Source organism: Lepidothrix coronata, unplaced genomic scaffold (assembly GCF_001604755.1).
Source record: "Lepidothrix coronata isolate B3197 unplaced genomic scaffold, Lepidothrix_coronata-1.0 Scaffold51, whole genome shotgun sequence".
Taxonomy (NCBI): domain Eukaryota; kingdom Metazoa; phylum Chordata; class Aves; order Passeriformes; family Pipridae; genus Lepidothrix; species Lepidothrix coronata.
The window spans coordinates 3,962,622-4,250,979 of NW_016690231.1; the positions used below are offsets into that span (position 1 = coordinate 3,962,622).

Here is a 288,358-nt window from a genome sequence, read left to right on the forward strand (position 1 = left end):
TTCTGGAATATCCCATTTATAACCAGCTAAAAAAGCCTAATATTAAGGTGGTGGAAGCTGCACAAGGAGCAGAACAGGGACCACATAATTTTTCTCTCAGTGTCTGCTGTTCCAGTCATCTGATCTGGGGGTGAACCTGTAGTGTTTCATGTCTGTGTCATTATTTTCCAAAGCACATACAGGCACGGGAGAGAGCTGGGTTCTTCCTGCTAAGTGGAATTCTGTGAGATTTATGAAGATTTACCTTTTAGAAGTGTTCCTTCCTCTGAAGGACTGGTGCTGTTCTCAGGACCTCCAAGAGGAGCATTGCTTCTGGTGTTAGATGGCATCAGCTTTGTGTCTGGGTACTTACCCCTTTTCTGCTAAGTGAACTTAATTAATTGCACTATTTTTTGTCCAAGCTCTTAAGTTTTTCAAAAGCATTCATAAATTTCCCATCTGACGAGGGATAGTTAAAACTGAGTTTAATGAAGAAGGGAGAGGAATCTGCAGATTACCAAAGAAATTAGGGGTCTGACAGCAACTGTGACAGGCTCTACAGGCAAGCTTTAGGAAAACTATTATTTAAGGAAAAACATAATCAATAATTACTAGGTTCTCTTAATATTTAGGCAAAAGTCTGCTGTCCTGTTACAAGCATACAGTAAATGTCAGCATGTTTCTGTAGGGCCATGGTGGCTCTATCACTTTGGAGATGAGGCTGAACATGCAATCAGTTGTATAATTTAATTTTTATTTGGAATGACTTGGCTGAGCTCCAGGCACAAGTAATTATGACCATTTATGAAGATTAATGTGACACTTCTCATCAAAGGGACAAGGCCTTGTAGTGACTGATTCTTCCTCCCCATCTCATCTTTCAGTGTTTCCACTCCAGTCACAGAAATAAGACTAATCAATTAATGTTGTGACTGAGCACTGCACCTCATTAATGAAATACCTGGAAGTGTTGGAATTCACTTCCATTCACTTCTCAGATTGTTCCAGTGCAAGAGAAAGATCCATCAGGAGTCACCTGAGTAGAGGTTTCTAAGCCTCTGACTTTCCAAGTGTCTTAAATTCAAAGCACAACACAGAAAAATATTAGTTTAACATGAGACCAGGTATCTGATTAAAGTTTGTTTACTCATAAAGAATTGTGAAAAGAATAAGCTTGTACCTTACAGTGCCCATACAAGCTCTAAGCACATGTGACCCTCTGTTCCATTTGAGATTATGAGGTGGGTACATTACTCTTATAATTGTGGATCTTTCAAAAATACACCAAGACCTGTTTTCTCCTGCCTTTGTGTCTGTACTGAATATCCCCTCTCAAAAAAGGGGAGTATTTTTCATTTATTCTGCTTATGTAAACCTCCAGCATGAGTTTAATCACAGCAGTTGAGGTATCTGTCACTATTTCCCTCAAAAGTCTGTAGTCAGCTCCGAGTTGGTTTTGTTTTATTTGTGTGTTCTTGGTGTAAAGTTGCTCAGGGCTGACACGAGACAAGGTTTCAGCTTAACAATAAACCTGTGTTAAAAGCTGCAGAGAGTTCTTAATTTTCAAAAAGCAATTTCAAACACAAAGCGATGTTACTGTAGTGATTTTGTTTATATGCAGGGCAAGTTATGCCACTGCAGCAGAGCCCTCTGGGGAAGCAGATTATGAGGCTTTCCATTTGAACAGTCAGTGGTTTGAGATGCAAATTCATTTCTGGGGAAGCAGAGAATTTGTAAGCCAACACTTCAGCGCTGCTGGTGGAATAATGCACATACCTGAGAGCATGGTACCGGCTGGCCCCAGTGCAAGGATGTACCTGCAGGGAAAGAAAAGAGATGAGAACCAAGGTCAGAGGCCATTAAACAGTAAATATGTAAATAGACACTTTGCTCCTGGTAGCACCAGGTTCAGGACAGCAGTGACCAGGAGTCTCAGTCAGGACTGCCCAGTGCCAGGTGATCTAAGCTGGCTCTCGGCTGTTTTCTCGTGCTATGTACACAGGATGCTTTACTAGTCCTTTCCATCTTGGAATTAACTTTTCCACTGCAGTGTTCACAGTACAGATTTTGTTCAGTAAGGCAGTGGAAAGAACAGTCATCAAAGCCCAGTTATACAGGATCCATTTCTGGTGGTTCTCAAATGAGCCCTGCTTTGTGAGCAGTAATCTCTGACCTACAGACTGCCGGGCTTCAAAGATCATAAAGACAATGTTACACTTCCACAAGCACAGAATTGGGAATTAATTACAATCCATCCTACTAACTACAGCCAATGGCTGTAGCAATGCTTGGAAAGGAGGTAACGTAGCCCTGAGGAAGGATCAGAACAGAAGGAACTGGGAAGTTTAAGCAGCTACTACACACCCTTAAGGGTGAAAACTTACTTCTCTTTCCATTCTTTGATTAATTCCTGACTCCTTTATATGTATTTTTCATTATCTTTCTTAAACATGCTTCCTTTATCAGAACAATTTCCTCCAGTGTGAAAAATATGCAGGGAACATTAAGGGATGTCCTTTAGTGGAAGGAATGTCTGTGCCCAGCTGAGCTGTGAGTGCAGTTTGTGTGGACAGTCTGGAGCCAGGCAGCTACAGCTGGAGGAACTACAGGCTGGTACAGATGATCCTGGTCCCTGCTGCTTCAGAGCCAGGGACAGCTCGTGTCACCAGCATCCACAGATCCAGCCTACCCAAACTGCAGCACCCTGGGACTGCAGTGCAGACTCCAGCACTGGATCCCTCCTTGGACACAGAGCTGCTGCACAGGATTGCACTGCTAAGGCTTCTTATCCCCCGTGCTGGGAAGTGTTAGTCAGTAAAGAGATTTAGTGATACGAGTCCATAAATCACTTCTGACAGGGAAGAGAACACTTCCATGAGCAAGGTAAACATTGCTAATGCTTTTGAAGATGGAACTTCAAACAGATAAGGCACTTTCTGAAAGCTGAGAGATACATGTGACTGTCTTGATTTGAGTGAGAGCCCAGAATTGTGGAGTCTCCTCTGGAGACACTCAGAACCCACCTGGCCACGATTCTCTGCAGCCTGTTCTGGGTGAACCTGCTCTAGAGGTCCCTTCCATCCCCAGCCACTCTGTGAGCCCTGCACATGACAGTCTCTTCTGACCTATCCCATCACCTTTTCTACAGAAGTTTTCTCTTGGCTCTGAACTCAGGAGACCCAAAGGTCCTGAATTGTTCTGTCTGCTGTAGCTATGGAAACTGGTTAATACCCTGATTCAACACAAAAGAACTACAGCACATTTAAGTTATAATAACCTGTATCAACAAAAAAACCACTACAGCATATTTAAGTTATAATAACTTTTAACTTGGCCACCATGACAAATGGCTTTACTGTCAGCAAGATGCTATAAACTGCTATTTTGCAAACTGAACATCTGTGAAGAGCAGTGTTCTGCTCAGTTAGGATGAAGGGGCTCGAGGGAGGAGGTGCTGAGGGCTGGTGTATTGCTCCAAGTTCTGGGCAGATTGTTAAGCAGACACTGAGATAATTAAAATGTGGGAAAGGGTTCCCATTAGTTGATTTCACATTTTAGAACTTTGTCAAAGTGACCCAGCACAACTTCCTAACTTCTCTGGCAAATAAATATCATTATATTTAAATTCTTGTTCTTTCCTTTGCAAGATGTCCCAAGCATTTGATAAGCTTTATGCCCTGAATCCCTCTGGGGAGAAGGGTCATGGTCAGATAGCAAATGGGAAGCAGTGAGTCCAAGGGTGGTGTAAAGGAGATGTACAGATACACAACTTCATGTCATGCTACAACAGATCTGTTGCCTCTCCTTCCAGCTTTGCCCACACTTTTGGGGAGGTGCTTTTTGTCTGTCCCATTAGAATACTGTCTGAAAACTGCAGAGCACTGGCTTGGCCACCTCATTTGGAAGTAAAGCCATGCTAATAAAGCATTTCTAATAGTGAAGTTATTATTTTTCTCTTTGATTCTTGATTCCAGTGTAGCACATTGTCAGTGAAGTGCTCCTTCATGACTCGGGGTGATTTCACAATAACAATTATACCCCAGCACTGAGCTCTTGGCTGGATAAATCTGAGTGCCCTCGTTGCCTTCAACAAATTCCAGTATTGCTCTCACCCTAAACATCACGAAATTTTCTGCTTGTTTCTTAAGACATTACTGACTGTCAACCTTCGTATCATCTAAATACCTGTCAGCTCATCACAAATTAAGAGAAATGTGGGGTTTGGTAGATGTCCCAAAGTCTCCCAGCTTTTTAATGCAGAATTCAGCATTATATTAGGCATCACAGATGGAAGGAATTCAAATAACTGTTGCTTCCCAAAAATCAGTGGTGATTTCTGTTGTTTCTGCTGCCTCTGCCCCCCCGCTGGCAGCAGTGCAGTGTCGTGGCAGGGATTTATGACCAGAGGTGACAGTCTGGGCTTGAGACTGGACTTCCTGGGGTAAGAGGGGGAATGTGCCCTTCACCTTCTCTTCCAAGTGATGAAGGAATGGACAGGCACTCCTCTGTGGAGGCTCTGCTTGCAGTTTAAGTGGAACAAGACCTGAGGGATGGGGCCGTGCCATTTGTGCTCGCTGTGCAATAACGCTTTTAAGTCGTTCGGCCTCTTGTGCAAATACGCCTCGAGACATCTGTCTTGAAGCATAAAAGGAGATGTTTCAAAAGGTTGACTTTCTGAAGGGTTGAAACCCTGCAGACCAGCCTGGATGGAATAAGCTGGTCGTGCGTTTCATCTTTTCTGAATAGAGCAGAAAATTCTGGATGCTGCAACCCACGGTTTAAGAGCTGGTAAATTTTATCTGGATTCTTCTATAAATGAATTCATAGCAACCCAAATGTTTCTGTTTAAAAGCCTGAAGGACTAAAGGGAGCCAGATGATTAGTCTCAAATGGCAGGCATTTCCCCTCAAAGGCAGAACTCAAACATGAACCAGGTGTTCCTCTGCTTGTAAATACAGCACAAAGATTGTAAGAGGTAAATTACTTAAAATGGCAGGGAAAAAAAAAAAGTTCAATAAAAGCAGCAGAAGCAATTCTCTGCTGCAACCCAAGCTTTTACGATGTCATATGGAATTAAAAGGTGAGTAGCTTTAAAATGAATAAATTATTACTGCATCTCTTAAGTTCTTCACTATTTGTTGATATATAAAAATTCAATACAGATAGTTCCACAGGGCTGCACTGCAGAACATGCACTAATCACTGGCCATGCTTGGGCTTAGCTTAACATTGGTGCTAACAGATAATACAGACAACATTTGGGATTTTTTGTACAATTCCACTGAGGTACAACCCTGCAATGGTCATGTTACATGATTAGTTATACCTGCCTTCTCTCACCCCTGCAGATCACACACCTCTTGTTACAGTAATTATTGATGTACACTCTGGGCCACACAGATTATAAGGGCTTTTATTCAAATACTAAACCTTGGATTTGTGAGTTCCGTGGGAACCATGGGCCATCAGACTACACCTCTGCTCCGTCTCATCCTTCAAAGGTGAATTATGAAAAATATTGTTCAGAAGGTGGTTTGGTTATGACTTCACACTGCTCAAATCTAAGATCACTGCTTGAAGAATCACTCTAGGTCAGACTGGAGGAAAGAAGTGGAGAGAGTAGTTGTAGAGTAAAGGACTAAATAGGAACTTGTGTTGGGGATTGTTTACAATGGAAATATCTAAGAGGACTAGTCTGTCAACAGCTGTTCTTTGCTAACTCCTCATATTGATACTTTTTCTGTAGGAACTACCAGTTTTACCAGTTTTAAACTGGATTAATTGAAATGAGAGAAGCAGCCATAGGAGAAGGAGAGCTTGGAAACATGTCTGAGTTAGCTCTGACAAGCCAGTGATCACCAGCTGAGCCCTGATAGTTGCACTTTTAATCTCCCAGTTGTGAAGCAACATCATTATCCCCAGCCTTTCATTATCCCCAGCCTTTCCCCTGTGCTGCACATCTCCTGTTCCCTGTGTTGGGAGCAGGCTGGGAGCCCTCCTCTCATTACTGATGAGAGCTCAGTGCCCATATAATAACTTGTTTAGGTGCTGCAATCCAAGATTGTCTCTGACCCTAATCTGTCAACAGATCAACTCAGCACAAACGATTACACCAAGAATAAGCAAAATTGTGAATTTTAAAGCATTTTTGCAGTACAGAGAAGTGAAACAGTAAAAGCCTAGAGATGTACCTAAGTCCTGTTTCAACAGATTTCAATTCTGCTAGTTTAACCTTTACAGTTTTCCTCTTTGCTGTCCTGCAGTAGCCCACACTTCAAGTTGTGTGGTGGTCTAATATCAGGTACAGCTTCCAACTCAGGCCTGGAACTGGCTGGGTAGAGCCTGTCAGGGATGATACTGCAGGTTTTCAAAAGTTTAAGAATTTCAAAAGTTATATTGTGCACGTCCACCATCCTCATAATTTCTAAATTCCAACTCATCAAATTGATGATCTTTAACGTTGTGAAATTGTTCTGTGTGATACAGAACTGTCCAAATTCAACTCCTTACAAAAACATGAATTGCTACAATAATTTAAAGTAGCTGTGTGCTTTGCAAAGCACTCTCATATTGCTGGAACACTTCACATATTTTTATAAGGATGTCAAACTGGAATATGGTCAAATAGCCTTTTGATGTAAAAGCAGTAGACATCAAAACAAACTCAACAGACTGAGAAAAACACTTGGAGCATCTTGAAAAATAATAATTTCAGTTCATGTCCAGCTTGCAGAAGCAAAACTCTGTATGTTGATGCAGTTAAAGCAAGAGATTTGTCCCCTATGGATGTAAGAGCAGGTGTTGAGGCCCTGATCCTGTAAACAAGTGTTCGCTTATTTTTTTATATTAGGAATACTTGTGCCCCCAAATCCCAGCATGTTTAGGGGCTTCCCAGAAGCTGCCACTTAAATGAGTTCTGTCACCAAGCCATGGACAGTTGATGATGGTGGGAGCTCATCTCACAGCCAGACTTCTCTGACCATCCCAGCGAACCCAACTGAGCAGGGATAACATTCTCCAGCACCAAACAGGGGAGTCCAGGAACTCCTCCTGCTGCAGGGAAAGAAAATAAGACATAATCTGCAGATTCTACATCGTCCTAATTCCCACAGATTTCCATGCTCAAGGCAGCAGCTGGCTCCCAGGGGAGGGTTATCTACTCTTGACTATCCCCAAAGCCTGTGGTCTGGGCTGTGGGTGCCCATACCCGTGGTGTGCCCGCCTGTGTGGGCACCAGAGTCCTAAGGAACTTTCCATGGTTTTTCAGTAGTTAACACATGCTGCATCCAGCAGCCAGATTCTCGTGTTTCTTGGAAAAGGTGGCTAATTTGGGGTGCAAATTAATTTTGTTTAGTTTTGCACATACGAGTGAGACTTGACAGGAGCTGCCTCTGATTAAATTTGTGCCACTGCATCACTCAGTCCCACAGATTGTGTAGTAGGAAAATATGCCACGATAACATCCTCCTTCAATTTCCTCTTTAATTTTTGGTACAATAGATGTATTTTCTCCTGCCTTCTGAAGAAGGGACAGAATGCATCCCTGAAGTTAATAACATGATATGGGGTCATTTTTATTGAAAGAAAGTTAAACATCTGCTGTGTCTATTGCAGTATATTAAACAATATTTTATTATTCTCACTTCCCTGACGTGATTCGTGTCCCTGGCAGGCACAGAACCCTATTGTTTGCTTTTCATATACATGTAGCAATTTAAAATGTGCCTGTGAAATAAAATCAAAGATAAAGACCAACTGCAGATACAGAGCAGTCAAGGACAGTGGTATTAATGGCCCATACCTGTCTTGTGCATTCCCACCCAGCCTTCCCTACTCCCACCCTGTGAAAGGGCACCTGGACACTGTGCCTTGCAGAGGAAGAGGAGTCCTTACAGTGCAGGGGATGCTGTGGAGAGCTGCTTTCCCTTAAGCTTTGTTGAAATCACAGCAATTTTGGTAACTCTTCACATCCACTGAGGGGAGGCACACGGAGAAAAGGAAGGCAGCTGAATATTTTGAGTCATTTTTCATCCAGTTCTGACGGAGGCTGGGAGCTCAGGGACAGGCATGAAAGAAAACCACTTCACTTCACATTAACATTTCCTTACGCCCACTCCAGAGCCCTTTATGTGCCAGCAAAACCACAAAACTGGAGCATCCGTGGGAAGGGAGCACAGGAGTGATGGGAATGGAGCTGGAGCTGGGCTCCAGTGCAGTTTACAGGGAGGAGGAACATACTGGCCAAGCCATTTGCCCAGCTCTACATATTTAATAGAGATGCTTGCCCTCAGTTGCCGGGATTTAGGATAAATTTATTTACAAGTGAGCACAGTAAAGTGACTGTCTACTGAGAGACTGACAGTTACAACTGAGCCATCAGTGTTGGTGTGAGCTGAAGTTAAAACAGACAGGGGGTTCAAATGGTATTAGAAAACACCCATTTATTCCACTGCTGCTTTTTCTTACATAAAATCAACTGACTTTTGTTCATGAACTGAGATAATGCAACACCTATTCAGGCCAACACCTTGTCATTGGGCAAATCTGCCTCTGAATTGATTCTCATGTCAGCAGGGACATCGTCTCAAGCTCAGCCCCTCAGCATCCCAGTAAAGGGGTCTGAGGTCCTGCTGGGGGCCCTACAGCAGCTGGTACCCCCTGGGCCTTCACCAGGGTGTGAGAGGGGTTTAACTGACTGCCACGGACTCCTGCCTGCTGCATTTGAGCCTGTCCTGTGACCCAGCAGGCTGCTGCTCCAGAGCTCCAGCCAGCTGGTTTGGGTTTTTTTTTTTTTTTTATTTTGTTCGTTTGTGGCTGGACTTTCTTTGAACCTCAAGCCTGCATGCTCTGAATCCCTCTCATTTCAACACCTGGGGGAGCAGCACCCCATTTTAGGGGGCCAGGAAGGACCAACTGCCATGAGAAGTGAAGTGCAGCTTCTTCAGGGGCCTCCTGAACTGCTCCCCAGCAGTTCAGTCCTTCTTTCCTTGCCTTCTTTCAGTGATCAGGAGGGGATCCAGCTATCCCTTAAGGGTCATAGTTAAATTACAGACTTGCACTGATTACACTGTCCTATCTCTTCCATTTGCCATCCCATTCCCAGGGCCAAAACTCTGCATTCTGCACGGCTGCACCACTCAGTGAGCAAAGGCAGCTTCTGCTCCCAGGAGGGGTCTTTCCACACTTCATGAAATTCAAGGAAAAACTGAGCAAGAGTCACTGCCATCAGTCCAGTGTCTGTATATTAGAAAGCATTTGAAGGAAATAAATTCTCCCTCCCCCCAGTTGTTTTCACCTAAACCCTTCACTAACATCAGAGCGAAATTTTCCAGCTGGGAAATCAAACCTCATTTTCCCCCAGGGCAGCTCAGGTGATAACTGCTTAGCCACTAGCAAATTTTATTATACTAAGGAGTATTCTCCTTTTGTTTTCCATCAAACTGATTTTCCAGCTCTGCTCTGTATCACTCGATGCATTTGCTTCTCTATTTCTTGCTTGTCAGCCACGCTACGCCGGGATTCGTGCAAAGGTGGGAGAACTGTGAAGCAAAGTAGAGTGCTGCTGGCACCTGAAGGGACACAGGCAAGGCAAAAACACATGGAACCAAGACATGAAAATGCATGTCTTGAAATATTAAAAATCATCTGGGCTTTGGATGTCCTTACAGAGTTTATGGTCTTCGACAGGCAATGATGCATTGAATTGGAAAGCTATTTTACTGAATGATATTGGAAAAGTTGTTTGCAAAATAAATAAGGGTTGGGGACTATTGGGCTTCACCAGTGGCATAAGTACAGTTCAGGCAACACATTAACTCCCAGCATCCTGGGATTTTTATCTGAATCAACACATATAAGTAAAGAGAGAGGTGAACGTTCTTCAACCAGTTAAAACAAAGCCAAGACTTCACCCACGCCTGCTCCACCTACATCGTTCACAGCCACAACACTGCGCTCACAGACATCACATCACAAGTAAAACAAAGAAAAGCTTCCTGATCAGGGGTGCTTGTGTCAATCTGAGGGTCACAGGATCCCATTTAGCTCCCTCCCAGAATCCTGGAACGGGCACATTCCCATCTCTGTAAATTATCCCCCAGGGAACAGGGACAGACCTTCTGAAGTGGAGGTCTAAGCTGCTCTCTTTCGGGAAGGAATTAATTTAAACATTCCAAAGGATCAGCCTGTGCTCCTGCTAACATGCACTCAGATCTTCTCTGCATTGCATCCCACCCATCACTGCTTTCCCTGTGCAGGGAAAGGCTGGAGGAGGGACAGGGCACTCATAGGGATTTTTCCTGCTCTGCCAGCTTTTTGGTTTTTGTCCCCGAGGAGCTGCAAGCCTCCCAGAGCTGGGAATTTTCAAGACATTTCATTTTCACAGTGATTGCCTTAACAAAGGTAAAAGCCTCACTGGGAGCATCCCAGAGGACACACAGTGGGCTTGCTCTGCCCACTCTGTGTAAGCAGCACTCAGGCTGGGCTCTTCTTGGTACTGCCCAAATATTGACGGTGCTCAAGTGCCACTAAAATAACACTCAGTGCTTGTGCAATCACTTCAGGCTGGGGAAGCTCTCTGAGAGAATAAATATTTTGCTGGAGTGCTGCTTTGAAAGCAAACAAACAAAAAACCCCCAACAAATCCCAACACTTTGAGTGTTATTGTCCAACAGCCAGTTTTAGAGCAGGACTTGAAGACGTGAAATATGAGCTGGTCTAGAGATAATCCTCAGTAGGATGAGGCAAATGGAAGCAAGTGAGGAATCCCACAGCATCCCTTATTATAGTTTGGTGCCTCAGGGGGGATGAGCAGCCTGCCCTGGGGCAGGAGACACCCGAGGAGAGCTAAAGGTGAGTAGTTGACTCCCTGTAAGGAGCAGCAGGATGGGGCCAGGTCAGCATTGCTCCCCATTTGGGCAGAGTGTCACAGAGTGTGCTCAGGCACAGTCCTGGAGACCCTGGATTAGAGGGAGAATGAGGGGAGAGAAGAGGGAGCACCAAAGCCAGATGCCCTCTCCAGAGGTTCCAGTCCTCTGCCCACCCCCTGTCCAGCAAATCACAACCAGTCTTCCAGCAGGGAGAACTGCAGAGGCCAGAGCAAACCCACGAGGATGCAGGTTCCCAGAAACAGTGACTCCTGATGCAGTGAGCAGGAATAGTGCCACCCAGACCATCCAAGGAACTGTTTTCCTGGTAGTGAAGCAAATCTGATGCACAACATCCCAGGCTGATGCATCTTTCAGAATACTTTTGTTAAGTAAAAGATAAGTTTTGAAGAAACTTTAAAGCAAAGCATGAAATTCTGCTGCTTCTGAGGCTCTCTAAGACTTGAGGCCTTCCCTCTGATGGAACAACCAGTAGGAGAGGTGGAATGACATGGACAGTGAAGAAAGGGAAGATAAACAATAAGGAAGAGAGGAGTGAATGAGGGAAATAACTCTTCCATTGTTAGAATGGTGCTAGTGGCAGCTCTATAGCAACTTATCATTTCTATTTAAAGCCTGGTTTGGGGGCTATAATCTCTCAACTGTTTTCTGTGCCATCTGGCTGAAATTTAGCATAAAATTTGTTATCTCAGAGGTAAATGAATTCTTTTCCCTTTATCAAAATTGCAGTATTTGGGAAAAAAAAAAAAACCAAGATGTAGAGACTCACATTCAGGAGTGGTTTTTATCAGCTAAGAGTAATCTTTGCTTTAAAAGCAGCTTGTTGAGATAATCTGGTTATGGGAACAACCTCCAGTTCTTCCACAGTATTTTTAACATTGCCTGTATATGCTCCAAAGTCCCACATGTGAAGCCTCAAGGCTGAAAGAACCTCCTAGGGCAGAGCTGTAGCCACAGGGACATGCTCCCATTTTCCCTGAGCCACTTTCCAGGGCTCACAAGCAGGAGCTCCACGGCCACTGTGGAAAAACAGCACAACCAGGGCTTGGGGAGGGTCTGAAAAGACACCACGGGCACCTCTGTGCAGATCCAGCAATTCCAAACTCCTGAGACCATGCACAGCCTGGCACTGCACGTGCTGCCCCTTCCCACCCCCCGGCTCTGGCTTTGCCCCAACTTTCCTGCACGTCCCTGGTCACTCCCCTGCACTCACTGCACTGACTTTGGCCAGGCCCTTGGAGGTGCCCGAGAGGGAGCTTTGCTCCACTGCTGCCACGTGCTGCTGAGCTTGCCAGGGATGGACAGCACACTGTGACACCGCTCCCGGCTCCCTTTCCAGGCCACCACACTTGGGAGGCCGCGCGCGGCCCGGGGGGAGCACAGGCTGGGCACCAGTAGCCCAGGGACACAACTCTCAGGAGTCAGTGGCTTCTCACATGCTCTTTGCCCATCTGTTAACCTGAATAAGGGCTTCTTCCAGTCCTGGCCAGCGAGCAGGGACAGCAGTGACAGCAGTGACCACCTCCCCGTTTGACCCACCAAGTGCACCAGCTCCCATCCCACGAGCGGGGGATGCTGCAGCTCTGCTTCCACATTTCACAGCTAAACATTCCTTTTCTTGCTAAACCCCAGACAGCTACTTTCTAATTCATTTTACATTAACCTCATTATTTCAGTGTTCTGTGCTGCTTCGCTCCACTATCATCTGCAGCCATCCTTTGAGTTAAAGGTGTAGAGCTTTATCTGCTCCAAGAAGTCTCTGTTTTCCAATCTGGACTTCAATTATGCAGCAAATAACACAGCTCAGTGGAGGAAGGTTGCTGGAATAATTTGTATCTTTTTATACAAACTGATAATAAAAATTTAGCTCCTTGATGTATTTTTCTCCCTTAAATTGTAGTTATGTTTCCTTGAATAGATAAACGCAAGATAAATTCAATTACAGCATAATTTCTCCCAGGGTGAATAACCTTTAAATCAGCTCTGATCTCAAAACACATTATGAGATAACACACTGTCCATTACATTGTTGAAATTGGGGCTACGGCAGTGCCTAGAGTTGTCAGCATGAATATCAAATTATTTATGTTCCTCTTTGCATCCCTGAATACCAAATTAGCTCGGGAACGCTGACAGCAAGAAGCCCTATTTAAGCGCTGATTTTTAGCAGAGGCAAGAGGTGCTTTCTCGACAGCTCCTCAAATCGCGGTGCTCCATTAATCACGGGGATGTGCAGCCGCACCGCGAGCTCCCGCTCCGCTGCCACCGCGCCCAGAGATTGCCCCGCTCCTGGGGAGCGGTTCCACGAGCTCAGCTCCGTTGAGCCTTCACTCGCCTGGCTGCATCGCTGCTGCCGGAACAGCAGGGGAGCCACCGCAGCCTTCTGAGCGGGTACTTCGGGCTGGAGCTGTTAATCAGCACATGCCTCTCCCATCACAAGACTGAGGAGTTCTCTCTACCCCCTCCTCCGCTTTACAAGCCGGAATGTTTAACACAGCCGGTGTCTGCTGCTGGAAAACATTACCCACTCCAAAAGCCACAGGCCTTCACGTAATCCCTGCCCAAGGTTCGTGGTGTCACAGGCTGGGGCTCGAGCTGAGCCTTGGTGACTCTGTGAGCCACCAAAACACCCCGTGCTCTGGGCCATGGAAATCCCTTCCTGCAAATAAAGTTAGCCCTGCCTTAAACGTGACAAAGATAGTCCAGCTTGCTGAGAGCAAATAATCCAATGCAGACTTGGGAGAGGGAGGGAATTTTTTTTGCTCTTTTTGAGCAGAAGAAAGTCAGGAAGCACTTGGAAAACGAATGGAGAAGGATCTTGCTCAAGCTACAAACCTCCCAAACCCCGTTCTGCAAAGCAACCACTGCTCAGGTAGTTTGAGACCTCTTCTGAAAAAAACACCACACAACAAGTACCACTCAAAACCAATCTAAAGCCAGTGAACAAGAGTCTGGGGGATCAAAATCTATATCGAAACAATAGCTGTGCTTATGAATGCTCATTGTTTGGACAAGAAAGTTTAATAATTCATTTCACATCGGAAAAGGTAAATCAAACTGAACCTACAGTGGTCTTACTTTTGTGGGATGCATGAGAGAGGATGAGGTAGTTTTTGATTGACCCCAGAAAAAAAAAAACCCTTGTCCAACCACTAATTGTTCAGTTTGGTCAGTGAGTGAAAACTAAAACTGAATCACTAACAAAAGCTACCCACAAGCTGTAGGACACACAGGAGCTCTAGCAATCAGCAGTTTAACTCTCTAGCAGACGTTTTCTGCACTGATTCTTAAGGCCATCAGCATGTCAAGCAGAAAACCCAGTCAGCTGCAGACAGCTGTAATTACCAAGACTCTTTACAAGAAGCTTTGATGGCAACAAGCCTCCTGTGCAGGAACAAGTTTACCCCTGAAACAGTTTGAGAGTCAAAGTCTCCAAGTGGAGTGCCTGCATGGCTTGTTCCTGCCCAATGAAAGGATGGGGGCAGAGCACGAGGTGCTGTTAGAGCTTCTCAAGGCAAATAAGCACGAAAGAGAAGCCTCAAGCGAGGAGCACGGAGCAGCAGCTCCTCCAGACCTCATGGGAGCCTGAGGTAGTGAGCTGAGCACCCAGGTCTGTGCTTCCCAGTGTGGGCAGCATTCCCTGGACAGCGAGCAGGCAGCCAGACCCTTCAGCTCTCTGGAGATCAGAAACCAAAAGATGCTCTGAGCTTGTCAGCAGCGACTTCAGTGAGGACTCTTGGACAGGGAGAGGAAAAACATACTGGCTGGGAAAAGCAAGGGGTGATGGATACAGGAGCAGCTGAAAGGGAATGGGGAAGGGCAGGACTCAACAGGGAGAAGATGGTGGTTTGTTTAATGCCCAGACAACAGGTGAAATGATTGACAGAAGTGCCTGGAAGATCCCATTCCTTGTTTTGTTGTAATTTGAATTTTGTTTATGACAAAAATGACCTCCTAGGAATTCAGTACAGCTCAGGGTGAGGCAGTCTATTTATGTAAATGAGATTATATCTTACATTCAGTGGTCCTGGATACTCACTAGGTATTTTTTTTAAAGACACAACCTAGACTTGAATTAAAATGCAAACACGCCACTGTGCCAAGAAAACTGTGGAACTGCCACGTCCAGGGAGGCTGGGCTGTCCATTACTCTGAGAGCACTGAGCAGCAGCTCCTCTCTCCTCATCCTCCTGAGGACACCAGACAGGGACCAGACAAGGCTTTGGGTCACTCAGTACCAGGATTCTGGCAGCCCCTGGGGATGTGCCTTCCACCTCCTACAAGGCAGATCCACCTCCAAAAGCTCCCATTGGTCACAAACCAGCAAAGGGCCCACGTTTATCGTGGGGATTTCGGCAGCCCCGTCTGACAAGCCCGTGCTGAGCAACCCCACAAATCACGTCATGTTTATCCGCCTTTGTTTTCTTCCAGCCAAGGCAAGTCACTGGTAAAAACAACAGCTGTTAGTCACAGTCTCCCATCCCAGGGAGTCACAGTAACTTATGGAACCAGCCTGCTGGGTGTGATTTACCAGAGAGGGAAAACCATTTAAATTTACTTGACATAACCAACAATAATAACTCTGTCTGTCTGTATTCTATTAATATCTGTGCATTGCTGGTGCTGCCAGATGAAGGAGGCAGGAGATGATGCTTTGAAGCTGGGAGAGGAGGCTGGCCCTGTGGGGCTGAGTGAGTATCTGTGTCAAAGAAACACACACCTACAACAGGAGGTGTCATTTTTATGGTGCAGTGAAGCCTCTGTGACAGAATTATCGTGGCAGTAATCTTCCTGAAGAGACTCTCAGGTGGGGAGGAGGAGGGAGAGGTCTTCTGATTAGATGGAGTTGTTCAGCAGCTGAAGCTGGCAGTATTTCTCAGAGAAAATACGTTCAGTAGGTACAGCCTGCCCATTCTGTAAAGTTGTTTTGCTCTAGGTCAGCTGTAGGAACCCAAACATGACTTCACAGCAAGAGGCAGCATTGCTCAAGGCATGCTGAGAGGGCACAGGGATGAGACAAACACCTGTATCCTGGAGCAGCTCTGGACTGTCTGATGCTGAGGAAAGTAATTTTGTACCTGACCCTGAGCTTCCCTTCATTTTAAAAAGGGCAAACCGTCATCTTGTTGTGCTATTTAATGACCTTCTTCAGTGTTTTAAAGCACCTGAGCTTCTGTCAAGCACAAATTGAAACTCAGACGACACTGACCATGACACAAGGCTGTGACCTCAGAGATAAAGAAGTCCTGAGTAAAGGCAAAGCCTGGTCTCAGATATCACATCTGCTGTCCCTTTGCTGTGACAGAGCTCTCACAACCCTCAAGAGGGAGCTGGGCATGAGCAAGGCTGGGGAACAGCAGTGGGCTGCATCAGCCACATCAAACCTCTCCTGACCTTGGAGGGATTGAACCCAAAGCAGCTCCGGATGGCTCTGCCCTATCTGCACAAGTGATCCCACATGGCTGGGCCCTGGCTGTGTCCCGAGGGCAGCAGGCACAGATCCAGACTGATACTCTGCATTTAACACTCTCCCAGCCGCCCAGGAGCAGCTCACACCAGGCAGAGTGGGAGTGAGGAAAGGAGGATGTGTCCTGCCTGACTCATTAGAAAGCTTTGGTGTCCTTGGTTGGCTGAACAGCACAGAGACATTCCTTGGTATAACATAGGAGATCAAACTGAAGCAGGGCCAGATCTGTGCCCCTGCCTGCCCTGCCTAGGATCTGTTTCCCCTGGGAAGGTCAGTCCTGTGATCAAGACTTCACAGGGAGGTCCAGATCCTCCTTGAAGCCACAGGAAAGGGACTTCTGCTGACATCTGCCAACTCGTTAAAGACCTTTACATCCTGCAGAGGAGGGAAAACATGATCAAAACCCCTTTCTACTCCTCTGTGCCTTGTTTTATTATTAGAAGCAGCAGGGAGCTGCCTGCCTCCCCTCAAGCTTTCTCAATTTTGCAACCACCTCTCTGGGAAAAGCCTTCCTCCCGTGCACAGCCCTAACCAGCCACCAACCCCCTTTCCAAGGAGGTGGCCCCTGGGTACAGCATTCCTGCTACACCAGAGCAGCACGAGCCAGAGCTGCCCAAGGACTCTACAAGTGCCTCCACCACCTGAACCTTCAGAGATCCCTAAAGACTAAACAATAATAATAATAAAAATAATAATATAGAGCAATAAAACCAGAATCTACCCTGAAGCGTTCACCTGCTGTGTGGAATCTAACCGCTCGCTACACATTAAAAGATTTTCAAAACCTCCCATTTTACAATAAACAGAACTTTCCTAAGCATCTTTTGTTTTATTCAAGGTTTTGGTTTGGGGCAGGCATTTTTTATTCACAAAGATCCCAATTCTGGCTTGGCTTGCATTTAAAAAGGCACTTACTGAGGGAGCTTCATCAAGGAGAATTAAACCTTTAGACAAACTGTCGCTTGACTTCTATTACCTAATGTACCACAGTGATTTAAGGAAGAGAGTGTGGAACTTCCAGTACAAGGATTAATCTACTTTATGACAGCAGATTGCTCTAGGATTCTTTTTGGAAAGCACTTGCACAACAATTAAGCTAATACCTACGTGATCAACAACACACCTTCTATTTTATCCATAAAGTTTTCTCCTTTAAGTGCCAATATTTTCCATTTTTACTTTCCAACTGTTTATAACACAAAATGAAATAAACCCCAGTGTAATATTTATGTATATATACACACACAGAGTTTTGGTAACAAACTGCAGAACAAAGCTTTCAGCAGCAGATTTACCTCGGGGATTGAGGGACTAAGTAATCAACTGTTCTCTTTCTGTCTTGTTTACTAAATGCAACAAAATCCTTCTCCAAAAGCCACCCTCCCTCCACACCCAGAGCCTGCTGATACTGTTTTGTCAAGTTTTCTGCTTCTATGAGCGAGGAAAGAGGGAACCCCACTATGCTGTTGCATATTCAGACTTTCCTTTGACAGCCTGAGCACGGGGATGATAGAAGTTGGGGTTTTATGGTACATTATGATAAAAAACATTCCCCAATTAAATAAGTGATAGCATGCATCCAAAAAGGTCATACACAAAACCTAGAGGAGACTCTGTAGGTTCACCAAAACACCACATCAATGGCACAAGGCAGTTTTGTAGTTGCAATCCACAGGTCGCAAAGCAAAGTTTCTCATATTTCCAAGTAAAATCTGGAGGTGATGGCTGATTTAGGGATTCTAATTTCTGCTTGCAAGACTGATTGAAAACATATTCTAAAAATACTTTGTACCCAGCAATAAGGACCGAGTAAGATTTCTGAATCATCATGGGACTTCCACCCAAATAGCATTCAGGGTCTGAATTTTTCGGCCAATATCTATATCCAAAAACTAAATCCCAGAAGTTTTTAATGGAAGAACGAGAATAAAAATGTAAAATTACTCAGAGTAGAGTTGGGAAAAAGGAGAAAAGATACCCTGCCAGCTTGGGCAGAGATCAGATGATGGACATATGTAAAGTCATGAAGAGGAAACACAATCAGGACTATCAGAAATGGCAATCAAACTGCAGAAGCCTGACCACAATTCAGTCTTCCTGAAAAGGTCATGGTATTTCTTCCACTGGTTTTTTTTTTCCTTTTCCTAATTACCCCTTTTTTTTTTTTTTTTTTTTTTTTTTTTTTTTTTTTTTTTTTTTTTTTTTTTTTTTTTGGATCTTCCCTTTCCTTTCTCTTTCCAGCATCTCATTTCCAAGGTTTGTTTTCTCTGGACCATAAGCTAGGGTACCCAAAGAAAAAGGTCACCTTGGAGATTAGATAGATTAGATAGATAGATAGATAGAGATACATAATCCATACTTGGATTATTTGTAGAAAAATTACAGCACACAGGTCAGAATACAAATTCACATATGCTCTTAAAAAAAAAAAAAAAAAGTAAACCCATTCATTAGACCAAATGGATGTTTAAGAGTGGCTGTGAACCTGCAGGGAAGTCATGGTTCATCAGTGGCACAGTGAAAGCTCCAGCTGGAACAGAGCAGAGCTCTCTGCCTTCACTATCTTCTGTTCTTCTACCCAGCAGAAAACTGGTAGAAGTTCAATCTTCTGCAGCCTAAAGCTGACAAATCCTTGATAGCCCAGGGAGGTGTTTTACCATTGCTTCAGTCTGTAAGCTGTGCTTCAGTCTGCTCAAAATTGAGCAGAACTAATCAGGGAAGGAACTGTTTCTACCTTACCCCCCCCCCAGCTCAGGAGCATCCAGATCTAAGTGCCATCAGCGTGAGTCTCACGGAGCCTGAGGACAGCTTCTGCTCCTCAAAGACCACAGAAGAGCTCCCTACATCCAAACCTCCACAGGTTTTTCCCTCCCTGTCCTCTCCTTAAAAATAGCTTTTCTAATGACAAGACACACTGGTGACGTTTTCTTGCTGCAAAGAGCTGCAGCTCCACCTTAGGTATGACACATCCCCCCGACAATTACACTTTTCATCTTCATTTTAAAAATTGTTATTAATGCAGAAAAAAAAACACTCTATTTCTGCTCCCACACACTCAGTTATTCCAGAAGGTCCCAGAGCCAGCATGCCCATTATTTTTGAGGTGCAGCTGTAACAACTGACAGCTCTGTGTCTGCACTTGCAGGCAGAGGAATTCCCCTGCAGTGGAACTGTGCTATCCAAGGGCAGATCCCTCTCCCCAGGAGATGGAGTGATGCTACGTTTGTGCAACAAAACCTGGAGTCTCTCAACAGAGCTTCCAAACCCACAAGGTAAATCTTTCAGCAGCAACTTCTTGCTTACAGAAAAAAAATTAAAAAATTAAAATAATATACGTGTTTTCCTAGATCACGGACCCCTTCCAGGCATGAAGGGGTTACAAACCCTTGGGCGGCAGTGACTGCGCTGAACTCTGTCAGCTCTCGGTCTGCAAGAGCATAAACTATTCCCCGGCGGATGAGGAGTAAGCGGAGAGGACCCGGGACGTGTCTCATGCCATACTTGGAGTGCCATCTCCTGGCAAACAGCGCTGCCTGCTCCGTGTGTGCACCGAGCCAACGCCACCCTGGCACCGGGGAAGGAGCTGATCGTCTCCTGCAATCCTGGATTCCTGCCTAGGTGAGCACTCCCTTAACTACATCAGGTTAGCGCTTGTGTCCCTGAGAAATTCCTTCTTGGCTCTTCAGGAATACACCAGTTGATCTTCCCCACTATCAGCCTGGTTTTAATTAACCTTGAAATCTTAGGACTTTTTCTTGTAATAGATGCATTAGAATTTTTCTTCATAAACATGACGAAACCTCTGGACAAAAGCCCAGGACAGACAGTGCCCAGTCCTAAAGGGCACCACATGGTGCCAAAGGAGCCCAGCTCTCCTGGCTTGAGGATTTTCTGCCAGGTAATTCCCAGTGTTTCTGCCAGAGCTCAAAGAGGCTCCAGGATCACGATTTTCTGGAGCTGAATTTTACTGACTCAGAACTGGGTACTTGGCATCCTCGAATCCAGGAACACCAAGTTCCCATTTAAACCAAAGGATTTAGGCACTTGCAAGTGAAAGATTTCCCATCTGAAATAGCCCTTGCTCTTCTGTTGTGTTCAGCAGCATTCCCAATTCACCCAAACTTTGAGTACCAGCCCAAGGCTGCAGAAAGGCCTTGCATTACCTGTGAGCAAATTCCTGCTTTTCAGTGACTGTTTGGAAATTCCTGATTACTTTGTTGCCTTATTTTGGCCTTCCTACTAAAGGGCCATAAATTTGTTTCTGAGTCTGGGATTCACTATGCCAGCTTAATGCCATGAAATTCCCTCGTCCATACAGACCCTAAATGGCCAAATCTGCAGAGAGAATTTGAAGTTAATCTATTCTAAGGAATAAGATAACCTTCTCTAATGCCTTCAAAACACAAGTTATGACACTAACTATACTAGTTCCCTAATTTAAAGCGAGAAACAAATGTTGTTAGAAAGATGCTCGATGAGAGAAGAGACAAATGGACTAATTAGGTTAATACTTTTCCTTAAAGTGACTTCTCAGCATATGGAGATTTTTCTGTCCATTACCTCAGCTAGAAGGCTGACATCAAGCTTCCTGGCTGGCCTCCCCCTCTCTGCACTCATGCTGCCATCAGAGTATTTCTGAAAGAACATACGCTTAGTGCTAACTGAGCAGGTTTTGTGAATTAAAAAGGTCATTTATTAGTGCCTTTGCTGGGCCATGGATGGATCACGCTGGCGATGCAGGATCCTGCTTCCCACAGACACCTGCCTGGAAGCAGGGGAGGTGGGAAACAGCCACATCTCTCCTCAAACTTCTCCAAGGATTACCTCAGGACTCTGCAGCTCAGGATGGTCTCTGGCTCTCCTCCTTCCCCCACATGGGCAGCCTTTCTGCCCTGAATGGCTCTGGCATTCACATATTGGTAGCAGTACCCTAGAAGGGAATATCAGGCTGCAAAATTCCCTCTTTCTCAGCCCCCAGGAGGCCTAAAGAGAAACTGGATTACTTGTTACTCCATCACTGCCTCCAGAGCAAACCTGCTGGGAGGTTCAGGGGGACTGGAGGTAACAGAGCAAGACTGGGAAAAAAAGAACAAGTCCCACAGAGGCCATACATTTGCTGCAGGTGCTGATAATTTCATGCAAGACATACACACAAAACAATTTTCTGCACTTATCTGCACCGAGGTGCTTCCCTGGGAAGGGTTTAATTTAACCTCCTATTGGCACCTACTTCCCACTCCACTTGTGTCCTCCACCAGCTGAACTGTCCTGGCCCCAGCACTGGGTTGTGTCATCAGCTGAAAGGACTGGGCTTCTCCACGTGGCTTTTCCATGACATCAACTCAGAGCAATTCCTCTTTGCATCAACACTATCATCGAATCTGATTACCTGCTGATTCAAATTAACCATTCACCAAATTAAACCCCCTGATTTATGGATTCAGTTTCAACAGCAGCCTTTGATAGCTGCATTATTTCTTCTGGTAGGTCAGTGAAGTTGTACTGGATTAGTTTAGTAAATGCCTGTTCTGTTTTATATTTATCTGCTCATATTTTTAATAAAACCTGGAAGTACAAAGGACTTGTTATTTTATCAAAGCACAATCTGGTTCATCAGTCCAAAACTAAGGGTCATTTAAACTCCTTAGAGCCACCTGCACCTCACACAGCAACAAAACCCTCCCTCTCACACCTAATTGTAGCTACCAGGGTCCCATGGGCACTACCTGGGGAAGGGCAGGTCTACAAATAACACTCTGGTAGTCATGAGAACCACATTCCCTGCATGGGGGAGACATCTGGATTTATAATGGTTGTTTCTTCCCAGTTGGAAACTAATTCCTTTTGCTCTGCATTTTGGGGGAAAGCTTCAATTTTAATCTGCTTGCTGGGTTTCCATAGAGCCCTCAATTGTCACTTATCAGACCTGCTTGTTTCCCTCTTCCACCAACATGATCTTGCATTTTATTTTTGAAATAGCAGGCTTTAAAATAAGACACAGCACCCCACAAAGCAGAGAGGATATTCATGGAGTGCTTTTAAAAAGCATGTAAAGCTCATGCCAGGCTGATGGATGTGGTATGACGAACCTAGAGGCGTGATGGAAGAAGTAAATGGCAGATCCCAAAATGCAGGGGTGGAGTGGAAGAATGGGAAACGGTGCCTTGATTTGCCAAAGTGTTTCTGTTAAAGAGTATTAATCTTTTCAGACAATCCATGGAAAGGCCCTGTAGCAATATCATATTAAATTAATAGAGTCCCATCATTATGGTAACCTCAGCTCAGTTTTGTAAGATGTATAGTGTCATCATACCAAAGAAGAGTCCCTGCATAATTCTGCTCCCACAGCAATTGCTGCTAAATGACACTGACATGACAATCCTCAGCATTTTGGGTGCCTGTCTGTCTCAAAGGGGGCTTTCCTCCGGCACTGCAGGTGCCCAAGAGCAGCATCACAAGTTGTACAATTCCATTTGAGCACCAAAGACTTCCCCACCATCAGAAAATATACATTTATGACCTGCCCCTAGAATAAATCACTATCACAAGCAGCCAGATTATCAATTAAATGGACAGCCCCTCCCAACAGCACTGTCCATCACAGAGCTCCCCAGGTGTTGGCACAGGGGGTCAGAGGCTCTGCTACCTCCAAACAAGAGCCAGGGAACACAGCCATCCTAAGCCTCAGGGGGGCTGTGTAGATCTGGCTCCCAAACCACAAAAATTATCATTCCAAACCAGGAAAGATCACAACAGCCAGGGAAATTATACATAGATTACAGAAAGGAAACTAAGAAAACAATCCCAGCCTTCACACAACTGAAGTCTTTCTCTGTTCCCTCATTCTGCACTTCTGCAACATAAACTGTCCTTGCCTCTTTCCACCTCCCCTCTTCTCCACAGTCCACAGAAGATCTGAGTAATGTGAACTTGTACCAGTGGCTTTTCATTAGTAAAGCTGAAAGTTAAATCAGCAGTCTCAGGAAGCTGGATGGCAGCTTAAAATACCCAACAGTGAGAGAAACAAGCAGTGAATGAGCAAGTTTGACACAGCAGAACTGGCACTTCTCAGCCAGGTGCCCCTTCCACTAGTGAGAGACAGTGGAAAAACTACCAAAAACCTTCTGCAAGGTTTCCCTCTTACCCTGCATTTGGAGCCAGATAGAAGTGCCCAGACAATCGTGGTGCTGCAATGTGTTTATGAAGGATTCCAACCTAAACTGTGCCTTCCAGGAACACAGTTGCTACTCACGATTCAGGGGATTAAATCTGTCCCTCGCAGCTCAGGCTCAGAAGGGCTTGGGAAGCTGCTCCAGCAACCAGAGGTACCTCAGTGGCTCCTGCACCCACCACTCTAAATGGCCATACTGCTGGAAACTAGCTTCCCAAAAATCTTCAGATACAGGCTCGAGGGGGAAGTAAAGTGGGGAAAAAAGTTCCCAACTATCTCTAGATGTGCCACTGCACCTCCAGTAATCTGCATGGTTGGCTGCAACGTGCCTGAGAGTGCACAGAGCAGCCCCTGCAGCAGCCCAGGGGATGTACAGATGATTACTAATTGCAGACACCTTGTACTACAGCATGTCTTTGCAACCTGCCATGGCCCAGCTGAACATCAGACTGACTGTCTCCAAGATATTCATGGCTGGCTTTGACTGTTGCTTCACACAAAGAGTTTTAATGCCTCCCCAACATAAGCATAAAAAGAATGGGTCTGAGTTTGTCCAAAATGAGCAATCAAGAGGGAGAGTTATTTGGCAATTTGCATCATTATATCTGTCTGCTGCTGCATCTTTGCTGACAGCTTGTTTTTAAGCACTGGAATCCAGCTTAGGAGTCTTTCAAAACAAAGCAACCCTCTTGCTGCCATGGCTACTTGTCTGGGGAGCTTGGCAAGGAAAGAAGAAATATATGTGTAAGCACTGGGAGTCACTGTCCTATTTCCAGCCCAGCAAGCCGGGTGTAGCACCACGAATTAACTGCCTCCCTGCTTTCCAAAAGCGAGAGCCTTTTTCAGGTCACCTCTCAAATTTAATCAATGTCAAAGCATTTCTAGAAGCTGAGGGCACATCAGCATGCTCACTGGCTGAAGGAATATGGACTTCCCAGCAGTTAAGCCATATCAGGATCCAGTATCTGATGCAGGATGTTGATTTTGCACTGTCAGGTGTTCCCATGCACATGGACCAGCAAACTGCATCTTATTCCCTCAGCAGGGGCTTCCTCTCACATTATCAACACACAGTTTCTCCCGCTGATTCCCAGTCTTAGGACACTTAAACAAACAACAAGATTTTCCCCTTCCCTTGAAAAGGAATCCAGTAATAATAAAAAACCCACAACAAAAGCAGAACTCACTTTTTCACCGTGGTCCGTTCTGCACCAGCAGCCAGAGGCCTCACAGCAACAGGAAAACTTCACTTCTCTCACCTTCACCTGCTCTCTCCTCCTGCAACCACCACTCTCCTCTCCCACAGCTGCTCCCCATCACACACAGCAAGGCTTTCACCAATCCTGGGCCACCTTCTGCCACAACCCAAATGCCCTCCCTTCCCCAGCTGGCTGCTCCAGGTGATTTCAATAATTACCCCCCCTCCAGCAAACAGGTCCAGCTCTGCTCCCAGCCTGGAGAAGGGGAAAATGTTCACCCAACACTGTCTCCTTTGGAGGAAACAGGGCCACTTCAGCCTGCTCACATTTTTATCCTTTACAACTGGGAGTCACCGAGCTTCTCAGATGAAAGGCTCTCCTCTAAGTGCAAATTATTATTAATGAATTTCCATCTTGGCTCCTTGACAGAAAAACATACCTTGGAGCATGTTATCTTTGCAGCCATGCACCCCTGGCACCCGCAGATTCCCTCTCCTGGCAAGTGAGGCACAGTGACAGGAAGGATGCTCAGGCAGCTCTCTGTGCCCCATCCCAGTGCCTCTGCAACAGCAAAGCTTCAGAAATGTAAATCCTGGCATTTGACCCAATGAGAATTTCTCAAATACACGATATTTCACACCCCGGTGGTTTCCTCCCTGCTGAGATGATCATTTATGGTGGCTCGCTGAGAACTGGGCTTTGACAGAATTTTTTGGTCAGCGGAAGACAAATTGAAAAATTTCAGTCTCTGCCTCTGAAGCACCATGTCCTGCAGCTTCAGAAAAATTAAATGCGAAGGCAGGGCTGAGTTTTTCCCTTTTTTTTTACCTCCCTCTGTTGTCTCTTCAAATACAGCCTGTCCTCCTCTGCAAAGACCGTGCAGTTTTGACACCATGCTCCTGTCCAGCCACCAGCACTGGGTTCCTGAGGGTCCCATCCCTTGTATGTGCTGTGTACCAGGGCTGAGCGACACACGAACAAGCCTCCCTAAAAATGCACTTGGAACAATCACATTCTGTGCTAGCACAGCGTGTTATTTTTGCTTGAATACTGTATTTCTTGCTCCTCTGCTGTGGTATTTTGCAGCTCTGTGCTGTAAATGCCTTTTTCACCTCAGAGCCACCTGTGCTCCCCCAGGAAGATATACGGATCCCTGAGGTGTGGCTGATGCATCGCTGTGCTCAGCTTGTAAAGTAGCTGGGGGTCCTCTGGGACTGAGGGTGCTTTGTACATGTCAGTTGTGATTCACTGAAACCTGCTTCCATCTGAACCCGCCGTATCAATCAGAGAAGCCACGTAATTAATTATGACTGGGCTGCACGGACGTTGCTCACGTCGGGAGCCCGAGCGCTGGAGCTGCTCGTGCTGATGGTGGGCACGAGGATGAACAAGATGAATAGTGACACTGCCCTGAACTGTGCCTGGCTGCTGTCTTCTCCTGCCATCCATCATCATCACCACACGTTGGCTGGGAAGGGGAAGCACTTCACAAAGGAAGGGTCAGGGCGGCGAAAAAACTTTCATACGTCTCTATTCTCTCCTCAGAAAGCAGCTTAAACCGTGTTTCTGTCGGGCAGGGGATGCAGTATTTGAACACAGAAATGACAGCAGGAGCCCCCTCCCCTCAGAAAAGAGAGGTTAATTTGTCAAGCCATGTAAAGCATTTTAATTACAATTCGTATAACATGTATAAATAAATATTACATTCTTTCAGTCTACAATGCATACTAGGCATATCTTGTTAAAATGTCCATCTATGTTACTGGGTGGCAGGATTGATTTTGTCCAAGTAAAAAAAAAAAACCAAAAAACAAACTACTGAGTTTAGTAATTAAAAAAAACCCCAAAACAACGAAATACATGGTAAAGACAGGACAATGCAAGTGCTTCTGGCTAACAGTCAGGACATAATACTGCTTTGCAAAGGCTGGGTATACCATCTTCCTTTTAGTTAGGAGAGGTTTTGGATGACAGTGGTTTCCTCATTGTATAGATTTTGATCTGTGTCCTCCATTAATGGGAACTGGCACTGAGTCAACACAGTTCTGCCAGTTTACACCACGAATTAAAACTCTATTTTGTATTTGCTTCCGATTTATTACTGGGTCGGTATTTGTTTTTTCAAAACATCAGCTTTACAATCTAGTCTAAAACTTTCAGTCTTAGCTGGTCCAATGGCAAAAAAAAAAAAAAATCTATAAAATAGCTCCAGGTATTTCTTGGTCTTGCTTCAGCAATATTCCCCTCCCTCCCCCCCAACAGTCTGTCCAGAGGCCAGCTCTCCCAGTACAAGGAAATAAAAGTTTGGGGGCAATCAGTGTCTTTCTGTCCACTCTTCTTCTGGCTTTCAGAGCTTGATGAGAGCTGGTGGCATTAGAATAAACAGAAAATTACAGCACAAAATTATGAATTCATGAACTTGGCAAAAAAACCCAAAACAAACCAAACTAAAATCCAGGCTGTACATATTTGGCCTGTGATGGTCTCAGTTCCAGGTACATTTAAAATGCACCAGTGGGGAGCTCCCATCCTTGGTACTTCTAAAAGCTAAAATAAAACAGCACCTTCTTCCCTTGGTGAAAAGTAGGAACTTTGGTTGTGGAAATTTAAAACGAGCAACTAAAGAAACAATCCAAACCTGAAAGGAAAATGAATACTTCTTCCAAACAGAACATCTTTCTAGCTAAGGGTGAAATGGAGGCTTAGGCTTTCAGAAGAGACACCACACGGAAATTATTAGTCAATACTTATCCCTTGAATTCTTTAAATGACAGGAGACTATTTATAGCTAACTTGGATGTTCTTGGCCCATTGCGAACTTAAAGAATTTTAAATTTTCCTGTTTTCAAGATATTTAAAAGAAAAATACAAGAGGGAAATATATTCTGTTTCAATTTACAAGACAAACGGAAAGGTAAAAATAAAAATACCAGGTAATTTCTTCCTCCTTCATGTGTAATGCCAAAGACACATCTTCACTTCAAATGAAGGAATAAAAAGAAATGGCTCGAGTAACAATCTAAAAAGTCTCCTTGTGGGTCATATGCCCATAATTGTGATGTTTTACTGGAAATAGAAAAAGTTATTGTTTGTCTCTTGCTTATTGTTTTCATGCTCTTATATTCTCTCATTTCTTTTTGCAGATATTTTTTTGGTACTTTGAAACAATACTATCATTATTATTTGTATGACCCATAAAATGAATTTTCACAACCTCATCTTGTCCAGTTCATCATATTGGTCACACCATTTCCTTGTTCCTTTCTGCTATTTAGATCCCACTTCCTAAATCCATGAGTAGCAGAATAACCACTGGAAAAAAAAACCAAAACAAAGTGAAAAAAAAAAAACCCAAACAAAAACAAACCATGGACAGTTTGGCAAATTTCTTTCCCTGATTATAAAAACTGCCTCATCATTTCTCCTGGTGATCCCTTCCCCTCCCCCTCTCCTGTCCCAATATATACTGTAGAACTGAAGGCATCAAGGTGTGGTTAAACCCCCCCCAAAAAAAAAAACCAGCGAGGAGCTACACTTTGTCTTTGAACTTCTCCATGTAGTTTCGTATCTCTTTGGAGTCCCCCAGGTCCATATCCTGGCACACCCACTTAATGTCATCGTCATTGCTACTCAGGATTGAGTTGACAGTGGGACAGCCGTCGTCGGGCGGGATGGTTGTGAACGTGGTGAATTTTACCCGCTTCCGTTTGGATGTTGGCGAATGTAAACCTTCCGATTTCTGTTCCTTCCCCGGCTTGCCCCCCGAGTCTGCACACCTGTGGACCTGGCCCTGGATGTTCTTCTGAGCACTGCCATTGAGGAGCTGGTTGCTCTCCTCGCTGCCCGAGCCCCGGTCAATAATGGTCGTGTGCTCGTCCTGCTGAGGCGACGCATCTGCCGTGTTCTCCAGCAGTTCTGCCTCGTTCCCCAGCCACACCCAGTCATGGGAATGGGTCATGGTGGTCTGTCCTTCCACCAGGACCTGCTTGTGGCGGTACTTCAGTGCAAATGTTGCACAGTTTATTAGGAAGACTAGAATTGCCAGGCAGAAGACCCCCAGCAGCGCGTACATCCCGATCTCCAGATCACTAAGGCCCCTGGGTGTCTGCACCAGGTCGCTGTCCTCTACACCTGCACTGCCCTTGGGGAGGTCCACTTGAGCAGGGAAGTTGGTGAAGTCTATGGGAATGTTCTGCAGCTGGCTGTCATCCGAGAGTTTGCCGCCGTCCAGCCTGTTGTTTTTGAGGACCTTGTTCTTCAGGATGGATTTTGCCGTGGTGCTGGCTTTCCTGACCGAGCCCTCCTCCCTCTCCGCCGAGGAGCCGCCGTAGTACCGCCCGTCCTGGCCGTAGCGCTCCTGCTCCGACGCTTTGTGCCGCCGGTCGCTCGCGTGGTTCTCGATCTCGTCGGCGTCGTAATCCCCGCCCGCATCAGAGTCCGCGTCGTTCTGGCCAAACTTCACCTTGATGTTGCCACTCCCCACAGCCAGAACGCTCTTCCTCTTGGACTTCTGGCAGGCTTCGGAGATCATCATGTCCACCTTGATTAACGTGCCCTGGCCTTCACCTTCCGCTGCCACAACCGGCCACCTGAAGGCAGCGCTGTGGTGGGTGGAGACGACGCCTTCATCCAGTGACACGGCAGAGAGGGAGAAGTCCTTGGGGTCGTAAATGTCCAGGGGAGTAACAGAGCTGTCACTGAACTGGATCCAGGTGCTCACTACAGCTTCCTGAAAAGAGAAGGGTATGGTTAAAGGCAGGCTCTTAAATAAAACAGCTCAACCCACTGCGGCTCATCAATCTCTCAGCTCGGAATGGCAGCTGGAGGAAATGGAAAACGGTGGCTCTGCACTGCGTTTAAAGCAAACCAACCTTCAGCTGATGGGGCAGAAAATTGGCCACATTTTTTCACTAAAGGTTCCACTGTTATCCTTCCTGCAAATGTTTTGCAAAAGAACATATAAAATAATTGATATGAGATGTCCGTGATACCAAAGTGCCCATTAACAAGCTACAGTTTTACATGATTTATAAAGAAAGTAATTCTCGTCATACAAAAGCTGGAAGAGGCAAACCAGAAAAATGACTGGAGGCACTTGACAGAACACTCATTTTCTTCATGTTCCCCATGCACAGGTGTAATGGGGAGCTGTCAAGTTAAGCAGGGCACAAATATCTTGGCAGGAATAAGGAGCTACCAGAGTATCTTGGAAATAGTCGGAGCAGAAGATTCACCTGAAAGAAAAAGACTCAGAAAACAATTGTCATTTTGCTGGTTTTAAGTAAAACATGCTTTATCCTTGAGATAATTAAAAAGTCCACTGCATTTTTGTGCCAAGAAGAGGAGGATGGGAATTCTGGCATGATCTATACAATAAAAATACAAATGGCCTGGATTTAATTGGACTGTCTTTGTTCTCTGCAGGTAGCACTGTTAGAAGTCATCATTAGAAGCAAACACAAAGCCAGAGGTCAGCTCTTTGCCATTTGAAATCCCATCCAGATGATACAGATATTTACTTCTCCACGTCTCAGTAGCTTTCTTTGCAGGAAATGTCTTTAATTTTTTATTTGTTCCATGTCTTGCCTGTTCAGGCAGCAGACAGGCAGGCAGATTGCCCGAGTGCAACTTCTCACAAAAGTGAAGTTCTTTTCTTCCCACACTTAAACCACAAACGGCCCTAATAACTTTACACTTGGGTACGTCAGAACAACTGGGCTGAAAATCACCACTGGGGAAAAATATTGCCACCCTCTTAATGTCCAGTCATAATAGAAATTTACAACTTAATATGGATTTCAATTGGCTACAATTTGTTACACCATGGTTACAAACAAAGGGAATTGCTACCCTTCCAGTTAAATTTAAAGCTTTTCAGTGAAAACAGCAAGGGGCATCTAGCTGTGCAGAAGGTTGGACCATACTGAATATTTGATTTCCAAAGCACTATCAGCAAGTTCTCGAGGGGCTGAAAGAAGAAAAATAAGTTGTGGCACAACAGGAAAGAAGGCAAAGTTCTTGGTGATTCAAATGTACTTCAAACAGCTGAAACGGAGCCAGGGTAACCCAGGAACTGGGGAAGCTGAACTGTGTAAGGAAACGAAACCAGCTGATCTTTCATTAGACAAAAAACCCTGAAATGGCTGAACAGACAGAAACACAAAGCTACAGGCCACAGCTCGAATTCATATCACAGAAATCTACAGCAGAGCAAACCCGGTCGTAGGAAAGTAAAGGATTTTTTTTTTTTAATGGGTATGTGTAAAGAGGAAAAGATTCATCTCCTCTGGCAATTCAACACCCTGTTGCCTTCCTTCTCCCTAAAACAAGAGGTCAGCCTCGTGTACCACTGGGGAGGTGTGGAAGATACACTTAATTTTTCATCAACCTAAAGAAGGAAAAAACACCAGCATCATTTCAAGCACATTATCACAACAGGCCTGGCACTGCCTGCCAGTGCTGCTCTGTTTTGGAGAGCAGAATGAGAAAATAAGTGCAACATTTGTCCAGCTAAGGCTGGAAATTATGAGACCTGTGCCTCCTCCCAGCTCTGCTGGGGACATCCATAGCTCCACATCTCTGCAAAAGGATTTGCATCACCAAATCCTTGGTGTATTCCCTGGCAGCCAAACCCAGCACACCTGGCACTGCAGGGCCCCAGCTGTGCAAGCAGGTTTCCTTGGTGGTACAACAGCACCTTTGAGGGATCTGGAGGTCCTGTCCAGACACTGGAGAGGAACACACATGACAAGCCATATATTCTTCTTTCCTGTCTTCTTCATCCCTGTTTGTTTTTCTTATCTTGATGCCTTTCAGCTTTATCAACCCTCAGGTACCTTCCATGTGCAGAAGTAGCCAGCATGGAAAAAATCAGCCCAAATGGCCAGAATCTGACAAAGTTGCAAGCAACTTCAAAACAACTTCTATTCTTTATGCTATTTCTCTACTATTCTGCATTCCCAGTTTTATGAAGCGGAGACAGAGAAAAATGAAGTGGCAGTCACTGAAATCTGCAGGCACACATGTGATTTACTGCAGATAACAGAGGTGTGCAATGGCTTAGCCATTATTTTCAACCAGCACTGACGCTTTTTATTTCCAAGAGAGCCTTTCTTTAAAAGAAGAACCATTTTTTTCACAACACAACGTTGTCATGCTCATACTATGGACAGCATTAATTAAAAGGGAAAGAAAACCAATGAAAGAAAGATGGAGAGAATTTAAAATCCTGCTAAAATATACTGTATCAGCCCAAATATTCTACTTGGCAAGAGATCACCTCCTCTCATTCACATTGGTAAAGAAAAGGCAAAGGCAGGGGAAGGAAGTGAATTTCCCAAATGATTATAAATTCTGAAAAGCAAAAAAGAAAAAAAAAAAAAGAAAGAAAAAAATAAATGATTTAGTACCACATCCTTCAAGGAGCCATTTCTGCAAATCCTGTGTACAGCATCAATAAATCCCCTCCCAGTCTCTGACAAGGTCCTCCAGTTACCATCAGCAGATGAAGACGGATTGGAGCCTTCTTACCTGCAAAGTTGCTGCCCCTACTCTGATGCCCTCAACACTGAGGTGACAAATGCTTGTGTTCTTTAATTATGAAGCATAAATAAAGAGTTTGAGGGATTATCCTGCTCTCTGGTCTTTCTTTCCTCCACTTTTCCAGTCTCTTCTCTTCACATATTCACGCACACACACCCACACACACGTGCTCAGCTGCACTCCCAGAACAAATGAACCACAAAGACACAGCAGTGCCCATGTTTCCTGGAGAACAGGATGTCTGTATGGTGACTGTGATGATGTGAAGTGAGTCAGATAACGTACATTAGATCATGTTAGTGACAGCAAAATCCAGTCCAAGGGAGATGAAGAAACTGCTTCCCACAACCACTGTTCATAATCATCAGGCTTTCATTAAACACATAAAACCCTTCCTTTATCAAGACACATTTTGAACTAATATTGAACCTGATTTTGTCTACAATTTTCCTTGTGTCTTTGCTGTTCTCTTCCCCCATTCCAGGTGTAACTTTAGCAAGGTGGCCAGCTCTTGATCTGGTGGCAGTTCCACCACCCTTTCTGGCCTTGAATCACATGGTGGCTCATCAGTCCAAAGATGCCACTTGATAAATCTTCTTGTATAAACTCGCATTTTGCTTTTTGTTCATAGTTTTATCTCCCTTGTTATCCACTTGTAATGTTTAGGTGGGTAAAACAAAGGGGAAAATTACAAGGAGAGAAAAGTAACATGGCACTAATGGAAACCAACATTCCCAGAGGAACTTTGTATTTCCTGACCTGAAATGCTCCAAAGCCTGCCATGAGTCACCACAAACACTGTTTTTTGCTGGCTATATCTGTTCCACCTAGATAAAACAGGGAGGTTCACACACCAAAAGGCAACCTGAATGCAGGGAGCAGAGCTGGTTTGGAAGCTCAGCAGAAAGCCCATCAACCAGAGATCTAATGAGTTCCTCCATGCTGGGACTTGCATGAGTTGCCTCTGGAAATCTGGGAGCCACAGTGATGATTATTTTTCCCTCTAAAGCATCACAGAGCATTTGAAAGTCTGCTTATCTCAGGACGTTCCACTGAGCCCATCTGTAGCATCACTGTCAGTGATTGCAGTGTCCTTCAACACCCCCACACCAGGGCTGTCTCATGCTTCAAGCAAAAAATAGGGGAATAAAGTTTGTAGGACTGGTTCCATTTTAGAGAATCCTGCTGCTTAGAAACACAGATGTGAAGATTGATCAGTATATTTGATTTGATTCCACGCTCAGAATAAAGAGGCCTTTTAATGGTCTTTATTCACTACAGCACGAATAAAAGTATTTGTGGATAAGCCCTCAATTGCTGGGGTCAGCTGCAATGGTCCTGGAGAGAGGCAGGACACCAAAGGAAAGAAATGGATGGCTCTGCAGAAAACAAATACATCCCTCCCTCAAATAAAGGCAAGGGGATACTGTTCTCAGCAGCTCGTACCAGACCAGCTCTGATTGTTCTGTCTGGGGACTGGAATGCTGAAATGGATTTCCCTCGCAGTTTTATCACATGAAATATCAAAGTATTACATGTGCATTTATTTTTAAGCCTGTGGCTTGTGTAGTAAAAATTGGGCTTGATGGTTATGATGTGGAAATGAAAGGCAGCCAAGACTCAGATCTTAATTCAAACCATGCATTCCCCCACTGTGTATTTCTTTCTCTCCTTTTTGTCCAATCTGCTAATGTGACATTCCTTTCCAGTGGGAATTTGCTTGTATTTGCAAGAGAATTCAGATTCTTATCTAACAATACATCCTTTCTCCCTTTCCCATACTGCTTAATTCCTTTGTCTTTCTTGTGAGCCACTACACTGCTCTGTCAGTTTAAAGAAGACATAAATACAATTTAAGTGTAACTTATACTGCCAGGATGGGGTAATGAATCCACACCATAAAAATACTCCTAATGTCTGTTACTTAACTGTGAGGTGTCAGTGAATTCTCAGAACTGGTTTGCATGAAGGACATAAGCTAAAAGAGACAATCCAAAAAGCAGGGACATGGGAGTAACTCCAGCTTGTCACCCTGACCCAGGTGGTGCTCAGCTCGTGTCCCATCAGAGTGAGGACAGACATCCATATCCTCAGGGTTGGATCATGTCACTGATGTCAACAGGCACCACACCTGAAACAGGCCTCTAGAAAGCACTAACATTGTTCTTTTTCCCTAAGAAAATGTCTGCAGTTTGTCAGTAGCACTGGGAGATACATTAATACACACAGCTGATTATTAAAGGGGTTTTTTTATTTCTTCACTGGCCCATTTCAGTTCATCAGACCCCATCCAACACCCTACAGCGACAAAAAAATGGATGTAACTGTGGTTTTCCCTGCAGAGCCAGCTGAGATTTGAGAGTTCTTGAAGCTCACTTAAATCAGAAAACACTTAAACACTGTAGGTTTTCTTTTATTTACATTTTGGAGAAGCCTTTATGGTGACAGTGCTGATTTTAACAACCATCAGCAAGCCAAATGGAACAGCTTTCCTACCTGAGCAGATGGCCACTAAAAATAGATTACTCACAGCTACAGTTTCCAAATATTTAGAAGATATTTCATCTTTGATATTTAAAAGTTGGTCAGCCTGTGTCTATTTCTAGGCACCTAAATCAGTGATCCACTTCTCAGTGGTGATGAGCTCCCCACTGATTTAAAAAAAAGAATGGGCTCAGAATCTTTCAAGGTCACCTTGTCACAGCAGGTAATTAGTTGCCCAGCTATAGATAAAGATATCTAATTTAAGGCATCCAAGATAAAAAAAAAATGAGCTTATCTTCTTTAGATTTCTGAGTATTTGGAGAAACTGCCAACTTTTCAGGACTCGTGTTTTGGCTGCTTTGTGCTACTTATGCAGAACATGTTGTGGTCATTATAATCAAGGAACTAATCTAGTCATTATAGTCACTGAAAGAAAGCCACGGCAAAAACTCTGAATTCACTCCTAGGATATTGAAAGAGCCATAACAGCACAATGTGTGTGATATTTTATGCCTGGCACTGCACTCCACAGATGCACTGCTGACTGTGCTGGGGACAATACTGAGCCTGCCACAGCTCCAATTCCCCAAGGGCATCTGCTAGGCTGTGCTGGAGCTTGGCTGTTGGGGGTTCTAAAGTGGAGCTAAAGGAAAACACTTGACTAAGAACACATTGACTGTTTTTTCCATATGACGATGCTGAGACACACACAATCATTCCTGAGAAAAATAAAACCTTCAGCTGTCTCAACTGTTATTTTTTTCAGTTGCATCAGTAAGGTTTGCATGAGTTATCTGGGCCTTTTTATAAACTTGTTTGAGAGGAAAAGACACACAACCAATGAAGTCCTCACAACATTCAAGTATATGCTTAGTTCTGGGCTGTCTCGTTGGAAAAAACCCTTTCAAAAGGGCTTGATTTTCACAAAACACTCAGCATTTGCCTTCAGAATTCCAGCTCCGAAAGGATCTCAGCTGATACACTCCAAATCATGAGTCACTTCTTGCAAAATTTAGCCACAAGCATTCCTACATTTGCATTAATTTTTCTAAGGGAAAGTTACTTAAATGTTATATCCTTCATTCAAACTGCAAACGAAAGGAAAAGATGTCTGTGACTCCTATGCTATTTCCTTTAATGCAGTGTGAAATCTATTCCTGTCTTATTTTTTGGGTGATGCAGATGCAAAGTCTTTTTAACAGCCCTTCCTTGGGCAAGCCCTGTCTATAGGCTGAGTAAGGTTTAGGCTTGAGAACAAATGAGTGGCTTACAATAGGTAGAAAGTGAATTGTGCAGTGTGTGGAATCACTTCAGGCCTCAAAGGCACAAAGTGCCCCAGAAACCAGGGACTGTGCTCAGGACCCTCAGTGACCCAGCACAACCAGGGTCAGGACTTCAGCTGGAACTGACCCTCACAAATTCCCAAAGTGAGGAGTGATGCTCCCAGCAAAACCTTTCATAGGGAAAGAGGCAGGACACTTCTCTCTCTCTGGGTGAGGAGGAGGTGGTGGGAAGGCAGGCAGAGGCAATGGGGGTGGGCAGGCTCCAGATTGGAGGGGCTGGGAGGAGAGGCAGAGCCTGAAGTGGGAATCCACAAGAACATCCTGCTCTGGGTGTGCAGGAAACTGTGACAGAAGGCACCAAGCACAGAAGGAGCGGGAAAACCTGACTAATTTGGGACCACTACTAACAACCAGATTTCCTTGAGCATTCCAGATCCTGGTGCAGAGAAGGCTTTCCACTGCCTTCTAATAGAGTGTAGGTTTTGGGGATTTTTGCAGATGGAGTCTGGAGAAGAAACAAGAGATTTTTGACTTCTATAACTGAGAAAAAGGTGCTTGACTGGCTCTGGCCTCCTGTTTTAGAGTTGGTATCTTCACCACAGTGTGAACAGCAGGCCCAGGACGAGGTCAGCAGGACAGCAGCACTGCCCAGCAGCCCTGTCCAGCTCTGAGGATTGCTCAGAACCAGAGCCTGGCATGCCCAGTCACTTCTGTATCAGAAATGTGCCACTCTGAGGATCCTGAAATGGCCTTACAGAGGAACATCAGCTTAAACAAAATACTTCACTAAAATCGTTTCATAACACAGATGCCGAGAAAAATAATTTCAAAGCAAACCATGTTTACACATTTTCACTCTTCTGAATTCCTTCATAACTTGCCAATTGAAGTGATACATAATGACATGTCACATCATCCTGCCAGGCCATGAACAACAGGATGTGCACTACTGAAATGCCCCAGCTCAATATGCCATAACCTGATGTTCATAAATACCTTTACACACTCAGGACAGATCATCTATGTATCTGAGAAGCTGATAAAACATCTGGGCAGCATTTCCAGATTCACAAGCTCTTTTATCTGCAATCAAAGCCATGATTCTTCCAATGCTGCTGCAGGACTAATGGTGCTGTGTCCTACAGAACAGGATTGGGTTAGGAAGGCTTCAGTTTTTGTTTTTACAGTCTTTGTCTGAAGACAATGTGTCAGATGTGGTTTTCTAAGCCCTGAAAAAGGGTATAAATGGGTTAACTACATCAGATTCTTATGTTTACAGGATGCAGTAAATGGAACAGATGGGCAACGTGTCCTTCTAGTTTGGACATTTTCCTGTCACTAAGTTATAAAACAAACTAAATTATTTTTATGTTGCAGAAAATTAGGTAGCAATTATCATGAAAATGGGCCATAAAACTTGACTTGAGATCTCTCCCTATCTATGTGAGATGAAAAGAAGTTTCTGCCAGAGGAGTAGGTGTGGACAGACTTAATTGCATGGTCCTCAGTCCCAACCTTCAAATCAACTGCCTGAAACAGAGCTTGTTCCACTGCTACTGACCCTTGGATTTAATCTGTGTCAGAGTGACTGTTTGACTTGATTTGGTGGTGCTCTCCAATATTCTTTTCCACAGGGGTTGTGACCTGAAACATGCTGTTTGAAAGACCCCCTCTACAGAGATGGGAATTTGCTGGCTAAATTAAGTAGGATCAGCACATGAACTGGATGATGAACCCCCCCAAAATCCATATCAAAAATAAGTAAGGAGCCCAGCAGTCTGTCATGACTCCAAGAGGGAAAAGAAATTTATCTGGCCATCTTCTGCCTCTATTTTACAGCTCTTCAAAATATTAAATTGCCACACACAGAACTCTGTGCTCTCAGGCAAGGAAAACAAGGGCATGTTCACACAGCAAACCAGGATCACTGTCCAGAGACTGCCTGTGCAGCAAAAATAACTGAGGTCCATTATTTAAAGAAAGGGTTTTAAAAATATAAGTATTCAGTGTAGTTAGAACTTTTACTGTAGACAAAGTCCGTATTCCAGAATATCCAAATTCCAGAATATCTCCAGAGGAAAGCAATTAACATGGACACGGACCACACCTACATTTTAAAGTCTAACTTCTAAACTTGTTATGAACTATATATATTACATTTACATTGGTAAAACACTCCCCCATGCCAAAAGGCAACAGTAGTAAATACAGAGTGTGCACTACCTGCTTAGGAGTGTGAAGCAACTCTTGGGCAACAGTTGTAGCCATGATAGCCCGACTGCTGGCAGCACTCGGCTGGAGGAACAGTGAGAGCCCAGACACCAGCTGCACCCCAAGGTCTGTTATGGTCACTTTGTCATCCAGCACAGTCACTGTCTTCTCTGCCAGGATGGAGTCAGACAGAGGAGACAAAACCTTTGGAGAAACACAAAAGAACCAACTTAGGAAAAGGCCGATCAGTTAAAACAACCTCTCTTAAGGTTATTTCAGGGTCATCATCCCTTCTTGTCTCCAGAGCTTCATGCACAGGAAAGAACAGCAGAGCACACTGAAAAGGCAGTCTGATTTCATTAGCAGGGTTGGAAAAGCATCAGTGGAGAGGTTCTGGCTGAGAACATGGCATCCAATACTGACAGTCATCCCGTCCCACATGTCTTATTTGCATCATTTCACCAGGAGAGCTGATTTAAAACTTCCTTGCCCTGTTATTCTGTGTGCCCATATGGATGAGCTCATCAGACTTCCTGACTACTTCAAAGGGAGGTTAGAAACACCTACAATTTGTCTTTTACTTCTTGGCTTAGAAATTCTTGTTTGTCTATTTTTCTGTTTCTGATGGAACGTTAAGGTAGTAGGATATCCTTCCCTTTAAAGAAGGGCCATGCTGCTGTCTTCAGGGAACTAAGGACAGCCAGTTCATGCACATACTGACTTCTCCACCTTCCTCATCTCATATCTACAGCCTAGATTGGCTGTGTTCATTCTTAATGCATTGGCTTTGGTAAGGATTCAGCAGGGGCAGAACTGGGTGTTGGCACTTGTGCCTTTCAGGGTTATTAACCAGGCTGCACTTTTCCCCCCCTGAATTAATGTTTAAATAAATAAAATTAAACTTGGTACAATCTAAAGATCCCTGTCTCAAAAAGTCAAAACTGTGCCCATCAGCTGACTGGTGATAACCTGCACCCACATGGGGAAAGAGCTCTCTGACTTCTCACTGAGCCTGGAAATGATGCCTCTCCTAAACATCTCTGAAGGCTCTATGGCTCCCAGCTCCATGCCTTGGACCACCTCTAGCTTGGATCATTGTTGTTGGGTCAGTGCTGTGTGTGACACCCTAGGAGGTCATGGGAATGTAATGGGAGATGACCCTGTTCCACGAGAGCAGAGCACTGTATCAGACACACCACACGGAGGTTCCCTGTGGGAATGGCAGAACGTGGCAGTCACAGAATCATCAAGAACCACATCCGGAGCACGGTACCTGCATCGTCGTCATTCCTACTTCCCTTCCAATCAAGATCCTGCCCTCCTGCAGCTTGGCAATGTGAGGATCCTCCAGCTTCATAAAATCCACCACCAGGTCTGTGATGTCAAACTGCCAGTCTGAGCCCAGCAGGTAGCTCAGCTGGCCCCAGGGGCTGGAATCCTCAGCCACGAACTGGGTGAGGACCCGCACCATGGCGTGCTGGTACTGCAGGGTGCACCCCCTTCCCTTCCGCTCGTCTTCATCCTCATCATCACTGTCCCTGGTGGGCCTTGGGTTGCAAGAAAAGAAAGCATAAAGAAATTATTTCAAGAACATAAGTGAAAACTAATATTAGAGTGCTGATGGAGAGAGTACCCACTTAAATAACAGCCCTCCCTTCTGGTTTTTTGGACCACTGATGATTCTCAGCCACCTCCCATGATGAAGGACCGTACAAATGGATTATGCCACTTTTTGCTCTAAGCTGGCACGTCCAAACAACAACTCTGTAAGTGGACCAAGTGCCCAAGACAAGACACATGCACAGAATCAAAAATCCCACAGATTTTAAAAGCCTTATTGTACCTGCAGATGTCCAGAGCAAAGCTGGGGATTCCAGGACTGCTGCTCCTCAGGGAAAGATGCTGCATTTTGGGTGCAGGTGCTGCATTCATTTTACAAACCGGCCAAGAAATTTAGCAAACTCAAACCCACCTTTTGTTGGAAACAACTGGGACTCTCCAGCCTTTGATCTGGCTCAGTTCTGTGTCCGAAATGTCGATCTGAAGGGGCAGGCGTGGAACCCAGACCGTGATCTGCAGAGGAGCGCTCAGATACTGGTAGGTGAAGTTCACAAGTGCATTCACCTTGCCTTTCATTTCTTTGCCATTGACAAAAACATAGTCACATCTGTCAGAAACCTAAGGGAGGGGGAAGAGAGAGAGAGGAAGAAGAAAAGGTAATCACTGCAACAAAACAAGCTCAAAGTGCAACCCCGGCAGCTCAAAACCAAAAACAAACAGAAAAGGCTCCCTTCTCTTTATGCATGTTAATGATGGCCTTTTACAATGGGAGCAGCTGAACACAAAAATCCTTCATTGGCTCAGGAGGCATAATTATGCTGGAGATGCCTAAAGACTGGGTACTATTTCTGAAGCCGGCGGTTGATTTTCCGTTTGTGAGCAGCGAGCCCATCGCAGTGCTGGGGAATTTTTAATGAGTGAGGCTCCTTCACAGCTTTGTCAAGAGGAACCCAACAAACCCAAACAGGTCTCCACAGAGGCAAGATGTGAATCACAGCTCTACCCTGATGATGACCTTCATTGTGGGGGTGACGTTGCTTTCAGTCCCCAGGACAAAGCTGGCTCTGCAGTAGATTTCAGCCACTGAAGGGTAACAGAAATCTACTCGTTTCCTCTGCAATAAACATTATCTGTTTATAAATGTTTACATTTTTATTAAAGCTGTAACGTATTTCTAAACACTACAGTAGATTTATCATTATATGTAAATGCTGTCCTGAAATATAAGCAAGCATTATCATAGTCATGTAAGAGTTATACCAGTAATCACTTCTTTAATCAATGTTGTAATTTACAGACCATTGAGTTTTCTCATTTATTACGTTACTGAGTACTAGTGATAAAATCACTCCTGAATATATAAATCATTAAGAGGGATGCAGATAGTATGAAGTGACTCCATGTGATAAAGTCATTGTCATTTCTATTCCTAAAGGTGTCATAAATGTCTGGGGAAATCCTGTGGCACATTAATCATACATTAAGTGGCGAGCAATGGGAGCTGTTACATTACTAAATGAGCTGGTATGTCTGCAGAAATTAACAGCAAACCCAGCAGATCTCGACTCCTCCTCTTGCTCCCGTCCTGTCAGAATTCTATTTCATCACCCATAATGAGCATTGTTAATGGTGGCAATGCATTTCCCCACCTGAACATATATTTAGATTATCATCTGCTCCTTTTTATCCCCGCTCCCATTCCCAATACCATTTTATTCAAATGAAGATTATCAGCTGGAAATGCCTGTGTCCCCAGGCTAATCAGACAGATGCATGTCCCCCGGGACCACAGACACAGGAGCTAAACTGTTCCCAGTTCAACATACACATCCCATTTGTATCCTCTTTTGGGTTTAGGCACTGCTCATATTCTGGTAAAATATTTGATGGTGAGATTGCAAAAACCAACTTCAGAGAACATAATACAAGCATTTCTATGATGCATTCCCTAAGAGGGTTATTCTGGCAGAATTACTGTCTCTCTTACTGAAGCTGCCTGTGTCTCTCCACCAGAGATGAAGACCCTACAAAGTCTCTTAGACCAGATACCTAATCTCTAGATGGCTGAAGTTAAAAGGAATCACATGTAAATAATATACCACACATGAATGTCGCCTATGGCAGAACATCCTCAACGAAGTTCAAGGTACAAGGGAGCCCTGGCTGATACAGACTCGAATTTCTGTCTTCCTCTGTGACCTCAGGAAACTCAATTCCATTCTTTCTGTCCAATCCCCTCCCCAGTGTAAACACCACAACCCAGGGAGCCATGGTCAGCCAGAGTCAGAGAACTGTAACTGCACTTGGAGCACAGAACAACCTCTAGAGCCCAATGGGAAGTGGTGAGTGTGCCTGGGGGAGAAGACACTCTGTCTGAAACATTCGACAAAGCAGCTTCAGATAAAGCTCTTGGTTCTCCAGCCTTATCTTCCTTTGAGCAGAAGATTTTGGGAGGACTGTCAGTAAGATTTAATTGAACTCTGCTTGGAGCAGTAGCCACTGCTGTCCTGGAACTGGTTCCATCTCATTCTTTTCTGTGGAGTTCAATCCAAAGAGAAAACAAGTGAACTTTCTGTGTCGTACAACTTGCCTATCTGTGCAAATTGTAAACCACGTGCACGTGCTGATAAAAGATTTTTAACAACATACTTGGCTTCAGACTGATCAGATCTGGTCTGGATGTATGATTTTATATTGTCTAAAACTCAGTGTTGTCAGTAACTGAACAAATCTAACTGTCAGGGAAAAACTACAGTAACAATAGTAGCAAAACTGCAATTCCTAAATGGTTCTGGGCTGAGATCCAATCTCCATCTGTATTTGTAAAGCTGCTCTGCGCCTTCATGGGTATGCAACAAACAAATGGCTAAACAAATACATATACAGCATCCTAAGGAGGTGGCTGCTGCAGCCACCACACAGCCTTTACAATTGCTACAGGTTAATATTTATTACTGGACATGCACCAGCAATAGTGGGCAGGTCTTTAGGAGCTGCTTTGGGAAAAACATTAGTCTTTTCACCAAGAACAAGCATTGCTAATGTCCTTACACATGCTCTTCCTTCTGTCCCTGTACTTCTGATAAAGCAGCACACGAGGGAAGGAGGAGCAAAGCTTATAGTGTAGTGTGTTACTGTACTACTGTACACTTTTAAACTGTTTTCAGGAATCCATTCTGGAAGCAACATCGACTGCTTCTGACAGAGAGAGGCAACACTTTCCAACTAGTGCTACAGAGGGGGTGAAAGGGAGAAAAAATCTCAGCATCTAATTCACAAGGGGTGTGTGCTCTCCATGGACTAAGGATACTCACTCTCATGAAACATTCAAGTGAAACTATTCCACAGCTTCTGTAAGCAACACACCCAGCTACGCTTTGCAGAAAAAAATGAGAGCAAGTGGGTTTGCTTCCCTTGCCCTTGTCTCACACAGCATCTCTTAAAAAATAAACACACAGGATTTCTCAGCCTTGGAGAACAAATCCAGATGTACTGATTCTGCTACAATTTACCACATCAGCAAGCCCCAGGTAAGGTCTGGTTTGCTAAGCAGATGCCCCTCACAAAAAAAAGGGGTAAGGGGTGTGTGGTGCCACAACAGACCCCCTTCAGCTCAGATTAACTCAGATGGAAATAACATCACAACCAAGTTGGTTCTGGAGTTGTTCAATGTAGACTTATGGGGTTAAACAAGATAGAAACACAGTATTGGTATGAACAACCTAAAACAACGAAGCATGGAATCATGGAGGAAGGATAGAACGGAGACTTCAAAAAAATGGATCACATTAGAACTCAAAATCTTCTTAATTAAAAATGTACATTTGTTTAAAATGTTGACAGACAAAAGTATCTTTCTGCTTTCCTCCAGGCTTTTACCAGTGCTACTGGAAGGTCAAGGACCAGCTCTCATGTCTGGGTCCTGCCCACTCTAGTCCAAGAGAGTTTCTAATAGAAGCTGGTGACTCAGGGAACAGTGATCTTTGTCTCATCTGCTGTAGCATTTATACTTTTACTATGAAAACATCGTCCCTCTGAAAGTGCTTTTTATCTTTGGCATCAGAAGAAGTGAGCGATGATGAAGGGAAAGCCTGCTTAGCCACCACCTTTAAGTGATTGGGTTTTTTTCTTTTCTGTGTAGCAGATCAGCAAGAAGTTTTGCATTTTAAAGAGCCCTCTGATGCTATTTCAGCAGTTTCTTTCATTATTAAGCTGCATTCAGCTACTTTTGCCCTTTTTTCTATTTTTCTAACTTCTTTCTCCAGATTAAAATAAAGGAGCAGACAGCAAAAAACAGGGCTAAGCACAATTCCCCAGAGGTTTCTTCTTTGTCTTTCTTTTTTTCTGGCATCATATTTTTGTGCCCCCTTGTAACAAAGGCCATTGCCTTTCCAGATGACTTGGATAGATTCTCTCTGCAACAAATCACATTTTATTGAGCTGACAGAGAAAACTACTGCCTGGAAATCAAGAGAGAGTCACTCCTGAATCCCTACCTACGGCACTTGGTGACTTTATGATCCGGGGAGTGGATGTACCTCTGCACCTGGTAATCAACAGGTTGGCTGAAGTGAATACTAAGGATATTCTGTTACCAGCCAAATGCAGAACCTCTGGATTTTCCTTTACTTATTTCAGATTAAGGTCTTGATCCCACCACGACCTCTGTATTGCAGAACTGCAAGAAGGGAGCAAGAGCTGCTTGAGGTCACCACAAAGGATGTGACAATGCACTGCAGCCATAAAGGGGCTATTGGCACTTCTACAGAATATTGGGTTTGCTGGGTTAAATTCCACTACAGATTCCTGAGAAATCTTCCTTCAATTACTGGTGGAGGCAGATAGTTTTAAAAAAGACAAATGTCATGTCAAATATAAGCCAAGGCTGTCTTTCAAAAGATGGTGAACTCGAAACACTGTCTGTTCTGGTTCGTATCTGTTGCACACAGGAGTGGAAAGAACAACAACTGTAAGACCTAAAAATAAATGAGTGGTGCTGCCTCTGAGAGTCTGGTCTGTTCTAAGCTTGTTTATTCTCCCAGTGGTTTTGACCCCTGCAGATATCAGCCCAGTCTCTGAAGGACAGTTCAGAAGGACAAAACGGGAAGTTTTTAATGCAGCAACCCTGTCAAGTTTATGGACACTGAAAAATGGCGAGGCATCAGTCCATTTTCTAGGTAGAAGTCTGTGTGATTTTAATACTGAACAGAATGAGGAGATATGATAATGGTACCTGTCGTGCTTGTATTCATCAGGTTCAGAATCTTGCATTTTGGTGTGTAAACCCATTTACCCATTTCTGTTATACTAATGTAAATGTTGCTAAAATATTCAAAGGTTACATAAATGTTTAAATATTTATGAATTCTGTGAGCAAAGAGATTTTTCCAGTGTCTCTTAAGGAAATCTCAATTTCAGTGTATTTCAGCACAGCACCACCACTCTGACATACCAGAAAGGTAATTGAAGCTCATGGAGGTCAAGCTTTGTGAAGAGTCACTCATTCCATTAGGGAATACAGAGGACCAGGATGATTTATCCACCATACATACATACATACATACATATTATTACATAATATATAGGAAATATCAGACAGTGATAATCATTCCACAGGTTTTTTGAACAATTCTTTAGAATTTTATATTATTCATGTCCTTGCTATAGAATTCATTCCAAGATTTCCTTTTAACAACATCCTCTGTAGAAAGGGAATTATCCTCTATTAAATTGTACAGGTTTTGAAAGAGAGACTCCGTGTAGCTCTCCAGCCTTGATTCCAATTAAACACTACAGTCTTACACACAAAGGAAATCCTATGCTACATGAACATTAGGCAACTGCTTCATAAGAAGGATTTCAATGCCTGGCTGCATAATCCTGGATAATCAGTAACCTACTGGAAAATTGAAGCTGTCTCAAGGCCCATACTATTCATTTTTTCATAATAAACTGTTTAAGTCTGATAAGAGTTAAAGCTTCAGACCTGAGCTCTTCCATGATATTTACAGCTTTGTGACACTGTTAGAGCAGCCTTTAAAATGGAAACCTCCATTACAGGAGTTGCTAATTGTTGGTGTGACTTGACTTTGCCAGAGCCACCCCCCACTCCCGCTGATGCAGCTGAAACTGTGCTCAGTGACTTGGAAAGCGAAGCCAAAAGCTCCCTCCCAGGGCAAGCACAAAGGTAAATACAGCCCTGCAGACTTAACTCTGATAACACTGTCATCTTAATAAATTAAAGGCTTGATTTTTTTTCACATTACGTGCAAGAATAACCCTGAGAGTTGTTTTTACCTGCAACCCAACGAAAGAATGGATCTGTTCCTTGCAATAGTTGAGGAATAATGATTCCCATTCTGGATACAGGGAGCAGGGCAGGTATACCTTTATTAACTGATTTAAGCCTCATGCTGCCTCTCTTAGCATTAACTGTGCCCAGTTTTCAGTGGATAACAAGGCTTGTGTGTTGGTGTTTCTTTGTGCTTGTAAACAGCTGCCACATCCCAAATGTGGGTTCAAACCCTGTGATCAGTCCTCAGGCAACATTCCCAGCAATCCACACTAATAACACAGGGATTGAGCCCTGAGTGCTGAAGAAGAGAACTCTGTAAAATCAGGGCCATAGTTTGAAAGCAATTTGGGCCCTCTCTGCTGAGAAGGGTCTGCATTTTCGGTATCAGCAGCCAGATAAGCAAAACTAAGCAGAAACCCCCCAAAGCTAGAGAGCATTTCTTAGGGAAAAGGCTGTACATTATCTAATCTCATTACAAAGATTTCACTGGCAGCTTTGCAGAGCAGAAGCAGTACATTGAACTCACTGAATATCATTCACTAAGACAGAACTGAGAGAGTAAAAGGGGCACAAAATGCCAGCTGAGACTGGAGGGCATCTATTTGCTCCCAAATGACCAGCTTTTGAAGCTGAACTGTAGCTGCACTGAGCCACAGGAGCTCTCTGCAGCTCCCATTATCACAGAAACCAAAATCTGTCTTGTTTTGTGCACTCTCGAGTCCAGAAATTTCTGAAAATGGGGCCGAACACAGAGTTTGGCTCCTGCTCACTGGGGATATTCCAGCCCAAACACACAGCACGGCCCCAAATATCTTGCTTGGCAAAGCAGGATCCCAGGGTGAAACGACTGTTTAATTCCATCTACACAGTCTGGGCAGCAGTTGCACATTTGAGAACATCACGGTGCTTGTCATTTCCTAACTTGCTATGTATCTACAATATACAAATTCACAATGTGTAAATCACAACCAGTGGCAGAAAAGGAAAGTAGAAGCAAACCAGAGTTTCTTCTGACTGCATCACTCAGAAGGGTCTGGAGCAAACTGCTTATCTTCCCATCACATCTACAGCTGTCACAAGACTAATGTTATTTCTCCCATTTACTTTCCTGGTTTTGCTCTTGCAGCTTTGAAGTTGATTTTGAAGCACTTTCTGTGGAACCCGAGGCACTATTATTGCTACTCTGCTTGGATTTTTCATTTGGGATGTATTGGTTTTCCACACTGACATCCCTAATGCAGCTGGTGAGCTGGGTGAAGGCAGGAGATAACAGGGAGAGAAGTCTGCAAGGATATGGTTTAAAAGTTCCTTCAGCTGCCCTTGTAATTTTTGCCTACTATGAGATGGCAAGGTATTTACAACTTTTATTGCTGAATTTAAGTATCTCAGACCATGGCAATTTTGAGTTTCAGTTTCCACAGGGGCTGGCTGCTGGGGGAGTGGTGGTGTACATTAATGATACAACACTGTGCAAGCTCCACATAGTGCTGCCCTATATGCTCTATTTGCATCTGACAGGTGTGTGGTGAAGCTTCATTTTTATAACGCTCCCCTGAAGTTTTTCTGCTCTACTGATGTGTATTGATCCCAGTAAATCACAGGACTATGAAAAGTATGCAGGAGGGCAAGGAGGTGGACTTTCTATTTGCTATTCTGCTCAGAATATAGCAACAGATTTGCCAGAAGAAAAACCTACAGAGTTGCGGGGTTTCAGAGCAGCAAAACAATGGCATTTCCACGCTGTGACTTTCTTCCCTGTTTCAAAAGCTTTTCAGTTTCACACAAACGATTATGTGTTCACAGAGGATCAGAAGAGGAAACTGAGGAGCCATCAGTGAAACTGCTGGGCTTGGACTCACAGAGATGCAGCTGCTGCTTGGGAGGGTTTTCAGGCTGTGTCAGGGTGTGGTGAGTGGGATCTGTGTTTGCGGTTCATCGGTTACCGAACACAAAACTTCTGGAAGCTGACTTGTGGTGGCCCCTGGGGGGTATCTGCACCGTGCAGGGATGTGGCAGAGATGCCATGCTTGCTCTGAGCCTGCTGGTGTGTCCCTACAGCCCCGTGACAGACCCTTGCTCAGGACCACAAGCAGTGCAGCTGTGTCATCCCTCAGTGCTGTGTCACACAGGCTGAGCTTTCAGATCCTGGTTCTGGAGATAACCAAGGGAAGACTGGCAAGCCTGAGAATGAACACACAGGTGCCTTATGAGGAACAGTCCAACTTCTACATTCCTTCCAGAAGGTTATACAACTGCTTTATTTTTTGAAGTGAGAGTGCTGCTACAGCTGTGGCTGTGTGGGCTGAAGTACCTGAAGGAGACATCAGCCCTGCCCACTGCAGTGGAGGAGGACTGGCAGCTGCTGCTGTTTAGATTGACCCCTCCATACTCACTGAATCTTGCAGGACTGCCATAAAACCACAGAAGAGAGCATTAAGTTGAAGTAACTGCACACAGTATGGCCTGTCTGTTATTAGAACACACTGGATGCCTGGAAACCCCATCTAGTGTGACTTTTCATTTCTCCCTTTGTTTTCAGGGTTGAGTTAGGAATGAGACCTGTTTTAATGAGAAGTTTATCCACCTACTCGTTACTCAGCATGCTCAGCTCTACAGCAGTTGCACCTAGCCAGCAAACTCCAAACAGGGTTTTATTTGACCTAAGTAAAATATAAGCAACAAATCAATTGCATTATATTCACTGTAGGAGCTTTTTAATGGAAGTTAGTGTTCTTCCTCGATCAAAATAGCTGATAGGAACCAAAAGCTCCTTCTGGCCAGCTGCTTGTCTTTATTTCCTCCTATAACCTGCCCTGAAAACATAATGTGAAGCCCTAAATCCTCTGAGTCTTGAAGTCTTTGCAATAAAGCCCCATATGAAGAACAGACGTGTCTGTTGAGGTGCAGAGCAGCAGTGCAGGTTTGAAAAGGCTCACCCTGCCCTGTGCAGCAGGGGCTGAAAGGTGTGAGGGAAATGCAACGTGCCTGTGAGGTGCCAGGGTTTCTACTGGAACAAAACCTCCTGAAACTTCCCCTTGAAATCACCCTCTGCCTCACACTTCATCACAACCCACCACAGCATTATCTGCTTCCAGATGCTGCCGGTAAGAAAGCGCAGGGAACAAACCCTGGATCCCATGGGAAGCTTTGTTTTGAGCAGACTCAGCTTTCCTTTGACAGCCACTTACGAGATTCCTCATTTTAATATTTTGGCAATATCTGTTATAATGTTTCACTGAACCAAGCACAATTATCTCCGAGCTATGCTTGGGACCAGAAGCTCTGAGCCCCTACGAGATCAGTTCTGTAACGCTCGGGATGTAACACTTTAATTTCAATAAGAAAAGCACCAAATCTTGATTTAGCCCTGTGGAGAGCAACACACCAGATATTTAGGCCCTCCTTTGCTGGAAAGCAAGGAAGAGCAGTGAAATTCCTTTGTAGTTAAATAAACAACTGAAGAGGTTGAAGCGTAGTTATTTGTGTAAGACTGCCTATATTAAAACAATAGCAAAGCATCATCTAAATAATAAAGTGCTGATGACTTTTCCTTAGTAAACAGGTTATTGTGATACAGTTCCAGATACACAATTTGAAAAATAAATTACTGCAATTAGTCACAACTATTTATTTATCTCTTACAAATATGTCCATCTGTCAGCTTCCTTACTGGCCAACTGAGACATTCCTGCATCATGCACTACACAGCATCCAGGCTGACCTTTAATCTGAGTGGATTCACAAGTGGACAGCAGACATTTCAACATGAGTCCGTGTCTACTTAGTGATAATTAATTTCATTTCATAAACTCTGCACTACAAATGCCAAAATATCTAAAAGCATTTATGAATCCTAAATGACTATTTCATACATGTCTGTTCCCTGATGTCAGCAATATTCATAGTAAAGTTATTCATGTGTGTAAATTATGACTGGATTGGGATTTCAAACAAGATCTGTAACCTTGACAGGTGTCTATTATTGCCCCCAGTATTGCTGTGAAAGTGTTGATACCAGCAGCAGTTCCAGGTTTTTCCAGCTATTAAGCCAGAGTTCAACCATAACACCCTCCAGTCAGATTTTCAGCCCCCAACAGTTCACTGGTGCTTTGATCTGGGATTTTGTTTCAAGTAACAGCACTAAGAGAGGAACAGCTGTGACACTCTGTCCTGGATTTTAGCTCCCAACAGAAATTCCTAACATTTTTGCAGTGGCCTTTACCTGCTGTTAATGTCATCCTCTAGTCATGATTCCCAATGGAACCAAGAGCTCACTGTTCATTAACTACTGAGGGAAATCTTGAAGGTAAATCCATGTTTTTGTTTCCAGTGACATCCTCAGCAGGATGCATACGTGGACTAATATAACCTGAATCCATGTTTTGGTCTGAATACACCTCAAACCTAATAATGCCATTTAAAAATAAACAGAACTAATAAATAAGGTCTTCAGAGTACAGTTCAAGGCTACTACACTGAGACAGGTATCCAACTCTTAATTTACCAATTATAAATACCAGCACTACAATAACAACACAATATGATGTACAACATCTCCTCATGGAGCAACAGGGTAAAAACTTGTTCAAGAATGATGAAATACAAACCCAAAATGTTCACATCAGCTTCTGGAACACATGGAGCACTGAGGATTTTTGAATCCAAGCTGTTTTAATGGCAAACCCCAAATTTAAGTTCAGAAACATTATCAAGGCTGTTCAAACTGGAGACTGTGGTGCTCTCCACAGCATGAAACCACCTCTGCTCTTTGCAGCCAGGTGACCTGGGAACACGGAGCAGTGTTTGATCCCGAGCAAACGGCACAACAGCACCAGCAAAACCAGCCACATTCCACTAGAATGTCCAGAAGATGAAAAGAAGCCTGTGCATGCAACTGCAATTACTATTAATGGATCCAGATATATGGATTCTATTGGTAAATTCCAGCTCGGTGAAGTAAAATTTGGCTGTTGCTTCATTTTTAGTGCCGTAATAAATTTTGTGTCCACTTTTAAAAGGCTGGACCACTGTGCGAAGGCCTGGAGCATTCAAAGGCATTTAAAGTTCACGAAATCAGCAGTAAATTTGGAAGTAAGGACTTGAAACTATGAGACAATAAAAAAAAGTAAAAGGAGTAGTAGTCAGCACATTCAGACAGGACACAAACTGCACTGAGCTGCCTCCAGACCATGATTATCACTGGGGAAACTATTACCTGTTTGTAGATAGAACTTAGGTTTAGATTTCTACTGGGTTCTGTTCCTGAGAACAATGTAATTGCAGTCCAGCTGAAGACACTTTAAAAATTAATATAAATAAGCTTTTATCTGATGGCCAATTGCTGGGCACAAACATTACCTTTAAGCTCCCTACAAGAACCATGCAAATATTAAAGGCCAAGTGTTAATAGGCACTGATCATCTTCAGCTTCTGGTTTAACTCTCTTAGGTTTGCCTGAATCCAAAGTTACCAGAAATTCCACACAATTAAAAGCAAACAAAAATATCTGATCATGATAATATGTCTAACTATGAAATAGCTCTCAATAGCTCTCATCAATAACTCCTTTTATTTCTATTTTTTTAATGAGTTTGTGGTTTACATTAATCTACAGGCTTTTATGCCTGTAAATGTGTTTGGGGTCTGCTCTGACATGGAAGCTCAGGAACATGAACTGTAAACACATGCACACAGTGCTTGTGAAGATACCATGGGCTTTGCCCAACAGATATAATTTATGATGACTGGATTTTATTTTATTTTTAAGCAGAAAGGTTATTCCCAACAAGGTCTCTACACCGGTGTTTCACAGAGGAGGAAGATGATCTTTCTAAAGAATTTAACATAAAAGCCTGATGGGGAATTTCAAAATGAATTAAGGATGAAAGGCCTCTGTGCTCATTTGAAGCTTTCTGAGTGCTTTTTAAAAACTGAACCAATTGAACACGTCAATTTGCCTTGAACCCCAAACCACTGCCTCGTGTAAAGAAATTTCCTGGAAGAAACAGGAGTGTTCTAGATGAAAAAAAAAAAAAAAAAAGCAAAAAAAGCACCTTTCTTCCTTTCTGATGAGAGGAGAAAACCTTTTGTTCAAAGCATTTAATTGAGCTCTGTTTTTTAACTAGCTGTATGTTTTATAGCAGTTAACACTCATGTCACAGCCACGCTCCTCTAGAGAGCCTGCATATATTTCTAAAAGCACAGAAGACAGTTTCTCCAGTCATCTGAGCAATTTCAAAACATTTCTGAAGAGAAAGAAATTACACCTGAAAAATGTCTCCAGTCGATTCCAATAAAAGCCCTGTGTTAGCCTCCAGTTATTTGTTTCACTTCAACTCCAGAGTACCCAGACAGGGAGGCTTCTGGAAGCCACTTCAAAATGTTCCAATCCTGCAAACAGGCTCCATTTTAAGAAAGCCTTTTAGTGGAGATAAATAATTTCTGTAGAAAATAAGAGAAGAGCACAGCAGGGGCCCAAGTGCTAATCAAAGGACACAGTGCTTCAGGAAAACACCCTTTCCAAACAAATCGTTGGAGAACTGTAACAGTCCAGGCTGTACTGCAATAACTGCAAGCACATGCTCTTTTTTTTTTTTTTTTGGTAAGATTTGGGAATTTCATTCCTTCTTTGATCGATGTGCTCCAAAGCTGAAAACCCAGAAGTCATTTTTCCAAAAGGATTTTTATTTGAAAAATAACAGTGCTGTCATTTTTCTATGCATCATCTGGGGATGTATTACTAATCACATTTATATATATATTTCCCTGAGTCTTCCTCTGAGTGGAAGAATTTAACACTGCTCATTTTCACCGTTGGAAAAGAAGAAACCCTCATGGGGCTGGAATTATTTGGTGAAACTTTGTTAGTTGTTTAACCAAGATGGAAGCACAACAGGCTTTTTCTGGGTTTTGCTTTTTTTGTGGGGTTTTTTTGTGTTTTTTTGTTTGTTTGTTTTGTTTGTGGTTTTGGGGGTTTTTTTGTGTGTGTGTGTGTTTTTTTAATTTGTGAATGCTATCTTGCATTTTTTCTTACTCAGGAATGTGCTTTCCATCAAGGTCACAATCAGGATGATCCCTACACCGAATTTCAGTTTTTACTTTGATTTGCAGTTACGTGACTACCTTAGGAAAAATGTCAACAGGAATTCTTAGAGATTAAAATCTCTGTAAAGCATCTGACATAGGGGAGCACCTCAAGCTCCAGCAAAAACATTTGTTTGGCTCTGAAGGATCCACTGAAAGCAGAAAGCTTTCTGTAAAAGTCTTCTATAATGGCTTCCTTAGCTCCAAGTACGACTATTTTCCCCACCTATATGGTTACTGGCTTCCATATAAATCTTACAGTAGTCCAGCCAGCTGTTGGATCCTGCAGGTTCAGGGGAGTTTTGCTGCTTTCCCCGAGCCCAAGGGCTGCCCTGACTGGGACAGGTCATGCTGTGGCACCACTGTTTGTACACGGCACAGCCACGGGAGCTGGGAGAAGACTAAAGACCCCTCAAGTGCATCATCACAAAGCCTAAAATCACATCATGGAATAAAACCACCATTCTAAAGAACTTGCAGACCAAGGCTAAAATGCCCCCCTGCTCAAAAACCACGCCCCAGGGAAGTCCTGCTTGGAAAAGCGCCCCGGGATTCAGGCAGAGCACTGCCTTTGCACCGACTCCCTGCACAACTGGGAATTCCCTGCAGGACTGCGACTGCAGCAGGAATAGCTGTGCTGCCTCTGGATGAAACCACCTCCCTGGTGTTTGGGACTGTGTGACATGCAGCTGCCCCCACTGAGCTGATGGCCTGGCCACGTGAGTGCTTCCCCAGCCCTGGTGTGCAGGACCACGTTGTTAATTCACAACAGCTCCCAGCAGAATGGGAAGTCAACCAGGATGACTTTGCACTGCGGTTGCTGGGGAAGGCTCATCCAATCCCTTCCACCGAGGCAGCTGTGGAGGTGATAATCACAGCTGGAAAGGTGATGGGAAACACCTGGACAGGCAGGACGAACAGCAGAGCTGTTTGTGCAGAGAATGTAATCCGTGCACAGAGGACTCGAGGTGAAATTACCAAGACATTTGAAAATCAGGACACAAATGGAAATTAAACACTGAAATTCTACTGAAACTCAGTGCCCTGGCTGTACTGTTGCACCTCACTCTTCTTAAAAATCCCTCTCCTTATGCTTTTGAAACAGCAGTACAGTTAATTTGCAGGGGCTGAATTAATAGCTGTTCCCAGGCTATTTCTCGTTTGTGTATAACACGATAGGAAACTTCAGGAGCAGATCCACGGCAGGAACTTACTTTAATGACGTCTTCTCCAGAGGATTTGCACTCCACTGACTCAGAGATGTCTGTCACAGCACTGTTCTCCTCAATGGACACCACTTTGATGGGCACTGCCACTGTTTTCCCCGTGAGAATCGCTGTGTTCAGAATCTCCGTGTCCTGTACACAAAACAACAGTGCTGGTCAGGTTAGTTCTCAGTGGCTCAGGATCTAATTTCAGGTTAGTTCTCAGTGGCTCAGGATTTAATTTCAGCTTCAAATAGGTGCAAATTGGTAAAAGGTAGTAAAACCCCAGTTATATTTTATCTGCTAAATAAACACAGTCAGTGCTGAAGACTGATAAATAACAAACAGCATGACTGCAGATAAATTCAGTCCAGGCAGGTACATCACAGGTATCTTTTACTTTGGGGCTTTTCCTAATATTTACCTTCCAAAACATGAGTTCAGACCTTTCACTAACATGGACTTGACTGACAATGTTTGGGACAGGATACAAGAGCCTCAAAAGTAAAAATACTGCTCTTTGAATCTAAGCCCATTGCGAAGACGGGGCCTCTCTGTGAACTCTGTATCTGGAACTGTTTCAAGATTATTTAATTTCCTCTGATATGGCCAATGAAGCAATGTAAGGAATCCAGAAGGAGTTAGTGATGCTTTTAACAGCAGGGAAAAATAACGAGGAAATTTGGAGTTTGAGCTGGGGTTGAGGCCTATAAAAGCCTCTCAATGCACCATCGACTAAGCTAACTCTTCTAACTCCTCAACTGTTTCAGCATCACCATATTCCCAAGACTCCCATGCAGGAAGAACTTCAAAGTTTTCTCCAACTTCCAATATAAAGTGAATAAAACATTCAGCAAATTCCTCAGCACAGAAGTCATGAGGACTGCAGCCACTGATGTCAACAGCAGCAAAATGGGGCACTGATACTGTTGATACTGTTTTCAATTCAAGTTTAGTGAGTTTGAAATTTAGGTCAGATTTTCTTTTCATCTTGCAACTTGTTATCTCTCAGGTTCTCCTACAGCTCTCATAAGAAATCCCATCAAACTTAAAAGAAAATGCTAAAAAAGGAATGTTGACTGTTCCAGAAGCGTAAGAACCCTAAATTATTCCTATTGCATATAAGAAAATGAAGCTACCCAACACATTAAATCAGAGCTAGATTTTTAAATAACATTATTGGAAAATCCAAGGCCATTCCCAGGAACTCCTAACTTTCAAAGGCAGAGACCATCCCCATCCATCCTCCTACAAATTATGCCAGGTACTCAGCACTCAATAAAGCACTGCAGTGAAAGGTGTGCCTTTTGGAGCGTCACTCCTGTCATCCAAAACTGAAAATTTTGTTCCAAAAGTATTTATTTCCACGTACTGGGATTTTGATAAGTCCAGAAACAGAATGCAAAGGAGCAGATCTCAACATTTGTGGAAACCCCCCCTCAGTAACAAACCCAACCACTCTTCTCTCTGCAGACTTCCAAAGCAACAAGCACTGAATAACCCACATGGGTTCATCAAAAAGCAAGCTCAATGTATTATCCATTGTGCATTTGGCTACTGCAAGTATTGTGTGTCCTTTAAAATTAATCTTTTGTCTCAATTCCTTAAAGCTTTATTTTTTGTGTCTCTGAGTGTTCAACACGGCGAACTGAGGACTCCAGGGCAAAGGAGCAGCAGCAGAGTTTGTGGAAACAACAGGGAATATTTTCAGGCTATCTCAGCTCTGCTTTGAAATTATTGCACTCAGATCCAGCTTTTCTTTCGCAACTGATATGTATTACTGATACAGAAATGTGATTTAAAGGGACAGGTTCAGAGGAGGAGAAATACCATAAAGGAATTTCAGATATAAAACATACTCTGTGGCTTGGGGATTTACCCATGTTTGCATTTAATGTTAATTTATGAAGTTCAGGACAAATCAGAAAATCATAAAACAAAGAAGAAACAAGCCTTGCACCACTGCCAAGAAGATAAAGACCTGATTATGCAATGAGGTGAAACTTTTGTGCCACAAGCAGCAGAGTAAAACCATCATCCAGGTTTAATTCACAGCAACCCGCCTGGGAGTTGCTCCAACTCCCTCCAGCTCAGCTTTGCTCATCCCTGCAGCACTGAGCCATCAGGGGCCCCAACATGAAATCAAATATGAAGAAAAAGAGGAGGGAAGTGGGAAGCCCAGCAGACAAGACCACGAGGCACCCTGACCCATCCTGTGCTCCTGATTTCCCAGCCCTGGGTGTCCCCAGGAATAGAGCAGCTGCCCCGGGCATGGCCAGACTGGCAGCAGTGTCACACCCAGTCCTGTTTGCTGCTCCACCAGCCATGGATGGCTGCAGGGAAGCTCCCAGCCCAATCACAGCACCACAACAACACCCAAGGACAGGATTAAATCCAGCACTGGACACAGGGTGTAAAAAACCAGGAAGCATTAAAGATGAATGCAAGTTGCTTCTTTTCTGTGGGAACAACAAATCCTATAAATAATGGACAGAGAAGAGTCAATGGGAGAAGCTGCTCTCAGAAAAGCATTTGGGGACTAGAATAAGTCACAAACCAAATGTAAGTCAGCACTGCTGAGGTTAAAAGCCAAACCTAAACCAACCAAAGAACCCTCCTGCAGAGAACTGTACAAAGAGGATTATCACCTGGAAGGGTGAGGTGCTCCTACACAGCACTAGCACGGCCTCAGCTAAAGGACTGTCTCTGCTTTTGAGAATTATGCTGCCAAGAAAAACTTTCTCAAGTGAAAAGAAATAAAAAGGAACAAGGAGAATAAATCAACAAGGAGAAAATAAGATCAATAAGGAATTACCGAAAGAATTGGGATTGTTTAGACTGGAAAAGATTATGAGAAAAGATGTTTACTGTCTCCACAGGCATAAAAATCTTAAAAAAATGAGAAAGAATATAATGCTTTCCATGTTCATGGACAGGGCCTGAGGTAATGGGCTAAAACTGCAACAAGGGAGATTTGTGTGACATTAAGGCAATCTTTATTATAACAATAATGATAGAGAACTGATGGAATAGGTTGTCTAGGGCAGAAGAAAATGCAGTCTAGCCTGAGAGATCTTTGAAGAACAGGTTATCCATCATTCAGAAATAACACAGGTTCTTTCAGTCAGGTAGAGGAGGAGAAGGAGCAGATGATCTCTCGTGGTTCCCTTCACCCCTTTATTTAAGTAGCCTCCATTTCTTCAAAATGGAATGATCACACAATAACCCCTATATCTTGTGTTCTAAATAACCCCATCCTGCTTCACCCACCACAAATAATACGATCCTTCTCCGCTGGACAAAGAAAATGATCTACACCTTCAAAATGGAAACATCTGACAGGCAAATGTCACTGATATTCCTGCTTTCTGCACTGTGTGGAGCAGAGCTGCTGGACCAATTGTTAAGTAATAATCTGTCACTTCCGTGTCTCTCATTCCAACAGGTCATTATTGATGTATCTGAATTCTAAGTGGCTGTGGTACAAAGCCATTACTGCAAAGGTTCAAAAACCTTTTCAAATTTCCCAAGACCTTCCTGGAGAGAAGACAGAAAATTTGGCTACAGGGACATTATCAGCAATTAGAAACCTCAATCTCCTGCCCTTTGCTAATGGCTTCATTAAAGGAAGCAGTGTGCATATGAATGAATTTATTTTGATTAATTACCTCAGAGAATGCATCTGCCCCCAAAATAGTAAAAGGCATTGTTTGTCATGACAAAGGGCTACTGAAATTTTACCTCCCTTCTCTGTAGTACAATAAGAACATCAGGAATTTCAAATTCATGATGAGCAAAAGGAGATGGAAACATACTGTAGATATTATCTAATGGCTTCCTAGCTGGTACCATTAGAGCCATTAGAGATCCTCAGCATTGGGAAGCAGTTGGTACCCACCCAGCTACAGCTCTGGGCAGGAATGGAAACCTTTTGATTTCATCTCCACTGAAAGCAGTCATAACTCATGGGTATTACAGAGATTAAGAAATACTGATGTACAAGCAATTAATATATTACACATGATGCTAAAAGCAATTCCCAACTCTGCCACTTCCCCTACTCACCCTGTAGGTGCCCTGTGCTATTCAACTGTGACGGTTAAAACAAACAAAAAACGAAGACTAAAGAACAAAGTCTTGATTCTATTGTCTTTTTTGTTTAGAACTAAAACAGAAAGGTGCGTGTCCTACGTCCCTGTGGATGGAACAGCCCTGTGGCACAACTTCTGCCTCCTCTGGTTCCTTCGTATGGCTGCGATAAAGCCAAAGGCTTTAAGGCAACAGAGAACTGACCCACTGTCTGCACCAGGAGCTTCAACAGCACTCTGTCTGTCTGTCTGTCTGTCTGCTCAGCCATACTGAGCACCCTGGACGTGCCCCACAGACACGGGGGCTCTGGTTCAGCACCAGAACCTGCTTCCTGCACTCTGCCACCTCCTACAATACCACTGATTATCCACTGATAAGCAGCAGCAGTAGCTGAATCCTCAAGGAAATGTCAAGCAACATTAGGAAAACAATTGTTCTCACAGCAGAACAGGAAACACAATAGCTGGTATAGGTGGTGATTTCTATATTTTGTTTTTAAATGCTGTATTCTATCCTCCTTGCAAGCTAATTTGGGAGTATACAAACAAGATTACTAAGAAACCTTTAGAGAGACTAAGAACTCATTTAAAGTGTAGGCACTTTTCAAAATCACAATATCTTGGCCACTTCCACGTTCTTTAATTTTTAAAATCCCCCAAGAACTAATCTACTTTCTGTGCAGGCAGCAACTGAAGTTTTAAAATCAGATTTATTTTGTGTGACTAAGACTGAAAGCATCTGATAGCAATGTTTGGACTTGTTCCCAAGAAATTCAAACACGGGGAAAGTAGTGTAGAGTAAATTGAAAAAAACAGAAGAAGGATGAGTTGTAACTAAGCATCAATATCTACTTTGGAAAGAAGTTTCTGTAAGTGTAATGCAAACTCTAAAAAAGCAAGGGTTGGCACTTCCAAAGTTGAAATGGAGAGCTACACATATAATCCTCATTAACACAGAAGGGATATTTGAGCTCTGAGCTTTGGAAGCCTCAAACTGTCTTGGCAGCCCGAGGACCGAATTCCAAGATCAGCTGACTCTGATATTGCAGAGACTAAGTTGGTTTTCTTGTATGAAGAACTGCCCATAAACTCCCACTTAAGATGGTTCTTTCCTATTACCAGGGCATCTCTTCAAAGAGTACAGCATAGGAAGGTAATAATTACTATTTAAACATATTTAATTAACAAACAGTATCAATAAAAAACATTTTTTCTTGTTCTTCTAATGGTTAGAGGACAACTCTAGTGGTTAGGCTTAAGGAGATATCAAAGGAGATATTCAAAAGCAAATCATTGAATTCTGTGGGTATGAAATTACTTTAAAAATCTATTGCTAGAATTCAGTGCAAATATCAGCACTCTCCAGGAAGTCTCCAAGATTTCTTCCTTGGAGCTGATGTTAGGACTCAGAGTACCATTAACTTCCATGCATACTCTTGTCTTGCCTATGTCAGAGTTAATTTGGATAAAGCCCACTAACACCAATATTGGTCTAAATATTTTCTTCTGCAGCTGAACTCACTGTGCTACTTCACAGAAAACTCTGCAAAACTGGGTTTCAGAAAAATCAGTACTTTCTCAGAAAGGGAAAATACTGTCCCTAAAGCAAATGTATTCTAAGCAGAGCTGAGGAGCTTGTGCCACATTTGGCCATTCCAAGTTAGGTAATCCTATGGCTGACTCTGCAGGAATCTCACATTTTATTCCATCCCTGTTTCAGTCGGGGAACTTCCACTGGTGTCAGTGGGAGCTCTGTGCAAAGAGCAAGAATACAGAATATGAGCCTTAGATGCTTGGATTTAGCTGAAGAACAAACCTTATGCTCATCCAACCCCTCAGTCGTAAGAAGGCAACCATTCAGCCATGACTAATTTAGGAACTAATTCAACATTAAATTGTGGCAGAATGAGGAAACAAAGTGACAGCTGTTTAATTAAACTCTAAATCCGATTAGATGGTGTTATCAAGAGAAATCCATGGGAGCCTGAGGTCATGAGAATGGTCCTGTTTACAGGCTGGAAATTCTGTAAGTGGAGCCTCACAGAATGATGTTAATCATAGCTTAGCATTTGGATTTCCCCCTCACTCAAACACGCCACCTCGGGAGTGATCAAACCCGTGGCGTAGACATGAAGGAGTGACACAAAAACGCCACTTATGTTTTAATTGCTAAGGAAATTTTCTTGAAAGAGTATGTGGAAAAGAGGCTTTGGTAGCACTGCCTGCCTTCAAATCAAACCACTACTTGTCTTATGGAAAAAGGACAGAAGCAGCAAGTCCTTTACAGGACTTGGGTCGGCGGAGACAACGCCCACAGAGGAGAGCTCCAGGAGCTGGGCTGTGCCTCCAGCTGCTGTTCAACCCATCACCCTGATCAACAGTGACACCTTGCCAGCACAGTCACAAGGGAAGAAGATGGAGATGTGGGAGATGCACCCATTTCAAACACCACAGACAATCTCCTGACGAGCCTCGAGTTGTGCGTCACCAGTTTCAGTGGCACCTCAGCCAGCGGGTGACAGAGCTGAACTCACTGCAGGCAATTGTGCTGATTTGTGACCCTGGTGAACACAAGGGGTGTAGATTCGAGTTATTAATACTACTAAGATTACAGCTGATTAACAAAATAACTTTGTTAGGCAGCAGACTCTGTTTATCTACATAATCCTATGATTAACAGTAAATTATACATTGTGCTTTCTGCCAACTGGGTTCTCTGACACTCCACATTCACAGGCAGTGTGTACAAGAAGGGAAAGGAGCTGACATTCAGGTTTAAAATTCTTAGCACACCCTTCAGGAGAACAGGAGTGTTTCTACAGACCAAAGGGTTTGCTTGGTTGAGGATTTCCCTGAGGCAGATTCACCCTGTTGGCAGGCACTGGGGAAGGGCAAATCTTCTTGGTCAGATTTTGGGTTGTTCTTTCACTTGATTCTAATGCTACTGACCCATCACATGTAAATCCTGCTCTGTTTCATTCATCAGTTTATAATATGAGGGCTTTTACTTCATGAGTAATATAACACTGCAAAAAAAAAAAGTATAATGCTGTTAAGCAGTAAAACTTACTTAATAGCACCCCTCAGCATTCAAATGTGGATCTAGATGGAATCCAGGTTACTCCCTGACTCTCACTCCATGACTCTAAGGTCCCTACTGGCAAGGAAAACGTTAACTAAGGAACAAATTAACTGTGTTGAAAAATCAGGCCATTCAAAATCTACGTAAGAAACAGACTTAAAGAATAAAAGTTGCCATTTCAGCAGTCTCTTTCTTACGAGGACAGGAGAACAAAGGATCTCAAAGTTTCTTTTGGATGCTAATTCTTTTTGTCACGCAACAACACTGTGAGGTATCTTCTCTTTAATAAATCTGTTTTTGAATCGCCAACCACGCACACGGCACAGAAATTAAGGACAACACCTGCCCTGAAGAACAAACAACACAGAAGTCAAACACAGCCAAAACATCTCCCATGGAAAGACCCAAAGGTGGAGGCTGGCACTGTTCTGTCCCTGGCAGGCACATGTGTTTGAAGACCCTGATCAACATGATGCCTGTGGGACTCCAGAGTCTTAAAGAAGGGGAATGGAGGAAAGGTGGAAACAGGGACACAGGGAAGGGATTCACACTGATCTTCCTCACCTCCCAGAAGAGTGGCTGTGGCAGGTAAAGCCCACCAGTGCACAGGCTAGGCTGGGGCCCCTCACTAATTTCTCCTGCAAGAAAAACAGTGGCAGCTTCCTGGGACCAGAAGGAGAGGGAGCAAATGGGGCTCAGCCAGGATGGGAATTTTTGGGGCCCAGCAGAATCTTCCCTGTAGCTTTTGTGAACGATGTAATTTACGACGAAGATCTAAGTGTCTCTTCAAAAGGAGAACTCAGTGTTCTGCACATGCAATGCCCTTTTAATCAACGATCCTGTCTCTGTTTAGTCTCCCTATTGAGATAAATCTTAATTACTGGCCCCCTATTTTAGCAACAGACCGTTCCATTTTCTTCCCTGCTTGTACAGTTTTCAAATACCCTGCCTGTGGAATTACTGAGTCCTGATAAATTATGCTCCGCAGACAGAAAAAGGGGAATGTGGAATATATTAAGAGACAGGGATGCAAAAAAATACCTTTGGATTCTTGGATGACTAATCCACACTTTCCTAGCAGTGAATCCACCCTGTTAGCACTCAGACATGCAAAAGGGAACATGGCCAATGATCACTTTGATTTAGCAGATGCAGGCTGTGTTGCTGAATGTAATTCTATCATCAGCCAAAAGTGAGCATCCCTTAAAAAGCAAGAAGGGACTGGATCAACTAATTGCTTTGTTCTGTTTACAGTTAATGGCATAAAATGATGGAAAAACGTTATAAAGCCATTAATCAGATGTGTGCATTGGTATGAAGGGCACATTGACCCAAAGTCACATACAGAGGCCTGGACTCTACCCAGGTTGTTGTCATGATAATCTCACTTCTTAGTGCTTGTAATTTTGAATAAAAAATTTAAAATCTTATCAGCATAACCTTCCTGTTTGCAAAGGCCATAAATGCTGTTCTGGCTGGCAGAAAAATGAGCAATGGTCACACCCTGGTTTATAATCAGGATGAATCCGCCAAAAAGGAGAATGAGAAATTTTGCTTTATGCTGTGGGCTAAAAAATGCCCCTTCTTCAGAGCTTATGGAAACAGAATTATACTGGCAGATGAGGCAGCTTCCTACGATCTGCTGATGAGGGATAACCAGTCCTTCTCTTCACTTCCAATGTTTGGAACTCAGTGGAATGAAAAATCCTTATTACCCACCACAGCCAGAGAGGTATAAAACCTCTGAAGGTCCTCTCACTTCTTCCACTTCTGAACACCTGAGAATCGAATTCAGATTCCTTTTAACAAATTGGCTTCAGGAGTAAATATTTACTTCTCTGTATTTGTCATACCAAATTTATCATATGCAGTTCACAACACCAATTCAAAACTTAATTTTGGAGCTGTAATAGTTTGCCACAGGCACTGAGACTAACCAGGAAATCTTATTTCCTCTCCCTCGTGGAATCAGGATCTAAGCACTTCCATTAATATTTCTACCAGTAAAGTTCCATTCCCTGAATATCAGTGCTACTTGTATTTAACATTTCTCTCAAAGTAACCCCATTTTGGCTCCATGTGATAGCTGGATGTCAATATGCTGAGCAGTGACTATAATGAGGGACTGTTTCTACACCAAGGAGGTAAAAGGCAACCAGATCAACTGATTGTCAGTTCATCTTGGTGAATAACTGATTCTTCTTGTTTTCTGAACACATCTAGGAATGAGAAAAATCATTCCCACGTCATCTGACACAGGTTTGGTTTTGCTTTTCCTGCTGAATAAAACACTCCAAAAATTTTGAGGTGTTCTAGTTTCCCTTCCATTTTGTTTTCCAAATATATTTGGGGAAATACATAGCCCCAGTGTTCTATCAAAACAAAACAAAAAATCAAATTACTTTTAAAGTATAGACCAGCAAATACCAATTTAAATGGTTCTTCATTTGACCCCTTGTAGCTTTTAAATTTTTTTTAATATATAAACCCTTTGTTTTCTTTTACCTTAAAACTTGTCTTTACCCATCATAAAGCAAGGTGGAATCAGAAACACGTGGTCCTTTTGCCACAGAGAGGATGGATTTGGTTAAGCAATGATTACTGACTCCTTTGGGAACCTGCATCCTTGGAGGAGCTCAGAATATCCAGATCCCTGAATTGTGAGGGACAAAACTAATCACCCAGTGGGTTGGAGGGGCATCCCCTGCAGCAGCCACAACCAGCAAACCTTCTGCGAGGAGGGAGATGTCAGACAGATTCCTCTGAGACTGCAGATGGTGAGAACAGCTCCGGAAACTCCTTCCTCCCACCTGCCAAGGACGGATGCGCTGCTCGGATCAGGCAGGGGAACACGCTCAGCTCACCCGTGACAACGTGTTACACTTGCACTCAGAGCCTTTGTTTAACGAACCAAGGCCTCAAGAAAAAACCCCAAACCTTCCTCCCACCCTAAATTACTCCGACAAGATGATCTTACCCGATAATGTAACCCCCCCAGGTGACGGGAAATGCAAATTAACAAGGACATGAAAGAAAATCAACCGAACGTTTTCATGCTTGATTGTGTCTTCCTTTTGCATCTTCAAAGCTGCAAATGTGCACAGTTTGTCTTTTGTGAGTGCCTATCATAACCAACACGTATCAACAGCGACTGAGCCTCTGGCTGGAGGCCCCTCTGCTTTGCAGGAGCTGTGACACCAAATTCAATTAGGAACAGCTCACTAAAAACCCAAGTATTACACTAAAGCTGTCTCTATTTTCTGTTGACTAAAACAGATATGTCAGGATCCAGTGGCCAATGTGCATTTTCAAAGAAAGATGGTATTTCCTGCTGTGTGGAGGAAGAGTCTGTAACTGAAAAATTACTTCAAAGGAAACAATTCTGGAACCACTTAAAACGTAGAAAAAGTTTTAAGGACAACTGCAGGAGATGGGAAGCAGAACCCCACATTTCATCTTTCTATAACCACTTAAAATATAGAATAAGGACATAAAGGGGACTGGAGGAGATGTGAAGCAGAAGCCCACGTTTTATTTCTCTAACTAAACTTAGACGTAAATGAAAAAAATCACCCTGATTTTTTAAGGGATGCTTATGTGTAACTACCTGCTCCTCTTCGTGACATTTCATTCCTTACTTTCAATATTTTGCTAAATTGACTTAGAAATGAAAGCACTTATGTAGGAAACACACCATCTAGAGAGAGAAAAAATTGCAGTTACGGCTTGAAATGTGAGTGATTACTTGAGATACTCCGACTCCAGCATTAATGGTTATTTTTAGCATAGAAAATGCAAACAGATGAAAAGCTGTGAAGTGACAGGTTAAAAGCCTTTATTCTGAGACCAACACACTTGAGAACCATCACTGTTGCTGCCTCAGAGCATTGCTACTTATGGATATAAGTATACTTGCAGATGCTTATGAATGCACTTACACTTGATAAATACAAGCAATAAACTGTCCTAAGTCCTCTTCAAAACTTATGCTTTTATGCATTCATGCCATGCATAAATTATACACATTTCATCTACAGTAGACATATGACAATATTTACAATGCCTAGTCATACATATAATTTTTTAGCTAACAAACACCCTTAGAAGAGAGCTTGGAAAACAGCGGAGAGAAAACATATTCAGAGCATTAGCTCAGTCAATGTAGCTACTTACAACACTCCCAGGAAAGGATAAATATTTGTTACAGATACCAAAAGCCAGGCCAATAAAATAGCCCTGGAAACTGCAACACATTCTATCCTTTGTAATCACAAAAATAGCTTTTCATTTACTCAAACATCCAAGGAATAATTGTCCGAGGAAGCTTCGGGCTATGATGAACACCTCTCATGTTTTCTCCATTGCTGAATGGTCCTATTAAGTTTATCACAGATGGGAAAGGGAATATTGGTAAAGCCTGAATGGGAGAGAAAGGCAATAGCCACCTGGTGATCTTATAATGGACTAGTTCATGGATGCTTAAGCAGCCAAGGATGGAGCTCTATATTATTTTCTCGCTGAAATAATTTCATGGCTTACAGTTCTCTTTCGTTGCATAGAGACTAATACATGAAACTTGTCAATTTAAGGGTGTTTTCTCAAGGCCTGTCAGTCATTTACTTTCCTTTTTCACCAGTCTGAGGAAGTTACTTGGAAATGGAGCCCCAGTGAAATTGGGTTTGCTCCACCATTAGGCAGAACCAGAGCAGCTCTGGTGGTGCCTCCAGTCTGTGACGACTGTGGGGATAAAGCCGGTCGTAAAAAGGCAATTTGCATTAGCAATCTGAAATTCTTCCCATGTTCATTTCAATTAGACCTGTGGCCCCTGTTATAGAGTTGGCTTTATAGCTATAATAATATTGCTGTAATAGCTGTAATCAATAGGCAGTTGCAGATTGAAAATACAGAAGCATCTTAGGACACAGGAATGTGTGCACACACAACACAGGCTGTATGTATGTGATGTATGTGTAGATGTGAGCACACAAATACATCCCCAGCTATAATGAAAAGAAGACTACGAGGCATCCTGTGTTAACAGAAGCCACAAACTTGATTACAGGCAGATAGAGGCTGTACTTTTCATTTTATATATAACATTTTTCCATCCCAGTTCTTTCTTAGCGTAAATATTTTGCAAACAATTTTTTTCAGCCTGACCCCACTGAAATCAACAGTCATTTTCAGTAAAGCCAAGGTCCATCCCACCAAGCATTTCTTTGGAGTAAACCCCAAAGAATCCCCACTAATGTGCTTTCCTGTAGTCAGACCCAAGCACTTCTATAAACCTCTGCTGACTTCCACCTGAAGGGCTGGGGTCCTACTCAGACAAAACTGATGGATGTAAGTGGCCATCAGGGTAATAAGACATGATAAGAGGGGGTTTTCCAGCACTTAGTGATGATCTGGATCACAGGGATACTTCTTTTGCTGCTGTCAGTTTATCCCTTCACACGTTGCAGATGTTCCCTGTGGTTGATATGAAACCACCACCATGGGTGGAGGATGGACAGACAGTGTTTGAGAGCAGCACAAAGTCATGCTGGGCAGCAAAGACAGGGATCTTAACATGGTTTCTGAAAGATAGGAGTCAAAACCTTCAAAAAAAAGCTTAAAGAAGCCCTTCAGTGAGGGTCTGATATTTACAAATACTTATGTACACTTTTTAGCTGCTTCTGTTTGTAGTGCATTCTTCAGCAGCAGCAGGAAAAGCTGCCAAGGAAGTATATCCTTTGAGAAGGGAAACTGCACACTGAAGATACCCACACAGTTACAGGAAAAAAAAAAACAAACAACAAACAACCAAACAAAAAAACCCAGGGTATTTCTGGGGACGTGCTTCACAGCAGATCCAATTCCTAGTCTGCAGCTCTGGGAAAAGACTGAAGTGTCTAAGAGCAGAGTGCCATTTCCATGCTCTCAGGTATCATGCCTGGCCTCCAGATGCTCTTCCATAAGGGCACAGGTCTCCTGTAGGTCCTGTGTCATGCCTGGCAGCCCTGAATGGATGGCTCAGACTCTGCAGCATCTTTAATGGTATCAGACACCTCCCTGCAGGCATCTGGATCACCTCCTTTTTGCTTCCCCCTGAATTCTGTGCAAGTTTCCAATCTGCCTTCTTGTGCTTCAGCTCCCCCTGTACAGAGGGGCTCTGCCCTCACTCCATTTATTAACTGTGGAAGTAGAAACTCTTTTCAGTCAATGAAATTTGATGCCTTCTATAATCTGTAACTGGAACTTCAGGTGGAGCCCCCAGATTTTACTGCATGGGAACCAAGTTTTATACAGTGTTCCAAGCCACATAAACTATTGATGATGAATAACAAAGAATAAACTATTCAATTTGGAAAATCAAGGTAAAATGTTATCTACCCTGGTTGCCCCAAGGGATGGGCACTGCACTGATCTGAGTGTGGGGTGGTCTGCACTCTACAGCTGGGCTGCAGTAATTTTAAATGCTTTATGGACTTCAAGGATTAAGTCCCAAGGACAATGTCTCGTTTTAAGTAACTGGGGTACTGCAAGATACATGGATGATTTTTATGGCCGCTGTGGAGGTTGTGAACTTGTTTTATTTGTGTAGATTAATATGTCATGGATTATTAATTAGTTACTTTCTCCTTCTAACAGACAGTATTCATCTCCTCCAAGTTCCTAACGGTCCTCAATTTTTGTCCATGCTCTTGGCTGAAGTTTGTGGATGTCAGAACCCTATTTAAACCACAGCACAAGCGAAGCAGGCAGATTCTGCTCCAGTATTTCAATTTAATTTAGTCTATTTTGAAATCAGCAAGAGAATATTTCTACTTGCTCCTTTCTTATATTGGCTGTACAGTTTTAATTCTCCATAAGCAAAACCTGAAACAAAGACACAACAAATTCTTACGACACTGCTATGAAAAGGTAGTAATAAAAATGCAGAAAATAGGCATTATTAATTCTTATCCTTGTACCTATAGGATTTTTCCTTTTCAAATAGTTTATTGATTTCACTGACTTCATAGCAGGTCCACATAAGCACATAGAGGGCAGGAACAAGATTATTTGCACTAATGAGAGCAGATGCTGTACAGACATCAGAAACTTAGTGCAGCTAAAAAGATGAGAGAGTGACACAGGAAAATTAAATTATTGATCAGACACATGTCTGATAGACTGGTGGCCCTTACATAGAAACTAAACCTGGCATATATCTAGAAGAAGGCAAATTAAATATATACAGTATGCATAATCACAGATTCAATTATTTCTTCCTTCCTCAAGCAAAAACATGTTTTACCTTCAGGGGTTGCTTGTCAAGATCCTCCTGGCTGAAAGCTCATGGCTAGAGAACCATCCCTAAAATAGGTTGCTATGATCATTGTATAAGTCACGGATATGACAGACAAAGGGATCAAATCCATTTGTTTAAAGCAGTATTTTAGTTGTTACCATAACCTGGAGCAAGCCCAGTGACCATTAACTTTATCTGAGCATCTCACAGCAACTTACAACGCTGAAAGAGACTTGAAGAAAGATTTGTGCACTTGAAAGCTTGGCTGTTTTTTCCAACTCTTGGATGGCCTAATAAAAGACATCACCTCGAGCCACAAACCTTGCCTCACTTATATTTTTACTCTTCAGGACTAGAACGGCACTGTCAGTATTGAGGTTGGCATCCACGTTTAAGCAGGGAATTTTCCTTCATAGAGAATGACCCTGTAAGCCAAATACTTGCATTGTAACGTAGGAAATATGAACCACTGTGACTGTTTTAAACCTGCTGCGGGCCTGAGCCAAAGATCCAAAAAAAGAGGCAGAAACCAACTCCAGACCTGCGGCTCCCGGTCCACCAGACCATTCCTATTTTTGCATATCAGAGTCTCCCAGTGCTTAATGAGTAGTCCATAATTTGAATGAGGTAAGAGCAGTGAGGAGGAATTACTGAGTCTCGAATGACTTATTTATTACCACACCAATCTCACTCCTGAAGATTCCAAGCATCCTTAAAACATATGCCGCAGGATACCTGGTGCCAGCTGGCAGCTCTGCTCTTTAGTCACTGCTTTTCAACGCTTCCAATTGACATTTTGTCCCAGATCCAGAATCTAAAACAGAGTCTTCTCTGCTGGCTCAATCCAAGCAGCAAAGCCCTATAAAAACTTCTCTTGCTATTGGCACACAGGCACGTAGCACCCTGTACAAAATGATTCAAGAGTACGTCCGGGTCCAAGACTGATCTCTTTGGTTTCTGCTGCTGACATAATATATGCAGCAGGAGGCCTTCTACCTTCTGTTAGCTCTCCAAAATGAGAACTCAAGATCACAAAGAGGTTATAGCAAGCCTTTTGGATTTCAGCCAGTTGTGCACCGTTTCAGAACACAAAAGGAAGAGAATTCACCTTTAAATCACACAAGGTGATTTTGTCCACCATCGTCTCTCCCCATCCACGTCCTGGTAAAGTCTGGTTTATGCAAATGAAAATAAAAGTGTTATGCCAAGGTAAAAAAATGTCCACATTAAAGAAAAAAAAAGATAAAGTGGATCTCCCTGGAATGGCACACTGAGACTTAAACTCAGTAATGAACCTTAAGGTTTGAACTGTAAGAAGTACTTTGGGAGTAAAAGGTATAAATAAATATGCTATGCTGCAGAACCAGCCTAGATGTGAGCACATTATGTGGTGCAGTAACACACTGGTGTGTTTTTCAATACTGAATTTACAGGCTAATGTTTCCCTCTATCATTTTCTCAAACTTCCCAGTGAACTTGAATTATTTTTTTACACTTATTTAGTTTAAGCAAAATACTCATTTCACAGACTCCAAAACATGCAGAGCTCTGGTCCTACAGGGCCTTGGAGAGCAGAGCACAACACAGTCACTAATCCTGGTACTGACAGTCAGCATTCAATATTCACCCACTGTAATTAATAAAACTGTGCTGTTGCTATTTTTTACTAATAGAGGATTTCCAAAAGCAAATTGCAGCCACAAATTACATCATTACAGCCTTATATTACTGTTCTGTGAGGTAACAAATCTTGCAGAAAGACAATCAGCCTTGCTAGAGAAAAAAAAACCACGGAGAACAAATCAGATGATTTGGACCTGATTAAAATTAATGTCAGTGGTACTCTTTTTTTTCCATTTGCTTGCTGAAATTCCCTCTCTCCCCAGTGTGCTGGCTTACTGACGGTCATGCTACGGTGCTGGTGCTTTAAATATCAGGCATGATTTGTTTCTGAGGGAAAACCAAACCTGACTGTTCACTGTCTGTGCTGATTTACTTTGCTGGGCCCTGCAGTTTAACTGTGGTCTAAAGACACACCACAGCAATGGGGCCACAGCCACAGGGGACAAGTTTTGGTCTGTTCATTCATTTCAGCACATGTGTAAAAACATGGAGAGCTTGGGCACTGCAGGAAGACCTTTGCATACAGGCCCTCTAACTTAGAAAGGTTGTTTTGCTGGTAGTCCAAGCTTTGGTGCAGTTTTGGTACCCTCTTCATTCTGGGATTATGAACAGACCAAATCCCATCCCCACTGCTGCTCTCCATGTCTTTTAGCAGCTGCTGCAGAAGGAAAGAGCCAGAAGCACAATGCCAGCTTTCTCTCCAGGACTGTGCCGAACCCTGTCCTGGGTTTTGGTCTTTTATCTCCCTCAAGCAGAACTATTGAGTTTGAAGTACAGATTTCTAATGAATTCCATGACAAACATCCTCAGTGATGAGTGTCTGGCTGGATAATGAACTGTAAACTGAAAGCAGGGTAAGGCAAACATGCATCTGAGAGCAAACCAAAGGTGAAAAGTTGTTGGGATTTAATGTTTGGGGGTAGCTCATTAAAACACTGAAGCTTATAAAACACCTGGTGATTTCCCCCCCATGCTCCCTCATTATCTTCCATTAGAGTAAAGCATTTTCTTGTTGTCTCGACAGTTTCACTGTCCAAGCTGTAACACCTCAGGACCTTATTAATCAGAGTCCACCCTAAACAATTCAGAATTCTGCTAAGTAAATACTTCACCTGATTGTGAAGAGTGAAGCATTACCCAGAAATTTTTAAATTCTCTTTACAGATCAAAATCATCATTAGAAGCCGCCAATTAAGAGAAATTGCTCCTGTTTTTCAGTAAAGGTCATGGCTATCCCAACTAATGCTCGAGCTGGCTCTGTCTGCCAACACACCTGGTCTGCTCTGGCAGACACTGTTCAGATGTCATCTCCCTTCTTAAGTGACAGCAGGAGGAGGTGGACACCTTTACTCCCTAGGGTAAACCACAAATGTTTGGTGTTTGGAATTAGTTTGGACAGTGCCTGGACATGTATTTATGAGTTAAGTCAAGACAAGTGTTTGTTAGCTAAAGGTAATGAGAAAGCTCGAGTTTAGATGAGCACTAGGACATTAACTTCCACAGGACAAGGTGCAATCTAGCAGTGGAGACTGCTGAGTACAACTCCCTTTCCAGCTCTGGCAGCAGCTCCTGAACAAAGCCCTGCAATGTTCTTCCATCTCCCTTTACATTCCTCTCAAATCCTTGGCAGCAGAAGTGCTGTGCTGCAGGAGGTTCAGTCAGGCACAGCATCTGCCTCCCTGTGTTGGCCATGGGTGAACTCTGGTCAAAGCCTGAAATGCTTAACACACACTACAGTCTCACAAATTAGGAACTTCTTTGCTTTTAAATTCCAGTCCTGTGTCAGCTGCAAACTTTTGCAGAATATCAGCCCCTGAAATTGGTCTCCTGCTCCTTCTGAGAAGTGCCTCTCCGCCCTCCTCCATCTGATCTGGCTGTGAAGGCAGCAGGGAGGGCATGCAGGGTGAATACAGCCCTGAGCATCAAAATAGTCAGCCCTGGAATGTCCTTTCAGGCACATCATGTGGGACCAGAGCTCACTTTCTGCTGGCTCTGCGTGGTCTCTGCTCACACGTGTGTGGCAGCTGTGAAACTGCCTTTGTGGTTATGTTAAACAACCAGAATTTTAACCAGCTGTCATTTCAAATATAAACTGTTATTTAAGACGTCTTCTTCTGATGGAGCAGCATCATAAACCTGAACCAACACTTAGAGCAGCCCCCAAATCCTGCCCAATGCATCACAAGAACAAAATGATCTCCAGAATCCACACGTGACACAACACAGTGCCATGAACTGACACCAGAATTATCTGCAGCAGAATGTGGACTTGACTCCAGCCAACTTGCAATGCTGAGAACCAGCACAGAGGCTCCTGTTATTATTAAGCCTCATATTAATATCTCTCAGAGATCTTTAAAAATCTAGAAACTAGCTGGCCCCACCTCCCCTCAGCATTTTAAAATCTCAAAGTAATCCATTCAAGAGCATTGTCAGATATGAGGGCTGCTGGAAGAGGAAATTATTCATACTCTTGTGCTGCATAGAAAATGACATACAACTTGATCCAATGGAAATATTAATTCCAGCCAGCTGAGATAGCCTTATTGATCCACTCTCATTTCCTGCAAAAGGTAGGACTGAATGTGATTGTAGTAAAGAAAAGCAAAACAGAAGCTAGAGGCAAAAGTGCAAGGGCTGTAGAAATGAAGACTGGGACTTGAAAAGGCGCTGTTGAAATGAGTCATTTTGAATTCTCTCCGTTGCCTGCATCTTCTGACCAATTCAAGATCAATGAACAACAGTTCATCCGTTTTTTTGCTTTTGTTTCCTGATGGGCAGACAACAAAAGAGCCAATTCTTCACAGATAAGATTAATCAATAAGCATTGCTAGTCACAGCCTAGTGCACTACGTGACACGGCCAATTAATAAGCAGGTATGCAGGCTCCTGAGTTCTGCTATAAACAGAGAGCAGTGGCACAATCTTTAGTGAAATTATATCCACCATAAGTCTGGAAGGAATGCTATCCTGGTTTAAACAATTGCAACCTGCCATGATGGAAACTGTAGGCACAGAAGTGATCTCAGTCACTGCTTCTCCCTTAACATCAGGAGATTGCAACTCTGGTGTTACACACAGAGCACTCAGTGTGGTAACTGGGCTCTAAAAACTCCTGACTTCATGGTACTATTTAGGGCTTCACAGTTCATTTAAATTGGCCCAGTTACTATTACTAACAGTAATAGGATAGTCTTACATAAAATAAATTTCCTTCAACTCACGGGGTTCCTTTTATGTGATCCATAACTAAATTATCTGAGACAATACCTGTCAGCTGAAAAGTCTGATACGTAGATTATCCATTTGTTTGTTTGTGATAAGCAAATCAGGAAATGGATTTTATCTTCTGGAAAGCTCCTCAGTGCCTGTTGGCCCCGCTTCCTTCAAGACTGAAAGATGAACAGGAGTGAGGATTCTGCACTTGTGTGACCTTGAACCAGACAGAGCTTTATGGTGTGAACTCACGGACTGTGCAGGGATGAAAACTCTATTTATTCAGGTCCATATTTTAAAATGGTATTACAGGGACTTCATTACAATGAAATACCTTAAAAAACCCTTTACCTTAGGGAATGGCATACATAAATGTGTGCATAAAACAACACTGCTTCGGGAGCTAAGTTTTTGATCATCTCTGTTTTCAAGGCAAGCAAGTTAACAAACACACATAAAAGTGTCAAAAGCGCTTTTGGCTGAGTCACAGCTCTGCAGCAGGTCCATTCTCCTGCTTCTGCAGCAGGACTGTCAACACACTGAGTTCAGAATGCAAAGAAACACACAACCCAAGCACTTCCTAATGAACAACTACCACCGAGCAAAAAGCAGGTGTGGAATTGTCCTGCCTGATAAACAGCTACACATTAATGCTGGGTTTGCCAGGTTACTCTGCATAAACACTTGGAACTTGGATTAAACAGCATGGATGCTGTTTCACAAGGAAAAGATGCTTTTACATCAGTAGAAAGGCAGATTATTATATCTTTTATGAGGCCCACTGGTACAGCTGAGGAGAAGAGACGTGAGGTGTGAAAAAGCAGTAAGAAACTTTCAGAGATGCCTGAGAGCTGTTCCAACTTTGGTTTGTTTGTAAGGAATTATCAATGCATTACAGAGTCTGATGAATGAAACCTGAAAGACCCACTGAAAACCAGTATTAGTGTTAGTTTTTTTTTTAAAGAGGAAATACTCATGGATAAGCAAGTTGCATGGCTTCCCATGGTGACAAATGTCTTCAAATTTAGACTAGAACTCTCAGAGTAAACTCCTGCCACTGGGTTTATGCTTCAACATTTCAAATATCTGTATTTTATGCAAGTCACAGACAGGGATCAACTTCAGAGAGAGTTTATCCTGCTGCTGAAGGACTACTGCTTTAGTTCCATATACAGGGACCCAAATGGCCTTGCATAAATATTAAACCACTGATTCCCCATCTTCCTCCCATGAAGGAGTTTTCCTTTAATATTAATGTGCCTTATTGGCATCGAACAGTGCACTTACACACAGGTTTTCTACCTTGTTCCATCCCAAAGCAAAATTTAATAGTATTAAAAACATGCACTATCCATTTAAAGCACGAAAAGAAATCTCTCGCTGAGTTTCCCAAAACGTGTCCTCATGTTGAACACAAACATACAGACCTCTTCACTGGAATTTTTGTGTGTTCACATACTATAGATGTGACCAATTTGGGATATTTCAATCTAGTCAAGTGGAAAAATCAACATAGTTGGCTACATTTGCTCATGATGGGATAGAAATTTGAGGAAAATTTGTGGAAAGTAAGTTAAAAAACCCTGTACACCTTAATTGGCAAATTCTGAGGTTACTTGTGATTAATTGAGGAGGTTTTCAAAAGCAGCTTAGCAGATAATTAATTAAGCTCCTATGAAAGCACTTTCCTAATTGATCCTGCAACAAGCAAGATGAAATTAAAAAAAAAAAGCCAGAATAGGGCACAACTCAGACAGTAGATTTTTCCTGTCAGCAGACAGTGGGACATATTTTCTGCTTTGCCTTAAGAAATTCTTTTATTTTCTTATTTAGCTCTCCTACTTGATGAATTTTACACCACCCAGTTTCTGTAGCTGTGGTATCTCACAGCTGCTGTGATTTAAGTGAGTCAAAAGATCTGAAGGAGGCATTGTGTGCATCTACCTTTCTCCATCTGCATCAAATGGTCTAATAAATGACATTACCTCCTTACAAATCTTGCCTCAGTTAACTATTGCTATTCGATGATGGAAATGTAACATATAAATGTAGCCTCATACTTTGAGTGAGACATATAGAATCTCTTGCAGCCTGCATGACACTGAGTGGATGGTTGTCCCAAGTGCCACACTCAAGAGTTTGGTAGTGAGAGTACTACATATGTCTGTGACTAGGATCTATTTTGAAGCATCACTCCCCACAGTACTTAACTAAAATTCTGGTATGTGAGAGTTAGGAACAACAAACCAGTCAGAATTACGTTTTCCTAACTTTTCTGTCTCATTTTTCTCTCCAAATACCTTGAAGGGTGACACGTCCTCCAAAATTACTCAGATTGATTAACTTCTGAGCTCGGGGGAAAAAAATATACTTACCTCAAATTTACAAGTCATTTTTTTCCCGGGGAAAAGTTATTACACTTATTTTCAGCCCAGCTGTTTCAATATCTCTTGTTCCTATTATTTCACTGTAGTGTGCACTGTAGCAGCATCTCTATGTTGCTGTTTCTCACTTGTACACACTATTTAGTGCAGTAGTTGGGCCCCTGGAACATGGATTCTACTAAAACCCTCTCTTCTGACTATATGATGAATTTCCATTGATTTTTCAGCAGCTTTATCCCACCACTTGCTCCGCTGATCCAAGTCCTATAAGGCTCTTTTAAAATTTCAGGTTCAGTTCTTGCTGACAGTGTCAATTCTTTAATCTCCTCCAAAATACCATAGCAACAATTGCCCTAATCTTCTGAAGACCGCTTGGTTTTCATCTTACTACCTTTTTGTAATGTAATCAGGCATAGGGCAATAAAAGAGACATGATCTTTCTTGCTTCATAAGTTTGGAATGGCTCACATGAGACGTGCTTTACTCCGTGAGTCAGAGAGAACCTTTATGTTATAGTCAAACCGAGCAAAAGTTTGCTGCTTTCACCCTCAAAACACTGACTGGGATGCCCATCAGACCAATGGCAGAGACTCAGTCAGATCCTACATCCCAACACACCACAACATCTTTGTTTTCTGGCCACCTTTGCAAATTTGGAATGGCAGATTTGACTTTTCGTGTTTCAGCAGTTTTGCTGCAGGAACACCCCATGCTTAAATCAGCAAAATCTCCTCTCCCTCCGGAGGATTACGAAACCCACTTGCTGATAAACAATGAGATCTCATTTCTGTACACCATAATGGGCTGCTGCTTTACAGTGTGTAGTGAAGATAAAGACTCTGGTCTGACTTCCCAGCGTGTACAGTATCACCCTCTCTCTCTTTGGTGTGACTCTTGTTTCTGAGCAGGAGAAGTGCCAGGTAATCAGCTCAGCTGGAGATTAATGCCTAAATGAAGAAAGCACCCTGGCTGGATATGCAGTGTTAGCTAACAGAAAACTCTGAAAATTCCCTTTATCTACTAATATCCTGCTAGCAAAGCCAATTTTACTTTGGTATCCCATCCAACTGGATTCTGTTAACACAGTATATTTTGGCTCCAGCTATGTGTTATCACAAGGTACAGAAATGAGATAAACACAAGAAAGCTTTGCAAAGAGAAAGGTTTCATGATTTCATTGTTTGAACCCTTTGCACAACCCAGAGTGCCTGCTGGTAATCTGTTGGGGATAAAGGCTCTTGCCTTACATGATTTATACAAGGCTAAATTCATTCATTCAGACCTTCAGTTCTTAAAGGAACCCTTGTAGGCAGATGAATTTTAATGCAGAATAGACACAACTCTACAAGAACCCTGTATGCAAGTGCAAAGGCATTGCACCCTGACAGGGATATTAAAATCTTGATTCCCTGAGATATGGAATACAGAGAAGAAGCTGATGAATTCTTCCATGAAATGAAAAGGAAGATGTGAAGTCTATTGTGATGTCTATTGTTTGGTATTGGAAGGCATCCACCCCAAAATAAAACCTGACCACAAAATTCTTCTTTACACACGTTCTCAAGTCCTTAGAGGGCAGATGCTCAAACATGTATTCCCTGTTCAACCTGACAGGTAATGAGGACAATTATTTCCCTCTCAGATTTGAAATGCAGTCCAGGCTTTCTGCTGACTTAACAGACTGTGGATCAGGAAATTGCTGGGCATGACCTCATTTCATATGAGCAGCAGTTTTACTCTTCAAAGTGGAAGAATATATTGAGGACTAGGACTTCCAGGAAATAATACTCATCTAATTATCTGCTGAACACTGTTCAAAGAAAAGATTGCCAGAATTATGCCACCAAGATCATGCACAGGAGAGGCTAAATTCACAAGAAGGACAGATATGTCCAACTCATCTTCCAAACCCTGAGCTCAAACACTGACTAATGGTGGCACATGCAGTTCCTCTATTAATTGCCACTTGGTCCTGTTCCAGGTCCCTGGCAGCTTTCTCCCTTTCCCGAGATTCAGCATGATTTCCAAAATAAATTCTCAATGCCTACTTCACCTGGGAGCATGGAATAAGTTCTCAGCATCTACCTGAATCCAACAGAAAATAAAATGCTTGCCTAATAACAGCACACCTGAGATGGTGGAGAGTCCTGGGAAACATCTTGTTTTGCTAAAACACTGTGCAGAGAAAATAGATTTTAACCCAAGGCATGAAAGTCTGAACTTCATCCTTAAATGTATTATTGAGGCTATTATTATTTTCTGTTTCTTACTTGAAACCAGAAGTTCTTACACTATCAGGGAATCAGGCAGCAGAATTAGTATCAGGCTCAGCCTACTAAGGATCAAGAAACTTGGGGCTTTAGCAGAAGGTCCTTGAGGCCCTCTAAAGTTGCTCTACAGCTTCCAAGTTTGAGCCATGCAATGGAAATAAGAAATGGGAAGAAAAATCTACTTGGCTTTGTGTTACCAGCTGGAGGAAACTGTGCACGCCAGAAATTTAGGATTTAAATCTGAGAGAGATGTTTAAAGTGGCAGCATCCCTTCCCTCCATGGGAAGTTTATAATAATATGATGTGCACAGACCACTGAAGGAGGGGGTGATTTTAGCAGGCAGTCCCCTCCAGCTATAACTGGGGAGGCAGGACAGAGAGCAGCACTCCTGGGTGAGTCTGTCTGAGGCCAGCACACGTTTTCTGAGACCACACACAGGCTGGACAGAGCGACAGCTGAAACAGGTTCTTACCATTGCCAGTGGAACAATTCCAACGAGGTCCTTCTGGCAGATGAAGATTTCAGACAGGGTGATGTCCGTGGTCCCCTTCCGAGGGTATTCCACCTGCCAGGTGATGGGCTGTGTTCCCGACAGGCTGCTGAAGCTGGTGATCTCAAAGTTCAGCTGCACCACCTCGTGGAACAAACTGTTGCTCCTGAAAAGAAGAAAACAGGGAAAGGGAAGGGCTATTACTTTTGCTGGAGAAGGCAAATGAAGTGAATCGTTTTAGTTCCTGGAAAATGAAGCTGTTTATGGTCAGGTATAACACAAAGCCTTTTACAGTCTGCAACCACTTCAGAGCATGCAAGCTGGAATTCTGCTAAAAGGGTCAGCTGCTCTTACAATGAGCACTATGGAGACATAAAATCCAGGTTATTGCATCTGATGAAAGCAAAAGGTACTTATTCCATTACAAGTTTTATATAATTTTGTAAGTGTGATTCAACCCTACTGCAAGATGGATTTGATCCTGATCAACCAAAGTTAAGTCCAGTGCAGCTCATGAAGGCTGAAGAGCCCAGAATTAGTGCAGTCAAAAAGAAAACCAAGGTTTGTTTTATTTGTCCACCACCAAAATCATACAAATCCTCAGCAATGAACCTCAGTGTAACTGAACTTCATATGTGCTGATGGAAGCCATTAAAAAAATTAACAAGATTAAATGCTAAAATGACAAGATTAGTCTAATCTTAGAGGTGAACTCTGGAAATGAAAATCTCAGGCAGCTGAGACCAAACAGAAAGAACAAAGATATATATAAAATATACCAGGAACTCAGAAGGTATAAGACTATTTGAATAACAAATACAAAAAAGACATGCTGAAAATGTTTCCCTCACATTAAATTTCTTTAACTACACTGGAAATAATAAGAATATATGAAAGAAATTCGCTGGACTATCTGCTGCTTTAATTAAAAAAAAAAAAGTACAAATTACTTTCATCAGAAATTATACATTAACTTTTCTGGAACTTTCCAAATGTCTTCCCACAGCGCAGAATGTCTTAATATTTCACAGAATATTACTTCAATCTAACCCTACGCTGTAATAATTTTAAAATGAGGAGAATGACAGGCATATTCCTGGCTTCAGTAACCCAATCCCAGCTCCATCACACCTTTGCCTGCATTCATCACATAACAGCTTCAATTTTCCCTCTCCTCTTTATGTACAATACATGAAGGCCCATTTCTGAGAAAATCCATCAAGAACTGATCATGTACGAAGCACTTATATTCTCAAGTGCTAGACTTTCTTTTTACCTCTGAACAGAAATCACCATTTTTTTGCTACTTAAGACATATTCTCTGCTTTACTTCGCATGATTACTTTGAAAGCAAAATGTGCTCCCCTGATAATTATTATTTTGATTATGGGTTTTCATTTGGATGGCTTACTCTGAAAAGTCTTAATACTGCCTAATGCTTTATATTTATTTCCTTGCTGTTTTCTTGCTGTGTCAAGAGAGACACACTGTACCACTTTTGCAATAGGGGCACCCTTCCTCCATGCATTTAAAGAGCGATTTTGGGTGGAAATGTGATAGATGGATGGGTTTAGCAATTCATAACTCAAGACCAGCCTATTGCCATTTGAAGAGTTCCTACTAAATAAATCTTACAGCTTGTAAATACAAGGCAATCGCAATAACTGTAGTTTACACACTTCTGGGACATCTCAAAATGAATATATACCGGATTGAACTTTGTAATTTATTTGAAAACATGATTATATGCAAAAATACCTGAATCACCTGAACTACAGTGTTCATTTAGCTGTTAAAGGCACCATTATGGCTTAGATTAATGACACCTGAAATGATATAATTTTCCCCATTTCTAGTTCTGATGCTTCGTAAGTGACAGAGCAGAAGTTTTCCCACGTGATTGACTATCTCGGTGCTTCCACTTACACTAAACAGAGAATGAACTCTCACACACATCAAAGCTGCTCTAAGAGCTAATGTACCTCAGGAAAGTTTTCCAGATCAAGAAGTTTGCATGCATTTCTCCAAACAGCCTCTGAGCAGATGTGAAATGTGCAGCTTTACAGCCCAAGCCTCCCAACTCTGCCAGCAGGGTCAGAGAGCTCCGGGTGGGAAAGAGCTCATTTCCAGCAGGCCCACTGACTCCTAAACCTCTTCTCCCTTTCACTACAGACACAGCTGCCTGCATTTTGCTCCTAGGATTGAAGGAGAGGCTGTGTGACACACACAAAGTCATTTGGGACACTGGGACAGGGTGAGGAACTGGTCTGTGTTTTTCCAAATCTCTTGTTAACCACTGCACCATCATTCTGGCTTCACTGGGAAACGCAGCACTTGATTCTAATCTTACAAGGTCTTCATGACCTTAACATCATCCTGTACATGAGGCACATTTTGGATAATTGAAGAGCTGTTCTGTGAAAGAAATCACTGTTATCACCTTTGACAACACAGCCTCAAAACCCCTGCTGAATTTGGATCTCCAGTTCTCACCCAGCACTTGGTATCACTCATCGAGCTGCTCTGGCCAAGTATCTCCTTGACCCTGACAAAGACAAGCTGCCTCTTCCCAAGGTATGAAGTGATGGTGGTGGAGAGATATAAAAAATGTCACCAAAATTCATGTACAGAATTCTGTAAAACTGCTAAAATATTTCTTCTGCAAAACACACGATATAAAATATTAAAAAAAAAAATGTATGGTAGAAGAGAAAGGTTTCCTTGGCACTTTTCCAGGATGACCTGCATAATTATTTCAACACCTCCACCTGTGAGTGATGCACCCAGCTCCCTCCACAGAGACACAGCCTTTCTACAATGTCACACTCTCACCAGTTTCCTCCTTCTCTCTTCACACAGAAGAAACAGAGAGATGATCAACAGCTGGGAAAGCATCCACTTGAAAAAAAATATGCCTTCGGAGATGTGTAATGGCTGAGAAAAAAACTTCTCGTGAAAGCACATTTAATGTTCAGAGCTTGTTCACTGACTGAAACAGCAGTTCCTTAATATCCAACATTTAGAACTGCTCAGCAGCCGGAACAGCAAGTAATTATGAAACTTTTCTAAAGTACACAGCACGTAGTGATTACAAATGAAGCTTCCTGAAGGCAGGGCTTCTGAGGAATTGCTCCAGGGTGGATATATGAGTCTAATTTGATTGGATTGAGAGTTCCCCTGGGCCAGTTGACTCCTTGGATTTATTTTAATTTATAAATACGCTAATCTTTCATCAGATTGGACCACGTGCTTGTGCAGGGGAGTAAAGACTCCCTTTGACCTGCTCAGCAGCCACTGGGGCTCTGGGGCTGGGCACACATTCACCAGTGAGGAGCACTGAACCCACAGCTACTCTGGCTGGAGCAGATGGGCACTGATGAGGTGCTACTCATTGGTCACAGCAGCTGAGCCAGCAGGTCGGTGATGGGGTTACTAATTCACCACTGGCACAGGCCAGCAGTAAAGTGCTGCCCCGGGAGAACGTGCTGCAGAGCCGTGGCAGGGCTTCTGAGGAGCACGGTTTTAGAAAAAGAAGGTGGAAAAAAAATATTCTCCTAATGGAAAGGCAGTAAAAAATGCATAAAAGGCAAAACAGAAGTGACATTGGGAGAAACTGCCACGTAACTCGCCAGCTCCTGACAGTTCTGTGGACAGGACACACACTTGTGGTATCAGCTAGTGTTAATCCGACCAGGACTTTTGATTTTAGAATATTTTTGAGTATGATATTAAGTATTTGCAATCATTTATTGATCACTCAAACCTTCAGTGCCCCGAGAAATACTTAACCCAGCACTGGCTCTATCAAAAGCTGTACTTAACCCTTGCTTCAAGGCAGGGGATTTAAAACGTGGTGTCATGTATACACAACCCATGTAAGCTCATGGATAGATGTGGGTAACAGAAGCAAAACAGATTCTATTTCTCTGTAAAGGTCTAGTAAGAGGTGGAACAATGTTAAACCTGTCAATGTTGAAATGGCTTGTACTGGCCACAGAAGGCCAGGGCTCAGCTGAGCCCAGAACCAGAGAGCCATGGGCCCAGCACTGCAAAGGCTTTCACAGGGTGCAGGGGGAGAGGATAATTACTGAGAAAATACCTCAGCTGATGCAAGATCCATAAACAAACAGAAATCTTTGCTGAGTGCCCGTCTGCACGTGCAGACCAGGAGTCTCTGATGGGAGATTTCGCAGTGCTGGGTTATTGCTCTAAGTAATAGAGCAGTTTCGACTCTTAAATGAGTGAATCTTAGGACTGCTACGGGCTAAATCAATAATTTCGATTTATTACAGTGGCTCTCAAAAGAGAAATTTTAAAAAGCTTAGATTAAAAACATTTTTTAGCCATCCTTTATTCCAACAGATTTTTACTGAACGCGCCTGGGGATCCGAGAATACTTCGACCTGCTGAAAATTTAGCAACTCCTTTCTTCTCTAATGCTCTCCAGTCTGACAGTGACATCTTAATGCAAGATCAGCACTTACTAAATGACATAAAAAATTGAGAAGAGTACAAACCCCATTATCCCTCAGTTCCATTGCACATCTTAGTCTTCACTAAAATGAATGTACTGGAGCACGTTATTACCATGTGAAGAGACAAACTCCTCAAAAGCCAAAGAGGACCCCAGAGCAATCTGTACTTCAGCTCACCCACAGATGCACACCAATGCCTCTTCCCAGCTTGGAAAAGGGGTAATGGCCTACAGGGCACACGTTCCTCTAAGAAATTTTCAATTTCTTGCTCTTCTGCACCTTTTCCTAACCCCATTTGATAACTGGGACATCTTCAGTGGACACACTTTAGGACCAGGATGAATCACGGCAATTTAAGAAAAATTAACAACACACAGAATTGGAACTCGGTCTGGAAAGTGTGGCTGAGGATGACTTTAGAGATCACAGAATGGCTTGGGTGGAAAGGACCTTAAAGATCATCGAGTTCCAACCCCCTGCCATGGGCAGATCCACCTTCCACTGGACCTGGTTGCTCAAAGCACTGTCCAACCTGGCCCTGATGAAGTTATGTGGGAGCTCTTTGCACATCAATTCACTTCCACAGTCAGCACTCAGCTAACAAAGGGTGGGTCATCAGCAACCCAGGCTGATTTGAATCAGTTACCTGTGAGCTAAATGCTGTAATATCCACCCTGGGACCTTTATCCATCCATTTCCCATCTGAAACCCTTGATCAAATGCAGTACAAATGCTTAATAGAAGTTTCTTTCAGCAAGTCCTTAATAAGAGCTGTTACAAAGTTAATCCCCTTGAAAAATTGTGGAGAGGGTGTAGTAATTACAGAATAATACTAACTACTAGAGACAAAATGCAGTTTAAATATCTTATTTTGCAATATTAGCCCAGCTTTCATCTTTCAACCATAAAAACCAGCAGAGGAGAAAGAAAAGGAAGATCTATTTTGACAACTAACAGATAGGGAGGACATCATTTCATGGAAAACTACCACATTAAAAGTATTATGAAGGTCTTCAAAGGAAAATATCCAAGGTATAACTTAGCAAACTCTTGATCAAGATAGCATAATATATATGTGTATCTTCAAAAGGATGATATAATGCTGTACTTGATTTCTTTGTACAGTCCAGATCAGACTTAGATTACTTAATAAGGTTTCTTAGCTTTCTTGTCATAAACTGTGATATAAAACATAGCTTTTTGATTAAGGTATTTGGACTAAGACAGGAAATCTCATTTCACTTCCCAGCTCTTCCACAGCATCCTTTAATGACCTCAGGCAAGACATGAAGACACAGATCCTTACAGCTAAAATAAAATCAATAGGAATTAGGCATCATGAGGCTTTAAAAACCTCTGGTGCCTGTCTTCTACTTTAGGCCCCTGAATATGGTACGTTCATCACGTTGGTCCTGAGCTCCAGGATCTCAGCTGGATTTAACCACATGTGGGTTGAGGAAAGAGTTTAAGATACTCATGGTTCAACTGCTTCATTAGACTGGGAGCTCCCATTTGGGAGGGTAATTCTTAGCTGATGAAACATGCACTGTCTGGGTGGCACAAGGTAGAGAGAGCCTGGGGTGGGATATTTCTGTGCCTTTATTTCACAGTTGAACAGGGTGAATAATATTTTTTTCTTCTGGTCTCAAAAAAAACCCCCCACATGCCATGTCTGACCTCTCTGTCCAAGCCTTGCCTACAGATACCACTCTCAGTGATGTCACACTGAGAACAAACCACAAAAGTCATGTTGCTAATTAGAGTCCAGAAAAACAGAATTGCTCCTCTCTTGGACAGGCAGAAAGCTGATATTCCCTGAGGGAGGAAAACCTGACCAGGGATCACAACAACTCACCAGTTTCTTCCTTCTTTGCAGAGCATTTTTTAAGAGTCACTAATCCCCAATAAATGCTGCAGTGAAGACAGCAGGCTCATTAGTCTTTTCTGATACTACATCACATCCAGGCACAAGGTAGATGAGATTGATTTTTCCCTGTTCCCAAAGGAATCAGGCGTGTGACCCTCTGCCTCAGACCGGTGCCATCGTGGAAAGGCTACGTGCAAATCCCAGCCCTGAGCAACAGCATCTCCCAACTCCATTTCATTTCCCATTCAGTTTGCTCAAGATACGAGTCTGCTCATGTCTTCATTATAATTTCAGATAACAAAATACATAGGCAGATTGGTCAAGAAATAAGCTTTCACGGTGATTCATCATCTCTTCCTGCCTCTGAGAAGGACACTTTCTACTTAGTATTCATTCAGCGCTGGAATCTCTCCAGAATCACTGTAAGTAAGCAGTATTTTCCTCTTCTGGGGACAGCAAATGTGTAAGCACTGAAAAGCTTCCAAGGGACATCACTGGAAAGCAGACCCTGAGCAGAGATTTTCAGCGATTCGCTCCAAACCCAGTGCTTTCACATGGAGAAAGGAAGTCACAATCATTTTCATCAGCAGCATCAGATTTTATGGCTCTTTCAGCCTAAGATGAAATACACAAAAGCATGTTTTATCATTCGCTTTTAATTGCTTACTTTAACTGTTTGGGAGCAGTCAGTGAAACATATTCAGAGGCAGGAGAACACCTTTGAAAAAGGAGATGTTATAATGGATTTTCTGATTAAAAATATCTACAAATATCAAATGGGTGTTTTATTCCATTTATAATCAAAAGTACCCCTGGAATTGATATAGAACAAGGCACTCCATAAACAAATCCATTTATGAGCTGGATGGACTCAGCCTCCACTTTCAATCTCCACTTGTGTCCGTCACTCACACCAAGCCCTGCTTGCAGAAACTGCAATACAATGGGACTCAAGAGGCAGGACACCAGCCTCCTGAGCACTCCCAGGTGCCAAACTGATACTCTCCAGGAGGATATAAAAAAATCAAGGTACACACAATTCACAACTGAGACTTTGAAAACACAATGGAAATGGTCTGTTATGCCCTCAAATGACACGTTGATCAAAGGAAGGGACACAGCCCAAGTGGTGATTGCTGTGCACAACATCCCCCAGATACTGACAGGGTAGGAGGAATTCAGATCTGCTTTGAAACAAACTGAAGATGAAGCTGCATTATGAACCAGGTGGCAAGAAAAATCACATTTACATGTAACTGTGCATGCAAATCAGGTGTGAGATATGCACATCTAATTTAGGAGTCAGGTGGCTTGAGATCCCAACTCCTATAGTTTTTGCTGTGTTGGGTTTTTTTACAACTCTAGCAGAATATCTGCTTTTTGGCTACGCTTGAAACTCCAAAAATATTTGCATAAATATGTGCATAAAGATCCCCATTCCTTCTCAACAGAGAACCTGCCTACTGGAAAAACACCTACAAAGTTAACCATTCACCAGGCATGTAAAGATGACAAAATATCTGCATTTTGTAGAGGCAATGGACATAAAGAAAGCACACGTTTAATGGCTTAGAAAAGGAAAAAAAAACGTATCAGTAAGTGTTGAATATTGTGATGAAACAGGTAAGAAAACAATGCAAAGCTGAACTAAACTGTTTTTTCAAACTTGCTGGCCATGGACAAAGTCCATGGGGCAATGAACAGTCAGGTTGTGGATGACACCCCCGTGCTTCCCCTTACTTTCCACCTGGACACAACTGCAGCTTTTCAAGTTCAAATGCACAAAGAAGGAAAGGGGCTTTTTCAGAGCAGAAGCAATGATCAGCAACTGGTTGATGGCAGCTGTCTGAAGAGACCCCCAGTTTAGCTGAAGAGTTTTTCTAGCTGCCTGAACAGAGAGAAAAAGACCTTGAAATGAGCGGTGTCCTCTGAGAAATAAGCTCAACAGCTGCAATTTCATCACAGAGCAAACCCAGTTTGTGTGGAGTCCCTTGGACTAGAAGCTGCAGGGAATTGAATAATACTGTGCTCAACCTAGAACTAGAGAATATCAGTCTGGGGAAGGTGGAGAAGTAGTTTTATTTCTAGGAAGTCAATCTATTTTTGCAAGTTTCACTAAGGAGCTCTCTGCAGCAGGAATGCATTCCTTTTCCCTAATCTCAGGTTGTATCTCCTGTCTCAGACCATATTATTCCCCTTATTAGTGTTTGTAGAATATAGGATATACTCCTTTAATCTTACTTTTTTCCTGTAAATTCTCTTTAATGTTGTGTGCTGCTCACGTGGCCTTTCCTATGCTAAAGTAAAATATAATTAAAGCAGAAAGCTAAACCAGCCTAAGGAAAACACAGTCTGAGCAGTAACAGTAGGATAAATACTGAGCTCAGCTGAAATTCCATGTAAATGGGAATGACAGGGGAGAAAACTGAGAGGAGTCAGGTACAGTGGTCTAATTCAAATCTACACATTATCCCCCAGTTCACTCTTTTGGCATTGTGAGTCTGGCCTTTATATGGTGACCATAAAAAAAAGTTTAGACGTGCAGGAAGAACACACATTAAATATCACTCTGTGCACATTATGCAGGCAGTTCACCACATCTGTCCTCACAGGAATATGAAAGGAAAAGAAACCAACCCGAAGCCAGAAAAATGTAGGATAAGGTGGACACTGACACGAACCAGAGAACTCCACAGGGATGGGGAAAACAGTAAAGCAGCACATCCGACACTGAGAGACACCCAAACATCACAAGGAGGGAAGCTTCCTAAAGTAAGACACAGGCAGTGTAGGTTAGCTAGCAATAAAAAAGGAAGTTTTAGCTTTTTCTCTCTCTTTTTTTCCTCCCCTCGAAGGGGTAAAAATGGAGAGGAAGCAGCAGGAGCCATGTGAGACAAAAAAATCTCTGCTTTGAGTTCACAGTGAAAAATCCCAAAATGAAGTTAGCTGGGGTGCTTCACTTTACTTTCCCTTTCCTTTCTAGTGGAAGGTGTCCCCATTCATGGTAGGGGAGGTGGAACTAGATGATCTTTAAGCTCTCTTCCAACCCAGGCCACACTATGGTTCTACAACTCCCTGTCTGCTTTCCCTGTCCTTTCTCCTTCTCCCTCTTTCTGCATGTTTAAAACAAGAGAGGGAGCTGGTGCTAGTGAATGCCCTGGGGAAATTAGACAAAAATGTGACCAGTTTCAGTCTGCAGTTATAAACCAGCTCTTATTCAGATTTACAGAAATCATGGACCCCAGGGCTTTTGGTATCCACAGTTCCGAAAGTCTGATGGACAAACCTTTATTTTACAGTTCATAAAGCAAAGCTTAACAATGCTGCCTTCCTAATGCCATCACAGCTCTCACTTGTTGTAAATTTAGAAAGAAGCTTACTAAAAGCAGAACCAACATAAATACTGGAGGTAGATCCATTACCTTTCATCATACAGTTATTTGGTGGCTAACTCCGGTAGTTCACTACTCCTGTTCAAGGATAATAAAAGGAAAAATGTCCCCATGACATTCAGTGGCAGAAATGTCATTGCTGAAGTGCCTATGATGTGCAATTAACATTTTTAAGGAGTAATTTAAAAGGATACTGTCAAGGCTGATAGATTTGAGATTGCACCAACTATCTATGTTTGGATTTCTGCATAATTCAGCATCTCACTAGCAAGTTCACCCTTTCACTTCTGGATATTTATATTTTTCTTTCTCCTTATGTCTGCTACATTGAGGGTACTATATATATTTATCATTATATAGATTTATCATTCAAGGCCAGGTTGGATGGGACTTGGAGCAACCTGGTCCAGTGGGAGGTGACCCTGCCCATGGCAGGGGGGTTGGAACAAGATGATCTTTAAGGTCCTTTCCAACCCAAACCATCCTATGGTTCTATGACTTCTCCCCCATTCCAACATTAATGTTGTGTCACAGTTGCAATCATCAGAGTTTCTACCCAAGGAAACATTTTCCTTTTTCTAATGTTTTGTTTTCCACACACAAGCAACTATTTTTACAATAAAAAATACTTTGTTTAGGAGACAAAAAAGTACGTTGTGGGGCAGTTTGTAAGCAGTTTGCTGTTAGGGTGGAGACAAAAAAAAGTCACTCTGTCTTACTAATGAAGACATTGTCCCCAGGAGGATGGAGACTTCAGGTCTAGACTCAGCGTGTTTGTGTGGAGTTTACAAGTCCTGGATCTTTGTTCCTTGGCATTCATATCTGACACTTCTGCTTTAGAGAATGAAAAGGCAGGAAAATACAGAAGATATTTGGAAGAAACTGTCTTTAGGCAAAATGTTCATCGAAGTTTCTAGGAGATTCCAGCAACTTTTTAAAGATTTCATTGGACGACAACTGAATATTTGTATTCGCGGCTAAGATGTTTCTTCCAGGAGCTGATAGTGGCCATCGGTTTTCAGGCAGAGTGCAGATGCTCCTGTCTGACTGTCAGGCACATGAAGAGCAATGTGTCCTCAATATTTCAAGAAGACAAATGAAGGAGACATGATCCTAATGTTAAATGGCCTGTGAGAAAAGCAAGTGCCTACTCGACTGACAAAACACTTACAGATAAACTCCAAGAGCAACTTTGAAGTGATGCCTCTGACATCTCTGGTTCTGTCCAAATCTGGTTTTCCCCTACAGCTCTTCAATTAGAAAATAGCTATGTCTAATTTGTTGGGAAAACTCAGTATCAAATGCACTAAATAAGGCCCCAATTCAAAGCAAGAAAACACAGTGGATTTGGACGAGGCTTTTGAGAGACGTTGTGCTTTTCAGAGGTGACTTTCCATTGCTAGGAAAAGAAATTCATCTTAAGTTGACCCTCAGGAAGAGTGTAGGAGTGCTAGGGGGAACCAGAGGCTCCATCATATCAGAATACTCTTTAAACAACAGCAAGAATTTTATTGCAGAAAGTAATAAACAGGAGTCTAGCACAGAGTCCCTCCATGCACCACAGAGTTACACATTTGCCTCACTGCCCAAAGCAAAGACTTAAAACTCTGCTGTGATTTTTTCCAAGCAATCATGACTGCCCTTTTATACCCTTCTTACTATGGCTTTTTCGCACTAGGTGAATCAAAATATGTTTCTATGTAATTATACAAATGACATTTAGGGGACACGGCCAAAAAGAAGGAAAAAAGATTCTAAAGAACAAGCTTTCCCTTTGTTACTGAAATCTTCAAGAATATTAGTCACTGCTCCTGCTCTTTGCTGACTTTCAACATTTTGTTTGATCAGACAGGTGGAATTAGACTGATTAAAGTCCAGCTTTTCAAGGCTTGGAAGAAATGCAAAGCCAAAAGCAAAAGCTCCTCTGCACACACAGTGGCTGCATGTGGGATTAGGGAGGTGCAGTGCTCAGCCAGATGAGAAAGAGCACAAAGAAGCAGGAGAAATCATGTTCACCACAACACACGAGTTTAAGATAATGCACCTGTTATAACACTACTTCTTATGAAATCACAATCTGCCATCAGCATTCAGTGCAGCTCTGAATTAGCCACTTGGAAGGCAAGGAAAGAAGAAGTGGAAATTAATGATTTGTGGTCACGGGGGATGAAATTCAGCCTGGTGTGAACTATCCCACACAAATTCATGTACCAGAGCTGAACTCTGAGAGTCACAATGCAGACAAGGAGAACGTCTGCTGAATCACCTGAATCACCTGAATCACTCCTGGGCTTCCTTCTGCTGCTTCAATCTAGCCAGTAGATAAGTAAGTCCAATTAGTTTAATTTAAAATTAAAATTAAGAGTTATCTTCTCTCTAAATGAAAATGGAAGAGGAAAAGAGTAGAAAATCAATCCTACAGGGAAATCCTCCCAGCAGTGGACATTATCAGATTCACAGTCCTCTTCTCCTGGAAGGTACTTGGAGGAGATGATAAAGCTTGATGAGGTTTGTGTGGTGAGAGAGCCACGTGCTTGGGTTCTTTACCAGTTTCTAAGGGTGAAGTTTCTTTTCAAAGAACTGCCCCCATCCTGCTCTGCACTTTACACTACAGATGGTCTGAAATGGTGTGAGTTTCCTACCTAAAGGTTTCCTTCATTTTATAAACATGATCTGAATTGGAACAATAGTAACTTTCTACTGAATCTCTATCCATCAGTTACCTCATGGCTGAGTATTTAACCTGTCCCCCTGTAATCCTGTCTCAACTACTTTTGCAGGAAGAAAAAGCTTGATGCCAGAAGACACTTTAAAAATTATGGACTTCATTAACAATTTCCTCCTTTACCCCCATTCAGGAGGCCTGGCCTCACAGTGCTGTGGATTGCAATGTACCACTGCTCAGCCACTGCCAGCAGTTCTGGGTTGGAAAGGACCTTAAAGATGACCTCATTCCAACCCCTCTGCTCCAAGACCTGTCCAGCCTGGCCTGGAACACTTCAGGGATGGGGCAGCCACAGCTTCTTTGGGCAACCTCATTTCAGCATGCCGTTCAACTGGGGCCTTCCAACTGCATTTCCACCTTTGTCTGCATGTTAAGAAATCTTCTCACACTTGTTAATTGCTCCAGGATGAGAACAGCAGCAGAAGTGACTCCACAGCTGTGTGAATGTCAGATAAGAGACAATTCCTAAAGACAAGCATTCACTGTCTGTCAGCCCAAACTGTGCTCTGCTCTCATCTGAACTGCCAGTGGGAAACACATGGCTGTGTGCAGGAAAACCCAAGAACGCTGTCAGGGATTCTTGTTTGGTTCAGCAGCCTTGCAAGAGCAATATGAAAAAAAAAGATTAAAAAGAGGGAATGATGACAAACAACTAGACTGGGTGGTCTTGAAATTAGCAGCACCAATATAAAGGAGTTTGCCCCTTGCAGCCTCCTCCCAGCTACAGATCCTTAATCTGGTTGGATTTTCCTGGGGTAGCAATCTGTCAGATGCATCTCCTTCAGAACACGAGTATAAAAGGAGAGAATCATGGATACGTTACTATTCCTCTCAGCACGCAGCACTTTTTCTTTAAATACAGAAAACAGAGAGTGCAGGAAATGATCCATCTATTAAAATTTGTGTCAACATCTCCCCAAACTCTTGAAGCTGTACAGTGGATACTGCTAACCATTCTCCTGTGTCTGAAAAATCAGTCTGATGACAGCCCTGAAATACGTTCCACGCGACACTTTGGTCCTGACCTTACTTTCACTCGAGTCAATCGTTGTTCTGCTTTTGATTTTGATGGGAGTGGGGCCACTGTTCCAGTGTCACCTCTCCTGCACCCTCAGGCGCTCTCTCCAGCAGCACTGTCAGCTTAGAGAAGCCAGGACAATTTGAAAGTATTTTCTAAAGCCCAAGGCAAACCAAGAGATGACCTTTTCCACCAGCAGAGAGCTGCTTATAGGCTGCTATTGAATATTCCACCCACTGTAATGCTCTGCTCCCAGAGATGACCCGGCTGTGCTGCATGTGAGATGGGTTTTCCTTTTGCTGTCCCTCTCCCACCACTAATTCAATGAATTGGGGTCACAGTCTGATTCTCCTCTGTTCTGCACCTTTGTTAGCACCCTCACCTGGGACCAGCCCCCTGCTGCAGCATCACTCAGCAGATCATTCCACATCAGGCTGCAAAGGAGTGAGCAACAAACACTAACCCTTTCTTTGCTTTGGGATTATTTCAACAGAGGGAGATTTCAGGAATGCACATGGCAGAGTGACTGTCCATGCCTGGCCATGAGAAGTACATGTTTGTATCTGAGTTATTTTGGTCACAGTATAAGAAAACAGCTGTAGCTGCAGTGACCTGAGCTGTTCAGGTCACCTGAAGTACCCTGATCAATCTGGTGCTTCTGTATCACAACAGAAATGCAGGTGGGGTTGGTTCAATGGAATCCATGTTAAAATCCCTCAATAAAACCTTTCCTCTCCAGGTACTTTAGATTCCAGCTAATGCAGAGATAATGTCACCATGCCCTACAGAGATCTGAAGAGCTGAATTTCCAGGAGTGTTCGGCTCTGCTGCTCTGGTGAGGGAGCAGTGCCAAGCCAACATGGTACATGCAGAACTGTCACATACAGGTCACAAAGCGCTGCAAATATCCTGCTGTTGCTGACTGCAGAATATAGAATTTGTACCAGGAAGAAATAGGTTAATGTGTTCTGGATGGGACACTCTTCAGACTCTGTTACATATTCCAAACATGCTCCTATCTACATGACATTCAATCTAAAAGATTTTTGAAAATGGACAAATGTTTTCTTAATGATTTTCAGCAACATTGCCAACTCTTCCAGGAATTACTTTTCGCTAGGAAGTTGGCTGTTACTTTTGCAGATAGGATATCTGTGCTATCCAGTTATTTCTATAAAGAGACTTGGCCTTTATGACTAATTCCAAGGGTTTCCCAAAGCAGATGGAGCATTATGAACATAGAAAAAAGGGATTTACAGGATTACTGAGTCCCAAGTATTCAAATATAAAGACAAAATTGTGTCTAAGGCAATACTGGGAAGTAAAAAGTGCTGGAGGCTATCAGAGATTGTCTCTTTATCCTCAGTAGATGTCACGTAGTGTAAATTGACAATATTTCTTGACATCAGTGGATTTTTATTCAATTCTTCTTGTTGATGATCTGGTTCACAGATCATCAACAAGACACCAAATGTCTTGGTGAAGTGGACAGAGAAAGGGAAGAGAAAAAACAGAGAATGTTTTAACTGGCTGTATTAAATTATCGTACACTACTTCCATGTTCTACCTGCGCCAGCAGAGAAAAAAAAGAGAGGCTTCTGGAGTGATTGATGTAATTTACTGGCAAGCACAAAAACATCTGTGACAAGCCAAAGACTGAGAACATCAAACTTGTGAATGAAATGCTGTATGTGTGTGTGTACATATATATACAGCGCTGAGTAATGCAGATGCAAGAAAACATGTTGGACAGGCTGAATTTAAACTGTATCTGCTTCCCTTCCCCATTCTCAGCTCTCAAATCATGCATTAGATTTACATTATCCTCTGCTAGCCAAGATCTGCCATCAGCCTCCTGTGACATTAACCACACAACCTGGGCCCTTTCCACGCAGGGGAACGTTGCCAGAGGGGATTCAGAGCAGATCCTCTATTTGCAGATAAATTCTCTCACTTGCTGCCCCTTCCTCTGCCCCCACTTCCAAGCCCTGGGAGCTGTCTGAGCCAGGCAGCTCCGTCAGCTGTTGGCTAATGGAAGGTCTACGTGGTCTGGTGTTAAGAGGCTGTGTCAAAGCCCTTCCTGGGGTCATGGAGTAACTGTATGATCTCACACCAGCCATTTGTCTCCCCTGTCCTCCTATTAAGCCTGTCAAGAGAATTGGCTCAATGGAAGAAAAACAGGAGCTCCTTAAAAAATGTATTGCAACATCTGAGTCGAACTTTTTCGGGCGAAGAAGCCGTAAAAAATGACTCTGCTGTGAACTCTGAAATACCAATTTGTTAAAGAGGCAGTGATTTCCCTTCCTGAACAATGCTCCTCGTGGTGGGAAGCCTTGCAAAGGCAAATGATGTTCGGTAGAAACATTTGCAGAAGAATTGATATGAAGGACTGGGTGACAGGAAATGTTTCACAAACAATGAATGCCTAAATAGCTGTTCTCCAGCCAGCCAAAGTTACAGTTTAAATCCTGGCAATGTATTCATCAATATTTTCATTCTCAGCTGCATTTCTTGACATTTATGCCAGAACAAAATTCTGCAAAAGGTCAGCACAGGATTCAAGTGTTATTAAGTGTATGATCTAACAAACAGAACAGATGACCTTCACTCACACTTGCCTGATGGTTCTGTGAGCTCACAAACAATAGATCCCACCACTTTCTCAGACTCAAAAAAATATCCATCTTAGGAGAAATCATCCATATGCAGAGAGTCAGCACAAGCTTGGAATGCCTCTAACCTACTTCAAAGCAGGACTGAATTATGGCTTAGACTCTTTGTACCTACTTTCCCTCCTTTCTTTTTTACAGTAATTCACTGAATGCTGGCACACCATTGTGCTAAGGGTGTATTACATAGTTAAAGATGGTTTGACATAGCAGGAGATTTTGTGACCCACACACAGACAAAACAAACAAGATAAAGAGGAAAAATGGAAAAATGAGACCCACAGAATGCAGAGTGATGTGTTCCAGATCCCAAATACCTAGAGAAGCTGGAAACTGGACCGAGCCCTCATTGCTGGGCCCGGATTGCCAGGGCAACCCCTTCCTTCCAAGCAGAACTTCCAAAGTGAGCACAGGAAATCTGTGGGTGATGTGAGAACTGAAGCTCTATCTCCTCAATCCCTGCTTGGTGGCTTTGCTGCAAGGCTACACTTGCACTTCCTTTTCCATGAGTACATTTCATTTCTCCCACACTGCTTCTCGAGACTTTTGGGAAATTTCATAATGTCACACCAAAAGCTCCCAATAGCAGCAAGAATTGCTTTTATTGCTGTTTAACACAGTTCTGAATTTAAATGGCTAATGTGTATGCCTCTCTCACACATGAACACAAACTGCTGCACAGCAAAACTTTAATTTATTAAATTAAAATGCACTATAGCACGAATTTATTGTATCACTGCTCATAACTGTTTTTATGCATTTGATTTTTTTTGTCTTTTGTGGTTTTGGCAGTAGAAGGAAAGCAATCAAAGTCCCATTAAAGCAGCCGTGTAAGAAATTCTCATTTACAGAAGACAATGAAAAATTAATCTAAAATGAGTGTAACTAAGTTTTCATAGAAACAACAAAACCACTCAGACATTATCATCTTCAACAGCTGTTTACTGTCTTCATCTACAAAATTACCTGTCAAATTTTGCTGTTTTCTCTAGGGAAAAAAAAAACCAACCCCAAGTGCCTCTCTGAGTCAATAAAATGCTCCACATGCAACACGGATATTAAAGAGCTCTTTCTTTCAATCATAATACTTAGCAGGCATGATTGAGGTGAAGTAATGTTGAACATCTTCTCTCCTGCAGGTTTGAATTCTACATGTTTAACTACAGGGAAAAAATTCAAACGTGGCTGAGTGGTAAAAGCCGGGTGTTTTCCTCCCTCTCCCCAACTCCATGGAACATCTGTCTCCCCATTTCAGTGGGCAAAGCAACGTTTTTCTTTCCTGGAAAGCTGTTTACTACAAAACAGTCACAACTTTCTCAACATGAAATGAAAACACTCAAAGGAAGCACAAAAGGGATAAGAGCAGAATGGAATATTTTCTGGTGGAACGGGGGTTCTTCTCCCAGGGTCAGTTTGTCTCAGCGATGAATTTGGTGTGCAGAATTTGTTCAGCTGGGAGAACACATGCAGTTGGTTAATGCCATGCAATGTGCCTGATGGGAAGGATGCCAAACAAACATCAGAAGGAATCCAAAGGGTTCAGGGAATGTGCTGCTGGCAGCCTGATCCCTGGCATAGGAGCCACCAGGGGATGGGCAAACCTTCTGCTAACAACTGGGGCCATGGCTTACCCAGCAACGAGTCAGCAGCTCAGCAGCTCAGCAAAGAGGGGAAGACATAAGAAGACAAGTCCAAACCAGCTGAATTAATTGTCCTTCACACGCATATTCCCGGGCTGAATGCTCTCAATGCTGTCTCAAGTGCTGCTGCTGTCCCTAACTCCAGATTTAGCAGAGGGGAAAGAGTTAATTACTGAAGGGCAGCTACAGTGAGTGGGATGCACAGCTCCTATTGACTTCCTTAATGGTGGTAAAATGTGCAAATCCTGCGGACTGTAGCTGAATTTAAATTGCAATGATTACAAAATATAAAGCCTAAAAAAGAGGATTTATACATGAGCAGATTTAGCTGAGACACAGACTCCCTCAAGACCTACATTTTGTTTACATGCAAAGCAGACTATGCCTCCTGAGTGACTAAATCCTGGCGACAATTATTTATATATCTAACCACCCTCCTAACACGGCTCTGGACCATAATTCCTGCTGCTAAATGCCTCGGGGAATATCTACCAGTTATGGGTTCATCCCTGTTTTCTGGCCTTTGTCCAGCAAACCACTTTCAATGTGTAAACAGTCCTGCTGCCTTCAGAGGGTCTGCTCATACGATGCACGAGTCCATAAGGACGTGTTGCTTAAACAGATCCATAATATCAACGACAGCAGCGCGTTTCTCTTGCTGCTCTTGGACAGAATTTTGATGCACAGCTCTTAGGAGTGCAGCACTATTAACCTATTTTATGATATCGAAGCTGGGGAACAGATAAATGAAGTGACTTGCCCAAGGTCACGCAGGAGTTCGTGGGAGAAACGAGGACACAAACAATACACGTGTGTTTAAATTGAGTCCTGAGGAGTTTGCAGAGCTCTGCCTGCTGTGTGAGGGAGGCTTTGAGTGCTCTGGCATTGTTATAAAGGAAATCAGTGAGTAACAGAGTAGGAATCAAATATTTCAAAGATTATTTGCATCTACTATCATGTTAACCAGTCCTGTTCCATCTTACCCAGAAAATCTGTGTGATACTCTGTGATCACCAGGCAAATAAAATCTGGAAGTCCATATAATTTTGAGCACTACAGTTTCTTTCATATAAGAACTATCAGTTTCACACTAATTTTGATATTTTCAGCTCTCTCCCTGCTTGCTTTCTGCCCCCCCTGTCTCTGGCAGTGTGGACACCAGCCAGGGCACTCCAGGCAGCCAGCACAGGAATGATCCACTGCTCCCAGAGCCTGTTCAGCACAACCCTGCCTTTCCCTGTGGCTCCATGTGGAGCAGGTCCCTACAATTCCTCTCTTACTTTCTCCATCTGAATGGCAGGGTCACTTGCCCTGCTCTGACCCACATGGCTCCCTGACTCTCATGCATCTCATGGATGTTGCAACCACTTCTCCTGAAGTAGAACCTGCAAACCACCTATTATTTTACCTCTACTCAACGTCAAGTCCTCTGTCTTCTCTGTTGTCAAGCTCGAAATAGAGCTCAATGCAAACTCTTCCCAAGTCATTCCTGCTCTCTCTCCCACATCAGAGCACTGCTCAAAAGCTGCTGTGTTCTCTCTAAGCTGGACTGTAGCAATATCTGCCTTTCTTGCCCCTGTTCAGTTTGAACCAGTAACAGAAACAGCTTCCCCAGTGTCCCAAATGCCTGTGTCCTCAGTCTTAACTGTGTCCTCCGTGCATATACTCACACAAGTTTAAATTTACATATTCCCATTATATATGCTACCACAACAGACTTTTCTTTCAGTGTCTGTTGTCAGATGTCTGGTTGGGATGGCAGGTGAAACTTCTGGAAGTGCCTCAGTTCCACATTCAAAAGTGTTGGGGTAGCTCTGGGGTTTTCAAGAGCACGAGTTCCTTTCGAAGTCTAATTGCTTTCAAATGCATCTGCTTTCTCCCAGGCAGTGGGAATTCAAGGCCCCAGAAGTTCTGAAAATTCCAATAGGTGTCAGGCTGTTGAAATAACTGCTTTTTTAAATTTAGGTACTACAAACTAGAGTCATCAAAGTATTTATGCATTGCTTCACTTGGCACTGCAAAGCTTAAGTGAAACAGATGGCCAACTCAGGTTTCCAAAAGTGACTCAGATACTCAGGAGCCCAACTCACACAGGAAGTCAGTACCAGTTAATCTTCTAAATGTCAAATGGCACTTTTGAAAATAGCACTTTCCATTAAAGTAAGGACCTGAAACTTTGTGCTTTTTAAATGTTTGCTTTGTACCAAGTAATACCCCAGGCTCCACCTGTCTGCCTTTTCATGTTCAAAGGACAAGTGAATACTTAAGTAATGCATTTTGTACAGGCAGGTCACCAGCACATCAGTCAGCTCTGCAGCACTGGGGCTTTTTTCTTGTAAAGGACACTTTTAGGCAACAAGCTCGAGGCTTGGTGGGGAGGAGAGAACTAAAGAATGTATAGACTTAGAATTAGCAGCACAGCCTTCCCTTGCTTGCCACAGCTTTAGCAGTGAAGTGCAGAGACTGCAACTACCCCACATAAGAGTTTTTATCTTTGGGGGCTTAACCAGTGTTTAACAGAAATTCAAGCAGAATGAAGGAGGGCTGTGTTGGACAAGCCTGGATGGCCTTAATGGCAATGGGTCATTAATACATGGGCACTGTTCAGGCTCCTTGTGGATCCCCTGTGACACATAACCCAGCTCTTCTCCAGCCCAGCAACTCCAGAGCATGGACAGATTTCTGGTCTGACACTCTAAGAAGAAGCAGCACCCAGGAGAAAGTGCAGAGGGTTTAAAATAAATGTTATGGATACAAGATACCAACCATTTCCCCCTTCTGGCACTATGGACCCTGACCTGGCAAAGGCCAAGGCTTTGCTTGGGATGGAGAGTTCCCAGGAATCAGCCACCACATGATCCAGGGGTCACCCGAGAAACTTCCAGCACATCTCTGCTGCCAACGGGTAATGAATCAAATCCAGGCCCTCCCCAGAGCCTGAGAGCAACTGGAGGGAGAACTGAGGAACTGAGCTGAGTGCATTTGGTATTTTTAACCTGGAATGTCAAGTGGAGGAATAACGACCATTATCTCCAGTATATATCTTAGAATAGGGAGAAGTTAGGGAGGTGATTTCTACCCACATCACTAAGTCTCAGACAGAGTAAAAAGACAGATGAATGTGGAAGCTGGCTTATAGAAGAGACCAGAGGGACATGAGTCCTACAAAGACTTTGAAGGTTAACTTTACACACTTTTTAGGAAACTCTGGAAAAGCCTGCAAGTCCCTGACTTGCAAACCTAAGTTTTCAGGTATCATCACAGTTTATATAATTTTCAACAGAAACAGACCCGGGGTTAAGTGTATAAATAACCTTGTACAAATATAAAAATACTGTCACTGACTGATGGCAATATGAAAACTCCACTTCCATAGCCTGGTGAGTAGGTGTATAGATCTCCCTCTAATAACTCTAGATCTTTATTCTCTGTTTAGCACTATGTTGTTTGCAGTACAAAGAAAGAACCTTATGGCATTAGCCCCAGGAGAAATGGGACTTCCCTTAAAAAAAGAAGAACCATTATAGTTTTGGATTCCCTTCAAAGGGCATTAATTTCAACACTCTCTTTTAAAATTTAAATTACATCTAGTTAGCAAAGAAAGAATGACTTTGGCATATTTTTCCTGCATCTAATAATGTCTTCCTTTCACTTAAAGTATCTGTTTCCCTATAGAGGATTACTGTCATTAAGTTACTTGGAGTGTGACAATAATTGAGAGGTTTTGGCTATTGGATTCAGAAGCATTACGATTTAAAGAAGAGGAATGCAGAGACACGGAAGACAGAAGTTGAAATGCTCACATAATCTACACTTGATTTCAATTAGAGACAGAAAACTTCAAAAGGCTCAGGAGAGATTTGGTCTGGACCAGCACTTCTTCACTTCTACCCTACTCACAGAGTCCTTCTCCTCCCACCACTCCTGCCAGGCCTGACCACTTGGTGACCCAGCTAATTAGCCCTCTGATCCTTTTTTCTTCAAACCCTCACTGCAGAGACGAGATACACAGGGTCTGGTGACCTAGTGCACAGCTCAGTGCTGATCTGTACAGCCCCTCAGGCTCTGAACTGTGGAAAAGCCTTGGGATATGAAGACCCAAACTCTGCACTCTCAGAGTTTAGGGCATCTGAGAAGAGAGTTACACGGGCAGGCTGCAGGTTTGCTGGAAGCCCCACAATGAGTGTTTCAGAGCTGCCTGCCCCTTGTCCTTGATCCCTCACAACCAGACCTGCTCATCCTCTCTCACAGAGGTGTCTTCCCACAGGAGAGCTTTGGTTGTTAGTCTTCAATAAGAAAACAAACAGCGCTCAACCTCTGAGAAGGAAGAAACAAAAAGGTGCCTACAAGGAGCACAATTCTGCTCTGTGGCTGTGAAATGAGGGAGCTGTGCTGCTGGGAAGAGGGAGGTGTCCCCTAAGGAAGCACAGACCAGGTTGGGGTCCTACAGAAACAATTTGGTGGCTGCTATCAGCAGCTGATTGCTCTTGAACTTCAGGGGCAAGAAGCCTGGCACTTCAGTGCCTAGGAAAATTCAATCTCTTTCCCTGCTTAAGGTGAAAAACTGGCAGCAACTATAAAACTAAAGGGTTTACACACTTTCCTGAATCTGTCTTCGGGGATATCTGGAACAGGTCTAATAAAAAAAGCTAAAGAGAGTACTAACTCTTAACAATTACTGACAAATGATATGTATAGATGCTTAAATAGCAGCGTTTCTAAATCTTGTGGTGTACATACTGTAAATCTTTCATGTAAAGGATTTGCAGAGAAAGGAATCCTCAAACCCTCTTTAACGTCTTCAGTGGAACAAAAGATCTTTCTGTACACTCTTTGGCATTACTCAGGAAACAGCAAATTATCTGATTCAATTGGCTCATGAGTGGAATAGCATGCAGCAATTAACTCTGTAGAAACCAAATCCCCCTTTGAGAGGATTTATTATAAGAAAAAATACTAAATACATAATAAGAAATGCAAGAATTTCAAAATGAGCGTAGTCAAACAAAAGATTATAAGAAAAAATATAATGTGGAAAGGAAAAATAGTCTTAAATATAAGAAAAATTTCTCATGCAGGGCTGAGCTACTCAGAAGTCATTAACATTACAAAGGGATGAAGTGTCCAACAATCTAAGTAATCTGAACAGATAAGTTACCCACCACAGTCCACAAAAGACATGGCTTCAAAGTAGGCAGGATTAATGGTCTTGCTTCCTGGCAAAATGAAGTCATGCTTGTATATGTGAATAATTTTACAGAATGCAGGAACAGCTATAATAGAGCCTGATAAATACTTCAGTCAACCATTTAAGCTGGGGTTTATCTTGAGAGTGTCACTGAAACCAAGTCTCTTCTCTCTCTGCCAAATGCACATGGGGAACTGAAAACTGGAAACACAGAAAACGTGATAAATAATACTGAGTACAAAGGATTTGCTGCACTTTGGGGGTTAAAGCATCCATGCATCCAATGTGAGGGTCATGCCCAAACCATGTGACTGGAAGCACTGTCTGGCCCACGTGTCTGTGCCCATCCCTGATGCATCCCTGCTCCAGGCCCAGAGCACGGGACCCAAGTGCAAACCTCTCCTTCCTCTGTGTCCAAGTTTTATGGGGAGTGAGCCAGGCCACAGGCCAGGAAGAGCCTATAATGTGCTCCAGCCAGTTATCTCATCTTGCTCCTGAGACCCTGGCAAGAGCTGTGTGTGCTTTCTTAGCAGAAGAACCACATGGGCTCAGATGACCTCAAAAAGGAAGGAAGAAAACTCTGGACATCCAAGCTGGCTCATGATCTCCCCATGGGAGCTGCTGCCAGTGGCTTCTTGGTGCACACTGAGGGTAGAACTGGATGCCTGGTTTTGATTCAAAACACAGCTAAATTTGCAGAACTGTATAAAAGAGGAATATCCTTTCTAGCAACTTAGGAAATTACTTGAGAACTTGACAAAGGAACAAATAGATCACTGGCATGATGACAAGCTGACATTATAAGCCTTGGAAATACATATTAAAAATATATATTCACACACAGACAAATGTTAAAGCTCCTAATGTGAAAGGCATGCTGTTATATTACCCACAGGAGGGGAAACCACCACAAACTCTTCTCCCTTACAGGATCCATAATTCCAAACTAAGAAATCTTTCACACTATGAAAGAGCTCAACAGTTTATGCAAATCTCCTGGGTGGCTGGGAGAGGGGGTATCATCACAGTGAAAAAAAGACAGGCTAGAGAAACCACTGACAGGTTGCTTGACAGGATACAAAGAGACAATAAGGCTCAAATCCAGACAAATCCATTCATCATAAATCTCGAGTTAATAAGGTGGGTAAAAACAGAATATGACAAAGTGGTAAAGGTTCTTAAAAAAGAAAATGGAAGGGAAAGGGATGTTGGAACCTGCACACTGAGCAGGTTTCAAGAGAGAGCTCTAAAAGGACTTGGGTGGGAAAACCTGAAGAAAACAACAGAGGGCTGTTGTTTTTTCATCTTCTGTCCTTTAGGCAGCAATTAACTTGTGCTCAGTGGTGTGCACAGTTAGAAGCTGTGTTGTTAAACACACTTAGGATGTACAAGCTGTTCTAAAGTTGTTCATCAAGAGCTGGACTCAAAGCTGATGGACATTCTTCCCCAAACTTCACTGAATGCTGAATGAGGCTCCAAATTCAAAACCTGGTTATTTCTTTCTGTCCTGTTGGGTGTTAACTCCTGTTAAAAAACTGCCAATTACAGACATATCTTTTCAAAATCAGTTGCTGAAGTGCAGCAGTCAAAGCCAAGTCAGTGAAATCAGGACTGCTCTGGGAGCAGACAATGGTGAAGAGCTCATACTTTTCCAACATTTACCAAGCCAGAGCCTATTTATGCACAATATGGCTCTGTAAAAACCACTTGTCCTCAGATGTCCTGGGTTCTGCTCTAAATGGAGTCTGTTCTGTGACTCTGGGTATCTTGGTAGACTTTTTTTGTTTAATAAACCCACATGATGAGTTTACGTCCTGATCCGCAGCGAACCACAACAAATCTCTCCTGATTTGCATCACTGAGGGATGTGGCAATTATACCATGTTTGATGACTATGTGTTTCACCTCACCTCAGCAATTCTACCAGCCCCAGGAACACTGAACAGAACAGGAGAGGTTGCCTGTCAAAAAAATTAACACAACTTTTGATTAACAGAACATGGCAACAATCCCCTTCTCGGGTGGTTCTGGGAGTCACATCAGCAAAGGCTGAGTTTCCAGCCAATTCTCACTGATCAAGTCCCCTACACTTACTATGACATTTCTAGGTTAACTTCCCAAAGAGTTCTGTTGGGAGCAGTATGTATTTACTCTGTATTTAAACAATGCTCATCTGCAATGTATAGGAGTTTTCTGGCTGGTGAGGAAATCACAGCAGGCAGAGCCAACCTGTGGAACTACACACGTACAGAGGGTCAAACAGATACACAGCAACAAACAAGGTCAGCTTTTAAATATTCCTTTCCAGTCTCATAAAATCTCGGAACACTTCTCAAGATAAAAATTGACAAATAGCATCTCCAAGTGGAGAGCCTCACCATGCTACTGCACATTTTAAGAGATGACAAAAATACCACAGGATATGATAATCACCCACAATTTAAACCTCCAAACCTAACTGAACAACTGCTAAACTAACCAGAGAGATTATACTCCTTTGGGGATTGTCAGTGGTACTTGCTGAGCTCTGATTTGGTTGAAATCTAGTAGCTCTAAAGGAGTATTGCACGCAGATCATACACATCAGAAATTTCTTTTGCTTAGTACATTCCCATGAACTAATTCCATCACCACACGGATGCTGTGAACTACCCCGGGTGAGAGAACAGACATAAACACTGCAATACTTGTTATTTGGTCCATCAGCACTGCTTTGGTTGACAGGGCACCTTGCTTTCCAACCATCTGATGGCATTGCTAAATATGCCACTCTCATTAAAAACAGTTGAAACAGGACTGAATTCAGTGGCCGAGGTCACTCGAGTACTCTGGCAGAGTCATTATTGAATTTCTACCAGTGTGATTACAAAGAGTGCCTGCTCAGTCCATTAATCTGCAGCATGGAAACCAAAAATCAATGGGGTGCTACTTCAAACTCCTTTTTGTAATAATTACCATCATGTATGCAGGTGTACACGTGGGAGGGAGCCTGGAGCTGTTGTCACAGCCTTGAGCAGGAAAGAGATGATCTATAGCTTTCTGTGTGTCAGAGAAAAGAAAGGAGAGGGAGTCCAAATTTATTCTAAACTTGGGGTGAAATTCAGATTGCAAAGAAAATTTTGCCATTTGCTTCAGTGAAGCTAAGGTTTCTTCCCTGGCAATTTAACTGGAAGTCAAATTCCTGGGAAGCCATCAGGAATTCAGCACTGATCGATCCAAAAACCTCTTTACAATGAGCATCTCAGTTTTCTTTAATAAACTTACTTCTCCATGAAATTACTAGGATGTTGGTAAAGCAGTAACGGGAAAGCTGTAGGAGTTTGTGAATAATAATGGTACAAAACCCTTTACACTGTTTTTGTGAATTTAGACTGATTTATGCCAGTCCTTGACACTCCTCATCTTGACTCTTTAAAGTAATAGGGACACACCACAGATTTTTCCAAGAAAAAGTGTTTAATTTCCTTGCTTAATGAAAAAGTGCATTCAAAAAACATTGGCAACTTTTGTATAATACTGCCACTCCCATCTCATTTTTCATTCTTAACTCTGAAAGTGTTACAAAAGAATATACCTACAGATTTTAATTGCCCAGAACATCTACTCAAAGAAAGAGAACTCCAGGGGTCTTATTTAGCTGGGATTTGGTGGACCAGGATTTGGGTTTTTTTGGAGAACTCACAGACATCTACCACCTTTTGAAAGAGCAGCCCAGCTCTACCTTGTTAAGCTTCCAGGAAATATTCAGTATCCTCCAAACACTTCCTATGTCCCCTCAAACCCAGCAATTCATGTAACAGAACCCAACTCAAGCCAGGGGATTTGTACAAGCCCTTGACACGGTGCAAGACAAATTCACCACTGATTTACACCGAAGGGACTGTGGCTGCAGAGCTCTGGGAAAAAAAAAAAAGGATGCCTTTTAAAATGTCAGTATTTGCTGATATTCACCATGAAGTGACAGTGAAAAAACTCAAGATCTTCCATCACTCCCAGAATGTGAAATACCAGAGGTCTCCCTGCAGCCTGAGCTGTAGATAAATTATGATTTGCAAATGATGACTTATAGAAGCCAACAGATTAACTGCTCCTCCTTGTGTGAGCTGTGTGGAGAACTGCAATGATCTCTGATACAAGCTAGTTATTTAGACTACAGGAGTTGTTTTGTCTGTAACAGGCAAAGATTTTTACTTCTTAAGCTTGTAAAACACCATGTATTACCTCTGCCTACAGTGTAAAACGTGCAGGGGGGATTGAATGGAATCCATCCTAACAGGAGGTGAGAAGTCCTTGGTTGTGCTGAGTTGTGTTATGTCATGTCCAGCTTGAATTACATAAACTGTTGTGTTTGCTAACAGTGCTCATATGCTGTAAGTGTTTGCAGAACAATAATGATGCTGCTTCATGCAGGCTGAGGCTCTGGTAATGGGGACTGGGAGTATTTATTCAACAAGTTACTATTATTTGCCTGTCATCCTACAGAAGAGCCATCCAACTATTTTCAGGGAGAGGCACAGAATTAACCAGATAAAGGAGGTGATTATTTACTATTATTAAGAGTAGGAGCCTTGTCATATTTAGCACCCTGCTGCATATTGTACAAATAACGAACCTGCTGCTTCAGCAAGGCTCGAGTAGAGCAGCAGAGAGAGAGCAGATGGATGGAGACAGACAAGAGTGCAGGGAATACTGAAAAAAAAAATCCTGGAGAGTTGTAGGATGAGAGCCCAGCTATTGCAAACATCTTTCTGCAATGACAACTGAAGAAGAACAAGGTTTTCTAAGTCTGAGATGTGAGAGTCTCAAAGAAGCAAACACACCTGGGCTGACATCACCTGACAGATCAGGCCTTCAAATTGTTCGAGCTCAGGACCTCGTGCTGGTCTGACATTCAAATGAATTTAAACATCTTATGATCGTGTAAGGCTTGATCCTGATTTCAATTACGAAAGTGAAAATCACTAGATTAATTTCATTCATCTCAGTGGAGCTAAACCAGTGTAAAACTGGTGCTAATGAGACATTTAGGTCTGTCAAGCGTTTATGAAGACTCAACTTCTACAAATGCTGCACCGACCATAAAAGTAATTTTAAGTGATAATTTTAATGTGCTTATCAAATTATTTTTATTAGAACTATCTCCAGCTGGAGAATATTCAGTGGAGGTAATGGCAGAGACTAATCAAACACACTCAAACTCATTTTGAAATTAAAAGAGAATAAAAAATGCAATGTGTAAAACCCACCCAAATTCTCTTTCTGTTATCTCGGCCTGGTGGGAGGCACAACCACAGAAGACAAGTGATGTGGTCTCTCAGCAGAGAAGGCAGCAGGAGCAGTGTTTAACCACCCCTCACTGCAGGTATACAAGTCACTCATTTAATTACATACAAGGGTCAACTGGGAATAGAACTTAATGATCTGAACCAGGATGACAGCCAGGAGTGGTGACTGGAGGGACAGCTCTGCTGTGACTGCATGAGCCCAGGGCACCAGCAACATGCCACAAAATCCTCCCAGTCACCAGTTACCAACTGGTTTTCTTACCACCCTTGCTTAACTTGTAAGAGTTACAACAAAGACTCAGCATCTATGTAATAACTTCCCACCTGTTTCACAGAGCAGTCCTCCTCAGTATATAACAAAAAAGAAACAGAGAAGAGATTTCTATCTGTACTTTACATAGGCAGCAACACATCAAACTAAAGTAACTTTGACTGGAAGAGCAAATCTCAGCAAGCCAGTGCAGAAACACATGGTTCACCTGTCTAATACACTGTTTTGTGTAAGGAAATGCAAAGGTTTCAGATAAATGGTGATACTTCCCCGCTGTTGGTTAATTGTGACTGATCTGACAGAGGCATGAGACGGAAAAAATATTTAAAATCATCTAATTGTCTCTAATGATGTTGTAGCCTGTTTTCTAGAGGTCTCTCCTGACCAGTTTTAAGTGTCTTGAGTTCAGAGGAGTCTTCTTATTGCAAAATTCCTCAAGCAGCAATGGTACAGAGGGCCTACATGTGGAAGAAACATATTTAGGGCTTACATGTGGAAGAAACATATTTAGGGCTTACATGTGGAAGAAATATATTTCAATTTGCTTTGCCGAATACTAACAAAGATCTTATTCACTTTATTCTTGAAAGGTTTGGCTTTTGGCACTTTTTCCTAAATTTTCTTCATTCTTTATTGCCTGGCTGATTTATTTCCTCTGCTGTGAAAGTTACAGAGGAAAGCAGAGTTGCTTGGCAGCGTGATGTGGTATTGCTGAACTCAGCTGTTTATGGCTTTCAGCAGATGTTTCTGCTTCAAAGGCAGTGTGAGAAAAAATACACACGCACACATTCCTCCTCCCCAATTCTGCATCTTTTGTCTCTTATCTCCCAGCGCCTCCAAATCACAAGGAAGGCTACATTACAATAGCTGCCAAACCATCCAAACAGTGCCAACTGCCACAGAAAAATAAGAGCTGACCTCACCCAAAGCAGAACTCAGGATTTAAAGTGCGAAAAATGAACAGAAATGTCAGTCCACGAATGTGCTGCATCAGAAGAAGATTCTCATGGATAACCTCGCTGTGAGTTACAGCTTATTAAAATGGAAAGCACCAGGGATTGCTGTGTGCAAGGGGCCAGGACACAGCAGTTTGGGGCACAAGATGCAAGTGGGACAGGCAGCCCTTCCTCCTGCATTTTCCAGGAGTGCTTGAAAACACCTTCTCAAACGTGTCTGAGGCTGAAAAGCAGACTGCATGTTTTTCCGGTCGCTCTCTGAGAAATGATTATTTTGTCAGAGAGTCAGAAAATACTCTCACCCCGGACATCAGGAATTACAGTTATTATTGAACCTGTCTATCAGTTCGGGACGGATGGAAAGCTGTTGTCCCATTATTCTATGATTGCACATCCTATTCTATTTGTGTGGGCTCTGCTCTATTTACATTCTAATGAAATAAAACAATACATTCAACCTGACTGGAAAGCAGGGAAGGCACTGACAGCAGCTTTCTCAGCAAGGCTGGGTTATTGCATGCATTGGCTAAGCCTCCAGCATTTGGTTTTGATAAGCATGTAAAAAGCTTTTCCAAACTACAGAGATTTGCTGTGCAAACAAATTTGATGCTTTCATTTGGGCAAGAAATATGTGAAGGATGACCTTTCTCTTGGTGCTCCAGCCCTTCTGCTTCCCAACAGACCCAGGAACTCCAAAGTAGACCAAAAAAAAATAATTATTGCAACTGAAAGTTCTGTAGAGATCACGGATAGATCTCTTTTAATGTATTTTGTTATCTCATCTCTACTAATTAATTTCTTTTCTTAGAGAAAAAACTCATGGGAACGCCTTACTCCTTGGCTCATACTATGTTATCTACAAAGATTAATGTAATATTTTTTGAATGGTCAGGACCAAGCCTAACAGTGGTTCTGTTTAAATCCAACATGAAAATTCCTTTCAATAGCATCTAACGACTGGCTTTCAAAAACCTCATCTGAGATTATAACATCTCGCTTTGAATTTCAAACGGGGGAAGATAACGTTGCGAAATATCCGATCAGGAAGATAATACCTTCCAGTTTTTATCTCCCACAACACTTGGGCAGACCCTGCTGGTTTCCTGACTCAGCCTGTATCTGTTAAGAAGAAGATATTTATGCTGATGACAAGTCAAACACAGATTTCTAAGGAATCAAAGGACTGATACAATAGTGTGGCTGGATTACGGCGGGGTCAGCACTCCAGCTGTGGATCAGGGCTGCACAGTGGTAGGTGCCAGATGAGAACCAGACAGACGGATGTTGTTGCCATGACAATTGCTATAGTTATCTCAAATTTTATCTTTCTGAACTTGCATTACTGATAGTATTGAAAAGAAAGGGTCCTCCAGGCTCAGCGAGAGTCCTTGCCCACGAGGGCTCCCATGGAATTCGCTCTTCCATAACCCAGGTGAGGGCTGCCCGTTAACCTGAAAGCACTGAGGATTCCTCAGGTTCAACAAGTTGCCCTGCTCCCCCAAAAACCAGGTCAGACAGCAAGGTCTAAGGAACAAACCCTCCCTCTCAAGGCAGTTTGTGCAGACTCTTGCTCAGACACTGCAGCAGACAGAGAGCGCGAGACAACGGAGCGTCCGCCTCCTTCCTGCAGGCAGCCTGCTCCTGAAAGAGCCACGAGAGACATTCTTCATCCCTCCTCCCTCCCTCCCAGCTCTGGACTTTGATAAACACTCCTGACATTCAAAGCAGCAAAAGAGGAGCCATATGAAAGGCTCCTTTGGGAAGGAACCTTCTAACCCCAGTCTTCTGTGCCCTAGAAAAGATATTGTTACATGGCACAGCTGGCTGATCCTCATCCGTATGTGCAGATGTCCAGTGTGTCTTTGGCACCTACCCTGCATGCTGGGGACATCTGTGCCCTAATTTGACCTGGAGCAGGCATCCTAACAAAGAGAAATCTCATAATGCAAAGACAGCAGGCAAAGATAAATGATTTGGGAAATCAGATGAGAAAGCGTGGAGGGAAAGGATCTTTAAAGCAGTAGGCAAAGGCTGAGCTATATTATACCTGATACTGTTACTGACAGCTACACACACACTCCCATGTGTCATTTTAAGCAGACAGATGCACATCACAGGAATGACTCACCTTGGAAGCTCTGAGGGCTTCCAGCAGCCTGAAAGACTGCACCAAAATATGCAGAATGCTTAAAACAGAAGGCTAGAATCATAGACTTGTTTAGGTTGGAAAAGAGACTTAATAAAGATCATTGAGTCCAACTGTTAACCCAGCACTTCCAAGGCCACCACTAAACCATGTCCCCAAGCACCACACCTACATGTCTTTTAAATACCTCCAGGGATGGGGACTCCATCAGCTCCCTGTGCAGCCTGTTCCAGGGCTTGACAACTTTCAGTGATGAATTTTTTTCCTCTCATCCAATCTACACCTTCCCTGGTGCAATTCGAGGCCATCTCCTCTTGCCCCACCCGGGCACACGACTGGCTCATGCTGAGCCAGCTGCTGACCAACAGTCCCCAGGTCATTTTTCCAATTACTCCTTGGATTATGGGGGCTTCATTCTGCTCCCCATCCCTGTCTTTCAGCTCAGGGGGCTGGGTACCCAGAGACCAACAGACTGAGGCAAAGAAAGCATTAAGTACCTCAAGCCTTTTCCTCATCCTTTGCCATTGCTTCCCCCTGCTTCCAGTAAAGAATGGAGATTCTCTTTAGCTCTCCTTTTGTTCAGATATCTATTTATGTCTATACTTATCATATGTCTATATCTATAATAATGCCTGCTCATATGGGAATTTCTCATAAATGAATGGAAATTGTTTCTGTTTCAGGGTTTAATGCTGTAAGAAATCTACTGCTGATGTCTTCCTCCCAAAGTACCTCTACAGTTTGTACAAATCAGTTTCTGCAGGCACAAATGTGACCTCCTGAAGACATGCACAACCCCCCAAGCACCTACAGCAGTGGCATGTGCCACGTCAGCTCTGATCTTGCCTCAATTATCAGTCAAAAGGATAAACAACTGTCATGAAAAAATCCTGCCCCATGAGCACTAAATCTCTGAATCCTTGTGAGAATCATGTCCTCTGCTCAGGCTGCAAGGTTTTGAGGTCAGCAGGCACCACTGCCACTCTGCTGAGCTCTGCAAACCACTCTGACCCAAAACTGCCAGCAGAAGATGACCCAGATTTTAAAATAATTAATAACATCTACCCTGCTCATAATGTGTGAATACTCTTCTCTGTGCCCATGTATTGGGCACAGACTGACTGTCTTCTGGTGTAGCCAGACACACACCACATGGCTCACACTTTTTCAAGTCTGACTCATGTTGTACATATACACTTCCCTTTTATTTTTCAATCACACAGAATTCACTTCACTGACATCCCTTGGCAGCATATGGTGCTGCCAGACAGAGGAGAGATCTGCACGGAATTGTAACGGCTTTGTTGCTTTCCTCTGTGCCCCAGTGATGTGAAACACAACCTGGGAACATAATTAGCTGCTTCCACGTGAATGCAATGATACCCAGACAGTGCTAAAAAATACCAAAAAGGCCACAACAACCCCAATCCAAAAAAACGTGTGCGCATGTGGCGAGAGGGAATAAGCGATTGTGACTCAGTCTGAAACACAAACACAACATCTGGAAGCACTCTTCCTGAGTCTGCCTCTTTATCAGACAGATGGCTGGAGAGCCATAAGCCCACAGGCCTCTCAAAAGGTTCAAGGCCAAGAGGATAAAGTGCTACATCACAGCAGTTTTCCATTATGTCAGTTTTTCTAAATGTCTCTCTGTTCTCCCACACTCCGTTTCTCTACACGGCTGACAGAAATCAAAAGCAGGGGGTGACTCCATCCCTCCACAAACAAAGTGCCACATCCACGGGCAGAAATGTCAGCCCAAGAACAAACTGAAGGTATCTTCTTCCAGGCCACTTCCAGGTTTGCAGAAGAGGAGTTAGGCTTAGATCAGAGTCAGTCCCTGTTTCTTAGTGCTCAGTTATAGGATGCTCTGGCACTTTGGCTTTGGCAGAGAAATCAGCTTAAGAAATTCCCCTAAGCCTCCTTGCTCCTACCCTTCATCCATCTTTCTTATGCCCACAGCTGTCAGCATACCAGCAGGTGGAGGTACACTCGATTTAAAAAAAAGAAGGTTAAAAATACTCCTTGCTCTGTGTTGGAATAGCTCTCATTCCCTGTGGTGGCAATCCAGGATAAACTACACAGCAAACACGAGCCCTTCCACTTGCTCTCAGAGGAGATGTGATCCATCAGCCACACAAGCCTTAGGCTGGGACCAAACAGAGGCAAAACTAAGATACAGAACTGGTTACAGCAGTAACCAAAAACCTCCCTTCATCTACCCCAAGGACACACATCAAACGTACCAGCTTCCCTCCAGAAACAAGAAACAACAAAAAACAAGTGACCAAGTAGTAGCGTAAGACTTGTTTTCACTAATCAACACTGTTGTTATCCTCATCAATAGCTACTTGAATCTCAGCAGAAATTGTATTATGAGGCACACAAACATTGCTGATTTCAAGCTGTTTGCAGTTACTTGCTACAGTTGCAAAGCCTTTTTGGATAAATCAAAGCTAAGAAGCAATGGCTCTTGGCTTTAGCACCACAAATTCAAAGAGAACAAATATTACTTAAAAAAGCATGACCCACTTAAATTCTCAAAAGGTAATGGTAAACAATTACTGCTGTGACGTACCTAAACTATTTCTTGTGTTCTATTATTTATATAATGTGAAAGGTGTATGAGCTGTTGCATTCAGATACAAACTGCTCGTTTCAAAGTGCTTACAATGCAATTACAGCCCACCACTAATGACAGAGAAATATGCAAGAAAGGCAAAGTAACATGGAAACAAAAAATGAGTAGTTTTATTGAGTATGGCCTTGGTTTCTAGGGATATGAAGGGGAAAGAGTGCAATGGTTCTCCGTGGTGCACCAGGGATGTTTGTGTCCTTAACAACTCAGCACATCACTCTCTCCATTATGACCAAAGTGTATCCTGCATGTAGTGTTATCTGGCTACTCCAGTACACTTACAATCTATTATGAATTTAAGTAATAAATCTGACTTCACAGCCAGCTGGGGACATGTGACAGTACAAGGGGAAAGCCAAATATTCCTGTTGGCTGCAACAGAGAAATAAGGCAAAACTGTAGAAGATGCTTTGTTCTCCTTTCCTCCTACCTGAGTTCTGCTAGAAATAGCTGGTTGTGTAAAAAAAAACAACATACTGTCAACTTCTTGACAAGATGTATGAATGTTTACAAAGCACTCAAGAACTACAAACTTTCATTTACCTGTTTTTATAGACACTCCTTTGCAAACACAGTGGAAAACACCTTCCTCTGCCTAAATTAACCAACACATTTATGAGTTGGTTGAGTTTGCTGCAAGAGAAGAGAACAGCACCTCGCACCTACCCTGGCCTCACTAGAGAACTGCACATCACTTCCATGAACTGTGCTGCTAAACCAGCCTGGAAACGCTGGTGGCAGCACAGAAAGATCCCATTAGGGGCTTGCAATTCTCAACCAAATTAAATTAGTTTAATATATTTACATAAAAATAATATATTTACAAAAAAATAATGTATTTACATAAAAATAACTGTGCTTTGTGGAGAGGCCTCCAAGTGACACTTAGTACTGTAATGCCCACTACATCATATGCTTTCCCACTGGGATCTCAGTGCACACATAACCAGGTTTCCCCACCCAGCTCGTCCTTGCACAAAAACCCTTCATTCAAACCCAGGCTCCTCACGCCTTCAGAAGACAGCAACTATTTACACACACAAATGAAAGAGGCATTAATTGAAACATTGACTTTTATTTGCACAATTAGCACTAAAAATATTTTTATGGGTTAATTAGACTTCATGCAAATTGGATCGAGAAGATTTAATTGGGGTGTGATAACCTGACAATTACAGTTCCTCTGTTGCAAATACACTCAGAGCTACTTGCTGTTCTAAAGCTGTGTCCTCCCTTTCAAACTGTTTTGGGTTTCAGCTTTTTTAGCTCTGGAAAGCTCAAATGATGGATCTTTCCTTTGCCTGTACCAGTCCTGAGGTGGGTTGACCCTGGCTGGATGCCAGGTGCCCACTAAAGCAGCTCCATCACTCTCCTCCTCAGCAGCACAGGGAGAGAAAAATAGAATGAAAGGGTCGTGGGTCGAGGCAGGGACAGGGGGGGATCACTCACCAAGTGTAAACACGTTGAATCAGAGAATTATCCTGTCACGAGCTGCTCGTGATGAGAGAAATTTCTACACTTTACAGGTGTCCAATATTTGGGCACAGAACACAAAAGCTGAAATGTGCTCAGTTTTCTGTGCCTGAAGACAGTACAAACCAACTGCATGGGAAAGCAAGAACCAGCCCAGCAGCCCCCAAAGATTTTATGATACTCTTCAGTGAGCCCAGGTCTGTGGCTAACAGTGAGAACAGAGCCAGGGAAGCATTGCCTGGATCTGCACAAGGGAAATGCTCTGCATGGATTAACGTACAGCAACGTTGTGAGAATTCATTTAGACGATATCTGGGAAGAGCAAAAGAATTTCCACTGAAAGCAGAAAGATCCCATTTCACTGTGTGCTGTGGAAGACAATCCTACTTCTGGAGAAAGGACTGATTTTGTGTCTGTGGAACAACCAGGCCAAGTCTCAGCAAGAACACACCAAACAGGAAGGCAGGCACTGGCAGACCAGTTCATCCCAGTGCTCCCCAGAATGCACTGCTCTGCCTCACACAGTTACCAGCGTGTCAAGGGAACCCCCAGTTCTGGAAGAAGTAACTGTTTGCAAAAGGGGATTCTTCTGTATTACATACAAGACACTGGGAGGTTTGAATTATGCTGTACCAGTGATTCAAAGTTACAGTGGCTTCACTGTGGGAGCATTCACTGCTTGCTTGATGAACCAACCACAGAGGCTGTGATATGTTCAGAGAAACAAGGTCAAAACTATCAAACCAAAAAATTACGCTCGCTAAACCCCTTTGAAATTAAGAATATTCATATTCATGCCAAAATTACACACCCCCACCGTAGGTCTGTTCCGTTAATTTTTTTTAATTTGAGCTGGTGAATTTTATTACCTGTTATAGATCAGCAGATGGTACCACAGTTCGCATAAGTGTCTCCAGATTTCCAGGCTACAGGTTTAATAGCTATGAGCAGTGGTAATATGAGCCTTAAGTCTTTCAACCAATGGATGCTATCATGGACATAAATGAGTTTAATGTGCCGAGAATATGAGGTTTCATACCTGTTCCTTGAACTTGGTGCTATCCTCTGACAAATAACAGTTGTGGTTGAGTGCTTTCCACCATTCCCCACCTCTTGCTTCACGTCCCACTGCCGGGGGTCACTTGTCTTTGCACTCAGAATGTTCACACCTTTCTTCACCTTTGCCCTGTTGAAAACAGCAATTGTAAAAGGTTTACAAGAGTCATTCAGGACTGTGATCTTCGAGTGCAGCTCAGGCATGGAAATCTCAATATATCAGCTTTCAGCTAAGTAGTAGATATTCTTCTAATCCACCAATAAATAAGAGACTGGTATCAAGAATGCAGATCTGTGGCAACACATCACTTTTTTTGGACAGAACCAGCTCGGTGCCTTTATATGTTCTGACAACAGCAGGCTGGAATTAGGATTAAATCTGAACCTTGCAGGAAAAGCTGCACTTGAGGTTCTTTTCTCTATTTTGGCAATAATTTTTTCCAAAGAGAAACTTGTCCCAACACAGAAAACTCAGGAAGGTTCTGTTCTTCTGTATCAAGATGAAGCTGTTTTTCATCATTGCACAGAGGAATGCTTCGCTGGAGTTTTCTTTAATAATCAATTTTTATTCCATATGATATTCTTCTAGGTATCAGTGGACAGGTATTTGCTGTTCTGCCTAAGAATTCCCTCTTTAAGACAGGCTCCCAAGGAAATTTCTGTCTGAAATGCCCAACCTGGAGAGGATTTAGCAGTTGGTTAAGACAAGACTTTGTAACTCACAGATGTTCTTACAGGATGCAAATTTCTGCCACTGTTGTTATGCCCAGTGGAAAAGTTAACTGTATTTATCTAGTGATGCTAATAACATCAGCAACAACTGTATGGAGGGTTAATTAAAGAGCACTTGCTTAATTAAAGAGCATTTGTACAAGGAATTCCCAGCAAAGATGTTGTTTGGGTGCACAATGTTTAGCTGCTGATCTTCAGTTCTGCTACAACACACCAGGAATGATAAATGAAACACAAAATGTTATTTACTGAGTAGAAATCATCATCTAACAAGATGATGATGTCAAGGTATCTTCTTGACATTTATGAGGACACAGCACCTAAGTTACTCTAAAAAAAATAAAGGTCTTTCTGCATCTTCAGCCAATAAAACAATTAAAAACTGTAGTTATGAATGACTGAGAGCACTTGTCCTCTTGCTGCAGTTTTTCAACAGCGAGACAGAACACAATTAATTTAAGGCATTGAAAAAGAAAACTCTTTTTTTTTCTCAGTATAAGAGCATAAATGCTTAATCCTCTCCTTTGTAACATGAAACACCACGGAGCTTCACAGAATACTGTCTTGCTCTTGTAAAACTGGCACAAACCTGATGCATCTGTAGTGCCTTCAAGCTGAATTACTCAGAAACAAAACCAGAAAAAGCAAAGGAAGAATCGAATTCATTACTGAAGGTTATTAAAGCTTCAAGTCCCATTACGTCTCCCAGCATATTACAGCTCAAAGAAATGAACAAAATAAATGTTTCAGTATTAAAACACTACCACCAATCTCGAATCTGCATAAAACCTGCAGTTATGTCTTTGGAAGTCTGTATTTTAGGGGTGTTTGGATGTATTTTAGGACACTGTTATTTAGCAACTGGAGAGAAGTAAAACTCATGGTTTAGACACTTTGTTCAGCTGCTCCTTGAGATGGGCTCTGAAATGGCAGAACACCACTCCAAATGATGTTCCCATGTTTGGATTTTCTACAGAATTACAACTTTGTCAGCAGCTGCAAATTGCTCTTTCCACCCCGTAGCTTGACATAGTCAATACCTGGGCTCCTGTTAATTAGGATGGACATTTGGTGTGGCCAAGGTTAGTGGTAAAATACACTGCCAGAGGACGAGGGGCCATGGCTACGATGCCATTTTGTTAATTAACTACAGTATGGGGCATTAAGTTGAGTGGTTTTCACATATGCCATTATATAAAGCCCATTAAAAAAAAAAATTCCATCCCAGGGTAAAGTAGGTTATGTTTAGTGAGAAAAATCAATGTTGTGATTGCACTTAGCACTGGAATTAGGGTATGAACACCCAGAAGATTGAACTTCCGAAATAAATATGCAGAAGCACCATTTGCAACTCTCCCTCTAAAAAGGGCATTGAGTTTTATATAACAAGGTCAATGGATGAATCAGAATTAAGTCAGACAGTACTGAGCCCCATACATTTTCAAATGCAGTCTGTACACATATGCTACAAATGATTTCACTGAATTTTTATTTACTTGGTGTTTGAGTGCTAGCAAGGAAAAGTCTGTTTAATTCCTTACCAAAAGTTTGTTGACCTTGCTGTATGTTTGTGATTAAATATTAATTTTTTCTAAATCAATGGTGCCAATTTTGTACATAAAAATTTGCAAGTTACACTACCTCAACAAACCCCAAGAAAGAGAAAGTGGAGGCCAAATTACTTGACAGTCTCCTGTATTTACCCACCTAATATAACAGTATATATTCATTTACCATGTTTACTTAAGGCAGGCAGGTATGGTGACAATAAATGAAGACAAACAGCTGAAACAACTGAAATACATGTTTCCCTAATGTGTGGTTCCCCACTCCAACTGGGAAGTTCTTTGCCATGTCTACTTATTCACAAGTAGATGTCTGTCCTCACACAGAGGTTTTTTCTACGACCTGCAAGCATCTACCAGACATAATTTATCAGCTTGGACTTCCACCCCAAGTGCAGTCAAAATCTTCCCCTCCAGTGTCATTCTAGACAATTTTCTGTGAGTGCCACTGAACTGTCCCTGTCACTCTGTCTGTGTGCTCACCGTGGTGGTAGTAATGAAACCACAGCCCCCCCAAAAAATCACCCTTTCCTTTTTCGGGGTCTAAACACAGACCCTGCTAAACAAGTCACCTACATGTGCACAAAAACCTAAGGGCAGCAGCTCGTTTATTTGAGGCTGATTTTCCGCGTGCTGAAAGTTCAGCACGGTTTTTGATCTCCTGACAAAAGCAAACCTCGCAATGGAAAGATGAAAGACAGCCCATCATTAAGAATGGCACAGAACACCCGAGGTCAGCTTCAATCCCACCCTGGATGGAGGACTCCATCCATCTGAATGCAGGTTTTCCAGCTTTATGAGCACATGGCAGCCAGAACACTGGAAGATTTTCTTGCTTGAACTTCTAAGGTTATTAATTCATAGCACAGGAAATCTCTGCCTCAGCTTTGTCTCAAAATAACTGTCTCTCTCTTTAAGTCTCTCAGATGGAGAATTAAAAGATTTTGCTGGTGTGCAGAACAAGCAGCATCTCAAAGACATTACAGAGAGTCTTCAGCAGCTTACCTAGGAATCATTACTTAATTTTTGTTGAGACCAAGTGAAAGCATTTATTTGCTTACATAATCTCACAGCAAGTGAACTTCTGTAAATGTGCAATTTCCAAGCAAATATTTCATTTCCAACTTGAAGCTTTCAGTTACATACGAAGACTTCCATTTAGCACTCTATCTTCATAACATGTCAAACTTAGAAATGAAGCTTCTAATTAATACCTTCTGATCAAATACATATGAAAATCTAACTGTTTCATTTCACTGTCCTCAAATCACAAGAAAGCTCAGCAGTATTCAGACATAATACTATACAACTATTAAAGACAGGAACCGAAAGGCAATTGAATCAGCAACAGCCAGAGCTGAAGGTGTGACTTATGATTTAAGGAGCTCAAATTATAGCTTCCTATTTAAATTTAAATTTTAATCTTGCAAAACTGCTCTGGCTGTGGAAGGGTTCTGCTACCTGCAGCAGTGCTATAGAGAGGGCAGACTGCTGAGTACTCCAAACAGTTCTTCACACATATGATTTTGCTGATGTATGCTAATCCTAGAGAGCATCACCTCTCTTATTCCAGAGAAAGTCATGCTCAAAACATGGATCCAAGCAGGGCTGCACTGCCTGGGTGTGCTGTGACACAGGTTAAGTACCTGCAAAGGAAGAATCTGAAGTTATAGGTAGAATAACACCCTGTGAGGCTGATGAGGAGCTGAACAGCTCCCTGACTCCCTGTGGCCTGGCACTAACACTCAGCTGAGCACTGAGCTGGCAGCATTAACCAGAGGATGATTTAGCTTCCTGGATGGCTCACTGCAAGACCAGGAAAGCAGCACTGGCAGTGCCAGGGAAGTGCAGAAGCACAAGGCAAGGGCTCTAGACAGGTCAGGGCAACACTCTCAGCAGCAGCAGCACCTCTCACATGGGGTGAGCAGTGCTGCCACACTGCACCCCAACAGCAGGTTTACAGAGCAGCTGGGGTGGACAAGGCTGCACTAAAGGATAAAAAGCTAAATCAATACTAAATTCCTATAACCAGTGATCTTCATAATAGCTGGAATAGTTTTCCAGACACTAAGCCTCCTGTTTCCTGTTAGGCTGTTCATTTCCAGAGGGTTATTCCAAGCCCTGCATCTTCTGTGTTCCTGATAAATGCCATGCTATTCCCAGCCCCGGCACGCTGTCCTTTGATCTGGGAGCAGTCTGGGTTCAGATCAGCGACCACTGCTTTGCACAGTCTCTTCAGCTCACATCTGCTGTCAGAGCTGCCGGGCCAGAAGACCTCTCGTCAGCGAGTATTCAAAACATAAATATCAGGGCAGAGGCAGGCTCGGTGTGAGCGGGGAAGGCTCATGCCCAAGGCAGTCCCTGAGCCCCACGAGCAGAGCGTGGGCACCCTGCACCTCAGCTGGCGGGCAAGGGCGAGGCTGCTCCTGCTCAGCCCTCTGCACCCCCACACCTAAATCCTCGTCTCTTTGTATTTGTCAAGTTGGTGTTTCAACTTAACAAATGCTGACCCCTTTTGGTCAGTCTCCTCTGGAGCCTCGATGCTTCTTGCTACTTTTTGCTAAAAGTTGCCCAGACCAGTAGAAGCCCTTGACCTTATTGACTGTAAAGGTCACACGGTGAGAAATTATTTTATTGAATCTCCCGAAACCCAGGGAGCCTCTCCTGGTGGGCTGTTTCTGGGCTGCACTTTACAGTAAGTCTCAAAACTTCATGAGTTCTGCCAGAAAAATTTCAACTTCTTCCTGTCATAATTAATGTTCAGTCCTCTCCTCTTTTGTTCCAAGAGTAAATCAGGAGATTAAAGCCAGCTGGAGGAACCCATAAAACCCAGGCAAGAGACTAACCACAGCAATTAAGAAAGATTTGTTTTATTAAGTAAATATTTTTCCTTTCATCTTTCTATGTGAAATGAGTTGCTAGATCTCACTGCAGCTCTGAAGGAACAGGACAGACATCTGCCTGCAAAACATTACTCATTAAAAGTTGAGAAGCCAAATGTGGAACAGAAGAATATGACCTGGTTAGCTGTGTCAGCCCTTCAAATATGATCCTTTAATTTGCAAAATACACAGACAGAGTAAGTGTGATTGAGTGGCTACGGCTCAGCTTAGGGAATATGGGGATCAGGTATCAGCTCCAGGCTTCCTGCACGACTCCACACAAGCCACAGGATCCTTGTTTGATCCATCCTACTCCAGCAAGCAGATGTCCACCAGTGCTCTATGTGGCCACCTCTTTGGAGGGTTTCATTTACAAGCCACACGCACAGACAGGCAGCAAAAGAGAGCCCTGTCTCCACTGGGGAATTTAGGTACTACATTTATTAGGTAATAAATTACTGCTAATAGTAGTATTAGAGATTTGGTTCCCATTAAGAAGGGTAGTCCAAAGAGCCATCCATGCATTTTGTTTACCTGGATTTCTACATTTACAGCACAGGCTAATCATCAGACCTCGCTCCTCAGAGCATCCTTTCTCCTTCAGACAGTTTTTTTCTCATGGTGTAACCAGAAAAGGCCTTCAGGAAACAACTTTTGTAGAAAAAGAGTGAACACCCTTTAAAATGTCAAAACAGCTAAAACTCTCAGCATTTAGTTCTTGCTCTTTGTTCCTTCCATTTTTTCTTTCATTTCAAATAGACCAGAATGTTGCTTTACTTAAAAGGACTTAAAAAGAAAAAAAAAAAGCCACATCAAAACAAACAACAAAAAAATTGAAATATTTTACTTTGAAAATGCAGTAATCAAATCCTTAAGAACCTCCAAACCAGCATGCTTAAGCTTCTTGAGCACAGTGAGCAGCTGAGACAGATTTCAGTATTTCTGAAGCCTCCTCTGTCAGGCAGATTGGACTCAATTCAGCTTCCTCAAAACTGCATATTTTGGTGACTTCACTGTCCATCAAAATTACACTAATTCCTTCCATTGGCAGTGAGGAATCCTGGGATCTGAAATAGCTCAAGGGCTGTTCTTTTGTAGTGTTTCTTACATAACTGCAATTCTCTGAGACTGCAGGAAAATCAGCTGCCTTTTATTTCAATAGGAATAGGTGCTTCACATCCCTTAGGAAGCTTTGAAGAGCTCAGCTGCAAGGCACGAGGTAGATGCTGTCAGCTGTATTTTAGATTTAGTTTTTTTTTTTCCAAAGAAGAAATCCACTGTGCTTTGGGATGTCCCAGTGACACAGCTCTTTGGTTTGGGATGAATTCTGTGGTTAACTCTTTGCTGCCATTACCAGTTCTCTTGAGGTGTCAGGTTTATAAAGTTTTAAAAGAAAAGGAGAAAGAGATGCTTTCTGTGAAGCTTGGATACCACCACTTAAACCACAGAGGCAATGACTGAACCTCCTAATAGATCTCATGGCAAAACTGCTTTCTCCAGCACTGAATGTCAACAGCACTAGTTAAGGGGTTAGGGAAGGCAGGAGGAAAAAAAAAAAAAAAACAAAACATAAAAATATACATAAATAAAAGCAGGAGGGAATTACACAACACAGAGAATCTGGATTTGTCTTCCAAGCTGTGAGGAAACCTAATCTGAATTTACAACCTGCTAACATTCTGCCTCCAGCAAAGATAAACACTGTAAACTCCTGACGCTCCCAGCAGCTGTCACAGAGCTGCTACTGCATTTCACTCCAGCTCATCGTGCTTTCAGAGGAACAACCACGTTCAGCAAAGATATTTCCAAGGGGTTCCCAAATCCAGGTGAGTATTTAGACCTGAAACGGGCTCACAGGAGCTCAGAACATAAAGGAGCTCTTGCAACGCTGCCAGAAGCTCTCCCTGCCCTCTGCCTTGGCTGATTGCATTTATGGAGCCACTTGGGTGGCAAAACCACTGATACTGAGCTCAAATTCTCAGAGCAGTAACAAGATAGGAGACAAGAGAAGAAAGCAAAAATCATGCACCAAATAGCTCCAGTTCAGCAAACACCTCCCTCTTCTTAACTCCCCAATCCACAGGTTCAAGAATTTCTTTGGACACAACAGTCGTCGCCAACTCCCACAGTTTTACTTTTTACATGAAGTATTGCAGGGATTAGATATTTAAGGGTTTTTTAAACCTCAGCTCCCAGAGCCATTTGGAATGAATTCTCACAGCTATTAAGAAAGGAGGAAGACGGAAAGCTGACAGCAGAAGAGTAAGTGTTTTCAATAACATGAATCCCTTATTTTTTCCTTTTTGTAACCCTCAATACTCTTGCAACACTTGAGCATGGCATCTCAAAATAGAAAAATCCATTCCCACCAGGAAGGATGGAGACCCCCTGCTGATAAGCACGGCCCAAGGATGGCACAGAAGGATCTCCTTCTCAGAGTTTACAATGCATGCATTAATCAGCAGATGGGAACATATAATTTGAGACGTGGGACAAGGCTAATATTTCCAGCCCTATTTTCTTTGTCCTTTACCTGTTACTCACGGAATCAGCAAAAAAATCCTGGTTCACAAGAAATGCAAGGGAAACTTACTGAGGACCAAAGTCTTACAGAGCCTGAGAGGGGTTTGCAGTGATACTTTCAAACCTCTGTACTCCTCATACCAAGCATTTGAGATGCTTGACCGCAGCTGACACGGGGACAGTCTGAGTTTGCAGTTTTCTTATGACTTACTCACCCTTTCCATCTCCTTCAGGAATGAATGAGTAGAAAGGCTCTTTTCTAATTTGAAACTCCAGCTGACTAATGGCTCTGAGTCAAAGATCCATCTCATGGACTCTGCAAGGAACTGAAAGAAGTTGATGCATAATCGTTGAGGTAAAGTCTCTGAGGGAACACTCATTTATAAATTCCTTACATAAGGAAACATTGGAGCTCATGTTGTCTGCTCTGCTGTCCAAAAGTGAGTTGGAATAAGCACCCTTCTCACAGGGACATGTGCTTGCTGAGAGAGGCAGAAGAGAGAGACAGAGATGGGTGTTGTGTAAACAAAAATCCTACCAGAGTGAATCCAGAGCACAGACTCAGCTGCACGTGGTAAATACAAGCTCATTGCCTCCATGGATCTACTTTATAGGAGCAGAGACACTTTTTAGATAAGTAAATGCTTTGAGATTATATTCCCTACTACAGGCAGTTTCTATTATTACAAAAAAAATCTCTAAGCTGTATATTTGTGACATTCCCCCAGCTGGCAGAGCAATAGCACTGCTGAGGAAAATACTTACTGTTTGCAGTGGTTATTAGGATTATTACTTAGACCCCAAGTGACTTTCTGAAGTAATCTTCCCGTGCAGTCCCTTTGTGTTTTTAATCCCATCCACACTCCCCGTTCAGCAGCTGCTATGAACACAGTTCTGCCATCAGCTATGAAGCTGGGAGGGTTGTGTTTCCTTTTTTCTTAGAGAAATAATTTTGCTGAAATCAACTGCTGGAAAGAGGTAGGGGGGCAAGTGTGCTTAAAACACTGAGAAAGAGAGGAGCCATTCACTCAAACAGTTGTTTCAGATGTTATGTACTGTGCTAGGTACTTGTCCAAGCAACTACAGAAAATCCTGATTATCAGGTGGTTCACCCCCAAGATGCAGCACTGTCTTGTTTGTAATCTAATTAGTTTAACTTAAATTGACTCAAGGATGGAGCATTTTCCCACTGCCCTGGAGAGAACTCCCTGCAGACAGCAGGAGTCTGCTGACTCTGCAGGAGTTATAATAACATGTGCTCCCATCCCTTTAGTTCTGCCTCTTCTCCCTCTCCCTTTGAAGTACTGAGCAGCATCAACCAGGGGCAACCTTTGGCACAGACAAGTGCCAAAACTGTGATCACCAAAGCAGAAAGTCTGCTAAGATAACTGGAGAACAGAACAGGAATTATGGCCACGTGTTTCCCTCATATCCCTTGTACCACGACTCCAATATTTGGCAGGGTTCTTACTCTGCTCATCATAACTCTCACACTTGTACATGGTCACTTTAAGGCACGTTCGCACTGCTGCTGATCTTAACCATGTTTCAGAACAAGCCCACCTTGTGCTGTCATCTGCATGCAGGAGTGTGAGAGAAATGCTACAGAGATGGTCCAGGGGGATAGAGCAAACACAACTGCTTTTATCACAGAAATGAGCCTTAATCTAGTAAATGCTGGCAGTGATCTGTTCTACAGCCTCCAAATTCGGTTCTTTTATGCTTTAAGTTTACCCAGCAATAGCACAAATCCTTGTGCCCTGAGGCTGTTGCTGGTAGTTTGTGTATTTAGGCACAGATCTGAAGCCCCTGAGCCTTCAGTCAGTCAGCAAAAATACTCCTGCTGACCTCAAGGGCCATGGATCAGATCCATAAAGCCCACCTGGGTTTCCATGGGGTCACTGCCTGGCCTGCCAGAGCCAGTGGGCACTGTCACATCCAGGGGACGTGATGGAACCTCCTGTGGCTCAGGAGCAAGAAAACAGTGCTGATAAATGACAGATGGGATGGGACGTGGCTCAGGGAGTTCAAGTAATGTAGAAAACTGCTCTCATCCTCCTGCAGCTTCTTTTGTAACTTCAACAAGCCTCTTTTTTCCCCAGAAGTGACTGAACAGAGAGACAAAAAATAATTTTCTAATCATTAAGAAACTCTTCAAAACCTGGTGGGTGTTACCTTGTATATGCCTGTCCACAGAAACACACCTACAGTATTTCTATTTCATACACCAAATTTTCTTGTCCCTCTCCACTTCATCCCTTCACATTTGCTTTCTCTTGCCTTTGTATAACACTGCAACTCTGCACCTCCTCTTGTAATGGTCCTTTTTCAGCGAGGCTGCCACATGATAAGAACATAGACTATGAGGGGTCCTCCAGACTGGCAAGTTTTCTGCTATATTAAATGAAAAAAAAAAAATAAAAAAAATTTCTCTCAACTCCTTCACAATTCCTTAGTGGAGAAATTACGTTCCCACCTCATGATTTTGTCTGCTGTTCTTCCTAATAAATTACCTGCTCCTCCTCAGGCCACCTTGGGATACACTGTTAGAAAGATCACTTGTCTTGGCTGGATTTAAATATCCCAACAAAGGGAGCCCCTTAAAGTCTTTCCACATTAGGTAAGTGATGCCCAATTCCTGTTATGGAAAACAAGGAATAAATACCAACTACGAGAGAAATGAGCCAGCTGTGGGGCTGTTACACTGAAGGATTAGGTACAAGAGCTCGGGCAGTGATTCATTAGGAAGTTGCTTTCCCTTTTGTATGTTTGGTTTATCTTACTCCAGGCTCAAGTGCCCAATTATAACAGCACTCACTGCTGCAGAGCACCTCAGCCAGCTCCTCCCTCCCTGCCCACAGAGGGCTGGCAGAGCCATGGCCAACACTAATTACAGCCTCTCAAAGAAAGGCCTTTTCCTATAGAAACTCACGAGCAAGAAAGGAAGGGACAAGAACCGCAATGAAAACAAAAGCATGACTTGACACTTTTTTAAACAAGTCACTGTTTGCCCTTTTCAAAAGGCTGAAAGGCTTTGCTGGAGATGGGGCTGCCTTAGGAGTGAGCAGCAGATGCCTGTGCATGAGAAACCACGAGCCTTCTGTTTGTTGCTGAACAGCTACAGGACCGGGTTTGACACCTTTAATTTGCCAGGCCCATGGAGATCATCAATATTATCTCAATAACCACTGCGGGACGTGACCAGGAGCGACAGTTCCCATGGGCATCGTCAGCTACTTCAACAGCACCTTTTAAGGACCCTTTTTAAAAAAACTTTTTTTGAGGCTGTGCCTGTGCTTGAAGACAACTGGGGACTCTTGAAGCCATAATGAACAGAGCGAAGCCTTGAGAGGGCAACAAACTGCTGAGCTCCTTTGACATATTGCAGGAATCAGCAGGAAGATTCTGGGATGTATCAAAAGAAAACCAGCTGTCGGTGAAAGCCAGAGGCAACAGTTTATTCCTAGATGCAGATATTAAAGTCATGATATACTTAAAACAAGAAAAACCACCTACAAGATAAAATAGATCAATACATTTGTAACTCTCATTGTGTTTATTGCTTTTTCTTGGAGAGGATTCCAAATCAGCCTAAGTCACACTCCCTTTATCATCTCCTGGGGAGTCTCTTTTTTCTCCCTCAATGACTCTCCCCAAAAGTCATTTCAATTCATCCAACTACAGCCAGCTACTAACTGCAGGGATGAAAATCATTTTGTTTCAGCTTGATGCAGCAGAAACTCATCTAGACCTAAACAGCAAATGACAGGGCACAACACAAGCACCTGATTTAGGGCTGCACAGGCTTCAGCAGCAACAAAGGATCTGCTTTCTGAAAATGCTGAAGCAGCTACACACTGTATCAGACTAATAACATTCCAAATGAAATGCTGGTAACCATGTGCCTGGATAGGTGAGCACACACAGAGCATCCCCTGCAATCAGCCTGGAAGTGCTGCTACAGGATCTCCACCGCGCCCTTTAACTTCTCCAACAGTTTCTGCTCCCAGATAAAGCCATCTCAGGAGACAAGAGTCTGAGGAGATAAGGTTGGAAATGTCAGGGCTACACCAGAATGGTTCAAACAGCAGACACAGAACAGAAAGATCACCAACATATGATTATACATCCTCCCACCACTCCCTTCTAACGCCGCTTCCTTTTGGTGCTCAGGGCTGGCAAAGTTGCTGCACATTCTGTTTTGGGCCAAAGACAAGCAGTGTGGGCTCCATTTCTGCGCTATTCTATGAAGTATCTCTAGAAACAGGTGAGAAAAACTTGGTTTACAGGCTTCCTTTTGTTATAGTAACAACCTGTCGCTGTGAGGGATGTTTCAGCACTGGCCCCCATCCACCAGGAAGCCGATGAGGCTGCTTGGCAGCCACAGAGGGTGGTGTTATGGGACTTGCACATTACATATGCCAGCCTATTTAATGACTTAGCAAAACCTCTCCCTGTCTCCTAAGCCATTTACTTCCTTATTTGAAAGGTCTTAGATAAAACCACCAAGAGTTATGGGGTATACAACAACCAAGGATATAGAGAAATGACAAGTACAAAGAGAGGAATATGAATAATATACAGAAGAGGCCATTATTCTATGTACTGAGGGAAAGTGTTTCTTGCTCCTTACAAAAGGAAGGATTTATCTTCCCCTGATCAGAGGTGACAAAGCTAGAATGTTAATGCTAGAAAAACATAGGGAGGGCAGGAAGAAGGCTGCCAGCAATTTCACTTTGATTTCATCAACTGATCACGCAATTATAGATTTATTTTTTTTTTGTGAGTAGCAGACACTTTCACACTTGGAGTACCCCAGGGGAGAGACAAATTACTACGTCTCACAGATCCTTCTACAAAATTCCACACACATTTCTGTCAAGCAAGACATTGATGTTCTCGATCTCATGTCCTTTAGGCCTGACACAACTCGTGTTACTGACGTTAAAGGGGACAAGACTGGTCATCAGGTACTCAGTCTTCTCTCAGCAACAGAAGTTTCATGAAGACAGAATTCAGGGCCAGCTCTGAGTCTGCCTTGCTGTGGATGAAAATCCGGTCAGGCCTTTAGTACCTTGAGCTCCCTTAAAATTATAGTCCCCTCTATAATTAAAGTCCTTCCCCCATCGATCACTGGGTCTTCTCCTCCCTGCCCCAAGTCCACGTGAACTCGCAGCTGGGGATGTTTATTAGCTCTCAGCAGTATCGACCATGTCAGAAAACATCACATAAATGCAATTATAATATGCACCCACTACATGCTCTGCTTTAATGCTCACAGTGCTGAGTTTAATGCAAATGCAACCATGTCAGTGTGAGCAAACTCTGAGCCAACACAGAGGTGATAAGGCAACCCCAATGAGACGGGAGCTTGGACCATATCATTACTGTGAGCACAAACAGCAGCCTCAGGAGAAAAGCTCTGCTGTGCTGTCATACTAATGCATTATTAGAGAGTTTATACCCCAAGAGGGTTTTTTAAAGGGAGAAGAAAGGGAAAAATTCACATCATAAACTGCTGGAAGAACCTTGATTTTGTTTGGATCAAAGTACTCAAAGGCCAGGTATTACCTACTTGCACATGGAGCCAAAAATTTATCACAATCCCAAAGACCTGTTGTTTCTCTCATCTATGGGGAGAGTGGGTGCTGATTTTCAGCGTGGAGAACCACTAAACTAAGTAAATATTAGCAGTACAGCTGTATTTCAAGGAGCAGAGCTGCCATGCAGTTGATATGCAGAAAGTGTGCCAGCCAATATCACCGTGGTGTAATACTGAACCACCCACAGCAGTGAGCCACGACATCATTTGTGACTTCATTTTATGCCATGTGCTGCAAGGACATTTTACAGCTTATCATGAAATTTTAAGGCCATCCTTTCAGCGTATAAAAAGTTAAAAAATGAGCTGAGACGGACCATTTCAAATATGTAACTGTTGCTATTGAAAAATAGCAGTGGAAAGCATAAAAAAAAAATCTCAAAATTAATGCTGGATTAAGTACTTCAGTTGGGTGTGAAAATTTTGGACACCCTCCCTAGCACTGATCAGACATACCTGAGCTCCAGGGGTGGACTGAAGGACTGACACACAGCTACTGAAGTATGCTTTCAGTTGCCATCTCATTTAGTCTTTCACTACCAACCTGCTCTCTCAATCCAATTTTATGAATTTTTAAGAACCTTTGCCCCTCCCCAATCCCATTATATTGGCGATTTTAAAACAGATTTTACTGCAAGTGATGCAGAAAACAAACACCATCCCTCTCACCTGCTTCTACTCCTTCTTTCCCCCTCAAAATGTTAACTCCCCCCACTGACCCCCCAAAAAACCCTTCAACACTTTGGCATTTATCTGAAAATAGACGCTCGTTCACAAAGCCCTCCCAGCTGGAATTTCCCAGCTTCTGTCTGTGGCATTTGGAAGAGCAGTGACCTATTTTTTTTATTTTTTATTTATACCTCTGCTATTCACACAGCTTAAGGCCCCAGGATGAATGCATCTTCCCTGGATCCTCTCTGCTGGCTCACGATGTTTGTCCAAAGCTCCAGGTAAAAACAAGGAGCGGGAGCTGAGCCGCCCTAACGCCGAGGGTAACGTGAGGTTCAGGACGGCAATAAATCCATCAGGAGAGTGGGGAGATTTACTTTTGAATGGTGAGGCAGAGAGTTGAGAAGGAGGAGGTTACAAAATCATTACCAGGAAGAGAGAGGGGTTTAAAAGAATAAAATTGTATTTCTACGTTTGTATTAAAACTTTCGCGAGCGGAGCCGAACGAGGGGAGAAAAGCAGAGAAGTGGTGTTTGTATTCCCTTAGCTGAGTGCTCAGAGTATATTCAATTATTAGGATTTGCCCTCTATATACATGTAAAAAGAGGCTTCACAGCAGCAGTAAATAACACCAACCTTATAAAAACACGAAGTCACCTTGCAGAGGCAGAGCAAAGCATGAGAGCTGATCTGTGCCTCCTGTATTGTGATTTCCATATGGGAATGAAAAGGCTGCTTTCACAGACAAGGCTGGGGCCTACGGGCTCACAGCCTGAAAAATAACACCACCTTTTCATTTGTAATCTGAACAAATTTAATGTAGGAGCTGGTGATGGAAAACGAACTTAGAACCCCACATTTCTCTTTTTTTCCAGGGCAGAACTGCACTTTGAGTCACGAGCTTTATTAATGGAATAAGTGCATTTGTCTCTTGCAGGCCTGAAAAATAAAGCACTGAGCAGTAACATATGGAATATGCCTTAGGCGAGAGATTTTCTTCTGGTACTGCTGTTTTTCTAATAAAACTGAAATCATGGCACGAGCGCACGTGTTCTTATAAAGTGTTTCACAGGGGGTGGTCTAAAATAAAGGCACCCAAAAACCACAGACACTTCTTATAATATTGCTAATCTCAACTGCTCAAAGCACAGTGATCTGGGGGATTCCTAATCCCATGAGGTGGAAGGAAATAAAAAAAACTCCCCTAATAAAAAGTTCTCCCCTTATGAGTCCATCCTTCAAATATTTGGTGAAATTCCTCTAAATTATAAATATATTGTAAATTTTAAATATAAGGGCTTGAAATATCATTTTATAAGGGGAAGTTGCAACCCTCCTGCCATCCCATAACTGCAGCAGAGAATGCTCCTTTAAAATAACCACTGAGACTGAAATTCCTGAGGAAATTGTGAAGGTCCAGCAACACCGGCGTTAAAAAGCATGGCAGGTGCTGACTTACAATTCTACAAATTCCAGTGAGCTTGTTTCCAGGTACATTAAATAACTGGGAGGGGGTGTCAGACTGGCTCTTTGGCTGACCCCTGCCTAAACACACACATCTTAAAGAGTGTGTATTGATGTAAACCTTCCCACTAGTCCATCTCAGGCCTCTGAACCTTTGCTCTAAGATTCAAAGGCACAGAGCTACCTATGGGCATCTCTGCTCCTTCAGGCAGTTCTCTGCCTTAATTTCCCCATGCTCCTGGAGCAGTTCCCCTCCCTGCCCTCCCAGCTGTGTTGCAGGCTTTCAGCTGGCATTAGTCAAGAGCTTTAGGGCAGAGGAGTCATAAGCACTCTAAGTACAAGGGCTACAGAAGAGCCTCAGGCACTGAGATTACCTTTACATTTGAACACCTTTGATGCAAGGTCCTGGACAAGAGATGCAGTTGACTTATGCTCAGTAAAAATTTATGCTCTTCCATTCTCACCCCAGTATCTAGCTGAGACTAAAACTGAACAACCTGGGAAAAAAAAAAAATTCCACTTAAAAAGTCGTGACACTCAAGAGGGCTTTTCCTCTTGAAAACAGTGATGAAATGGATCTGCCTTGTTAAAAAATGACCAATCAAACAGCTTAACTTCCACCGAGTCTATTTTGATTTCAAACTCACATGTCAACAGTTCCCAAGGAAAGTGCTTTCTGGTTTCTTGTTTCACACTTACAGAGTGGCTGATTGAAAACCCAGGCATCAGGGGGAGAGCTACAGAACAGGAATGTTTTGCAACAAACAGCCTGACACAACATCAAACCACTTAGAACTTCAGTACACACCACGCTCTCTTATTTTAGCCCTTCTGTTACACCTTTCTGCTCTTTTTTCACTGGCTGTAATAAAATATAGAAAAGTGATATCCCTCCCCCCTTTTTACTGGTAGTATCAGATTCCTCAAGAAACATCTAACATGAAATCCTAGTTGATGATTCCCACCAGGAGCTTGTGTTCATACCATATGTGTATGTGGTACATGAGGTACCTTCTGTAGGGTTGTTAACATCAGCAAACGTGTCTTGTGAACTGCAAAGTATATAAAAAAAAAAATTCTCTTCTGTAGATGTTTGACAGCAAAAACTGTTTTGCAGAAACTCCAGAATTCCATGGGTACATATCACTGTCTGAAAGGACACGTGCAGGTCTTCAGAATCAGAAGCAGAAATATAATTAATTAAATGAAGGAGACAACGAGCAACTAAATTTCACAAGCCAAGTTGAGATTAATGTCCTGTTCTCTTCCGAGAATCTGGGTAATGAATCAGATTTTACACTTCATGTTTTCAACCATGTCTGCAGAGATAAAGTAATGGAATGTCCATTACCCTGGCATAAGATTGACATATTCTCATCAAATGCTTTGTGATTGTATAAATAGCATGGAACAAGGGAAAATCAGGAGCATACAGCACGGATAAAACAGCCCCAGACACCTCATTTTTTCTATTCAGCCAGAAGCAGCAATGCAAGCAGAGAGCTGGAGGGTATATTAAGAGGCACTTGTGCATTTCAGCATTTCTGTCTTACCTGAAAGTGCTTGATAAACCCAATGCATATAAATAAAAAGGAGAGGGATTGGAGTACAGGTGATCCTTGGTGCTGATGCTGACTTTCCATTCCTAAAGTTCTAACTCAAATATGATCCCTATTAGTATTTTTTATACATGATTATCAAAGGTGTAGCACTTCCAGGCAGGAAAAGCATTTTTGTTTATGGTCCGAGCCATGCCAACACTGTTTTGTAGAGGGCAGGTAGATCAAAAAGGTTGAATGACTTACCCAAGATCACACACTGACTAAATTGAAAATAAAGGACCAGAACACATAACACCTGATTTCCTTTCCCATGCTGTCCTGTACACCATGAAATCTAATTGTACCAAGTGACTGGTCTGTATTATTGAGTTGGGAGTCTGTCCACTGACAGCAGGAAGTATCTCCTGTTAGTGGACTCTCCAAGCAAAGGTCAAAGAGCAAGTAAAATGACAGAGTTTAAGCAACACCACTCCACTCCAGCTATGAGATGCCTGGGTGAGATATTATTGATTAAACTTAAAGTTTTCCTTCCTCCTATTTTACAGCCATGTAAACAGATAAGGAATTCCAGGTCAGATGCATTTCCCAACCCACCTGTGCAATCCCAGACACAAAGAAATAGTGAAAGCTGAGCTTTCTGATAGCTTTATCTGTCCAGAACATTCACTTGTTGTTTTTGGTTACAACTGACACTGACATGGTAATTTTTGCTCTTATTCTGAGAGCTGCTCGATTTATGAAGCTGTCAGTCCTTCCTGGCACCGGTGGCAACTTTGATAAGACAGAGATCTAAGGTTTTTAGTGTGTCGACATAGAATACTTTGTGAATATAGTTGGATGATGTTGCATTTCCAAAAAAGCTTTAGAAATCATGCATTTCCCCTCTCCATGTCAGGATGGGATAAGCTCAATGAATGGTACAGAACTGCAGTAGAATAAACCCAGCCTGTTTGGTTTCTGAGGACACTTTAACTCACCTACAGTGAGATTCACTCCCTTAACATCCCACCAGCCTGAAGCCTATTCACATTTAAGTCTTTAAAATAGGATTAGGGGATTTAAGCAGCACAGAATCTTTGCATTTGCCATCTAGTTTTCTTAATGAATTTTTGCATTAATGGGAGAGAGCATTACAGCCAAGCTCTCGAGGTTCTCAACAAGCCTTTGGAGCCAACAGCTCCAACCCAAAGAGAAAGCACAACCTCCCCAGCGCTGAGCAGCAAAAAGTGTTGTTTGCTTTTGTGCTGAGACAGGATTTGGACTCAGATACACAGAAGGGAAAAATAAGTGATGAATTTTTCCTACCTTTTCATTACTACAAGGGACTTTTTAGCTTGATGTTTTTGAGTTGATGCTCGAAGCCAGTCTTGAACAGCTTAGTACATGCTATTCTTTAAATAGATCTGACTGAGAAGCAGTTCTTGACAGCCTCAACAACCCAGATCACATAAACAAAGGTTTTTAAGACAGAAAAATGAACAGCCCACATTAATTAGCAGCTATTTACTCCTTTTAATAGGCAAACACATAAAAAATGAAAACTGGAAGCCACCCCATCATCCCAAACCATCTCAATCTCAGTCACCCTGCCTCACCAAAGTTTACAAACTGTTCCTCGGCGCTTTGTGCAGTGTGTAGGCGGGCTTTTATCTAAGGATCTGAACACCCTGTAGAAGCATTAGCTAATTAGATTTCTTGCAACTACTATAATATCAGAAGTACTCGGAAGAGAGATAAAGGTAGGATTAAACCACAGAGCCAGGTCTCATGAGAGCCCCGTATCAAACGAGCTGTGCCGCCCGCAAAACCGCCGCACTTTTCTTACCTATCAGCCCATCACAGCTTTTCTTTTTTTCCCCCAGCTCTCACAGGTAGAGACACATTTTGTTCTGTATTATTACATGCCCAGGGGCTCCAGTCACAATGAAAACCCCAGATAAAGTGGCAGGAGGAGAAATTTCTATCTGCACATCAAGGTGACGAGTCCAAAGACACAGAAAAACTGCTCTGCTTCACCCGCCCGTCTGCAGGAGAAATGCAAAGTGAATCCCTATTTCCTGCATCCTCACCTGCCAACAGCAAAAAGTCCAGGACACCTTGGACTTGCTACATGTACATAATGGCTGCTTGGAAGGGAGCAGAAAGGCAAAGAAAGCAGTAGGTATATGGAAACCTGTAAAAACCTTCCACTCCAGACGAGGAGAGATGAATTCTACAGCCAACCCCTGAGTGCAGTCTCAGCTCACTGTCATTATTTCAAAGTTTTAAAATGTTAGGAAATACTCTTTCAGGAGCTTAAAAGTAAGTACAAACTACTCTCACTACTTTGCAATTCACTGAAGACGAGAGTTCAAAAAAGGAGGAGTGAAGGGACAGCTCGGAATGGAACGAGGCTGCCCCAGTTCTCCTCTTTAACTTCACTGAAGGTTTGAGAAGAAAAAAAGGAAGAAATGCAATCTGAGCATAAGGAGGTCTAGTCTCCAAACCAGACATATGCCTGGCTCTCATTAGAGTTCCTGGGAGATGTAAGCAAGCATCTGTCAGGAGAACCAGACCCTATGAAAAAGTAGGGATATAAAATCCCGGATCGTTTCAGAAAGGCAATAAAAACAATATGGAAAATTTATAACAATCCGGTGTAATTGTTCAAAGGTAACTGCTTCAAGGACTCTTATGAGGCCTGTAAAGGTTTTCCAACTGATAAAAAAGGAACAGCAGTTTTAAGATGGGATAATTTAAAGCACAGTTCAGCACAGCTTTGCAGGAAAATAGGACAGAGATGAGCATGTGTTGGTTGCTGACCTTCTAAAGCAAATGTAAAGAAAAACCATTCTTGCTAATAAGATGGTATGATATTTATTTTTGCACAAAGCATTTTTAAACAGGAAAAACACTCAATCCATTTAAAATTTGATAGTTAAAACACTAAAAAGTAAGTTTGGAGGTCCCAGACTGAAAACTTTCGGTGTAAGAAGACACCGACTGTCTCAATCAGTGACATAGTTTGGAATCTTTATAGTTCAAGAATACAAATCTGTGATCACAGTAAAGTGCACAGTCCTTCCTCTGCTGTTTGCTCACCCTGCTCCAAGTTGTTTCCCATTTTATGCACTGGACTCCCCTTTAAGTAGGACAAATATGAACATAACTCTGAATACCACAAAGGTGTGCTGCTAAGGCTTAAAAGAAGACATTTAATTGTTAATCAAAAGTCACTATAATGCTGCCTAACAAAAAATTCGGAAATTATTATTGTTTGCAAAGAGTGCAGCCTATTCTGAATTCCACTATGTTCTTGGAAAAGGTATTATCACCTGAAAAGCAGTTTTATGGGTCTATTTTATAGGTTATGTATAAAATAATTCCCAGCTTCTGGAGATTTAAATTTAAGATATTATTTTTCCCCTGAAAGTATTAACTTTCCTCTGAATACTTTGCCTGTTCAATTGCTTCTAAATTTTGCTCTGTTATTAAAAATACATCACTTAGCCTAATTTTTATTTTAATCATAACAGAATCAGGCCAGATGTCTATGCCTTTAGCTGATGTCTTGCTTCAATATGTGAATATATAGATATGAGCAGAAACCAACATTACTATTTATATTCAACAAGAAGCAGTAAATATCATGGGGTAAAATATCCCTCACTGGGAAGAAACACTAATACTGAAGGCATAAAACATACAATGGGTCCTTTACAGCATGTTTATTTGCAATAATATAGTTGTCACGTTTCCTTGTTTATGCCTCCTTTGAATTTCCTGAAATCACCACTGGAAAATGTTAAAGCCAAAAAGGTAATTACAATCACCCAACCTTGCCACCAATGATTCAAAGCAATGGAGCTCACCTGTAAATCAGAACAGCTTAAATCAAGCTCAGGCCATGAAGAGCAGCATAAACTACAATTACACTCTTTGGCCAGGCCACAAATGATGGGGAGGCAAGAAAGTTGCTCTGCAAAACAACCAGTGGGCTGCAAATGAGCTGTTAAGGTGTGCATGGATTTTGGAGAGCCCTCCAAAACTGAGCACTGTGTGATGGATTCAGTCCTGGAGAGCTAAGGACCAATATCCCAAGGGGCTTTGCACAGAGACAAAAGCCTGATGTTTTTTCTGCTGCAAAGTGAGACTTTTTATGCACTGAAAATGCTGTGTTCTAGACTGAACTACCTTAAGGCAGAAACACAGAACACCAGAGAGAAGACACTGAGATCATTAAATCTTTGCAGGCACTTTAAATTCTACTGACAAGAAGTAACAGAGATTAAAAGGAAGGATGGAAATGTGGTGGCCAACAGCCATTGTACCACAACTGAAAAGCAAGAAAGGGTCAGAATTATTTGCAGAAGTCACTGGTAATTCATGGTCTGACTTAACTTGCTGGTCTACTTTCTACACTAATTGGCAAAAGGAAAGATGATGCATTAAGACAGATAATACTTAAGTGATCCATATTTTATCATAGTTAGCTTTATGCTCTCATATTGATTTTGTACATCTATACTCACACTCCCTTTCAACCTTCTCCAGATCTCCTTTCTCATTATTATTCTTTCCACAGCAGCACAGAACAATGCAGGTTCAGGGACCCTGGGAGACACCTAGTCCTGTCCCCTCCTCAAAGCAGGGTCAACACTGAATTCAGAGCAGGGTGCTCAGGGCTTTTGGATTTTGAAATCCTTCAAGGACATAAACTCTACAACCTGTCTGGGCTTCCTTTTCAACCCTTCCTCTTCTCCAGGCCACACAAGCCCAGGGGTGTCATGTTTTCCTCTCAGAGACTACTGCATAGCAAACCAATTTTTAGTAGCCTCCAGCAAGAGCCAGTACTTTCTTGTCCATTCTGGTTTCTTGCTGTAATTTCTACAGTAAGCATGAAGACACAGCAATGTGGCTGAATTAGAAAACTGGGTGACCCTTAACACAGGAAATCCTGATGAGGACTCTCAGCCTGCTGACAGGCACCCAAAATACAGTGAAACACTGCATTTGAAACAGACTGGCTACAAAAAACCTGAAACCCTCCAGAAGCAGCACTGTATATAAATAAACTCCCTGCCTGCACACAAGACATCTGATCATAGACTGTGTTTGAGAAGTGAGTGCTGAGGTTGAGATCAGCTCTTTGACTCTGTCCAGATGAATCATTGTGGTGTCCACTCCTGCAATGAAATCACCCAGCAGCACATCAGTGTTGTCTTCCAGACATGAACTGAAATATTTGAGTATCCCTGGGAAGGCAATTTTTTCTTGACTCAACACTTTGCCATCTAGCCTTGAAATGCTAGATGTTGTAAATATGATACACTGCTGCTATAAAAGTGGGGGAAAGTGTCTGAAACTCAAAATGAGAAGGCACTGGGAGGAGGGTTCCCCCCCCACCTGAATGCTATATCATTCTGATACTTACAAATAAAATCCCAAACATGATCTTGCACTACAGAAGTAGTCATTTGTACCTATTTGAGGTTGCCTGAGTTGACATACAATGCTATTCTCCCAGTCACAGTCCATTGCACATCCCCTCTGCCCACACGTGAAAGTGCTGGTGAAAACTTGCTGTGATCAGTGGCCATCCAGCCAATTGTGGATCCCTTTGGAGAAACAGAGGTATTTTCCAAGGCATAAGATCCTCTGGATACATCTGGGACAAGCAGAAATTCATCAGTTTGAGATTCTTCTTTCACATTTCTATCAACAGGGTACTGTGGCATAACTGATAGACCTGGTGCTGACTCCTGTGAGCAGCTCACCTCTCACAACAGCGAGAGATCTCTGCAGCTCCTCCATTAAACCTTTCTTCCCTTGCTGAGGGTTCAATGCTTTAAGAAGATACCTGTGAAATCAGCAAACACAGAGTGCTGCTGGGTGTGTTGTACTCTTGACATAGCAAGTTTTTGAGGCAGACACTTAAAGAAGTGGCTGCACATCTGTAAATGTAGGGTGTGGGTTTTCCGTGTCTTTAAGGGGCATCTTCAAAAGAAATTATGGTTAGAACTTTTCCCCTGAAAGCCTGTACAAAAGCCTTAAAGTAAATCCTTCAAAGTATCCTGTCAATCATTCTGCATTCCACTGACTAAATATTAACATTACATCCATGAAGAGAAACAGATCTTCATGGGGTTTTTATAACATTAGCATTAGTTATGAAGGAGTTTGAACTGAGCTATTAACTAGTACACATCATGTCCTCAGAGTGTCAGAATTCTCAAGGTAATGCCCTCAATAAATAAGCAATTCCACCTTCCCAACAGCTTTTTCTAAGGAACTAACAGGTTTTTTGTTGAAGTGCCAGGACACTCAACACACAGACGCTCTCAAACAAATGAAGATTTAACTGGCCCAACCCCAGGCAACTCATTATCTGATTCTACATATTCTTTCCTTATGCCTTTGTTTTTGTTTCACTTCTTTCCTGTTAGCAAACTGCCAATAAACATATTAATATTCACTCGTGGGAAATGGTTCAAGAAGACTCAAACCAACACGACAGGAAGCAGCTGTGTTGCTACTCAGGCCATTTCTAACCTTCATTCCAGCCCCCATCACAAGCCCCTGAGATCCCACCTGATGTTCACAGCAGAACAGTGGCTACTTTAGGTATTATCAGCCCCAGGTGTTTGTCACCTCCTCAGTACTGGACACTGGGTGCTCTTCTGAAGGATCTCAGTGAAACCACAATGAGCAGGTGCTTCTAAAGCAACCCTTATGGCTCTCTTTTCTAATTGAACCCACCAATTCCCAACAGAAAAATACATTAAAAGACCTCCAGGTAACAATAATAATAAAGTTACCTTCAGGTAATAATAATAATAAAATTACCTTCAGGTAATTCTCTCAGTTAAGCTGAGAGAATAATGGAAGAAAAATAGGCATGATTGGAGCCTGTATTTAGATGCTGCTAAAAAGCTGTATTTGGTTGGCAATTCAGGGCAACAGCTGGAGAGGCCAATTGAGGGGCACATTATTCTGCAGCACAGTAATGGGTGAAGAGGCATTCTCCTACTGAACAGAACAATAACCACAGCACAGGGAACACTGTAAAAAGGGCTAATACAGCAAACCCCTCATCTCCTCAGGAGTGCAGGCAACCTCCTTGAAAAAACTTTCTATAAAAAGAGCAGGAGTTACTCTCAATGGTGCTTTATTTGCAGTTGTAGCAGCTGCTCCTCAGGGCCACGACTGCTGCTTTGAAAATAATTCAGGAGGAGATTTTGTCACTTTCTGCAGTAAACCCCAAGATTATGGGTAGTGTTGCTGAGTCACAGTGATCCATATTTTGCAGTTTCTTGTGTCTCCCTCAATACACTGGAAACGCTGTATGAATATGCCAGAAACCCAACTGTAATTCTCAAAATACATTTATAAACCTCGTAGTTGGGCAGACAGTGCTTGAACTCGTAAAATACCTGTAGTCCAAAGAAACCCCAAATACACATTGTTAAAAAAATTATCCTCAAAACAATTCCAGAATTTTTGAGGGGGTCTGTGACTTTGTTCTCAAATGCCTGAAGTAGGAATTAATGTTTCGTACTCTGAATGGGAATCAGATGAAGGTAAGTGGAACTGCAGCAGTGAAATGCTACACAACTGCCCTGGAAGGAGAATTTGCTCTTTCAAATGTCTACAGAATCCCCAAGGTTTCCTCCTACTTAGGAAACCCAAAGATTCAGAACCACACAGCCTTAATGAGATTCAAATGTTCTTGATTTTCCTTAATATAATCTATATATTCTCCCGTTCAATTGCCAAGGGCTGTCTCTTCCCTTCCTCCCTGCTCTGTTATCACAAACAGCTGAATGCTGGAAGCAAAGAAAGGAAACCAACACAGAAACCTGCCCTGAGTTTTTAGAGTATTTTAAAGTGTTTGCTTTAGGATAGCCAGAGAGGCCCAAAGCCCAGCTTTAAAAGAGTCCTTGGGGAACACCCCAGACAAGCTGAATCTGCACAACTTCAGTTAACCTCATTAATACTGAATTATCTCAGTGGAAACAGTAGAGGCTAATACAGAAATCTATGGAATTTCAGAAAAAAAAAACGCATTCTGCTTGTAACTAAAAATTCTCTCCACAGAGTAAAAGTAGATGAACCAGGACAAAAAGAAAAAAAAAAAAGGAACATTTCAACTACCCTACCCCAAATGGAGGAAAACAACTCCCCTTTATTATCAGCACTACTTTGGTTTTTAAACTCCTTTCACTTTGCCCTCCCAGGTCCCAATCTGTCTGTAAATCATTCTGTATTGTCAGGATGGGATATAAATGACAGCAGGTTTTTTGGGTCAGAGGGTGTCTCTGAGAATGCAACTCCTGTGTGGCACCCCTGAGGCTCTGTGAGGGTCCAACACTCCTGGGGACATTGTTCGGGTCATTTTCAGGCACTGGTTCCTTCTGTTCAATGGAACTGAGGCCATTTGTTAGTGATTTTCTAGGAGGCATCTAATAATCTTATTTAAAAACCAAAACATGCAAGGCCAGCCAAAACAGAGCTTCTAATGCTCTTCAGCCCTACTCCAAGTGTGAGCTGTTCCAGCTCTTTGAAGTGTGATATCTCTAAGGACAAGCACAGGTTCTGTGCTGCTCCAGGTGTCCTGCATGGAACAATTCCAGAGCTGCAGCCCCAGCAATGCCTTCAGCTCTGCTCTTGCCCATCACCCAGCACACCTGGCTCTCAGGGGCTGTAACTCTCACACATCACAGTGATTTCACTACTCCCTGCCACAGCAGAACTGTGACAGACTCTTGTAAAAACAAACCAGGATACTTCTCAACTACCAAATAAACTGCTATGGGCAGGGTTAGCTGCAATAAACTGAATTTTCAAAATGTATTGCAATAGGATAGGTCACATGATTGGTTTATTCCCAAATATTCTCTTTATTCAACTCTGCTTCTTAATTTTTTTTTCTCCTTTTCTTTTTATACTGATCCATAAACACAGGCACGTGTCAGCTGTAAATTGGCTGGAATCTTCCCTGCAGCACAAGAACAAGAACTGTTGGACTGAAGATGAGTTGGTTAATTGTAGGATAGAGTCTTGAACCTCCCAGAGCTCAGTGCTCAGATACCCACAAAAAATAGGAAGATAATCAAAGGAACATGTGTGTCATTCCCAGAGCAAGACAAGCCATCTAGTACAACACTGCTGTTAGAACATCAGCTTGCCTAAGTTTGCAAAGCTTGTTGGGAATCACAGGCTGCTCAAAAAAGGAGCAGAGAAACCCCTTCTAAAATACACTCCCTGACTAGAAGGTGTCCTCACCAGCTATGGATTTTGCACTATACATTTAAGAGCTGAGGAACAAACAGAAAGCTTAGTGAGAAATGGTTTAGCAAATAGAATGGCCAGTGTGTCAAAGCATAAGAGGCAGCAGGAAAACCAGTATGAATTTAAAAGAAAGGGTCATTTTACTGCCATAGTTCTTGCTGGTGTCAAATCCAGGAAGAGCAACTGCAATCTCTAATCCTTGGCCTAATTCCAAAGTAATAACAACAGATTGGCCACAACAGGGGCTTTACATGGGTCTTATCACCACAATCATCAATAGATTCAGTCTCATTAAATACTTCAGTGCTGTCACATTAACAGAGAATAAAGAATTATTCATTTACCATGACAAATACAGGGACTCAAAAGAGATTCGTTCATCACAACGCAGAATACAGCAGAATTTCTTCCTGGTCCAAACCATCCACATGATTTGAGCAACCTGGTCTAGTGTAAGGTGTCCTTGTCCATGGCAGAGGGCTGGAACTGGGTGATATTTAAGGTGCCTTCCAACCCAAACCATTCTGTGATTCTGTCATTTGCTCTCCTGAGTTGTGCTGCAGTGCTGAGATCCTTAAACAGGCAGAAGAGACTTTGTATGTTCTATCCAGTCCTTGAATGGCAATTTCTGATACTGCATCCAAAATTAAAGCAAAACTGCTTAACCTCTGTATTTTACTACCTGACCTTCAAAGCTGATAAAAGCATATTTTTTTTCCCTTGAAAAGGAATAAAGCCATTAGGGAGGCCAGGAAATGCTTTATCTCCATCTCAGGACTCTCATCCAAAAGCCTGCATTATGTTTTTCTTTCTCCTCTGTGCCAGTTTGGGAACGTGATTAGGGGATGGCATTACTGGCCACGACACAGAACACCAGAAACATGTCCTGACTTCCAAAAGAAGAAAAAAATCCATGGGTAAGACACATAAATAAGATGGTATTGGCCTGAAAACTCGAAAGGGAAATTTTGTAGAGCTTTTGCCAGCATAATGGAGTTGAAGGAACAGCATTTAGGTTTCTGTCATGCATAAGTATCAAGAAAATTCTCTTACAGACTGATTGCATGGTACCATCTTTAATGTGACTCATGCACAAAAGCAGGTTCTTTCTTGCTAAGGCTCTGTTTTGTACACTCACATGTTACAAAGGCACGGCATGTCTTCAGTAACTGCATCTTCCATTTAATTAAGAGCGTGTGACTGTGGAGGATAAAGTAGAAGAGGATAAAGTAGGAACGTTTAGACTTTCAAATGGTTGTGTTTAATAAAGAAAAATCACCTGCTTTGAGGAGGGGGTGTAATTTGCTGGGGAACAACCTACCTCCTGCAATTCGAGAGCTGTCACCCTCTTTCACTGCCCACCAAAGACAGCTGGAGAGAAATTCATCTTGTAGGAAAAAGAAGAGTCAGAAAACTGGTAGAGGAGTTTGGGGAGGTTGAGTAGATGTATGAGAGATGGTTTATCTAATCTTTAATTAAAGGAAATGACCACTCCTCAGGAATCTAAACAGACCCTCTCAGTGTGACCACAATCATGCACCACACACAGTGAGCTCTGCAATGTCTGCTCCTCAGGATCAAGAGCTACTCCTGCTCATCGCTCATACTCTGCTTTTTGGGCATGGTAAGTTCATCAGTCCCCAGCAGTGGCAGAGCAAATTGTGACCACGTGACTGCAACTTGCCACCGAGTGCAAGATTTTATTTACTCATTTATGCATTTGCCTGGGGACCATCTGAATCTCTAATGCCTGCAGAAGCTTTTGAGGCAATGATGCCTCATCATAGTGACTTAGTATCGTTAATTTTAGAGATTTTTTTTTTTGTCCTGCTAGAAAGAGAATATTTGAACCAGAATATACACCTGGTAACTACCAAGATTTCTACTTAATGTTGCTTCCTTTTGTCCTTGCAGATACTGCCTGACTCCAGGTTTTAGGAGATTTAGTGCCACTACCTAAGATAAAAAATTTGATTTGCTGTTTTCCCGGGAGAGGTTACAAATACGCAGGTTTTATCACTTGACTTTTCCCCCCTCTTCTATGTTTAGATTATCTGTGCTGTTACAATCTCACATGCTGAATGCTCTCTGCAGCTGCAGAATGTCTCACAGATGCACAGTAAGCTCCTCTCTTTATAGCAGCATTGTGCCACAGCACAGGGCAGTGGATGGGAAGCTATTCCTGGATACGATTCCAACTTCTTGTGTGACATTGGACGAGGCCTCTCAACCTCTCTGTTCTTCATCCTTCTTCTCCGAAATGCTGATGGAAATATAAACCCCCTTGATTGCAGAAAACTTGGAAATCAAAGGAGGAAATTTCAAAAGAAATTCTATTTATTTCCCTACCAAAACATGCACATCTGTGATGAAAGAAGACACTGCTTTCCATATCTCTGTCTCCATCCAGCACTGAGATATACTGGGGTTTTTCCACCTCAATTTTTTCTCCAGCTCTCTCACTTCCCTCATCTCCCTCAGTCTTTCTATGGACTTTGAAATTTGGCCCTAATGTTCTGGGGTTTGGTTTTGTTAGTTTTTAAGAGCCCATTCCAATGTTTTACCAACCTTCCCACGAAGAAATTTTTCCTAATATCCAACCTCAACCTCCCCTGGCACTACTTGAGGCCACTTCCTCTCGTCCTGTTACTTGTTTCCTGGGAGAAGAGATTAAAACCCACCTCACTACAACCTTCTCCAGACTCTTCCCCAGCTCCACTGCCCTTCTCTGGACACACTCCAACCCTTCAGTGTCTTTTTGGCTCTGACAAAGGGCAGTTGGTTTCCACTGCACTTGGAAACTGTTTTCTGGCAACAGGTACTGACTTGGAAAAAAAAGTCTCAGCACATCACACTCCTGTGGTCTGGGATCAGCAGGAACACAACTGCAAAGATGGTGGTGGCCCCAGTAGGATACTTCAAATCACAAAAAGAACTCAGAGCTTTTTTAAAAGATATCAAAAAGTAAAAGCCCAGAAATAGAACTTCGTGAGTAATTGATTTGCTGGTCAGACTAAACCACGAACAAAGGTAAAATTATTACTGTCAACATAGAATGGTTTTAGGGGATGTTATTTACCAGAAGGCAGGAAAGAATGTTACTGGATGAAATGATTTTTTTTTTTCATAAATTGAAAGGCTCTGTTTCATTTTCCGGTTGTTCAGCTCTTTCTTAAATTAAAATTTGACATATTAATTTCTTTGGCTGCCTCAAAGTTGTACTCCTCACTGAACACGTCATTTTGCCAGGAATTTCAGCCAAACTCAGCTCCTAATAATCCTGAGCTATAAACACCACAACAATGGAGGTTTTTCCATTATTGGAAAGAGGGAGCTATACAGCATTTCATAGAAATAGTGTTGGAGGCAAGAGCAGAACTGTTTATAGAATTGCTACTACAGAAAGGATTTTGAGAAGATAAAAGATCTCAGGGATCAAAGACAATATGACATTAAAACACTGCATCTGAAAAGGAGCAAGAAAGGGTTTTTAAATGACTGTAGGTACTGAGGCTTTAGATTGCACCTCACCTAAAAATCAGCCTCTGGCATGAGAATTGGACATTTTTAAATACTTAGAGGAAAAATCTCTCTCTCCTGATGCCCTCTGTACTTCCATCATACATGGGAGAGCTCTCATTTATCTATTCAAATGGACCAACCACATCTCATTATATTCATGAGAATCACAAGGCAGAGAGAGTTTAGACTTTTTCTAAATTTTCTGTTCTCATTTATAACTCCAGCCTCCATTTTTTTGCTTCTGTAGTAGACCATGAACTGTCCTAGGAGTGGTATTGCAAAATGATAAATACTTGAATGTGGCATTATGTATCACCCTTTGTTACAAACAGAATAGTTTTCTGTGATTGGGAAATCCATTGCTTGCAATCGAGCAGGCACAGTCATCTGTTCAGTTCAGAGCTGTTTAATAGAATATTCATACTTCATATCTTTTATGTTGATGGAGTATGAACTAATCAAATTTTCATCTTATCTGTGCTCTATGAAACAAAACCAGTCTTTAGACACATTAATTTCTAGCCGAGGCTTTTCCAGTCTGAAAACATCAGATTCGCAGGCCAAGCGTTTTGTTTGCCACCATGTATCAGAAAATGAAGTTCTGAACGGACTTTTCAACCATGTTAAAAAACTGTACATATATCTAAGGGTTTCCTGCTGGACTCAAAAGTAACCCATGATCCTGCTGTGTCCTTCTAAAAGGCAGCACTGCTTCATTCTCAGTGTTTACGCCCTGTGCAGATGGGATTTCTGCTTTGATGATTGAATTATTTTTGTTTATCTTTTGATGACATGACTAATCACAGACTGACTGTTGTAGGCTGAATGTTGGCAAAATTCAGCTCGAAATTTTCTTTTGCTGGCCTATAATTAGAAGCACTGGTGGTAACACGCAGGTTGGTCTTTTCCACATCTGTCACTTTTCAGTGAATTTCTACTTGTTTCTGTATTGCTGGTTTTTGCAACAACAATTCAGAGCATTTTCCTAGTTTAAAAAAAAAACACCTAGCTTTTAAAATTACTTCTGAGCAACGAGAAAAGTAATTCTGGGCAGAGGAACAACACTGACAAAATTCTATTGCTCACAGAAGGAAAGTAATTTTTGCAATGAATGAGAAAAAGCCAGTCCTGACTTACTGTTCTATCTATCTTCATTATTCCAGGAAAGACCCAGAAGCAGGTTCAGTTTGGAGCTTACACATCTCACTATAAGCTGATATATATATATATGTATATTTTGCATGATCAGCTTGGCAACTATTTTTGACCATAAAAAGAAAGACCTCAAAAATCACAGTAAAAACCTGCTCAGATTATTAAAGGTATTACAGCAGTTAAAAATCTAGAAAAGGACACAGCACAAGATCCAGTTCCAAGAAGATATGGATGCTCATTCCATGTTGGACATCTCATAACTTCTTTTCAGGCACCTCAAAGATGTCCTTCTGTACAACTGATCCAAAGTTAGTTAATTAAAAGAACCTCTGTTTGAGTTTTTTAATTCTGTACTTGGCTTCTTGGGAAATGGATGTGGTTTTTTCACGGTTTAATAATAAAAGCCGGTGTTGGAAGGGGAGCTTAATTTTTCCTCATAGAGCAATACAGTCTAACCACCCTCCTCAGAGAATGAAAAATGGAACTTACTTGCACTGCCCAGAGTAAGAACAGGAAAAAAAAAAAAAGGTTTACCTAATGGAAAAATAAATGTTATATATAAATATATAAGGTGTGAAATCATCTATGACCCTAAAGGACTTCACAGAAGTATCTACAAGCTGCAACGTGGGGAAAAGTCAGAGACAAGGGCAGAGATGCTGGAGTGCTGAATTACCTTTTTTAGATTACCTGATTTTCCACGGGAGAGAAATGTGCCTGAACTACATCCCCAGAGCTGTGTCTGCTCTGCAGTTTCTCCCACACCGGTGCTTGGGGAGGGACCTCTCTGCCTCCAGCCCTCACCCACCAGGTCACGCCAAAATACTCCAGCCCAGGCGTTTCCCTGACTCTGCTATTTGTACCATAGATTTTTTTTTAAGGATGCTTTTACCCCTTGGGAAGAGAAGCAGAAAGGGGCCACCAATGTAATTTGATGTGGTTCCCAGCCTGAGTGGCACAGTCGTTTGTCTTTTGTTACTATGAAAATCCCCGCACAGAGGAACTGTGAGTGGGCGGCCAATTAAAATGTCAATAAAAGTAAATACATTTAAAGAGGTCGTGGCCATGCATTATGCAATAAGGCAAAAAAAAAAAGGCTTATATTTGTATCATGCTAATTAAATTGACATGGTTATTGCAAATCATTTTGTTTCACCTGGAGCTGTAATTAAGTGACACCACTTAATGAGAAGGAACCAGCCCTGACTGAACAAGCTCCTGTAGTAAAGCTCCTCTGACAATGAAGGATGTTTCTGTTTACATCTCTCATCATTTCACACTCCCAAATGCCAATGTCTTTCCAGTGAGGTAAACACCATTTTTAAAAATAAACAATTAGGAGCATTTGTAATTTTGGGCAGCCTTTAACCTAGCTTTTCACTAGCTGCTTTGCATGCTGAACAAAAACAAATAATTGAAATCCTCTGCAGTACTATTTCTCCTAAAGATAGATCTTAAAAAGTAAAACATCAAAGTAATCAACACAATGGTTGAGGAAAACTGTAGGAGCTTTCCCTTTTCTTATGGGAATTGGGAAATGTGAAGACATTCAAGTGACAAGTCACTCTGATTTTCTAATCTGCTGCAATGCTGATTGAAGAAAAGGAAATGTGGGGCACAATTCAGACACTGCAATGACAGGCTTATGTTTCCACTCAACTATTTTTAATTAGGTGGGATATGAATCTGGAATTTTTAAACTTAGAATTTTTAAAAATACAGAATTTGATCAGCATCTGAATCTATTTAAGTTCTTAATTTTAATCTCCCATTTTAATTGTCTTTCCAGCACAATTTATTTAATCTGGAGACCCCGAGTTAAGTTCTGCTCTCCTTCACAGTGATTTTGGCGGGATTATTCTACATTTAGAGAAGATTTATACATCAGTTTGGCTCCAGAACTTCCAAAAGAAGTTGGAATAATCAGAAATCCCAAACTATTTGTAGCAAGGGCTTATACAACATACAGAGACAAGACAGAGAGATACAAACACAGCTCAGTGTTAATTCTCCTGAAGGCAGAACACCCCCCAAGTTTATTTGGAGGTGCAGCAGCAGCTCCTGCTGACATCTCCTGCCACACCATGGAATTGTGACGGACGGCACTGGGACAACACAAAAATGAGGCTTCAAAGGATTTTGCCGCCATCAGCCCCACCAACCACGGCCCCGCTCTGCGCAGCCAAACTTGGCAGGATTCTTTTATTACGGTTCATTCTGTGGGCTCTGCAGATCCCATAAATATTTTCCTACACAGAGAAGCCTTGCCACATTAATTATAACAGGATTGCTTTGCTAGGCAAGAGGGAACACTGCCAGGATCTAAAAATTTGGCATCTTGGCGTTTAATATCCAGAACAACTCAAATACGAGATGTAGCTGCAATTCCTGCTGGATCTTTCAAGTGCATCATCAAATCTGGATCTCCAATTTATTTATTTTTTTAACGCTTTCAAACTTGAAAGTGAATTCAGTGCTTTTAGAAAAGCAGGATAAATAGAAATGCTCTGAGCCAGGAACACTGTTGGCAGGGTCTGTGAAAACTCTTTCACCCATTTCTGTGAGAAAGATACTATTTTTATCCTGGACCGTTCGTAAAAAAAGACCATCCTTCAGGTTTACTGTGTAACACAGTCAGCACAAGACTGGGAAGGGAGTCTGACAGATTTTAAATTATTATGGAAATCATATTTTCTAAGCAAAATCTGGGTATGTCTGGAGAGAAGTCTGACTAGAAAAGGCTCATTATAATGTTTCATCCCTTTATTACTGCTCCTAGAGGTAGCTCAGAATCCCTTAATATCTTTGTGTTAGCAGGAATGAATTTTCTTAAATCTATCTTCAGCTGAAAGGCTGAAAACCAGTACTGACAACATGAAATTGTTGTGATTGTTATGACATCAAGATGGATCTGAACTAAAGTGAATGAAGATAAGACCCAACTCCAAGGAACCCTAAAAGTGAATTCACTCTTAGGAGGAAAACTGATTTTCACAAGTCAGTGTAATAAAAATCACTAGTACAGCTCATACTTGTGACATTTTGGACTCAGAGCTCCTGAGATTTCAAGGTCTGGGGAACCCAAGCCCAGAACTCACCAAATTCAACACAGAAAACCAGATTCCATTTTTCAAGAGTTCTGCACACAAATGTTGCCTTTGTGGCAGACTGAACCTTTCAGCTCGAGTTTAGCTGGGAGGAAATATTTAAAGAACATATATGCTTCCTTCTGGGTAAAGAGGCCCAGCAGTGGAAGGGATTTTTATTTCAGTGTGTTTAAAACCCAAGCTGTGCTTGTTTACTGCCTTATCAGTCACCCCAAATCACAGATACACATAAAAATAACAAAGACAAAATTAGATTTTAGGACACACAGCGCACCCAGAGCCTCACTGGGGATGCATCCACTTGATTAGGAGGTCAGTTAATATCTGCTTACAACCAGGCACTGTCAAAAGTCAGAACAGCAAGACTCAGTCACTCCATCACCTGAGGTGGGTAAAGGAGCTCAGTGGGACGGACAGACAGACAGACAGACAGACAGTTGGCCGTCAGGAGATCCGCCACCAGCACCACAAAGGACTTGCAACCATCCATCTTCACAGGCAGATCTGTCTGCTCTCTGCAAACCACTGAGCAAGCTGGCAAACAGCCAAACCCTCTGCTCTTTCTCCCTCTTCGTTTTTTTTTTGGGGGGGGAGGGGGCTGGAGAGGGAGAAAGGAAACAATGCCAAGACAACCTTGGCACTTCTCCCCGTGTTTGTCACCACTGCCTCTTGTTTCAGCCATTAAAAGTATTGCAACATGCATCAAAAGGCAAGAAGAGCATCTGCATGGAGGGGAAGGCAAAGGCTTTGACCCATAAGCCCTAATCTTAGCCTAAATCTAGTCCTAAATGCTAGGCAGCATGTTGGGGCTTCGAGGAACCTGGTCTAGTGAAAGGTGCCCCTGCCTATGGCAGGGGGGTTGGAACTGGATGATCCTTAAGGTGCCTTCCAACCCAAATGATTCCATGATTTTACGATCCAAAAACGACATTTGAGGAACGGGAATCAGACTTCTGTACTTACACTAAGAGTATACTTTTGGTGCTGCTAAAAAACCCCCATATACGTGTGTATGTATTTGTATACAAGTATATATATATATATAAATATATTTATTTCAGTAAGCACCAAGGTAAGAAAAAACAGACCAGGAGACTGCAGCCATTCCCCTGCAGGTTGGAGGCTGTTATTCAACTATGAGCTTGCCCACCTTTTTGCACTGAGGCTTTGTGGAAGGTTTGTTGACTGCAATCCCTTGATGACAGCCCCAATCGGTGTTTTAAATGCACTTAACTTGATTAGGTCTCACTGGATTATTTGCTTTTTCAACTACTATACGTTATAGGAGGAGTGGAATAGAAGCCTGGCCAGCTCCCAGGCATTCTTTTATTGATCCCAGCTTCATCCTTAAGGTGGTGAAGCTCCCACTGATATCAGTGAGAGCTCTTTGCCTGTGCGAGAGATGAGTGTGCCATATGTTTAGTTAAAAATAAACAAAGTGAACCGAATCAAAGAGAGTGGTGGGTGTGTGAAATCACTACTTGGAAAGAAAGAAAAAAAAAAGAAAAGAAAAGCTTTATTCCAGCCCAGGGCAGGCTCTGGAACCAGAATGGTTCAGTGATTAAGGCCTGATTTGACTTCGTCCTACCCCTGCTTCAAATTTCAACTCTGCTAATGGGCATTTTTTGGACAGCACAGCCAGAGAGGATTCCTGAGTTACTGCTACCCAAATGTTTTTTTGTAACAGCCAAGCAGTTTTAATAATGATTTTCAATAACTACAAACCTCAGGTGGTTTCAGGCATGTTGCACCCTAAACACAGGTTTTACAGTACATTTTTATAGTCCAGGCCATCACCAGTGCCCCTACTACAGACCTTAGCTCACCATAACCACTAAGGAAGATTTCTGTTCATCACCTTGTTCTTCTTTCCCTTTCTAAAAAAGCAATAATAACTTTTTTTTTAATTACTAATTCCTTTTAAGCTTAAAATACAGCCAATAGGAAAAAACCAAAAAATTAACTACAAAAGGCAGGAATTAGAAGCCACACAGCTGAAACTAATAGAGACCACATTTATGTAAGTATGTGTATTTAAGTGTTTCAGGTTTAGGATAAGATCCCCTCTGCCAAAAATGTGGCAGCTATATTTGCAAGTCTCGATGGGAAATGTTATAAAGAATCAAAAGCAAACAAATTTTCCTTTCAAATAAACTTGACCCGTATGTTTCAGACATGTGTTTCCCTTTGAGTCCTTGTCCTCCTTTGATGGTGTTACATACTTTCCCCCCCTTTAAGAGCAAATACTTTGTTGTTATAGCAATACTTTCCCACAATCCCACCATCAGGGCCCCCCTGGTTTCCGAAGGCAGGGCTGGAAAGTCATCCCTCCTTGCACAGAGCTTCTCCAGGCAGGATGCCCCAAGCCTTGTCCTGCACACAAGCTGTAGCTATTGCACTGCCATCATCACAGCTGGGGAGAAAATAATCCCAGTGTCACATAACTCAGTGGAGAGGCAAACTGGATTCACTGATGAATTATCTATAATCTCTTGCACTTTGCTGTTCTCTTGTCTTGCACTCTCATTGATGTGCCTTTTTCCTCTTTTGTTCCTAAGCAATTTGTGTGGAATTAGCTCAAACCTTCCTCCTCTCGCTGGGATGAGAAGGTTTTGAGACACCTGAAAAAAACTTGCCTCACTGTAGCTGACACAACTTTTGGGTAGTTCACAACATTCCTGTTGGTTTGGAAATGAACAGCACCCACAGGAACACAGGGGCAGCAGGCTGGCAAAGCACTAACTGGAGTGTCCACCAGGACTGAACGAGACCCCCAAGCCCTGAATTCCCACTAATCTCCAGGCACTGTTCTCCTGGATAGCGTGCATGGAAGAAAAAGACCCTAGATAGTCTGCTTTGCAGGATGAAACACATAGAGAGCTCTCCTGAGAATTTCACCTGGCAAAATAAATGAGCAGGGATATCTCAAATCAGTGACATGCGTCATCTAAGAGCTAAGCTGATTTAATTTCTTGTACAGGCCAGAGGCTGCAAGAGAAATCTGCCCCATGCTTACAGTGCTCTCCTGGCACCTCCTGACTTTCCCCTCTTCCTTCTTTCCTTCCATCCATCCATCCACACACAGAGGAAAGAAATTTCTCCCTCATTCAACCACTGCACAGGGACTCAGAGTCAGGTCTGAGCTTGGGCAATGCATAAACCATATCCAGGAGAGCACAGCCAAGGAGGAAACCACGACTAGTCCTCTTCCCTACCATGTCAGCCAACCCTAGCAGGGTCACTCAGAGCAGTAGAAACTGGTACCATCAAGATGCAGCCTGGTTGAACACCTGCCTTGCCATCTATTTACACTGTAATCCCAACCAAGACTGGTCCTTGGGAATGGCCATGCCCTCTGCATGCAGGACGGTCAAGATTCCCAGCAGACAGGACTGAAATACAAACACTGGACTTGGAAAAAGTGAACATCAGCTTTTGTTAACTCTGTTAGACCTGTCCCTTTGCTTGTACATTCCTGATTGAGGCTCAGCACTTTATACTTAAGCTATAACATATAAAAGAGTATATTTTAATTTATATATTTCATCTCTACTATATTCATACCGTATACAGAAATATCTTAACAGTAGGCTTACTGGCCAGTTATATAGTCTTTGTCTCTAACTAATTTTCATTCAATAAGCAAATAAACCCAGAAAACCCCAGGAAAACCTCACTGATAAATGGGTCTGTTCACAGGGCTTTCACTAGCTGAGTTCAGAATGACAAATGAAAGACTTCGGATCCATTTTTTGTTTTCAATAAAAATCTTGTTCAACAGTGTCATGAATATTCATGGGTTTGGCACAGCTCCAGATTGAGCAAGAAGAGCCAAATCAAACAAGAAAACAACAGTCCACTTGGCTCCACAAAAGGATGCACTGGGCTTTGTGTGCTGAAGTATGCCCTCAAAAAAAGGTGCAAATCAAACTTTGCTGGGACTGTGCTCAAAGGGAAATAAATTCCCCCAACACCAAAAGCAACCTCTTAGTATTAAAAAAATAACAATGCTGGGCATCAGTTACTGACAGACCCAAAGTCCACCAGCACCAGGAACATGCCCCACATCTAGAGCACAGGAGTGCAAAGGTTGAGGAGCTGGTGGGGGTGGCAGAGATGACCCAAAGCAGCACTTCAAGAGGTCCTGTGGCTCTAACAGTGTGCCAGTCCCATCGTGGTGATGGATGTGAGACACAGGAGGATCAGCTGAGTGAGGAAATACTGCAGTCTCATCCAGGGCTCTGGGGGTGGACATCAAGTTCTGCTGCTTTAACCACTCCACAGCACCACTGGCACCAAGGGAGCACACTTTGATATGTATTTATGTAATAAACATGTAACACACTGCATTATGATAAAGGATGAGAGATAATTTGCTTAGAAGGCTGTTATTTTAGAGGAGCCACAGTCATTCTCACCATTATTATTTTCAAGCCTGACCACGTGGAAATTTAATACACAAACACTGGAACTTTGATAAGAGTCTGTCCCCTCTCAGCACATGCTGGAAAGATGTTATTACTGCTGTATAACCCAGCCCAAGTGTTATCACATCAAATGCAAGTCTCACATTGTGTTTAATCAGACAAGAGGAATTGCAGCTCCAATCTCCATATTTCTCCCTCCAGGGAGAATGTCAGGAGTGGAAGGTGCAGGTAAAGCAAAAAAATGAACAGGCTGCTTAAAGGGCAAGAAAGACTTAGTCAAACAGCTGGGTTCACACCATGTAAATCTCAAGTTCTAGTGCAACCAACTTATTCACTTACATAAATACACCTACATCAGAATAAAAAGCTTAATTGAAATGATGGAGGAGGAGGAGGAGCTGCCTCTTGCCCAGTAGTAACTACCAGAGTATTGTGGATTGACTGCAACAAGGAGGAAACAGAGGATCCTGCAGTGGAATAACTCAGTAACACCAGGCTAAGAACAGGAAGTTTTACAATGGTGAAAAGTGTGTCTGGACTCAATTCATCCAAAGTTTTTAATCACTGATCCACTCACTTAAGGTGGGCACCTCTACCCTAAATTATGTGGGCATCTTTGTTTTGGACATTCTCTTTCTAAAGCATTTGAAAACAGCATGAAGACACAGCACTCCAAAATTCCTTCCCATCTGGTTAAATAGGATTACACACAAAGCTCTTTACTGTGATGAGCAATCTGCACCCACAGAACCCGCCCCAAAATTGTTACAACTGTCCACATTAACCTGCCTTCACGATGTAAGGATCTCCACACTCAGCCATGACTAAATAACTTTTAATCACGAGGTCACAACTCAGATGTTTAGATCAGGGAAAAAAAAAGAAAAAAAAAAGGAAAAAGAAAAAAGAAGTTCGACTGTTAACCACAATCAGCTTTACCCATCACATCAGAAACACTCCTTTGGAATCTTACAAGCAACATTTCTCCAAAGGTGCTTTAAGCCTTAGAAATGTGCTGGAAAGATGTTTAAAGGCCCAAATGGTCAGATTTTAAGAATTCCCTACCAAAATCAATCCAGATACCAATTTTCTCCAAAATACCTATCTGGAATGAATTCCCACACATGGCTCTTTTCTGCTCTGAATGATGAAGCTCTAATATAAAACAGAAAATAGCCTGTCTTTTTTATTTTCTTCACATCATAAGAATATGCTCAGATTGAGTTAAACTCCATTTGTGTTTCTTGTTTTTCTTTCCTTTTGATATTTAAGGAAAAGAGAAATAACAAGTAAAAACAGTTGTCTATTAAATAAACACTCGAGTGCACTTCAGACTGGCAATTGTGAATTTCAATACAACTGACTAATTTTCTTGTGCTTGTAAAGACTCAATTACTACAATCCTCTTGTATTTTTCCCCTCTTCTTTCATGTTCCTGACTCTGAATCAGTTGAGTATTCGGTGAAAAGGTAGACCACAGATCCAATATTAGCCCAGGAGGCCCCTCAAGCACCATTTAAACAATTATGAAAGTAACATTCCTTATCCTTTGAGACGTTTTTTTGTGCAGAGAAGGTTCCATGGACGTTCACCAGATTTTGCCATGAAGCTGTTAAATTTCCTCCTTAAATAGCCAGGGCTTAAATAAAAACACATCATAGAAATGAATGGCAGTGGGACATGTGGAGGAGGATATAATCATGCAACACAACGGGACAATCACTGCCTTGCTGAACAATCAGAGCTCCCCAGAACAAGAGGTTCTTGATCATTTACCCATTCCCAGGAATTGCTCTGACATCCAGCCGTGACTCACCCTCATTTAGCACTGTGAGAAGGACAGAGTTGTGGCTCTTTTTGCTGAGCCCTCTTACCTAACACTCCTCCTGTTGCAGTGCTGGGCAAGGCACCCCCAAAAATAACACCTTCTGGTGCTAGTTCTACTAACGTGGAAGAAAGGAGCAGTATCCCCAAACCAGAATAGTCAGTAGGATTTAAAACACACTTAACTGTATGATTCTCTTACATTGAAATAACCGCAGAAGCAGGAAAGTATAATCATATCAAACTTTGACCCCTTCCAACAATATTCACTGCAGTCCCCAGCACTTTCCCATCTGCAGGACTAAACAACATTTCATGAAGTACAACCTGGATTTGAAGGGTTCTTGTTTACCTCTGGCCAGAGCACACACAGCCACGTGCAGATCTGGGGCTCAAAGATCCAATCCTGCAAACACCCCACTCCTTGCACAGCATTTTGGATGTCAGCCCTCCCCACAGAACAGTCTATCAGAGCAAACTGGGCTTGATTTTAGTGCAAGCTGGCACAGAGTCATTCCCTCATGGGAAAGCCCTGTAATGGTTAATAGAGATGAACCTAAGAGGGCTGTAAAGATGTTTAATGAGGTTCCATCTGAGTGACTCTAAAATCATGCAGGATATAATACAGAACATGCAAGCCTCTTCTTGTAGATAAAAATTAGGTTGTTCCATTTTATTTTTTAAAATTTTTTACTCTGAAACGAAAAGATAATTGCCACATTTATCAGGTCATTGTGATAGGGAGCAGAGAGAACCTTAGAAAACACTTGCAGACAGACTTTTTGCAACGGCATTTTTCTTTCAAGAAGAGCCAGACCTAACAGCTGTCCCTGGGTGTCACAGGGGTGTGAGGACTCAAAGCAAATCGCCACTGGACTGGAAGGGAGGAACTGGTAACACTTCATTCTGCATCTGCATCACTCCACACACGTCCTGAGGAAGAGCAATCCTGAAGCTCAGTGTCCTCCCAGCAATCCTGAAGGCAACTGGGTAGCAGAGCCTCGTGGAGGGGACTGAGGCTACTGCAGCTTTGTACAGCTTTTCATGAGACATTTGGGAGTTTTAAGGCAACAAAATAGAAGTAGTAACACAGGAAAAGAACTGCTACTCCCATCATTAGTGTTCGGAAAAAGGTTGGGAGGGATTTTGAACAACTGCCAAAAGTTCATGGGATCAATTCCACTTCAAAATGGAGCTGTTTAAGAGCAAAAACAAAGTTCGCATGCCTCATCTGCTATTAGATCCCATTTCCCTTAAGCACTCACTGGCACACAGTCAGGGACTGTTTCCACCCTGAAGTATCTGAAATCTAATTAAACATGGGTAGGAGTAAAAACAGAGTTGAAGTGGCTGCCATAAAATTACGCCTGTGCTGAAAGGTGAAACCAGTTATACAGCAGGGCACTAGACTTGCAGTTTATTGCTCTCTATCCACTACAATCATGACATATTTGCACAGCTATGGCATCCATTAGGTGCACACAATGAATAAAAGGAGCACCTTACAGCGGGGTTTATGTCAATGTTTACTTTGAGCATGAAATAAAACCACAGTTACCATAGCAATGGACAAAGCACTCATCACCTGAGATGCTATGGAAATTAAAGAATGACAGCACAACCATACTTTAGCAACACAAAGAGGAATGAGGCATATTAATTTCTGAACAACTCTTCAGGATTTCTTTAAAGACCTTTCAGAAAATATGAACATTAACCAGCTGTCACTATCTACAGCCAGCTGATAAAATCTTCCCTCAGCCCTGTCAATATTTCTGCCTGGTGCTAATTACAGTAGCATTGCCTCAGACACATAAGAGAAACATTCTTAAGCAGTACCCTAGAGTCTGGAAAATGGAGATTACACATCATCTTCATGTGTTTCTGTCCTGGCTAGATTGTTGCTTGCAATATCCTTTCTAAGGCTTTGAACAGCTTGATTTGAGATGCTGACACTTCACTAGAAAAGTCACCAGGGACTGAGCTTTGAAGCTCAGTGTCCCCCAGCTCAGACCCTAATGGATCCAACACAAGGTTGCTGGTACCTCCCCTCAGAGACTCTGCTGCAAAGTTGAGCCCCTTGGGTCTGGAATCACCACTTTCTCATGTCATCAGGAGCACAGCAGTACCCACCAATAAATCAAAGTCCAGAGCCAAGGATCCAAGTCACCTCCTTGAATGCTGCCATGGTGTTACCTGTGAGACTCTGTGACACCCTCCTGATCCTACAGCTGACTTGTGACCCTCCAGCTGCTCTTTCTTGTGTTTGCCCTGAGCCTCTGCTTGGACCAGCTCTGTTCACCATGCACTGAGTTGACAAATTAATTAAAACTTTAACACCACCCTTTTACCATCTTCTGTGTCAAAAAAACCCAATATGACAACACATGTAAGTGTACACTGTCCACAATCATCATCACACAACCAACAAAGACTAATTACCTACCAAAAAATGGTTTGGTCATTCCTTTCTGCTGGAAAACTGAAATCAGGCTGCTAGGGAAGAGCAAATCAGAAGCTGTTGCTAATATGGCCTCTCATGGATGTCTTGAATCCAGAGGAATAGAAAGTAGCCTAAAGCCTGTGAATATTCTCATTACTTTTGATAGGACTACATTTGGGTACATTCCTAAATGACAGGCTCCTACTCTGGGCTGGTGTTTCCCTTCCATGCAACCAGAGCTTTTTCTAAACTATACATAACCTCAAGCAGAAAAATATTTTCGTTGCTACTCGTGGTATTTGCACAACCTGCTGAGACCAGGCACAACAGGGGACTCAGTGACTCCAGCAAGTACCATCACAGCACCTAATTTTTTAAAACCTATAGCAAAGCTCAGAGTCCTGAGTAAGCAGCCATGCAATCCATAGGAAAATTTAGTGTCCTCAAAATAGGATCCAGAAATGTCCAGTGTGCCAAATCAGGAATCCCCTCAGGCAGGTCAGCAACCACGTTTGTGCCTCAGGGATCCCCGGCAGGGCTGAACTGTCTCCCTCAGCACTTGCAGGGTGAGTGGAAGACTAAGCACGACTTGATGGCCAGGTCTGTCAGGGACTCTTTTATCCGAAAAAATCCAAGTTGTGATCCATGATCCACAGCTGTTTATGTGTTCTGGTTAACAACTAATCAGGGAGGTTGAGGAATCAAGCTCTAAATTTTGGTAAGTAGCAGATATTCCCTTCGACAAGCCTGTCTCTCTTGTACAAAGAGCTCAGTCTCATGGCACTTTGGAAATGAAGGGTTACATCTCAGAGCCAGAACTTGAAAGAAAAAGAGGTTTTTTTTAAGCAGCCTGACAGCTGAGGATGCAGAGGGCTCTGTCTGAAGTGCTTCCCCCATTTTTCCTTTTTCCTAAGACATGCGCTACTTCTCAAATCTCCTTTTCTCTAGTCTTGCTGATCTAAGCAGCAATATGAAAACCTAAAATGATGTTGCTGGAGATGATTAGGTTGTTAGTGCAAATTAACCCCCTGGCAGCTTTGCTAATAGAGACATTTTGTAACACACCAGGAACTAGGCAAACAAACAAAAAAAAAATGCTGAATTTTCTTTTAACCCAGTCTCATCTAAACCATGAATTAATCAGTTTTTCTGTGCACTAGAAATCTGTAGAAATGCAACTTGCTTTTCAAGAGAATACCAAACACAGAAGCACACACCTCCCTGAAGAGACAGCACATACTGGGCAGGGTGGGATTTCAAGGAAATACAGAGCACCCCAATGGGGTCCCAAAGGAAACAGTGACAAAAATTGGAGTCAAACATTCTATAGCTTATAGAAAAGCTCAGTGTTGTGTAGAAATTAACTCCTACGTGCAGAGCAGCACTTCCACCATCCTCACGCCTTGTGTGGAAGTTTAACTGTAAAGTGCTGTAAGAATATATAAACAATTTAAGTTCTTTGTGTGTGTGCTGCCATGAGTGAGGAGCAGCAGTCTGCCAAAACAGAAACTTCAATCAATCTGACAGTTTCTGTCTTAAATAATGAGCCCCACAAGCACCAATAAAACAATACAGATAAACCCATCAGATCTTATAGTTCTTCTAGCCCAGACTCCTGGATTACTCCCCATTCATCCTCCCATCCCAACTCCTCCTCCCTGCAAGCCCGGAGCTATGACATGCTGATGTCCCTCCCAGTATGATTCCAGCAAGTCACCAGTGCTTTTACATCTTTAACAGATGCTCTAAGGTTTTAAAGCCTTGTCACGCAATTTCTCTCAGGGATCCTCATTTCCATTCAGACCCACGGGCTCACACACTGTCTTGCTTACGGGGGCCTTGGTACCCAGCAGCTTGTCAGATAATCACACCGAGGATTCCCAGGAGGTTCCCTAACCCATCAGATCACAGCCTTTTTCAGACAGCCAGAAAACACTATGTTGGTTCAACTAAACTCCACTCCCAGCAGAATGAAATCTCCCTCCCTGCTGCTGGTTTGGGAGGACTGGGGTTTCTGCGGTGTGATCTTACAACGAGCCACCATTGCTCCTAATTAGGCAAAGAACCAAGGATTTAATTAACGGCTGTAACTCGAGTCACGCCAGTGCCGAGCAGCCTAAACACAGATGAAGCAGCGGTGCCTCATCTCATCTCATCTCCGGGCAGCCTCGCCCAGGCCACTGCAGAGGTTGGCAGGAGACAACGGGGCACCCAGAGCAGCGACTCCGACAGGACAAGAGCCGGAGGCACCCGCTGGCAGCAGGAACACGTGCGGCAGAGTGCTTGGAAAACAAGCCAGCAATGACTTCACTAGTCTGGCGAGACTAAAGGGAACGGGAAGGGAAACTACTTACAAGAGGGAATTTTAACAGGATACCTCAACATGAAGTTTCTGAAGCTCCGGTATGCACGAGCCTTTGCCAAGATTAACCCCACCCTCAGCTCCAGCACGGGAAGCAGCATCGCCAGCCAGCAACGCTCTGGCTGACTGATGATGCAATAATTTTGTTCTCTTCCACTTATCTGACCCCATAATAGCCCCCAGTCGATTCTTTCTACTTTTCCAATCAAAATATTAGGGGGACTTTTCAAACATACAAACCTGTAAGTGCAAAAGTCCAAATGCATTTTATAGTTATAAATATATATATTTATATATAGTTCAGGTTTGTCTACAGTCACATGGAGATAGTCCTGGATCTGGCTCAAATAACACACAGAACCAGGACTCTGGAAACATCTGCTTTCACGAGACAAAGAACATTCCAGCAAGTGTTACACCACCAATTTTTAGTAAATTCTTGTAAGACTTCTTCATTATAGGAATTCCTCCTTACAGGCAGCTGATGAAGGTTTTAAGGACGTTTTCAAAAGGGATTGATTCTCAGTGCTGAGTACTCTAGGGACTTCAGCACCACTGAACTTCCTCCTGATCTTACTGGGGTCTAAAGTCTTCTCCTGGTTCACTGGTTGCAAAGTTGTGCTCCAGCAACTCAAGTCTTGGTCAATCAGCAAATGATTTACGAAGTATGGAACACAGAATCAGCCTTCTAACAATAAATTCTCAGTCCTAAGGAGTACATTGCTTTGGAGACATCAATAGAATTGTTCAGAAGGCTTCTCAAGCACCACATTTTTTTGAAGGCATTTAAAAGCAGTCAGGGGAAGAGTGCCTGCTTTCTCTTTTCTAGGTGGCTTCAATTTCAAGTCAATAATTAGTTCCTTTTAAAACTTTATCAAACCTGACTCACTGCTACTCAAGAGAGCTCTTCAGCCCTTCACTTGTGCTGGTGAGAAGCACCTTTCTCAGTCTCCCTTTGAAGGACATCCTCACCAGCTTAGCAGTTTTGAGAATGAGTCATTTGTTTGGAGGACCCAGGTGCCTCTGGTGTGACACCACTGTCCGTGAAAAGTGCCTGCTAAGGGCTGATGAAATTAAACTGACTGGAGTGCGATGCCGCCCTCTCAAAATAGCATTAACACATTCTCTTCTTTGAGGAAGGATTTTTTACATCACAAATGCTTTTTAAATATTGGAAAATATTTACTTTTTTACTGTTAGCCTGTCATGTTCCCTAGTAAATGGCAATTAGTGCTTCAGCAGACTGTCCCCATTGCTTACTGAAGCAGAATATAAAAGCTGATAGCACCACAGCTACGAATTTACTTAGGACAAATCTTAACAAAGCAACTTGCAAAGTGCTGTTACACCTCAGTACTTGCAAAAAACCATAATCCCCACAGTGAAACGACTTCTGAATGATTTACTGTCACTTGTGTTATGTAATACAGAGATTCCCCACGGGGAGCAGAGACTCACTGTCCTGAATGTGCACACAGAGCAGGGCCCTGAATTCTTCCCTGAAACGTGAGCAGCACAAACAAGCAAACCAAGAAGGTGAAAATGTAAACACGGATGAAATGATATGTCTAAAGTAACACAGTAAGTCCTGAACAGGAGTAGAAAGAGAATCTAAGTCTCTTAACTTCCTAATTAGTGAACAATAAAGACCATTTTTTCTTTGGTTAACCTGCTCCACTGTAGATTTGTAGCTGAATTGTTACTAACCATTCTGTAGAAGGGAAAATAAACAAAAAAATCAATAAGAACTGAAGTTTCACAAGGCTAAACACCAGACAATGAAGTATATAAACCTTCATTGTGAAATATATAAAACCCCTTCAAACCATGAATCACAGCTCTGAACACTTTTGCAAAGCAACTCTGGCCTAGCACCTGACTTTGTGGGTCCCATGAATACCATAAAATAGCTCAATTTTTCAATTAAAAAATGTACCTTGAAATAATGAGACAACAGAAGCAAGTCTGAGGGCTTCAAACTCCTCTCCTTTCAGATGTCTGCTGAAATGCTTTTGTGCAGTAAAATCACTTTTAAATATTTCAGTGATGCAAAACTGCACAGGAAATGAAAAATGTTTTGTTGCAATTCTTCTCATCTGGAGACACACATGTACTCCCAGAAAAGCACCAAACTATTCTGTCTCTCTTCATTTCACTCTGTGTTAAGTTTTAAATATGAAGCAGCATTAAAAGAGCACACTCTTCATTTAAGAGTTGAAAACCAGCATTTCATCTACTGTGGAAAATGAGTACTTGGGATAATTCATCCTGAATTATGGGTTAACACAAAACAGAGAGTGATCTCAGTCTTGGTTTAGGTCAGGTATGTTTTGGTTACCTTCAGCCTCAGCTGGTGATTACAATGTCACTGGGGTTTGCCATGATGCCACCACACTGCAGAGCTAAAAACTGATAAACCAACAATTAGGCACAGGCAAATTTCAGGGCAGTAAAAGCTATTTCATCACAAGGCAAGACTAAAATGTCACTATCTAAAATTAAACAGTAACTGCTTGAAAATGTTCCCACTTTTGGTTCTTTTACATAGAGCAGGTAGAACAGCTGAGGACAGGGCTAAGCCCCTCTGAGAGGTTTACCCACTCCCTAGGGAGGCTCAGACAGGTCTTCCACACAAAGCAGGCTGAGTTAGTGCTGGAGATCCCCCTTTTTCATGACTAATTCCTCTAAAATGGCTATTTATGGCCACAAAATCAAGTCTTTGAAATACTGAGATTTACCATCAGGCTGTACAGAGATGTTATGACCATAACTACCTTTTCTATGGCTATTCTGTGCATCCTCCTCTAGGTCTTCAGCTCTTCCCAGCACCACCCAACACAGCTTTGCTGTCAATACTCATTAGGAACTGACATGTAAAAGCTGCCTCAGCTCATGGGTTTAATAGCTTTCCTCACTGCATTTATCCTTTATCCTTCTTCCAATCTGTAGATTTATTATTACTACTAATTACCTGTTGTCTTGGGTTGATTTGTTTGCTGGACAAAGGTAATTCAGTAGCACTGATTACAACCTACATCCCTTTGCACTGCAAAACCTGCAATAAGAAGCCTGAAGGGGAAAAAAAAAATTACCACTGTGTTACACCTCTTTTCTCTAATCAGGATGTAACAACTTCATCCCCTTTCTCTTTACTTATCCTTCTCAATACCCCCGTAAATCGGGTTATCTGGTGGTTCAGCACCTTCTAGAGTGAGTTAAAGATTAGCTGTTGCCCAGCAGAGACATAAAACACTCAGCACTCCCACACCTTTTGCTTTAGCCCTGTGCTGTGCAGTGCTCTGCCAGATCAAAATGTGGCACATCACGCCATGAAAAATAGATGGCAGGATCCTTTAATGGTGCAGTACCTGGAAAAGTATTTAGAGCTCCAGTACAGACCCAGCACTGCACACAGGGCAACCTTTTCAAAGCTGCCTAATGCATTCAGCTCACCCACTCCCCAGTGCCCAGCCTCCTCCTCACCTTCCAGCATCTCAACAATCACATGCAGTTATGTGTAACCTTCTGAAAGTTAACCCCACAAGAACAGCTTATTTTCGGCATGGTTGTGATTCCTTCCCTCTTTTGTAGCCTGCTGGGTGTGAGGGCAGCTCATAAAAGCGTTCAAGAACAGGGTCGTGCCCCGAGGATTTTGCTTTCTAATCCTTACAGACAATACACCAAAATGATGACTCGGATGAGAAGGGTGTGTTTAACAGCAACTGGTGAGGAGACAATCAATCATGGTAGCTCTGCTCAAGCCAGTGGTAACAGTTTGTAACAGCTCTGGGCAGGACATAGAAGACCTAAATAATCATTTTAAATATTGCTAGTTTTTTTGCTTTTCTGTCCTGTACTGATCCTACTTCTGTTCATAGTTTACCAGCTGCTAGAGGTAACAGTAATTTTCCTTACTGTGCAGTCAGCAGTAAATATAATTCATCTCTCTTTTGAGGGCCCAGAAATCCTTGCCAATGGTAGGAAAGCAGGGCGATATTTTCTTCTCCCTTCTCTATTTCTTCAGCTCTTTTATCATGATTTTCCCATTCCCATTCCTATTGATAACATAAGGCAAACCTGAAACCCCTTCCATCAGAAGAAATCAAAGTCCCTCAGGAACAGGACTGACCAACTGTCTGCATTTTCTGTGTTGCATACAAAGAATACCTGTAAAGACTCACCAGAGGTGACACAGCAGGACAGGAACAGGCCTGTGAACAGGACCTATAACCTGCCAGGACTGTCTGAACTGCTTTCACAACAGCCCTGTGCTGACTCCAGGCAAGAAGGGAAGACCTGTGTTCATGCACACGGTGCTCCTACTGTGTTAATGTGCTACTGAGCACAATCCCCTTCACTCCCTGCCATATTAGTCACTCTCTTTGACTTTACTGGTGTTCCTGGGCTGATAAATGTATAGATGCAGTAACAGGATCCTGAATTAAGACACGATTTAAGAACACGGTTTCAATTGCAATGATTTGTGGCTATGAGGTCATTTAGACCAGTCTACTTCCCTTTTGCCAGAGAAGATTTGTAGCTATTATTTCCCACCCCCCAAGCAATGATCACATGCTGTTTGCTTCAGCACTGCATGTTGCAATACCTCAATGAATAATACACAAGAAGCAGAAAATAAACAAACCCACTCTGCCCGGGGATAATGTGTGGTGTGTTTTTCTGTAGGATGATTAAATGTGAATGCATGTCACAGGATGTAGGGATTGCTCTGCTGGGAACCCAAGAGGATGAGAGCACACAGCTCTCTGTACCCAGGCAAATGGCCACGGAGAAGGTTAAGGGAGCCCCCAGGCAGAGCCAGCATATGCACTGCTACTCCCTGGATGCTCTGTTCACTTGGCTTTTGTATCTGTAAGACACAGACACTTCATAGATTCCTGGGTCAAATTCCATACTCTTTCCAAACACCTTGGAAGTTTGAAGACAACAGATTTCCACCACAGGACCAGGAAGCTCCACGTGGTCTTTGCCAGCCCGTCCCCTCTGCCACCAAAACCGTGACAGAAACCTGCACAGCCAAGAGAACAAGGACACAGTTCATGGGATCCCACACAGCTGCTGCCAGTGGGATCAGCTGTCCCTTCCTGCTGCAGTGTCAGGAAACCAGTTAAAACCACTTCTTTTCTTGTACCTCCTGTACACCCTGAGCAAAGCTTCCATCTGATGTCTTTGCAACTGCACAGATCAACAGCTTGGGTAGATACAAGGGTCTAACATGCCTGCAAGACAAAGTTTTGGAAACCAAGATTGCTTTGGAATATCTCACATTGTTTCTCCTGCCTTTGGTCATGGAGAGGAGGAAGCACAGTCAGAAAGTCAGTCAGCCCTGTATTACATCTCAAGACAACGACCACCTGCCCCTTCCCACTGGAAGCAAGAAAAAGCCATTTAAAAAAAAAAAATCTTGGTCTCTTCAGCCTCGTGTTCTTGTGTCTGGTTCAAAGTAACATTAAGCAAAAATGTAAATCTTTTCACCAAAAGGGTGTTTCAGGATACAGAGCCACCAATAAATTTAAGAGTGTTCACTTCAGATAAATCAGTCGCCTGTTCTCAAAACCAAAGCCAATCCACTCTGTCCATAACAGCAAGTCACACAGGCAACTACTGATGTCCCACATTATCATCTCTATCTCATGCACCTCTCAACGTGCAAATGATATCCTTGCCCAGGCAGTCAAGATTCATTTCTGAGCAAAGAAACACATTCCCAGAATTAAACAACCTTGCTTCTCTTCAACTCAGTGTTCAGGAAAATAAAGAGTGTGGCACAGACCTTCAAAGGGTGGTCCCCTCTCCCATCCACCCAGCAAATACCCAGTTCACTGCCTGTGGATTTCTTTTTTCACCACAGCTATGCTTGTTATTTGGAAAAGTATTCTGTTTCTACTACTTTGTGAAAAAGGATTTTCAATAAAAGATAAGCGACAACGTCAGAAAATACTTCTATCACAGAGGTTTCACTCAGTAAACAGGTGTCTGGGAGATTATCTTGCCAATTTAACCAAAGCTGCAAACACCAGAGCGGTTCTGGGATGACTAAAATCCCCCTTTTTCAAATAAAAGCCTTTTATCTGCCAAGCGACACTTCCTGTTCTAAAGGCCATTCTCCTCAGTAGTTGTCAACTATGTATTAATCTAATTCATATAAGCCTTAGAAATAAATACTTTCATGTGCAGAATCTTTTGGGAAACTCTTGATTCCCTGAGGCTTTAAAGAGCAATTGTTGCTTATCACCGTGGAAATTTCCACTGAATTTAAAGCCTGGTAACAAGGGAAAAAAAGATACATCAAATATTTCAGTGATTAACAAGTTTCCCAGTCTTTGTCATCCTCAAAGAATTTTCATCTGATCGGTAGGGAAACCGCTAAAGAAGAAAATAAAAGGAAAGTGATCTGACCCAGTAAGGCAGTTCTTGTGTTCCCACTCCTGCCCAAAATAATGGCACTCACTTCTAACAGCCCCTTTCAGCCAGCAGCAATATCAAACACACTGGGCCTTATTTTAAAGGGTAGATGTTTTGGCAAAGAAAAACGCTACTGAACTGCAAGCAGACAGTTAAACCCCTCCCTAAAGAGCTCTCATAACAAAACCACTCTGTGTGTGGGAGAGGCGAGTTCTGCCAGAGCACTTACAGAAAAGCAGGTAATTGAAGTTTTTCTACATTTAAACTCCATGCCCGTGCAATAAAAACCTGATTTTAAAAGCTCTGTAAAGCAGAGAACTTTTCTGATGTCGCAGGGTCTGCCACGGCACAGAAATGGCCCCACTAAAGCAGCAAACTGCTGTGTTTTGTACCCCTTGTTGCACATTGTGGGCCTGTGATAAAGGGCACAGTGGACATGTTAAAAGCCTCCTGGTGATGGAGGCTATCAATCCATCCAAAAAATCCATGCAAAGAGGAAAATAATATATTTCAGTGACGTGGAGCAACCTTCAAACTTCAAAGCAGTTAAGATTCATCACGTGTCCCCATCACCTTTGTGTGCCACCACGTTAGAAACATGCAGAAACAACCCACTGTACCTGAGTACGAACTGATCCACCGTGGAGTTGTTGGCAATCGTCACATAAACGTTCACAACCTCTCCTTGTTTGACGGGCTTTGAGGGCAACCAGACAACAATGTTACTATCCAGCCGCAGCTCCGTGAGCTGGGAGGTCTCCTGGCCTCGATAGAGGCTGACAGATCCAATCCTCTGCAGGTGGGACACGGTTTCATCCACGCCATCCTTTCCTGGCCGGATGGCATTTCCCTTCCTTATATCCTCAGGGGTGCATTCCCCCTTCTCATCTCCCGGTTGGATGGTGTAGTAAAGCTCCACGGGGCTCCCTTCGAACTGATCCAGTGGCTTTTTACGGCCCGTGACAACCGTGGGGGGGTTGAACCAGCTGGGCAGGAGCTCCAGCTCTGCCACACAGAGCCCCAGGTCCCCTTTGAGCCTGCAGCTGCCCCGCACCTCCCGCGTCTCTCGGAAGGCGAACACCCGCAGGCAGGGCAGGCGCTCCGTGGTGCTGTAGTCATCCCAGTCCCTGCCCACGATGTAGAACAGCACCTGCACCTTGGGCTTGCTGGGGTAAATTTTGTTGCTCATGATGTAGGCCTGCAGTTTCCAGTTGTAAGTAAACTTGTTGGCAGATCCAAAAAAGCTGGAAGTTAACATGAGGTCCTGGGGCACGGCTTGTTCCACGGAGAAAGGGCCGTAGCTGGCGTTTAATACAGGCGGCCTCTTGGCTTTGTACGGGAAGAACGATTCCACCCTGGATTGCAAACTGGAGTTTCTCATGAAGTCCTGGCTGGCTTCCTTGAGAAAGAAAGACGTCTCGGCGTTGGAGATCCGATAGCTCACAGGTAGGTACGTTGGCAATGAGGAAAATCTCTGATTATTGTCCAAGACCCCTCGACACTCTGTCACTAATAAAAGAAAAGGTGGCCGAGTTAGATTAAATCTGCTTAGAGGTTCAAAGGGACATTTAGCACAACTTCAGTGGAGCCAGCTGGTAAGTTAGGGATAAGCATTATTTCATGCAAAGATTTACAGGTTAGCTACATGTTTAGATGAAGGTAATTCTTTTTTTGCATTACGTTCACTAAAGAAAATATAATGCAGGCTTTAGGGCTACCTTGCATTTATCTGTGAGAAATGTTTTGTCACATGGATGATGTACTGAGGGTTGTCTGCAGCTCATACTCCCAGAGGAGGGTTCACAAGCAGAAGCAATGCTTGTCCCAACAGCCTTTTCACATGGCTGGACTGAACCACAGCAGTGCTTTGCTAATACCCTGTAGATCTATAAAATACTCATTGAATACTTTGACTATCACCTGGATGAGAAATAAATATGGTACTTGTCACTCCTATGTGGTGTGTCACTTCCCCAACTTGTGTAAGTTTGCACACACCGAATCTCTTCAGGACAAATCAAAGTCAAAGCCGTCCCAAAGCAATTCCACAAGTAAAAGTGTCTTTAAAAAAAAAAACAACCAACACCCATGTGCTCACCTTCCCCACTCTTTTCTGGTCACACCACCCCCTTCTGAACTTTCCACCCACTTAGAAACTTCCCTCCTGTCTGTCTGTTCAGTGACAGGGTTCATGAGGTGTTGGGTACATCAGTGCAGCCCCCAAAGGAGTGCTGATCACCATCCCTGCAGGAACACTGGCCAGGAGATCCAAGAGAGTTTCTGTTCTGTGGACAAAGCCAGAAACTTCTTTTCTAAGGACTGACCTCCCCCCCACCATTTCACAGAAGAAACCTTGCTCTCGTACTACTGTTTCTGGCACTGTGGTCTATCTACACCTCTATAATTTAATATTGACACTACCTCAGCATTCTAAGTTATTTCAATGCAGGTGCACACCACAGGCTAGAAATATTTCAACAAGTGCTAATATATAAGATGCACACAGAGAGAAATTAGAACATACTGGCCAATTTCAAGTTTTGGCTGAATATCAGATCTCTTTTGACCTGAATGTTATTTTCCTGTTAAAAAGGTTAAGGACAGTTATTGTTGAAAGGTAAAATTTATTATCTAAATTAGGGTAGATAACAGTGGAGTTAAAATACATGTTGATTATGTCATACTACCCACAACCAAACTCATACTGAAGGGATTAGCTATAGGTACAGAAGGTAAATGAATGATGATGAATCCAGTGCTAGACTGTCTTGAGTGTTTAAAAACAGAGCTTGCCCTCAGACATGTCACTTCCAATGCTCTTGGGGAATCCCCTCAGAATCAGGATTTAAGGTCCTGTGGAAGTTCAGCTCTTTAAAGAACAAAGGCAGGGGCAACACAGAATGCACAGATTCATCCTGAAACTCAGGAACACCTGAAGACCTCCAAAACACCCTACAGAGACACACTCTCACCAGCTTCCTCACAAAGGGCTGCAGCTCAGGATCTCTGCACATCATATTTGTTGTCCTGGCATGTCTGGCTGCTGGCAGGCTAATTACGCAGTCAAATTTAATTAAATGTTTTCAAGTAAGAAATAAACAATCAATATCTGTCATGACACCAAAGGACTGCTGCTGACAGACAACTCCACTGCAATCCTGTGGAGTGTGCACATGCCAGTGTGCTGGCACTGCTTGGTGCAGGGCAAGGGAATAGCTTTGCAAGGCAGGTGTCAGGTAATTAGGAAAAAAAGGGAAGAGACAAACACGGAGGAGGGGGAAAGCAGAGCTCTCAAAGGACAGCAGCCATAAATTTGAAATAAGGAATTAAGATGTGTTCGCTCATTTTTAATTCATGCAGCACTACAGGCTGGTAGGATTAGTTCTCATAAATGAGCAAACTGCCTCGACTGGACAAAAATTTGGAAAAAAAAAAAAAAGGTAAAAATAGAAAAAGAAGTAGTGAATTACCAGCACAACACCCCCTCTGTCAAGCAGAATCACATTTAAAATATAACATCAGTTTAGCACACTGCTACAACCCTGCAAGTCTGTAACCTCTGGCACACATTTTGATTCTGCTGAAAAAGAATTTACAAATACCACCTCTTGAGCTGATTGATTTCCCCTTACTTGAATCAAATATTAATCTGTTTTTTAGGGTTCCATTCCACAGTGCTATAACCCTTTAATAAGGAATGAGAAGGTCCACTTTGGACCACGGACCTTTCAAGGAAACAGGAAAACCCACATGTTCTTTTGATCCAGAAGCAGAACAAGATCTTGGATTACAGCTGCAGGAGTTTCCTCTCTAAACCCCTTTACTTGCCCTGGATGAGCCTGCTGGGATTTGCCACCTTCCTGCAGCCCTTTGCCAAGGGCAACCATTGACATTTTTGCAGGGCAGATACCACCACTCTTCTAAAAAACCCTGGTTTGCTAGACAAGAATTCAGCTTCTTAGCAGTCGGTCTGGCTACTGAATTTGACTCAGTGACTCATCAGAATTTCTTTATCAGGTGTCTCAGGCCAAGAGCCCTGCAATATTAGAGGGCAGCAAGCTCTACTTAAGGGAAGGACACAAGCCCTTTGGTGAAGGTAAGCATGGACTGACTTCAGCCCACAGGTACAGTTTGCTGAAGTGTTTCCACGAGCAGAGATACTCTGGATGTGACCCCACTGATACTGAGGGAATACTTCTGGTTTCAACAGAGCCACAAAAACGAGTAATAAACTCAGCAGGCTGCAGAGACAAGTCCTGCAGATTTCAAAGAGCTGTTGGTCAGGATCTCTGCCTGAAACTAAACAGCTGTTTTTCTTCAATTCCCAGGACTTTTGCTGGAGCAGACAGACAGTGGGCTCATTTTTGCAGGCACTCCATTTATCCTGGGTTTATCACATGGATGAGGTCTGTAGGACTCGGCCCAATATTAAGAAAAAGTCATGCAACTTCTGCTTTAACAGGCTGAATGCAAACAGAAAAACCCACATGGTCAGAATGACAGCAAAAAGAAAGAAAAGGCTTCTCTTTCTTTATTGTAGTCTAAAGATTTCCACCCACTTTCATACCATACATAATGGATTCCTGTATTTCTACAGTGATGGCTTCAGACAATTTATTTAAGCACTTTAAGCCTTTTACTGATAAAATTGGTAGTTAAAATTGTCCATTTTATTTTTAGAATCCCAACCGTGCGCATCAGCAACTACAGGCCATCATTTAAGGGATTTTTCTCTATTCTCTTCATCGCTACCCAATAACCTTCATGTCCTGGTATAATTAATGACCGATGTTTCCAGAGAACATTTTGGTATGCTTGATCAGCTCAGTTTCAAAGTTCTCTAATTTATCAGAGAATCTACTTAAACAAGATGCCAAGGTTTTTTTTTTTTTAATTTCAAATCACAAGTTATTATTTAAATAAGCATTAAGCATAAGTTTATTTTGTGTACCTGAAAAAATACTTTCAAATAAAGCAGCCACGCCTATCAGTGCTTTCAGGTGCTCTGGAACAGATTTTTCCATTTTTAACTTTTTTTCCCGCTCAACCACTGAAACACAATTGCAGAGGTTCAAGTTTACACCTTGTTTTAACCTAAGTGGTGTCTCTCAGTGACAGCATCAGCTCTGGAAGCAATATTCAATATTCAGATGCCAGTCCAGCCTGTAATGTGGGCACAATTGTATCAGTAAAATGGAACTGGGTCTCTGTGACAGAATTGCTATAAGCATCTTTATACAAATAAAACTTCCACCATGGAAGTTGAACTTCCTCAGTTTAGATCAAAGGCATAAGAATTCTGAGAAAACCTGATCCTTAAAGGTGTTGTTGGCCTTCCAACTGGGTCCAAGTAAGTGAAACTTCCATTTCATGAGGGTTTTTACAAACTCAAATGGAAATCAATATGGGCAGGGTGAGCAAGGAAATCCAGAAACACCATTTCTGTGCTGAAAACTAACTCTGACTACAGCAGAGCTGCCTTACAAGTAGGCAGTGCTTTACCCTTCTACATCATCACACAGGAGTTACAACTTACCCAGGGATGAAGTGCTGCTTGGAAAAGGTTAAGAACCATCAAACAAAGCGAGTATTAGCCAAGAACAAAAGTGAAGGCTTGCAAGTAATTACTTCTTCTGTGTAACAGCCTGGTGACTTTTTAATCCTTCTTCTGGCATCATATGCTTCTGCAGCACTTCATCTGAACCCAAACAGGCATCTGTTAAGCACATCACTGGCTCCAAAGTGACAGACCAGCTCAAATTCCTACAACCCAGTGAGTTCATTGGATGTGAAACACTGAATTCTGATCTGTATTATTATTATTATTTCTTGGATTCCAGCGTAAGAGGAATTTTCTTTGGGGGTATTTCACATGGAGCTGGAGCCCTGGGTGCTGGATGCACTGGAATGGTCATAAAAGCTTAATATTTTTAAGCCGTTCTTTTATGAGTTCGGTTTGAAACGACTTTCTTTTGGACTGGGAATTAAGGGTTTAGATTGTGGGTGGGAGATTACTGGCCAATGGCCGTGTATCTTCTCTGCCTGATGTTTGATGAGCCACTGAGCCTTCAAGGCAACCATCTGCCTGTCCCCTCAGCCAGAAGGCTCCGAGCCAGAGAAAGTCAGTGAGGAGCAGAAGACATCTGCCCATGCAAAGGAGGAGTAATGTCAGAAGCTTTCTCTGCACCTTGTATGGCCCTCAAAGGCACATTTATAATTACTCCTTCCAGGAAACAAACCATAGGAAAACTGGTAAACAGATTTCTGTCCCTCTGTGTTCTCCTGTTACCCCAGCACAGCAGCACAGCTGAAGCTTCCACCAGGAATTCTGTAACTTTTAAGGCAGAGTCTTCTCCTTCCTTTTGTAACAGCTCTACCCACTACCTTGTTCCTCCATTCCTAAACGTAGCCATAATTGAATGCTGCTACCATATGGATTTCAATTTTTTGTTCAAGTTCCATGCCATTTTAAGAAAAAAAAAAAACACTTAATATTATTTACAGCACCAGTGCCCCCTAAAATCCTGCAAATGCTGTAAAGATCATCCCTGCTCCTTACACAGACACCATTCCCATCTATCCCTGTACCCAGAGACTGACCTTACCATGTGTTACACAAACCACCCTCTCACAAAAGTCCCCATTCCTGAATTCTCTTCTGTGACTCCATCTTCCACTACGAACCTGTCCTGCTCTTGCACAGCAAATCACATATTCCAGCTCAGGAAATATGGAATATAGGGAAAGAATAAAAGTAGGAAAGATGCACCTAAATCAGCACAGATGTTTCCTTCACCATAAAATGTCAAAAGCTATGTTTTCTGGTGCATTTTCCCTTAATTTTCCATGCCAGCACCACATTTAGTGACTTCACAGTGTATGAAATCTCTGTATCAATATTTTGCTTAGAACTAGAGCTCAGCAAACACATTCATTTAGACCTCAGAATGACCTCAGTTGTACTCCCATCCCCTCCAAGTTCCTTTTTCTTAACATCTAGAAAAGGGAATTTTGCTGTTGGAAAGGCTGAGTGGAACCTTAAACCACACAAGCTCAAATTCAGAATAGGGAACATATTTTTAACTCTGAGGTTGATTAAATATTGCAACAAAGGGAGCAATGACACGTTCACATCTTTTCATCAAAACTGGATTCCCTTCTCAAAGGTACATTTTTCTCAGCACAAGTTACTGTTTAAAATACAGGGATAACTGGAGCCTCATACTCCTTTCTGGTTTAAAAACTATAGTCCTAAGACTATTCAAAAAATCATTTGAAAACCATGTGACAGGGTAACTGCAGAAACCACATTTTGTATTTCTCATGTTTGCCCATCAGATCCTGCTTTCTCATCCTCTGAGAGAACAGAGAGACTCTTTGACTAATTGCACACAGTCAATGTCAAGTGTCAAATGCTTATGATGACCAATTTGTGAAGTTAAAAATAAACTCTGGAAACAAATCTGGCAAGGAAATCCACAGAGCAAACATCTGAGGGAAATTGCAGCCTGTTCTCAAATATTCTGTGAACACAGTGATGGCAATTCCATCAAATAAATGACTGCTAACAAAATTACTTTATCTGTTCTTTTCAGAATCCAGGTTTCATTAAACTGAAAGTCAAAGTCCAAGGATAAGTTTTAACTGCAGTGTTTCACTGATTGACATGGGATGGTGTATTCCTATTCACATACATGGGAGCACAGACTCTTGGTAACCAACCAGACATATTTTAAGCCCAGATGTAGACAGAATTTTATTTAGCCTAGATCAGAGTTCAATTAAACCACATTACAAAGCTTGTCAGGAGACACTGTAATCAGTTATTGTGAACAAATTTCCTATTTTATTTCAATGGGACAGATTAACTTATTTCATTCAGTATATTGTTAAATGAAAAACTGCAATAATATTCTATTAAATCGGCTTCTCTTACATTTTGAGAGTATATCCTTAATGAATTTATCCTTTTTATATTACCACAGCCCAAATCTTCACTAAATCTCAACAGACAATTGTGGATTTAGTACAGAAAGTGAACACTTCCCCCATTCTTCTCCAGCAGATGCAAAACACTGGCATCTCAGAACTGTCAGGAGCACAACAAGCACCTAAAACAAGGAATAAACAAAGGTACAAGAGGAACTTCTGCACTTTAAAGCCCAAAAACAAAGGGATGGTCACTGAAAAGAAATTATGGGAGTTCAAAGTGGATAAAAAAATATTTCATACAGTGTGTGATTAGATGATAGAGCTCATTGCCAGGGTGGAAGGCACAGAGGCCAAGAACTTATCCAGACTTAAAAAGACGATCTGAATGTTTGGAAAAAAGATTCAGACCATTTATAGTAATGTCATTAACTACATGTAAAACTCCTTGTTTCAGTATTTATTGATTAGAACCCAGGATTAGACCTCTGCATTATAAAGCATTATCCAACATCTGTCAGGTTGTTCCATTTTCCTCAGGATTACCAACACAACAGACACGTGTATAAACCACAAATAGCTGTTTGTGAGGCACAGCCTTTTCACAAACAGAAAATAGAATCTTTAAAGTCTGGTTTGAAAACACAATGAAAGCTTTCAGAGAACTGCACATTGGAAATGCATTTCCAACATTTCAATGACAGCCTCCAATTTTCCATGGTCGCAGTTCTGTACATCCCAACCTTTGTCTGCAAAATTCCAAAATATCCCTTTATTGCAGGCCTATCTTCTCTGTCCCCCTCAATTCACACAACTGAGATGTGTTAGTCAAAGGCTGTCTGACATTCAGGACTGAAATCTATAAATGGTTTTCTCAGACTGGCTGATGACCTTAAAAGTCTGTAAAACAACAACGTACACGCAAAGGTCAGTGAAGATTTCCAGGATCACTCCCCCTCCCAGTGCTGACATTCCCAATTTTCTGTACTGCCAAGGCCAACTGACCTATTTAAGCGAGTTTACCGTGTAGAATCAGAGATAAATAACTGGAACTCAAATTTCCCTACTGAAAGCATTTGTTAAGAGGAAAAGGTTTGGAAAACTTCTACAAAGACACCATTCTGGTTTTCTTCCTCTGGCCAGGAGCTGCAAATGTCAGTGTCCTGTGAGCAACGTGCAGCAGGTAAAATGTCATATGATGGCCTTTCATTCCCACACCCTTTTCCTCATTGTGGTGAACTCCATGGATTCTGCATTCATTCATTGTGTCAGCACGAGAAGTCCAAAGCAAATAACACTTAAGCTGATCCTGTCTGATAGCTGAGGAGAAGAGAAGGATTTAGGACACCGGAGTTTATTCCCAGCTCCATCAAAAACATATGGTAGCCATAGGAAACCTCTGCAACCTGGTTTCTCCAGCAATGAAATGAGAGAAACCATCATTCAGTTTGATTGACTTGTGATTAAAAAACACCCTGAGTTGATCACACAAAAGACTAAGTAAAACACTGTCTGTCTGTCTTTGTGTGTGTGTCTTTAAAGCAGGCAAAAATAGCCCAGTGGAAGTCACAAGAAGGAACTTAACCAGTACCTTTTCAGAGACATGGACTGTTTATCTTCCTGAAGAGGCCTAATTTTCATGTGAGTACAATTACGTGCAAGACACTTCTCTGCAGGGGATGTACCAAATTTAGCCTTACACGATGGCTCACCAAAATCCCCACAGAATTTTAAACCTTGGCCAGAATATCACAGTTGGGTGGTTTGGTTTGTTTTAAATGACTCAAGTGGGGACATATAAGACGTAAGTTACAAATATGAAACAAATAGTTCTGGCCTTGGCAATGTATCAATTCCTCGTCCTGTGTCTCCTTCTCCAGTTTTTAATAGTGCTGTGCTTTCCTCTGCTCTTTAAGTCTTTGTCAGACGCTGATAGGCACTCACTGTTTAGACATTAAATTGCTTTGCACAAGCTCCTTGTTTAAAAAGAGATTAGGGTGCTAGAGCCTGAAGGGTGCAATTTGCTCAGCACTCTTCACTGCCACGAAAATCAACAAGAACCAAGAGTGCAGAGCCCAGCGTGAGCAGAGCTCGGACCTGTGCAGGATGAAGCTTTCAGCTGCCTCAGGTGTAGAAAGAGGACATAGAGGACTCAATAAATGAATTACAATGTTTCCCCCCTTACCACCCAGAAAGAAAAAGGGAGAATAATTTTTCTTGTAAACAGGTGCTAATTAAAAATAAAGCCAACCAGCAACATAAACAACAGGACTTTATATCACATTACTGCCAAAAGCCCCACACTGAGATCCAGCCTCCACTGTGCTCTGCATCACACAAGTACAAAGGATATTACTCAAAGAGCCAGGTATAGCCTGGCAGTGAGTAATTTCAAGGCTGAAAATGAAAAAAAAAAAAGGATTTCTTACAATCAGACCTGAACCAGGCTTTCCCTGAGGTCTCTAATACACTTTTAGCAAACATCCTGACACATTCATAACTGGCAACTCACATCTCAGGGCCCATATTCTGCGGGTCCTGGACTCTGCTGTGAAATAAACCCCTTCCAGACCCGTCATCCCACCTCAGCAATTAAATATACAACAGATGGAATAATTTTTCTAGATAGGGAACTGAGGCAGTGTAACTAAATGGAATTTCCCTGGAGTTCCTATCAAAGCTAAGCACAGAAACTGGAGATCTTTAGACTCATTTGATGTTGTCACCACAAATCCAATCCTTCCATTTCCAAACCTCCTTTACACACAGAATGACAACAAACACGTCAGAAGCTGCATGATTTTTGTAAAGGTCGGGGACTTTAAACTTGCTCCTGTAAACAGCCAACAATCCCATTCCAGCCAACAGGAATACCCTGCAGCAACAGGAATTCCAGACCTGTGAAAAGAGTTCCAAACTTGGATGCCACATCTGGGAAATAACTCTTTTCAAGACCATGTATTTAAAACATGCCACTGGAGGCAGTGAAATAATTTTTTAGCATTATGTGGCATCCTGTAAAAAGGGGTGATCAGAATCACCTTCAGGCCCAATGTCCCAACTGCCACCTGGATTCTCTGGGAGTTTGTTTACACACTTGAGACTTTTCCATGCTCCAACAGACAACTCAGATACCTGTGACAGAGAAAAATCCCTCCTGGAGAGCAGTTTCATTTCTTCAACAGCACTTTCCTTAGACCTGTCATCATAATGAGAACATTTACACAAGAGCACTGATAATGGCTGAGAGGAACATGACTTGGATTTGAGGTAGTTTTAAACAACTGCCTTCAATAAACCTTTCAGCTTCCTATCTTAGGGTCTTGAGAGAGTTCTATTTTTCACAGGAAAAAAAGCATTATTAGCAAAACTAGTCTGACAACTTTTCTGAGTGGTAACTAAGTCCTTCAACCTCACTACCTGGGGTCTCCAGGAATCTATGCAAATTTGGTGTAAAACATCTAAACTGTGCAGAAAAAGAGCAAGCATGGAAGTAGTGACTTGGATTAGCTTTAACAGCTGCAGATTTTCACCCTTAGAACAATTTCACCACTGGTATAAATCATTAAAGTTCCATAAAAGAAAAGTTACTACATGCTATACCAGCAATGTCCCAGCTCCAAAGATATTTTCTAACTGCTTCTTGAAAAAAAACAAGTTTACTATTTATATGAAACTTTAATTTAAGAATGAAAGCAGACACTTCTCCTTAACTTCATCCTCCTCCTCCAGGGAGGAATTTGGAACATTAACAGCTGTAATGCACACACATTTTTAATACTTGCATGTATTTAAATAGTTGCCTGCATGCAAACTGTGACTTAGAACATACCAGAATATCCCAATATCCTGGCTACAACCCTGCTAATCATCTCCATTTCAAAAATGCAGTGAGGATTTCTGAGAAGATTAATTGAGAACTGAGGCTGAGGGGGTGGGGGACAGCCTTGCCCATTCGGGAAATGAACTCGGTGTCACCTTTAACCCCCAAGTAATTCTTTGTCACGGAGCACAAAGGAACTCATCATTCCAGAACAGCAGCGGGACAGAAACCAAGCGGAAACCTCTCTGGTTAAACACCTTCTTTCCCAGGGATTAATTAAAAGGGATGGTTGGAGCACTGGAGTTATTGTGGCCACAGCACCTCTCAGGGCTGCTTTTAACACGCCCAGGCTGCTGCTGCTGCTAACAGAGCAAAGGCCAGGGGATGTCGGGGTGAGCAGCTGCTCCCAAACCCCAAATTGCTGTCCCTCAAGCATCCTGCCCTGGCTCAAATGCTCTGTGGGAGCATCCCAGCTCTCCATAGCAGCCACTGGGTGGTCTGTTTGATGGCTACTGGTACTGAGGGGCAGAAGTGGAAAGGAAAAGGGTCCTCAAGCCCCAGCCCCCAACTTCAGCCATTCTGTAATCTCTGCTCCCCAATTTATGTGCAACAGAGAAGTGAGTAGGTGAAGAAATGACAGGAAGAACAAAGCACTCCAGTGGGTGAGAATGGGAAAGTCAAAGCTACAAGAGGAAGAATGAGATCCAAAAGAAGGAATCTTCCAGAGGGACACAAGCAGACCTGACAGAATGCTAAATCATACTGAGAAAATGCAGAAGAAGAATGATGTACATGTGTTTTTAATTCCGTTTTATTGTCTTAAGGTAGAGGAAATGATTCAGAAATCCCTCTCTGAAGTCTCTTTTACTTGCTCTAATGTCTTACTATCATCTGCTCAGAAAGGGTCAAACCAAAACATACCATCTGTGCCTGAGGAAAGTGTCTGGGAGAACACATCTGGCAATTCCAGTTTTGGAATCAGGATGCAGAAGCCAACGATACCAAGTTCTTCTTTCCAAGACAAAGTTTATACAAAAGGAATAAATTCAGAAGCCAAAAATCAAGGATGAAGATACCCTGCAAGAACCTGGATCCAGTTTACATACAAAGCAGAGGAACAGTCTGGTGCTTCTGCAAGAAGGACTGACAGAGGGCATTAATGTCAGAGGCAAAGTTGGCCTGTGCATCTCTGAAGGTACAACAGAGTAAATGTGTCTTGTCTAGAGCTGGTAGAAAACAGAATCCTACCTTACTGTTGCTTCTCAGGTGTCCTTAAAGTCACTGGCAAAGACAAATGATGATGATGGATGCCAGTCTGTTATGCTGAGCACCACAAAACTGCAGAGAGCAAATGACTTGTACTGTCTTTCTAAGAGGCTGAACATGTCGTGCTCCTAAAAGTGCTTTTGCTCAAGAATCAGCGAGAGCTCCCAGCAAATCAATGCAACAGAGCCCTCCTATACATTTTGCAAGCACTATTTTTATCCTTTCCTAATATAACTTCCCAACCTTCCTCCTCCCCCACGTCCCTGCCACGGATCCCTAATTCGCACGGCTAAAAACACAGAGTGCCTCCTACAATTCTTTCCAGCTTGTGCAGTCCTTAACGATAAATTTAATTTCTCCCTTTCTTTGAAACTCATCTTCATTCAGCCTGGCTCCTGAGGGAAATTAATGAGTGCTCACTGAATATGTTTACATAAGACCTCTTCCAAATTTATGTTATTAAGCATTAGGAGAGTTTTTGTCTGCCCTCAAAGGGACAGAGAGGCTGATGTGTCTGGCCAAAGATGTCTCAATACAATGTGTGCTGTCCACTCCCCCCTGGCAGCATCAGGTGCACTCACATCCCTTTTGGGCTTTGCAGCCACATCAGCTCTGGTGACAGAGCCCAGAGCAGGGGATGGGGCTCCAGCTGAATAAAAGCTCCTGATTTAATCAGGAGCGTTCAGGGCTCTGTTGTCAGTGAGATGCCGGGAGACCAAGGCACAGCCAAAGCTGGGGAGGCTGTGAGACCATGGCTTGGAGCACAGCTCTCAGCTGGCCTGCCCTGCCGCTGTCCCTGCTGTCCCCAGTGGTGACTCTGCTCACACACAGCCAGGAGGGCTCCTGCACTCCTGAGATAACACCCAAACACGCCTGTCTGCACATCCACGTGTGACCTCACTCTCATCTGTGCTGGACCCCAACTGCTCATTCCCAGGCAGCCTTCCTCAGAAAAGTCTCTTTGCCATAGGAATTTCATTACTGACTCTAAATTTTAGTTCCTGGTGGACTCCACAACCACAGCTTGGTCTGTACTGTTCCATGTAGGCTTTGGAGTCAGAAAAATTCCTTTGCTCATTCCTATTTACATACATCATGTAAAAAACACAGTGTGCATCATCACAGTGAAACATGGACTTGTGCATGCACAGCATACATGTAATACCTATTTGTGCATACACACATAAATACAGTTCATTTCTCTGTGATAAACTCCAAATCCAACTCTTGAACTAACTCTCAGACTGACTGGTCATATCATGTCTGAGCAAGGAAAAAGCTGGATACCTTCTCCCTGTTGTAACTCTCCTGATGGAAGACATCTGGCTTCAGTAAAGCCTGTGGTCTAGCATGGCTATTGGATCAAGACAATAGGATTTCAGCAATGATTAAAGATGCCTGTGGCTTCTGGGCAGGCAGGAACAAAGGAAACCTTTCTTTTGAAAGAGGGGTTAGATAAAATTCACGGCTGCCTCCACTTCTGCAGCTTCATTAGTTAACACAGCAATAGACTCAGATTCTTGAAAAGAAGAAGGAAACTATTACTACACTCTCCAGTTTACAATGCCTATCCTGCAATTCCTTTTGGCTCCATGTTTCCCCAGGTAACACTAGCCAGCTAAGGCTGAGTGGTGTGAGAGCCATTCATTACATCATGCACATTCAAGAACCAAAACCTTATGGGGATTATTTTTGCTTTCAATAAAGAAATATAGAGCAAATGCCACCCTGAATTCCCAAAGTACTGTATTAACACTCTTGTCAGCTGTAGAGCTTCTGGACCGCTATGTATTTATTTTTTTTCCTCCTTTTATAAGTCCATTTAAACCTGTCTGCATCTCAGTTTGCTAAAGCTGTTTAGCCAAGTATGAACTCCATTCATGGCCAGCCCTAATGAACGTCACATGCTGTAACCCAAGCAGGCAGTTGTGCTTGTTTGCTGGAGATTCTCATTCAAAAAAAAAGGAAGAGAACAACAGTAGTTTTAGAGATGCTGTAAATGCTGAGCTGCTCACTCTGAAAACTAATGCAGTGTCTTGTTCTCCATGGAAAGACAAGGCCTCCAAGTGAGGGGGGAGTAGCAGGGAAGCCTGTTTACACCAGGCTCCTCTGAGCCAACAACCTATTTGTGACGTTTTGCTTTAGAGGCAACACCATGCATTTGATTTAAAATAAGCATCTTCTCCCCTTGATGGATACAGAGCAGACTATGTAAAACCCCTGCCCTGTGGGCTGCATGGTAAAGAGCAGAACATGTCTCTTCTTGGTATAAATTTAAAGGGAGGACCTACAATATGGAGAAATCTTCAAAGGCCAGTCAGGTTTCCAGTCCGACAACCCTGCCAAGTGTTCCTTTAATCCTTTATTTACCAGTAAATCTGCCTCTCTGTTCAGCAGGCTTTTACTGGTATTGGGTTTCAGCCTGAAACCCAAAAGCTGTAAGCATATGCTGTGTAGCCCTAATGAGAAACTCAATCTATTAATGAGCAGACCTTCTCCACAGGACCAGGTCTTGGCAACATGAGTCAGTTCCTGAACTTTCACCTCCCGCTTGGCAGCAGACCAGACTAACTCCACATCTCTCAGCTGGCTTACATTATCAGCTCATTATTAACATACATCAGGGCCAGATCTCTTTTACATGCACCCAGCAAACAGGAAACTACACAAGGGGAGGGCTCCTCATTTTTGTCTGACTCTGGAGCTCATAAAAATGACTAATTAGAACCAGCTCTGGTGGAGGCCCTCTGCGGATCTGCTCACACGTTCCCTGCCTCTGAACCCTGGTCCTGACTTGGGATAAACACTGTGAAATGCCATGGCAGTCCATGGCTGGCTCCAATAATCAGGCAACCCTTCCTCTGCCACAGTTCTGATCCCCCAAAGCTCATGTGAGGCACAGGTCTGCCGTCCCCCTTATTTTAGAGTCGAGGAACCATCGTGCAGACAGAACAAACAACTTGTCTAAAGTCACACAATGTCTACAGCAAAGAAACCCGGGTTTCCTGAAATCAGTCCCTCTCATGGACACCCCCTGCAGTAAAGAGAACTGTGGGAACTCTTTGCAGCCAATTTCAAAAGAGAGTGGTGTATATTTTAGATCTACACGCTTGCATGGCTTCAGAGACCTGGGTTCAGAGTTTCACTTTGAAGTGGCCTGCAAACCACCAGCAATGTACACACCACGCTTTGGGAAAGCATTCTAGGGCGTCTCTCATGGGGAGAGCTGTCTCATCGAGCATGGAAGATGATTCTCTTGCACAGTAAGCACTATCCTTAATGACATGCTACTATTTGTCATGAATTGCCTCCTTTTTTCCCCTTATACAATCAGTATCTACTTTTGTTCTGCAGTCCTTTTGCCTTACCAGTCGTTCTCGTGCTCAGAAAACTTGGCAAAACAAAAAAGAATCTCTCTCCTCCAGGTGCCTGGTTCAAATCTTGTCCAGCCAGGCAGTTGCACCAGCCTGAGAACTATTTCCATATCATCTGAGCACAGATGCCAGTGCACAGCCACTGCCCACATCAGAAAATGTAGACTGGAGACACACTCAAGGATCAAAAGAGGTCAAAAAAGTCTCCTCAGGTCAGACAGGGGGACATTAGTAATGTGGATTAACCTAATGCTGTTACACAGCATTGTGTACCTCTAGTTGTCTTAGATTAAGGTACATATCTCCTCTTAATGCACAGAGTTCACACCTATTTTGAAACAAACTTCGAAGAAAACTAGACTTAACACCAATCAACATAAAATCTGGCAAAACCTCAGAGCCTACACAAGCCCCTAATTTTCTTTGGCTGCTCAAAATGTAGCAATTTATACTCCTTTTTTTAAAAAATTAGCTGCAGTTAGAATTATTTTTTCAGAGCTGATCTCATTTCATAAGTTGCCTCCTATTCAGATGGAATTTATGCACAGACGCTCAGAGCCAAAAATCTGTTCTCATTTAATCCACACAGAACAGGTAAAGAGCAAATGTATTCCACACAGGTTTGTGCCTTGCTGCTGCCGCCTCCCCCAGCACGGCAGGAGGCACGAGGAGCTCAGGAGCTGCCAAGTGACCTGCTGTTCCAACAGGTTTTTGTCAGCTCTGTTCCTCTGGAAGTTCTCATGCTGATAACTAGAAGAGAACTAATAACAAAATATTCTTGTAGGACCAAGATCTTTCAAATGCAAAAGAGCTGGAAACAGATTTTAGCTATTTATTTAAAATGCAACACCTCTTCCAAAACTATAGTTAAGAAACCAGGAGAGATCAAAAGCTAAGTGGGCCTTTGGGGAAGCAACGGTGATAAGAAAAACAGAGTACTTCAGATCAACTGGTCAAGAATAAACCAGACAACTCTTCACTGTCATTACAGCTAAGATGATAAAACTCTGAATTCAGATGTAAGTTTGGTTATCCACAACAAGGTAATCCCACAGTAGAGGAATCATAACTGTAACTCTCCTAGAGCTGCTGAATTACCTTAGGCCACTCATTTCTAGGTAGGTAAATGCCTGAAGTAAAATAATTAAGAGTTCTTTTGCAGAAAGAAATGCCTGGGGGCCTTAACTAGTGCTCAAAAAATTGTTTGGGGTCTTTGAAAGGGTGCTTATGTAACGGAAAAATGGACTATTAGAATTATAAAAACAAAATATATTAAGGTGTATCAACACATTATGGTCAACTCAAACGATGAGAAAATGTATATTTAAACATTTTCACGAAGCTTTAACTCATTCATACAGTTCCACATGACGAGAGATGCCAACACACAGGAGGTAGAGACATTAAAATTTGTCAGATATTTGATACCAGCCTCAGTACAAAGAGTTGAGAAATTTCATTCTCCATAATGTTTAACAGTAGGTAATGAAAGTCTGATTGCTCTTAAAAAGTAGGGTATGATACTGACTCAGTTACAGGAACAAATTTACTCCTTCTGACTTTCTTGCTAGTTGGGACTGACCTGTGAAAATCGAGGCAAGATAAAATAAAAACTTTTCCAGTATATAAAGCTACATCTTCGTCTCATAAAATATAGTCTGTATTCCAGCAGCATTTTAAATGTTTTCTCTAAGACCACTAAACAGATGCAAGTCATGGTAGGCACCTACAGCAAAGAATGGGACCAGCCTCTTTTGTCCCAAATACCTGCATAGGCAACCTGGTATCTGACACTAAAGGTCCCTCAGGTCTCAGCAAAATTACCCCATTAAGAAAAAAAAAACACAGTCTGGTGCCTACATGTGGATTTAGCAATTTTACTTTGTGTTACCCAATTAGAACAACACTGGCTCTTTTCCTTTCCCAGATGCTTTCAAATTAATGAAAAAAACCAAAACACCTAGCAATGGCTGAACAAAGATTGATACTGGATGGAATCTGCATGTAAATCCATCAAGATTCAATTTTAAGTAGAAGCCAACAAGCAAAATGTTTACTGCTCAGCATTTCCCAACCATACCTTACATTTAAAGGTGTTAGAGGCACTGACAGTACTTTTCATTAGTGTTTATGGTGTTTTCAGTCTGAAATCTATAAACACTGCTTTTTGCTGAATAAGCTACCCAAGTGCCATTATTAAGAGTATCTGCCCCAAGAGCAAAGCCAAACGGGACCAACGAGGTGCTGAGTCACAGCTCTCCTGTTGTCCTTGTCTCCCCATCTCAGGCCTTCCCCTGGCACCCAATTCTGACACTGGAATGGCAAACAGACAGATGGTTCTGCAGCCAGGAATCTGTCCTGCCCTGGCCATCAGCCAGCAGAGAAGCCCTCTGAGTAACTCCATCAGAAACTTTCCTGCAACACCAAAGTTGCCTCTCTATTTATCTACTTATTTCCTACACCACGTTCTTTTTTTGTGTTTGAAAAGCTAAGGAATCACCTTCGTACAAGTTTTAAATATAAGAATCTTATTCAACAAGCCCATACTGACTACTTAAGGATGCTACTGATTTCTAAAAGATTATTAGCAATTCTCAGAGCTCCCTGCAAACATCCAGTGCTTAGAGACAAAACGGAGGTGTATTTTCCACAAATTTCTACCAAGCTCAACCATGCACAGCACAGATGACTCATCTTCCTTGGACATTCCATCCATCTGGAGCACAGGAAAGAAACCTGGTTCCTGTGAATGCTGCTTCAGATAATGTTGTGCTTGGAATGACAGGAATAGACCCACATGAGGTAATGCTCATCCCAGCCATAGCTGCATTCCCACTTCCAGCCTGCTGCAAGGGAGAGATCTGAGACACACACACCCCACCACCACTCCTTCAATCCTCCAGAACAGCCTTCCCAACTGAAAAACAGGCATTCTTGGCAGGAAATCATGGGATCTAAACATCTCACCCACTTAATTTTTCTTTCTAAACCCCCTCAAATCCCACATCTGACATACAAATCCTTATTCTCATCTTCCAGAACTTCCTTGCACCTACTGTGAAAGCATCCTGAAAGACTTGGGGGGAGCAAAGCATAACAGTTGATAAAAACTGTGATCAAACCAGCACATTTCCATGGTAGGTTTGTGTAACTGCAGATTTGAGAGGCTGTGCCAGACCTCACCAGACCCAGCACTCAACAGCAAAGGAAAAGAGTTCCAGAAGCAAAAAGATGCTGCAGGAAAAATGAAATGCAGCCCCACGAGCAAAGAGAATGAACTTGCAGCAGGTCTCTCCTTTTCCAGTGTGCCTGTGAGGTTGAATAAGGCACTCTCCTAATGGGTAATATTTATTCACTTCTGTGACAGTATTTCTACCAAAAAAGAAAGAGGTATCATTTCTTTACTTAGGCATCAGAAGTGTAAATGACTGTAGGATCTTGCCACTATATAACTAACAAATTATTGAAGATTTAACTGCTACACTGCCAGCACAGTTAAAATCCTACATGGCACCCCAACATGTTAAAACTGAATCAGAGGCTTTGAAACTTCTGCTAGTATGGACTGCCTTCCAGAATCAATTCCAGATCAATTTAATAAACACAGCAAAAGCACAGCTCTATTCTAGCACAGGAAAGACAATATTAACTTGCCTTTATTTGTGGGGTTTTCATTTTTTATATCATCTGTCCAGGCTCTACCTACACCATGGTGGAGTAACTGTATTGGTATGTCTGCACCTCCACAAAGAGGAAGAACTCTTAAATAAACATGTCCTTTATTTATTTACAAGTACTGTTCAACATGCTGTTTAAATTTCAGTTATTGATATTTCAGTATTAGATACATCAGCTATACTTAGGAAAGGCAACCCGATGCCAACACCTTCTAAGCTTCAGCACCACCTCCCTTCCCAGTGGGAGTCAGCATCGCTTCCATAGTTTTACAGATGATGACACGGAGGAGAAGATAAAAACTTGCCCAATTCATGGCAGCAACAAGACCAAACATCTATCAGAAGCAGGGGATGGAAGGACTGACACAGCAATTGCACAAGATTTCAGATACCAGGAGGAAAAACAACGTTTTGAGCAGGTTTTCTGTTACACAAAAGACATTTATACACACATGTATCAAAAGAACTTCATCTACTTCACATGTACCACAAGAAAAGCTCTGGACAATCCCAAACCACGTGGAAGCCAACAGCCAGATTTAAACTCTAAATCCTTTCCTGACTACTTACAGAATTTCCCCATCTCTTCCTTCAAAGACATTTGAGATTATTGCTGCTCTAGTTCCTGCCCCCACCAGAAACTTAGATAATTCTGTCTTCTGGGTATGCAATCAGTGCACATTAACGTGCCAGTGAAACAGAAGGCTGTTCTGGTGTTAAATTCCCTGGTTACTCAGAGAACTGCTCTCTCTGTTCCTTTGCTAGTTGTCAGGAATATGAAGGTTCAGTGGTAATTGCAGTGGTTAAGACTTCAGTGTTACTGGAAATGAACCAATGTCCCTGAAGTGCAGCAGGAGGTGCAGACTATATATTATATACAAGCAGTATATTCACTGCTTGTATTGGTAGTTCCCTCCCATCATTCGTGACTTTTTAAATACTTTTTTAATAGCAAAGTGTTTTGCCTTGAAAATTTTAAGCAATCTCAGAAAACTCAGTGGTGTTGCTTCAGAAAGACACGCTCAGGAGACCTGGAGAAAAGAAATGTCCTGAGGGTAGAAAGAAACACCTTTGAACTCGAGGACTGTAAAACTATTAGAAAGAAAAGAGCACAACACATGATTTATCTTACTGCTCATTTTTGGTTATTTGTGTTATGCCAGATTCAACCAGAAAAACTAGTTTCTCTACAGATTTCCAAGAGCTAAACAGACAACAATATATTTACATTCAGCACTCACAATGGGGTTCCCCCCCCCCTCTTTTTTTTTTAATACAATCATTCCTAATGTGATTTACGAACCTATAGAACATAAAGTTTAGCCAGAGACAGACGACTGGTACAGAAAATTTAATTTCTAATTATGACCTATTTAGTCAATAGAAAATAGGCCCAATAATACAAAATCCCAGGCAGCCTCAACTCTAGATGGCGTTGGCAGCTCCTCTTACAGTCCATTAGCTTGCTCCAAGGTACCAAACTCATTGTAATTCAGACTCATCTAGTCTTACTGTAGTCAAAAAGAACTATTCTTGCTGAATTGATTGGAGAATTAAAGAAGTCTGTTTAGTAATTCTAAAAGTGACTGAATAGTTAAAAAGTATGTACTCGTTTTGTTGAAAATTACTGTTATATTCCTAATGAACTGAATATCTATTAACTATTATAAACTGTTTATCTCTTTCTGCAGAGAATAATGATGCCAGTAGGCATGAGGTGTTAATGTCTGTAATTCACACTACCTTGAGCAGGCACAGGTTAAATGTTACCATTTCACTTCCCTGATTCCATGATTCACTGGGATGCAGTTTAGGAGGTACAGTTACATATCTCATCTTTGGCAGGCTCGTAACTCTCCATTTCTGCATTTGCCAACCTGATCTGCTGTCCAGGGAAATTTGCTGCTTTTCAAGGGCTGTTGTGGAAGAACTGTCAGTGCCTCTTTGGCCCTCAAACCATTGCCCTGTGCTGCTCTTTCACACAACCCCACTGCTAATGGAGACATGGGACACATCAATGAATACGTGGCTCTGGGGGTGACAGTCAGGGCACGAGGGTTAAAGTGATTTTTCTCCTTGATCTTGCCCAAGTGTTGCCAGCAGGCTGAGGGGGGGGATCCTCAGCACCACTGAGAGCACAGCTGCACTGCTGTGCACTCCTGTGTTCTCCAGAAGACAGACACAGACGCTGCAACAGGACCAGCAAAGGGCCACTAAGATACTTAAGGGACTGGAGAGCCTGACCTACAACTACTGGTCCTGGGCTTTGCATTCTGCCCTCTCCTCTGCACTGACCAGGTATCACTTGATTTCCTCACAAACCAACTCCTCAAAGCTCTCTAGTCCTCGCTGCTAAAATGAGCAGCAGCATCTGTGCACACTCCCAGCAGCTGGCTGGCTGCTGATCCCTGCACAGGGAAGGTTTACAGCAGGAACACAGGTATCCAAGGGGAAAAGCTGAATGCTGTTTCATTCTCTAAAATCAGTTAGCAAGTGTTTTTAGCACTCAGATCTCCTAGTCAAGCCCAGAGACTTAATAGTGCCCTTAAATCAGACATATTCAAAAGTGGATATAAAAACCAAAATGTAAATATTCCTTCACTGTGGCCATGACATTCATTGTTTTGAATTTATTACTGTTCTGCTGCCACGATTCTTTTTGTTGGGAGTGAAGTCAGTGAGAACCAGCTCACAGAACCAGCCAGGGCTGACACACATGCTTTGTCCGTGTTTCCAGAGCAGATGCCAGGAGAGAGCTGGTTGCTTCATGACCTCTCAAATGACATCTGTAACTTCCAGAAGGAGGAGATAAATCACACACAAGTCATACCTGGCCACTCAGGTGAGTATGACCAGGACCTGATGACCTTTCCTTCATGGCTGGAGGGGAGTTTTGTGATTCTGTTCACTGTGCAGCAGTGCCTTTGATACTACATTAAAATGCTGCTTAAGTCTACTCTGGCGACAACTCTTTATTTCAAATGATTGTTTATGAAATTTAATAGCAGCAGTTCCGTCCTGGGTGATGGTGTCTTTGACACAGAACACTTAAAGTGAAATGTGAGTGGCATTTTTGTATGGCTCCTGTACTAAAGATGATCACAGCCCTGGCTAATTAAAGTGCAGATGAGCTGTCATTAGGTCTGTACGAGTTAATTGCCCTTCTCAGGGGCCAAAATTAAAGCTGCAACACATCTAGGGTGCAATCTTGCAGGTTTAACTTGCATCACTGCACTTGGAGTCTGGTAGCAGCCAGAACTCAGAGGCACCAATTCTCAAACTCAACCTACGGGCTCTAGAAATTTGGTCATTTCTTTCCATAGTTGCTTGCAGGCTGAGCTCCTGTGAAAGCACAGCCTCTGGGGTTTAAGCAAAATTCAGTCCCTAGTGTAAACTCCCCATTTTGCAGTTGGAAGTTGATGTCAATAGTTTTCCCACATACTGAACAAGCAACTGCCATGCCAGGGGCCTCCTTGCTATAAATAATCTGATGAGGTTTTTTAAACGTTTCTATTACTAACCTTACTTAAATTTACTGTATCACTATAAATTTACTGGCTTAGACAAAGTGAGCTCAAAAATACTGTAAATTCTGTGCCCAGACCTAACATCCAAGCCTGAAACTTTTTCTTGGAAACAGCTTCGTTACCCAAACCTGATTAAAAAATTTGCATTTTTTGTTCCTAATCTAGATAAGAAGCATAAAATCATCTACATGAGAGAAAGCTAAGGAGAAAAAAAAAAAAGCCCTCCAGTACCAATAAACAGATCTCAACCTATAGCAAAGTTTGGAAAACTGGCTGCAACAGAATGTAACAGTAAAAGGGACATGTTGTTCTGCAGACTGAATAGCTCATTTAACAATAGTGCCCTACTCTTCCCTGCTCTCCCTCCCCTAGACTTTTTGGCTTGCTCCTTTCTGAGAATATGATTCTCTCAAATTATATTCATGAGAAAAATCACTAAATCACTGCTGCAATTGTTCAGGGTCTGGGCAAATATAAGAATTTCAGAGAAACTACCCACATGAAGACAGTTAACTGCTGAACAAAGTATTTATGGTAGCTTATTCATTACAAGCTACTTTAAAAAAGCTCATACCAAACTTTTTGTCCTTTATTAAGCTCATTTTCCCTTTACTTGGATGCTTACAGCATATACCAAGTCAGAGAGAACCACACTGAAGCCTGAATGCTGCTGTTGCCTAGTGTTAGCCTTTGTAAGCTGCATAGAATGTCACCTATTTGCTGCTATTTTCAGTGGAAGTTTAATACATCCATCCACTCCTAAATCCACTTGGCTTGATTCATTCATTTACTTTTAGTTTTGCCTTTAAGCATCTCTCTAGATGCCTGAAAAGAAAGAGATAAAGCAATTACTTGATTTCATCCTTAGGATTTTAGCTCTCAGCCTCGGCATGGTGCCTCTTTACTGCTTGATTAGTGTCTAAATTCTCCCCAGATTAAAGAGGGTTGTCTTCTTCCTCAGTGCAGTTATACACGTGGAAGAGAAAAGAAAAAATCCAAGGGGTCCAAACTTGAGCGGGTGCAAATCTGCTCCTTTTCTTTCCGCTCTGGAGAGGCTGTGCCAATTTACACACGGCAAAGATCTACCTTCAAATATTTTGCAAGCAGATATATAAATTTAAATATGCTACAAAACCTTAGCTGTGATTTTAGGGCCTGAATTAATTCCATGATAAATGGCCTCTTTTCAAGCCGTAAATACGGGCGCATCCAAGCTCCTGGAATCAACTCTGCTTGAATCTGCGCCCCAGAGATCATCGACCAGAAACTGGAAGAAGAGAAATGGTTTGCTCAATACACAAAGTAGGGCTGAGCACAGAAAAATAATTAGAGAAAGCTACTGTTGTAGTTCTTGGGTTTATTTCTGTCTGAAAGTCCTTGAATAATGACCCAAAACACACCAGCAGTGATTACCATTTCCCAGTGATTAATCAGCTGCAAAGTCGCCGTCTTTCTTCTTCTTCATCATCTCCCTGAGAACAGAGTGGGAAGCTGTGCAGTGGCTTTTTGAAATGGAGCATTTTGTTCAGGCTGCCCCATATGAACCCCACATGGGGGCCACACATGCCAGACTTGAGCCCCTCTTTCTCAGCCAAAATCCTTAATCTGAGAATTATTTGTACAAACGGGAATCAAAAAGAAGTTGCCCTCTTTCCCCTGAACCCCTCAGTCTGTGCTTTTAAGGCAGCTTTCAGAAGTCCTCCTTTTCTGCTCAGTAAAATGTGTGCAATAAACAGCACAAAACTTAGGTGTGGGAGGGAACATCATAGATAAGAACTCCCCTGGACAAATTCCAGTCTCACAAGAGAGATCAGAGCTGACCCCTCCAGCTATTTTCAGATCTCTCTCCATCAGAGGACTGTGGCTTAAGTCCTTCTAGGAAACACTGAGGTCCCCAATCTTCCAGGGCCCAACAGGACTGGTTCAAAGGACTCCCTAATTCTCACCACCTATGTAGTCAAAGATAACAGTAATAAATTCAAATGTTTTTTCTTTTCTATGACTCCTAAGTACCCACTTATCTTGCAAGAGGTAACATTTTAACCTTGTAACAAGGAATCAGATATATATTTAGGTATATTAATAGTAAGCAATAATCCACTCTGAAGTTATAATAATTTCTATCACATCTAAGTTTGGGGTTTGCATTTTCTCAGTCTTTGCTGTGAATAATTTCACCTTTCTTCTAGAAAGCCCACAAATGAAACAAATGAGATCACACATGAAGATGATCGATTCACACGATAGAAATGCAGCAATTAAATATGAATACATAATAAAATACAGAAATGCTAAGTCTCCAATTCATTGTACTTAATAAAGAGTATTGGAAATGAACTTACACTTGTATTTTTCATTTGATAACCTCCTTTTATCACTGACAAAGACATTCCAAAACACTGGCATTTAGTACTCTGCCATGTTAAACAGAACAAGCACAAAGTTAATACCAAAAAGCAAGAAATTCAGATCTGAACTTTATGAAGAAAAACGCAGGATGTAGATTTGAAGAATGAGAGCTGTAAGAAGCCTGAGAATCATTTCCAGCTCCACAGTGCAATGTTACCTGATGTTTGCCATGTCTAACAATAATGCCTGCAGTTAACACATTCCAGCTGGGAATTAGTACTAGCACCATGCTCAAAAACTCAGCCTTTGATGCCCTGATGAAACAGACTTCGGATTTCTTCCTACATTTACAAACCACCTCTGCAGAGCACTATCAGGTTCTGTAATCAGTCAGCCCTTTTGGTCATTTCCAGCTGGGACCAGAATTATGTGGCCACAGAATAACTCCTCTCCTCATGCCTGGAAATATCAAACCAATAAAGGTATAATCTCTATGGTTTAAAAGAAGAAGATGGTAAAAAAAAAGGTTTTTGAACTGCATTCATAAAATAATAGCTAGAGTTCTAGTTCAGCAGCTCTGGAATTAAATTATTTCATAGGGGGGAGAAAATCATTTACTTTATAATACCCACATTAACTGCCTTGAAAACATTCAGAGCTCTTTTATACTGTGATTTAAAAGGCACATCTCGACTTGCTACTCGTGTCCCCGAAACGGGGATAAAAAACTGCAACACAAAAGTCTTCTGATCAGCTGTTGACAGAGTTTTGTTTTATGTAAAGACAGACACATAAAAATTGATAGCAAACCTCAGTGCTTCCCTCCCTTCTAACATAACTTGACCAGAGGATTCAAAGGGGTCAGACCACACAAATACATGAATCACGTTTGATCCTGGTTTATGTAAGTCAATGGAGTCATACCACAGATGGCCTTTAAATCTCCCCTGACCTGAAGGACTGATCAAATGCACTGGTTGAAGCACACTGGGTATTTTTTCACCACTGTCACCACAATATTTTAATCTGGGACGTGCTTAGTTTCAAAGCACCCCTGTGAGACTGTATTATCGCTCCTTGGATCAGGTGAACACAGACATGATTTGCCCAAGGTTATACAGCTTGTAGTGGCAGAGCAGGGGAATTATCCACATCTTCTAATTTTACATTTACAAATGGAACAGCAGCAGAGGTAGGTAAGATACAATGTTTTTCTTACTCATACTAGTCAACCCTTAACCATAAAAATCACGCACTGGCATCACACAGACTATCTACAGATTGTGATCACGAGACTACAGACACTCAACAGCACAGAATTCCTTATGTTCTTAACACATGAGCCCATAGGAACTTCTTACAGCTTTTATTTAATGTAATCTTAGGAAGGACTGCTCCCAACTCCATAATTTAAAGTCTCAGATTCCAATTTTTCGATGCTCATTTTAAGACAAAGTAAACATAGGCCATATTAACGAGGTAAAAATGTTATTCTACATCATGAAACTCAGCCAAAATGAGAATTAACCTAAGAAAGACCAGAAACTGAATGTCACTTAAATTCAAAGCCACAAACTCGGATCAGATGCTTTTATACCTTAAAGGCAGTCCAAGCTGGAAATTTGTGATGAAACTCGAAACCAGGGAAAGTCCTCTGAGCTGTGGCCAACACAGCCAAGAGAACAAAAAGCCACAGAAACTATTGTGCATTTTAAACAGAAAGAGTATCATGGTTCTAGAACTGTAACAGCATCCAAACTTTCAAAAAGGAAAGTCCATGTGAAAGCTCCTTAACAGAAGGCAGGGGAAAAAAAAAAAAAGAGAGAGGAGAAACTGAAGAAGTCTGATTAAAGATGACAAATCCAATTACAGAACAAAATTATTTTGGTGTCTTCCCCCTGCAGTTTTAGGCATAAAGGCAAGTCCATCAGCTCTCAGGAAGAACTAGGTGATGATCTATGCTAACCCCTTTGAAAAATTCCACCCCCATCTTCTTTATAGGTTCATCTACTTAGGCTCCAAATTAATTACACCAAAGATTTTGCCTTCTTTAGTGTCTGCACTGAAGACAGTATATATTCTTGAAGTGCCCTCACCCCATTTTCTATTTCACTGAAAGTAGAAGAAGAAGAAGAAAAAAGTACTCAGTTTAGTTTTCCCTTCTCTAAATCCACATCTTTCCTCCCTGCACTCAGCAATGGGAAACAGATTCAGCCAGCCTTAAAAACACTATCTCAGCAACAAAGCATGCAATGTGCTCCATCTCATCTCTCCACTCCAACTGAGTTTACAGCAGTGGGTGGTTTTCAAACCTAACATTTGATCAAAATGAAAAACCGGGCATTCCTTTCACCCCATGACAGGCAGGCTGATATAAATCACAGCCTTCCCAGCAAGGGTTCTTCCCCAGACAATGAGTTGTGGCAGTGCCTCAAAGCTCAGCCCCGGCCATTGTAAGAGAAAGTTTCAGGTCTTTTAAAGCAGGCCTGGGCTTTTTACAACAGTACTAAAACCAAAAGAGGGAGAAAATTTATGGTGTGGCTGTTTGAGGGGGTGAAGAAGGTGTTTCCCCTTCAGACATGTTTTCAGTGCATTGCTCTGGGGAGGTTTGTGCCAGCGCCTGCTTTTATTTTTTGTATTTCAGTAGCACTGAAATCTCCAAACTGGGGCAGCCTCACAGCATTTTACACTTGCACACATACACACATGCCACAAGTCAGAGTTCAGGCATTGCTCCTAAACTGTTTTAATCAGGGAAAAGAACTGTTTCGTTAGTCGCCAGCTCCAGAAGCTCAAGGAGAGGACTGTATGAGACATCCTCTGGTTCTGAGTTAGTAATGCAGACAGTGGAGGTAAGCAGTAAGTAATAGCTGTTAAATTCATGTGTGTGTGTGCACAACACTACAGCGTGTGATCAAAGCAAAGCTGATACCATACACAGTGCTGCTGCTTTTCCTTGCTAACCCAGTAACCTATTAGAAATGCCCTCCAGCCTCAACAATTTTAAGCCTTGACTTCAAAAGATCAGCTTATCCTTTAGGGCTAAGCTGACTGACAGGTGGGGGTCAGGAAGAAATCCAGTCCCCTCCCTCCAGCCGGTCGTGTAGAGTTGCACAATTGGCCGGGCACGTTAGGGGGTTTCTTCTGCATTCCTGGGAGAGCTCTGAAATGGGCCACCTCCGGAGCTCGGAGGGGTTTATGGACCACTCTGCTCCTCCAGCCCAGCTTTGTGCAACAATAGCTTCGTTTACATGAGGGCTGTGCCACGAAGAGACAAGAAGTTGGTGCTTTTGCAAAGCCAGCTGGCACAGGGCACCAGGGAGCTGCCACAGTCTGTCGTCCTTTAGAGACCGACCGACTTACCTGCCAGAGGTGGAAGGTGGCAGTGAGGTTTGGGCAGTGCTGTATGTGGGACCAGCTGGTCCCACTTAAACAGATGCATTCTCAAACCCTTAGGGAATACAAAAGGGCGTCCATCCCAAAAATCTACTGTCCTGCAGAACAGCGAGCATTAAAAGCAGTTAAGAGTACAATGAATACAATGGTGCAGACTAAAAGAGGAAGCAGAAAAGGCAGACACCTTAAGAATATGCACTGAGGAAGTAAACTGTGATCTCAGTACAGAGGTTTTCGAGGCATCCACTGAGGTGCACGTGGAGAGGCACTCAGACATTTCCCCCTTGGGGTATTTGTATCTGTGATCAAAAGGTCAAGAACCACTGCAACAGACACTATGGCACAGCCTGTCACACTCACCCCCAGGAGCAAAGTCCTGAGCCTTATTCTCTCCAGCTTTGTAATGCAGATGACAGAAGTCACACCTGGTCAGCTGTTATTTTCTTGCAGAAGTACACAAAGACCCACACCGAGAGATTCTAGTTGTACTTTCCCCCCATACTCTCCTCTAAAAAGAAGGAATACTAGGGCAGGTCAAGAATCTCAGAGTTGGAAACTTCCATGCACCAAGTTGTTCATTCAAACCGAGTTTCCTGATATTCTTTTCTATCAGTTATACTTTTTTCTTCTCAAAACTGTACCACTTAACTTGAAACACTTTGCTAACTAAGGAGAGCCAGGGTTATACTCCAGCAACACAAGAGTTGTTTCCATGAGCTGTGAACACACTCCCTCTACCTCACCAGGTACTATTGAAGTAACACATTCTCTTGCAAATCATTTGCAGTGTAAAAATATAAGAGATGTAATAGTAGATGTACACCTCAAATTCATTTTTCCCACAAAAAACAAATTTATCTTTGCAAATCTTGTGATCCAAGCCAGGCAAACAAGGCTATTAAATTACATAGTGGATGTAGAGTGTTCTTTCTCTGAGAGACTCAAATCTGCTGTACAGAAATGTACAATCACACTTTCTGCCTCAGAAACACAAAAATCTAGAGAAAACCAAGTGAGGGATGATTTATTCAAAGGCCACACTATGGGGTGGGGGCAGCAATTCAAAATTATCGGGAAACCAGATAGTCTATCTTGAAAAAGAGATGCACCCAAAGCTGACTTTGGAAGTCTTTTCCTGTTCTCAGACGTGAATTTGGATTTCTGTGGCCCACTGCTACCCTAACCAGGCCACTGCTTTAAATTCAATAGTCAATTCACCAGTACCAGAACTTTCCAGTCACTGAACTTCAGCTGTGTGTCAATTCTGTGAAGCCCCAGCATTAACCACTGCAGGAATATAAGCACAAGTCTTGGAGCAGTGAGCTCAGTGTCCTGCAGCTGTGCTGGAGCTGCTCTAAAGGACCCCAGAACATCATTCACATGTCACTGCACATCCCCATAACATGTGTAATAACTGATTTTTTATATATGAGGAATAAGCATAACGACCCAGAGGAGGAGAGCAGAAAAATAACACAGGCATATGACAAAACCAGCTGATCCATTTAAGTTCTGTGACTGTCAGCATTTTACAACTCAAGGAACAAATATGCCAGGCTCCCTGAAAACTCCTGGTAACGAGGGAAGAGAAGAAACAATACTTTTCCGCACTCAGATTTAACAACATTTAAAAATAATATCTCTTTTCTCATATCAGCATCATGTCAATACAGTCTGGTGTGTGAACTGATGCTCACACACAGGATCAAACCTTCAGCTTGTTTCCATCCCTAACTTTAAATAACAATGCATGAATGGACAAAGTGCCTGGTTTATAGCATCCTCCCTTTCAGCTTCTCCCTTGTCTCAGTTCATTTCCCCGTGGCATGCTTTGTTCTTAAAGCAGTCTTAACCCCTCATACATCAAAATATTTAATCAACATTTCTTAGGCAGAAAATAATCCTGCTTTAGACCAATTCAGTGGGAGACTCTGCAGTGGATTCAACATAAAAAAGGGTCAGAATGCATTTCCGAGGGTGCTTTAGAAAAATCAATGCTGACATGTTTTTAATGAAAATCAATAAGTGACATTAGATAATGAAACAAACATCCAGCAGCTCTGCAGCCAGGCCATTTAGGCAATCAGTTTGGGAAGCAACCAGCGAGGTGAGCGCCTGAGCGCGCCAGGAACACGGGCTTAAATAAAGTACTACTTTTTTTTTTTTTTTTAAATGAGAATTTCAAAAATCCGTTTCCTGTGAACAATGACTCAAGGGCTTAACAATTTCCCTTCTCCCTGTTCCCCTCACTCCCTCCGAACTCCAAGTAAATCAGCCTTAGGAACCAGTGTCACGGTTCCTCTAACACTGTCTCTGCATTGGGAGCCACTGACCCGTGGAGCCGCCGCGAATGCTTTGACAAGCTGCGGTGCAGCCTCAGCAGGGGACAGCGATCCATTAAAGGCTGAAGTTGTGAAACTCTTTAGAAGAGCCCTGTCCCTTCTCAGAGTAATTAATTCTTTGACTGCCACACTGAGATGCAATGAATGAACACATACTCTCAGGAGTAACAACTATGCTAATGTGGAGAAGCTGTGCAGACAAAGAATACGAGTGCTCACTTGAATTGGGTTAGAGTCTCTATATGTAAACTTACCGGGCCGTACACATGCCTGAAAATCAACAAAACTCGGGAGAAACCTACCTCATAGCCCCAGATTTACAACGGACACCAGTTTACACCCATGTATTCTTTATCTACATCCCGTGGGAGCCGCCCATAAGGCTTCTGCACAACTGATAATAATCTTTGCAGCAGTCTTAACCCAAGAAGTACATTCCCAAAGCTTTGCATGTAGGCACATGCAAGGTCCCTCCCTCCCAGCCACAAGGATGGGACCACAACCACTCCACCACGGATCACAGAGCTGCTGACTGAAGGAAGGTGCTTAAAGAACATTGCTCTGCCCAGTGCAGGACTCATTGCAGAATTCTGGGTCTGGGTCTCAGACTTCTCATGCAGGGAAGGAGGAATTCCACTTACTCAGGCTCTGTGCATTTGATTACTATTTGAATAAATCATCCTCAGCACTAAACAGTCCGTGAAGTCAGTCAATACCTTCCCAGGTCTGACTGTACCCACACCAAACTGTGTGTTCTGTTTGCAAGATTTCCATCAGAGCCAAAATGAAATAAAAACCAACCAACTTTGTAGCAGAAAATAATTTGAGGGGGAAAAAACCCAAAACAATCCACATGCAAAAGTTACTGATGAGAACAAAGAAACAAGTGTTCACGTGTTCATTATTTAATGACCTACTAAAAAACTGGAGGCTGCAAGAATACATCTCTCTACCCAGAGATACACAGCAAACCCTCAGCTCTGTGCTAGTTCTATGTGACTCACAGCCTAAAATAAAAAAGGAAACAAAATAGAAACAAACCCAGCTGAAATAGAACTGAAGTTTAAACAGCTCAAGTCAGTTCCACAGTTTTAAATCCCACTGCTCCAAAACTAACAAGGAAACAAGTAAACAAACAAAAGAATCCCTAAATGGTTTGAAGCATTCATGCTTTCCAGGAAAGTCCAGGAATTGAGCAAAGCCAAGCACAAATGTAGGATGCATTGTAGGCTTCAATGAGAACTAGCAATATTTGAGGGCAGATTTGGAACAAAAGCCTACCCATGGAGTCAATAAGAGGACTGCAAGATTCATTACAAAGTCAGACATGGTGTTTTGGCTTCTGGCTGGACAGAAGGCTGTAGCATTAACACATGGTTCATTACAACCGAATTAGAGCCTGGTTATTCAGTACTGCAGAAATTAGGGATGGTACACATCAAACGGATTTTCCCATGAAAATACAGGGCCTCCAGTCCAGCCCTAGAAAATCACTAATTACGGTGCAGAACCTATTTACATTCACAGAATGCAACTTCTGTTTGGCAGTTCTTTGTCTTGATTTTTTCCACTGCAAAGGATTTCAAAGTCATCTTCCTGACAAGATGTGAAAGAATATTTTCTCATATTACAGCAGAAATTTGAGCAGAATCAAGATAATGAAAATATAGAGTAATAGGAACAAATTTAATATAATAGAAATGAATTTAATATTTTCTCTTATCAAGCATACAATGATGTTTTATTAGCAGGATAAATTACTTTACACTTCATAAGCAATGGTTGCTATATTGAATTACTGTTGCAATGCAGACATTTACAGGTAATCAATCAAAGATTTTAAGTCCTTGCTATTTAATGGCTAATTCCTCAAAACACAAACAGGTGAGCTCATGCAGTTAGTCTCCTACAGAATCAAAGTAATGAAAATGTCACAAAATAAGTAAATGAAAGTGAAGCAACCCAAATATCTTTGGGGAAAAGGGGAGCTTCTTTAGTATTAATAAAACACTTAAAATATTCCTTACAAGTACAGTATTCTACATTGATTTCTGCTGAAACCCACTGTGGTAAAATATGCTTTCCAGTATAATGAAGAATGCTGCAATCTCCTTTTGCAAGTCAGCATGCATTGGAAGAGCTTCTACTGAAAACAGGTTCAAGTCACCAAGACTGGAAAACATAAATGTATGAATGTCTCCATTTTCTTACCCACTACTTATAGCCAATGACAATATTTAAATACCAGCAGTGAAAAAAGGCTTCTTCCACTTAAAAATGCATTTATAATATCCATCTTTAAAGTATCTTCCTTATTAACAGTCTTTTATATAACTTCAGATTCTCAATTGGTATAAGTCAAAGGGCTCCTTCAATATTAACAGAGATCCCGTATTTTTTTACTCCAGCTCAACTTTTGTGGCATTTTAATTATATGCAAGATTTTACAGAAGATGCAGATAAATGAGGCAGCATCTCAATAGTATAGATCTCTTGTTCTCCATTTCCTTCCGAAAAGAAATAAGTCAGGTTTTTGATGCCACTTAGAAGCCAGTTTTTGCAATTCCTTTTCCAGTGAGCTCATAAGCTCATTTCTGAGTGCCACTCTCCTCAAACTGCCACCCAGCTCCTGCTCCCTGCTGACTGTAACGTGCCTGGCTCTTCACTGATAAAAAACAGGATAAAAAGTGGTCAGGGGTACAAATACAGGTGTTTCCATGATTCACATGACAAAGTGTTGGTTATCTTTGAGCTCAAGAGCCTTCAAAGAAGGTGAGAAGGGAACAATTGATGAGAGATGGTTAAAGCACAGAAAATTATATGAAAGGAAGCAATATGGGAGGAGCTGGGCAGAAGTGGACTCAAAACTGATATATTGTCTTAAGTCTTGCAAATTGAGCCACACAGAGGTATTAACACACACTGGAATGAAGAAATATGCTGCTAAGGGTTTATAGTTTGAAATGACAATTTCACAAAAAATACTATTTATTAGAGTTTTCTCTCCTTCACAAGGGCTGCTTTAGGGGCCTCCTGGTCAGTTCTCTTCTCGAAACCCACTAAACTGACGTGATTAAGCAAACAAATCCCCAGCAGCAGCTCGCACATTTTCTAAGTGGCTGCCTGGCTGGCAGGTCTGCCCTGCCACATTGCTCCCGCTGACTCAGCTGGATGGATGGCTGACTCTCCCCAGAGGACAGCCAAATAAATGGCTTTATAGCCCTCGTTCCCCTGGCAATCTGTCACGGGGGTTAAAAGCAACCTTCCCATTCCTCATCCCCCCCTAGTTATAAACCAGAGCATCCTTAAGCAAACAAACCTGAAATAACGTCCCCACCGCCTTTCAACACCCAAACTTGTGCATGTCAAATATAAGTCAGACATAGAAGCAGCTCATCAAAATATTGTTACAGGTATATATACAACATTGTTACACGTATATATACAATATTGTTACATGTATATATACATACAAACATACTTCGAAGAATTTTTTACAGGAAGGAAAGAGTCAGGAACACAGTTTCAGTATGTATTTTAAGCATAAAAAAAATACCACAGCATACCAGCTAAATTAATGTACTGGTTTCTCTGATGTGGAAGCTTGATTATTGTAAAGGAAGATGATGCCTTATCCTCTTAGAAAAAAAAAAGAACAATGATTTCTATAGCAAAAGTACCCATTCCAGTGCAACACTTAGAGCATTGCTCAGTTTTCAGTTTAGTTTTTACTTTGTTTTCAAGTACCAAGTGGGCAACAGCCAGATTATAATAAATCTTACTCTAGAGTACCACTTGGACCTAGTTTCTCACCCAGGCCCAAGTGTCATTCTGACTCTGTCCTGATCCAGGATTCCTGAGGTCAGACCCCCCTCAGAGCTCACAGCCTTCCAATATCAACTCCAAAGCTCTACAGGCTCACCACCAGCTTCTCAAGCTTTACCATTTGCCAGCTTGGTGATAAATTCCAAATGTTTTTACTAAGCAGTAGCAAATATTTAATTGCACAAGAACGATTAAAAAAAAAAAAAAGATTACCTCAGGCAGGGGAGATGGACAAGTCTTAAAAGATTTTCTCTCTTCTCCTGAATCACATGATTCCATTTCATAAAAGATCAAGAGGGACCTTCTATGTCAATCTGTACTAACAGAAGTATAATGAAAAAGTCACTCACTTCCTCGGTTACTGTGAGGGAACATAAATGAATTCCACAAAGGAACAACTGAAAGCAATCAGATTCATTTTCTGTACAGCTGGGAGAAAAATAATGCTCTTACTTAAGGAAAAAAAGGATTAAAAACCAACTTAAATTTGCTTTCTTCAGAACCATCAATCAGTTTGAATGAAGAGAGCCCACCTTCTAACTACAAATTGGCAGAAGTAGTGAATCATCACAGCAAATGCTGTGCCCTTCAAAGCTACTATAAAAAAAGTCCTCTGCCTTTTTCCAGGGGTAGAACTCCCTCCACATCTTGAACAATCAACACACTCCATCCACTACACACCAGTGCCCTTGTTTGCTTGTTGAGGCTGGACAGAGGTCATAACAAAACTGGTGCCTAACTAGATGCCCAGTTTATAACCTGTCTCAAAGCTACAGTTATTAGATCAATTTTCTTGCAAGTGGCATTTGAGACTCCTCCCAGAGAACCCACCATTCATCAGCTCCACAGCTCAACGACAGCAGTGGATTCTCAATGAAAGCATCTCGACACTGAGGATGCCCAACAAAGGCTCCTAAACAATTCCAGGAGTGCTCTTTTAAGGGCTTGATGTACTTCACAATTTGCCAAGAGGTTGATACAAAGTCTCTCTCCAGCTCAGGCTTCCAAACCCATCAGGAAACAAAGCAGCGGCAGGAAAACACCCACCAGGGAGGGCTGGCTGGGAGGCAAAGGCAAAGAATTCCCTGTTTGGCTGCTGCTAATGCAATTAGAATGAAGCAGTTCACACAACCTCCTCGGCCTCCTGACTCACCACACCAGAGGGCCAATAAGGAAAATACATCTGCTGATCAATCAATCACTCAATCCTCAGTGACAATGACTGAGCCCTGGTCTGGGCTGTACAGGCTGTGTTACCCAGTCCAGTCAAGGTGCCCAGGTACCCTCATACCTTCATACAGTGATGGGACTGAAACCAATACACTGCTCTCAGAGCTGCATCAAAGCACCATCCTTCATGCATAAACTTCTGAAAGAGGACACGAAGGTCAGTGGAATAACTAAAATCCACCCAGCAAAGACAAAACCCACAGCTTAGCTGCACATGTAACTGTGAAAAGTGCTAATGAAACACTCCAAGGGAACAGAACAGACCAAGTCAGTCCTTCACACCCTGAATTCTGACTTCACTAATGAATGCACAACACCCAGGACTGCAAAAAGTTAATCCCGAGGCTGAGTGAGCCTCTCACCTTGAATGAATGAACAGTTCCTGGTTACAGCACTGTCACAGATGGCAAACAGGATCATGAGAACAGCAGCATCCAGCAGTCATTTCTAAGGACAGGGAACGATGTCCTGCATGCCACTGGGATCCACTCCTCCCACTTGCACACTGCCTCCCCCCGTTCCCGTGCACCTGGCAGTATTCCAGAGATGCTCACCAACTGCTGGAAGAGAGAATACCAACTCTGTGCAATCTGAGTGGGGGAGAGGTGAAAAAGGGAAGGAGTGGAAGAGAGATGCAGAATTGCTTTCTTCATTCAAACATGAAAATCCAGAGGTACGCATGGGTACAAGTAAGGGCAGAATAAATCCTTAAATATTTAGTCTTCTCTGGAGCTTTTACACTAATCATTTAAGCCAACCCAACATCTTAAAAATCTACGGAATTATCCAAAGCCTTTCTGTTAAGCCAGTTCTAAGGATACAATCAGTTCCTCTCCCGCCCTGACATCACACAAAGCGACTCAGGCAGCAGTTCATAAATCTAAGCCCCTGTGACAGATTTCATCTTCCACGGGGGGAAAAAAAAAAAAAAGGCGGGAGAGGAAACCGAAAAAATAAAAGGGGATCTGAGGAAAATCTATTCACTGATCAGGGGAAGGAGAGTACTAAATTCAGCTGGCAAACAGCAGCCTGGCAAAGGACCCATCGAGACCACTTCCGAGTGTACTGTCACAGCTTTGTCCTCTATCACATCACAGAACACTGGGAGAGGCTCTGCACGTTTTAAATGCACCCATCCAGCACTGCAATAGTCAGACCTTTGAGATCCAGTTTTTTTTGATCTGTTCAAAACAGCACTGCCCTGTGCAAACCCAGACTCGGATTCTAAAATTTCTCAGTGCCAAAAGCACGTCCGATGACTGGCTCCTCTGCCACTGGCATATTGCAGGGCAGAAATACTCCCGGTCCATAACAGTCTCACAGAGGGAGAGAAGGGCAGTTTCTTTTCACTGATCTCTCAGAACAATTTACAGTAATCCCACATCTTAGGCTGCTTTTATTTTGTGCCTTGTAGATATTTTTTTCTTTCTCCTATGCCACAGAGGATTACACATAAACTCAAGCACAGACTTACTGAGGAGTGGAAGGGGTTAAAATCTGTAGAGAATGAGGAAAAAAAGGCTGAAAAGCACTGCTGCAGTTAATGTTAAAAACACTAATTTCAGTCCATTTGTGCACTCAGAGGCATTCTGCTTTGAATTTCTTCACTGAAACCAGATGTCTTCGCTGATCATCAGAATGCACAGAGTACAAGCATAATCAGCTTGAACCGGGCACAAGCCACAGCACACTTTGAGTCCACAGTGGATCTCAAGAAATTAGGGAATCTCAAAGAGGAAGCAGCTAAATGCATAACCTGTTATTCAGAAACACAGCTTTCAGTGCTGGAATTGGGAAGGGGGATGGAAAAGGGCAACAGCAGTTATGAATCCTGAGCAGTGTCAGAGTCTGAACACAATTGTGAAAAAAAAGTACATAATCAAGAGATAAAAAGCGTCACAGGGAATTAATGCTATCTGGTTGCTCTGTCATTGCATATAATCAAATAGATGTTATAACACCGAGACAGCGTGTTACAGAGACAGCTGTAATAATTAGAGCTTTAACAAGCTCTAACACAACACTCTACAACATGGCAGTGTCATGATCATCTTCGCTCTCAAGCTGTCCAACTGAGAAGAGAGGTTGTGCTTGCATTAGCTTATATTAGCACACCACTTATCTAGTTTCTAAAAGCAGAATTAAAACCTTCTGCCATGTGCTGACACCTGGCTGCTGTCCAAACTCGTACTTCATTTAGCATTATCACTGAAAAATGGAAGGCTTAAGCAAAACTGGAGGGAGATGAGAAGACAGACGGTTGCCCATTACTGTCAGTTCATTTCATGTGCCCACTTCTCCAGCCTTCAGGAGACAGGAATCTGCCAGAAATCACATCAAGAAAAAGATAAGTTTACTAAATTCACCAATTCAGCCTGTTTTTCTTGCCCTCAAAAGCTTATCACAACATCAATTCGGCCCAAACAGCCTGGATGCGAACGTAAGCACAGGGAGGAATTTTCTAATACACGTTTTGTGCATAACCAAGCTCCCTAACAATGTATTTTCTGAAGTCACAAAATGAGGTGAGCATTTTTTGGAAACGTGAATCCCACACACAGGCTTTGCATAAAGTTTCCAGCATCCTTTCCCACCGACTCCTGCAACACTACTCCACTGCTATTCCTAGCACAGAAACAATTTTTTAGCTCTATCCCAGCTCCATAGAGTAACACAATGGAAACTGTTCACTCTAGGCTATGCTGAGTGCACTCACTCAGTGGCAGGTCATGGTTTCTAGCTCCAGTAGCTCCTTTTTTTTAACCACAGCATATCTGCTTCATTATTAAATTATCTTTTCCTTATATTCCCAAGAATGTGGGAACACAGTGCTAGAACAAAGCAGTAGAAGAATTAATGTTTAACTAGTTTGTGAGCCTCCAGCAGCCCTGTTGTCCACATTCTAGAGCTCCCCAAACCTTGCCAGAGGCAGGTGTGTTTGACCTGCCAAGCCCAGGTAGCTGAGAAATGTGAATATGGTGATTTGTTCACTGATTTGCATATTATGCACTAAGAATAATATGAGAAAAGTAATGAGCAAAGAACACAGCAGTCCACAAAGGGAAAAGTGCAAAAAAGATTGAGCAGGCAAGGTCATGTATTTCTGCAAAGTTTCCTACCTGTTTATTAATTAATTGAGACAGCATTTCAGAAACTTTGTGCCAACAGGGGTTCTCATTTATTCAGCGTGAGCACAACTTAACTGCTGAAGACCTCAACCCAGGAGGAAGCAGTTTTGATGTCAAGGAAAAAAAAAAATAAGAAATTAAGAGTTTAAGAAAAATACCTGCACCAAGGGGAGGAAATCTCTTTCCCTCTCAGGTCTGTGTTATCTGACCTACTGGGTAACAGTCCATGAAGTTATCACTCTGCAGTGGCCATTCCCACATCTTTAGTGATTCAGAAACGAGCAGGACCTACAGACTGCACACACCCCAACAACTCTTTCCATAAGGAATGCCATTCATGGAGAAAGGAAGGATAATAATAGTCAGGACTTATGGTTTATCATTCTTTTGACAGTCAGAAAGTAAGCTTGAAGTGAACTCCTTCCATCCAGTCCCACCCTTCCTCTCTGGCTCAGTCTAGTGCATGGGGGTAATTAAAGTATTTTACTACCTGCCTGACAGCCCAGTGCCCCACGAGCCACAGGCTATTAAAGGCCATGCATATTGCAGAAGGAATGTAAACAGAGCCATGGCAAAATAGTCAGCAGTCACCTATATCAGCATTCCTAAAAATCAAGAAACACTCTGCAGAACTTCCTTTCCCTCCCTCCATTGATTTTTATATTAAAAAAATCAAACCCAGTCTCGAGTGAACAAAGATAAGACCATGAACGTTCTCATTTGGCTCTAAGCATTCAATTTGCTAACGCATTTTAGCTAAAATTCCTGCTTAGTCACGCCTGACACAATCTAGTCTTTTAGGCAAACATTCCCTCCATTCTATGTGCTGTGGCTGCCAGCCAGTTTTCAGTTGATGTTCCCAGTGTTTTTCTGCTGGTGTCCAAGCACAGCGAGATCTCTCAAACCTGCTCTCACACAGCAGTTTTACCCCTGCACATGCTCTCCATTCACAAACAAAGCATATGCATATTTATGTATAGGCAGGTCTAAATATGTGCACATTAATTTTAGAGACATCAAACAGAAAAATATCCCATCCTCTAAGTCAGGCTGCACACAGGAAATAACAACTGTATGTCCTGAAACAAATAAATCTTTCTGCAAACAGCCAAAGGACATTATTCTTCACCCTGGAATTAAAGCTTTGGTGCAGGTTGATTTAAATGAAAGGCTTTGTCTCTGTGGAAAAATACCAACAGAAAAACATAATAATTTGTTAAACAAAACACAAACCCAAACAACTTTCAAGGTTTCTACAAAAGCAAAGCGAAAAAGAGGGACAGACCCAAATCTGAGTAGATGTCAGGCTCAGAAATTCTGCCACTGAACACACTGTTCAGTAGCATTTCCTTCCTAGCTGACTTCTTTAAAATCCAGTGAGTTTTGTTTAAGATTACAGATGAGATTTTTATCCACAAAAGGAGAAAAGATGCTTAATGTGTCGGTCAAACTGCCTGACCACCACTCACCACCAGCCTAACTCAGCTACGCACTCAGCCCTGATATTCAGGGCAAGAGTGTGCTAAACGTGTTCAGAAGGAAAGAAAAGAGGAAATAATTTCTTTTCCTGTTACCTGCAACAGTGCTCTTTGGATGGTGGGTGGCAAAGCAGGTGGGAACTGGCAAAGAAAAGCAGAAAGCTCAGCGAGTCCAACTCGCCACCAGCTCTCACAGGCGCTGAGGGGCAGCTCTTCTGCTCTTGGCAGGTGGCAGGGAATTCCACCAGAGTCAATAAAAACTGGGAAAGAAATTCTCTGCCCTTCAGGCCACCAGCAACCTCTTCTGCTTCTGGTACAACACAGCCATGCTTGTCCTTCTCCACACTCGGGAAAATCATCAGATCTCTGTTCTCTTCCTGCACCATTCTTAGGTTTCTGGTGCCTGAAGCTGCAAGCAGATCGAGTTCCCTCAAGTTGAAAGAGCACTGTGAGTGTCTCCCAACATTCAATTTTTTTTTCCAAGAGAAGCAAGTCCTCTCTTCAGTTGTGCCTGCTCAAGGTTTTTCCAGAAATGCAGGAGAATAGCTTCTCCTCTGGAAACTGTTAATTGTTCCCCAAAATATGATTCATTTCTGAGTGACTGTTTTGAGATAGTTGGTCCGTTGCCTCAGCTCTAATTACATTTCTCATGTCAATTAATTAAAACCATGCTAAATGAAATGCCAGTTTTTATTTAAAGTTTAGGGGGGAAAAATCATGGGATACAATTAGATGTTACCAGACGTGATCTCAGCAGGTTTTCAATTATTCTATGTATAATAGGTCCCTAATTCAATACAAAGCTGTAATTAAGAATGTAATTAACTTGTGGCATTCTACTGATGTCATACACCACAAGAACGCATAATGAGCTACAGTTTTTAGTGCAGAATCCTTAATGGATTGGTCTGTTCCATTGAGAATGAATTAGGTACATAAAAATAATTTACTATGGGAACTTGGCCAACATAATGGCAACATTTAAAGAAACCAAGCAAAGTATAAAACAAGAGCCAATAAACTTTGTCCTTTGTCAGGGATGATCTGGCCAGAACCCAAATCTGCACCTGCTACCCCTGGGCATGGAATTGGTGGACTTACCTTGAGAACTGAGAGCTCCTGGCTGTACCTACACAGCTCTGAGAGCAGGTCTAGGGATGGGTAAGAAGCACAGTGTGCTCACACTTGTATCTAATCTGGACCTGGGCAGCCTGTCTGAGCAGGAACAGCAGCAAATTAAGCTGCCTGATGCTGTTTTGGGGATGCACTGAGCTGTTCTATGCTCACAGCAGACAGAGCCCCATGTGCTGTTTGCAGATCATCTTCCACACCTGAACGAAGCCGAGCTCCAGGGCTCACTGTCTGCATTAAAATTCTGGATTTCACTCTGGCTTTTATACTAGACCACAGTGCTCCCAATCTCTGCTATCATAACACTCACTAAACTTATGAGAAACCCTCCAGGTCACTTCTGCTTATTAAAGGAAGGTTTCTGAAACACAGACTGTGCTGCTGTGCTGTCTAAATCACAGATTTTTGTTCTCAGTTACAATTATTTGAACACCACCTTTTCCTTAGATTTTATTTTTTTTTTAAATAGATGACATTTAATGGGGGGGGGGAAGAGAATAAGGTAAGTTTCCTGAGGAAACCAAAACATATCCCAGAAAAAAAAAAAAAAAAAACCAAACCTCTGAACTACAAATAACTTGCCCGTGTTCACACAGTGGAAACAGAAGAACCTAAAAAATATTTATTTTTCTTTCAACTAGCTCTCTTGCATGGAGGATATAAGGATAAAAGCTTGATTTACCAGCTAAGGAATCTCCTACACTATAGTTTGCTGGTGATATGTAAGCAAACATGAAAATATAATCATGTAAGGCACTGACAGGCACTCTAGGAAGTGCCTACAGCCAATGAACAGACTTCTGTGAGACTTCAAAAAGAGGACACCTCTGTTTTTCTTTCTCTACACTTAGTTTTCCCTTTCTTTAAAAAAATAATAATTAACATTAACCATATTTCTGCTACCTACTGAAGGAAATTACCACTGTGACTTTCAAAGAACAAAGTTTTATTCTGTAAGCTGACTATGAGGAACTTCTTCATAGAACAAAGTAATTCTCAAAACATTACCCACTACATTCAAAAAAATCTGTAAATGGATTCTCTCACCTTCACTGTCAATAGCTTAATTAGCAGGAATATTTATAAAGATCTTAAAGTCTGGCTTTTGTTGTTGAAGCCTAGAAAGAAGTTTAAATACAAATGTAAAAAAAAAGGCATTGGATCAAAAGTGGGAGAGGTTCTTTTAATATTTTTATCTACCCCACAGGTCAATACCACCCTTGACCTTCAACATGCTCAGCCTTTTCTGCAATGTGTTGAATCCTCATTCCCTGACAGCTGCAAAGAGCTTTTAGGGGATTCTACAGCATCTGAAATCTGGTGGGAAAAAAATAATTCATCTGCAAGCAGTGTGACAAAAGGGATTGCAGTAAAGTGGGAACTGATAAACACAGAATAATTTCATTAAATCTATGCATTTAACTCAGGTTCTCCTTCAGCATTTCCTATAATCAAGGAAGAAACAAGGATGCTTCCAGAAGTCAGATGGTCTCAATCACTATCCAGTGTTGTCTTTCAGGCATAAAACTTTGTCCTCTTCTTCTAAAATAACACATTTCAGTGAGCTACTCCAATCAGCTGAAAAGAATCCACTAAGGGACCTACTCAAAGGTAACTAAGAACTACTACAGAACAGCAGCACTAATTGAAATTAAAGTCACAAAGTCCCACCCACTGCAGTGTATCAGCTGCAAGTCCAACACCAAGATCATTAAACCTGGGAAGATCAAGACTTGAGCTGCAGCTTCAACACCTGTGTCGCCACACAATTCCAGTCAAGCCCAAATTCCCAGGATATGCCCAGGAGAAACTGTTATCACTTTTCATGCAGGCCAGTGAAGTTACACAGGTAAGGGACAAAGCTTTATCACTTCTTTGTGATAAACTCTTTGGAGTTGCTGCTGCTCTATCTCACCAGAAAGCTACTGAGAGCCATTTTATAAAAGTGTTCCTGAAGCAGATACTTCTGAAACAACTCAGAGCCCACAGAGCAATCCAAAGATGGCCACTTGACTAATTTATAGGAAAACATGGCTTTGATATTATTTTTTTTCGTGCCCTCTGTCGAGAGACCTAATGAAAAGAAGCCAGAAAGCCACCAAAAAAAAATATTGAAGACTTCTATGATTTGTAAATTAAAACATGCACCATTCCAGGCTGGTGGCACCTGGGTCCACCACCATCTCCTACAGGTCCGGCAGGTATTCCAACATCCTTCCATTGAACTCTTCACTTCCATTTTCTTTTGTTTCCTCACAACTTCGTTCTCCTGTGCTGAACTGTCAGCCAGTGAAATGGAAGCACAGTGACCTGTCCTCCACCAGGACATTAATCACCTGAATGTCACTAATATCAAAGTGTTCTTGAGCCCATCTACCCACTGAGATTTTTTTCCCACCGAGCTGTTATCGCACACAGACACGTTCAAAAGTTGCCAGAGGTACCTCTCTTAGTTTTCTAAAATATCATTCCAACAAACCTGAACCAGATGTTGTCTTTATATATTTTGCTAATGTTATCAGCTTTTAATCAAAATGGAACTGACTGAAATTCATCGTCTTAGTTAACAGCAAAGGTTCTTTGAATCACAAGATGTCTCTTTCAGATCAAAGTGGCACAGAAAGAGTCTGAGTTCAAATTTATTCTCATGTATCCAGGGTCTTTCTTTGGGATTCTTACTCTTTTTCCACAGCTCAAGATGTTGGCACTTCATGAATCAATCTCAAAGGATATTAAAAGCAGCAGGAATAGCCTACAATGAGCCAGAAGGTTCCTTCACAAAAAAGAATGTTAAGTTTGCCAAGGAAAGCACTAAAAAAGTAATAAGGAAATCCAGACTTTAACTTAATTCATCCCCACATACATATGCATTAAGATACAGCCTTTAGTGACAATTTATTTCTTCCAGAGTACTTCTGAGCAAGGCTGACACAACGGGCAGCTGCTCACCATTTCTTTATCATTATGTGCAACCCCACGCAGCAATTCAAGACAGTATTTAAGGGTTGCACCGAATTATGAAGATTCTGATAAAACTTTTTATGCAGCTTATCATGGTACTGTAGAGCACACTTCAGAAATATCAATACATTTCCTTACACGACACTTTGCTGGAACAGAATTTTCCATGATTTTAAAAGGGCGAACTGCAGCACAGCAAAATTAGTAGCTGTGCTCTCAGAAGCATCTGCTAATACAGATGCTTAATTTAGAAAACCTGTGGCCTGATTTTCTGAAGAATTCAGTATTAGTGCAAGTTCTGATCAAATCTCGTGCTTGTGTTAGGGACAGCTATAAAAAAATATGAAAGCATAACAAAAATATGCCTTTTTTTTTTTTCCCCAGGATAGTGCTAACTCTGTGGCAGGAACGTGAACAGAATATAATTCCCCAAAGTGTCACTAAACTTCTTTTCATCCTTCTACAATCTTTGTTCCTTCCATGAGACACCAGTTAACCTGCAAACTTATCCAGCACGTCTGGCTACACCAAGGGAAGATAAAAGAAGGATTCAGAAAAAGGAGCCTTGAATGCCAAGGGAAGTTTCTGAGAGGGAACATAAGATGCCCAGAACCAGATACGCTCTGCTTATCTTCCTTCTGTAGTTTGTTCTCATAAACCAAATGCAATCTTGTGGTCTTTGAAGGGCTATTAGAAATATGTTCTAGGATGCTGTCACCAACTCCGAGTATGAAAAACAGCGACAGCCACATTATTCTCAAAAATGCTGAAGTTCCTCTGCATCAGATTCAGAAGTTTAACCCGTTATATCTCCACACCTTCCAGCCCCTGCAACAAAGAAAGCACAAACCCAGACACAATAACCTCCTTCAGTACAGAAACTGGGATTTTTTCCCAGGAAGCTATCCATCCTGGGAACAAAATGAGACAGCAGCCCTGTAGATAACCACCTGTTCCTTAACCCTTGCCATGCCCAGAGGTTGCTTCCTCCTCCTCTTCAGCACGAGCAGAGGAAGGAGGCACTCGGAGAGGGAGCACATGAGAGGCTTTGCCCTGGAATCTGGGCCCATGATGGCTTTTGACACTTGCAGAGGAACACACCCAAGGAAATCCATGTGCTCTGGTGTCCCAGATGCAGAGTGCTCCCCAAGGACAACATCCTCAGGGCAATGCTGCTGCCAGCATCTCAATTCTGCGTTAGGAATAGACTGAACCCAATTTTCAGACTTGAAAGTCTGGCAACTTTGAATAGATTTTTTCATGGAATTAGACCAAAAGCTTCAAAAATATTTTCGTCTCCCTTTTTATGTGCCTTTTTATAATGCAGGGACATGTTTGCAGGAGTTATCTGCAGTCATGAATCTTACTTAGTAAAAATGAATGCTAGCATTCATACATCATCATCACTTCAGAAAGAGAGATTAAGGGAAACACCATCCATCTTTGCCTCCAACAGTGAAAATCAGAGGATTTAACCCAACTAGCGCTGCTCATGGAAATGATTCTAGCTGGCTACAACTCTGGATTTCTAGCTGGCTTTGTTCTCAGAAACAACTGAACCACTTCACAGAGACTTTTCTAAATCAGTCAGAAAACATTCAGCATGAAAAACCTCAGCTAAAACTGTTACAGCTTGAGAAAGTCCTGTTTTAAAAGGGTATTATAGTGAGAAGTGTTGAACAGTCACTCTAGATGTGATTTTCTGATCAGGGATATCTGCCACCTTTTAGATAGAAAAATAGGATTAAGCTCATTTTTAAACTACCAATTCAGACCAAAAAAAAAAAAAAAAAAAAAACAAACCTCAGTTTTACTGCACTTCCCTGACTTCTTTTTCAATATAACACCTATCCATTAGGAAATATCACATATGCAATGAATTAGGCCACAGTCCTTTCATCTCAAACTGCTTTGAAATGTCACTTAGTAAACCCACTAGAGTTTGTTTTTCCAATGAAAAAAGATTTCTTCACTAAATCTTCACATTGTAAGTACACCATGTGGTTTGCATTTTCTGTTTCTTCAAAACAGTTTCCCAAAAGCTCACACTGTTTGATTTCATTTTCAGCTAAGAGGAGCTAAAATCTGAAATGTGGTGAGACAAATTCAAAATTATCAGGGGTGTGTGGTGTGTGTATATTCACCCTGTACTTCTGTGAAGTGCTATTTACTTTTGTGCCACGTATGTACAGAATTTAAATTTCAACACAAATCCAAGTGTATTTCTTCAATGATGAATAGAAATTAATAAAGCCATAGGTGGCAACCCACGACTTGCTTTCCAAGGAGGCTAAAGGTTGGATGACATATATTAGAGTAACATTTGGATAACCAAACCCACAAAACAGAGTACAGGTAACACAAAGGTGAGCTTTCCAGCCCCATCCTTTAACAGTTGATGCACAGGAATACTTACTTACTTGTCCGAGACTTTGTTGATTGAAGAATAAAGGTCCTTTTGCAATCAAAGCATTACATGAAATCATCCTCTGGAAGTGTTTCTTACTCTTTTGTGATCATTAGAACAGAGAGTAATTTAGGATCTTAATTTCCATACTGAAGTTGGAGTTTGAATCTGTGCAAACTGGATGGATTTCCAAAAAGTGCTGACCACTTAGCAGAAGCCACAGGCCCAGGTACCATTGAAAAGTAAGGCTCTGTGGGTTGAACTAAGCTCATCTGTAATTAGAATGCTGTAACATCAACATCTGTGTAGGGATAAGGTGTTGTTCCACCACAGTCAAAGACACAGGCAACACTTCCAGCTGAAACCCAGAGAGCAAATCCCCTCACTCTAAAGCAGACACTACCTTTGGTCAGACAAATCACCCTCCTGAACAAAGACCATTAACTTGATCACCAGTTGCAAGAACTTGAGCAATTATACTGACACTCCAAAATGGAGTTTTAAGCCCCAAGTACCAGTAAGAACCAAACCACCCAAACTCTACAGTCTGCTAATGAAAATATTGTCCTTTCTTTGCACCCTCCCTGAATATCAGGTGGAAATAATACTGACACTCAGGAGTTCTCAGCATTAGATGAAGACAGAAACCACTACATGAACTACTATTTGATAAATCCACAGATAAAATGAACAACTGCTATGCTGACAAAACTTCAGACAAAAATTCCACCCAAACATCAGAGCTTCACTCTGTCTTCAGAAACTCTGCATCAGACAGGGCAGAGTAACAGAAAATTCTGGTTATATATTTCTTTAGGGGTGAAAACTACCAGAAGTAACTGAGGATAAATGCATTTAAAATGCCTCTACTTGTAACAGCCAAATAATGTGGATTAAATGTATTTTAAATGAGTTGAACAAATGGACTCAGATGAATTGTTTCAAATGTTCTCCCTTGGAGGATGCTGAAACAGAACTCTTTGAATTGCACCTATCACTTATAAACAGAGTAATCAGCAGAAAAGGAGAAATTTATGGAATCTTTTCAGCTCTGACAGGGTCTAGCAGTGCCAAATTATACCTGGCATCCTGAACATCTTCCAACAAAGGAATATGTAAATGCTGAAAAAGAAGAATTTGTACAGAACTGTTCTTTGTCTGTGAATAACACTATGAATGTCCCCTGCAGCAAACCCATTTCTCCCCATGAGAAACTGCAGAGCAAAACGAGGCAGACTGGAGACTTCACCGAGCAACCAGGACTTGTTAGACAAATATACAGAGCAACACACACCTGGATCCAAACCTTCATGAATGGCAAGACTCCTACTGAAATAAGCAGAACCAGGAGTTCACCTGCAATTCCTGCAGGACATGGCAGTGCCCACGGAGCAGGATTTGCTTCATTACACAACAGCCAAAACTTGATCAGCTAACAGTGTCTTGGCAGTTACTCATGTGCAGGTTCTAACACTAAAAATCTCATCTTCCGTTTCAGAAAAGCTCACAGTCATAAAATAATGGCTTACAAAGAGGAACTAATAAGCACTGGTGACCCAAGGCTTCAATCTCACACCCCCTTATTAAGTGATAATCAAAGGGAGGAGGTGCAGGAGCCACAAAGTACAAAAAAAGTCAGAATGTTCCTGAAGTTTAAATGGGTTTGAACCACTGTTGATTTGATAGACAAAGCTGTGAGATGCATTTCAGGGTCTACATCAGGATCCAAAAGTTTAGAGGCACTCAGAACTGTGGATTCAACTCCAAATTTACACATCTGTGCTACTGACAAAAGTGGATCCTTTTCGTCTCCTCAAATAAAACAAAAGCAAACTTGTGTAAGTACTCTTCAAAGAAACTATTTGCATTTTGTGACTTTCCTGAACAATATTGCCTAAAGGCACGAGTTTCACCTCAAACCAGTTCTGACATTACTGCACTACATGATCATGTTAAATGTCATCTGATGATTCCTATTAAAGTGCCACAGTTTCATCACCACACCTAATTTAATTCTAAATGAATTTTCAAAACCAAGACTAAAGTTCAATGGAAGCCTGAAGCTTTGAGGACTTGTGAAGCTTTGAGCCTGAAATACAGCGATATCCGACTTTAATCCGTGAAATAGCCAAGGCAACACCATGAAGTTCTGGTTCTTTGAATAAGGGTATAATGCAATAAAGACCTTCCAGATGGACCTGCCACTATAGGTGTTTCCAGACCCACATTTGTCTTTCAAGACCAGTCAGCACCCTCCTTTCATCTCCAGACTGCTCGTGACACTCCAAAGGAAAAAAGGGAATATCCTAATTCCATTATGTCACATACAACTGGAAAAATTCCTCCGACTGGTCTGCTGACATTCCAAAGCACAACACATTAGCTTATGGAATCAATATGAAAACATGACTAACGAGCACCTGCAGTGAATTGCTGAGCACCATCATGTGATCCTGATCTTCTATCAGGGTCGGGTTGTTCCTGGGTAAAACTGAACAGCAATAATCCACAGCAGTACCTAATCAGCTGCAGATACTATTGCAAAGAGAACTTGCAATTTACCCCAAAGAAGAAAATATTTTTCCTATCCACAATACGATAACAAAAAGGTAATCAAGTGCTATAGTCATTCCCACTTTATGGCTGAACAAGTTAAATCTGAGATGGTACCTAAGCATTCACATCTGCACAGACAGCTGGGAGAGAATTACAGAAAAAAGGCAATGCTGACTGCTTACAGTTCCTTGCTCTTCCCATGAAAATAAACCTTTTCTTGCCGAGATGGAAAGACAAGAGGGCATGCTCAACAAATATATGGGAAGAACGTTCCCTATTTCTGAATTCTTTTGATAGATTTCTTCCTGGAATTGTCAATGGGATAATTATGAACAACAGAAGCACAAAGGCATTTCAAACACTATGAGTTCAAAAACATTTCTCATAAAAGGCTGGGTTTTTTGAGCACCTATGAAAGATGGAAAATACAGCAATTAGTCACTCTGCCAAATAAAACACAATTTATTATTTCTAATAGTATATTTTGTCATCTAGAAGACTAAGATTTGAAAATACGCAATAAAGACATACAGGGATAGACACGAGAGACCCAGTCAAGAACAACCACAAACTTATGCAATGTCACAGCAGCTTTTCCAGGAGGCACAGGCTTTACTCTTGGGTTATGTGCAGCTCCCTTTGGCTATGAGAGCTAAAGCCTGTCATGTAGAAACTCACTGAACAAGCCTTTCATGGCACAGACACTGTCTCCAGAAAATGTAGAGCCTTTTCTAGTTGTGCTCCCCCTACACTGTGTGACAAGTCCAAATCCCAACTTACAGCCACACACACACAGAGAAGCACCTTTTCCATCTAAACAGTTCGATTCTGCACACCTGGAGCTGCGAAACACATCAAGTTTCAGAGCACCCATCAAAAGAGCAAAGGAGATCAAGAAATCCTAGATTAAACTCATCACTGAAAGCGTGGAAATGCAAGGAATAACAACAAAGTTACCAGGAAATATGACAAAAGCGTAGTGCAAATTGATCCTCTACAAGATTTTACATAAATCTGTTGCAAAACTGAAACCTTCCTGAGCTTTTAGGATGGTATTATTCACAAGTAGGTCTCCACCCTCACTAAGGGGCAGCCAAATTCCATCTCCCTCTTCCCTGATGTTCTGATCAGTGAAAATTAACAGGTATTGAGAAGTCAATACTATATTACCTTCTCCACAGTAGTTATTTATTGTATTTGCTACTCTTTATTTCATGCCAGCTGAGTGATAGGCCATTTGATTCTACAGAGCAAAAAAATCAAACATTCTGGCTCTTTCTACAGAGATATGAAATTAAAAAGAAAAAAAAAACCAAACACATCAAGTTGTGCAAAGATGAATCAGGTTTAAAAGAATAAAGGTGGATAAGTCATAATTACTTTTCCCACCAGCACACACACAGCACCAAATGAGGGGTGGCTGGAGATGAGAGATTTGTATGGAACAAACCATGCTTTAACAGCCTGGTAAATACAGGCCACTGGTCAGTCAGGCTTCACACAAATCTCATGGCATTTTACAAAGACTGACAGAGCAATTCAGCTGCAGATAAGAATTGAGATCGTTAATTAAATCAGAAAGCAGTAGGGCCTGGCTCCATACCCACTGATGGTAAGAGGGAGGTTCCACCCAGTTTCATCAGGCACTGGGGCAGGAGTCACTACAGAAGGCCTGTGCCCACCTGTCCAACTCTGTTTCTCCTCCACAGAAAACACATCACTGCTCCTGGAAAGCATCCTGCATCCCAGGCTCTGACAAAAACCCAGCACCACACTCTATACCCATGGTGTTCAAGCCTGAGTCCCTTTTTTCCATCAACACACGACCTAAATGCAATATGTGCTCCCCAATATTTCTGCTCTTTGTCACTCCAGCCCCAAGCCCACCTTCTCGAGATGTTCCTTTAAACCACCTTGATCTTTCCTCAGTGTTTCTCTCACAAGATTCTTGTCCTTCTGCAAACCCTCATCCTCACTTTTTCCTCCACACCACCTTCCATAGTCACCCTTCCCCCAACTAGTCATCTTCCTCCTTACCCAGAAATCCCAGTTCTTTCTCCCACCAGTCCCCAGCTGATTCTTGACCTTGCCAATGTTCACTTTCCTGCACTATTCTCCTTTCTGTTCACTCCCCACCTTAAGCTTCAGCTTTCTCCTGTCTTTATTCCAATTAAGCAGTTTCCTCTTCCAGAACTCTCCTCTGCAGCAAGGGAAGGGGACATGGACAGCACAAGGATGGACACTGTCCCTGCCCACAGCTCTCATGCTTTGTCCAGGTCAGACTTCTGGGAAGAACACGTGGAATTGCACGGAGAGCAGAGCTCACCCTGCCATGGCATATGCCCAGTGCACAGCAATTTTCACAGATTTTGGCTGTAAGGACATATCAAGTCTTTTTCCCTGTCATAAACAAAATTATTCTTTCAAATGTTGCTAACTTGACATCCCATCAAATCCACCATGGACTGTTTTCTCAGCAAGTCTCCTCCTGGCACGTTTCATCAGGGTATCAGTGCTTCTCTAACAAGAGGTCAGCAACTATTTTTAAACAAAGGAAAATCCAGAGTTCCCCCTCCTCCTTCCCCTTCAGATCTGTTCTTTTAAACCACTGAACTCTTGGCTGAAGTTCTGGAAAAGAAAAAAAGTGTATTCAATCAGAGGCAGATGCCTGGCATTGAATATTTTAGCTGAAACAGTTAATGGTTAGGGAATTTATAAGAAACTAACCTCAAACTCTTTTAATGGCAATTCTAATAACTAGTGCTACCAATCCTGTTTGTAATAAAAGTTCAAGAAACTCAGGCTTTGGGCTTTTTTTTTGCTGTTGTTGTTGAGGGGGTGGTGATGGCATGTGTTTGGTTTGAATTCAAGAAAATAGTTTAATCTTAAGCATCAAAAAGTCCATTTTACCTGCAGGAGGAAATGGCAGCATATTAATGTAAGCCTCACTTTTATTTGTTCTAAATGACACAGAATCAGCAAAACGAGAAAAAACACCCAACTCAGAAATCAAAGCTCCGTCATTTACCAAGTGCCTCTCATGTTCTCTAACCTCTCAGTGTTTAATATCCTGCATTGGATATATAAAGTAAGCAATTCCCAGAACAATATCTTTTTTTTTTTTGACTAGAAGGTCCCACAGACAAATTAAAGCCATACCACTGCAAGGGCTGGGCTGCAGCAGCCAGCTTAGTTCTGCTGTCCCTCTCCCACTGGGTCCATCCTCTTTCTTGCTTGTGCAAGCAGTAAAGTTGATCCCAAGGTGATACAAACTTACCTTTTTTTAAAAAAACCCTGTATTTTATGTGCTTTATCTCCCTGAAGCACCTTACAAAGGAATCAAAGGCACGCCAGGGTTGGCACAAAACGAGGGTTGCTCAGTTTGGGAGCGGGCAGAAACCTGGCAGCATCAATTTACATTGGCTCAAGATGGTAAGGAACAGCACCCTCAGGCAACAGGACTGGTTGGAAAACGGAATTTCACAAGGACAGAAACCAACATTTTGAAGTTAACTTTCACTCTTAATAAGAGGGAAAAAAATTAAACGGTTACATAAAGCCACGATGCTTTTCAGAAGTCATTTGGAACAGCAAATCTTTTCAGAGCAGTTAGTTCATTTCTGCAACTTCAAAACAATATTACAGAAAAACACTATCAATGTGCTTCAAAGAGTAGCTATACTATCATCAGTTTGTATCCGAATACCTCTACTAGAAGTCAAAATGATAACTTTATGTGAAACAGTTAACTTCACCAAAATACAAAATCATCGAAGTAAATTTTGGATGCGAGTCCAATTTTCAAAGTAAATTGTTTTGTAAATTATCTCAGTTTCAAAAGTGTTTTCAAATGAAGAACTGCCCGGCTGAAAAGTTTTATCAAGCAGAAAAATACAGCAGTTCCATAAGTAATACAACATTATATGTAGTGGTGGATATATTTCAACATCTGCACTCTGTGACTGCTCGTTGCAGCCAACGAGCAGAACCTGGTGGCCCAACCCCTCTGTTGCATCAGCACCAGGGGATATCACCTTACCTTTTATTTACTTAAGATTTCCTCTCTGGGCACAGAGAAACCACTTTTAAATGTGCTCGGGAGACCATTAAGTCTTTTTTTCCATCCAAAAGCATAAAGTTCTTTCAAAGTCCTTTTTTTTTTCCCTATAAATAAGCGACTTTCCCTGACCTTCTTAGTTGCCTTCAAAGTTTTCACAGAAATGTCAAAATCCTAAGCACTGTTTTGGGGTTTAGTGTTTGCTTCATGGTATTGAAAAGGGCAAGTCACTTACAGGCTCCCCTTGCAGCAGGTTGGTGATTCCTGGTCTTAAAGAAAAACATAAAACTAAAAGCACCAAAAGCAGAAATTTTGGCAGCAACAGCCATTAGAGTGATCAAGATAAAAATATTTAAAATTTCACACTGTACCTCTACAAAATTATACAAACTTTATGACAATCGTAGAACAACATGAAAAATATGATGTGAGAAGAAACATCTAACAAAAAACCCAAGATGTTTGACTTTACACGTGGCACTTGTAACACTAGTGGATGGCAAAATCAGGTTAAATTCTTACAGCAGTATGTAATAAAAGTGCCCACTTAAGAAGAGTCGTGTAGCTGTTTACATCTGCCAAGCTGCTAAAACTGCAGTTGTAAGAGAAGGCTTTTGATAATGACAGTGGAACTCTGATTATCACGATCTCTGTTATTCAAGTAAAAAAAAAGTGCCACCAAAGGTTGTCTCCAAGCACAAAGTTACTGACTCAAGATGTCACTGATGCAATAGTAAGACATCAGCACATTTCTGAAGTGTAGTGGCAAAGAACCACTTAATCAAAATGTACTTCCCTAAAGAAAAGTTCCCCTAATTGACCAGTGCTGCAAAGATGCCAGTAATTTCAGTGATGAGGATGACACTTTGTTTATGGGATTCAAGCTCAACAGATTAATATGTTTTAGACTAGCAAAGAAAATAGAAGAGTAGACTCACCGGGTCATTTCACTAGATACAGTTGAAAAGAAAAATGGTGACCTGAGGCTGTGTATTGACCCAAAAAAATGTGAACGAATAGATAAAGGGAGAGTATTTCCATTTGCTAACTAAAACAGGCACAGGCACTACTGGACTGAAATTATTTCCAAAGCTTAGATGCATCCACAGGCTTTTACCAGATACCTCTAAGTGAGGAGACTGCAGAAGCTCTGAACTTTCAATGCACCATTTGTCCGTCCCTGTTTCAAAGGGGTCACATCTGTCACTAGAGCCTGAGCCAGTCCACAGAACACAAAACAGTACAACTGCTTGAAGAGCTGAACACTGTGAAACTGTTTTGCCAGGGTACTGAGTCTGTAAGGAAGGCTGAATAAAATATAAAGGATTCAGGCCTCTAAGAGCAAGTCAGGACAAGAGTTTGAACTAGACAAAAACAACTTTTCTGGCCAGGAAGCTATTGCTAATGACTATGAAGGACAGACAAGTCAAATTACAGCCAAACACCTGAAGTTGACACCTTGTAGCATCACAAAATATTACCTGTATTTGTATCACTGTGGTGTTTAGACACTAAACAAATCAGAAAGGTCCCACTGGACAAAGTGGCCAAACCAGGATCAAGTCCTTCACCAACAAAGTGACAATCACAGTGGGTAAGAGACAAAGGAGATGACCAACAAAAACAGCAAGACAGTGGGTACTCCTGAAAGTAAAGAACAGGTCCCATTCCTGCTACACAGCCTTTCACTGCCCTCTTTGGTATCAGATCTCTCTCCTGTACAGTAAATGCCTCCTTCAAACTGATAGACAAGTATAATTTTAAGTCACCCACAACCTTTGTTTGCTTTCTCTTACAACCTCAGTTTAACTTCTCAGCATCGCTATGAGATGCTTTTCAGTCGCTGTCTTTACACACTGAAGTTCTCTCAACTTGTTGCTATTTTCCATCTTTTATCATAATGAGCTTTTTGTCTCTCTCAGAGTAGCTGGGACACGTCTAGTGCAGCCTGCCAGATGTGAACCACTGCCAGGATCTCAGTGTGGCAGCACAAACTTGCATGCAGCTTATGAGTAAATTCAAGGGTTTACCAAAGCCTTGAAGAAAACTGGGATTCAGCACCAGAAATCTGACACCTCTCTGATGGCATGATCATACTCTGAAGATTTCCGACTTTCATTCACTTATTTGTGTCTTGACTGTCTTAAATAGGCATGACCCCAACACAGTGACAAACAGCTCTGAGCGATTTCCTGCAGAGGGGCATTACCTTGAAAACTCCACCCAGGAAAGTTTGTATTCCATCACTTCTGGCAAGTTTGCCATTATTCAGAGAGTTTCTGGCTACTCCTTACAAGTCACCTTTCCAGTGGTGCTGAACCACTACTTTGTCAGTGGAGTTTTAAAAAAACCACACAACTAAGTCCCAATTCACAATAACCCCCCCATCCTTTCATCTCAATACAACATAGTTTGTCAATACTTGCTAATATTTGGCCATTTAAGAAAGCACAATTTGCTGTTTATTAAGTTATTTCATACAAATATTTAGTTCCCTGATTCAAGAGCCAGGCACATATTTATGCATTAGAAAAGCAACTACAGGGATGACATTTTATAACCCACAGTCATGCATTTAGAAACATGCTTGAACAGCCATTTGTAATACAACTGCTGGGTATTTTACTAGGTAAGTACAGTGCCTAATAAACTTTAGGATCTACTACCACACATGAAAACAAAGTAAATTGGAGTATTAATAGCTCTATCTCCATTTTGAAAGTGTTATATCCAGAAGAGATATTAGCCACTTATGAAAACTCCATGCAGCTATAATTTAACATAATGAAAGTTCCTGCTGGCTTCTTAGCTAGCACTAACATGATGAAATTAAGGAAAAAAATGAAAATTTAGGAAGTTTTCCATAACAGTAGGGTATGCTATGCCACTGGACTTTCAAAATAAGATATAAAACCCCCTCACTGCTCAATTAATTCAAAATCAGAATGAACCAACATTCAAAATGAAGAGCCTCAGTCAGCTTCCACTGCAGTGTAACTCAAACAAGGACAGTACAAAGAGCAGAACCATGGCAGGTGCCGTAGCAGCCTCTGGATGCACAGCTGTGCTTGCATTTGTGTTCAAACACTACTTCAGTACCCAAAATTCTGGTAACTCCATGCCCCTTTGACATCTTTGCTCAATACTTCCTTGCACATATACACTCCTTGTGCAAATGAATCCATCCTCTGGCTGTGCACCCTTAAACCCTTTTTTAGGGCTTACTGGATTTTGCAGTTCCAGTTTCTGTGAGCCTTGTTCTAGCTCACGGCTAATAAGAAACAGGATTTCCAGTTATCTGTTCATTACACAGTAAAGTAAATCTGTACATTTGTGTTCACATTTATGCTCTGATTCAAGAAAGCTATTAAAATAAATAAATAAATCTCACTTCAAGCTCGTGAATACCTCCTATAGGCTATAAAGAGGCTTAAGCACATGCATTAGCACTTTGCTGAAAAGAGGTCATTTCCTGAAAGGAATATATATACACTTGGGATTTACTTATGTAAATACGATTTCACACACATACCCTCCACCAGGGAACAGGCATCCAATAATTGGTATGTAAAACATGTGCAAGAGCACTTTTGCACACTGACTTTTATACATCCTGGTCTGACTAGGGGCATGGCTTAAATTAAATGCCAAGCTTCTTTCTTGAGTTTGAATGAATTAACATTATTGGCCAGATAATAACCCCAGCATAATGGCACACTGAAGCCTAAGGCAACATTTCAGGAGAATTTTCTTAGAAATTCAAGCCTGATAGGAGATGCTAATGAGTTTAGAGGAGTAAATATAGCTCTTTAAATAGCAAAGGACAACTTGTCTATAACAGTAAGTTTCTCAGCACATTTACAAACGTTTTCACTTGTGAGCTATAAAGTGACTTTCATTTAGTTGGACTTCAGCTCTCCAGAACAATCACTATCCTCACACACCAACAAAGAGAGTGCAAATACACGAGGGGAGCGCAAATGAAATGCTCGTTAAGGCCTCACAAGGAAACTATACAAACACCTTATTTAATAAGTTTAATTAACTGGCTCTTTTCGAAATCATACAGTGCCCAGCAATGCTGAGAGATCTCTGCCTTTCTTCCCTGAAGGAAAGTAATATTTTCTCTTTTATTCTCACAGAGCACAGCCCCCGAAGCCCCGAGAAGCAGCTGCTGGCAGGGCTTGGCTGGGGCACCACTCCTGACTTCTTTACAGCATGGCTGGGTCAATGCTGACCCAGGTTCCAGCAGGGAGAAACGCTCCCTGCCTCCTTTGAGGAGGCTGGGTTATTTATGAACTCCCACTGTAGCACGTTCTCCCACCTTTAAGAAGCATTATAACCTCCCATTTCTCTTACACTAATATTTTCAGAAAGAAATCGGTGCCTAACTCATATATTAAGTCTAATGCAAACGCTTATTGGAGAGGATGCATTTGTGACTGTCAAAGCTGCCCCAGAAAATACCAGACTCTCTTTACAAACCTTAATCCCGTGCAGTCTCTGAAGGTGAGCACGGAGCTGATACAATTCTCACCTCCAGCCTACAGCAATGAAAACAGAGACCCGTGTTTTAGATTTTTCACATCAGCACTTTCAGAGCACCTCCAGTCACCGGGACGTCCATTAATTTTAATGTACATTAAAATGACCGGCATTAAGAGGCCATGCAATTTTCTGCCAAGTACTTTGTTTTCCCTGCCGACTGGGGTGGGAAAAGTCCCTTTATGAATTGCTACTGATTCCGCTCTTGCTTCACTCTTAAGATACTTCCGTATCTCTCACGGCTGCCTCTACAATCAACTACCCTGGGAGAGAGGTTGGCAGGACTGGACCAAACTAAACAATGAAGAGTCTTTTAGGAGTAATCTTCTGACGGCAGTCAAAGAGCACCACTAATACCAGCAGGATAAAAGGCAAAATTATTTTTTTATTCCTAAGAATGGCAACGACAGCAGGAATTGCAGATAGCTTAATAAGTTTCCACCACCATGCCCCCCCTCCTCCCTGAAAAGAAGGAGAAGGACATGTTTTAATAAAATATCCACAACCATCATGGTCTGAGTAAGAAAACAAGAAGTGTTGAGATACAGCAGTCACCTTCTGCTCTGCACAGAAACCCCTATTGGGATCATGCACTATTTGCATCCCTGAATCACTTCAGAGAAGATTTCCCTTTGTCAAAGGGACTCTCTGATCACAGAAGTTCAGCGATGAGAAAAGCCAGCAGATCATTCAAATGACCTCTCTGTTAAGCCAAACATGCTCCTCAGCTGTCCCTTTAATCAAGATAACAAGCACCTGGTCCAGTCCAGGTGACAGGGCTTCTATTCAGGCTCCGGAGCTGCCACCGCACAACTCCGGTATAATTCAAAGGAGGCTATTCCTAAACACTGTCATGCACCGCTCTTGGAGCTTCCACCGCTCCCCACATTCCGCTCCAAGCTGGGACTGGGACACCCCTTCCCACAGAGAAGCTCCTTTAACACAACACAGTCATTAATATGCATCTGTAAAGATCTCCATCGTTCAGGATGAGAGAAAGGAAACTTTGCCCGCTTCTCGTCTTAGTCAAAGGGAAGCTTACATGGTTAAAATAAACAGGAGAGAGAGAAAATCGGAGGGCGGGGGGGGCGGGCAGCGAAATTTCAAAACACAGCACAAGAAATCAAGCAGAGCCAGCGGCAGCATTTAAAGGAAGAGGCGAGGGGTCATTTAGTTCGCACGGCGGGCAACGAGACACTTCGCTTGGGAAGAAGGAGTTGCAGCCTCCGCAGCCCGTGCGCGATCAACTGGTGCCTGCGCTGCGCTCCCCGCCGAGCCCCCGCTTACCTCCGCAGAGCAGCGCTCCGAGCAGCATCCTGGCAGCCCCCGCCATGCCGAGGGGCCGCGGGCAGGTCCCGGCGCGGCCCGGGGGGCTCCGGGGGCTCCTCCTCCGTTAGCTCCGCGCTCCCGCCGCCCGCGCCATCGCCGCGCTCCGCCCGCAGCCCGCGCCGGCCCCGCCGCCCGCGCTACCCCCGGGCAGTGCCCATGGCCGGCAGCGCCCCGAGGGTGCCCCGGCACCGCTGGCGCTCCCCGGGAAAAAGTTTTACGAGCGGGGGAAGGTCCGGGAGCCGCGTCCCCCCGGCCGCGCTGCCCCGCCGAGCCCCGAGCGCCCTCCCCGCCCGTCTGCGGGGCCGCGGCCGCGCCGCGCTCGCAACACTTTTCTCGCAGCGGATTGAGGGAGGGACGGCTGGAGGGAGGGGGCAGCGCCGGGCCCCACCCTCAGGGGGCGTGAGGGGACGGGGACTGCGGGAGCGATGGAGCGGGACCCGGCACCGGTGACGAGGTGAGGCAGCGGCTCAGAGCGCCGGGGGGTGAGGGAATGAGGGAATGAGGGGCTCCTGCCCGGCGGGCACGGCAGGAAGGGGAGCCCTGGCCCTGAGGAGGAGAGAGGTTCCTCCCTGGCATCGCCGCCACAGCCCTGCGCTCCCGCTTCCCTCGACCCTGCTGGAGAGCGACGTACAGTAAAAAAAAGAGAAAACCGAAAGAAAAGAGCCCCGTCAAAACACGAGACCTCACTGTGAGCATTTCCCTCCAGAGAGAGGGAAACCCCCTGCGAACCAGGTTGGCCCACCTGTGTTCCACCCGGCTCAGCCCTGCCATCGCCTCCTCACACTCTTGTTTTGCTTTTTTTGTGCACATATTCAGTTCCATCTTCTCAACGGAAATCGCAGGCAGTGTTTTCATCCCTATTCATTTAATTTCATGCTTTCCCCTGGGTATCCTGGATAACTTCAGCTGGCATCTCTTTCATGCGGCAAAAGTGTAAATATTTGTGGCCTAACCGTAAACATACTTTTAATAATATTTACTGCAGCTGTGGCACACAGCAAGCAAGGGGCAGGTTAGCAAGAAGTAGCAAGTATTTGAAATACTGTAGTCTAGGAGGTTCTGAGTGCAGAAATCACCTAAGTAGGGAAACAATACACAAACACACACTCTGTGACAAAGCAACACCTTAAAATGGTGCCATATTTTACAATCTGCTGCTTTTATCCTGAGGAACTGGGCTCCGATCCTTCAGGCAAATACAGCCAGTCCTCTGTGGCTGGCTAATGAACCAAAATCAGTGAGGGAACCTTTATTTGTAGTCAGTTCTTGAAACAGGTATCAAAGTTTATCATTAGATATTACCCTAAATAAAATGAATAAAACATATTTTGTATGATTCTTGAAAGGCTGTTGTTCATGCAATACATTATTCCCAATTCAATAAGCCAAGCCAAGAAAGAGTGCCTAAACATAGAGGTTTTCCAAGGAGGAACTGCAGAGAACTTTTTCAGGAGTGTGCTTTGTACATTGGTTTACCTTATTTTATTGTCAGTGGCAGCTAACTTAAATGTGACAAAAGCATAAAAAGGATATCATATGGAAGCAATTTTAACATAATTCCTCTCACGAGAATGTAAAGAAGCATTTCTTGGTGAAAACTCATTCAAAAATGTGTAACAGCTTCGGTCTCGTCTGCTTGATGGTAGATTTTGCTAGACGCTACAAATATTTGTTAGATGAGTTTAAGTAAAAGAATCCAGCAGTCGACAGTAAAACACAGCAGCTATCAAACATTTATGTCCTGCACTCGAATTTGGAGATAATGTAGACAATTCATCTCATTTATAAGGGAAAGCAGATGCAGTGACAAGAAATGCTATTTCTTTCCAAGGCAACTTTTACTAAGGGACCAAAACCCAGTCTTATCATCATTCATAAACTACCAACTGCTTTGAATTGTGAAGAAAATTTCAGTATGATATAAATGGATGGAGCATGAGATTATTCAGAAATGCTGACAGATAGTATTTAACAAGTCTGAACTGGAGTGTTGGTGTTATTTGCATAACATGCTCTGAAGAAAGTTTTGAAAGTTGCACATTGAACCCATTGGCAGAGTCTTTTATGGATAAGAGGTAGAAGTCAGATAACAAGGTGATAAAGATGGTAAAGAAGTCTGGATGGAATAGGTTTTGCTACAACTATTCTTATTCCTTTGAAATTTGATTTCCTGTCATTGTAGATACAGTAACTCAATACCAGAATTTTCAATACAAGCTCTGCCTAAGATGATTTATTTAGGTTTGCATTTTCAAAGGGACTCGAAGGAGTTCAGTACACAAATCACACTCAGATTCAAAGATCCCAGATGAATTTATTTCTTAATGCATTTATAATTAAATATATGGGTTGCTGTGAACAATTTATGGCAACAGCACAATTAACACCATGCATAAAAACAAAGAAGTGTCTGAAGGCAGGGGAGAGGATATAAGGAGTCCTGGAAAAGGAAACTGTAATACTGAGATGAAATAATACAGAAAATGTCATTACTTACCTTTGATACAGGCCAAATTATGTCTCTAAATGTGTAGGCAAAGGCATTCTCTATATGTTAAAGTATTTGCAATCCTGAATCTGTTTGGATTTTTGTGATGTTTTGTGGCTCCAGAGTGGGTTTGTGGGTTTAAAGTTAGATTCTGACATTTTATTCATGGTGATTATTATGCTGCTCCTCAGATTATCCAGTTGACTTTCAGGCTAGTTTGCAGAAAATAGAGAACATGAATGGAGAGGAATTTGGTCCTAAGAGTTTGATTCTGTTCACACTGAAGTTTATGGAAATTTCATCCCCAAGTCCAGGTCTTACCTTGTCAAAGGGTTACTCAAGTGAATAAAGGGAATTAGTTAGGGATTTTAGTTTCCAGTGATTTTTACCACTAGTTTAGTCCTAGACTTCAGCACATCTTAGTAATGATGTTTCAAGGCATTTCTCTTGAATGTAGCAAATGAATAGCATGAACTTAATTTTGAATGGCACGTAACTTAATTTTCCATAGATTTTGTCACAATTGTTTGGGTTTTGACTTGTAGTCAATATTTCATCACGAGATACTTTTAGTGTAGTTCTACAAGAATCTCAGGAGTTTAAGTTTTGAAGTCTTTATGGCCTCTCTTGACTTTTAATGGGCAAACCCAAAATTTTCAGTCTTACATGTGGTCTATTCCCTGCAATAAATGCAAGGAAATAAGGAACATGATCAGGAGCAAGGAGAGTGGCAGTGGGCCAAAGCTGACTTCTTAGGGTCAGGCAGCCTCCAAATACTTTCAAATGTACCATATAATGTACTTTAAGCTGAAAATGCAACCTCTGAGGTCTCTCACAGCCAATTCACTGGCCCACTGCTGAAAAAAATGAAAGCAGAAAGAAAAATCCATCAAACCAAAGCTCCTCTTTCCATGTGCAGGTAGCAGTTGCTAATGGAGCTCTCCAAGCCTGGCACTGAGGTGCTTTGTACAGTTTGTGTTCTGTTGATGCCCCCATTGCATCCTTGCAGAAGTTCTGTGCCTCAGATGTATCTCACCAGCATTTCTCAGGTGAAAACATGATCATATACTTTGAGAAGTAACACTTTGGGTAGGTGATTGAGCGTTACAATGGGTACTTACACCTGTCCAAATTGCTGGTTTTTTTGTAAGGGAAGGCAAAAGCTATAAAGTTGTCTCATATGGCACCTGGGATGTATAATGTTCATCATAAAATGGAAAATAGTTGAAGTACAAGATTTTACTCTCTTAACATGAAAACATGGAGGTTTAAGGGGAAAAAATGACTAAATTTTGTGCTGGGCAGATTTTCAATATCAAAAGAAAATCGAAAACCTGTCAGCCACCCTAAGACTGGACTGGAAGCAAAAGTGTATCAGAGGGAATAACCTGATAGGACTTTAGAAAACAGGTGTTGGGATTGTGATGTTGCAGCAGTTTAGCTCTCGTGACATGCTTGAGTATAATAGACATTGCAGTCTGTAACCTTGATTTTAATCACTGTGTAATGAAAAGTAATCTTTGGCCAGTACTCTGTAATTGAGACAAACCCAAGGATTGCCCTCGATACATGTGAGTGGGTTTGGATGTGATCATTTAGCTCTGGCTGTGCCTGTTACTCACAGGCACATTTAACTTTAGTTTTAGTTTGCCATCTATTGTTATCAGGGCACCACATCATACAAATGACTCTGTCTTTCAGTGTGACCTTAGACAAGTCACCTACACTCCCTCAGTGTCCTTATGTGTATAATGAGACCATGTAGTTTGTGTGTGGACTCATAGAGGAAAAAGCTACATATATATTCTACCATTCTTTAAATTATCAGGACTAAGTGAATAAATAGCTTTCTCGTTTAATGTGTGCCCCTCTGCTCACTCGTTTGTAATTATTCAGAATTATACTTTTCATAACACTTTCTCTTTAAATATAGAATGTTAAATCCTTGGAATGTGATTGTGGCCCCTTTGCTGCGAGTGTCCATACTGAAATTACAGTCTGTGTTGTCCCATGTCCAGGACTCCAACAGAAAGAAAGGGAGAGGGGTGCACCCCAAATTCTGCCAGAGATCTGAAGGCACATAAAGGAATCGAACAAAAAAATATTCAGCATTCAGTTTTCTCCCATCCTTGTACCTGGGTGCATTATCATCTCTCTTCTGTCTCCTGTGCTTTGTTTTGCAGTTAGGAGTATTGCCATTTAAAATGATTTTATTACACTTCAGTGTCAGCATCTATCCTTGTAATAGAGATATAACTTGTATCTCTCACAGTTAGTCATTCGTGCTGAATGCAGACAGCATGGCCTGCCTTCATATTCAGTACATCTGAAATGTGTTTTTCTACCACAGTGCCTGCCATTGTCATCTCTTTGGTTGACAAATGTTTTTAACGGGGACTTGGGATCCCAAGAGACCGTTGTTTGTAAAAGGAACCAGCTCACCTGGCTGTGATCTTTCCTAGTACACAATATGTCTCTGCTGCATGGATCAAAAGTTGTGGGTGCCATGGGTGCAGATCCTTCAGCTCTAGATCTGAAGAGGTGACTTTTTTGACCAGAAGACCACTCCTCAAAATGCAAATGAGCGTACAGAAACCCAGTAAATATTCAATCACTGATATCAAAGGGATTAAATATGTGGACTTCTGTCCCACCATTTGACACTGCTCCCAAAATGAGGTAAATTTTGGTAGCAATGGAGACAAAATGCCATGTGGCTAGCATGGTTTTAGGTATTTATTGTCTAATTCTTTTCACAGTAAGTTTAGTAAAGCAAGTTTAGAAGTATCTTCCCTCTAACTCCACCATTTGCCAAATTTATCAATGAGAAGCTTCTTGGAGACAGATCCAGGAAAGCAACAACAAGATAAAGGGCATACCCCTTAAAATGGGGCATTTGACACGAAGCATGTCTGGATCTATGAACCTTTTCAACACTTGAATTTCTGGTTGCAAAGGCTTCACCTCACACATCAGCTGTAGAAAAGTCATGCCATTAGCTAGAGGCAAATTTAATTTCTGCACTTATATAAAAAAATTATGTGCATGCAAAAGCTCTTCCAAAATTTTTAGTATCTGGAATTTTTGAAGAGTTTGATCTTTTTTCCTCGGTGTGCCAAGAATCTCTGTAGTAGTGTGAGCTGCACTGAGTCAGACCAAGGGGTCACCTGGCCTGTTTCTGACAGTGGCCAAAACCAGATGCCTTGGGAAGAGAACATGAGGAAAAGTGTGCACTGATGGTTTTTTCCTGGGTTCTGGGGATTTGAAGCTCAGAGAATTCCCAAGACAACAGTTGTATCAATGTCTTTGATGTATTACTCTCCCCTGAATTTCTCCAATTCTTTTTAAACCCATCTATGCTTTTGAGCATCCACAAATCTGGTACCTATTCTAAGGCCAAATACCAGTGGTTTTATACATAACTAGTGATGCCATGATCCTTAATTGTTTTAATTCCAAAACTGTGATAACTGTATTATAATGGTCAGATTTCAAGGCATCCACACTCGTAGCAAATACTCAGTTACCAGTAATATTTGGGAATATTAGCTTCCAGAGACATAAAACACTAATATGACTTCATCAGTTGAGGACAGAAAATATGGCAGAATTTGAACAAAGCCAAGACTAAGTATTTGTTTTTATAAAGCAAATACTTACTGAAATCCCTGGCAGTATTTCTTTTCATCTGTAATGATTCTTCTCTTTGTTTCTTTGTTTTATCCAAGTATTATAACCTGGGACTACATACTCTTGGGAAGGACCATGCTGGACTAATTATGAGCTGTAGATTCTACTGCACTGGAAATCTATAAACTGGTAATGTCTGTGTCTTATACAGCATTTTTCATGTGTATATATTGTAGCACTTACATACAATGAATAACTTTTGGAACAATTCATCCACAAGTGGTTTTGATCCCTCTTAGTCATTCTCTTATATTTATTTGCATAAAGTAAAGCACAGAATCTGCTAAGTTGGAAGGGACCCCCAAGGGTCATTGAGTCCAACTGCTGGCCATGCACAGGACCATCCCCAAGAGTCACTCCATGTGCCTGAGATGGGATTTAGTAAGTATGGAACACTGCAGCACGTTTTCTGCAATGTGAATTAGCCTCCTGGTTTCGGTTTTAAGACAATTAGTTGTCTTCACATGTACTTACTAACTTAAGAAACAAAAATTCTGCCTAATATCGCAAAAGCGTTTGCCACTTCCCCGCCGCACATTTGGAATTGCTTTGAAATGCTCAAGTCGCATCTGTTGCAGGGCTGCATCCTGGAAAAGGATATCCACTTCAAAGTGGCTAAATTGCTAATCCGGGTGAACCCCGTGACACCGAGCTGGAGTTCAGCCCCTTGCTTTTGAACACGTGGGAACAATTACCGGTCCCCGGAGTCCCGTTCCAGCATCCCCGGCCCGCCGTGCCGGCGGTAGCGCGGTCACATCCATGGCGTGTTCCCGGGCAGCGAGCGGGGGGACATCTCCCTGGGGGCGGGTTTGAGCGCGGGGTGGCTGTGGAGGTGTTGTATCCCGAGGTTTGGGATGAGGGGATGTCCCCGGGCCGGGTTTCCCGGGCTGGGTTCGCAGTGCCCGCAGCTCCCCCTGGTGCCGAGGAGCGCGCGGTGCCCCCGCGGCCGCGCCGGGAGCGCTTCGGGAATCGCCGCGTCCCGTTCCCGCCGAACCCGCTCCCCCGATCGTGAGGGATTATTCGGGCATAACAAGCATATTATCCTTGCTTAATGAATGGAACGCGCCGCTTTCTTCCCAGGCATTGTCAGGCTTTGATGCAGCACAATTAGCGGAGGCTCTCGTTTAATTACCCGGCATAATAGGACCTGAAATGCTGAAATTCAATCTTTCATACAACTACTGCTTTTCAACAGTCCCCAAGGCTGATGGGGATAATGTTCTAAACTAATGCATATTAGTTTATAAAGAAAACGTTGCAAAACAAACACGGTCTTACAAGAGTATAATACTTCAAATTGCTTTAGGACCTGTTTGATTGCTGCAGCCAGTAACTGTTGTAAATTGGTGAAGATGCAATTAAATAGTCCTAGTTAAAAATTAATAGTAATCTAGCAAGGAGTAGGAACTTTTAGATGTTACTTCTGCATGTTTTTATTGTTTTTTTCCCAATCAAAGGAAGGAAATTTGCAACAAACAGATTTTTTAATGGCACTTTAGATTACAGCTGTCTTTTTAGTATAAGAATGCTGACTCTTGCCTATGTTAGGGAAGATTAGAAAAAAAAAAACAAACAAAAAAGCAACAAAACAACAAGCCACAGATAAACAGAACGGGGGAAGTATTAAAAAAAACCTGTTTAGGCATTTAATGGATTAAGATATCCATCTAGACAGGTTTTAAGAAACATATGCATATGCTGCAGAAACTGTTTTGTTGCGGCTTCTTGGCTCTTCTGAAGGTTCCAAAGACTTTGATTTGCCTATTTACTTTCAAAAACTTCCTCCAAGTGCCTAAATTATATCATAAAATGAAGCAATTGTAGAACTAAGCCATACCTTATGAGTGTCTCCAGAAATTAAAAACTTTGAAAATTCAGTTCACTCTACAGAGTTCACTGTTCAGCCATTTTGTTGTTCATTAATTTAAGGCCTGAAACACACTATGAGGTTCTACCAGAGCATTCTACTTGACTGCAGAAATGCTGAAATCACCTCAGATATGACTCATAATGTCTCAGGGCTTGTGTTAGATGGCCTCCAGAGGTCTCTCTCAATCTAAACTACTCTGCAATTTTATCTCATTATTTACATGAACCTGAAAAGGACCAAGTTTCATAATGAGAAGGAGAAGAAGAAAAAGAAAGAGGTGATAACTGTCCATGCTGAGCTCTCAGCAAATATGCCTCCAGACTAACTTAGATGAACACCAGAAGGAAGCTGGATGAGTTTTGATTTGCAAGTGTCACCAATCCCATAGATATCACTGGCATTGAGGGAAGGATGTTGAAGTGAGGGACAAACTTCAGGCGAGAAGCTGTAGAGAACTCGGCTGCTGGACAACAGCCAGCCCTGAACATTTCTTGCAGAGACCACCATCACTGTTGCCATAATTAGAATTTTGATTAAAAACAAAAGGCAATATGACTCTACAGATGAGCCAGAGACTATTTATTATGTTCCAACTAAATACTCGTGGATGTCAGTTTGGCCTCTGACATCCCCAGAGTGATGACATACACTTATAACATGCCCTGAGATCCACAGGAACTCCTGTGGGGGTGCAAGTCTGTGTGTGCTTCCCTCCTTAGCAGCAGATACATCAGCCTTCATGGTTACAAAAAGCAGCTCAGTCTCCTGAAGTGATGTTTTTGCTTGACAGAACAACCATTAGATATTTTTAATGCCCCTTTCTTTCTCCTTAGAAGGTAGAAATACCAACCTTGTTCTCCACAAAGCTCTATAAAATCCACCTCCTGACTTACAAGGACAATAGCAGCTCTGAAGTGTTCTAGAATATCAGTCAGCAGATGTTTGTCATTTAATTCACAAAAGCTCTTTCCTTCTGATGGGTGACAATGACTTTAACATCACATTCTGCTGAATTTCCTATGCTCGCAGCTTAAATGGCCAAACCAAATCAGATCTTACTGCTTTATTGTTTTGTCCACCTTTCTTAGCTACCCAACTTCTGTTAATTTGATAGGTTTGATAAAAAGAAAGCCTCAAAATACATTTCAGCATCTCGGTTCCATTTGGGTACCAAATTAAAAGAACTTGGACTTAAGTTTCTCTGTGAAACAGTGCCTCCACATCACAGGAAGTAGCTTTTCCTCTCAGGTACTGCAGAGATTCTGTCATGAAGCTTGTAGGTGCTGTAGCAGTTAGGGCTAGTTCTGAATTTCAGATGAAGAGTAGAAGAGAGCATAATTACCTTTAATAATCTTCCAGCTTCATTTCTCAGCCTTAGCAATTGTCAACACTAGAGAGAGTAATTTAAAAATTGTGCATGTGTTGTTCCAAGACCACACTTCAGTCATGTTATGAAGAGTTTTATTTAATGTAGATTGAATCTGAAGTGCTAGGAATATCAGAGCTACAAATGAATGTATATGATATTAACAGAAGAGAAAAAAAAAAAATCCCCTGCTTAAGCTATCAGTCTGAGCACTTAGGTAGCTGCTTAATATAAATAGCACCGATCCCATAAAACAGCCATGTGAGGGAAGGGAAATTTTATTTGGTTTAGCTGATGATAGTGAGAAGTGCCTATACCTTTTAAGAAATTCCAACTGGGGTTATTATTACCTACAGTGCCTTATTAACAAGCTTAATGGCAATTCAAAGTGAGAAGCTACGCAGGCTCTACGGTCCTTAAGGACTTTCTTCTAGGTCACACTTTTAATTGGCTCTAACTGGGGAAAAATAGGGTGGAGGAGTAGAAAGAGAGAGGAAGAATTTTGGTGCATTGACTCAGGGACCACACCGAGCAGTATTTTAAAGTGGGAAAGGAAAACCATAGGTTTGCACTGGACAGGGAACTGGTTGTTGGGGGTGCAGCCCCAGCCCTGCCACCTGCTCTGGTTGTGTTGTCTGGCTGTGGCTGCAGCAGGAGGAAAGCTCAGGCTGGGTGAGTGGTGGGAAAGGGAGCAGAAGGGTTGACTCCTCCTTGCAGCTGCAGCAGTCCCTGTCTCCTCACATCCTGAAGAACAGCAAGACTTACAGCCCGCTGTAAGTCTTGTGCCAGCTCCACTGCTTTTCTTTGCCTCCTCACTGACTGTCCCTCCTGGTTCCCTTGCACTGAGGTTGGTGTTCAGTGCCCCCCCCCCCGCCGTCCAAAATGTTTCAGTTCACGTGAGCAGCAGGAAAAAAAAAGCTGATAAAGAAAATGCAAATCATTTGCTGCTTGTCTGACAAATTAAACCAGTTTGGTGAAGATTCCAAAAAAGCATCATAGCCAGTGCAAGGGAGACAGCTGTGAGCAGATGAGAAGGCAGAAGCAGAGAAAAAGGGAAAAAGAAGCAGGTTTGTCCCTTTCAGGCACAGGAGGTTATGAGGCTGCCCATGGAACTGTACCCCAGGGCACCAGGAAAGGTCACCAGGGTCCTTGCTGCCACTGTTATAATGGACTAATATAATTGTTGGCAGCAGCGTATCAGCAGTTCAAAAATACAGGAGAGCAAATTAGTCAGGATATTAATTGTGATTTTATTTTTTTTTATATGGTTCCTGGTCCTTTTCTAATTTCAGAGTTAAGTGAGAGAAATGTTTTCATCTGTCCTAATTGGACTCAGAACAGTAGCTGAAACAAGAGAAGTTTCCTCTTAGGAGGGATCTTTTTACTGTGCATTCCAGGTGCCTTTTCATTTCTCTTTTGATCATGTGAATGTTTTAGTTCAACTTTCATAAACAAACATTTGCCTTAGATAATATAAAGAAGCCTTCGAGTATTATGAAAGCACATTCCAGCACCACAGAGCACCGTGAATGGTCACATTTACAAGGTCAAGCATTCTTGCCAAAAGACCAAAGAGACATATATTATTTAAACAGAGCAACAAAGGGTGAAAGAGCTCAGGCCATTGAAAAGGCCATTGTCTCTCTTTCAAGGGACTGGGGAGTTTAGTTTATGAAACAGAAATCAGATCAGCCCGAGATCGAGCCAGATGGCTTTGCCACCTGACAGGGTTAGGCGATCTGTCTGACCTTTCCAGGAGCCCGGAGTGAGCGGTAAATAGCGCCCACTTGCCTCTTGCTCCGAGAAAGGTCTTTAAACCCCAGTGAAAGCCTAACGCGCCAGTTGTGCAGCTTCCACCGCGGGAGGAGGATTTTCCTGCCCGGCTGGTTTTGCCATTCCTACCAGGACTCGCACGGCAGAGGGCCCTGTCGTACAGCTCCACGTAAAGAATGGGATTTTTAAAAGCTCCACTCATTTCTGATGCTGAGATAGTTGTTTTAAGCAACTCGAGGCTTGCTTGTATTTTCCACATGCAGTTGTTTTCTCTCGTGTTGGAAACACCAGCCATTAGTAAAACGATGAGCAAATGCTGTTTTATTATACTAAAATTCATTACTTTGTTGAACAAATAATATTTTCTGGCTGAGGGAATTCAAACGAGGAACAGCTTCTCTAATAATTCTCACACCCGCGCAGAATATACAGCGTGTTACAAAATCAGAATGTGATATTGTTCCATCTGAGTAATAAAAAGATACAAAAAGAACAGGGGGTTTGGGGTAACAGAGTGATAATAAAATATGGGCTGGAACAGCCAGCAAAATGTTTATACAAAAAGCTGTGCAAACATATGAACTAATTTATCAAATATTATATCTGAAAAAAACATTCTGACTTATGTCCCACGACTGGAGTTTTGCAAAGCTTATGACTTACCAGGGAGGTTACAAAATCTTCTTTTAATACATTAACTGGAAAAATGCAAAGAGAATAAAATGGTCCAAATCTGCTGTTTCATGAGCTGGTTTGGAACACGGATTCCCAAAGTTTCCATGCCATGATCCTTATGCTGCAACCAAATTCTATTCAAGGACCACTTCTGTTCAGCCACACTGAGCTGTTGTGGTCCTGTGAACACTTGCTGTAATCTCTGGGGGAAAAGACTGTAGCAAATTTAGCAAATTGGAAGGTAAAGGACTCAAAAAGGGGGTAAAAGAAGGGTAGATGTGCCAAATGTCTGAACCATAACCTGGAGTGGGAGTGTGTGACATCAGTAAATACTGACATGATCTTGCACCCTGGTAGAGTTTGTAAAAGTGAATTAATAAAAAAAACCCTGTAACTGAAAGTCAACAAGAGCAAATCCAAAGAGCTCTTGCCCCCAGAGTGTGTCAGTCTGAAAATACTGGTGCTGATATCCTGCTACAATGGGACTGAGCAAAAATGAAGCTTCCATTGTAATATTACCCAACCTTTTGGCATGTTAAGGGTTGGACTTCATTAAAAATGGAGTGAATCATTATAGTCTTTGGCTACTGAGGAAAAGGACAAAAAACAATTTCATCATTACATTTAGAAATTATTTAAAATCTTTGTGCTGATACATTTCCACTCTGAAAGATGTAGGTTTGGGATCTAAAAAAATGAGATTACTAATAGGTTAAGATCTGTACTGCGTGAGTGGGTGTTGGTGGAAATATCATTAAATTTTACTAACATACCTTTTTTTCTTATACTGTGATTAATGATCCTGACCAAGACTGAGGTTCCACTTCAGCTGGCAGTTGGCAAGTTGAGAATACAACCTAATTAAAAAGTGTGAAAAGTGAAGGAGAAGCAGGGAAGCCAAGTACCTTCTACAAGACCACCTCATATGTCAGATAAAACCGATTGGAAACCTGGTCCTGTTTCTAACTGCAAAGATGCAGCCAAAAGCCTGGGTTGCCTCCTTGGACCTCAGATGAGTGGAGGTCTGCAAATATGTTGTGTTGTTCTTGGGGAATGTGAGATTATGGTTGTTTACAAGCTTTGGACTGGAAATGCCTTCCTGTGTGCTGTTCTCATCACTGCTGGATCACAGATTGTTTGCTCAAACCTTTTAGAAAAGCAGGGATTGCTGAAGGAAAGTCCTCAAATAATGAAATGCGGAATTTTGTTTGACGAGAAGTGAAAAACACTAAAATGCCAGGGCAGAGCTCACTTTAGGGAGGGAAGACTTTTCATTGACTTTCCAACACAGCAGTTCAGGTCTGTAACTGAGGCGTCAAAATTCGTCCCTCCAAGCCTATGAGCATCTGGATTCTAATATACTTTTCATTATGCAAATTTGAATAGAAAGATGTATAAATTTGCAGATGGAAATAAATAGATTCCAGGCTGTCCTTTGTTAAACCTTTGCTCATAACACTGCAGCTTAGCAGCTTCTATACAGAACTACAGCTGCAGAGAGGCCAGAAGAATTCAGCAATCAGACAACATAAGGAGAGTGATTTCCAAAACATCACTCTGGATGCCCATTTTACTAATTTTCTTCCCTTGTATCTTCCACTAGCAAGAGCAGCAGTAGGCTTGGATTCCTCTCACAGTCTCTAGAGAAAGTGTGACTGGTGAAACCATTTGACCATCCTTTCCCATTTTTCAAAAGCTAAAGCTGTCACTGGTTTGTGGAGAACAAATCCCCAGAAACCTTTAGTTTGCCTGGGGCCCTTTCTTTCCCAGCTTCCCTACTGGGTGTGGGAAGCTGGGGTGTTGAATTGTCCCCCTCACGTTGGTATAGCAGCATTTTTGACAAAACTGTTCCTCTGTGCTTTAATCAACATGTGAGCTCCTCTAGAATGGGAAGGATCTCTTCCAGATGAAGCAAACAAATATACTCCTTCCTTCAGATCTTGCTTTTTAAGCCTGGTACCTTTGCTGTCAGTTCCTAAGTGTGATTTTTCTGATGTGGACACTCTTTCTAAGTCAACAGTATTTTCCCAAAGTTCATCACATTCAAAAGAATATTTTCTTTCATTGTACTTCCCATATCTTGAATCAGTTTCCTGGAAAACTGATATTCCCAGATAATTCCATGCAGACAGAAAGTCTTGCTGACCTCTGTATTATCTCTGGAAGCCTTTCTGCAAGTGATTTTGCACTAAGAAATGCTTTGGAGATATTGCAGTATTGGTATTACATGAAGTTTCTTGTCACTCTAGAAAAGACATCTAATTTTCTAATACAGAAATTACTTTTTTTTTTAAAGTCAGTAATTGCCAGAGACGTGGATAATGTCTGAGATATCAGGCAGAGCACAGAGTTATTTAGTTCACAGCACACTGAGAGCTCACAAGCAACAGCTCAGGCAAATCACAAAGTAAAGCTTAAAGATCTCCCTTGCCTTGTGCTCCCACCCTGCAGAAGGGGAGCACTGGTAAATTATGGTGTGCACAGGACAATGACATTGGTGGTATGTGAACAAGAAAAGAAACACTTAAAAATTGTGCACTGACTTGAAAAAGATATCTTAGCCATCAGGAAAGAGGCTTGTGATCCTTTGTACTTCAAAGACATGATGATAAATCTCACTTCTTAAGGATTACACATAAGTATCTTATGGAGACCGGGGACAGTAGGTCAGGGAATTGCCAAAAAAAAAAAAAAGGGCAGCAAAATAAGGAATTACTGTTATGAGTCATTAAACAAAATTCTAGTTATGTTTTATGTACTGTTGAATAAAGAGCTCATTGTTATTTATTAAAGTACCATCATTACCTGATAAACGCTGTTAAAAGGGGATGGATTTATTATTGTTGCCACACAACTAAAAGGTAACACCCTTCTGACTGCAAAATAATACACTTTCTGCTAATGGAAGCATTTAACAAAGCTGGGAAAAAATGTCCTTGATATTTACTAATAGACCAATACCATTTTCTAGGGCCAGCTCCTCAAATCTTCAGCCCCTTGACATGAGATTTAAAGCTTTTCCTAATTAGTTTATCTACTTGCAAATATGAATATATTAAAAGATCAAACAAAAAGTGTGGGCTTATATTGTTTCAAAATTTCTTTTGATGGAATTCTAAACAACAGGTCAAGTTGAAAACCTCACTCTCTGTCCCTACATTTTTTTCCAGTCCTACTTTTCAAACAAATGGGGTGTGAGGTGTGATGGCAATGGTGCATCTGCTGGAGTTACACTTCAGAGCATCACTAAGTGCTGGGCTTTTTTATTGGCTGTGAATGGATTTCATTCTAATTTTAAAAAAAGGCCGATGAAGAGGTGAATAAGCCATTTTCAAGATGTTCACCTGTCTGTCAGTTGGTGGGGGCTCAGTTAAATCCAACAGCAACATCTTCTACTACTGTTCCCAGTGTAATTCTTCACCCTGGCATCAGCACTGAGTTCTTAGTGGTCAGCAGCACTTCGTTGCCCTGTCTTGGTTAGTGAGAGTTGTCCACTGGGGGGTTCATCAAGCAGTCTCTCAAAAATTTTGGTTCTTTCCTCGTGTAAAACAGTTGATACAGGTGATGGATGGAAGCACCTCTGTCTTTTCCACAAAACCAGTTCGTGTGCAGAACCCTGGAAAAACAATCCCAAGTGTGAAGTGCTCGGGCATCAACAGTTCTCAAATCAGTGTTTATTCAATTCGGGGGTTTTTGTTATGGAAATCAGTTAAATATAGTCGGTATTTTTTAGTTAGTAGACCGCATGTTGATGGAGTACAGACATCTCCTGGTAGGTGTGAAAGAGTTTAAGAAGAAAGTGTGATAAAATATGCATATTCTTTCTGTACAAGAAAGAAAGAAAGAAGGGAAAGAAGCTTTGTCTGGAAGGATTTTTACTGTCCTTCAAGTTAAAGAAAAGGAAAGGTACATTATTTGAGCCTTTTCTCCCGCAGCCTTCTTTAGAGACTTACAAGATGAAAGTAGGATCTCTTTGAACATGAAAACCTTCAAGTTAAACACGATTGTTTAGCATTTAGTAAAAGAATTTAATGAACTCTTACTAGTACATTCCTCATATATCTTCATTTGAAGCACTTACAATACACCCTAATATACCCAGAAAAAGTACCACAGGTGTTGGGAGGAAACTGCTTTCCACTTGGTACTTTTGTATGTAAATTAAATTGCCTGAGCCATTAACACATTGGAGCAAACATGGGAGATGATCGTTGGGAGCTGCAAATATTATTTCGTTTCACCGAAGCCTTTTAGTCATTTAAAACTGGGGGGGGTTTGGATACTTTGTATTTCTTGCCCTGTGTTTCAAATTCTATTCTGAATTATGAAAAACTATGTTTTCCAGGGACTCTACGTTTTTCTATTACTGCAACAGTGTTATCCGTAATTAAAACAAGCAGATATTTGCTAGAGGTAGAACATCTGATACAGACCATGCATTAAGGATGACGTGATGAGGTCTCCAGTTGGAGGGAGCTAATTAAATGTGGGAGAGCTGTAACTGAAATGAGGAGGTGAGAAAACACTACAAACTAAACAGAAGCTGCTATTTAAATGTTTGCACTTTAGAAATGCTTGTATGGCTCGTGTTCTATTTTCTTTTCTGCAGGGCCTTATATAACTACCACCATGACAACACTTAAGTCTGTTCCTATAGTGGATCAAGCAAACTAACTGAATGTCACATTTGAGCTATTCTTGCCCTTTTTCTTTCCCGTCATGGACCACAGAAATCTGGGAAAAAATGGTGGTTTATATCAGCTGCTGGACCCAGATATGTATTTATGTACCATTAATGTGAAGTTATCTGTAGATATTACCTGAAAATCGAAATTAGTCCTGAAAACAAAGCTCACACTTGTCCCAAAGCCAGGGGAGAACACTGCAGAAGGTACTTAGGTGTCCAGAGAAATCAGTGAGACATTTTGGCTCCACACTGTAAGAAAGTCCACATCTGTGATTTGCTAATCCCTCATGGGTTTGTGATACAATCTCAGAACACAGATATTACATTGGATGGAAGCCCAGCTGAGATGAGTTATCAGTTAGGTATAGGGAGACCATGAGCAAGCCTGAAAAAGCTATTTTGGAGAAGAAAGCAAGCTTGCAGAGTAGTTATCTTGTTTTGGAGGCCGTGGGAAGGTTTCAAGTGTTCTGTACAATCAAGTTAGTTCTCTGGTTAAAATTCTGGTGATTTCCCTTTCCTTGGACAGTAAAATACATTACTTTTGGTTTTTTCTCTGAAGCTATCTCTGTAAGAGAAACTTTCTGCTGGAGATATTCCCTGGGGAAAGTCAATATTCTGTAGTCTTTACCTAGACCCAGAGAGAGTCTTGAATATGGAGTTCAACCACTACAGAAGTTTCAGACAGTTGTTGCATAACTAATGTGCTTGATCAAGAGAGGGAAGAAAACATGTCCCAAGTAAGATGGTGTGTTAAACTGAAACTGTAGTGAAAAGTAAATCAGTGCACTCAGAAGGCCATTTTCTTCATGACCATCCACCATGATGATGACAATAATTTGCCATTCACTCCTGTCCCAGCCTGACATAGAGGGAAGGACACATTCATCAAAGAGGGAACATGTTTGATCAGTTCATGCTGTGTTCCACTCCTGATGTAATGTTTTAAGATTGTGGTGCAACACAGTCACACCCACTCATATAATAATTAGGGAATAATTAAATTGCCACAGTGGCAGCCATAAAAAGTCAATGAGCCTCGATGTGCAATAAAAACAGAGGCATAGAGGGATATATAAAATTTCAGGAAAGGGCACTGATCTTGAAATTGTTGAAGGTAGTGGCAAAAAAACCTGCAAGTGCAAAATAAAATCCCAAGTCCCATAACCAAAAAAACCACAGTAACCTTAAAGGCAACCCCAACAAACATAAGAACAGAATAACAAACATACTTACACCACTGTAACTAAAATATATACTGAGTAGATCTCAGAAGAAAACCTGAAAATTGGCAATGAGTAGAGATGACTGAATACCTTTTTCATGTATATTTTACTGTTTGAATAATAGCATTAGTCTCAAGGCAGGAGAGATTTAGCCCTTTTGTACTTTCCCCCAAACCTCAAGTGAATATTTCCTGTGGGAGAATGAATGATTGGCTCTTTGTGAAATTATTCTTCAGCATTAGGCATTGTTCCTTTAAACTTCTGTTACAAAGAGCACCTCATTCCAAAGCTTCCAGTCTCCTGTCTCTAACTTCATTAGATAGGATCGCTGCCTACCTGTGACTTTTGCACTTTTTTACGTCAACAATTTACACTTTCAAAATGTTTACAAACCATCTGGCTCATATTTAATTTCAATCAGACCAAATCTGGGAAAATAACTCGTGGTTTTTTTGTAATTAAATTATCTAGAAGAACAACAAGGACAAAATATCATATCTTGTAACAGAGATACTAATGCCTCCTTCACACCTAAAGGTATCATTGCAAATTGCTGTAGTTGCTCAGAGATTTTGGAGGGTGTTTTCAGAATACCTGAACATTTTCTTAAACTTTCTTCCGTGGAGTTTATGGGAGTTTTTATAGTTGATTTTAAGGAGGGAAAGAAGGCAGGTGATGCTCAGATCTTTTAAAACTCAGACATTATCTTGGTTCTTTCCAAACTGGTGTTCTCTGTGGCTGTTTGAATGACCTGTTTGATTTTCCAGTGTGAGAAGGTTGCCTGAGACAGGACTGCACACAATTTTCACAACTGAGTCCAAGAAAAGGATTCAGTAGGATTCCTGATCCTGATTTAACAGAACTGTTGGGATAGTTGGAGAAAATTTGCTAATTGATGATTTATATATGATTATGGCTTTATAAAAATCTTGCAATATTCCAAGAGGGACCACAGAATGTGACCACGCACATAAGTATGCAGAGAAAAGAAAACAAAAGGTGTTGCTCTGATCTTCCAGCTCCTCTGCACACACGTGTGTTAAATCAGACCCAGTGGAAATCCTTAAGCACTCCCTCTTACCTCTCCGATTTCAGAATAACAGGGGAAAGTTGAAACAGGTGTTGGAAAAAAAAAAAAAAAAGGAAGTAGGTTTTTCTCACCAGGAATACATTCCTCATGCCTGTTATAAATGTTTCCCCGTTCAAAACAACATTGTTTCCTGCCGGCAGGGAGAGAGTTAAATCAAAGCAGAGGTTGTTAAAGGAGCAAAGAGGAAATGCGAGGCAATGGCACAGATAAGAATATCTTCAGATAGGTGGCTTCAAAGGAGCTCCGATGATAATGGCTGGGTCATCACTTGGAGAAAAACTAATGAGCTGGCTCCATCCAGGCTACAGTGGGTGCTCTTCCCAAGGCTAAGTGGGGGATCAAAGAAGCCTAAAACCTCAAAGAACTAGAAAAGGGAGGGAGAGCTCTGGGTGAGCCAAGAGAGGCTTCCCAGAATGTGTCAATTCCGGAGCTGACAGGCTGGGAAGACTCCCAGACAGAAAGAATGTGCTGCAAGCAATGTAGCTGTTCCTCCTGAGAGAAACTAATCTGGATTTATGTAAATTATATGGTGTGGAAGTTTAGATTTGGGAACATGCATAAAAAAGAAACCCATTATTTTTTGCATTAACACCTGGGCCCGCGATCTTTATGTCTTTGAATTAGTGAACAAACAATATTTTGCGATCAAGTAAGTGCGGTTTGGAACTTTTTAATTAGCCTCTTAGCAGAACTCCTTCGGTGACTAAGCCCCAGCTGAAGGTATTGAAGTAATCCTGGTGGTTACCCAGGAACTGTTACCCGGCTACGCGAGGGCAAACTGCCAAATTGCTGCTTAGGAAACGAAGTACCCCGGGCGCGACACCGCTGTAAGGACGTAACCTTGAGAAGGGACAGCATTCAATAACCCCGGTGAGGCTTTCTCACAGTAATGGGCCGAAGTGGGCTATGAATTTCTAAGCAGATCTTCTATGAATGAGGAACTGTTCCCCAGGAAGGGCTGGTGATAGCCCAGCGCTGATGGACGGGTGTGGAGTGTTGGGCACATGCACTTTATTTGTCCGAGATACTTAAACGTTTGTCGTGGGGATTTTTATATCACATTCACTGCATGTTTTAAAGTGACTAAGACGTAGGTGAAGATAAAAGATTATTGTGAACATCTCCCCAAATGCCGGGTGATGGCAACGGAAGGATCAGTGAACACAGCAAGGGTGTGAGTATTCAGTGGGCCATTTTGGCAAAGCTTTGTTTTGTTTCACAAATACCTTCAACTAGAAAGAGGCAAATAGTGCTACTGGAAGAGGAAAAAAAATATCTCTGGAGAATTGTTTATCTGTCTACAGAGATGAACTGTGGCACTTTGGAGAACTCAGCGTGTTAAACCCCCTCACTTTGTGCTCCCAGAATACCTTACAGGGGAGCCACAGAATTCTGTCCAGTTTAGCACTGACAGCAGCACGTACTAATCTGCAACCTTATGGTGCCGGAGTGTGATAATGCCCTGACAATACCAGATGAAATCTGCAGCTGCTCTCTCCATGTCCTCTTTCTGAGAATCCAGCACGGTCTGTTGATACCATCCAGCACTTGGATGGAGACTTGCCAACACAGCACATGGCTCAAGTGAAAGAAAAGAGCACTGAAGGACGTCAAAATGCAGAAAATTACTTTTTAGATTTCTTATGTTATTATTGCCTACTTTTAGAGAATCCAAAGTATGACTGTTGTAATTATACAGGCAATCTGAGATCAGATAAAACAATCATCAGTGATTTAATCATTATTGGATGATTTTTTTAAGAGCTGTTGTTGAATATACTGAATAATGCCTTTATAGAGGTAGCTGTTTTCCTTGGTACAAGACCTTCCTTCTATAGATCACTCTCTCTCACTGGAAGCTTTTTGTGAGTGGCAATGACTCTGACTTAATGAATCTCTTTTCCAAGTGGGTTCTTCTCTATCATGGAATTGTTTTAGTATTGTTATTATAAGCTTCCACAGAGATAACATTTTTAATAGCCTGTTCTATTCTGGTTCCATAGCCCGTGCCTCAATTCTATTAGAAAATGCTCTGCAGAGTCACCAGGGTATAAGAATCTGATTAGAAAACTTGGGGCACTGTCTTTTTAGAAAGGATCTTTGTGTTATCCACAGCAGAGGAAAATGAACTATCCAGTGAAGGTATAATACACAAAACTAATTCAAAATCTCAATGACTACTCACTTATTCAAGCAGCTACCCCTAGAGAGAAGAGCTGAGCAAAGTGGTTATAGGTAGTCTCATGATAATATCTTTACATTCCTGCAATGCCTTTCTTACCAAGATATTTTACAAGTAGATACAACCCAAGGGTTGTAGAATTAAAAATTATTTTAGCCCAAATAACACTGCTTTCATTGGGATAACCAGGATTTCATTTTTCCTTCCGATTGTTACTTTCAGACTTTACCATGGACTTGACATTGTTTACCCTACAGTCACATTTCTGATTGACTAATGACTTTACCTATAAAGAGACACAAATTGGATTAACTCAATTCTTTACTCTGGGAAATAATGCCCATTGTCTCACTTTCTGACCTCCTATGCTCATTTCTGAGATAGATGAAATAAAAGGTTTACAATTCTGTATGCTGATCACACCCTCTACATTCTTATGAGGATCTAATTATAGTTGAATTACCATTGATTTACTAAAAAAAGCCCCAGTCTATTGCAGTATTGTACTGTCCAAAAAGCATTAAAAAGTTGAGCCCTGTATTACAACACTTTTAAGTGCTGGCATGTTGGCCTTCATCACTACATGCACAAGCTGCTGCCTGAGTGAGTCAGTGACTGAATAATACCTTGTTTAATAATCTTTTGTCAACTGCAGTATCTCATCTGGAGGGTTATCATAATAAAGACAGTAATTGTTTCTTCAAAGTAGCCGTTAGAGAATTGTGTAACCACTACCATTCTAATTAGAGCATTCAAGATTAATTTCAAGAATAGTGTTCCTTGAGAGTTCAGTCACAGGAGACACTCATTTAGAAAGAAATAAAGCTGTTGTCCATGGATATGTAGAGGCTGGTCCCCATTAGATGGGATACTGCACACACTTAATAAAGCACAATATTATAGCCAGTAGAGATGAATAAAGCACTAAACTCACTTTTCCAAGGTCATTGCCTGGGAACTGAAGAATTATTTCCCTAGTGTTGTCTAATGTCCAGTTCACTGAGATCTGCTGCATTTCAGATGTGCATCCTTTGAGGAAAGCACTTCTTTATATCCTGAGAGCACAAGGGGCTGCAGATGTACCTCTGGGAAATAGCCAAGCATGAGAGTGGGTGACAGGCAACTTTTCCAGGTGTACCTGGGATAGACTGATCAAAAACCTGCTTAACTGAAGACTGATTTGCACAGGCGGTTGCACAGTTTCCTGATTTTTCTCACGCAGCCCAAGTTTGATTGCAGGAAAAAAGATATAAATCAGCCTCCTTTTGAAAGCAAAGCAAACCCTAAACTCATTGGATGTGGACAAGTGTGAGATCACAGGGAGAGAGCTAAATGGCATCATTTGTTCACTGTGAGAGTTGGGACAGGGCAGTGGCAATGACAGGATGCGACTGTTTCATTTGCTCTTGATTTCTGTGTGCTAACTTCATCTGCAACACTTACCAGAACGATAAAACCACTGAGGGACACCAGATGGTGCTGCTGTAGATGCTCTTGCTGCTTTGGATGCCCTGCTGATGTGGCAGTTTGCTTTTGGAGGAATGCTCCTGGTCAGCTGTGATGCATTCAGTTTTGGGAGCTGGACACACAGCCAGCAATATCTGCACTAATCAGGGACAGAACTCCTCTTAACTGGAGTGATGGCCTAGGAGCCCAATTTAAATTCCTGACTTCAGATTCCAACGAATTTAAGGGCAGCTGGGATCCATGTTTGGATCTGAAGTTTCCACTGAAAGAGACTTTTCTGCTTAGCCAGAATCACCTGGCTCTGACCCGCCTGGTGTGATCCAGAACAATGTAATATGTCCAGAAACCAAAGTGAATTCCAAAACCTGCAGAACTGGTTGCCTTCCACTAGTTGAGCAAGTAGTCTAAATGCTTTTATTGTTTTAGGATTGTGAAGCTATTTTATAAACCATCCTTTTAAAGTCAACAGACCAAGCATTTGAGCCCCCTGTGGCTGCACAGAAGATCCTGGTGTGTTTTTGTCTCACTGCACATCACTGGCATACAATAAATACCACCCTCTGAGAGACAAGTGTTTTTATATCACCAGTTGCACAGGCTAAATACACAGAGATCCTCTTCAGGGTGCTGGCAAATGGTGCTTTCTCATGCATGAAGGTGTTCATATTGCTACTCACCATCCAGCCCACTGAAAACATCCCTATTCTTCTTGATAGCTCTTGATTTTCATTTTAAATGCAGAAGACACGCACATTAGTGCTACATTAAATTTTCTACATGTGCTGTGCTGATATGCTGTCAGGTCCCTTTGCTTGAATATTAATCCCTTTTTTTTGATGTGTGAAATTTTACATTTCAATCAAAGGGTCTTATTTTTCATTGCCAAACTCCACTATGACCAAACTTCTCACAGTGTTCATTCTGTATTTTATATAAACTTCTGCTTTACCTTGTTACTTACTTATTCCCCCACACTCTTGCAAGCAGCTACAATTCTAGTACATTCAGTGAGACAACTGATCAGCTGAGGAAGAAGACACTGGCAAAAGTATCATATTGTACCTCTCTAGAACTGTTGTCTGGGGGTGAGTGAGCCATTTCAGCTGACTTACTGTCAATAGGAAAGGACGAATATCCATAGCATAAGTTTATATTTCAGCTTCTTCCTATCTAGAAATGGAAATATCCTCTCTGTGGCAACTCTTTTTTTTTTTTAAACCATGAAATGAGCCACAGATCAGAAAAAAAAAAAGAAACTAAAATTTCAGTAGTACTGAAAAACAACACAATCACAGCGTTATGTAACTCCTTTCCACTGCCTGATCTCACAGGATAGCAGGAAATAGGAAATATAGTTGAAGATGATTCATCACATGCCCGAAACAGATGTTCCTCAATTTGAAACGTATCATCTCAGCCAGGCAAATAGACCCGTGGTGGATGTCAGATGCAGTTACATTTGCCTGACAGATACACCACGCTTTGGAATAACATTACTGCTAATGATAGCCTACTGCTGATGGGGAGTTCTTTGTTTTGCTGTTGATGTAGAGCAGTCAGGTCTGCTTGGTGCATCCATTAGCAATAAAGCTTTGTGTGTGTGTGTGTGTGGTATTGCTAAATTGAATTATAATGCAAAACACAGGCGCCATCCTCCCTTCATTTTTCAAGCGTTGCCTGTGCAGCCTCAAAAACAACACTTAATAAAGCAAGTTACTCTTCTCCGTAGAGTTAAACCACCTGATTTATTTCCCTTTAGGATAACAACTTCCTGTGGTTGACCTTTGAGCAGAGCTGAAGTTACATCCCCGTGCAACAGGCTGGCCTTTGTGTGTGGCTGCATCCCCATCTGATGCCTGGTGCCAATTCTAATTGTACTGGGGCCAGCAGCCACTGCCATCTCTCAGAGCTCTAAAGATTTCTTGGGGAGGATATGAAATGATAAAATGCCAATCTCTACGTGCCCCTTAACAAAATGCAAGGGTGGCTTTGCGTTTTTCCTCAGCAGGGTTTGGTCCCTGCTCTGAAATAAAAAGCCTTTTTCATTCAGGTGAGGTCCCCATTTGCATAGCAAACAACAGAGAGGATGTAAAAGCCTGGCTGCTGGACAGCTGCAGAGATGCTGGGATTCACCAGGACAGCTGGCCAAGCCCAGGGGAAATTTAAACTCAAGACCAAAGATTTATACCGAAAAAATGCTTAACAGGGTTTTTATGAAGATAAAAGACAGGAAGTACACAGCTTATCCTTCTTCCTTGCTTGATGGGCAAAGTTTGGTCAACACCTTTTTTTTCCTCCTGTTTGCTGCTAAATTCTCAGACTGACTTGTGTGAAAGCACTGTAAGTAGATACAGTTTTCAACTCCTTATCAACTGGGAGTCATAGACACAAAGCACTATTTACCAATTTACCATAGCTCTCCATGTTAATGAATTCTGTAGGACTACACGTAGCTGAAGTTAGAGAAGTGACAAATTAGGAACTTTTGGCTTTATTTAGGATTAATTACCTTTCAAGGCATTATTAAGAAATTTGAGGTTTGATTTGTTTCGTAGTCTCTCTCTATAGGAAGAGATACATATCCTCCTGGGAGATGCCTTTAAAGAATTTCTGCTGTTTGCTGTGGGAGGTAAAAGGGTGGGAAAGCAATTAAAGAAAAAAAAAAAAAAAAAATTTATTCCATTTTTTAAGAACTTCCATAGTTAGACATCGAATGTTGAACATTGTCATAAATCACTCATTCACCATTGAAGAAAACACATATTCATACTGGCTAGGAGACTGACTTTTACTGTGGGTGAGCAGTATGTAGAATAGAAAGGTGACTGACAGCCAGAGAAAATTAAAAAGACACATGTATTGCCAAAGTACTTTCTTTAGCAACAGATAAATGCATTAAGAGTAGCCTAAAGGCATGGGTTGGCTTGCTTTGATTAGACAGAGCAATTTGCTCTCTTACATAGGGCTCTAATCACTTGTAGCTGCAAATAGACTGATTTGCTAAACACACTGATGGCAACCACCAAAGTGAATGTTGAGGGACTGGCAGCTCCAAATCGACTCCTGGAAATAGAGGAGTTGCAACTTATAAGCTGCAGCTTCTCTGAGTGCACATTCCAGCATGGAATGAATGAGTTGGAGCAGGACAGAGGGACTTGGCTCTCACTGTGCTTCTCCTGGGGAGACCTGTACCTGCAGTTCTTCAGAACATCTGAACTGACAATGACTCAGTGCTCCCGTGGACTTAAAAGCCCCGTGAAACACTTCAAATGGGGGCAAAACAAAGCTGAGGGGTGGGGGGGTGGGGGAGGAGAAAAATAAGTCCTCCTTTGTTTTCCTGGCTGTAAAAGGAGCTTCAACACATCAAGGAGTAAAATTTGGAAATGGCTGCTTGACAGTTTAACATAAACAATCTCAGTGATGAAAGCACAATATGGGGGTAATTATCTGTTCAAATAAATCTGATTGATGCTAATGAGCATTTGAACAATCCATTAAGGATCCAGGGTTTTTTCTATCCAATTTTCTTTGGTAAGCAAAAATGACACATCCAAAACTTTTATTAAGTATACCATTTCCCTCTGTATCTTCCCATCTTTCACCTTTTCCAAGAAGGCACTACATCTCCAGCAGAAAGGACACTGAACTTATTATTCCCACATAACAGTTCGATGCAGTGACAGCTGCTGGAGCTAAAAATCAGCTCAGAAATGACCCAGTGCTTCACTCTGGCATTGCAGTTTGCAGATGTAGGAGTGAGGAGAGACTGCAGAAGCCTTCTGGGGAGGTTTTGTGCTCCTGAATGGAACAGTCCTCTGCAACTGTGCAGTAATTTGAGTAGCTTGGAGGGACCTCACAATCCATGGCTCTCTGTCTCTTCCTTCAACCAGTCCCACTCTATTTTTCACTAACTTGCCCTCTTACACATGGTCAGTGAATTCTTTCTCAGAAAATGTCCAGAGTAAAAGCTGGATTTGCCCTCAAATCCAAAAAATATTGACCAGTTCAACCACTGACTCTGAAACACGAGGGCAAGTGCTGAGAAGAAAATATTTTTTCATGGGACTGTACTCCAAATATCTGTTATTGAAGTACAGCAACCAAAAAAACCCCAGAATTCCTAGGATGTCAATCAAATTTAAATGGTGTTTATCTACATATTGCAAACATTAGGCTATTTCATTCAGTTTGTCCATCTTCTGATAAATTGGCTTTGAAATCTTCCTTTGACCAGGGGGAATGTCTGGCATATCATATGAAATGTAGCTCATTTCATTTCTCTGTGCCATCAGTAAAAGGGCCAAAATATTTTGTTTCCTTGTTGAAGGACAGCTATAGGATCTGATTCCAGTTTTTGGAAGACATGCAAGGCATCTTATGATCATTTTCCTTCACTGTATTGGATCAATAATATAAATATTCCTCTTAGGAAAAGAGGCTTCTTAGGAAAATCTCAGACTTATCACATATATAGGGTTGTTAGATAATATTTTGAGGGCTGTATCTCATCACTCCTACTAGTCTTGTGCAATATCTATATTTAATATGTTGCCAGGAAAAGGCCTAAACCAAACCACTACAGTGTGTAACCAACACAAGGCTGTGGAACAAAACCACTCAAAGGCCTTGGGTTCAGTCCCCAAGTCACACTGGGTTGGAGTGACATCCCTCACCCTTGGGATACAGTTGGAAGAATTCATGTGTATTTATTTAGAGGCACAGAGATGCTTTTTCTCTCCATTTTGCAAGTTCTCAGAGGACATGAACACGCAGTTCTTGCAGAGGGGGGAACTTCACTGGGGACAGCTTTAGGTTTGTTACCTTAATATATCCAAAAGATATATTAAGAACCTTGAAAGTATATCCAGCTTCATCCAATTCCCAAAGAGAGAAAGTTAAAAGCTCTTATAGCTCAGCAGATGAGATTTTTGCCTCTGTCTGGTTAAGCCAGGACGAGGCTCCAGTGGTCTAATGTATTTAGAATTGGATATAGATTTTCAAGAATTGGATATAGATTTTTAAAAGCAGCCCAGAAGATTTAATTCTTGCCATCTCGTTGCTCTTAAGGAGCTATTTATTACAAAAGAAAGATGAAAGATTTTTAATTGGACTCTGAATTAATTTCAAAATACATTCTTTTCCTTAGATGAGAAACAATTTGTGTTTGTGCTGGTTTCACACTTACATTCCAGAAAACTGGCTTTTGTGGAGACTCAGACATTGAAAGTGCCCGTGCTGTAATGATTTTTGGTTACACAGAAACCTCACTTGTTATAACAAATAATGAAAGTATATAATGGAAAAAATATTTTAAAGCCGTTTCTTTAAAAAGCCAGGCAAAGCTTAATAACAACTTAAAAATCTTTTAAGGTAGTTTTTTGAGATCTGGAAGTGCTTGCTGTAAACAATTTTTCTCAATATCTTGCCCTGGAGATCCAATTTGCTATTATTAAACATACTGAGATATTCTTGTTAGATGTAGGACTAAAAATAACCTTTCAGCACGCTGTTGCACTGGTATTTTTAGGTCTAAGTATTTATTCCTCCTACCAATCACTGCTTTGTATTAATTAATTTTCAGTGACAACTTCATTTTATCTTTTTGTGGCTTTGTTCCAAAGAAATTTTATTTTGACAGACTTTGGGTGTTCTGTTCTTAATCACTACAGTATGGAAAAAAGAAAAGAGTCTGCTGTAAAAAGAGCAATACATTTGTTGATCAGCTGTTCCTCATTTGTCAGAAAAAAAACAAAAAATAATCCAAAGAACTGAGGCCAATGCTTTATTAGAAAGATAGACAAGCTCCAAGCCCAGTCAGTGGTTTTTATTGTCATTTTATGGCAGAATAAATGACCAGGTGAGAGTCAATGGGATCATACCATTGTAAATCCCAGTTTTATTTGGACTGTGTTTGCGTGGTAAAAAGCTAATAATAACATTAACTTGATCATGGGCTTATTTAATGAATACACACGAGCCTAATAATTCCTCAGAAAGCCCATTTGAAAGAGAAAATTGTGGGGTTTTTGTAGGACTCTGGGCATTAACACACCAAACAAACTGTGAGTCCATCCAGTCTGATTTCCAGACTGCTGGTGGGAGCAAGTGAAATGCTCAACTCACAACAGGGCAGATCAACCCTGTTGTTTGAAAAGAGACAAACTACAGGTGTTCCTGGATCCTCACTCCAGGAGCAGAGGATCTAATGCAACATCTCTCTTTAGTTCTGCACAAATCTGACCAAGAAGATCTCCAGAGTAATCAGGTGCTGTAGTAAGAGGTGTTGTGGTAAAGAATGGCAGGTGTTGAGAGGTGTGGAAGGATATTTAGTATTATAGCCTGAATAAAACCTCCTCCCATTCACAATCATTGATCAGCCTAGTCCTGAAATGTGTTGCCATCTTACACTTGCTGATTTAATCTCAAATTTTATTTGTATTTATGTTTTAGTGCTCTCACACATCTGTCATTTGCAGTTGCCAGTGTTCAAGCATTGGGGAATATAATTATGAGAAAACTGAATGAATAATCAATACTTTATTTTATTGCACTGTAGTATAGTGAGGACCCAGTAAATGGCCAAACTTGCACTGTGGATGAGTAAGAATTGCTCAAATATAGTAAAAAGCTTGTCCTCATTCTGAAAGGTTTCATGTTAAGGTAGAATTTCGGCATGATAAGAAATACTGGTCTCTTAATCCATGTAAACAAGGCCAATTCCTGGCACACTGGTGCTCCTCCCTGGGGCAGTCACTGCTCTGTTGGTGATATTCTTGGTGCTACTGGGCTGCATGGAGGAAAGGCAGCTCCAGATGGGATTTACTGTTGTTTCTTCCTTCCCTTGGGCTGCGTTTGGGGTGTCCATCTCATCGCAAAGCATCTGCCCCAAAGTGAATCCCTTTGGATCCCTGGTGCTTGGGGGAGGGTGTTAGAGGCAGAACGTTTCACGTGAGCACTGGAGCAGTGGGAAGGCACAGGGAAGGCAGGACAAGTGGCCATCCTGAGGGTGCTGGGGGACAGCGAGTCCTTTCCTGGTGTCCGTGGAACTCGCAGAAAGCTCTTCAAAAACAGGAGAAGGAGAGCATTACAACATCAACTCACGATGCATTCAAAGGCTGGGGAAAATCTTGAGAGTATTTGCTCCGAAGTGTTGACAGCTCAATGTATTAATAAAGGACGAGCCTGGAAGGTGTCACAGTCTTCCTCCTCCCATCCCTGGCATGTGGGAGGCTGGAGCACTGTAGGATGTGGTGGCCTGTTTTCTGTGTTCCATCTAATGACTGGAAAGAAGAACCCTTTTTTGCTGTTGCCTTTGTCAAGCTCTCAGGGGGTCTAACACCAGCTGCTGACTGCTCACTAGAATGTCTCAGGTGCAGGGAGTGAAGTTATTTCTCATATTTAGGATTGTAGAGCCACCCTTAAGTCCCCTTCTCCCAAGCCCCAGAAGGCATAACCCTCAGTTTTGGGCAGATGGCTCTTGGGAAACTGCCATTTCTTCTACTTCTCTCAGTCAGAGGAGGTTGAGGAGAATATACCTGAGGGACAGAGAAGCACTGGTGATATTACATGTGTGGTTTTACTCTAGGGCTTGTACTGAGTGAATAAGTCTTCTTCTTCATTCTTTTTTTTTTTTTCTTTAAATATTCCTCTCTGCAGGGAGCTTTATCCCCTAGTCTAGCAGTCTGGGAACAAGAGAAAGAATTTAATAGCTCCTGGCTTCTAATCTCAGGGCACACAGTGAACTGCATTGTGTCCTCGAGCAAATTATTTAAACTCTTAACATCAAATTCACCTCTATTCATGCTCTCTGCAACCTCAGTGTCATCATATTGAGAACATAATTTGTTCTAAATTCCCTAATATGTAATCCCAAGATCAATGTTTGTCTTTCTCATAAGTATTTTGCAAGGAAAGGTTCCTTTTCTGGTTTTGCTAGAAGTCTGTATTTCTAAGTATTACAAGTGGGAAAGGACTACAGACTGTATCCATCCTAAGGCTTTGGGCTTCAGTGTTTTTGGTGGGACCATGAATGAAAATACAGCCATAATTATAGACTTAAAGGGAGAGAGATTCCCTATATCCTGTATGTCCCATATGGAAAGGAAAAGGCCTGCTAACCCCAACACAGGCATTTTGTTCTCCATTAATTTCTTGCTCTCATGAGTTTCTTCATTTTCCAGGCTTCAGATGCCTTCTTGAATGTCTCATTCTCCTGAGCAAGAGCAATGGTGATAGATCTCATCTCTGGCAGCGAGAGAGGGAAGCAAGGAGAGATCTCCTTCTGGTGAGTTATAAAGCTGCTTTCTCTCCTTTGTTTTTAAGCATTTACTTCTTAATCTGCCCCTGTGGTGGAAAGGGACACTTTTCCTCTGTTACAAGTCCTGCTGCTGTATCAGGATGTCACAGCTCAGCAGCCCCCTGGCATCATGCAGTGGAACGAGCAGATCCTGCTACAGCACCTGCAGGGCTCCCTGTGGTGCCAATGTTTTCAGGTGCTGCCATCTTTAAGCTTCTGGTTCAGGTGCCAGTTGTGATGAACTTACAGACCAAAGATAATGGACACAGGCCACTTCCCTCTAACACTTGCCCCTACAAGACCGTATGATCCTTAAAAAAAATACAAATCATGCTTCCAAGCAGAATTACGTGCCTCTAAGACCTGGGATGTAAGTGCTTTAGGCTTCAAAAGGTGCCAGAAACACATTTTTGTTTTATAAATGGATGTTCATGGGTAAGTCAGGGCCAGTGCTTCAGACCTGGAGAAGCAGCAGTTTCCAGAATTTGGTTGCCAGGCTGGAGTGCCCCGTGCAAGGACACTGTGCAGTAAGACTTTACACAATATTGTGTCTATCCACGTTCAATTGTTTAAAAAAGAGTCAAGATCAGTCATCCTGAACCACAGCAAACAGAGATTCTCCTTAGGATTGTGTTTAAAGCAGTGAGATAAAAACACTGGAGTGTTTGAATAGCAGCTTGTTGTGTTGATGGCTTTTGCTAAGTTGTATTTCTTTGGAATAAATTGACAGCAACTTGAGAAATTCTACTGGGACTCCACTTGCATTTCTGAAGTACCACCTAAGCAGCAGCTCAGGCTTTCTTTATTTTATGCTTTTCCCAGAAGAAAAATGGTAGTATCTGCAGCCTGGTTTGTTGGGGTTTTTTTTGTGAAGTATCATTTTTTCTCCTTCTTTCATTGCATGCAGTTATTTAAGTCTGCAACTCTATGTTTCTTTTGTAGAGGAATTTAGGACTAACACTTGCTCCTGCTCTTGGGATATTATGAGTTTTCCCAGCTGAAATATTTTAACATTGCCACAAAGTTGGGGAGTTTTAATAGTATATTCACTTGCAGACCAAGTAGCTTAAAAATGGATAATACCAGAGCCTCCAACTGCTCAAGAGGAATTTTTCCCCCCATCCTAGTTCTAGTAGCCTTGAAGATAATATTTTTGACCCGTGTTATCCCCTGTATTTATTTTCCCTTTTTCTAGTTCCTTGATAGAAGATGTAATCATTTTCCCCTCTGAACATCCATGAAAGAATACCACTAGGGATTCTCCAGTATTTTTTCAAAAACTTCTGATTGTAACCTACTTCCGAATTCCGAATTTCTTTGCAATATATAACCTTTTGATATGGTCTCTTGTTGTACTTTAAAATCTTCTCTGGTACAAATGGGAACACTGTTCATGACGGGGGCTCTTGGCTTTGTTTGGGAATGTTTGTGCCTCAGCTGCAGTGGCCTGGCTCCATTGCATCCTGCCATTTGTTCTAGCTGGAATTTGTTTGGTGCACTAGACTCCTTTGGAGCAGCACAAAGTGTGAGCTGAGTGACCACAGAGCTGGCAGAGGGATCAGCCCTGGCAGCCCCCTCAATCCTGCAGATCCTGGAGCAGTGACTGGGGTTTGCTGTGCCTTGTCACACACACACTGACTCCATACGCTTCAAAACTGTGTATTTTGCTTCCTAAGAAACTATCCAAGCTCTCTCCAAAAGGATCTTCTTCAATGTACATGGAAGCTTGAAAGGAGAGGGGTGAGTTCATATAGGAGACCAGCAGATTCCTAATTACTCCAGGGATGGAAGTCAAACAGTGCCTGAGCTGTAGGAAAGCAAAGCAAAGTTAACAGAGGGATCACTCCACCCTCTGCTCAGCACACACCAGTTGTTTGTGCCAAGGCAAGACTGAGTGACTAAAGACCCAAATGTTGTCTGGTTACCAAATCAAAAATGAGGATTGATCCATAGTACAAGTGTCACAGCTGAGACTGGTCAGTAATCTCAGGATGGAACCTTTTCAGCGTAAATTCACATTGCCTTTGATGGACACAGTTTATTCATTCATGCTGAGTTTGTCAAATAGCCTCAGCTAAAAGGTTCATCAAGACAAATCATTTTCATTTTGAAAGTTTTGATAAGAACCAGATTTATGTATTTGTTCATGTTTTTAAACAACTTTTTACTGTTTTGTCCAGATGAATCTGAATATTTTAAAACTGGTTAAGGCCTTGCCAGGACATTTTTTAATGGGGAGAGTGATGGATTTTTGCAGTGTATCTGTTCAGGCAGGGAAGTTTGAAACCAAACCAAACCAAGTTATTGACACAACTTGGCTTACTGAGTTGTAAAAACATGTAGGGGGAGTTACTCCACTGCTGGAAGGACCTGAGGGTTGGAAATACCTCTATCTTTCCCAGAATTCCCCAATACTATTGTATGTAACTTGGGATGTCTAAGAGAAAGCTCTGTTTTGAGATACTTTCAGTCTAAATGGACAAGGTAAATGATGAAATGGAGACATTGAGAGGAAAATGTGATTTGTGGACAATAGGAGAGGAATGAAAGGGCAAGGAGCAAGCAGAAAATCTCATTCAGTGGAATCACATAACGTGCTGTAGATGTTGCTGAAATGTGCTGTAGAGGAGGAGGTGCAGCCCTTTATTTCCCCTCTCTGTCACCTATGAAAAACTGTATGGTTGGGAATGGCACTCCTGGCTCCTTAGAACAGGTTAAAAATGTGGAAAGGTCATAAGAAAATAAGTAGAAAGGGAAGTAAAAGACTTTCTCCTTTGGAAGATGTTGAACAACTGAGGACTAAAACCGAAATTTTCTCTAAAGTTCTTTTTGTGATGGGAACAAGGTGTAAATCCAAGCTGACCCCCGTGTACTTGCTGTACCTTGCTTCTTTTTTTTTTTTCTCTCAGCCTTTTACACCCTAAATATTAAGAACCTGGGAGGTCAGGTGCTTCCAGGTGCCTCTGCAGTAACAGTGAATTCAACCTGAGGTGAGAGCAACCACACTGCCTTTATCAGGACAAAAAATTAATGAAATCACCATCTGACATATTCAGTTACCTGTGAAGGAGAATTGTCTGTGAGTGTAATCAGCAAATGGCAGAAGTGCTGCTTTGCTGTTCATTTGGAGGTTTTTCGTTGTTCCTGTTGTCACAGCCTGCAGGGAAAATCTCCTTTAGTTTCCAAGTATCAAGTGAGAGAGCTGAGGGTCCAATAAGCCTCCTCAGCTAAGTGAACATGCACTAGAACCTCTCTTAAAGAGAGATTTCACTCCTATTTTGGATGTGGATTGGAGGGAAGAGGCTGTAAGGGGTTATAACCCCTTGGAGTATCTCTAGCTTGTAATATGACTGCAGAACCACTTGTCCCTCCCTCAAATAAATCAGATCCATGTCTCCTACTGCCCTTTGCAGTGGAGGGGACAAGGAGTCCAAGGCACTGCTCGAGCTCCCATGGCTGGAAGCACATCCTGAGGTTCTGGCTCTCCTTGCAGGATCAGTGCCAGGCACTGCTCTTCTGAAAGCAGGACTGAGGTGCTCCATAAATACCAGGCACAGGGAGAGACACTTCTCCAATCCCTTCTCCTTGAAAGGAGAGATTATTGCAACCCAGAGGTATTTAAGAAGTACAGGGGGCATTTAAGGAGACCAGTAAGGGAGGTGGAGAGCAAAGGGAGGGAGTAGGTATTGGAGTACTTTTTTTCTTCAGATATCTTTTAAAAAAAGGGGAAGAAAGGAGAAGATTGGCTCAACTAAGTTTAACAGAGTGGCACACTGCTCCTGTGATAGCCAAGGCTGCTGGTTCAGTGAGATCAGGAGCAGAATAATTGCCCCTCAGTGTTGTACATCTCCTGGTCTGCCAAGCGGGAAACAGAATCCTCAGAGCATTTTTCCCCAAGGGAAGATATGAATAAAAAAACTAACTGCGGTTGGCTCTGCTTCCTTTGGCATTTTGTTTCAGACTCCTTGCTGCACCAGCAAGTGTCACTATGGTCTTTGCTATACAGCAGCAGAGATGAGAATGTGAGTTTTGGAACAGGAAGGGGGGGGGAAAACCCTAATCATGATTAGGAGTGTGGATCTGCCACACCTCTATCTAGAATCAGTCACCCAGAGTTCCAATCTCCCTGTGATTTCATTGGCAAAGTGACCTGAAATTATCTGTTAAATCTTTCACTCTGGAGACATTTTAATGGTAGCATCATGTGACAAAAATCTAATTGTTCTTCTTTCTTGTGGGAATGATTGCTGCTTGTAATAGTCATGGTGTCATTTTCAGGATAGTCTATTTGCTAAACCGTGTTTTTAAGTTTAACTTGTCAGATTCTCATATTTGGGAGTGGAAGTTCATTGCTGCTTCTCTAGATAAGAAAATGAAATATTTATTAATTTAGGAAAAGGAGTGATATGAAATCTGCGACAGTAATTTTATTTCTCCTCTGCTTTTTCAATGTTGTTGAATATTTTGGCACCGTTTCCAATATATTTAATATTAGAAGGGGAAGTGTGAAAATGGAAATGCATCGGGGAAATGGAAAAACACCAACATTCCTGTTACTGAAACAAAACTAAATTATTATGACAAGTATTATCATGAATATGGAAAGGAAGCAAGATTGTGTTTTCTTCTCCAACTGCCTAGCCACAGTTTCATGTTCCGCCAAAAGGAAATTCAGTGACACTGGAATGTTAAGCTCTTAAATTTTATCTTCAGGAGACCTATGGCTCATTAAAGATATTAATACATATTTCTTCCTTTCTTACCTAAATAGTTATTTTTAACCCTTTGTACTTAGCTGATTCAGGTCATCCCAAAATCCTAGAAATTACATCCAAAAGCCTCTTCATTCCTCCATGAGCAGGACTGATGTGTTGGGTGAAATTCTTGGTTGTGATCACTCCTCGTGGATTCTCACTGAGCTGAGATTCCACATTTTATTTCCTAGTCATGTGCCCTGCACCTTTTTCTGAATCATCCCGAGTGTTGTACAAAGTGTGAGTGGGGTGGTACAAAGGGAGGGAGGGATGTCAGCAGGGATAACCCCCCAAAACTGGGCTCCTTCCCACATTGGGAATCTCCTTTGCCGAGAGAAGCCTTGACGTGAGGGTGTGAGGTTGGGCTTTCAGACTGTCAGCATTTCAGGGAAATGGAGAATGGGAGTGGGACAGCAGGAATGCATCCACTGCTCTGTTTAATTCATTCTTGCTGCAGCCATGAGCTGATGCAATCTTGCCTTTGCTAAGTACACTACAGAGGAACATTGACAACAGGAAGAATGACTGTCTTCAGGGAGGAGAATTAGAATTATTTGACCTTTCATAGTCTCTTTTCATCAGCTCTACAGAAAAGAATATCATAGCTCAAAGCCCTTGTTCCCTCAGGTTTCTTTCACTTTAATAACATTCCTGCATGGATGTAATAAAAGTCTCTTTTTTCTTGAGCTCGTTTTTCTCCCTTTATTTCTACTTGCCATTCTTGACTTCACAGATCACGACCAGGACAATAATAAAAATCTCAGACTATGCTGGAGGAGGCAGGATTTTTGTCTTAGCCATCAAGTTTCCCATTTCCATTGTATTCGTTGCAATGTACCTCACAAAGACATCAGCTCTGATTTTGTAGATTCAGGAGTTCAGCTGGTTAGGTATCTTTGGAGAAACACCTGGAGTATAATCCTCTATCTTGCCAAACCCTGCTTGTTACTGCCTAAACTTCCAAGGTTTGCTAAGCCATGGGGTGATGTTTCTCCTGCCAACAAAATCCCAAAAGGTAAATACTGTCATTAACTTCTCCTCCATAAAAGGCTTTTGTTGTGGTGCTTCTGTTTGCTCAGCAGGTTGTTGCTGTCCATCAGTCACCCTGTCACCAAACCCTGCACAATTCAAAGTCATGAGGAACGTTACTAATAATTTATTTGATTTAAACCAGTGTCCTCTCATAGATAGAAAAGCATAGCACTGCCAGCTGGAGCAGAATAAGGGAAAGGAATTTTCCTACACGTTTTTAGGGAAGTTCCTATACCCTTTGTAGGTGGTGGCTGTCATTTTTAAAGTGTCACAGCACCATGCACTGCATGAGTTGTGAGCACTGTGAGAAAACTCTGGATTTTTACTTTCAGGGAAAAAAAAAACTACAACAGGAATAGTGACAGGAATAATTATGTTCTCCAAAGGTTTGTGAAGATAACTGATCTTCAAAGAAAAAACCCAGTTGTCTGTGATATAATTATGAAGCCTCTGTCCTTCACAACATTTGCAAAATAAAGAATACAAGAGTCAGCTGCTGTTTTGAAAAATCAAGCCCCAGATCAGGACTGTGGATTCTGGACATGGAAATTGAATTTCTTACCCAAGGCAATATTTTAATGTTGCATATTCTCCACATCACAGGGACTTCTTAGGGAGGTTCTCCTTATGTGTGTGGAGATATATATATATATGTCTGTGTGTTAGTCCATAACTTTTTTCATTTCTTTTAAATGATCCTTGTTATCACTGCTCATGAAGGAAATTCAAGCTGTTCTTTGATACCTGCTTTGTGACAGAGAGATATAGGGCTAGATTTAAGGAAACTTTCAAAGAAGACAAATAAAATTTTCTTTTACATGGTGCAGGAGTTAATTCAAAATAAAATTTTCTTCCTGCCCTTTTTATAAACTTGCTGCTCTTGTACTGGAATGGATTGTTGTTACAAAAAGCTGTTCATGTATAACAAGCATAAAGAAACATGAATTTGTTGACTTTATGATCAGCTTATGGAATTCATTTACTCAGAAGGTAATGAAATTTCATCTGCTTGTCCTATTAGAGACAAAACTTGGTAAAATTAAAAGTGTTAGTGGAGGAGATCTCAAAACATATTTGTTGTTTTAGTCTTCCCCCCCTCACCTATATGCAACCATTTGCTCACTGCCCTTGCAACTTTGCATAATTCAGTACTAAAGCATGTGCTCGTGCTTTGAGAGAGAGGAGAGAAATCATTAAATTATAACAAATCTAACCCCTGAAATTGCAGTGATTTTAACCTGGTTTCTTTTGGAGCAATTCTGAACTAAGATGAACTGTGCTGAAGGACCTGACCTCTTGGATTGGCCTAACTAAATGTGTTTAAAAACCAAACTCAGGCGACACTGGCACTTTTCCCTCAGGAGCAAGGCACAGTGTCAGTATTTATGGGTGTAGTGGCTTATATGACTACCCTGCTCCCTGTATGACATGGTTTTCTGTGGCAAAGACTTGTTTTCCAGGCTGGGTCGCAGGTCAGAGGAGTGTCAGAGCATTTTTGTTTTTTTCCCATAATATTTTCCTAATGCCTGGCACGTGATCTTAAAAAAGCTGCTGAGAATGGAGCAGTGTCCATCACCTATTCTGTGCTCACTGAGTAACTGCCTCCTGACTTACCCTGCCCCTCTTGGCACCCCAGGGCTCCCTGGCAGCTGTGGTGGGGGTGAAGGATGCATTTCAATCACACCACACTCCCATGGTGAAGTCTTAAGCTAAAGAAGGCAGAGAGAGGGAAGCGATCCTTCCTTGCTTGGAAGTACACTGAGATTGGCTCCAAAAATCTGGTTATCAGGCAAGGACAAGCTGGAACAAGCTGCCTGCCAGGTGTGCCCAGCTGGATGAGCGGCACCTGCAGATCCCTGTGCCCTGCAGGAGAGCTGCCATTGGCATTGCCAGCCTGGTTGAGATCCAGAATAGGGTGCAGCAGCCAACCACAAAGTTAGGAACTTCTTTCTCCTCTAGTCACCAGTTTTTCCTTTATTGGAGGACTTTTTGCTTTGATTGTGGTGGTTTTTTTGTTCTTCTCAGAACCCTCATGTTACAGCACCGAGAGCCAACTATTTACTTGGAAATCTTTAGATGTTTCAGGGCATAATGGAATAGTTTCCTAAAATCTTGCTTCACGTGTCTGGAGGAAGGGGACAGTTTTGACACATCTGTCTTGCACAGGGTGACATCCAGAAGGGCAACATTCCCAGCACTGGGAAAAGCAAAGCTGTTGATGCATCTGACACTTCCCCTGAGTCACAGAGTGAGCAAATGCTGCTCAGCAGACAGAACAAGTGAAAACCAACCCAATCTCACAGGAGCCTGTGGTGCTTAAATCCTTAATACCACTAAACTGTGGTAACAAAGAAACAATGTACTAAAATTAAACAAGTATTCTGAAGAAACACAGGCATTATAGCACGTCCTCTAGAGTGTAATAGCACGTGGTTTCATAGCTGGAACCCTTTTTACTTACAAACTGATACTTCAGAAGATGTTTTAATCATCTTCCATATATAAAGCAGCATTATGCCATGTGGTCCTTACAAATCTCTGTAATAAACATAATAGCAGCTCATTAAGCCTCAATAAACACTTCTGTATTAGATAAGAGTTATTTCATATTTTAAATAGATAAATGGGCACAGCATGCCTAAGTGACTTGTATAAAATAATCCATCATGTCAGCTGCTTTGTGTAAGTACATGGGGTGGCAAGTCCTCTCTCTGCAAAACTGAGGATGCTGATGATTTTCATAACAGGAACAAGTTCTTTTTTTTTGACCCCAAGCCCAAGGAGCATCGAGTAAATCTGCTGTTTAACTGTCTTGGTTCCCTTTGACTAGTGCTTAGGGGACTATGTCACATATAGTAAATTACTGGAAGAAGAAATATCCACCAAGGTAACAGGTGCCAAATAAAATATATTAGTCAATAAGAAAACTATTAGAAAGCAAGTCCTTTTAATGTGATTTACAGGAGGCTGAAGTTACAAAAAAGCAAATGGAAGGAAAGAAAATTACACCGTGAGCGGTAAAGGGGACCACTATTTTTGTGATATATATTGGAAAATAAAGGAAAAACTATAAGTAGGTATTGGCCATGGCCTGTTAACATTCATTCCCAGAGGAAATAGTCCAGAATTTGAAAGGGTAAACACCAATGAGGCAGGGAGATTTATTTCTTGTGGGCAAGGGCTCAAGTGCAGAGGTCATGTTCTGATCCCCTTCCAATGCTCTGGATTTTTGTGGAGTAAGTTATGGCTTGATGTGTGTGAGAACATGGGGAGTGAGGAGAGGAGGTGTGATCAATTAATAACCATTTTGGACAGGACAAATCAAGGATTCCAAACAGCTGAGTGCTGCTTGAGGGAGCTAAACCTGACACAATGGGGTCATTTGCTGGAGCACAAGAGCACTGTTAGGAAAATAGGGGTTCTGTTTGCCCCTGGGCTCGTGGATAATGCCATCATGCCTCAGTTTCCCCACCTGAGGAACAGGAAATCCCTTTGTTGTAGTGAGAATCAGTGAAAAAAATGATGTAATGGGTAGGTATCTTTAAAGAAGGGAAACATGATTATTATCTTCAGGACCTGGAATAAATCGAAACACAAAATGCTAATGTTGACCAAAGAGATTTCTGCTGCTGTGAAACACAGGCTGTTTGCACAATAGCTTAGAAGCAGGAAACCCCCCAGAGGTGATGCTGATAAAGCATGTGCTTAAGTAACATGTTAGTTTAGCTTCTGGTCTTGTGGATCTCAGTCCCCTCATAAATTCACACTCACAAAAAAAAAATAAAGAAAAGAAACGAGAAGGCTGCTTTGAAAAAATTTGTCTAAATGATGTTATATGTTTATGTGTGGAGGCTGGGGGGTGGCAGGAGAAAAGGAAGGCAAAAGCCTTGTCAGATTTAAACAGCCCACTTTGTACTCTGGGAAAGGCAATTCAGTTCCTGCATTTTGAATTAGTGCCATGCCACTGGAATAAGCAGATAGCATGGTTTGCTGCAAAGGCAGGCAGCACAAAATCAGTAATCTATAGATTGAGCTGCTTTCCCATATTACATGCTGTGTCATTTTGTAGTGTAGCAAAACACTGCTAGAGCTACAGCTTTGTAATTAAGTGATTATTTTACACATATCTGCATTACAGCATCTGTATATCATTACATGACTGATATTCTGTATTCTGACAGCTTGAATTTATGTGGAAGTATTTTAGAGCCAGGTTGGGTGTTAGTATATTAGAGGCTTGCAGATAAAAATTGTTGCCATGCCTGTTTCCCTTAAAATCTGCTAAACCTTATCAGTTTATCTTTGAGAAGAGCTGTCACCTGGCACAGTGACACACACACACAAAATAATAATAATAATAATAATAATAATAAAAAAGATATTTTCTGTTGAAATATATGGGTAATGGAACAATACTTCATCTGTGATTTGATGTTTTCTCTCCTGGCTGCTGCCTTAGCTGAGTTTCACCATGTTCTTCACAAGCCAGTGGGGCTTGGAAAGAACATGGAAGAGTTGCCTCAACTGCTGAGCAGAGACGAGGCTCCAAGAGCCAAAACCTGCTGATATTTCTGCATCTTGCTCTATTACCAATACTATATTATACTCTATTATTTGATGCATGGAATCTTTGACTCCATGAAAAGGAGCTTTTCCATTCTGGAAATGCATTAATGGATCTTACCTCACCAAAAGAAAAGTCAGCTCTCTGTGACTGCTAGTAGTGGAATCTGCAGGCTACTTCTGCTCTCTTCTTCAGGAGAATGTATCCAAGTATGTGAAAGACAAGTTGTACCTGAATTGGAAGAGGTTGTACCCATTAGGATGTTTTTGCTGTGAAACTAAATGATGAATTTAAAGGTCTGACAAGAAAAATGAGTATAATATCTGAAATATTTTTAGACCAAATTGTCTTGGGAAACCAATTTTGAAAAGTGGGATAATCTGCCTCCTGGAAAGTTCAATTAAAGTCATAACATTTAGCATCATCAGCTACTTATTCCCTATAGTTCAAATTTCATATATTGCACCAATTTGCAAAGCTGTGTCTGCTGATACAGTGGGAAAGCAATATGCAAAATATTTTCTGATTGTGAAGGAAGCTTGAGATGATGCTAAAATAACATGTAAATGGAGTGAAAGATTTTTGCCAGATGATTTTTTTAGCTGGTCACAAATCCCAGTAGAGGAGGCAGAACTGCATACCAAAATACCATTTAATTTTGTGGAAGAATTTGCTTAAAATTGCCTCAACTTTATTTGAAGGATTTCTTAGTTCTGTACCCATTCAATGATCCCAAAGGAGAGGAGTGTTAGTTTTGTGAATAAATCTTCAAACCCAGTTTGAGAAATGGGAAATTGATACCTACTTCTTCTTAAAATTCAGTTTTCTTGCCCTGAGAAGTCATGCAGAATTGACATTTGTAATAATATAGCTGGGAAAGAACTTTTGAAAATCCCCAAAGAGCCATAGGCAGGGATTCAACAGAGAGAGAGTCTTTATGTCTGTAAATAATTTGGCTGTCCAGGGTGCAAAGTCCCTGTGAATGACTCTAATTCTGAAGAAAAGTCAAGATGAAGCACAGGAGTGTGGGGAGCACTTGGCTGATTTGAGATGCTGCAGAGCAGAGAAGGAATGAAATAATATAAATCATGTGGCAGGGCAATTGCTTTGGTTTTGCCATTGGTGGAATAAAGCATTTATATATCTGGTAAATCAGATACATGGCTCAAAGCATGGACTGGTAAAGTCACTGTCTCAAACAGCTCATTGATGGGAGAATTACACCTGGATTGTGTAAAGCACTGTTGCCTTGGGTTTCATACAGGGGTGAGTAGTCTTCATGTATCTGAGGAAGCAAATGAATCTACAAAGGACATTTGGGCAACTCAAGAATGGTAAAACAGTGGGACTGTCAGGGCAATTTTGGAGTTCAGTCTGGCTCTTCTCAAAAACACTGTGAAGGCTGTGGGCCAGATCTTCATCTGCCTGAAAGGGAATCAAAGAGGTTCTGAAAAGTGATTATCAGCAAAGCCTCGGACTTGTCTCTCCTTGCTTATCTGACTCAAAGCCACAAAGTGATTGTATAAACACATGCAACAAAGTATAATATTTGCAAATAACCCCTGGGAGATCCCTGGTGGTAATTCTGGCAGTTTATTGACTGCTGTTATAAAGAAAACGCAGCAACCACCCTCACCTCCACCTCTGATATACTGCTTTCATCTTCAGAGGGAAGAAAGTGTGATACAGCAAGTGTTTATGCACTGCTGGCATTTGCCATTGGAAATCATAAAAGGAGGATTGAAAAATACCCTGGTGTGTTATTGGAGCTGCTGCCAGGGTTTGGCCAGATGAGAAATGGGGCAGGAACTCTGCTCGACAAGGAGGGACCCAATTCCCTTGGATTGTTACTGTCAGAGGGTGTCCAGTGGAAGCACTTCCATTCCTTTTGTTCTGTGCTCCTCTAATGTCTCTGCTCTGGGTTACCCCAGTCTGTGGGTTATTCTTGGTTCTTACACCTGAGGGAGTTGTCTTTATGAGGTCTTGCACTTTATAAATAGGCTGGTTACCTCAGCCTTCTCATTGCCAAGTCTGGCATAAACCTTGTGGATGTCACAGAATCACAGAATATCCTGAGTTGGAAGGGACCCACAAGGATCATGTCATTGCCAGCAGAGCAGCATCAGGTAGTTTGCACCTGAAAATACAGCAGGATCCCAGAAAGTAGGAAGGTGCAAGTGGTATGTGATGCTTCGAGCAGTTAATCCAAAAGTTATATTGATGTAGAGGTGCAAGAGAGATCTGGAAGGAAACAGAACTCCATGGCAAAAATTGGTCTTTAACTGCCCCGTGTTACACTATGAAAAATCCAACCTTGCAGCCACATTGGATCCAATTCAAGGATAGTTTAAATGAGCCAGCTCTCTGTTGGTGCTGGCTGAGAAAACTATTGGAGTATTATCTGTGTAGGCAGTATAGCAAGAACAAAGAAAAATAAAAATTGCATTTGCAAGCTGTGATAGCCTTAGAGGTGCAGGACAACGTTGCCCTACGGCAAAAGCCCATAAAAACACAGTGCAATATATTGCCTCAGAATGATTAACCTTCAAAATAAAGGAAGATCCTTTTGACTATGCCAAAGAACATTGTTCAGAGGGAATTGAGGGGATTGATTCGTCCCTGTGAAAACTTTCTCGTTGCACGGGGAACAAAAATTATCCGTGGATGGTTTTGAGTTCACCGTGGCTTTAGCTGAAGGTAGGTTGGATCTTACAGCTGCATTCCCACTTCTAGAAGAGCAAAAAATGGTTTTAAGGAAGGTGTTGCTGTACTAGAGGTACACAGCTGGAATGATGGGGGGGTTGGGAGCTGTGAACACTGCAGGCTGCAGACAGTGGGTCTTGTTCTATGTCTTCTGCTGACTCCCAGGTTTGGTTGCCATTCCCAAGGTATTTCTGTTGAAAGCCAAAAGAATTCTACACTGCCTTACAAGAACACTATGAGACTTAAACAGTATTCATGAACATGTTGTGAGGATTATCTGTGTTTTAAAATTCCATTAGAAAAAAATCTACATGTGAATTGCTAAGTAATATAAATCCATTTAACTGAATTGTAGACTAATGTGATATATTTAATATTTGCAATGTTCTTCAATAGGAAAATACATAAAATATTTTTAAGCTATATTTATTTACAAGTTCCATTTGTTTAAGAAATATTGGGTACACTGCATTTATATTTCTGATTAAATTGAGATGTATGATTTTGAAAGGAATTAAAAATTTCAGGCAAGTGTCCCAGACTTTTGGGAATTCCTGACATAAATTCATGAATTAAGATGACAAGGAATTAAGCAGGTTATCTAGATTAGGTTTGTAATACAAAGCCATTTCATTAATATAAAAGCTTCTTTCAGCCCTAAAATGATTTACTAACCTGTTTGCATGGTGAGCTGCTGATTCTTTCTCAGTCAGTCTGTTTTAGCAATGTCATCTCATGTTGTAAAAGCCTGGGTGGAAGGCAGGTCACTTAAACTCCAAATATGAGATGTAGGGTTGTTTGGCTTTTCAGTTGCTCTTTTTGCAGCAATATTGCATTATGTATTACTACAAAATAATACAAAATAAACGTGCAATCCAAGCATGTGGGATCGGCTTTCAAACCATCTGGAAAGAGGGATCAGCAGTTCTGCCCCAGTGACCTCTGAGTTAAAGGCAGGTTGTTTTGTCCCACAGAAACAACCCCTCCCACCTCCCACTTACACCCCAAAAATGGTGCAGCCTCAAAGCTCAGTGAGTGCCTCTCTTCCATTTGTCTTTTGTAGCAGCCTGTCTGACCACACTGGAGGGTTCTCAACCCAACTGCTCCAGAGGTGAAAGCATTTTACAGTGACATTTATAAAAGTCTTTCTAGATTTTCCACTTGGTGCATCTACGGTGTGTAACAACGGCAGTAAGTTCTGACAACGACTTAGCAGGGATTGTACAGGACTACTAAAAATCAGATTCTGTTGCCATCTGTTCTCTGCACAAAAGGAACTGGGATGACTAAGGTGAACACTACAGTGTGCACAGAGCTTCTTGGAGCTCTGCACAGTGTACAGGGTTCCCTTAACTGGTATCTGAGAAGTGCCCCAGAGCTGTTAGGAGCTGATATTGCAATCAGTGGTAAATATTTTCACTCTTACTACATACTGCCTTTGTGGTAGATTGGATCCCAGCATTAATAAAACATGGTATCTAAGTGCAAGAATTAATTCAGTGCAAGAGTTGTTTGAAGAGGGCAATTAGTCACACTTATCTTCAGCTGCAAAGGTTCAACTCAATTTCCTATTGATAGAGTGCTGCCAGGAATGGCAAATCCATAATGCAAGGCATTTTGGGGTTGTAACAACGGGCACAGTGCTTAATAAACACGAACCGTGGGGTTTGTTACAATCCCCCTCTGTGGGCTCTGTTTTCTGAGATGTGACATCCTGTTCGTGCACAGCCGGGGCAGAGCAGCCTGTGCTGCTGCAGAGGTCAGAGGTGGCTCAGCTGGGGAGGAAAGGCTTGGTTCACCTCACCCAGAAACGACCCCAAGCTTCCAGGGCCCCTCAGTTAGTTAAAGAGCTGCACAACACTGGGCATTTAAACTGAACGTGGAGCAGATGTTATCATTCTCATTCCATATCTGCAGCGTGGTGGTATCCAGGCATCCAAAAACCAGGAAAACAGAACCACCCTGCTCCAAAGAGTACTTGGAATTTTATTCCACTAGCCTTCAGCTAAAGATTCAAAGCAATTTAATTAACAGGTCTGTGTCTAACATGCAATATAATGAAGGGTGCAATGATGCCCTCAAATCCAACATATATTATTATATATATTCCAAAGAGTTCATTTGTTGCCTGATCTCAACTATTTTCCTTTCAGAGGAAGTTTCACACCATGAATAAGAGCAGTAAAACTTGCTGAAGCCACAAGGTTCTTTGGATCGGGTTTTCCTCGTTGTTAATGGACATTTGTAGCACTTCAGTTTCTTGTTTATAACCTAAATTTCAGGTTTTTAAAAAAGCATGGTAGGCACGAGGGTAGTGATTCTGAAATCCAAATAACAGAGAAAAAAAATTTCTGGTTTTTCTGGCAAGCACACACGAAAGGGAAAATCCAAAAACCCTTTCACGAGCCAAGGCTCTCAGTTGTCTGTCAATTAAAAAAAGTCAGATAATTTCTGTCTTACATGTCATTGCACTGAAACTGGAGTAACACTGGGACACAAAGAGTGCCTAAGAGAGGCCAAATTCTTATTTTTTCCAAGAGGAAGGTTGGTTCCATGTTAGAGGCCGTGTATAACTCTAGTTTTAGGCCTGGCTCTGCAACAGATTTCCTAAATTACTGTGGGCAATTCAGCTAATTCTCTAAGCATGAACTGCCCATCAGCAGAATCAGGATGATTACATTTCTGCATTTTAACAGGGGGTTATGAGGATAATTATGTTAAAATTGGAAATGCAAATATTTTTGGACAGATAACTATAATTGTCTACCACAGCTGAGGTGGCTTGGAGGTTGTACAGTCCATTCCCAAAACGGTTGGTAGGGACAGGTCTGCAGGGAGAACAAGTCCTTAGGAAAGGTGGCAAAACTTCTGGGATAATATATATAATTTGGGCAAAATTTGAGATATGGTCCCTTTTGGCTTTGCATCTCTGGGTTTAAGTCTCTTTGCAGTGCCTGTTTAAAAATTCTATTTTGCCCCAGGTGTCAGGGCACTGAGTGCACCAATATAGGTCTTAATGGGCCTGACCAGCCTCACCTGGAATCACTTTCCTGTACTGCAATAAAACAGCTGTTATCTAATGTGACATTATGAGTGTTCCAAAGGTGCTCAGTGATGTATGTGCATGTGATGTATGTGCATAACTCCATTAGCACTAATGGGAGTTAATGGCTATAGCCTACTAGAAGAGAAGAGGCTATTTCTCTAAGTGTCATAGTCTAATAAAAATGACATTTCAATTTGGATGTCCAACCTCAATTTAGGCAGCAAGTGCTTCAGATGAATTTTTGACAGCTACAGTGCCATAATTAACTTGAGGCTCAAATGGAATTGTTTATTCTGTTTCAATTGCTTATTCACATGATTTAAGACCTCCCTTCCCTTCTGTGACTTTAGGGGGAACATATCCCTTGCATTTAGAGGTTTTGTTTTATATTGCAAAATTCTGCATTACAGCCCCATATGTATCAACTCAAAAGGCTTGATTCTCTTATGTGCATAAATACCAACAGATATACCCAGCTAGAATGGGTTGGGTTGGAAGGGACCTTAAAGATCATCTTGTTCCACCCCCTGCCATGGGCAGGGACACTTTCCATTATCCCAGGTTGCTCCAAACCCTGTCCAACCTGCCCTTGGACACTTCCAGGGATGGGGCAGCCACAGCTTCTTTGGGCAACCTGTGCCAGGGCCTCCCCACCCTCACAGGGAAGGATTTCTTCCCAATATCCCACCTAAACCTGCACCACTCTGTGGCATACTGAAGTCTTGAGTCCCCATGACTGCATCCTGCCTGAATTCTTATTGCAAGGCAAGGTGCTCTGGGTGTTCCCTGCATCCTAGAACCCTCATGGAATACACCACAGTCTTCTCTGTCTGCATTCCTGACTCACCTTTCAAAGAAGTCCAGGCAAGGAGGAAGGTTGTGCACATCTGGAACTCAGAATTCCATATAATCCAACTGAATAACTGATGTAGTGCTTGAGAGTTTTCCACTGAAACATTTATCTGGTACTTTATTTTTTTTTTTTCATTTGCTGAGAAATTCTCTTGAAGCATATTGCCTTATCAGAAAAGAAAAATGGAGATTTATTAACAACTGAAGAGGGTTGTACATATCCTGCTCATTTGCTTTGAGGTTTCTCTGCCTTTTTCTGGTTTTGTTTATCTAACAGACTTCTGTGAGATGCCAAGCCCTTACAGGTCACACATTTGTACCAGCCATCCAGCTAATGAGAGCATTTCGGGTGTGATTGTGTTGGATCACAGCTGCCACTCAGACTGCAGAAATATCACTTGACAAACTCGATGTGTGGCCTGGAGTAGCTGGTAAAATATTGTGGTGCACTTTATGGATTTGATTGTTTCAGCATTCATGACAGTAATTTTCAATCACTTTGATTATGATTATTTTCGCGCTCATGACGCTAATTTTTCTCAGCATCCTCAGTAAAACATGTCAGGGTAGCGGTTCTAAGGTTCTAAATGTGACCATTTCTATAAGAGAGAGCAGCTCTTAGGATGTCAGCTGTGCTGTTGTGATTTCCCTCAGGAATGTGGACAGCCCATGGACTTAGGGGTTATCTGAGGGGAATAGTTGTTGAGACCTTGGTTCTTTGTGTCCAGCTGTGAGTGTGTCCCTGCTCCCTCGTGTCCTGTTCATGCTGAGCAGTGCTGTGATCTCGGGATGGATCCACGGAGTACCAGCAGTGCCCCTCGAGGAGAACAGAACGCTGTGGTGGCAGAGTAATCAGGCCTGCAGAAGTTAATCAATCAGCATCACAATGTACCTGGAGAACTGCCCTTATTACACAGTTCTCTCTCTATTAGACATTTCTGCCTGACTTTTTTTTTTTTTTTTTTAAATGCAGAGTACTCTTGTTTGAGGAGACAGCTTGGAGCTGTTAGTTTGCTGGAGATGCTGACATGGATGAATGGCTGACTCTGAGGTGGTGGTCGTGAATTTAATAGTTATATATGGAGATTTGTGCTCAGTTAACTTTTACATCCTCGTTGGGAATGACTGGGGATGTTTCAGACTGGGGTTATATATGAAGATTTTAATCTGTGTCATAAATTCACCATCACAATGCAGCTACTTGAATAACTGTGGGAGAGAGAAGGCAAGATGGAATGAGGGAGAACACGTTGAAGAGTTGCCTGTGAGGTGCTTGCAGCTTCTACTGCTGTTCTCGGCTGATGTCCATTTTAATGACTGTGTTAGGGGATAAAGTATTTCTCAGAGTGAATAAAGCAGATATAATCTAATCCTTAAAAGTTTTCTCATGTCTGATTTTCAATTATGATACCAGATGTATAAGGCTGGAGCAGTGGTTGGCGTTAATCAGCGTAGCTCTGTTAATTACAGACCAAATGGAATTTTAGTTTAACTTAGCACCACACTTTGCACAAAGGAGTGAATCCAGCTGTGAGATAAGTCAAATTCTACCATACAATAGGGATGCTGTTTCTCCAGTCTAAGCAAAAAATAAAAATGAAAAAAAAATCTAATATTCAGCAGTAGTTGAACACGATGGCGTGGATTGTGAAGGTATTGTGCCTTTCATTAGTCTGTGTTAATATGTATGCAGAAATCAATCAACTTAAACATGATTTACTGTTGTTTTTAGAAAAAGCAGTTAAAAGTCTCCTTTCTTCTGGTAAGTAATGTAAATGAGCAGAATATTAAATCCTACACTATATCCATTAGGAGATCAAGCAGTTAAACAAGTATGAGTGGTTTAATTCTCAGAGGAGTTTAAAAGCTTTTCCATTATGTTATTAACTACACATTAGCAAAGAATAATACTTAATGAAAAAAGCCTTCAATGTCCCAAAATACACAAATCTGTGTAACAGAAAAGTGTTGGCATGGCTTCCAAACAATATTGAGCGAGAGCTGCATTGCAAAGTTAATACAGGACCCGATTAATGAAAGAGTCAAAAAGTATGAGATCTTTTATGTATGACACGAGGTCAGCACGGTAGAAGGGACAGCTAATTGTGATCAAATCATGCCAGGTAACTTCAGGAATGCTCTGTGTGTGGGGTGTGTGTGTTGGGTGGGTTTTGTTGTTATTTGGGGGTTTTGGGTTATTTGTTTGTGGGCTTGTTTTGTTTTGGTTTGGTTTTATTTATTTTTTTTCTGACAATCTCCCGTTGAAAAGTTATTATTTAGATTTTGTGCTCCTACAAGTGGCATAGCCATCACCATGGAGCCTTTCTGCCCCTCATTCATCAATCTTAATCCTCCATTGTATATCCTCCATCCACTTCTCCTCTCCACCTACTTCCCACTCTAATTGCTGACAAACTGGTGTTTCATATTAAAAACACCATCCCCGTGTAGAAATGTTGAATGTACTCCCACACGTGGGCTATTTTTTTTTTTAACTTGCAGAATTAGAGCATGAAAAAGGATAATGAATGTTAAGCAAAGTTAAAAACAGATTTAGAGAGAATTAAAAGACAGAAATGTAAGATTAGGTTGAACTCACACTTAGGGGGATTAAGAGACTTTCATTTGTCCTTTGATCTCATTTCTGTTGCTGTAAAGATCTTTAGGGTCAATGCCATGGAGGATTATCACTGTTCCGAATTATTGTTGGGATTTGCAGTAATGGATTACACGCAGGAAAAATGGTCTGCCATGGAAATTGTGAGGATACCTTACTCATTCCAGCCCCCCATTTTAAACTGGGACTACTACAAATCCCAGCAAGTGCTCTCCACTTGATTAGCCAGAAAGAGAAACCACCACACTGCGTGAACAGAGGGAATTGCTTCCTGCCTGGCTGACGTGAGAGCCATGAGAAGTTACCTGATCTCACTGCACTTGGACAGAGTGTAATTTATAGAAGTGACTTCTAGGCACACAAGACAACTGAGGACAGATAGAAGTCATCTTTTTCAGTCTCCTTCTACCTTTATGATGATTTCCTTCCCTTTCTTTTTTTTTTGGAAGATATTCTGCCAAAAGTTGCCTCATCTTTTGTGTATGCAATCTTGCCTCATCTAGCCTGTGCATGCAATACATAGTACTAATTATGTAGCCTTTGCCTCCTTTTTATGATTGTATTCCCACATATTCCCACCTCCTTTCTTTTTTTTTTTTTTTTAAATAATAGCTCAGTGCTATTTAATGCTATACATTTCACATTTTGAGGCCACGGAGCCATAAATTTACATCCCTGGCAGGACCAACTTGCCCTTCATCTTTCAGAGGTAGAGAAATTGAATTCCATGCAGTTTAGTGAGCAAGTCATTTGGATGAGACCTTATTAAGCTAAGGTCCTGCTGGTTTTGTGTAGATATTACAGATTCCATAGCACTTTCCATCAAGGTGGAGGTGTGCTTTAGAGCCCTCAGCCAAATATTCGCTCCTTGTCACACAGTGCCATGTCAAATGACTACTCTCCTTTCCCCCTAAAAGTGGTGTAATTTATAATACCTGAATAATGATGTGGGTTTCTTTTAGAAGAAAGCTCTTATAACTCTATCCTGCCTGCAAAGGCCTGCTGACCTGCCTAATTTTACTCATTGCCAGCACTCCCAAAGTGAGTAGTCTCGCCAATATCCGGATGAAAAACTCATGTTCTCTCTGAAACATTGCAAGGAATTAAAATTGGGAGCAGCTGTGGCTGCAGTATCTATACATAACTGAACTGCAGTGAAATGTGCACTGGCTGGAGGAAAACTGCTTGGGAGTATTCCTGTGATCCTGTAAGTACAGGGGGAAACAGCAGGAGCTAAAATGAATAAGCAAAAACAAAGGTGAGGTCAGATTGAGAGGCTGAGTGCTGGAAACTGGGAGCAGCCACACTCAGTGGGATCACTGGACAAGAGCCAAGGTTTGTGTTTCTGGTGGCAGGATCAGGATGACTCAGTACAGTGTAGCCTCACAGAATTCAGAGGTTTTAATTTTTTATTTTTTTTTTTAAAGAAGAGGGTGGGATGGACCATATAAAAAAAATAGACACTTATATCTCAAATGGTCAGATAGTACCTGTGCATGGGAACGGGGACCAACCCCAGAGTGTTGCTTTCTCTACAGAAAAGCTGAAGTAGGATATTCTCTGAACAGCTGGTCGGGGCTTTGAGACTTGTTCTTTGAATTAAGCAGGTGTAATGTCTGCTGATCATCTCATGAGTCAACAGGAGTAAAGGAGCTCTGCAACTCATCGGGGGTGCTCAGCACATTTGGGGAAAGGCAGCGAATTTCTGATCAGTTTAATATAAATAACAACAACTGGAGTAAAACACACAAATCTGATGTTCTCTGTTTTTAATGCAAGTGAAAATGTATTTCATGTATGAGTCATAAAGGGACAGGGAGGACTAAAATTGTGAGGTTTTGCAGTAAGCAATCAATTTTTGTTCTTCATGTTTATTAAAATGTATACTTATTTTTAAATATGCCATTAAAAGTTTTATAAAATAAACTATATCCTATAGAGACCAGTACTTTAGCACTTGCTCACAATTACTGTCATGGAAGTCAATATTTTGTCACAAGGACACAGTAAATGCAGTGTATTTCTCAAACATTCCCAGAGGAATGCTGGTGCAGGGAGATAATTATTCTCTGCTCTTCCTTCCCCATTGTTTCTAGGAGGTTGTGTTTGCACTCAGTGACAATCCCAGGCATAGGTTGATTCAGATGAGCTTGTATCCTGCATATCTAGATTCCAAATTCTCCAGGCAGTTTAGAGATTGGTGGGGGGTATGTGTGGTTTTTTATTCCTTTACAGATACTCACAGGCCAGATCCCACTGTAGCTGAGCTACTGTCACTGAAATCACCGAATCCCTTTCCCTCTGGAAGGAACACCCCTGAGAATTATCCATGGTAAGATCAGTCTGCTTTCTCATTCTTCCAGGTAATTCTAAATATCCATGTTTTCTTTAGGAAAAGACTTTGGCTGAAATTAATTAAAATTCCCACCTCATCCATGTGCTATTTAAAATAATTCTGATTTAAAAGCAGCAACTGATTGAATCCTACTGGATTTTCTGTCGTGTTCTCTTCCCAACCCCCCATTAATGCAAGGACAAGCAGTGAGTGTGCAAGTCAGTCCCTGTCTCTGAGCAGCCCTCTGCCTAATAATGATTGCAGTCTATAAAATTCATATCACAAGGAAATGCGCAGAACAGATAGGCATAATCCAGCTTTGAAAGGAGCTGGAAAGTTCCCAGATAATATGGAATTTTTGTGGGCACCAACTTTGTCAGGTTAATATTTTGAAGTCTCTCAGGGAGTCAGGAGCTAATTAGACAATGTGCTGAGAAAATGCTGATCCCCTGTCTTAGCATTCTCTGACCCCCGTCTCTTGCTGAATTACTCAAAGCATTAAAGAGTTGATAGGCTGACATGTGATTTCTTCTTTTCTTCAAACATTTGAATTAAGAAGAAGTACATGGACAATTAATTTGCCTGGATACCCTTCAGTCTGGGTCATTACTGGAGACTGGAGATTTCAGCTTTCTGCTTCAAGGTCCCTCCCTGCTGTCCTACAAGAATGTAGCTGCGAGTTGAAACACTGAAAATGTCTAAACTGCATCAAAATGTGAATTTAAGGGTGGTGGCAGGGTGTGAACTGCAAGCCTTCTGAATATTACAGGCCTTCAGATGTGCTCAGTGGTTGGCCAACACCAGTTCAGCTGTCAGCACAATGGGAATTGGATCTATTTGTGTTTTCTTTCCTGTTGAATTGAAGGAGTAGCTTGTATCTGTTACCTTGCAGTTGTCCATTATATGTGTATATATATATATATATATAAGGGCAAAATGGATTGAAAAAGTACTACACCGACTCAGAGGACGAATGTAATGGTTCTTGGTCTTTATAAATGGAGGTCACAGACTTTCAAAGTCAAGGAAAAAATACCTCATGGTAACATCACATACTTGCACTGCAGGGCAGTATAGTACAAGCTTTCTTTGATCTTACCAGCATCAAATTCCATTGTATTTCCATTTTGTGTTTCAACACCAGCCCTTCATAACAAACCAAACCAGGAAAGAACTGTTTGTTCCTAACTCCAGCCTGCTCAGGGATTTCTTTAACTAAGAGTAACTTCTGCAGTTACCACATGTTGATGTGCTGCTGCCTCTAAGTCAGTTTTGGGGGATGTCTTGGAATCTCAGCCTCAAGCTGCATAATTTATTGCTTATATTCTGTTTGTTAAAAAAAAAAACAAATCAGGCAGGTGAATGGACAGCTGAGAGACACTTGGGGAGCTGGGAATTGCCAACCTTTGTATTTTAGTATCTTTGGGTGCTGCAAAGCAAATGGAACTGTGTGGGAGTAGAGAATCAGTGGCCCATCTAATCCATTATCCATGGTCCATCTGTCCTTTATTCTAAAGAAGACACAAGAAGTGTTTCCCACAGAATCTGTTGTTGGCAGTGACTGTGTGTGTGTTCCCATATCCTCCCTCTGTTCACGTGTTCAATGTGTATTTGCTCCTTCTTACCACTGTTTGCTATAAAACACACAGTTATAAAAGAACAGTTCCACTCACAAGACCTGTGAGTTGCAGTCATAATTCAAACTGTCCCTGCTAAGGAAGATGAAGTACTTTCCTTTTTCATAAAAATTTTCGACTATTTTTGGTTTTTTTGTCAAGTGCTTCTTTTTGTCATGAAATCCCTATAATTGCTACTTGCTCTTGTTGCTGGATTGTTTTTCTTTTCCAATAGGAACAGTAGAAACTTTAATTGGTTTCACCTTCTGGAGGGAGTGACACTTTTCTCCCTCCTTTAAGAGATGTATTTGTCAATTAAACAATTTTGAATATTTTTTTGGGAAGCAGCTCCCAGCTGCTGTTTATTGTGCAAATGCAGCAAGTTATCTTAGGCATTAGAGTGTCAGGGTATTCCCTTTTTTTTTATTTTTCATTCTATTTTCAAAGAAACTCAGCTCTGTGTGGAAGCTGTAAGTCTGCCCAGTTGAAAATGGGCTGTGTATTCCCTGGGAAGATTTTTGGAGGGTCAGATCATCCCATTCCATCTATGTTTTCATAAAGAAATAGAAAGATGTAAGAAGCCTTGTCTGTGTGTTTTGCCTGGGTCAGACTGTAAGTGTTTGCAGGTTGGTATGATATCCTGAACCAGCCCAAGTGAGGTACTCAGGGAAGAATTCAGCTCTCCCTGCTCACAGGCAAGTAAGAAGTAGTTCCAAGTCATATTTCTGGTTCCTTCAAGTGGAGTTCTTCTGTTCTTGCTAGAAAAAAATATGAAAAGACTTCTCCATTTTGCCCTTGTTTCCACTTTGCTAGAGAGACCTCCTTCTGTTAATAAACATGGATGTCCTTGACTTTATGATCACTCAACACTCTAAAACTTGGACCATGCACTTCAAAATACTCGAAAAGAGACTCTCAAAGAAACCTCATTAAAATAAGGATAAGGCCAATGGCCTGGAAAGACGAATAAAAATGTGTCCAATTAATAATCAAAACAGTGCTGGTTTTATGGTTTCCCTGCAGTTTATCATGGGAATGTCTCCTGTTCAGCACTGCATTTATCTACATTAATAACACTGTCTGCTGCGAGCTAACTTTGCCTCTTGGTTCCAGATTATTCATCTTTATGTTCTGATCAAAAGCACAGAATATTGGATCCTATTGTATTTCAGCTATTCCATCTCTCATGCTCCTTGTTTCCTTTTCCTCCCACAAGTTGTGCACATCCATCTAGAAGCGAAATTGTTTCGTACCACAAATAAAATTATAAGTCCCTGAGGGTTTCAGCTTCTGTTGCACTCGCAATTGTTCACCCTTTCCAGTCTGTGAGCAATCATCATTTAACACGGAACTCCAGTCAGATTTCCTAAAGAGGAAAAAAAATAAAAGGAGCTTGATGACAGAATGTGTTTTCCTGTAAATCACACAGATGGAGCAAGACACAGCGATTGCAATGCAGGGCTGACACTCTTTTACACCGTGCAGTCATCTAATATTGGTTGCCATAAACACTATAAATCAGCGCTCAGTGCAACTGTGCAGTGCAGTTTAAAACACCACACTCTGAACCTGATGCAAGATGCCAGCAATAAAACATTTCCCTCTACCTCAGTCACTTGTTTACAGCTTGTTTGCTGGCTTCCTAAACTTTCCAATGGTTCGCACTTGACACCAATTGCTGTGGCAAAGGGAGCACAAATGAGTGAAGGAGACTTCCCGGCCGTTGAACTTGGGCAAATAGCTCCTGGCAGGCCGTGACTGAAGCAGATTGTTTTTGCTTTTTAAGGTATTTTCAATATAATTTTTATTTTTTTCTGTTGCATCCTAGAAATAATATTAAGAGGGTTAATGTTTGGATGACTGGCATTAGAAATTCACGTGGCTTAAAGCTGAAATCACAGACTGCTCATGGCTCCCAATGTTTCTCTGTCATTTTTTAGAAGCTGGGTATGTCTCTCACCTGCAGTGCCTAGGAGCAAATGGATGCCTTTGGGTTTTACAGGGTTTAGAGTAACATTTAGAAGTTTTGACCTTCATAAAAAAATTTTACCTGGGCCTCTCATTTGTCATCAGCTTTTGGCTTGAGAGAGCTGTTTGTTGTGTGTGAATCCTCTACATTGTTACCTGTGTGAACGGATTTGGCCGTGCCTCATTCCTGATCTGGATGTTTTCAACCAATGTTTCCCTCACAGCAAACTGCTGTGGAGGATAAAAAACAGTTTGAGGATGATGACAGCTCTCTGAAAGATAACATAAGCAGCAGTGAGAGTTCTGAAATCCAAGATTTGATATACTTGAGGAAAAGGCTGAATAAAAGTGTGTGTGTGCCCGCTGTCTTCCCTTGGCTTCTAGGCTTTGGTTCTCTCTAACCAAGTTCTAAGCAAGAACAGTTCTGTGGTGATCTGTGCTGTGAAGATCCTGTCTTACATTCTGAGCCCCAGATTTTTGTTGCCACTGTGAGTATCCTCCTGGAGAAATGGTAACATTTAGAGAGATCCCGTCATTCAGGTGCTTCCTTACACTGAATTAAAAGCCATGGAGAATTTGTGGTTGTCAGCATGTCCTGTGAAGGTACCAGATATTTGAGCTGTAGTGGAGAAACAGCAGATTTCACTTGTGACCACATTTCTTTTACCTTCCAAATACCTGTGGCTGCCTGGCCATACAACACATGCACAAAGCAGCACTTAAGAGTCTTGTGGGGCTGGAGAGACAAAACAGTGGAAACTCCCATGAGCTTGTTCCCTGCTCCACTGGGTCACTATCAAGTCTTCCCCTCAGTTCATTGGGTTTAGGGTCAGGCCCCAAACCCACAGTTTAGGTCTGCACTGCCTCTAATTACAGAACACACAGCAGTTAATAAAATGGCAGATTAGGCACAACAATCTCCTTTTAAAAATTTCTCTCCCTTTTTATTGTCCCTCATCACAGATTATCAGCAACTGCTAAGCAGTGGGTTTTTTGTGGGCTGCTGTTGTGTTTTGTCAGCAGTTATTTTTCAAGTGTTCTTTAAAAAAAAAAAAAAAGATGTTTTTTCTGTTTTCCAAGTCTCTTTTTTCCTAAAGCTGGGCAAAACTCTTTTCAAGTGCCTTGTGGCTCCTTAGATTCAAACTGTGAGACACACTCAGAGAGGAGACTGTTTCAGGATAAAAATAGGATCTTTCCGTGGGGGTCTGTCCTTAAAACACTTAGAGTTGTTGCCAGGAGAATGCATTTCATTGCAATTACTTTACCTTTCTCTTTGGTATTAAAATCTCTTTCTTCTCCTGTCCTCACATGAAAGCAGAGAGGTAGGGTAGCTGTGAGAGCTAAAGAAAAAATTAGCTCTAAATGCAGCAACTATTAGTGACACATTCTAGAATTATGGCAACAAAATAAAGCTGCTCAGAGTCCACTTCTTGTCACCTGCTACTGGAAACCTCCCTGTGACCTGATATCAGGGACTGTATTAGCTTATTAAACATCACAGCTAAAGCAGAGAAGGGGTGAAGATGTGTATTTTCAGGGTGAGTTTTAATTCTTGGTGTGGGATGAAAAGAAGGCATTTCAAAATCAATAATTTACAAAGATAACTTTAGCCTTTACAATCATTAAAAGCTAAATTAGAAAGAAATAATTAAAAAGCTAAATTAGAAAGACAGGTTAACATTTGTGGAATTCTCTTAAAGCTGTACCAAAATTCCTTCCTGGTCCCCAGCCCTAGTGAGGACTCAGATCTGTAGTTCCAGGATTTGTGCCATGCCTGGCATTCATCACTAGCATAAGTTATTGTGGTGAAAATAGTTACTGTGGCTTGTCTTTTCTTCTAAATGCAACTTAATACAAGTGAAACACTGCTTTTAAAGGAAGGTTGCAGCAGAAATTACATGATATGACATTCTTGAGCCTTGCAAATAAATGCTTTGGTTTGCCTTAAGTATAATATAAAAATTAACTTAGGAGACAATCCTAAGTAAATTAACTGCCGTATGATTTATTGCTCTTAAATTCATGAAAGTTGATTCAAATAGCTGAGTGTTTGTGGTGCCAAGTGGAAGTGGTGGAAAACAACATATCCTGGCTCTCCAAATTATTCTCTTTGGGGCTGGATGTCTATTTAAGGTGCTGTTGTTCAGGGTTTTTGCTCATTGCTGTAAAACAGATGAGAAATTTCCAAAGCCCTTCTATGTCCCAAAGCAGAAGACCAGCACTTCTAATGCATATTTCCAATTTGATTATGCTTTGATTAACCACATCTTTGATCCTTGTAGGATTTACAGGTAGGAATATTTTGGAATTCCCATTAGGTTATCGAAACAAAATCCATGACAGTCTATGGAGACAGCAAGACAATCTATTACTGTTGACACACTCTCCTGGTTTCATTAGATATACATGTATTTAGACCTGATTTAAAGTCCTTAAAAAGAAGGAAAGTAATGATGAGAAAATGTGAAGCAGCTGGTAAACTCCTCATGTCTCAGCTGGGCAGTTCCAGCGTTGGGTGTGCAGGTTTTGGATGCAGAATGATGGGAATGGGTCTTTCATTTTACATCCCAGTCCGAAACAGAGTTGCCTGGTAGATATGAATTGGAAAGATACATTAAAAATAAAATAAAACTCCCGTGTTCTGACTTAATCTGACAAAAGCAGAGCGATTCGAAGACTTGCCCCCACTACTCTCTCCCCTCATTGTGAACATTCATTTCACAGTGCAGAGAGGATTGTGCTCTGTTCTCAGTCTTCAATGGCTTAATAGAATAGGCTGAGGTAATAAAGACAGGGTGACAATTTAAATTCACAAGTGTCTTTTTACTGGTTGGTTAAAACTACAGCATTTCTAACAACTTATTGTACAGTTTGATATATATTTAACCCTTCCATAGGACTTATGGGCCACAGCTGTCAAAGATCTTTAGACAGAACAATCAGTGATGTTGGGTTACGTTTTTGAAAGGTGCTGAGATGAATTAAGAGCCCCGGTAGCATTAAGATGTGGATTCCTAAGTCACCAGGTGCTTTTGAGAGATGCAGCCTTTTTATTTAAACAGAAGCCCAGGAACTAGTGAGGTGACTTGCAGAAGGTTAAGCAAGAGAAACGGAACCACATCCCTGTTGTGTTGACTCTGAGCCCAGCTATTCCAGCAAGATGCTAACAATGCCTGTCTGCTGGTAAATGAAATCATGTCAGGCATGGCTCTAACTTTGTTTTGGGCAGCTGGGCTCTCTGTTTGTAGAACAGTCGTGGAAAAGAAAATCAAATTTCTTCCATTAGAGCCTGGTGTACGAGAGCCTGAGCACTTCATCTGTTCTCGGAAGTCAGTGGCAGTTCTGTCCTACCCCCTTTTCATATTGGCAACTGAAGGGTTGGTGTAAGACTAGTTAGAGCTGATGGTCACCTTGAATCAGGCCTGACAATAACTAGGACTGTTAAAGCAGTAGAAACTAAAGATTTGCCAAGTTAACTCTGACAGCTACAAAACATACTGAATATGCATAACAGAAGATGTGGTGGAAAGAACTAAGATTAATTAGATTCTGCTGAGCCAAATGGCATTTGACACCCATTATACAATATCTGCATATGTTATTAAAACTATGAGTAAGTAAATGCCATTTCTCATTTCCACTTGCAGCATGGTCCATTTTAAGGCACAATAATTATATAGATGTGACATCTGTGGGTTTTTTCAAAATGTCAAGGGATGCATATATTTATTTACTTGTGTTTTTAATCGCTACTTGTCCACCCTGTTTGTTACATGCCCTTGTGATTGAAGGAGGAGTGTTAAGCGAGGTTTGCATGCAAATTTTGTATTACACAAAACTATCAAGTTGGTTTTTCTTTCCCATTATCTTTGTGTTTGTCTGACAAATCTGTCAGTTCATAACAGGCACTAAATTGTGACCAGTTGCTTTCCTCTCTTGCAGTCTTCTAGTCTATTCTCTCCATTTTCATTTGTTGGTATGAGCCTAATTTTGGCATAACTTTGAATCCAATAGTACTTAAATGTGCAAACCAGACAAAGTCCTTTGAAAAATATGCTAAACAGCAATGCCAGAAAATAATACTTTCCTGTTCTTGAGAGTGTATTAACATTGATGTAATACCACACTTTTGATGGAATTCTTCTGGCCTGAGAGAGAACTTAGATTTTTTCTCAGGGAATAGTGGATCTATAGTGCTCAACCACTTGGAGCAGAAGCAAATAGCACTCTTTAAGAATCACCCTCTCTTCTTCTGCCCAGCTTAAAATCCACAATTCTCTGGCTTTAATGCATGATGCTTACAGAACCTCCCAAAATGGCAAAGCACATTCAGTCCCTGATTTAACCTGAGATTTCCTAGGAATAAATTTACTCTTCTGCTTCAAGTTCTATTTACCTCCATGTGCAAAAAAGCCACGTGATTTGTACTGTGCTTGCCAGGTGTGAAGGTGAAACAGCGAATTTAAGGCATCCCCTGAGGGAATTCTGCTTTCTCTTCATCACCACTGAGGGAGCTCCATGTCAAAGCCTGGAGGATCCAGGGATTCCATCTGAAAGTTTCAGGGTTTGCCTCTGCAGATCAGAAGAAATTAGACATGTCTGAGCAAT

General features: G+C 42.0%; 1 protein-coding gene and 1 long non-coding RNA gene across 2 annotated transcripts; one reads left to right on the forward strand and one right to left on the reverse strand.

Annotated features, from left to right (window-relative positions):
• Positions 1-26,344: 26,344 nt before the first annotated feature.
• LOC108497629 (transmembrane protein 132C-like) lies at positions 26,345-160,742 on the reverse strand. The gene is made up of 8 exons (XM_017815380.1): positions 160,716-160,742; positions 115,575-115,721; positions 78,775-78,958; positions 54,375-54,518; positions 40,195-40,400; positions 39,496-39,769; positions 38,235-38,426; positions 26,345-29,431 (listed from the first exon to the last, which is right to left on the reverse strand). Exons 1-8 carry the CDS (start codon positions 160,721-160,723, stop codon positions 28,232-28,234), a joined length of 2,355 nt encoding a protein of 784 aa, XP_017670869.1. The 5' UTR covers positions 160,724-160,742; the 3' UTR covers positions 26,345-28,231.
• Positions 160,743-247,088: 86,346 nt separating this feature from the next.
• LOC108497706 lies at positions 247,089-276,555 on the forward strand. The gene is made up of 4 exons (XR_001874937.1): positions 247,089-247,188; positions 258,148-258,251; positions 276,188-276,265; positions 276,412-276,555. It is a non-coding gene; the product is annotated as an uncharacterized LOC108497706 (long non-coding RNA).
• The last annotated feature ends 11,803 nt before the right edge of the window (positions 276,556-288,358 follow it).

Bases quoted from the DNA above. Each gene is read 5' to 3' on its own strand.
- LOC108497629 (XM_017815380.1), bottom strand. The intron at 54,519-78,774 runs GTAAGAACCTGT...TTTTGTGTACAG, and splicing joins GAATTGTTCCACTGGCAATG to GACACGGAGATTCTGAACAC. The intron at 39,770-40,194 runs GTGGGTTTGAGT...TTGCAACCCAAG, and splicing joins CCAGTTGTTTCCAACAAAAG to GCCCACCAGGGACAGTGATG.